The 213,766-nt window shown below is 39.2% G+C and overlaps 2 protein-coding genes across 15 annotated transcripts; both read left to right on the top strand.

Moving 5' to 3' along the window:
- Positions 1–27,112: 27,112 nt before the first annotated feature.
- ERBIN (erbb2 interacting protein) lies at positions 27,113–155,028 on the top strand. Of its 11 annotated transcripts, XM_075739824.1 has the most exons (29): positions 27,113–27,321; positions 27,855–27,939; positions 48,001–48,112; positions 73,446–73,499; positions 84,213–84,410; positions 88,600–88,717; positions 105,340–105,418; positions 106,203–106,292; positions 115,401–115,457; positions 119,649–119,712; positions 122,111–122,185; positions 123,495–123,639; positions 124,062–124,134; positions 125,240–125,369; positions 125,730–125,845; positions 126,839–126,908; positions 127,945–128,044; positions 128,945–129,066; positions 129,693–129,863; positions 130,647–130,829; positions 133,510–133,627; positions 135,333–135,516; positions 136,327–137,848; positions 143,318–143,461; positions 144,281–144,412; positions 146,140–146,349; positions 147,506–147,598; positions 148,147–148,221; positions 151,787–155,028. In XM_075739824.1, the coding sequence occupies exons 5-29, from the start codon at positions 84,222–84,224 to the stop codon at positions 151,892–151,894; spliced, it is 4,368 nt and encodes a 1,455-aa protein (XP_075595939.1). In that variant the 5' UTR covers positions 27,113–27,321; positions 27,855–27,939; positions 48,001–48,112; positions 73,446–73,499; positions 84,213–84,221; the 3' UTR covers positions 151,895–155,028. The 11 variants fall into 11 exon arrangements, with proteins under 11 accessions (XP_075595939.1, XP_075595943.1, XP_075595946.1 ...); XM_075739828.1 differs by lacking the exon at positions 48,001–48,112; XM_075739831.1 differs by lacking the exon at positions 27,113–27,321 and having other exon boundaries at positions 27,481–27,939; positions 129,693–129,857.
- Positions 155,029–174,044: 19,016 nt separating this feature from the next.
- SREK1 (splicing regulatory glutamic acid and lysine rich protein 1) lies at positions 174,045–211,900 on the top strand. 4 transcript variants are annotated; one of them, XM_075739837.1, is made up of 14 exons: positions 174,418–174,527; positions 184,225–184,252; positions 184,330–184,358; positions 187,033–191,714; positions 192,005–192,120; positions 193,489–193,653; positions 195,033–195,211; positions 195,822–195,952; positions 197,414–197,528; positions 203,616–203,735; positions 206,012–206,587; positions 207,818–207,913; positions 208,369–208,504; positions 209,575–211,900. In XM_075739837.1, the coding sequence occupies exons 5-14, from the start codon at positions 192,058–192,060 to the stop codon at positions 209,725–209,727; spliced, it is 1,734 nt and encodes a 577-aa protein (XP_075595952.1). In that variant the 5' UTR covers positions 174,418–174,527; positions 184,225–184,252; positions 184,330–184,358; positions 187,033–191,714; positions 192,005–192,057; the 3' UTR covers positions 209,728–211,900. The 4 variants fall into 4 exon arrangements, with proteins under 4 accessions (XP_075595949.1, XP_075595952.1, XP_075595953.1 ...); XM_075739834.1 differs by lacking the exon at positions 187,033–191,714 and having other exon boundaries at positions 174,045–174,527; positions 184,225–184,358; XM_075739838.1 differs by lacking the exon at positions 174,418–174,527 and having other exon boundaries at positions 184,225–184,358; positions 191,591–191,714.
- The last annotated feature ends 1,866 nt before the right edge of the window (positions 211,901–213,766 follow it).

The raw sequence follows: 213,766 nt of genomic DNA, 5'->3' as shown, positions 1-213,766 counted from the left end.
GGGGGGGGGCAGCACGGCAGCTCTGCTGTCAGCCAGCAGTTCTGGAGGACTCGTTCATCAGATCGCAGAAGCTGAAAGTACAGCTATTTCTGTCCCCTGCAACCGGTCACACTCTGCTGGTGACATCACAGCGGCCACCAGACATCCCTGCTGACAGAAGCGGTGGTTGGACTTGGCGTGCCGCAGCAGCCTAGCCCCGTGCTGCGTAACTGAGCTGCTTCTGTCAGTCACGTTTCCTGCGGCAGTTCAGCAAATATTGGCACACGACCAAGAAGAGCTCAACAACTTCGAAAGGTTCTTCTCACACTACAGCACCTATTATTTGTATTACCATGGCATACCCAGTGCTGCAGATACTCAGCACGGGAGGTTCCCTCTCCAGGGCTGTGTACCATCCAAAGCTGGAGGGAACACGGCGCTCCTGCAACGCGTGGTTGGTGGCAGACCAGGATGCAGAGTTCAGAGCTTCTAAATCCTAGATCAGCAAATTAACGAGATTATCCTTTCACTCTGACAACAAGATTGAGAGAGATTTTGATAACAGCAGGCCACCCAAAACCTAAGTTACATTAAATTCCCTGGAACTGTAAAACATTTAGATTTTATACTGCATGTACACTTGAGAAAAATAACCAACCCACAACTCTGATATAGTAAAATGTAAAAGTGCCACCTTGATCAAACAGATAGAGTCACATGTCAGTTGTGAGGCTGTTTGAAAGGTATACCACTGACATGTCTTTTACTTTTAATAGCTCCCATGACATTATGAATACTTTCATAATTAAAATAACTTATTCCATGAAAGAGCAGATGTGCCGTACTTAAATACACAGTGTTGCCACACTGAGGTCTTCTGCTTAATGGCACTAGACGCAGTAGTTTGTCCTGATCAACAGCTCTGCTGACATCCTAGATGCCACTGAGAGCCAGAACAGGTGGGTCTTCCATAAACAAGAGTTTTAATGTGCCAGGTTTCTTACAAAGGGCTGGGTACATGCACCGACGCAGAGCAGTTCCCGGCATTGAGTACTTACGCTGGTCTCTGAATGTCTATTATAAACTCTTCCTGACGTTTACGACCTGTCTATACGAAGGACTGCTTTACGCACAAGCAGTACTAGATGAAGCCAGGCCAAAATAATGAATTGACTCAGGGAGAGAAAAAGTCATAGACAAACCTTACATTTAAAGAAGTCCATAGCCCAAAGGAGACTTCAGCTGTTCTGTCACAAAAATCCAGCCACACACTTTCCCTACTTCTCCTACAGCAGAGGTGGTCCTCCCCCGTTCCTTCCCCTTCACCACCTTTTCCAACAGACCCATTTCTTTCATCCTTACAATATTGCCACCTGCAGCCTCTATATTTTTTAGGGTCTGCTGAGGATAGAGCAAAAGAGCGGCTCTTCTGAGACCAGGTTCTTGCAGGCATGAGAGAGTGTCAGCATGTGCATGTGTTTGAGTGGTGTGGGCATGCCCATAGGGTCTGGCCTCCATCCAGCTCCTTCCTATACCCTTTGCTCAAATCACGGCAGCACTTCAGTGTGATGTCAGAGCTGTCAGGGAGATCAAGTGCCCAGATTGGTCCTCTCCTCAGCCCAGAACATGGTGGATGGGTATCTGTTAACATCATACAACAGCGTACCTTCCTGGTTGCCTGGCATATGTGGGGACACACATCCTGCCTTCTGACTACCTGTGTACCCTTTATGGGGCCAAAAGCAACTGTTCCCTGTCATGGCTGGATGTGCACTCAGCATGTGGTGGAGACTATGAAGGGTTTGGTCACGTTAGGTTTAAATTCAGTACATGCCATGGAAGGAGCTTTGTCCATGTGTCCCTCCAGTGTCTCCTTAAGGTGCTCTGCTGGCCTGACCAGGTCTCAGAGTGCTTCATCTCAGCTCCAGGCACCGATGTCTGAGTACAACAGTGGCTGTGCCCAGGAGCTGCCAGGACTGCATAGGACAGCCTTGAGGAGGGAGGGGAGAAAGATGACCTAGCTGTAGATGTGTTTGCTTGAAACTCGTCTGCTAAGAATCTGAGCAGTGGAAAACCTATCTTTAACATATTTGCAGGACTGGATCTGTGCTCCCACCAATATTTGTCACATTGAGAAAGATCACCTCTGCTATCCAGTAAAATTTAATAATAATAGTAACAATCCATCTTAGCCCAGTTCTGTGGTACTGCATTACTGGATCATTTCGCTTATTAGCGTGACTTGCATTTACAGCAAAATGATGATGAGTATGAGGGAAAGCAGAGTCATACTGATGGTTAATGGCCATCTCCATTTTATCATATTCTCAGAGTAAGGAACTCCCACTTTCCCATTTAAATCCATTTTGGGGTGTTTAAATTCACATTTGTATTGCATTATTCCATTAATTTTCCCTGATGTTTATAATTTGCCTACATGAAATCCACTGTAGGTTGAAATCAGAAGTATGCAATATCTAGACTGCCTTAGGAATGTCCTTACTCCGGGAAGGGATTTTATAGGTTTGCAAATCATCCTACTGCCCTCAGCACGTTGCTGCACATGTTGCAGGATCGGGCTCCAGCGGAGCAGCTGCCAAACACCAGCCTTCCCCTCGGGCTGTTTCACACCTCTGTCACTGCCTGTTGGCTAACAGCAAGGATACACGTCACTTGTGCGCTATGCCCTGGCCCATGCCTGAGTCAGGGCCAAAGTGCAAACCCCACAGCCTGGGTCAGGAGTGGGGAGAAAATGCCTGTCGCTTTCCTTGCCCCGTGACGCCAGAGGCTTTGGCTGTGCGGTGGCACTGAGTCACTCCCGCTCCCGGCAGCCAGGATCCCGCTGCCAGCTCCATCCCAGGAGCGCAATTAATCAAGGGTACGAATCGCAGCGACAGCTGTCTTCCTCCAGGTCTGGAGCCCAGAGGCTCCTCTTGCCGTTACAACGCTCTGTGCATGAAGCCTGACTGCACTGCAACATTGGAAAAGTTTCCTTTTTTTTTTCTTTTTTTTTTTCCCCACAGGGTGTTTTAGCTCTGAAAACTGTAAATCTGTATAGAAAAGAGTATGCAAATTCTGCTACTGTAGCAGCAAGTGTTTGTGCCAAATTTTGTGATACAGCATATATACCTTTAAAGTCTCACCACATTATGCTCATTATAAAACTATTAGCATTGGGAAACTTTGATTCTGCATGACTGGAGAAACCATTAGCATGAAATTTCTTTCCTTCTTTTCCAAACCATTGTTATACATGGTGTTAACACTGAATCTTAAATTACCCTACATATTTGTCTGACAATTCTGTATTGTGTATTGGTCTAAACATGCCTTAATGTCAGTCTTTTTTTTTGCTATCAGTTCACTTGCTAAATTCTCTCTGCCTGGAAAATGGCCCATGAACACTGAGGAGAAAACCCTTAGTTATGAGAAAGATATTAGTGATCTAAAATGGGAAATTTTTAAAGCGGCACAAAAGTTCAGTGGGAACTTCATAAGATATCACTCTTAGCTATCAAATTAAAGTAAGTTTAAATATGTTTCTGAAATTATCTAGCACATGGATATACAGTCAAGATTTACAATAAATTCCTGTAACAAGAATGTTTAGTAACAGAGCTTAACAAGCAATGGAGTAGGAATATTACAAATTGGCAGAGCACTAAAAGTATATATTTACCAATTTGACTTTGGAAAATTTGCATCCTTCCGAGTATTTTAGGAAAAAAATAATCAATGGGCCTAAGAGTTCCATGAACTCAAGTAAATCTTATAACCACTTCAATTCAGCTCATTTTAATTATATATTCAGACTATTATGCTTATGTGATTGGTTATTTGCTTATGGAATGCTCATTTCTAGCACAGCCCTTCCAAGAGGTTTTATTTCTCCTCAAAAGCAACAAAAACACTCATGGCGTGTAATATGTTTAGAATATGGTCAATAATCTTGGGTGTTTATCATTGTCTTTTGGTAATTTTTCTGAGGCCTCTGCAAAAGTTTGCTATTTTTGCTTGGAGGCTAAGTGCAGCATCATTGGTGGAGGTAACGGTGGAAGCGATACAACACCAATTAGTTAATCAAACAGAAAAATGGTTTAGAAAAAACAATTTTCAGTGCACAAAGAGAGAGGAGTAATAAAAGTAATGGTGGCCTGTCTACCTTAGTGCTGCAGTCCTTCCTGAACTGAGGCTAAGAGAAGTAATAAACTTCGGTATATATTTTTCAAGCCAATAAATATTAGAATTTATTTGTAAGTAAGCTTTCAGTGTTTTAATGGAGCTGAATGATTGAGAAAAGGATTCTATTATCTCTTTTAAATCTGTGATAATGCCGCAGCATAATGCTATTCCTTAAAGCATTTTCCACAAGTAATATATGGAATGACTACTGTATAGCCTTCACATTTGGAACAGAACCGTATCTGTTTATTGTAATCTTAAAACCTGTTTTCCTGTGTCCTAAACAGTTCTTTATAAATAACCTATGAAATCAGATTACTTATAATTACAAAAAAAAAAAAACCCCTTTCTTTTTCTGTTTTTGTTTGGTTTTTTTACGTTGATCAAAACCAGAATTCCTGTTCTTACCGTATTACTTAAGTTGCATTAGCATATGTGCCATAAACCTGTACTTTATCTGACGTGAAAGAATGATCTTTGAGTTTCCTCAGCTAAAACATTGTTCAAATGGCACATGCATGCAGAAAAATATTTTATTGGAGAAAATAGTACTGGAACTTGGTTAACAAAACCAACAAATGGAATGGAATTAATTAATTGCCTCCATTTCTTTTAACATATCATTTAGCACCCCAACTTCTAAATAATTAGCCTATATTTTACAGTCAAAATGCATTATACTAAAGAACTCTAAACAAATGTAATCGTACTTTCACCATATTATGCTTAGCATTATTATGCTAAAAAAGTGCATTTCTTCCCCATCCTAGCCCAAAGAAAATCAGTACTTTACAATCGAAACATCCAATTTCAGTAAGAGACCTAAATGAGTCTATCTTTTTCCAACCAGTAATACGGTTTAGATATTCTTATTATTTATTGCATAAACTCTTATTACTGTTAGACTTAATTTAATTTGAGGTCTAAGTCAGCAGGAAACTCCAAGCACTAATAGGTGCTGTTCAGAATCTCGGAAGCATGGTTTAAATGAGAAAATCCAGCATACCTTTTTTGAAACAAAATCTTAAATGCTGGAAAACATAAGATAAAATTATTTAAATCTCATGTTTTATATAAAAAGCTAAGTTAATGACAGTTTAAGGCATAGTGTTTTTGTGTTTTCTGGATGAAAATATAATGGATGAGAATATAATACTCAGAACTGAATTTATTTTGTAACTGAAAGTATTTTTAACTGACATTTTGGAACATATGAGAAACTTCTGATGATTTTATGTTGGTCAGACAGTAGACCAGTCTATCACCTTTCCCATATGAAGCTATCTGTGTTGGAGGGGTAGCTGTTTCTTAAAGAGATCTGGCTGCTATGTTTAGCACTCTTTTTAAGAACATTTTAAAGAGAAAGAAATGTAGAGTTACAGTAAAAGTCCGCCTTTGACCTTCGTTCTAGCATGTTTAGCAGAACTGGTAGCTTCTGAACTTCTGCCTTTGCCTCTCTTTCCCTGCACTGTGAAGCTGTGGCAGGGCAGTAACCGGGCTCTGTTCACTTGACACACGTAAAGCTTTCTCTTTCACTTTTTGTAAATTAACAGTCTGTACTGTAGATAAACAGAAGATTGACCTCACACAGTAATATCATTAGAAACGCTATCTTTTTACGCAAGCTAGTTTTGTGTAGTCTACAAATATACAGATAGAAAGTTTGTCTTGTGTTTCTTTACCATAGGACATCCTAGAAAATAATGGTTGTGTATTGTAGAAAAAAAAAAAAAAAGGAGGGGAAGGGCTATATTTAAGCGTGATTAAATTGAGCTCATTTTTTCACTGCTGTGTTTACTTTGTCTTTTTGTAACTGAAATCTGAAATCTATGCAAAAATATCTAAGTGTGGGAGAGGGAAATGGAGGATTTCTGTGTGTTTTTATTCCCAAAACAACACAAGGAATTAATTTTAACTTAGGTTTGTGTTATGTAAATTGCCATCAATGGAAATGGGAAACTTATAAGACAAATGTAGACAGTTCCAGGTCATTTTTTAACCGCAGTGTGACTTGTTCACTCTTTTTATATTTTTATCAACAAAGTTTAACAAGTAGTGGTGGTACATCAAAGCAGAGTGTACTTACAAGATGGATTTTACGATGATGTCAGCTACATAGCATTAGCAGCCTTCTTCAAAAAGATATTACTCTTTAGAAAAGGCGTAACAGTCAGCTTCAATATATATGAAAATGCTCCTTAAAAAACAAACCAGATTAAAATACCCCAAAAGGAATATTTCCACACTTTTTTGTTCAAAAACAACCAGTAAATAAATGCCTCCCTATCTCTAAAAAATTCTTTGCTTTGTTTAAAGTTTAAGTAATCAGACAGCAAAGTTTACATGAACTGAAACTCCATATTTTATTATTCAGTAGTCAAGTAAGGAGAAATGAAAAAAGTATACAAAACACAAAAAAATACAAGTATATAAATATCTACCTATACTTACAAAATGTGCAGTACTTCAGTCACCTAGAAGGATGCAAGTTAGATAAAAAAATGTTTGTGTGCAATGTGATACATTTGGATGACTCAGCTTTATACTTCCAGCAAATATAAATTATATTTAACACCCGACTAATTAATTTCAAGCATTAGAGAACAACTAAAATCTATCCCAGTTTAATTCTTTAAACTGTGCATTGGATTAACAAAGCATATTCTGAGTACATCTTACTATCTACAAGCAAAATATCATTGATTTAGATGGCTTGTGTTTGCTGCACTATGGCACTGACACAGTTGTTTTTTCCTATAGCTGTGATGAGAATTATCAAGTGGGATAAATTAGCAGAGGCCTAGGACCTCCATTGTAACTGTCCTTTTTGTGAGCAAGAAATCCAGCCCACATCAGAAATATTTAGGAGTCTTACTTTCCCTAGAACAAATGGAATTAAATGCCAAAATACATTTATTTGATCTAGATTCTAGCCTTTTTTTCAAAAGTCTCTAATACATATTCAGTCTTTAATCCTCAAGTGGCTGTAAACAACCACAAGGCTCTGGCAGAGCAGTGTCAGGCCAAAAATGGGAAAGTACTGAAATGCCTTCTAAATCTTTTGACAGAAGTTCCAGAGACTTGATGTCACGTAGGCATTTATTTCATTAAGTGGAGTATGATATTTGCACAGGTCTGGGGTTTTCTTTTTGGAGTGATGTGCTGTGCTGAGTGGGTATTTCACTACCTCTCCATCTCTTCTGTCCTCTCCATACTGTTCCCTCCTCTCTACCCCTTCATTTACTAATCTCCCTCTCCTTTGTAGTCTTCTTCACTCACAGACTTAATGACTTCTCCCTTCTCCCAGTCTTTTGTTTGTCTTTACCTCATTTTCCATCCAACCATCACTTCTACTCTTCAATAAAGTTGTAACAGAAAAAAGCAAATTACCTTGAAGAGAGAGACAGACTAGTTGATAAGAGGGTGGTATGACTGTTGCCACTGTGGTAGCAAAACGGACATGGCAGCTTTCTGCCTAGCATGATGTTCACCCTAATTGAATTTTCCTGCTTATGCTGCTGAATGATTTTGCAGAGTGCCTGTATTTTCCCAGCCTTATGTGACTACACTAATTTTGAAAACTAGTTCATCTCCTTTCATTTCCTTTTTCAACTGCTTCTCTCTTCTCCCAAGGCTTTGAGAAGACCACTGGATATCTTTCTGCTCTGTTTGATAATATTTATTTTCATTTATGTCCTTCATCCCTTCAGTTTTACATTAATTTGAGAGTACATGCTAACTGCTCACATCCATTTCCTCTGTAGTCACCAACAAGTATTACTTTCTAAGTATTATTCCCTCAGGTTTCTCAATGTCAGCAGCCCCTTCCTACACTGCAGCCTTCTTAATCAAATATTTACCTGCATTTCTTTCCTAAAGAATCACTCCCACAGTTTTCAGAGTGCTGCACCCTCCTTTACAAGAGAACATCTGCTTTTTCTTCTTCATTTCCAGAAGCCTCTATACATAGGCAGCATGACTGGAATTTGCCAGTACTATTATTTACTTCACATGTAAGAAAGTAAAGCAACTGTTGGGGCACCTGCATGATATTCGGATGTGATAGAACTGGCCTTTTCTCCAACTCACTCCATCATGGTCTGCCTGGACTTGTTTTCTTCTTCCCAAGGCAGCACTCTTCCTCACCTGGGACCAAAACATCTGTTTGTTGCTATTTTTCACCCTTCAAAGGCTAGTCCTCCTCGGAAGGTGAGCTGAACTATTTCATTTAGCTCCAGGAAGAGAGGAAGGTCTTCAGTATTCAGTAGTGGCTAAACACTCCCCTTTTTATTGCAGTCCCATAAATAGAATGCAGCACTGCACTCCAGGTGATTTCCCTCTTCATGCAATCATTATAGGAAGAAAGAATTCATGGGATGTTTCCTATACATTGTGGTACAGAAGCAGTTTAATCTCCTCTGGAAGTATAGTCACGTATGACTGGGAAGACATCACTTTCAATGTTGTAATGAGGGACAAGAGAGCTGTAAAATAATAATTTGGGCATCTTAAATTCAATTTTTATTCCCCTAAGAAATGCTTCAAGTTTCCAGTGAAGCTTGATTATTCACAATTTCAGTAGCTGAGTGGCTTGTGCTTCTTTCTTTATTGGTGAGGGGTGATGGCAGAGAGCTTCAACTTGTTTGCTGCAACGCTGAGATTTTCAGGACTTCTCCTTTCTAAGCTCAAGCAGTTGAGGGGGAGGTGAGGAAAAAGAAAATGTGTGTGGTGGGGGATGAGAGCAAGGAAAGAAAGGAGTGCTTTCCACTGAACATCTGAGAGTGAGTAAAGCATTATATTTGCTGAGACATCATTATTTTTAACTAGCTCTTGAAACTTCTGGCATGGTCGCTGCCTGGAACATACAAATGAAGGCAAATGAAATGAGCAGTTAGGGAAAGACGAGATCTGCAGAGGTGCAGCTGTTTTTTATGAGCAGAGAAATTTAAAATGCCCACAGCAACACTGCAAGTCATACTCCCTCACCTGAGGACTACAAGACTGCTACCTCTTGTGTAACTTTTCACATTAATGGCATATTAACCAGGCAAAATAGGGACATTTACTGGCTGATGTTCCTTTCTCAGGATTGCCAGCCTGAGTAGATGATAAGATGGGCAAACTGAACGCCCGTCCTGGTACCCTTGGATGTATCCAGCCAACACTCTGGTTCTCGGTCAGACACTCAAGCAAAGTGTTCCTGGCTTATATGTGAGCCTTCTCCACAACAGTGTGTGTCAGCCTCAGAGTCTCACCCTGTACACTAGCATCAGCACTGTCTACAGCAAACTGACTTGGCTATGTCGTTCCATGATGAAATCCAGTCAGGCTTTTCCTAACATAGGCAAATGAAAGGAGAATTTCTGGTTACCTACTTTTTGCTCTCCTGCAGTGGGTTATGATATTTTATTTGGCATGGCAATAGAGCGGCAGGACAAGTGTGGCGAGTTGTCGATGGCAGCTAGAGATCGATGTGGTCCTCATTTCAGCAAGGTCTGAGCTCCTTCCACATTGCACTGTACGAGGGGAGTGTTTGTCAGGAGGGTCCGTAAGTGCTCTCTGAAGCTCTGTATCTGATTTCTGCAGAGCAAGGACATGAGAAGAGCTTGCAGAGCTGTGTCATGAGTCTCCAGTGTTGTAATGAGGAAGCAGAATTCAGGGGCAAATAGGGGCTTTCTTACCTTCCTAACCCTTCCAGGACATTCTCAGCTTGGGAAGAGCTGGGAGGCAATAATTCAGTAAAACTTTATGCGTGTCTTATTTCATAAGCTTCAAATGTGCATACAGACTTTACGCTATCTCAACAGCTAGTGCGTACTAAAACTGTATCACATGAAATTCAGGTGCTTCGATGTATGCAGATTTAGTGTACTTTTCTGATTCAGTGTAAACAAGCCCTTAGGTCACAGATCTACAGTCATGTGTACAACTTTATTTCTATTAGTAATCTCAGTGAAGGCAATATGCTTACTCATATGAAAAATATCTCTGTGGCTGAAAAAGCAGTTCTTTGTATCTGAAATCTCTGTAGCAGCATGCCTGTTAAATTACCTAACTTTCTGGGACATCATTCATTTTTTCCAAACTTATATGCGATTCACATAACTTTCATGTCTATGTATTTCTATTGATATTTATTTGTCTTAAGATTAAAGAGTAATTAAACTTATGCCATAGGTGTTTTAGACTAAAAGGGTGAATGCTTATCACTTAAATATTTGTGCATGTATATGCCACATATATGATTTATATACATATATGTCTCACATATATTTCAGACTTAGGCTTTAGCAGATTGATGTGTGTGTGTGTGTGTCTGTGTGCGTGTGTATACATATATCCAAGACTCTATTTATTAATAGTTGTATTGAAACATAAATACATGGCTGACAAAAAGTGACAATACAAATTACCCTGTAGAGGAAACCACAAATCAACAAACTCTTCAGAAAATCAGCCACCATGCAAAACATACTAGACAAAAAGTCTCCAGAACTGTCCTGCAAGGATCAGGCTCTGTATTTGAATTAATGACCCAAATATCCTCTATGAATATAACAATGCAAAAATGAAACCCTCAGTGACAGTATCTTCCTGTCTATTATGTACTACTTGATGCTGGTATATATACAGAAAATTGTTAAGTAACTACAACATCTCCTAAAACATGTCCTTGAAGAGTTGTTCATGGAGCCCTTTTCCACCTTTCCTTTCAAACAACAGTTCCAGTATTAAATTCACAGTCCAAAGCAGATTTCCCCTGCACTAACAAACATTCACTAGAACCAAACCTTGCTGGCACAGCAAATGCAAAATTCATGAGTACTGATGTATTTAACATAATTGATGTCGGTGCTGAAAAGAACTATTAATTTCCATGGGCCTTCTTCATACACTTTTAAAAAATGTGATATATTACACTAAACACATCGCATACCCTCATGAGAATTACATGCATGAAACTAAACCATTCTTCACTACAATGAGCTCACACAGATAACTGATCAAGTGCAAAACAGGCAAAGGATAGGAGAATATTTTTTTCATAAAGAAAATATTCCAGCTCTTGCACAGTCCAGGTCCTCACAGGGGACCTACAAGTCATGTTTAAAAAATAATCCTGGGAACTAAATTCTTAGCGGTGGATAAACAAATTGTGGACTCAGTAGCAACATTGTTTTTAAAGCTCACAGTTTTCTTGCTGATTCATCCCTGTACACTCATGTTAGCAACTGTTTTCTCCCCAGTGCTTTGATTGATTAAAATAATTTTATTACACTAAGAACAATCATGTCCCAATTGTATTTAGTTTGGATTTTGCCACTTGTCAGATCTGATTAATGGATGTCAGTCAAGGCAAAAAGTTTGTTTGTTTTCTCCAATTCTATCGGTTGGTCTAATTAAAGACATCGCCTCTTCTACAAACCTTGTCTCATTTGTATCACACAGTGTAATAGCCACGGCATCATAACTGTACTCTCAAAACGCACAGAAGTGAGATAAACTTTTAATAGAAACACTTTTCTCTTACTTTTACAGCAAATGGAATGGGTATGGGAGGAAGACGGAAATAATGCAATAAATTTTAACTTCAGATAAAGACAGACCACTATAGGAAGATTGGAAAATAGTGCCCTAAAGGCCTCAAAACAGTGACTGTATTTTACACTGAATGTTTTTGCACAAATTGATAGGTTTCTGTGCCACCTGCATTTAGGTTTAAGTGGATTTGTCCCACCGGCAATAAAGAACAAGGCTATTTTTTCTTGATGAAACCTTTTCTGTGCAAATTCAGAGAGGGGCTTTCTTGCCAAAGTTGTGTGTCTATTTAATCTGAACGTATGCTGTCTAATCACAACACTTTGAAATATGTTCCTGAAAATGTGTTGAGTTGATGCTGTCATGATGGTTAGTTGTAAACTCTGCTATGTTGCTAATAATGGTTAATCAGAATCTATGCAGTTTTGCAACCCTAGTTTAACAAGGTAAAACATTTAAAAGATTTTATTTCTAGAAATCATAATAAAGAGTAATTACAGCGCTAGACTAAAGTGCACTTCTCAAAGCACTTAGTAAAGCCACTTTCTCTGTTGAGAGCTTTTGCTTGTTTGCAGGTATGGAAATGAGTTAATACACAACTTTTTCACTATTTCCTTACTGATGTGGCATAATACTCACACCTGCCATGTAAGGCTTGTATTAAAATATCTTTTTGATGGAGGAAATCAGTAGATGAAACCTGTGACTTAAAACATTAAAAATATTACTTGAGTTTTCTTGTTTGCAACTACTATGCCTTGAAACTTAGGACAGATATAATTGAAAAAATGTCTGGTTTAGATTTTAAAAAGCCGCTCTGAAACCATTCTTGCCAAAGGAAAATTTAAAACTTCTAGAATGGCTTTCAGTTACAATAGTCATACAAGGACAATCTTTTATATTTTGTTTATTCAAAGGAGAAGGACAAAATACCTTAAAAAGGAGAACATTTCTTAGTACTTGGAAATTTATATTTGTTGGTGGGGAGAAGCAGAGACCATTGATGAGCAGTGTTCCTCAGGGGTTGGTATTGGGCCGGTGCTGTTTAACACCTTTGTCAGCAACACAGAGAGTGGGATCGAGTGCACCCTCAGCACGTTTGCTGAAGACACCAAACTGTGTGGTGTGGTCGACATGCTGGAGGGAAGGGATGCCATCCAGAGGGACCTTGACAGGCTGGAGAGGTGGGCCCGTGCAAACTGCATGAAGTTCAACAAGGCCAAGTGCAAGGTCCTGCACGTGGGTCAGGGCAGTCCCAAGCACAACTACAGGCTGGGTGGAGAATGGAATGAGAGCAGCCCTGAGGAGAAGGACTTGGAGGTATTGATTGATGAGAAGCTCAACATGAGCCAGCAGTGTGCGCTTGCAGCCCAGAAAGCCAACTGTGTCCTGAGCTGCATCAAAAGAAGTGTAACCAGCAGGTCGAGGGAGGTGATCCTGCCCCTCTGCTCCGCTCTGGTGAGACCCCACCTGGAGTACTGCATCCAGCTCTGGGGGCCCCAGTACAGGAGAGACATGGAGCTGTTGGAGGGAGTCCAGAGGAGGGCCATGAAGCTGATCAGAGGGATGGAGCACCTCTCCTATGAGGACAGGCTGAGAGAGTTGGGGTTGTTCAGCCTCAGGAAAAGAAGGCTCTGGGGAGACCTTAATGCAGCCTTCCAGTATCTAAAGGGGCCTACAGGAAAGCTGGAGAGGGACTGTTTATCAGGGAGTGTAGTGATAGGACAAGGGGTAATGGCTTTAAACTGAAGGAGGGTAGATTTAAATTAGGTTTAAGGAAGAATTCTTTACTGTTAGAGTGGTGAGGCAGTGGAACAGGTTGCCCAGAGAAGTTGTGGCAGCCCCCTCCCCGGAAGTGTTCAAGGCCAGGCTGGATGAGGCTTTGGGCAACGTGGTCTAGTGGTGGGTGTCCCTGCCCATGGCAGGGGGGTTGGAACTAGATGATCTTTGCTGTCCCTTCCAACCCAAACCACTCTATGATTCTATGCATCCTGGTTTTGTCTGAGAGTTAATGTTCTTTCTAGTAGACAGTATAGTGCTATGTTTTGGATTTATTGTTGAGGGATATTAATTAACAGAAATAAGGAGGTTTTAATAGAATAAATTACTTAGGAATATAATAGAGTGTGATTTGTGCTGTTTGCTTAGCTTTACTTAGCATGACTAGCTAGATTTGCCGAAGACTTTAGGCCGTGATAGAGGTATTTTTCTCAGTAATTTTCTTAGTAGTTTTCCTAATAGCTAGTACAGTGCTGTGTCTAGTCTTGTAGTATAGGAAAGTATTTTGATATCACACTAGTGCCACAGTAATGTTTTTCCATGTCTGGAACTCTTCAGTTCTCCATGTTCCACCCACAAGGCCAGGTGTACAATGAGTCTAAACCAGACGATAAGGAGGCTCCGACCTTTGGGGAAAACAGCAGAAACTGCAAGTCAAGGAGATCAGACCCTGCCTGCCTGGACACAGAAGAAGAATCCAATTAGATGTTAGAAGACCTCAGACCAAAAATCACTCTTGGACTAAAAGACATGTGGACAGCATGTGAGGGGTGCGTGAGGGGCGGGTGTGTGGGACCCAAGGGTGTAATTGCCCCAGGATTTCTTTGTTCTGGGCCCCTCTCTTTGGAAGCACCCAGCCCAGGCTGATCCTGCTGCTGCACCTTTCAATTAAATTAATTCTTTTATAAAATCTGATGCCTGAGACTTTGCTGTGGGAAACTTAGGTTCAAGCCTGAAGAAGGAGGAAGTGTGCCCAAGAATAAGTGTGTGTGTGCAACACCACAAATGGTGCGTGAATGCTCAGGCAGCAGCTACTCCTTTAACATTTAGGATAACAATAATGTTGATAACACACTGATGCTTTTAGTTGTTGCTGTGTAGTTGTAGTACCTACACAAAGTAAAGGGCTTTTCAGTTTCTCATGCCCTGCCAGGTGCACAAGAAGCTGGGAGAGCACAGCCAGGACAGCTGGCCCAGACTGGCCAAAGGGATATTCCCTACCACAGAACACCCAGATATAACTGGGGAAGCTAGCCGGGAGTGGGTTTGCTGCTCAGAAACAGACTGGGCAACGGGTTGGGTTTTTTCCTCTGCATGTGGTGAGCAATTACATTTGTGCATCATCATCATTATTATTATTATTATTATTATCCTTTGTTATCCTATTAAACTGTCTTTATCTCAACCCACAAGTTTTTTTTTTCCATTCTCCTCTCCATCCACTTTGGGAGAGATGGGTGAGCGAGTAGCTGCATGGTGCTCAGTTACTGGCTGGGGTTAAATCACAACACTATGACTTCATGAGAAGGGAAAAAATAACCAGCAAAAGAGAACTGAAGATTTCATAAAGAAGAGAAACGGGGAAGACAAACTGATTATTGTTTAATTACACTTAAAAATTGATTTCTTATATGTTGAAAAAAATCTACAACTGTGTTAACAGATTCTGAAAAAAAAGCAATTATTTTCCCAAAACTAAAGTAATGTTTTATTGTGAACTCTATTTTGCAGACAGAGGATAATCAAAAGGCTTGGTTCTTGAACTCTCCTAAAAATGTTCCATGGTAGCTTTTCTACAGATCAAAACCTCTTTACTTAAAGTTCAATCTGTTAGTGTAACAGGCCTAGAGACAGGATAGTTCATCTCAGTGGACTGTTGGAATCTCCTTGCTTCCGAATGATTTAACCTGTGGTTCCAAACATGGTAGTCCATAAGAAATTCAACCTTAAATATCATTGATCCACCACTGAAACCAGGAATTCACATATTGGTGGTTTTTTATTTTTCAGCTTTTAATAATCACAACCTACTTATCAGTCAAAGGTACATTTTTCAGATATTTCTTGTCTGGCCTTAGGCCAGCAGGGGTAGGGCTACACAATGGACTTTTGCAGCAGCATGACAACTTGATTCATATCACATTCTACATTTGGGTTTGCTGTAACAATTGCCCCCTTTGAGACTTATTGAAATCCTATTTTTTGACAAGTCTCACTTCCACTTTGCACAACTAATACATAAGATTGAGGCATTTGTCTAGTAATTAGACTCTTTCCTTCCGAGTCTGAATATAAACAAGGTCTTCTGGCTGAAAGGGATGCACAGGGGTGTCCAATGGCAATGGTGCTCTCTGATTTAAATACCTATGTAAAGAAGATAAAACCTACAAAAGAGAAATTAAGTATTCTTTAATAATTTCCTGTCCTTTAAGGTGCATTTGATCTGATTCATTCTTTCTACTTTCCCACTAGATTAAAGTCTCCCTGGAACACGGAGATCCCATTCTATTTTCAAAATTTTTTGTATTCCTTGCACCACTTCTGCTATGAAGTGAGGTCCATTGTCAGAAGATATTCCTTCTGGGACACCAAATCTAGGAATTATTTCTTTTAACATTACCTTAATTACTTCTCTTGCCTTATTGGTGTGACAGGGGAAAGCCTCAGCCCAATCAGAAAAGGCATCTACTAAAACTACCAAATACCTATACAGCCTATATCTAGGTAACTCTGAAAAATCTATTTGCCAGTATTCCTTGGGCGTTATTCCTCATTTTACATTTGCCCCTGTTATTTTCTTCTCCACCTTTGGATTATTAGCACAGCAAGTTGCACATTTGTTCAATACTATGTCAGCAATACTTTGCATTTTCAGCCCTATACCATATTTTTTTTTAGCAGCCAGGACTAATGCGTCAGAGCCCATATGTGTTTCTTGGTGTAATTTCTTTAATGCACATTCCATTGTTCTTTAAGGAATCAGGAGTTGTTTTAAAGGTGTCACCCACCATCCTTGTTCAATTTTGGTACAATCTAATTGTTCAGCTAATTGATCTTCCTTTTTGGATCCAGTCTTTTCAAGGCTGCTTCCTTTGCAGCTGTATCAGCTCTTCGATTTATTCCCTTTTTTGTGTGCCCGACAATGACTTACTGCAACTTTCCTTGGCTGTAATACAGCTTGTAGTAACTTCATAATCTCAGTTCCATATTTAACAGGAGTTCCTTGTGAATTCAAAAGTCCTCTTTCTTTCCAGATTGCCCCATGAGCATGGGCAATTCCAAAAGGGTTTTTTAAATCTGTGAAGTTATTAGCTCCTTTTGCAGTAGTTATTTCTAAAGCTCAAATTAAAGCAATCAACTCTGCCTTTTTGGCTGAAGTATCATAAGATAAAGGTTCAGCTTCCAGAACACAGTCTTGGGTCACTACTGCACATCCTGCACATCGCTTTTCTCCAGATATAAAGCTACTTCCATCTGTATGTAATTCTCAATCAAATTCAGAAAGAGGAGTATCTTGTAAATCTGACTATCTGGAATAAACTTGCTCTATTGTTGTCAGATAATCACATTGTAGTTCACTTTGTTCAGAGATCAGCAGCAGAGTCGCAGGATGTGAAGGGGCACATATTGAAAGGGTGACTCCAGTAAAGCAGTTTGGTATTTAGCTAGTCTGCTAGGAGAAATCCAATGGTGTCCCTTGTTTTCTAGGAGAAAGATCATAGCATGGGGTACACACACAGTTATAGGTTGTCCCAAGGTCAGTTTTCTGGCTTCTTATCACTGTTGCAGCAACAGCTCTCAAGCAAGCAGGCCATCCTTTACCAACATCATCTAACTGTTTAGAGAAATAGCCCACACATCTCTTCCAAGTTCCCAAGAATTGAGTTAAGACTCCTAAGGCCAATTGCTGCCTCTCATACACATAAAACTGAAAGGGGTTTTTCTAAATCTGGAAGTCCTAATGCAGGAGCTTCCATAAGTCTTTTCTTGATTTCATCAAACCCTTTTTGGCATTCAGCAGTCCATTCCAACAGCCCTTCTGGACCCTTGGTGGCAGCATACAGTTTTTTAGCAATCAATCCAAAATTAGGATTCTACCATCCAGCCACACCCAAGAATAATCAGTTGTTTGTTTGATGTTGATACAGCAATTCTGCAAATTGCTTCTTGTGCTACGCACTCAGTCTTCTCTGTCCATGCATAATTTCAAATCCCAAATATTGGACTCTATCTTTTGCTATTTGTGCTTTTTTCTTAGAAACACGGTATCCTACAAGTCTCCAAAAATTCAGTAGACTAATTGTAGCTTCTGGACATTCACTGTAATTACTTGAGCCGATTAATAAATCATCAACATACTGAAACAAAGTTATGTGCCCATTATTATCTTGCCATTGTTCCAACTCTTTTGGCAATACGTTACCAAATAATGTTGGGCTATTTTTGAATCCTTGTGGTATTACAGTCCAATATAGTTGAGTCTTTCATCCAATAGTCGGGGTTTTGCATTCAAAAGCAGAATGAGCTGACTCTCTTCATCCAATGGAATGCAAAAGAAAGCATCTTTTAAATCTACAACTGTAAAATACATGTTATTTTCAGGGATGGAAGCAAGTCATGTATATGGGTTTGGCACCACAGGGTGAACATGGACTGTCCAAGTATTAATTTACCGCAAGTCTTGTACCAATCTATATTCTTGAGAATTAGGCTTTCTTACCGACAAATTGGGGGTATTAAATTCCGATTGGCAGTCCTGAAATAGTCCATATCCTAAAAAAGAAATAATGAGTGGTTCTAATCTCTTTCTCACCTCTAATTTGATAGGGTATTGTTTCCTTCTTACCGGCTGGGGTCCAGATTAAATTCTGTTCAGTTCTAATTGGGGTAATGTTTTTTGCTTATCCTGGTTTCCCTGATGCCCATACCAATGGTGTTACAGCATCCAATACTTCTTCTGGAAAGTTTCCACTTTCATCCTTTTCACCTTGAGTCAGCAGGCACATTTATGCTTTCCAGGCGTTTTCTGGGGGAATGTGTAACTGTATCATATTTTCAGAAAAGGTTTTTTATGCATTTAACTTACAGAACAAATCTCATCACAACAATGGCAAGGGGCACTCTGGCATATAGAGAAATGAATGAGTTAGTTACCATACTGTTTCAAATAGTACACTCCATAGGTTGTGAAAATGATCTTTGAATTCTTTTCCCAGTGGCACCAATTACAACAGTTTTAATTTTACTTAAAGGTCCCTTGCAATCAGTAAGTAGAGTGAGTTGCTCCATTATCTATTAAAAAAACTGACTGATTAATTTCCCAGCTTTACTGGAAACAGAGGATCGGCTAGGGAGACTTTAATAGATTCCTCTGGTCCCCTTCAATCTTACCCTATTTCTGCCAATACCCTGGTAGCTGCTTCCGTTCCTTTTTTCTGTGGACAATCTTTTGTCCAGTGCCCTTCTTGTCCACAATAGGCACCCATTTACTTCTACAGGAATATCACAATGGCTTTCTGTGATATTTCCACGACTTCCTCCTCTACCTCTAAATCCCCCTCTAAAATTTCCTCTCCCTCTCCCTCTGCCTCTTCCTTGTCCTTTTGATAAGGCATCCAACAAGAAAGCTTGTAATTTTAATTTCTTTTGGTTTTCCTTCTCTTCCACTTCATCCCAATTATTATAGACTTTATAAGCAATCGATAACAATTGAGATATTGTCATGACTTCAGCACCATCTACTTTCTGTAATTTCTTTGGAATGTCAGGTGCTGCTTGACCAATAAACAACACATTAAAAAGTTTACAATTATTTCCATCCTTGGAGTCCAGATTAGTCCACTTCCAAGCTGCTTCAAAAAATCTTTCATAAAAGACAGATGGAGGCTATCTCCCCGTCATATTTCATACAATTTTGCCAAATTCTGTGGTTTCTGGATTCCATACCGGATACCATAGAGGATACATTTTTGGTACTTTTATTTTTTGTAACCCTCCACCAGCATTTGGATCCCACCTGGGATCCCTCCTTGGGAGATAGGTGTCTATGATAGGCACTCCCCCACGTTCCTGGGTTACTCCATCTTTGGCTTTTTTCTGCAACTGTTCTCTTTTCCTCTGTACTAAACAAATATTCCAAAAGAGCTTGAGTGTCACCCCAGTTAGGATTATGTGTCATTATTAGTTTTAATAGTGCTATACATTCCTTCCTTTTTGTTTTACAGCTTGTACAACAAGAATTATTATTCTTTTTCTTAATCAAATAAATGCCATTTTGATATTTAGAATCCACAAGTCCACATCATTTTCTAACTTCCCAATCATTTCGTAGAGCAAAGAATAAATCCACATAAATTCTCTCATCCCAATTTTCAGTCCTTTGACAAAATAACATTAATTGTAATATGGTATTGTACTTAACAGACTCATTTTCAGGCCATTTGTCACCATCATCTAATTTATACTGTGGCTACCATTGCTTACAATATTGTGTTAATTTATCTTTTGTCATGGGGTTCCCTCCAAACTTAGTACAATTTGTCAGGATGCATCCTAAGAGAGAACAAAGGGGAGTCTCCTGAGAAGCAGTATTGCCCATATGGGTAAAGAATAACCCAATATTTCTTACACAATTGTGTTGGGTTTGCATGGCAAGGTTTTGGAAGTGGGAGGGGGGGTTACAGGGGTGGCTTCTGTGAGAAGCTGCCAGAAGCTTCCCCTGTGTCTGACAGAGCCAATGCCAGCCGGCTGCAAGATGGACCGACCGCTGGCCAAGGCCAAGCCAATCAGCGCCTCTGTGATAACATATTTAAGAAAGAGAAAAACAGTTAGAGAGAGCTTTTGCAGCCAGAGAGAGGAGTGAGAAGATGTAAGAAACTCTGCAGACACCAAGGTCAGTGCAGAAGGAGGGGCAGGAGGTGCTCCAGGCGCCGGAGCAGAGATCCCCCTGCAGCCCGTGGTGAAGACCATGGTGAAGCAGGCTGTCCCCCTGCAGCCCGTGGAGGAAGGATGAGGGGGTGTAGAGATTCCACCTGCAGCCCGTGGAGGACCCCACGCCAGAGCAGGTGGAGGCATCTGAAGGAGGCTGTGGCCTGTGGGAAGCCCACACTGGAGCAAGCTCCTGGCAGGACCTGTGGATCCGTGGAGAGAGGAGCCCACGCCAGAGCAGGTTTGCTGACAGGACTTGTGACCCCATGGGGGACCCACGCTGGAGCAGTTTGCTCCTGAAGGTCTGCACCCCGTGGGAGAGACCCACGCTGGAGCAGTTTGTGAAGGACTGTCTCCCGTGAGAGGGACTCCATGCTGGAGCAGGGGAACAATGAGAGGAGTCCTCCCCCTGAGGATGAAGAAGCGGCAGAAACGAGGGACATCTCCTACCGTTAAAACCAGAACAGAATGAGGGACATTTCCCACTGTTAATAACAGTGTGCACACAGTTCACAGATTCAGAACAGAACGAGGGATGTCTGCCACTCTTAATAACAGTGTGTACGCACTTCACTGATTCAGAACAGAATGAGGGACGTCTTCCACCATTAAAAACGGTGTGTAGAAATGGTATAATTATGAGCTCAGATGGGAGGAAATGTCCCCAGATATGTGCTACTTCCCCAAGAGACATTTTCCTTTTCCCTTTATCTATTAGAAAATACCTCTTTTTCCAATAGCCTTGCACCACTGTGTTGCTTACCGCCTGACTGCAGGAGAGGAGCTGATGGAGTCCCTAATCAACAGGTTGGTGCACGCTAGAGTCCAGTCTGGCCACTTCTCCCCATCAGCTATGGCAAGATGATCTGGGCAAGGCTGTCAGTGTGGTCCCATCTAGATTGCCAAAACTGTTGTCCCAAAACTTGAGGTTCGTTTACCTGGTGTGCAATATGCCAATATACACACAGAGCAGAGGTATTTTATTGCATGTTTGCACAGATATGGCTGTCTGTCCCAAGACAGCACACCAAAGCTCCAAATCAGTGGTTGTCGATACATACAACATGAACACATTCATCTTTCTAATACATATGCATTGTTATTCTATTAAATGATTGGTTTATATTTCTTTGTCTAGCATGCAAACTAGAATGCATGCTCAGTTCTTTTCTCCACGTTTTTCTTTTGAGTAGGTGGTATAATTGGGGTAGGTGGTCCATGAGTTGGTGGTCACAATTCAGCCTGCCGGCATGACCTTTTCCCTAGTTTCCAGTTACTTTTGGCAAGTGCAAATAGTTCTTCATGGTTTACTGACTGAACTAGTAATATATCAGTTAAACTTCAGCTTTTAAAAATCACAACCTACTTATCAGACAAAGGTACATTTTTCAGATATTTCTTGTCTGGCCTTAGACTAGCAGGGGTAGGGCTACACAATGGACTTCTGCAGCAGCATGACAACTTGATTCATATCACATTCTACATTTGGTTTTACTGTAACAGTTCAAGAAATCTGAAATTATTTAATGGTTAGCATGCTGGATATCATTACCATAAATCTGCCTATATAGAATAATTCTGGAATGATATTTGTGATAACATTTACAGTGTCTATTTACATATCACCTATCCACCAACTTGTTACTCCAGAACACATTCTCATGTGTTTTCATCGGCTTAAAAAACCTAACATAATTAATTTGAAACAAATTTGCCACAGAAATTCTACTTTCCTACCACTGGACAAATAGAGGAGTGATAGTTTTCCTACAGGGTGCAGCACTAATTGCTGACTTTGGAAGAGCAATATAACCGGTATAGACCTTCTATAGAGCTAGTGTAACTGATTTCCTATAGAAAAGCTATTCTAGATCTGATTAGAAGTTGGTACAGTATTCTTTTAGGATTGCTTTTTGGACACAAATACCCCCAGCAGCATTCATTTTACCCTTTTTGGATCCAAGAACCTTACCAAAGGCAGTCAAAAACCACTATCGGTGCACAGGCAAAATACTGAACAAACAGCTTATTTTAGGCAACTTCGTAGCTGGCTCTTTCCGCCGACTTCATGTTTAACTCTTTGTTGCAGTGTGGACAGAAGCAGCTCTGCGGGAGCTTGTGAGCAAAGGACTGACGGTTAGGATCCACAGATGTCCGTGTCCTCACACAGCATGGCTGCATGTTCATTCCTTTCTGTTTGTTTTGACGAGCGCAAGATTTATGTGGGGGCATCAGCTGTCAAAACAGACTCTTAGGCTAAGAGGCTGCAGTGTAGCTTAAAGTCAGTGCTAAGGAGACTGTCCAGGACCAAACCAGTCCAAGTCAGGGAAGAGGAAAGGTGGCTTAACATCACCTTTTTATCTTTCCTCCTCCATGCGAAACGCCATGCCACATATTCCTCAGTCAGAATTCAGGAGCTCACCCACGGTAACCAAGGAAGAGAAATGCAAACAAAAAGTCACAATAAAATGTTTAAAAATAACTCCAAAACATTCCTGACCATTTCTGGAATACAGCATATACAAAATAGGTTGTGGTGTTACAAAGGTTTTCTATTGGTACTTGGATAATACTTCAAAACTTAGTCACACAATACATTTACATTCATCACTCTGTTTGATTTTACTATTTGAAAAATAATGCAACTAAATACAGAGAAAACTCCTTTGTATGGTATAAAGCAATATTTAACCAGTGTAAATTTTGGATTGTATCAAAGTTAGACTGAACACAGGTCGTTTACTTAACTTATCTTTAAATATATAGTAGATAGGCATTATGCATTTAGGAAGCCATAACAATATGCTTCTAAGGCTTAATTGCCACTGAATTATACCAGTTTTGTGTTGATTTCACCAACATAAATGTGTGTAACAACCCAGTTGTACATCAGATCAATTCAGAAAATGTTACAGTAAGACATTCGAATGGACAATGTGCAAATCTAAATTATGGAGTATCTCAAATAAACTTCAATACATACTTGTTAAAGAAAAGATTACTTATTGCATCTTTACATCTTTCATGCAGTTATTACTTCTAGTAATTATTATTTAATGTTTATATTGAAATGATGTCCAGAAGCCCCAATTCAAATCAAGTTAAAATCCACCATTCAAGTCACTACATGAGCATTTAATAAGCTGACCCTGGAGGCCTTTCAATCTAGCTCTTGGAAAAGAGGAAATGCATGAATGTAATGAACAACAGTAGTAAGAATAGGGAAAAGTTGCAGTAAAACCTTGTAACTCTGAAAAACTATGTACACATTGTTCAGACCATTGCACCATTGAAAGGAACAAACATAGAGGTGATTGGTTCACCAATTGTTCTTTCAGTTTAGCTGCAAGTGGTTGCAGTATTTACTAGTGTTCCTGTTCATATATAAAAACAGAAATTTGAATGAGAGGAGTTTGGGCTTGGTGTCTCCCATGAAATTGTGCATAAAGAATTTGTTTAAACTTTCAGTGGGATCAGATGCATAGTCCCACTTGAAAGAGCCATTATGTAACTCTATATTTTGCACTTTGTGCACTTAATCTGTAATTATTTGGTAACTGGGATACCAACTCTGGGAATTAATGTTGCTGAGGACTTTGTTAAAGCTGTAATCTAAATACTGTCTTGATATTTATAGCACTTTTAAATCCCTGGGATAACTCCTGGTATTTTCTTAATTTGTATATATAGTTGTATCTTGTCTATGTAAAATGTCTTCAGGAGCTGTGGTCTAGCTAGCTGAAGTTTCAGCAGACTTTGACTAGGCTTTTATTTTTGATGGCTACAACCATAAATGAAATAGTATCTTACACTGAAACCAATGTTACAACTATGGTAGATTCACCATGGGAGCAACAGTTGCCATAAATTTCCCACACCCATCTATCACCCTGCTGCATTAATAAACACATTGGGCAATTCGCAGTAAACATTGCCAAAGAACATTTTCACATTTAAAAAGTTATGATAATTCACTCATAAAAGAGGTAGCTTGAAGAGTTCATGATGGAGGACATCAGTGAGAGAGAGCCATTCATATTAATTATGATAGGGATACATTATTGGGTATTAGGAATGATCAATTGTTCGCATAAGATTAAAAAAATAGTAATTTTATTATAGCACCAGTGTAGTGCACTATAGTGAGAAATTTTAAATGTTGTCAGTGGAGGTGAAGTTTTTATACTTGGCCTTAGGTCAAAGCTGACTCCAGTTGAAGAAAATGGTTTATCTGAACAAGAAGAAATTGAAGTGATTTAATATTTTGGGAAATATATATATACATATATAATTGTATTTTTTTACAGACTCTGATGGTTATATTTAATTTAGCTTAGTTATTCATATCTAGGCATAGATGTAGTCCCCAAAGAGGACTGTATGCTCTGTAAAGATGGAGAAAAGTAAAGAAACAGTAAGTGAATATTATTACCCTAGTGATGCATGCTTACTTTCTGTATCTGGATATGAACTGGATACTTGAACATACAATTCTCGTACACAGACAATAAGTTTTCAATAAATAACAGTACTGTTAAACATAGTGGACTTTTATAAATATGATGAACTGTATAATTTGTTGCTAAAGATTAAACCTCCTTCATCCAAAGCCCTGTGAGAAACTGGATGAAGCAACTAGTGATCCTGATCAGGAAATATCAACTGCAGTTACTGTGAGGGTTTAAAGGACTTTTTGCTTCTAACTGTATGCTAAAATTAGGGGCAGGTTGATGCTAACCTGACATACCACTTTCTTTTGCTTTTCAGTAGCTCATGTAAAATAGCATTTTTAGCATTTTGTCTATTTCTCAGTAAACAGATTATCATAATAAAACACTATGCCAGCTTAGTTGGTGGCAGTGTCAGTAGGGAAGCCAGGGAGTAAATGATCAGGAAACCCAACCTACCTCTGTCCTCAGACATGGTCTCTGCAGAACACAATTTAGGAGCATAAGGTGAACAGCATGTACAAATCCACCCTGCTGTCAGCTTTGTGTACTGTTTTGTGGCTGAACAGAACTCTAGGTTCCTGGACTGTTAAAATGGCATATTGCATACACAATAGGTTGTCAAATACACCTTTCAAACAATCAAGGAAATTAAGCAGAAAAATTTTCCATCAACGTACTGTTGGGATCCAACAAACACCAATATTGAAGTCATGTAACCTACAATAAACCCACTGGCTGCTTTTCAAACATGTTGGTATATTATTACATTACAGTTAACATAATTTTCAGTAGTGCATTGAGGGTGTTGAAGAGAATACACAACTGTATTCCAGGTTTTATGTGAAACAGTGTGACCATATATAGAATCATGGAATGGTTTGGGTGGAAGGGACCTCAAAGATCGCCAAGTTCCAACCCCCCTGCCATGGGCAGGGACACCCACCACTAGACCAGGTTGCCCAAAGCCCCATCCAACCTGGCCTTGAACACTTCCAGGGATGGGGCTGCCACAACTTCTCTGGGCAACCTGTTCCACTGCCTCACCACTCTAACAGTATTCTTCCTTAAACCTAATTTAAATCTACCCTCCTTCAGTTTAAAGCCATTACTCCTATCACTCCATGCCCTTGTAAACAGTCCCTCTCCAGCTTTCCTGTAGGCCCCCTTTAGATACTGGAAGGCTGCATTAAGGTCTCCCCAGAGCCTTCTTTTCCTGAGGCTGAACAACCCCAACTCTCTCAGCCTGTCCTCATAGGAGAGGTGCTCCAGCCCTGTCATCATCTTCGTGGCCTCCTCTGGCCTCTCTCCAACAGCTCGATGTCTCTCCTGTACTGGGGCCCCCAGAGCTGGATGCAGTACTCCAGGTGGGGTCTCACAAGAGCAGAGCAGAGGGGCAGGATCACCTCCCTCGACCTGCTGGTCACTCTTCTTTTGATGCAGCTCAGGACACGGTTGGCTTTCTGGGCCGCAAGCGCACACTGCCGGCTCATGTTGAGCTTCCCATCAATCAATACCCCCAAGTCCTTCTCCTCAGGGCTGCTCTCAATCCATTCTCCACCCAGCCTGTAGTTGTGCTTGGGATTGCCCTGACCCACATGCAGGACCTTGCACTTGGCCTTGTGGAACTTCATGCGATTCGCACAGGCCCACCTCTCCAGCCTGTCAAGGTCCCGCCGCGGCCCGGCCCCATCCCAGTCCCCTGTGCGGGTCGCACGTCGGGCAGACGCAGGAGGTCCCGTTCCGCAGCCGCAGGACACGTCCCCTCCGCACCCCCCACACCCCGTCCCTCCGCAGTCCCTCGCTCCCCGGGCCGCCCCCCGCCCGGCCCTGCCGTCCCAGCCCGGCCCCTGACCCCAGGCCAGCGCCCCCAGGCCCCACCGCGCCCCATTCCTCCGCAACGCGCTCCCACCCCCCCCGCCGAGCCTCATTGGCTGCGGCGGCCCGTCCCTCACGACGTCCCTGGCTCGGGATTGGCTACGTTGCGGCCTCCTGCGCTCAGCCCCACGCCGGTGCGGGGGGGCAGGGGAGGCCAGCGGGAGTTGTCGGCGGTACCCTCCGTCCTCTTCCCTCCCCCCCGCCTCCCGTCACGGCCAGTGGGGGCGCGAGCGCTGCGCCTGCCTGCTCCCGCGGCGGCCGCCTCCGCCCGGCCCCGGCCCGGCCCGGCTCCCGCTCCGCCCCCCCCCCGCCGCCGCTGCAGTGTCTCCCCCCGCCTGGGCGGTGGTGCGCGGCGCCGGCAGCCGCAGGGGCGCGGCGGCCTCTCCCCCGGTTACCCCCCCCCCCCCCCCGCTGCGTGTTCACCCCCGGGGCATTCCCCCTCCCCACAGCTCCGGCGCCCTCTCGGGCTCCTCCTGCTGCTGCCGCCGCCGCCGAGGCCGGGGAGTGGGGCGGGAGGCTGAAGCGGCGGGAGAAGGGGGAAGTGTGCGAAAGGAGGCGGGGAGAGAGGGCGGCGGCGGCGGGCGGGCAGGTGAGGCAGGCGGCCATCCCGCTCCCCTCCTGCCCTTGGCGGCGAGGCAGCGGCTGCAGCGGACGGGGGTGTGCGGGGCGGCGGCCGCGCTCGGGCAGCGGGGACCCGGGTGAAGAGCTGGGGGGCGGAGCGGCGGCGCCCAGCGCGCCGGGGAGGCAGGCCGGCGGGCGAGGGGCGGCGGGCCGGGCCGGGCCGGGCCGCGCTGCGCTGCCGGGGTCGGCTGGGTGGCGGGGGGCGCTGCCGTCTCGCCGCCGGGAGTCGTTTCTGCCGGGCGGCCGCGGCGCCAGGCGGGGCCGGAGCGGCTCGGGGCCGCCCGCGGGGCAGACCCCGGCGCCGCTGCCGGCGGGGCCCGGGAGGAGCCCGACTCCGTTGCCGCCCTCCCCCCCGTGCACACGCACGTCGCACGCTCCGCTCGGCGAACGCCCCCGTCCTCGCGGAAAGCTGTTGCTTTTTTTTTTTTTTTTTTTTTTTTTTTTAATCACCCTCCCTCCTCTCTTCTCCTCTGCTCTCCTCCCTTCCGCTTTAACGAGAAGAAAAGTCTATTGGATTTAATGTGTTTCCTTGGGGTCGGAAGAAACTCCTGCCTGCTGGATCTGGTTTAGACGCCCGTCAGACAAGGTAAATTAAACGGAGCAGCAACAACAACAGAAAAATCCTTCCTCTGCTGAAGGGGGTGGGGAAAAAGGAAGGAGTTCACGCTTCATTTTGATATCCTGTTTTTGGCCTTTAGTTTTCTGTTTTCCGCCTTGCATAGTTTAGCTGTCCTTTGTGTTTCTCCCACTCTCGCCGAAATGCCGTTTGTGTGAACGTAGTCGCTGGTTTCATGGAGGCTGAGGAGAGAGTCTGGGAGACCGAAAGTTTTTAAGGTCCTCACTCACAGAAGTTTCTTTGTTCGGTCGGAGAAGGTATTGAACTGAAACTGCTGGACTCCGTGACTCTGCTGCTTCACCTCCTTCCCTTCCAAAGCGATTGCTAATCCTGCGAGTATAATTAACTTCTCGGGAAATAAGAAAGTCCTAAAGGAGGTAGTATATTTAATCGAAAGAAGTTGAAGCTTGACGCTATGTCTGCCGTTTCTTGTTTGTCTTTCACCTTGTTTTTCTGGGATATCGGTTAGTGTCTGGCCGGTCTTCTTGAAGATAGCTGTTAAATTACTTTATAAAAATGTGTTCTCGTAGTCCTCTGTAGATGCTGTCGCAGTTTTTCCCCTCGACTGCTGCCACCACCTCTCTTCCTCCCTTCTGCCCTCCCTCTGTCCCCAAGATGACGATTTGGACTGTGTATTTTTCAACTTGTATAGGAGATGTCCGTATTGCGTTTTGACCCTTCCACAAGTTTATCTTAAGAACCTCCGTTTAAAAAAAAAAAAACAACCCCAAAACTAGTTAGTGGTTTGACTTCTTACAAGTATGTGCAGTTGAATCTCCACGTTAACGTAGCCTTGTTGGGTTTTGGTGACCACTTTCTCCTTTATCATTTTTGAAAGGAGTCCTGTTTGAAGTTGTTGGAGGGGAAACTGAATGTGAAGTCTTGGTGTAAGGTTTTGTACTGATGGTGCTTATTAAATTATGCCAAGTAACTAGTTGCATGTAGCGAAAGCAGTATTGCTCACCACAGATTCATTTCACGTGCTTCAGTGAGGCAATTATTGCTTAGCTCTTTCGTGAAGGCAAGGAATTTCTCGTATTGTGAATGTTCAAAATGAGCTAGAAGCTATAGCTCTGTGCTAGCTTATTTAAATTTTTATTCCTGTTTGTCAAACTCAAAAACAGCATGTTGGTCAGATAGGATGTTTGTGCTTCAGTCTCTCCAGTGTCTGAGATGTGTTAGTATTTGTGAGGCTTGGACAAAGTTATTTCTATGCAAAAGTTTTAACATTCCTACATATGTAGTTCTTCAACAGCATCAAGTAGTGTTTGAGGAAAAAGTTATTAATCCAATTCCATCTGTTTGATATACTGTGAGGAAAAATGTTAACATTTAACTGACCTTAACATAGCTTCTATGGCTGGTAACCAGTAAATGATTTGGCTTCCAATTTATAGACTTACCTTTTCAGGCAGCAGTAAGGGTTATTCTTAGGTGTCAGAAAGGGCTGAACAAAATAAATGGCAGTGAACTTCAATTTCCTTATATGGCTGATGCTTGGCAGAAAAGCAATGAAGTCTAAACAGAGTAATCCTTTTACAAAGAACGATTACTTTCCAAAGCAGTGTTGCAGTCCCTATAATGACTTGAGATTCTTGGGGGGCAGTGGGGAACTGTAGCAATGCATGAAAAATTTAGTTGTAAACCACTATGTTCGTAATGGATGCAATTTTGTTTCTTTTCAGACCTCTTGTGTTTCTCATGATGCACTTGATATTTTTCAATGCCATGTAGAAGAATAGATTCTTGTAGTGGAGCCACAACTTTTTACGCTAGTGTTTTGTCACCATGGTAGCTGTGGATAAGGCCCTTTTTAATGATGAAAGTGTAATTCAGTACTGCTTACAGCTAATGGTTATATCATCAAATACCATTCATGTCATTAACATAGTTTCAGAGTTATGAAGGGGTGTATTCTTTCTTGAAAGCAACTATCTCAACTAAAAATCAGTCTGACATTGATAGTCACATTCTGAATAAAATGATTTAAGTATACAAACGGTAGGAAGCTCATGTTGCTTGAAACAACACTTTCATAGGTCCATGTCGATGGCTTGGGGAAACATTCTTTTGACCTGGCTGTCCCTTGCTTATTAATTAAATTAAGCTCAAGTAAACATTGGTAATTTTAAGTAAGCATGCTTGCAATCAAAGAGCTAGAAGTTACAGCATATGGTATACTATGGAATATGATTATCGTTAGAATGATTATCATATTAGAACAAATATGAATAATTTGTCTCATGAATAAGCTGCCCAGTAGATAATATTTGGTATAAATGTAGTGCTCTGTAGGGTATCCATTTGCACATGACATTCATATAGAATTGATGAGGGGACTCCATGGAGAAAGTGTTATTGATTGAAAGTTGAGTAGGGATTAGGCTGGTGGTGTAAGAAAACAGTGTTATGATTTGTCCTCAGTGGAATTCATTCAGAGTCTGTTGTCCCAGGCATAAAGAGACAGGCTTGGAACATCAAAGCTAAGGAAAAGCTTCAAAATATGTAACATACATAATATGTAGCGTATTAGAAGTAGGTTCCAGAAATAGAACGGGATGGGAGCAAATTCCTCAACTCAGCTTTCCTGTAGGGGTGTAATGAATCACTGGCTGTCTGCTTTGTTTTCTTGTTTTGTTTTTGTCCTTCCTGCTCCCAAGCAAAAAGGAAAATCTTCTAGGGAAAATGTTATGTAAAGACCAAATGGTTGATATGTCATCTTTTCAGCAGATTGTCCCTGTGGAATAACCTGATCTGCTAAAGGAGGGTCTGACATTTACTCCACGTAGAGGAATTACAAATCTAACCTTTTCCAAATGAGTAACTAGTTGAGTTGATGGAAAAGCTGCTCTTACGGGCATGAAAATAGTAGACTGTATTCCTGTGTGAATATGCAAATGTTGATGGTGACAGTTGATATAGGTAGTTAAAGTGAAATATCTGGAAAATGAAGGTTTAGAAAAATTGCTATTTTACATTGTCAGTTTTTGGGTAAGTAAATATGTCGGAAAACTCTTTTCACATCAGAATGAAAGCATTGAAAATAACATGTTTATCACTTTGTATAGTAAATAGTCTGTAGATAACTCCCTCCCCCCACATTTAGAAAGTGCAGTGTTTGTAGTAATGTTTTACATTGCAAGCTTAGTGTCTTTGGAACATCTGTGAAGTCCAATGCATGCTTGTGAGGTATAGTTTACATCTTCTACAACTTCTGAAAGTTTAACTGATTTTGGGAGTTTTGCTTAATGTTTTGAATGCACAAGGAATATCTTTTTGTTAGTGTTGTGGGTAACTTGTAAACAGTTCTGTCGTGCAGCAGACTCCGGTCAAGTTCTGGACAAGTACTTTTTTCGGTGTGGTGGGAGCTTGTCAAAGCTTCAAACATGGATTTCCCGCAGTCCTTATAGTTCTCTTCATCTTTTGGGGAGCACCTGCAGTGTGCCACTATGGTTTCCAACTGTGACGGTGGTATGCAGAGCCCACTGTGTCAGCACAGCTGGCACGCTGTCTCCTGCTGAGTAATTATCGGTAAAAATTAGTGGGCCTACACTACTGCCTAGTGTACTTCAGTAACAAGTAATTGTTAAGCAATTCTATTGAGCTTAAGATTATAAGGCGACAGGTGATATATAGAGAAACTTCGCTGCTCTAATGACAAGATGGGTGTGGGGGTTTTTGAAGGATTTTTTGTTGTAAAAAGATTACTTTATTGAAATACAGCTTTAATTTCTAATTAAGAATACAGCGTTCATGTATTGTGAGTAAAACCTTATAAATATTCAGATTTGAAAGTAAGGATGCTGATTTAGGCGAGATTTATAAATCTCGTCTTCTACCTAAGAAAAATGGAATAAGTGAACATTGGTATGCTGAAATTGGTAGTGTTTTTATTATATAGTAATCTTGGGATAATTCTGCTTTTTCTGCTCCTCTCCCTCATTAGTTACAAGTTCTTTTTAAGATAATTGTTTCTCCGATGCTTAAATTTCAATATGGGTATTTTGCTTATTAGTCTGTTTAGTTTTACCTGTACTTCCCCTGAAGGTGATACAGAAGCATTATGTTTCAACATTAAATTGAACCTTCCACCTTCAAAAATGCTTCATGACTTTTCATAATTGAGAAATAAAGCTAAACAAACCTCTTCATTTGGTCTAAATGAAACCAAACTGAAGTGTACTTATGTTGGAGAATATCAGCATTGTGACTAGCTTCCCTAGGGTAGTTTAAGTTGAAAAGTAGATAAGTTCTTTCTGTATCTGGAACTAATTTGTAGATACTTGATACTAAGCAATCATTATACATAAGAACAAAAAGTGATGTTTAAGCAGAGTCTGAGAACAATGTGGACGATCTTGGCTGGTGTGGCTGTTCTGGAAGTTGTATTAATGTCAGCAGGTAACCAAGCCTTTGGAGCTTCTTGCATTTGAAGGCTCAGTCTTGTTAGGTAAGATAGTATGTACTCTCCTCCCCGCTTTGTGCACTTTAGTAGATAATGAATGGGATGCCCGTACACTTCTGTATTATTTTTTGGCATGAACAGGAAAATGTTAAGTAACAAGTCTTGTACACAATTTTGATTAGAAAGGTGGAGGGATTCTTTGCGCCTTCCTCTATTCTGTATCTGTCAAATGATTAGGCACAGTTTAGACCCAAACAATTACTTATGATAGGAGGGACTATTTCTGTCTCTATAAAAGCAAAGCTACCAGAAAGATGGTAGGTGATTTCAAAATGCACAACTTTGTTCATAGTTTTTCAATTTTTAAATATCCAATATTACACACTCTTACATCTTTGGTAAATAGAACTGTGGTTTCTCAAACTTCCATTTCATGCTTTTGTATAATTAAATTCTGCAAGTGTAAGGCTATATTATATATGCAAAGTAAAACAATTGCTAAAAGCAAACATTGTTCAGGATTCTCTTATTTAGATGCACATTGTGAGAATAATAACTAGAAGAAACTGTAGATCAGTATCTTCAGAGTGATCAGTTTGGAATTTGCTGAGTGCATGAGCTCCCTTTCCAAACAAGAAGTCTTCTAAGCACAATGAATTCTCCAAGTTTGTATAGTTCAATATGTACAGTGTCATGCTTCATGTCTTGTAGGCCCCATCATGAAGCTGGCTGGGGTGGAAGGAGCAGAGATATGTAGACATGGTCCAAGTAGTGAATGGTCTGAGTATTCTGGACTATCACACACTTCCAGTGGGAGAGACTGCAGCTATTAAGTAGAATTTCCTTTCTAGGAACAACAGTAAGAAGATACTTGGTTTAGGAGTATTGAGTTTTGTGTTCTCTTGAGCTTAAAATTGTACTTCTGAAGTAGATGGCTGGGTTGTAGTTGTCTTCCTCCGAGCTCCTAATGCTCAGTGACTACTTCTTGTGTCAGTTGTCTGGGGCTAGCTTTAGGAGTAGAAGAAGCTCTGAATTTGAAGTGTTAGTAAAAGTTACAAATACTTGAAACACTTATAATTTAACTCTTAATTTGGAATGGGTGCTATCTCCCTCTGAAGAGGGCAGGGCCTTATTCCCCTTGGTGGGGGAAGCTCTAGTGTTAATAACTAAACTAAAAATACTTGAAGTTCCGTTAGTATGTTAAAGGTAGCTGCAGAGGGATGGTCTGTGCTTTGTACTGTGTTTTGAGTTTTGTTGCTGTCTTTGGAGCCTTCTCATCAGTTTTCAACTCTAGTTGGCATGAGAAGGTCCTGTAGCAGCTGCGTAGGGGGCTCTGTCTTCCCAGACAGTTCTGAAAGAAAAGTTTCATGTTATTCCTTAGCCCTCTGTCCCATAATGTAGGGACAGATCTAAGTTTAGTGTAGTTGTAGAAATTTTCTTCAGGCTTCCTTGTCCTTGGAATTTTTCAGTACATGTCTTCCAAACCTCCCAACCCTTCTAAGAAGGAGAGGGGAGAGCACAGATGCTTCAAGCTACATCAGTACATCTGAACAAATGTCTGAAATGCAATGCCAGATGCCCATGTATGTCAATCACAGGTTCAGTCATCCAAAATGACTACGGATGTCATCTTAAGTGTTTGGATGGTGGAAAGTGTTTCTAGGCTTGTCTGGAAGACTTCTGGTAGGCTGCTAAGAAACTTTTTGAGAACTGCTGCATTTTTGATCAAATTACTGCATGTCTTTTTACTTACAGGTATAGGATGGAGGTTTATATTTGAAACTGGGCATCAGACAACTCTTAAATCATTATTTTAATGCAAATTACGGGTTGTTTTTTTTTCTCTGTGGAAACGTTATGCTTAATAATCTGTACATGTTTATGCATGCTTGTGGTTAAAATAAACAGAAAAGCTTGACTACAGAAGTATTTACAAGGTGGAGGCTTGTATTTTCGGTAAAAGTAAAATGAAAATATGGCAGCATAGCAGTCTAAATCTTTCATGACTTAAATGCTCTGTAAATGCTCACTTTCCATGCTTGTGCTATGGAGTATAATATGCAGGTGTTGAATTTACTTTGTTTCCACTTTGTTGTGTGAGGTGGGTATGTATACCTGCAGGAGGAGATGAATGTGCAGGCAGCTGTTGATGTGCACTGATAATCCTGCTGCTGGTATGTTTGCTTGCTGTGGCAAATTAGTCTGTGGTGACCTGGAATGTCAACTTGGTAGTTAGCTCCTTTTAGAAGAACATAGTAATTTTGGGTTACTTCTGGTCACATAATCATATGTGATGTTAACCCTGGAGCTGCAGGTCATTTAATTTCTGAGGTGCTCTAATTTTTTTTCTTTGAGTTGGCAATAAAGCCCATCACTGAGGGACAAAATTCAAAAGTTCACATCTTTCTGATTCATAGCTATCCAGCCTTTATATAAGTTCTTTCAATTATGCTTTAGTAAACTTACAGAGGGTGATTTATTCTAGATATTCATGAATTCTGTAGTAGATCTCCCGGAAGGAATTACAGGCAGAGGGAAAATGATAGAAAATAACATTTGGAACAAACCTAGAATTTTACTTTAAGGTCACTTTTGTTGGTTCATATATGGGTGTTGGAAAATTATTAAAAATAAGGAAACAATTAAGTTAAGGACTCAACTTTAAGTAGAAGGAGCAGAAAAAGATGGTTAAACCTGTGTGTTTCCATCCTTTCTGGGAATGTAACAGGAAGGAAGAATCAATTGGAACTTTGAATTTGGCAAGCCATCTGCCTCTCAGTCTGATGCATAAGATCAGAAATGTTAATATGGGGGAGGGAGAAATTATCAGAGCTTTACTATTTTACTATACTAGTGTTTAACTGTAGTGCATCTTATTTGTGTCTTTCAGGAGACTTTTTTTTGGAACAGTGTTTTGTGGGGGAAGGAGCTTTCTGTGGATATAGAAAATCCTGTTCTTCCAGTGCATTATTCTTAATCTAGATGTTAATGCTTTGGGTCCAGTACCAGAGATTTCATCTAAATGAATGAAAAAATAAACAATACAAGTACTAGAAAAGCAAGATAGACTTAAAATATATTTTAATAGACTTAGATGAGAATAATTTACTCTTCTGCTTGCATTTATCTGGGCACACGCCTCTATTTTTCAAGGAGCACTTATGTTGTCTTGCTTTGCTGAAGCAAAGTAGAAGTGCTGAGGATCATGGGATTCCTGTGTGTTTTTTGCAATGGTGTTCTTCCTAGAGAAAGACAGTAGAGCAGGCAAACATCTCCTACAGGAAAATCCCACGGAAATCTGTGGGATCTGTGGGAGAGGTATTGTCAAGATTTCAAATGTTCTGTAGTCTCTCATGACATTAGTGTTGCTGAATTGGTTTTGCAGCAGCAGCCTGAGATGCCTCAAGGGAAAGATTATGGCCCTGTCAATGGAGCAGGTTTAAATAAAGTGTTATGAGATGGGAGAAAAATGTGTCCTTAATCAATACTTTTTTCTCGTCCTCTTTCTTACTTCTCTTTTCCCTCTACATAAAACAACTGATCAAGAACCAACAAATTGTTCCTTCAACTTTTAAAAATACTGCTCACGTTCTCTCGTCTGTCCCAGATGGAGTGAGTCCCTGCCTATTTCCACTGAATTCAAATATATATTTCCTCATTTTAGAACCATGGATCATTCCATTTGTGTTAAATCTTGACAAAGTTTTAAATTTCAGCTTTGGAGTATGAAATATCTGCAGAGGAATAACCTTCACTCAAAATCAGAATGTTACTAATTTTCCCCAAACTTGTATTAACTTGTTTTTAATCTTTGAAAAGTCTGAGGGAAATATGCACTAGGCAATTCAAATTATTTGAAATCACAGTTACAAATTTTTGTGAAATTCTTACATTGTGCTATTCAGTTTCATTTTCCTATTCAGAGAAGGAGGCTGACATGTTAATAGCAAATCAGTATGGCACTGTCACACTTTTTACTTTAATAGTGTCAAAGTAGTGTTGTACCTCTTTTTTCCTCTTGCTAGGAAGCACAGGATGTCAGAAGTAAAGTAACGCTTTAGGCTGAGTTATTATTATAATCAACTTTGAATTCAGTTTTAAGGCTATAATTTGCACTGTGATGGGAAGAAAGATTTTTAGTTCTACTTAAACCTCCCATCAAGTGAAAAATTTGTTTTAGACTTTAGATACTGAATTATTTATGTTGATAACAGTACTTTAAGAGAAGGTCTACTTCAATATAATTGTCTAAATTCTGAGTAATTCTTAAAATCGTTATTGTAAGCAATAAGCTATCATTCTTCCCTACCTAAAGAGGCAAAAATACTTTGGAAACCATTCAAGAATAGCCTTCTGTTAATTTTGTAAAATAAAAATAATGTAACAGCTCTTCATTTTTCTTTAATCATCATCTGTTGGCTTAGAGGAACACAACATTGAGTAAAGAGAAAAATAGTTTAGTACAAAAAAATATTACCTTAAATGCTTCATTACTGTGTTGGGAGTGAAAAGAGGTAAGTTGGCAAAAATCAAATGCGCGTTGTAAGAACAAAGCTGAGTAAATACAGGACAAGAGTAATGGTGCTTAGCCGCATGAAGATGTGAAGAGTCTTGTAGTTAGAACCACAGTTAATGCAAAGAAGAGTAATTCTTTTGCATCACAGTTGTGAGCAACTAATTGGAATGGATCAGGATTTATGTATCAGGTGTAAAATGAACGTAGAAGAAAACAATAGACAGAGGTACAGTTCAGGGATTCCTCTGTTTGCCCAAGATGGTAACTTTTAAAACTTCTGAGAATAATGTTGAGCTAAAATGTGTCATAGTGTCGCCCTGTATAAACTAGGGGGAGAAGATACTTAGAATCTGGAAAATACTGATTTATTTATTTATTAACTTTTGCTCATTATAGAAATAGTGCCTACTCCTTATCATAGCAGTGAAAAAGGTGTATTAAAGTAAAACTCTTTTTATAACTGCATTGTAAATAAATGTGTAGTGGTTTTAGTACTGCATTTTATACTAAACAAATGTAAAAGCAAAAAACAAACCAACTGGTTGAGGTGTGTAACACGAGAGAGACAGAAGTGTTCTTTAAGGGGGAAGTATTCTAAAGTAAAATGGGAGTCCAGTTGTATATACTATTTGTTTAAGTAGTGACTTTCATTAGGGTACTGTGTAGTATTTTAAGTGTCAGGGTGCATATTTGCGTGTGGTTTTGGTAGGTTATATTTTTTTGAAATCTAACAATCCCAAAATGGGGAATCCACATATCCACATGCACTCCTCTTTTTTGAACTCTGGTCTATGAATGTGTTTCCACTTGCATTCCTGTTACCACAGACTGAATTGTGTAACCTATCTAGATTTAGTGCAGCAGCTTTTCTGTGCATCTTATTAGCTAGAGGGTTTTGAGTGTGGTTCTTACTCCTCCTCCAACATATCCAACCTCTGCTTGCTTTATATCTCAAAGTCTTATATGGGTATGGACCTGCTGTGTTATTCTGAGCTCTGTTGTTTGATCCATCCTAGTTTTAGCTTGGAATTCTGGCAATTACTTTTTTGGGGGCAGTGCATGTAAAGAAGGGCATCAGGGGCTGTTTTGTTTTAATATATGGACCACACAATTTAGAAAACAAAATAATTAAGTAACCAGGAATCTTCTGATAAGAAATTTTTTTTTCCGCTTTCTGTTTTCATTTGTGCTGGCCTGTTATGTGTTGCAGATTGCCTGAATTTATCTGCAGGCAATAGAGAGTCTGGTAAGTAGATGAGAACTTTTCCTGTACATTGAAATACTGCATATTTACAGCAGTGCAGCTTGCTTGTTTAAAAACCTTTGGTATCTGCTGCAGATGGCTGCATAGTCTAAGGAGTGGCTTCCTGGCTGCATTGTACATGATGTGCCAAACATGATGAGAGCAGTTTTGTTCTGGAATGCCAAAATACATTGAATCTGTTCAGGAAGCAACATATGTCAAATGAATAAAAAATACCACACTCATGCAAAACAGAATGTGGTAGTTATGTTTTTAAAATCTGGTTTCTCTCCTGAATTAAGGGGTTAAAAAGGAATTCTTGTATTGAGGATAGTATCAAGTACCAATTGCTGACTTAAAGTTTCAGCATTTTCACTACCATTCCTCCCTCCCCGCCCCCCATCTATTTTTTTCTTTTAACATATGCCATAGATGGAAATTGAAACAAGGAAGCTACCATTAGGGATGCCATATAGGAAAAAGAGTATTATGTTTTCCTTCTGAGATATGTAGGCCTGTGCACATCATACAAGTTTTTGGTGGGGTTCTTGGGGGAGGTTGTTTTATTTTTTTTGTGTATGTGGGGGCTGAGTGGCCACATCAGCTGGGTTCTTGTGTACTTTTGTATTCCTTCTGGCAGTCCACTTGTCTTCCCTGATTATGATGTTAGTTTGTTGGGTCTCAGCCTTCTTTTGGATAGTTATGAGAGAATCTGTAGAAAACATGTTCAGGTATACAAGAATTTTCTTCCTTCTCAGCCTGCTTTCTTTTGTGAAGTGCGGTGTTTATCTTCATTCTAGTCACCAAATTTTGTGTTTCATGAATGAGCAGTGCTCCTTCTAGCCAAAGGGAGGCCTGACCTGCTCAAGCACAATTAATTCCAGTATTTCTACTCGTCTCCCAGATATCAGTGGCTACAGCACTGTTCTATAGCTATTGAATTGTAAGTACCAGAAATAGTAGTGCAAAGAAATGTTCTGTCAGGTCTACATTTTTCTTCTGTCCTTTTGTGTTTCTGAATTGTACTTCCAGTGCACTATAGCAAGTATCTGTGGGTGTCTCCCTCCTCCTCCCACCTTAAAGGTATCTGTTACTTTTCTAGAGTCTGGCCTGGTTTGCTGACACTTTCAGTGTGAAATATCAAGTTAAAAACTTATTCCCAGTTTGGTCGTCGTCACCACTAATAACAGGAACTCGTATTCAAACAAACTTGGAAAATTAATTCACACATCTGTGTTCAGGTTGGACTTGCTACTATCATACTGTTAATGCAGTTCCACAAAACCTGATTTTAACACGAGGTTGTTTTTTGCTGTTCAGAACCTGTAAATGGTGGCAAATTGCAGTATATTTGCAATTTATAATATGTCTCCTTTTCTCACTGTTTGACCAACTTAAACTCTCATCAAAGTCCTTGCCATTTCTGGTTTGAATAGACAAGTAAAGCTATGAAGCCTACAGAATTTTTTTCCCTCTTGGAGTGCAGTCCAAATTTTCTGCTAACATCTTTCTGTGCTGTTGATGGCATTGTAAAATCAAGTTAATGGATTTACCCAGTATCTCTTTTAGATTAAACAGTTGTCTTGATTTTTTTTTAAGGTACTTTGCAACATAGTTCTGCTCTGTGTGATTTAATTAACTATGATGTATAATTGATGTGACTTTTAAAAGCATATTGAATGTTACACTTTGTTTCATCCGTTCTTGTGGTTTCTTCCTGAACGTGTCCCTTCTCCGTAGGCTCTCCAAGACATGGATAATCTTGACTTGGGAGCAAACCAGAAGACAGCATCATGGAAGAATTTTCTTTTTTTAATTAAAAAAAAGCTGTTTCCATTTCTTCCTATTGGGGTTTACTGTTAAGTGTGTTTTTCAAGTGTGTGATGTGGGTGGCTCTTAGTTACTCAATTAGTAGGAGGGGCAGTAGAAGAGGAATGTGAATGAGAAGCTTGCGTGCACTACAGGGACAGGTTTCATGCATACCAGTTATTAGACTTGCTTTATATCCAGATACCTAAAAGTCAGTAGAGACTGTCTTATTAATTACATGGACTTCATATGGGAGAAATCATCTTTCCTGTTAAGATTGGAAGTAGAGTGCATTCTGCTTCAGGTAATGGGCATCATCTGCTATAAAGTGGCAGCTTCTGATGCTATAGGGAGCTGGAGGTGCATCTTGTGTATCTTCAGTGACTTAAGAGCACTGGGACAGATGAAAGGTGCATCTAGATCGGTGGCACTGTTGCATGTTTCAGGTCTCAATTTTTCTTTTTACGAATGTATTCAGGGTTTAAATTACAGGTTGATACTCACTGAATGTTTTTCTACAATTTTTTTTAACCTTAATATTACAATTAGCCCCAGCTGAACAACTGAAACTCTTTATCATGAGCACTTCTTGACAAGGCACCTTCTTGTATTGGTCACTTTGGAATTTTAAGAGGGGCTTTTCTTTGGTTAAAAGAAAGTAAGTGTAAGTAAATTTTTAACTTACTGTGTTGGGGATGATGGACTGGTTTGTATGCTTTAGTGTCACTTGCTCAAGCCTTTTATAAATGCAAAGCATTGGTTTGTAGGCAAATAATTGACTTTTTATTGCAAAAACATGTGCAGCACTTGCTGAACAAGGGTGTCTTGCAGTTAAGACCACATCCTGTAAATATTTCTTTCAGTTCTGAACTCAGGAACTGCTGACATAGTCACTGTCTGGACCATAACTATTTACTGACCTGACTCTGTGTCTTTGCTTCTTCTTGATTGCCTGGAGATATTTGGCACGGTTAGTTTTTCCTTTTTTAAATTATTCCCCCCTGCCCCCTCCCCAAACTTCTTGTCTTCACTGGTTGATTCTTTCAGGAAAAAAACCCACCAAAATAAGATTCCAAGGCAGACTAAATTATAAAATGTGACCCACATGAATGAATTTTGCTACTGGCGTGTGCTGTTGTGAGCATTAAAATATGCTTGCATATGTTTTTTTATACATCTCTTTCATACTAAGAGAAAAATATCAGTAATAATGAAGTTCTCACCTTTACTTTAAAGGAGTCTTAATTTAGAAAGCCTGTGACTGAATGTATAGTCTTACTATCTGATGCATCTCCTCTGACAGTAGCAGTACGCTTGCTCTTTCCTCTGTGTTGGTACTTTGCTTCATATGTGAAGATTTGGTATTGAAGGTCAGTGAGTTGATAAGCAAGCTGATCGAATTAGAAAAAAAATTCTTGCAGTATCTTGCAGGGTTAGGCTCTTTGGGTCAGTTACTGATTGGACTCAAGGTGTGGTTATGCAAACCCTAGATTTAATAAAAGGCAGGTGTGAGGGGAAAGCAGGGATTACTCTTTCTTAAGCAATCTTTAGTTTGAATTAAGCACAATGGGAATGGACTTGCCATTTGAGTTCCAGTTGCTGGTTTGGAATAGCCTTTCACTGGATCACAGTAAATATAAATGCTGCTCTTCATCATCACTGATTTGATCCTCAATAATGCTTCCATAGAAGTCAAGTAGTGCAGTTAAAACCAGATGCTTACCCAGTTATATGTCTTTTTGGGCAGATTTAGAGTGTGCCAACTCCTATCTTTCCTGATTTTTTTGCCATATGCAGGTTGACTTCTAGATTTTGGACAGTAGGCTGGGAATTTCATGCCTATCTGTAAAATGGTTTGTAATTGCTGCAGAGTTGGGAAATAACTAACGAAGCAGCAGCATTGAAGGCCTTTTCTCCTGAAAGCTACCTTGCAGAACACTTGCTATTGAGACTTTTTGTAGCTCGTCTCTTTAGTTCCTGGAGATTTCTGGTGGTTTTATATTTTTCATTGTCTGGAGGGATCTCTTGATTGAAGTGTGTAGGTCAACAGTATATGAATGTAGGCTGCTCGGCTTTCAAATTAGACCCCAAGGCTAGTGTGAATGGAGAACTCACAGTTGATGGGCAGTCAGTATGATTAGTAAACAAGTTCATATGTTATGTATTATCACTGGTAGGATGATGAACTCAGAAGTGTCTGTCACTGATAATGTGGGATGTCATTATTTTACCTTTTCATCTCAGATGGGCAATGTAGAACCACTTTCATTTGTGGAGGGATTAAAAGTGCAACATAATTTAGGGGGCAGGGGATGGAAGAATAGGAGGCATTTAGCCTCTTCATTGTAAATCTTCTGTGAAATTTGTCCCCCAGGTGTAAAGGCGCTGTGTGACCATAGTGTGAGGATGTGTATAATAGTTTCACTTGGCTGTCCTGCACTCGTGAAGTGCAGGTGACAAAGCTTCTGATGTTTCTCTCCTCTCTCCCAGAAGGGCCAAGCCCATACAGTAGGGAGGAGGTGGCATTGATGGGCATGAAGTAAACAGAAACAGATTTTTCCTGTATTGGTCCCAACTTTTTAAGACTCTCTGATACTGTGCTTATCTCTGCTTCTCTGAAGAGACTAGAGTGGAGTGATGTGGAAAAGCACTGGTGAGTTTTTTTCCCCTTTCTAATAGAAGGGGGGGAAAGTATCCCAGTTACTACGCCTCAAATGAAATTAGTTTCTTGATACCTGAGTTTAAATTGTTGTTCCTGAAATGCATGTCTTAGAGCCATTACATGAGAAAAATTGAGTTGTGTGGACTTTTTGTGTGTGAGTTGTGTTGGCAACAATTACTTCTGTAAGATAGCTTGGCTTGACGTTTCCTGCTTGCTGGAATATTAATGTGTCAAATGGATAGTTCTGAAAACATCCTTAAGCAGATAATCTGTTTCTCATGCCTATTTGTATGTCCTGCTTTTTAATCTGCAAAATAACTGTGTATGTTCTGGTTGATTGATAAGTATTTCATGTAGTACATTAGAGGAAATAGTGATTGTTGGAAGATAATTTCTTTTCCTAGGGTGCAAGGATGGAAACAAAGCTCAGCAGAATATATCAAGTCCCAAATTATTTTGAATGTTGTATTTTAGAAGATAACTTATGTGTTAGCTTTTCTTTCAAATTGTGTAGTACAAGGAATAACCTATGCAGGATTTAGAGATCGTGAATTCTTTCCTTAAGGTAGTTTCTGAATAGTGATCTTCTGCATACTTGAGAGGAACTACTGTAATGATATTAAATTCTCTGGGACTGAAATTTTATTTTATGAAACCAAGATTTGGTTTCATAAAATGAAATGTGATGCAGAGTCTTTCTATTTTTTCTTTCTCCTTCCCCTACCCCCCATATTCAAAATATACCAGGATTTTTCTTAAAAAATGCATTCACAGTCTAGTTAGGAATTAAAAAATGGAAGTGTCTGCTGACCTTGCAAATGAGCATGAAACAGTTGTACATTTTTTCATGTTTCCTTCATGTGTTGTCTATGTTGGCGAGAGTCTATCTGTAATAAGAATCTAAAGTGTGGTAAATTGGAATCGACTCTGAACCTGAGGGCATATGTATCTTTTTTTTGGCAAAACTTTATGTTTGTATTCATCTCTCCCACTCCAAGTGAGTATGTGATTGAAATATTATGAACTGCATTCACTTTTTCTGTTTTTAAAGTTGTCTGTCTTCTGGATTTTTCCCACTTAAAATGTGAAGCAGATTTTTTTTTGTTTGTTTTGTTTTGATGCTTTAGTCTTGTCTCTTTTGGGGAAGAGTCAGAGACATGTTTGAGGGATTGGAGTCTAGTTTCAGTGCATCTGTTATGTCTTAAAATGCTGGGCACAACAGATTCATGAAAGGTAACTGTATAGATACTTTTACATTTATTTATTCTGTGTGAGTAGAATACAAGTTGGACTCTGCTTTTTAGATATGTGTATATATATTTATATCTCTATATCTTGAAATAAGAGGAAAAAAATGGGTATTTTAAGATCCTTTAATTTTAAGATCCAAAGTAGAAATTACTCTCTCTCTCTCTGCTAAGATCATACATTTTCTGGTATCAGTCCTGGTACTTGGATATGAACTGTGAGTCTTGCATGCTGAAATTATAGCCAGTAGAGAAGCTGAGCTAAGTGAGATTAACATACTGCTGAAGAGTGTTCCCTTCTTGCCATCCCATCCCATCCTCTCGAGTCATTCACCTGGAGAAGAATTTAGGATCCAATGTCAAATGTATGTGTTTAGGTTGTGTAGAAAAACAGTTCAGCTACTCAATGGCAACTACTTAAGCTCACAAAGTACCTGCAAGTTGATGCCCTCTCCTGTCAATCACCTAGCTTCCGGCAGTCTGAATTTCTATATAACCAAATTACCTATTAACACTTCTTAATGATTTTTTAAGGAGTGGAATAAATATGTGTCAAAACAACTTCTTGTAATACACGCTTATTTATGTGTTATCTGTAATTATATGCATCATCTGTCTCACTTAATGGAAAAAATGAAATACTTAACGTATTTAGTTGCTTTCAGAAAGTAATTGTGGATAGCATTTGCTTTGTTTATTCTGTTCATACCCAATTGCATTAGTGTCATTGCTAGATTATCAATTTTGTATGTCCACTCCTAGTAATTGTGTTCATGAATTCCTAAGTTCATCTTTTTCCCTTATTTTGCACTATGGATTCAGGTAAACTATGCTTAAAAGAAATCCAGATATCCCTTTTTTACTTTGTCATGGTAGATGAAGAAAATGGAAAGGGAAGAATCATGTAATACTAAATGATTTTTTCCCCCGTTCCTTGTGAAAGTAAAATGCTAGGGTTTATACATAGGTCTACTGATACAGTAGAATTGACTAACGAATATCTCAAATAGTCTTTTTGACCCTATTAAAACTTGATTAATGGAATGCTTCTAATGAATTTTGTTGCTTTAAGTGATCATTTCCATCGCTCACTGCTATCAGTAATTGCACCTATATTGCTAAGATAGTGGTGTTATCATGCCTCTTGCCTTGGCATGGAGTGTGTAATGAGAGTACTGTCTATTATGGTGTTCTGTCTGGCATCTTCCTCCAGTAAGCCTAGTAAAAGTGATAGATGACCTTGGATTATAATGTAATATTACTAGTGATTTAAGCATGGGCTCTAGGTTAAGTTCTTTCAAAGCCTGAAGTGCTTGGTAGCAGTACTAACCCCAGCTTCTTTTCTGCAATAGCTAAACAAAGTTTCATGTAGCTAGGCAGACCCTGATTTTTCATGTTGTAGAGCTATTGGAAAATAAAAAAAGAAACAACAGTAACAGAGGACTATAAGCGGAGTACAATTAAAAGAATTTTCTTCTCTGTTTTAATTCACAACATATTTCAAAATGCAGCATTATTTTCACAAGTGTGGTAGTAGAGTAAAATCCCAAGTTGATTGTTCTCGTAATTGTCTTTGCAGCCACAAAAATACTTGTCAGATGTTATCTGCAAGGGATGATTTTGTGCATTCAGCAGCACAAATCTATCTAGTTCTGAAAAGTCTTGATTGTTCGTAACTTATCTGAAATGAGTTTATAACTCAAATGTAATATGGGTGCTTTTTCATACAGTGACCTGCCCGTCAGGGGATTGAGTTGGAATGGGTTTTTGTTGTTAATTAGGCAGCATAAGTTTTAATTAAAAATTAGGAGTATGTGATAGTGAAAAGCTGGAGGTAAACTGTAGCCTTAGTTCTACTTAATTACTAAGTTACCATGTTGTGTGGAAAACTTGCGTTAGGGGAAGAAGTGGAGAGTAAAGACCTTTCTTTTAAAGATGTGTAAAATGCATATTTTCCTATTCCTCCCCAGCCCTTAACTTTTGGGGTCTAGCTTAACACTGAGCACATAACATGTATGCCCGGGTAGTCATTTTTTTATTAAAGAATAAAAAGAAATCTTGAATTATTTACTTTGTAACAAGAAGGTGGTTAACAGTCATAGGAAATACATTGCAGTTGCCAGTGGAGTTAAACTGATGTCGGTCTTTTGAACTTTTGTAATGACATCTTATTTGTCACTAGTGGGGGGGGAAACAGAGGATGGAGGAGTATTCCAGTCCCCGTTTCCAGTCCTTAGATAATGCTTTGATAATAATCTTTTATGTAATGATGTGCACAATTGTCCATTGTTTAAATAGCCCTACAATTACTGTACTCTTGCTACCTGGGATACAGTGGAAGAGTTGGTGATTGAAGCACTGATGGAGGGTTCTGCAGAATTCAAGACTTGATAGAGGTAGTCACAAACCTGAACACGCCATCTGGAGGAGTCAGCATGTTCAACAGTCCACTGTTGATGCCACTTACCTCTCAAATTGAACTGAAAGTTTAACCTTCTGTGGAAGATTGCAAGACAAGGGAGAGGGAAGTTATTCAGCTCTTCTTAGGAGCTGAGAAAGCTGTTTCAGTGTTTACATCATAGAGCAGCAGTTCCTAAATGTGGTGTGTGTAAGGGGAGTTGCTGGCCAGATATAAACTTGATTTAATACAATATTTATGCTAGTATTTTAGTCATGAAAAAATTTTGGCTGTAGGTGGGAAAGCAGTATGAAAACTTCAGAAGGAGGGTTCCAGAGCCACCCCTATAAGGGACAACAACCCAATTTTTTTATTTCTGAGCAAGCCAGGAAAGTAGCACTACAGTCATCAACCCTGGCATCCTTCAGACTTTCTTGCTGTGCTGGCCATGGCACCATGGGGAGCTGATACCAGCAGTGTTTTGGAAAAGGTAGCTGAGATCTGCTAAACAATTGTATTAGTATGGAGATTTTAGTGTTTGTTAAATCTCACAAAGTGTTCTGTAACAGGCAGAAACAGTTATTTTAGTGATGATTCTGTTGCTGCGCCTTGTCTTAGAAACTTTAGGAACCATGAAACTCAGTTTTGCGACTCTATTGAATACTTTATGAAAAGAGTATGCTAATCAGGGTCTGATCTCCTGAAAAATCTTTTTCTTTCAGGAAAGATTCCAGTTATCAACTTAGAAACTTAGATGTATTAGACACTTTGTTTTGGGGGGGGTAGGATGTATTTGCTGTTTTAAAAGCAGATGACAAAACCATTCTTCTTTAATTTATCATCCTCCTCCTTCTGTATTTTGGCACCTTATTTGAACTGGCTCCAATAAATGTCATCAAAATGAGGCTATGGGTTTGTTCCATATACATCTTAGACTTACTGCATTATTCCAGCCTACTAGCCAGGACCGCATAATAAAACTTTGTGTCTTCAACATATAGACTATATGGCAGTACTCTGCTAAAAGCTCACCAGGCAGAGTAAGCTTCTCAGAAATAGATCCAACTACTTGTAAGCAACTGTCTCCACTCTTGCCAATGGCTGTGGCTGCAGACTTTCAATAAAACCTCATGTTAAGCTAAATGAAAGGCAGCTGGCAGGTCCAATTAAAATAATTGCAGCTTTTTAAAGCCTCATCTGTTGCAAGGAGTTGTATTTCCCCATGAGGGCTGTTGGGAGTATTTGTGACAGGGTGGGTGGTATAGATTCTTTTTCAGAGAATTTGCTTGAGACACACCAGAACAGCAGTGCTTTAGAGGAAGTCATCCACTTGAGGTCCTGCACATAACCCCTTTTGGTTTTGGTTACATTTTGTTAATCTGATAATTGCATTAAAACTCCATACATGCAAGTAACAGAAAGAGAGCTGTTTCGAACTCAAGCTTGCTAGCAATGCTTATGTTTTGTTTCTGGCTGGCATAGAAGGAGGAGATGATAATCAGTTCTACCTTTTTTGTATTTTGGCACACTGCTTTCTCTGTTTGCGTTACTTTGAGATTTGGCAGAGGACAAAAATGAGTAATTGTAGGATGGTGGCTGTGGTGGCAAGTTACATATTACCACTTCTGTGTGTTCTGTGTTTAATTCTGGTGTAAAGCAAAGTTAATGTGTGGATTTGAAACTATCTTAGTTTTTGTGCAAGGCCTCTTATACCTGTCATCTTGAAAATGCTTATTAATTTTTTTTCACAGATCCTTGTGGATGGTTTAATAAACTCTGTTCTGCTTCCTGGTGATTGTGGTCCAAGTTCAGAAACTGATTCAGACTCCTATGGTGTGAATTGGCAGTGGTGGAGTGATTCGGGTAGGTGATTGTCCCCATGTGTTGAAGGAGGTGAGGGGAAAGAAATGTTTTAGATGCACTTACTGTTTCAGTTACTCTACAATGTACTAATAATATCTTCTCTCAGCCTCACACATAAGAACAACAAACTTTTGTTTTAACTGCTGAATTTGTATTACAGTAGTTTGCAGGGAAGATACATAAGAACTGTGAATTGTGGTTGCTTTTTGGCAAGAAGCACTAGGGACATTCACTACAGCGGCACGATCTCTCACACTTGGATCACAGAATATGGTCTGTGTGTCTGCAGTTTTAACATGTTGATACAGCTCTGTGTGAGCACTTGTGTATAGGCAACCTGGCGTTCATTGCTTCTGCTATAATTTTCTGCATTATTTGTTTACTTTGAATGCTACATAATGTATGCAAGGCAGTAACCCATTTTATGGTAATGTACTCAGGTAGCTCTGTGCAAAAAAATAAAAGCTGTTTCAAACAAATACTTCTGCCCTGGGTAGGCTAACTTAAATGCTATTACCCTATCTAGAGAAAGATTAACATGATTGGGTCTTTTTTTTGTTTGGTTTTTGTTGTTGTTTTGTTGTCTTGACTTTTGAGAGTGGAAATATTTTAATAGCAAAAATACTGTTTTAAATGCTCAATAGTATTGTAGAAATTAGGTGCTTGGAAAAGCCTTATGAGATTTAAATTAGGAACCATTATGAAAAGAAAGTACAAATGTTGGAACTTCTGCTTGAAAATGGGTTTGTGGGGATAGACTGGGTTAGTAAAAAAAAGTTAGTAAAGAGGAAAGCACGAATATTTATTTTGAGGAGCTGACTATTTTTTTGAAAGGAAAATCCCAATTATATTTATTAAAAGTATTTGATATTCTGTGTGAGGGCTTCAGAATTACTGTTTCTGTAGATCCTTGGTGACAGAGAGTTGGATAAAGTGCAGGGTTTTTTTTCTATTAAACTTCCAAGATTTCTTTCATAGTCCTCTGACTAGCAAGTGACGATGAAGAAATCGTTACAAAGGAGAAGTGATTTTATAATGTGGATAAGCTGAGACTTTTAATAAGCGATTACAGTCCTACTTACTGCCAAGCTAACAATAACAAAGCAGAGAGTTCAGGCAACAGTGCACAGCCTGGATTTAGAAAGGATTCTTTCCTTTGTTATGCTATTTGTATCATTCAATAACATTCCCTAATATGTATAAGAGAATAGGCTGATACGCATGTTTGAATGTTGAGAATAATTTTATATTGAATTAGAATCTTCTTTTATAATACTAGTTTCATTGTAGATCTGCTTGTTTGCACGTTGAAATGTTTGTTAAGTCATACGAAGATATATCAAATGGAGTGGTTAGAGTTTATTTTTTGTTGCTTTGCAGTAGTTTGCTCTTATGTCTAGTCCCTTTTTCACTCCTAACTGGTTCATTGGTGGACTTTAATTAATGAGCCTGTATTGGTGGAAAAAAAAGCTACTAGCTGAAAAGAACAGGATTGAGAAGCAAATGCTGGCTTTGCGATAGGCTTGTAGCTGCTAGCAGATTTTGGAATAGTTGAATTGTAAAGCATGTTATGATGAAGTATTTACTGTAGATATCCCAAGAGACATAGTGAGTGTTTCTGATGTTTTGTGATCCTCTTGGATCATGGAATCATAAAATCATGGAATGGGTTGGGTTTGAAGAGACATTAAAGATCATCTAGTTCCAGTCCTCCTTGCCATGATCAGGAACACCCTGCACTAAAGAGGTTGCTCAAAGCCCCATCCAGCCTGGCCTGGGTAGGGGCTTCTTACTGCCAGTTGAGTGCATGTTCTCCAGCTTCTCAAAGTTTTATAATTAATAGGTTTCTGGAAGAGGTGCCATAATTTGTCATGCTGCTAAATCCACAGTTAGCACATTGCTAAATGCTTAGGTCAAACATTAAGGTAATGTATAAATGTGTATTTACAGATACTGAAATGCGTGGTGAACATACAGACCATAAATGTGTTCTTACTTGTGAATAGCTGAAATACATGAAAGAAACTTTTAAAACAAAATGTTAAATGTTATCCCAACCACAACTACAGGCTGGGTGGAAAGTGGATTGAGAGCAGCCCTGAGAAGGCCTTGGGGATGTTGGTGGGCGAGAAGCTCAACGTGAGCCGGCAGCGTGTGCTCACAGCCCAGAAAGCCAACCGTGTCCTGGGCTGCATCAAAAGAGGTGTGACCAGCAGGTCGAGGGAGGTGATCCTGCCCCTCTACTCCACTCTGGTGAGACCCACCTGGAGTACTGTGTCCAGCTCTGGGGGCCCCAGTACAAGAAAGATATAGAGCTGTTGGAGGAAGTCCAGAGGAGGACCACAAAAATGGTCAGAGGGCTGGAGCACCTCTCCTATGAAGACAGGCTGAGAGAGTTGGGATTGTTCAGCCTGGAGAAAAGAAGGCTTCAGGGAGAACTTATGGCAACCTTCCAGTACCTGAAGGGGCCTACAGGAAAGATGGAGAGCGACTGTTCATCAGGGAGTGGAGTGATAGGACAAGGGGTAATGGGTTTAAACTAAAAGAGGATAGATTTAGATTAGATGTTAGAAAGAAATTCTTTACTGTGAGGGTGGTGAGGCACTGGAACAGGTTGCCCAGAGAGGCTGTGGATGCCCCATCCCTGGAAGCGTTCAAGGCCAGGTTGGATGGGGCTTTGGGCAACGTGGTCTAGTGGAGAGTGTCCCTGCCCATGGCAGGGGGGTTGGAACTAGATGGTCTTTGAGGTCCCTTCTAACCCAAACCATTCTACGAAATGCTACAATTAGTCAGGTTTTTTGTTTTTTGGGTTTTTTTTTTTTTTTTGTAATCCTTATCCTTCCTAAAAAGTGAATGTGACAAGACCCTGAAATCTTCAATTTTACAGAGTATTGCAGTTTCTTTCGCAATGGAGTAAGAGTGTATATTTGGTCTTCTGACTATGCTTTATGTAAGGATGCAGTTTTGAAGCTGTGTGTAATTATATTCATTTAAGGAAGATCCTATTTCATTGCCTTGCCATCAAGACTTCCACCTGAATAAAGAAAACAACATTGGCTAAACAGCCTGTATCCCTCTATCCTATCGCTTTGGTATTCTTGTGGCTCCTTTATTTCAATAGCTTTTGGACATGTTCCAAGGTTCTTATATAACCTCTGGTTTGCATATTTACTTTGTGAACCCTCTTGACTTGCTGATTCATTTATTCTTATAGCAATAAATGCTGGCTCAAATCTTCCCCTTCCTAGTTCTATTGACAAGTTCTGGCATGACATGCCTTCTCAAACGTATCTTTGGTGGTTTGGCTATGAAGGTTAATCCAGTCAGCACAAGATGTGTTTTATCTTGGCAGTGCACTTTGGGAACGCGTCGTTCCATCAGCCTGGTGTTCCCTGTTGCGCAGAAGAGGTATGGACAAGCAATCTGGTTAGGTGAAACGATTCTCAGGCCTGTAGGCATTTAACAATGAAGTATTTTAGGCTGAATGTTACTCTAGTTTGAGGATTTATGAAGGAGTATAGTTCATTTGTCACTTAAAATATGCACACTGCTAATGGAGTGTGTCTAAACCAAGATTAGATTATCAGGAGGTTGGCTGGTGTGATAAGCTTCCTGGTTGTCACATGGCCAGAATTGGATATTCTAAGGAAAACAATGTTCATCCTGACTACATCTAGGCAATTTTTTTTAGTTCTATGCAAAGGCTAGGTATTGGGGAAACTCCCTTGGGCATTGCGTAAGCAGTTCTTGGATCCTATTTGTCCATTCAGTAACTAGCAAATAAAAAACTTCTTACGCAGTGCCATAAATCTGTGTGGTGGTTTCAGAGGAAAAGTATGCAGAGAATACTTCTAACTTATTTAAATGGCATAGAGCATTCTGGCTGCTTCTTCCTCTTTCCTCTCCCCTCTTCTTTTCCAGCTACATTGTTCACTGGAGATAGAATGAAGTGGTAACTAATTTATGCACTCAAACTTTGTTTTGACAGTTGTTTTTGAAGGTCTTGGCCAATGCAGTTTGCTGGTTCAAGAATGCCTATGCTTATTTCTTCAGTTAAGCTATGGCTTCTGTGTCACAGACCTCATTGACTACTTCCTCCTTTTTTTTTTTCCTCGGATTTTTTCTTAATGATGTAATGGTATCTATTGTAATGTGAAAGTATATTTTCCTGCTTATGAGAAGAAATGCCAATGAGGCAGAAATGCTTAGTAATGCTTTACTTCCAGTGATGTTGTAAGCAACCATGGGGAGCTGTAGTGAATGTGCCATACTTTTTTTCTGCCAAAATACTTAGTTTTATATGAAGTACAAATTGTACAAGTTTACAGATTTAATTGTACAAGTGTATATGAAGTAAAACTTTCTTCCAGTACTGCTACTATGTTTGGAGGGCCATACAACAATGGTGTGGAGAGCTGCACAGACTTCTGTGTTATAGGACTCCACATGAGGATGAGAAGTATTGGCTGTCACTAAACAGAGTGGAAAATGGAACAGGCTAGTTTGCAGCTAGCCAGTTTGCAGTGAGTTCAGGCCGAAGAAGCCTTGTACACAAACAGCAAGAAGAATGAGTTGCCTTTGATTTCTAGGGAAGGGGTAGTATGGCAAGAGTGCTGTGTATGTAGGAATATCCAATTACCATCAAGTTGTCATCCTGCAGGTTTCATGTCCATAAAGATCTTTAGCCATCCAAGACAGACAGACTGTCCTTCTGAGGGATTTTACGTCGAGACAATTGGAAGACAGTAATGTATAAATGGACAAAAGGCAGGTGCGCTGTGTTTCCATACGTCCTGAGGGCCTTCTGATGTTTTTTTCTGCTAGTATGTCAACGGGGACAAAGGCAGATGATGATAAAAGTCAGCTAGCTGACTAGGTAAGTGGTGGAAAAAGGAGTGAGTTTTCCTATTACAAAGCAGTAGCTTGGTTTTAGGGCAAAAAAAAGATGATAGATTTTTCTCCGAAGAGAGTAACTTGAAGTGAACATCAATTACAGAGGAGGGTCAAAAAGAATAATTAATAAAATTTTCTTCTGTGCAGACAGAAAAAAACACCCCACACAATTTTATTCTAATACAAACCCAAGATATTGGAAATACTGGTCATCAAGGACTGATGAATAATAGGAAAGAAGTGTTATGTACTCAGTTCGGAGGAAAAAAAGAAAAAGCTTATGATTGGTCAGTTTAATATCACTGGCCCTTGGTAGGAAGAGTGATATGTTTGATGGTTAAAATAGCTGTGGTATTGTTATTTTGATTACAATACCTTTACCTATTATAGACTTTTGACAACTGAAGAAAAAAAAATTAATATTTGCTAATTGGTGTTCTCTCTGGTAAGCTACAGCATAAATAGCTTGCTGTGGATCAGCATATTGCAGTCATGGCTGATTAACTGCATAAGCACGGGAAACTTAATTTTTATGTGCAGGTGGTCTCATACTGCTAATGCTGAAGTGTTCATTAAAAAAATGATGGATTCAATAGTCTTAGAAGTCGATGTAGAAGGATTTGGAGTAGCACCTGATATTTATTGATGCCAAGTAACCAACTGCACATTTAAAACCTCTTTTTGTTTGATAGAGTATAAATGACTATGAATTGATTTTGATTGTAAATAAGAAATACAAAGTATAATCAGCAGCGTTTATTTGTTCCTTTTGAAAAAGAGCATTTGGAAGCTATTCAGCCATATCATTTGTATAGAAATTCCTTTTCTACTCCAGTTTTAAAGGATAATCAATTAAAGGATGTTTTACTAGCTGCTTAGAAAACAGCAAAGCTAAAGCAGGGTAATGTAGTAGTGAAACACGTCCATCTGTTAATGACATGAAGGAAAAAAAATCTACTGCAGTGCATTATTGGTTAGAAGCTTAAGACTGCAGAAAGTCCACCTAAAATATATCGGATGCTACTGTTAGGGCCACTAAGGTGCTTGAGAATGAGATAAAATATACTAACTCTTCATTTTTAATATACTTAATAGATATTTTCAGTTGCTTGGCAAAATAGAAGACTTCCGTACTTGAGAAAATTGACAAGGGCTTCATGGTTAAACTTAAAAATCTGACTCCTTTGTAGGCTTGTTCAGCAGACAAGTGGCTTGCTTTTTTAATTTCTGCATCACTTGAGAAATTATAGGATTATAATTCTATATGTTTCAATCTGGTTTTAGGTTAGAAGATTAAGGTTTTCCCTAGTATATAGTGTGAAATAATGTTTTCTTATGCTCCCTTCCTCTCCCCCTTGAACTAGCTGCCTGTGTGAGAAAGGAGCATTGCTCATCTTTTGCATGTTACTGTTTGAGGGTATGAAACTGCTTGATCTGCCTCTTATCCTTGGCTAGGTGAAGAAGCCTCTGTGGTCTTTTTTGCTGCTACCAGGGTATTTAGAACTCAAGCTATTGCCTTGCTCAGTTTAGATGCTGATGGTCTGTCATTCCTTCCCTACCTTTTGTGCTAAAATACAGACTTCAAGTAAAAAGTATTCCAGACTTATTCCAAATCTCTATTCACAGTTACAGATATGTTCACATTTATTTAGGAGCTGAAAAAACTCGCCTCTAATCTGGAGGAAAAACTCTCTGAAAGCATGAAGGTAGTTTCTACAGCTGTAATTGAGCTAATTGGAGCACAAGGGGAAAAAGCTCTCCTTCTTCCAGATGTCAAGGAAAGTGCTTGACTACTGCCTAGGATCATTGCTCTCAGCACATATTAGGTAGAATTGTGGGCAGATTCCCTGTTATATTGGAAGACAGTCAGGACTTAGTGTATTTTTTCTCTTGAATCTTATGTTCTTATTAAACTTCATTTGAATTTTCGCTTGGTACTATTTGGGACAGGAAAGAGACCAGGTAAATATCTCTGCTTTAAATTTTCTAGTTAAAAAGTCTAAACGCTTGTACTGGCATAACTCTGCTGGTTTTGTTATGCATGTGTTGGTACAAATGTAATGTGTGTAATGTATTTTAATGTGTTTAAGATCAGAATAGGTAAAATCAATTTTTTTCTTAAACAGTATGATCACCCTTTGTGATGATGTAACCTAAAAGAGTTTTAGTAAATTAACTGGAATTCACCTATCATGATTCAACAGAAGTGTGGGATAGACAACAGATTGTATGTCCTCCAGGACAGGTTCAGATGACATAGGTGGATAGAGGAGCACATGATGTGGAGTGTGATGGTGGGAAGTATTGGTTGGCTTGATTTTTGCACATCAGCAATTGTCAGGATTTTAGTTTTAAGCATTGTTGAGAAGGAAGGTGAAGGAATTAACAGTGAATTAATTTTATATCTGTGTGGGAATGCTGTCAAATGTTGTTCTGAAAAAATGATGATGGTAATAGAAGCTCACTTTATTGATGAAATAGAATCATAGATCATAGAATGGTTTGGAAGGGACCTTAAAGATCATCTACTTCCACCCCCACACACCCCCCCCACACACACCCCGCCCCCGTCATGGGCAGGGACACCCTCCACTAGACCGGATTGCCCAAAGCCCCATCCAGTCTGGCCTTGAACACTTCCAGGGATGGGGCTGCCACAGCCTCTCTGGGCAGCCTGTTCCTCACCACTGTCACATAGGAATCTCCCTCTTGATTTTGAATGAGAAAATAGTTTGGAAAAATAAGTGAAATAAGCTGCTTATTTCTCTTAATAGAAAAGGGGGAAAATAGGGCCCCTTAAAAGAGCACCACAGTCAAGCAGTGTCGTAGAAATTATTTTTGTAGTAAGTGGTGCAAGTTTGTATGGTTATGTTTTGTTTCGGGTGTTTGGGGCAGTGGGGAAGTGTTACTCCAGGAACTGAAGGGAGAAACAGCTGAGGAGAGTTGTGTGTGAGAGTACCAGGCAGGATACTGATGACTTCTACAGCAGTAATCAATGCATGTGATAAGAACAGGTGGTGGTGGTGGTGGTAGAGGTTCAGTTCTGTTTTCATACACACTGAATTTAAGTAGGCAATCCCCAGAGGTGCTAATTATATGGGGCTTTCCTGTGAGATGGAAGAGTGACATCAGGGATGCTGTAGTATTAGAAAGGTGAGGTAGGCAACTCAGGATGGGAAAGAACACACTGAAAAAGAACAACAGCCACAGAAGAGTGGAGAGGAGTGGATTAACAACAGCACAAGAAATCACAATGGAATGGATGAGGAAGCAAAAGAGATAACTTTTGGGGCTATCACCTTGATTGAAGACTTTTTTATTGGAAGGATCACCTGTAGAGCTGTACTAGGTCTCTGAGAAGCCTTGGACTGATAGGAGACATTTTAGCAACCAAACCAAGTTTTTCTTTTCCCTTTTTTGTATTTCTTTCCTTATTTTCCTTTTTATTCCCGAATCTCTTTACTCTCAGTCAAAATTTTCTCTCTTAAATACTCATCTTTTAAATTTTCCTCCTTTTGAAGCATGTTGGCTGTAGTTTTCTTGAAATGTGCATTTAAAGCAAACTGATAACCCATTGAGTGGCTTTAGAGATGTGGTTTCTGTAGGGAGCAATTACCCAGGCATTTTTACATCTAGAGATTTAAGACTCATTAGTCTTAAACTAGTGGGTGTTAGATAAATTGGTTAAGCTTTGTCTCAGTGTTTCCTATTTTTGGTTTAGATACTGGCTGGCCAGATCTAATTGAAGCTGTTGAGAATTCTTTTCTTTCTTTTTAACCAGAGTGCTAAAAGCACTACTGCTATCTAACTGCTGGCACTCATTCTGGTCTCTATTTTTATAGATCATGCTGTTAGCATTTATTATGTTCATTGCTGTGAACACCAGACTTGTTAAATTCAAGCGCATTATTTTCTTTAGATGTGTATAGTTTTATGGGAAAGCTGGACTATATGGATGTAGTTGCATGCTTTAGAACTGTGTTGAATGATTTTATCCATGACATTATCAGTCTGTCTCAGTTCTGATCCCTTAATGGTATTGAAATGAAAGCTGGTATCTAGAATGGAATTAGTCCATTAATCTCACTAGTGATCTTTTACTACTGAGATTTTTCCCTACTAGAAAAAAATATAGTGCTTTTTCAGCCGTTAACAGAGATGACTGATATGTTAAAAATCAACCTGTTGGAAAAGGTTGGGTTTTTTTGTTGCAATGTCTTATCGCAAGGCAGAATATTGCATAGTGATACCACCCAATGCAGTTTAATAAATGTCCATTTTTCTCTGTAAGAAGTTAGAATTCAGTAATCTAATAAATCTAATAAAGCAAACAGATTGCTTTATTGCTATTAAAGCTTTAAATACAGACTTAATATTTTTGTCCAGATCTTATATTGGCTTGTTGGAGAAGGTCTGAAAGATCCAGAGGAATTGATTTGAGGTTAGATTAAACAGGCATCATGTTGTTTTTAGAGTTCACATCCTATTCCCTTCTTCACTCAGAAGTAAGAAGGGAGCTATATCTAAAAATCAAACACCTCCTCCCCTTCCAACCACCAATGTTTGACTATCAGAACTAATAATGCATTTCATATATTTCTGGAAGATACTGTGAACTGCAGTAAAAAAGGTTTTGGAAGATGCATGAATATTATCTTCAAATTGCATTTCGGGGCATGCAGTTTGGTAGCACTTCCATCAATATGTGAAGATCACATTCCTCCAGGCTGTGTATTTTTCCAAGACAACCCTTCAAAGAATGAGAAATTGGGAATGAGGAGAAATCTACTGGTGATTTGCAGTTTATGCACAAGCAGCAGTTTCTGCATGTTACACTCATGCTGTTTTAGTTTAGATCAAGTTTTATAAAAAGCCATTAAGAATTGAGGTAAAACAACCCTGACTATAACCTCATTATCAGAGGGAACACAGCAAACTGATATACTGTTCTTTTCTGAACACTGCCATGTTCTACCCAGGGTTTTAAATAACAATTATGGTCTTATTTTTCAGATTGAAAAGCTATCTGTGTTGTTTGCTTCAAGTTCGATCTGCAGAGGTTTTATAATTTTTAGGCAGAAAAAACTAGGACAATTTTCCAATCAGTTGAATTCAGCGTATTCATTTACTTAAATTTTCTTGTAAGCTGGGAATTAACTATCTTGCAGGTCTGTGATTTCCAATAATAGAAATCTTTATTACTTTAATGAACCTTTTGCCTCTTAGTTCAGGTGGCTTGTGGTCCTGGATTGTTTTTGTGTGTTAGAAGAGAATTATAATCCTGTTACATAGTAAAAATCCAAGGGGGTTGTATAGTGCCATTCCATCCATAAAACAGCTTCTAGAACAGAATTTGCAAAATGTATATCAGCTTTGCAACAGGGGTTTGGGTAGCTTTAAATTATATGGTAAAAAGTGACAATCTGCTCCTTCATCACTGATTCTCAGGCAGGTAGTGAGGAGATCTGACAGCAAACCAAGGCTTAGTGTTTATAAATTGGCTGAAACCATGAGATGAAGCAGCAGCATTAGTCTGTTCAAGAGTAATGTGATAATGTCATGGAGAAACGGATCATACCTCAGTGGCAGATGGCACATGCCTGTGTGAAGTGTAATAGAGTATAAATACATTTTGGTTTGACTTTGTATATGGCTACTCACAATGAGTAGCTGTTGCGGTTAGTTATGAATTTAACATTGGGTCAAACAGGGAACTTCAACTTCTAGTAAGATACCTGTATGACTGTTCACAGTTTACTAGAATGTTTTAATACCAGACACTTGCATTGAGAGTATATGCCTATGTCAAATCAGAGTATCTTTAAAAAAATCATCTGTCTTTAAAAAATAATCTATGATTCTGCTTTGTTCCTGCTCTACTATCCAATTCCTGTTTTGAATATGGAAATGTATTATTCCTCCTGGTTTCTTCCTTTGTTATTGTTTATAGAGAACACTGACATTCAAGAATCGATCTTCATAACGTGCCTATGGGGTGAGTTAATGATACACTGTTATGCCAGTGAATTGATGTGCACAACAATTGACAGTTGAAGCTATAAGAAGTATCTGACAATTTTTTTTTCTTTAAACCCACCCAAACAAGCAATAACATCTTAATACTTTTATATCGTTTTGTGTGTTAAGAGCACAGCTGAGGTTCATTTCATTTGTAGCTATGAATGTTTGGCAATTTTGCAAGCATGTTCTCAGATGGCTAATTGTATCTGTAATGAAACTGGTCAATAATGTCTCTTAATTCAACTTTGTAAAGAAGTGAGGAACAAAATAAATGCAGAAGGAAGTAAAAGGTTCATAATAGCAATTGTTAACTGGAAAGTTATGCCTGTACACGTGTGGGGGGAAGATGACACCTAAAAATAGATTTAAGTGTTGCTCAACTAGCACTGTTCACCTCTGCCCTGGAAGGAAAGGGAACTCAGGAATTTACATACTCTAACAATGACTTGGCTGGTAGAATGATATCTATAATTAAGTGTGCAATTATAGCAACTATTTGCTGTACTTTCTGCCATTTTTTAAACAACTTTAATTTGAAATCTCTGCTATAAAATTGTGTTTCTAAAATATGGGAATTGCAAAAGATAAATGAAGTTCCTAATACCTATTTCAGACAACTACTAGGTGGTTATTGGTTCTGACAATTTAGTCCAACGTATTTTATGTGTAATTGGATAAATTCAAATATAAAGCATCAGATGGTTAGCAGCTCAAACTGTGTTGCATAATCTCCTGGCTAGCCAGTAGTAATAAAAAGCCACAGATATAAGACAAACTCATGCAATTAGAGTGCTGCAAACATTCACTGAATCTGTAAAATTTGCAGTCTGAATTCTGTCTATGCCTAGGTCTTTGCTGCAGCATGTATCCAGAGCCTTTTGTGTTTTAGTAGTCTGAAACAGCCCTAGGATCCAATTTTATACATTAGCTGTGGCATACATGACAAAGTGTGTGCCTGATACAGGTGTATCCAGGGTACATGTGTGAGGTTGTAAACGAAGGGAACTATACCACCTTTATAGTTCTTATTAATATAAATTAGAGGTTGTTCATTTACAGTGTTGGAAACCATAGAATCATAGAATGGTTTGGGTTGGAAGGGACCTCAAAGACCATCTAGTTCCAACCCCCCTGCCATGGGCAGGGACACCCTCCACTAGACCACGTTGCCCAAAGCCCCATCCAGCCTGGCCTTGAACACTTCCAGGGATGGGGCATCCAAAACCTCTCTGGGCAACCTGTTCCAGTGCCTCACCACTCTAACAGTAAAGAATTTCTTTCTAACATCTAATCTAAATCAACCCTGCTTCAGCTTAAACCCATTACCCCTTGTCCTGTCACTATACTCCCTCACAAACAGTCCCTCACCATCTTTCCTGTAGGCCCCCTTCAGGTACTGGAAAGCCGCTGTAAGGTCTCCCCAGAACCTTCTCTTCTCCAGGCTGAACAACCCCAACTCTCTCAGCCTGTCCTCATAGGAGAGGTGCTCCAGCCCTCTGATCAGCTTTGTGGCCCTCCTCTGGACTCGCTCCAACAGCTCCATGTCTCTCCTGTACTGGGGCCCCCAGAGCTGGACGCAGTACTCCAGGTGGGGTCTCACCAGAGTGGAGTAGAGGGGCAGGATCACCTCCCTCGACCTGCTGGCCACGCTGTTTTTAAACCTACACTTAAATGTTGTCCAAGAGGACCTGAATCTCAGATCATTTGTTTTTTAAGACAGGAGTACAGACTGTGACAATCTTTGGGTCATTCAGATGGATAACTTACCCTGGGACTTGTTTGATTTTCACAAGTTGCTATTGGAAAATGCAGTATACAGTTAAATATTGTGCCCAAAATCTTTGCAAAAGTTCCTATTCCCTGTCCTTTCTCTTTCTCTCACACTTGGTAGTCATATTCACTTTGGTATCTAGATCACTTTTATCTTCCTCATACTTTGTAGTTAACAGGTTATCTGTGTTAGTGAGTCAGCATCTATTTAATGCAATAATTAGCCAGTCACTCCTTGCTCACAGAAGTGTGGGTGTTGGGTGCCACCAGCATTCTATACACACACCCCCATGGTCCCTATAAGACATAGTGCCTTATTTCTTAAGTACTGCACAAATAAAATTAGCTGTCCCTCCCTAAAATATGTCAATACCAAGTAAAAGATATGGGTGTGATGAAGGAGGGAAAAGGGTTTATGTGATGAATGGCAGTACAGAAAAAGAGATAAGGGTCTTGATAGTCATTCACCTATTTGACTTAGATGAATGTGTCCTTTCTAGAAATGGTGATTTGCATTCTGGTATAGTTTGTGTATGACTCAGTTGCATGTTTTCAATTACAGATTTCACTACTGATTAAATGGGGATATTCTGTCTCAACTATTCTTATTCTCTTAGACATTTGTTTCCCAAATTTTCCACGTTCCTCTTCTTTCCCATCATCAGTCTCTTTTGTGCTGCTGTGAAAGAAGGCTGAGGTCTGAGCACATTTGTTGTGGCTAACGATAATAGGCCTGGAAAAGCTCTGACCATTTGGAGCTGTCACTGTCTAGGATCCATGTACTGATGGGAAACTCTTAAGAATGAAGGGGGGAAAATAAGGGTGAAAAGGAAGGGGGTCACATAGGCGCAAAGGGTGAGGGCACCAGATCTAAATAGTTTTCTCATGGATATGCAACCCCTCTTGTTATCCTGAATGCTCATGTCACATTGTTTGTGGTGCTAATTGGCCTCCTGATGTGATGTAGGTATGTCCAGTCCTCTATCTAAAGTTGTTGCCAATTCTATAGAAGCAGTGGAAATCTTCAAAATAGCTGAAGCTTGGATGAGAGTTGTTGTAACTTACAAAGAATGGGGGTTCTGCTTTTTCTTTTTAATGCTTAGATTGTGTCAAGTTGGATTCTTTGTGTTACCACTAACAACAAAGCTTCCTCAAGTTTAACTAGACTTTGGTTTGTAACTTGGCACAGCTACTCACTTCTGGTCAGTGAGTTAGCACAAATTTCACTGACAGAAAAGTAACTAGGTAAAGAATTATGACAGTGCATGGGATGCAGACTGCTTCTCTTCTGAGACCTACTGGTTTGGTGATCCATAAGCATGGTCTGCAAAGTCAAGGTAAGTGGTTGTCGTGGTTTAACTGCAGCTGGCAACTAAGCACCATGCAGCCACTCGCTCACTCACCCCTGGTGGTGTGAGGGAAGAGAATCAGAAGGGTAAAAGTGAGAAAACTCCTGGGTTCAGAAAAAGACAGTTTAATAGGTAAAGCAAAAGCCGTGGACTCAAGCAAAGCAAACCAAGGAATTAATTCTTCACTTCTCATCAGCAGGCAGGTGTTCAGCCATCCTCAGGAAAGCAGGGCTCTGTCATACGTAACAGTGACTTGGGAAAACAAAACACCATCACTCCAAACATGTCCCCTTCTTCCTTCCTCTTCCCCCCAGCTGAGTATGATGTCACATGGTATGGAATATCCCTTTGGTCAGTTGGGGTCAGCTGTCCCAGCTGTGTCACCTCCCAACTCCTTGTGCACCCCCACACTCGCTGGTGGGGTGGTGTGAGGAGCAGAAAAGGCCTTGGCTCTGTGTAAGCACTGCTCAGCAGTAACTAAAACATCCCTGTGTGATCAACACTGTTTTCAGCACAGATCCAAACTGTAGCCTCATATTAGCTGCTATGAAGAAAATTAACTCTATCCCAGCGAAAACCAGCATAGTGGTCCAGGAAGCTGTCTCTCGCTGATTGAAGACCTCAGGTAGTTGTGCATGGTTTGTTTCTTATTTTTTTAAAGTTCAGATACTACTGTATTGTATACTACAGAAGAAACAAATTGATGTGAAAATAGATCACTAAACTTGTTTATTTTGCATGTAAAAAAAAAAAGCCTGTATTAAATGAAAACAGTGTTTAAGGATGATAGATAAATTAATGCAAGGCTATGACATTATTGGCCTTACAGATACGTGGTGGGATAGCTCCTATGACTGGAGTGTTGGGATGGAAGGGTACAGGCTCTTTAGGAAGGACAGGCAGGGCAGATGAGGAGGGCGCATTGCCCTCTGTGTCAATGATCAGCTGGAGTGCATGGAGCTCCACCTGGGGCTGGATGAGGAGCCGACCGAGAGCCTATGGGTCAGGATTAAAGGGAGGGCTAGTGCAGGGGACATCACAGTGGGCATCTGCTACAGGCCACCTGATCAGGGGGACTGAGCAGATGAAGCCCTCTATAGGCAGATAGGAGCAGCCTCACGTTCACAAGCCCTGGTCCTTATGGGGGACTTCAACTACCCTGACATCTGTCGGAGGGACAACGCAGCAGAGCGCAAGCAATCCAGGAAGGAAGTTCCTGGAATGTGTCGATGATAACTTTCTCCTTCAAGTGACAGAGGAGCCCACGAGGAGAGGTGCCATGCTGGACCTTGTTCTCACCAGCAAGGAGGGCTTAGTAGGGGATGTGAAGTGCAAGGGTAGCCTTGGCTGCAGTGACCACGAAATGGTGGAATTCAAGATCCTCAGGGCAGCGAGGAGGGTGCACAGCAAGCTCACTACTCTGGACTTCAGGAGAGCAGACTTTGGCCTCTTCAGCGACCTGCTTGGTAGAGTACCATGGGACAAAGCCCTGGAAGGAAGAGGGGCCCAAGACAGCTGGCTAATATTCAAGGGTCACCTCCTCCAAGCTCAGGAGCAATGCATCCCAACAAAGAGGAAATCAAGCAAATCCACCAAGAGGCGCCCGTGGATGAACAAGGAGCTCCTGGGCAAAGTCAAACAAAAAAAGGAAGCCTACAGAGGGTGGAAGCAAGGGCAGGTAGCCTGGGAGGAATACAGAGAAACTGTCCGAGCAGCCAGGGAGCAGGTTAGGAAAGCTAAAGCCCTGATAGAAATTAGTCTGGCCAGGGATGTCAAGGACAACAAGAAAAGCTTCTATAGGTATGTGAGTGAGAAAAGGAGGACGAGGGCAAATGTGGGTCCCCTCCAGAGTGAAACAGGAGATCTTGTATCCAGGATATGGAGAAGGCTGAGGTACTCAATGGCTTCTTTGCCTCAGTCTTCACTGGCAAATGCTTGAGCCACACTGCCCAGGTCGCAGAAGGCAGGGACTGGGAGAATGCAGAACCTCCCACTGCAGAAGATCAGGTTTGAGGATATCTAAGGAACCTGAAGGTGCACAAGTCCATGGGACCTGATGAGATGCGTCTGTGGGTCTCGAGGGAACTGGCAGATGAAGTGGCCAGGCCACTCTCCATCATATTTGAGAAGTTCTGGCAGTCTGGCAAAGTTCCCACCGACTGGAAAAGGGGAAACAACCCCCATTTTTAAGAAGGGTAAAAAGGAAGACCCAGGGAACTACAGGCCGGTTGGTCTCACCTCCGTGCCTGGCAAGATTATGGAGCAGACCCTCCTGGAGACTATGCTCAGGCCCATGGAAAATAAGGAGGTGACTGGTGACAGCCAACGTGGCTTCACTAAGGGCAAATCGTGCCTGACAAACTTGGTGGCCTTCTATGATTGGGGTTACAGCATTGGTGGATAAGGGAAGGGCAACTGATGTCACCTACCTGGCCTTGTGCAAGGCATTTGACACTGTCCCGCACGACATCCTTGGCTCTAAATTGGAGAGACATGGATTTGATGGATGGACCACTCGGTGCATCAGGAATTGGCTGAATGGCCGCACTCAAAGAGTTGTGGTCAACAGCTCATTGTCCGAGTGGTGTTCCTCAGGGGTTGGTACTGGGACCAGCGCTGTTTAACATCTTTGTCAGCAACATGGACAATGGGATCAAGTGCACCCTCAGCACGTTTGCCAGCGACACCAAGCTGTGAGGTGTGGTTGACACGCTGGAGGGAAGGGATGTTGCCCAGAGGGACCTTGACAGGCTGGAGAGGTGGGCCCGTGCAAACTGCATGAAGTTCAACAAGGCCAAGTGCAAGGTCCTGCATGTGGGTCGGCACAATCCCAAGCACGACTGTAGGCTGGGCAAGGAATGGATTGAAAGCAGCCCTGAGCAGAAGGACTTGGGGGTATTGATTGATGAGAAGCTCAACATGAGCCGGCAGTGTGCGCTTGCAGCCCAGAAAGCCAACCGTGTCCTGGGCTGCATCAAAAGAAGTGTGACCAGCAGGTCGAGGGAGGTGATCCTGCCCCTCTACTCTGCTCTCGTGTACCTGGAGTACTGCATCCAGCTCTGGGGGCCCCAGTACAGGAGAGACATGGAGCTGTTGGAGTGATTCCAGAGGAGGGCCATGAAGCTGATTGGAGAGATGGAGCACCTCCCCTGTGAGGACAGGCTGAGAGAGTTGGCATTGTCCAGCCTGGAGAAAAGGCGGCTCTGGGGAGATCCAGTTGCGGCTTACCAGTACCTGAAGGGGCCTACAGGAAAGGTGGTGAGGGACTGTTTATGAGGGAGTGTAGTGACAGGACAAGGGGTAATGGGTTTAAGCTGAAGGAGGGTCGATTTAGACTACATGTTAGAAAGAAATTCTTTACTGTTAGAGTGGTGAGGCACTGGCACAGGTTGCCCAGAGAGGTTTTGGAGGCCCCATCCCTGGAAGTGTTTAAGACCAGGCTGGATGGGGCTTTGGGCAATGTGGTCTAGTGGAGGGTGTCCCTGCCCATGGCAGGGAGGTTGGAACTAGATGATCTTTGAGGTCCCTTCCAACCCTAACCATTCTATGATTCTGTATTCCAAATGCTTAGTTTTAAAGCCTTCCTAAAATTCTTAATTTTTAGCATTAAGTTTGAAGTATAAAATCAGTGTCATGTCTGTTTTCTGTGTTTTCATTCCTGGTTTGATCTCTGGTTATTTGATCTAATGCAATGGCATCACATTAACGCAGCCGGTAAAGATCAATAAAGCCTTAAGCAGAATTATTAGCAACAGTATATAGTAACAGTTTAATCCTTCTCACATTTACTGTTCTGCAAAGCAAGGTTGGGTTATAGAAATCAATAATTTAGAAGTCTGTGAACACTGGATCTACTTTGAATATATTTGTTATCTTCTGTAAAGTGTTAATAAGTTGCAATTAAATGGTGATTTATCTTATTTCATTTCTGTTCAGTGATATAAGCCATCTTGATTCTATAAGGGGATTTTCCTTGTATTTTCATGGTAGGAAGGAATACTGGAATTACTGAGAGATGAAGTATTGTATATCATGAATTCATGAATGATTCAATGAATGTGTGATTATTCAGCTGCTTTAGTAAGACTTGGAAAAAGAGTAACTAATAGCAACTACCTTGACTACATAATTTGGCCAGAGTGGAGGCAAGGAAACATGTATCTCTATGGTTCATGAAAAGCACTAAATCTTGTCTTTTTCCCCTGGAAATGTTTCCAAATAAGCGAACTGACCTGCTTGCTTTTGTACATACTGACACTGACCTTGACTCAAAAGTAACTTTTAACTTTGTTGGATTTAATGTTGAAGTTAGCCTTAGTATGGTAATGTTGTTTATCAAGGGTTGGACCACATGACCTGCAGAGGTCCCTTCCAACCTCCGTCATTCTGCACTTCTAATTACTTGGGGCAAACTGTGTAGAATAGTCAAGTATCTTGCTGCTTTTAGTGGGAATACTGGGTTTAAGGATAACTAAAAGTTGCAAAATGATTACTTATCTGCAATAGCTAGGCCTTCTGATGGTGTTGTAGATATAATTGTTTATTTAATAACAATATTATATTTTGGTTTTATTATGAAATAACTTTTCAGGGCATTGTCCTGGTTTTGGCAGGGATAGAGTTAATTTTCTTTGACAGCTGATGTAGTGCTGTGTTTTGGATTTAAGATGAGAATAATGTTGATAACACATGGATGTTTTTAATTGTTGCCAAGCAGTCAAGGACTTTTTAACTTCTCATACTGCCCTGCTAATGAGAAACTGGGGGGCCCTCAAGAAGCTGGGTGGGGGCACAGCCAGGACAGCTGACCCAAACTGGTCAAAGAGATATTCCATACCATACGATGTTATGTCCTGTTTGCAGCTGGGGGCCTTGCGCGGCAGCTGGGGGGGTCTTGTGCAGCATCAGCTTCGGTGTGATGGCGTTTGTCTTCCCAAGTAACTGTTACGTGATGGAGCCCAGCTTTCCTGGAGATGACTGAATACCTGCCTGCTGTTGGGAAGTGGTGAATGAATTCCTTGTCTTGTTCTGCTTGTGCACGTGGGCTGGGAGGCTGGGCAGCTGGGGGTTGTGCATAGCATTGACTTTGGGTGATAAGAAATTGAGCTGTTCATCACTTGGTTGGTATATATAATTATTATTATTGTTGGTGGTGGTTGTTGTTATTATTTTCCTTTTTTGTGTTTGTCCTATTAAACTGTTTTCATTTCAATCCATGAGTTTTCTCACTTTCACTCTTCCGATTTTTCTCCCTCACCCCATCAGGGGTGGGTGAGGGGAAGTAGGTGAGCGGCTGTGTGGTTCTTAATTGCCAGCTGCGACTAAACCATGACAAGCATACATACTGAGGCTATGCTTTGAGAAACAAGTATCTTGATTCATAAATGTTTCCTTGCAGTTTTAAAAGTTGAGAAATTTCTCCCATCTGATGCATGTGCATTATAGCAGTTTTTTACTGGTGAGATCAAACTCAGCCATATTGGTAATTTGTCGTCTAATTGCACTACTATCAAAGGCAATTTTTTAATCCCAGGCAGTTTTTCTAAATCTAGGTATGTTTATTTTGTTGTAAAACCACACTTTGTGCTTGGAGCACTTACGCAGTGAGAGTTTTTGCAGCTATATCAACACAGGTGAGAGAAATAATTTGAAAATAGTTTCTTTAAAAAAAAGTAGGTCAAATTTGCAGTTTTCATTTATGCCTTAGAGACACTTCTTTGACCAGCTTCCCCAAGGGAAAGCAATCAACAACAAAATTCAGCAGATCTGATATATCTGCATATGTGCGGGTATGAATGCCTTTCCTTAACTGTCTTGTCCAAAAGTGCTGTTACAAAATTGTAAGTAATGAACAAAGCTTCATTTTTCTAGCCTCTAGGAATTTCATTCAGTTTTAAGATAATTAGAAATATCTCTAATATAACTGTAGATACTCTGGCAAAACAATTAAACTCTTCATATTAAAATATAATTGATATAGCAAGTTAGCCAGTCAGGGACCTTTTAAAAGTGCCTTTTCCATTCCATTGTTGTCAAGCATACACATATCCCTTGGCAAAACACTTCTCAACTGCATGTCCCCTGCCATATACTAACAGTGTTGCCAAATAGAGGTTATTTTGGGGCATGCTGGAAGCAAATGTGAATCTTCATGTGCTCACTAAGAATGTGCCATCAGCTGTCCTCTTACTGCATTGAAGGATTCTGGCTGTCAACAGTTGCAACAGTGTTGGTGCTAGGAGGTAACAAATCTGCAAGTAGGTCAGTCTCATGCCACATAAGATAATGTATCATAATTAATATCTTAGACTCCACCATCAAAGACCAGTTGAAATATCCTGTAGCTTCTGAAGCTTGCTAGGTTTTTGACAATGAGACAATCCATGTAGCAGAGACTTGTTTCTTTGCTTCACTCTAAATGTCTGGCTTTGGTTCAGACACCAAAGTAACGAGAAACAGCAAACCATGGTGACAGCATCTGCTTCCAGTAAAAACAAGATGCTCTCTTTCTTGAGAATGGTCTCTGAATACTTTGTGTCACCCTGGTTCTCCCCTCTCTTCCCTCCCTGTTCCCCAGTGTGGGAATCCAAGATTAATTAAACTGTCTGTGGTCTACAGACGTTCCTACTTTGTGTGAAGTGTCTGTTTGATTTAAAAGGTACGCTATCTAGAGATAAATATTTTGCCAGATGTGTTTATCTTTTGTTTCCTCAATCAAGACCATATGTTACTCTTTTTTTTTTTTCAAATCTAGCTCACTGTAAGGCACACACTTCTCATCTATGTGGCAGGTTGCAATTGAATAAGAATCTTGCCAGTAGCCACTGACAGCAAAACTTCTTTATTATTGTTGTATGTGAAATTGATTATGTGCATCTCTGTATACTCACCTCATACTTAATAAAAATATTCTGGTTATGGATGTCCTTGTGCAGGCAAAACCTGCTTCACTTATGATAGTGATTGTGCATATGGTTGCATTTCCTTGGTCTGCTTTGGACCCCCTCATCTTCCTGGCCCCCATTCCGAAAGGAAAAATTATATCTAATCTTACTGCCCTAAAATTATCATAGAGTGGTTTGGGTTGGGACCTCAAAGATCATCTAGTTCCAACCTCCCTGCCATGGGCAGGGACACCCTCCACTAGACCACATTGCCCAAAGCCCCATCCAGCCTGGTCTTAAACACTTCCAGGGATGGGGCCTCCAAAACCTCTCTGGGCAACCTGTGCCAGTGCCTCACCACTCTAACAGTAAAGAATTTCTTTCTAACATGTAGTCTAAATCGACCCTCCTTCAGCTTAAACCCATTACCCCTTGTCCTGTCACTACACTCCCTCATAAACAGTCCCTCACCACCTTTTCTGTAGGCCCCCTTCAGGTACTGGTAAGCCGCAACTGGATCTCCCCAGAGCCGCCTTTTCTCCAGGCTGGACAACGCCAACTCTCTCAGCCTGTCCTCACAGGGGAGGTGCTCCATCTCTCCAATCAGCTTCATGGCCCTCCTCTGGAATCACTCCAACAGCTCCATGTCTCTCCTGTACTGGGGCCCCCAGAGCTGGATGCAGTACTCCAGGTACACGAGAGCAGAGTAGAGGGGCAGGATCACCTCCCTCGACCTGCTGGTCACACTTCTTTTGATGCAGCGCAGGACATGGTTGGCTTTCTGGGCTGCAAGCGCACACTGCCGGCTCATGTTGAGCTTCTCATCAATCAATACCCCCAAGTCCTTCTGCTCAGGGCTGCTCTCAATCCATTCTCCTCCCAGCCTGTAGTTGTGTTTTTCCCCAACCCACATGCAGGACCTTGCACTTGGCCTTGCTGAACTTCATGTGGTTCACATGGGCCCACCTCTCCAGCCTGTCAGGGTCCCTCTGGGCGACATCCCTTCCCTCCAGCATGTCGACCACACCACACAGCTTGGTGATGTAGGCAAAGTTGCTGAGAGTGTACTCAATCCCACTGTCCATGTCAGTGACAAAGATGTTAAATAGTTCTTGATTGTTCTTTATTCACAAGATGGATTTTACTGCTGCAGTATGGGATATTTCTGCTTAATGTATGTATCTGCTTTAGATAATCTTGATCAATCTAAAGTCTTTTTAACTAAACAGACTTTTTTATTGAATATGAGTGGATGTTCAAGGGCAAGCATAGATAATCTGACTTCTGCAATACTCTCTTTGAATTATTTAAGGAAATAATTCACTCTTTTTACAGTTTTAACTATTAAAAATGGAGGATGATTATCATGGGCCAAAGGCTGCCTGAAACATCTCTGAAGCAAGCAATTTTTAAGATACTTGTTTCCAACTCTTGCTTAGGTGAAGAATGTAAATGTTGTCATTCCCCCCCCCCTCCCCTTTTTTTTCTCTTTCTCTTCCAAGAAAGTAAAAAGTGCTTGGGGGTTATTAATTGTCATTTAGCATATTGAAGTATAACCCTATTTCCTGATATGTTGTGTGAAAGTTTGCCACTGGTGTTCTGGGTGTGTCAATATCCAAAGTCCTCCAATAAGCAATGATGAGGATTTGAGGTGAAATGTGTTTGTGTGGAAAATTATAGTAAGAAAGATGAGTGAAGAAAGTGAGACAGCTGCAGGCCCTGCTTGTCTAAAACCAGAGGTAGGCTGGAACTGAGATACTTAGAGACATGAGCAGCTTCTAGGTTACAGTGAAGTGGTCGGAACAGCTGGACGGGAGCAGACCAGCAGTCCATCTGGCAAGCATTTTCCAGCAGTAGTTGGGTTCTACCCGAGGAAGAGTAAGAACAGGATAAACACATGTGATGGTTCACCCAAGTACTCTCCCCACACTTTAGGCTGAGTGGTAGGGTCTTCTGCTGTGTGTTTTTGGTTGGAGGAACCTAACAGATATTGAGACTTAGTCTGATGAGGTTGATATCATGTGCTAGAGCAGAGTTAAAAAAGTTTTCATTATGTATTTTTGTCTTAAAGGTAATTTATCACTAGTTGCCTAAAGCACCTGTTACCATTTCTGCAAAACAAGTAGGAGGGTAGTGATCTGAGCTAGTTGAGGCTCTGATGCATGGTTACCTTGGACTCCTCTGAATATCCTGGTCTATTTTCTTTGGGGGTTTGTTGCCTTTTTCTGCAAACTGGACCTGGCAATGTGAATGCCTTGGAAACCTGAAGGATTTGTTCCTGCTATTGGAGAGTCATCAGTACTTACAGTTGTAGTTACAGAACACTCTTAGCTGTTCCCTTCTGATACGGGCTGAAGGTTTTCTGACTCAGTGTCACAGTTTCAAGTTACACTAAGGTAACATTGGCACAGTGAGTTCATTGTTCTTGTCTGGTTCTGTAACTGCTGTCTTTTATTCAGCATATAGCTGCTTAATCTCCAAAGCAGAATGACCTGAAATATTCAGGTTGTGATGTGTATTTCTCCTCCCACGCACACCCTGCCCACTTGCTGTGTTCTCTCTGGTGGATGGTTGGGATCAGATGAGTTCCTTGTGCTTGGTTTGGAAGTCTGCAAGCAGTTCATGATTTGGAATTGGCTCCCTACCACTGGAGTTTGTTCTTCTGGGCATTTCAACAGACGCAGCCTAACAGGTGTCAGGAAATGAGGCAAGAGTAATCCCTTTTTGTTTATTGTTTTTGTGATGATTATGGGGCTAGCTATTTCTTTGATCATTTTCCTAGTCTGAACACTCTGCCTGCAAAATTTTGACTTTATGCCTTTTTCTTTCCAGAGGCACAGTCACCTGACTGTCCCACTGTTAGATCCAGCCCTGCACTATCGTACTCTCGATTAGTTGTGCTTATCCTTGCAGTGCTGTTGCAAACCTGCGTTTCTTCTGTTTGGGAGCTTGTGTACAGTGTCTCTGAATAGCTTTTGTAAAGATTAAATAGCTTTTCAGTAGGAGCAGAGTGCTATAGGAAAGGAAAGCAGCATGCAGCCATAGTAGTTCGATAGACTCTCTTGTAAGACTCCAGGTTTCAGAATCTAGTTTGATCCTTGATGTCTTTCTTGATCTTTTTAATTGTCTTGAGTGCTGCTGTTCCGTATTTCTGTGGCTGGCTAAACTGATAGAGGCTTTTTTTCAGAGGAAACTTGGAAAACTAGAGGCTTTAATATTACTTTTACCTATATTACTTTTTTCCCTTTGCTATTTATATGTCCTGGCTGTCCTTCTGTTGAGGACAAACGTATAGATTTATGCAGTATAGTGTACTGGAGTCCATTTGGTAGGAATGGACAGTGGCACTAGTGACTGCTGAATGAGGAACAGGACTCAAAACATGTGAAAGTTGGTTATAGTGTGATCCTGCTGTGGTAATCCTGACTTCCTAAAGAGTTCATCACTCTGTGATTGTATTGCTGCTTGCTTCTTACCCCAAATCAAGGAAATTTCATTCCTCCTGCAACAATTTTGATTTTACATCTGTTTTAGGATTTTTTGAGGACACAATTATGATGATTTTATGATGGGCTGATTCTGCTTTTATTGGAAATAAATGAAGTATAATATATAAATATAATATATAATATTTACAGGTAAATCCTTCAAATGAAGCTACTACCTGTACTCCCCATGATTTATTTTTCTAGGTACTTCAAATCTGACAGATTGTACTCCGCCTGACTCAGCTCTTTAGCTGTTGTACATGACTTCTTGCTCAGTTAGATAATCTCTCTGACTATAGTGATGTTTAATCCCTCTGAAGATACGTTCTACCTTTGTTAGAGGAAAAATTTATCCTTTCTGTACATCCAGCCACTAATTTTGAATGTTTTCAATTGAATGTGCTGAATGGTTTTGTTTGTTTTTAATTCTTCTACTTCAGTGAAGGTAGCACTAGTGTAAGTGATCTGATATGCTTTATTAAATGTGTTGTAACTTTCTAAAAAATTTGTAAAGTTAATGATACAGAAGTGTGCTCTTCTCACGTTTCCGTTAATTCAATATTTTTTTTAACTTTCTTTAGAATTGTGTGCAAGAGATGCCTAATACAAGAAATTTAATAAATACAGCAATTACAAGTGGAGTAGAAATGAAATAACTTTGTATGCAGAATGCTATAAAATCAAAATTAAAATAGGATAAAAAGCAATGTTTTGTACTACATTACAGACACTAAAAAGCTCCCCCAAAAGTATATATGAAGTCTTGCAAGTTCTCATAAATATTAAAGCTACTGTTCATACACATGTACAGCTTTTTTTTTTTTTTTAAATACTGACAGCAAAATAAATACCCAATACAATAAAATATTAGTTTGTTCTTCTCTAGGGATAGGATTGACTAAAATTTTTGTACCTTTGTCTTAAACAGAATGTTGGCTTTGAAAGCTCAGGGAAGAAGCAGCAGGGAGAAAAAAACACAGTGGTAAGTACATTATTCTACTTTCCTCTGAACCAACTGCACAATATATTAAAATAGAAATCCTCTTCTTTATTCATATGTTGTAATAATCACCTCCAAAGCACTTGAATTTTATTCTGTTACTCATGTTGTTCTGAGGGTGATTTTTTTCAATTACAAATATCTGTTGATGACCCAAGTGAATGATATGTATTTACATGTAATTGCGTGCTTATATAGAAAGGGGAATATATAGGAAACTAAGGTGCAGGAAAGTAATTGTGGTTTAAAGCTCAATGATTATTAAATGTTTTGGCTTGTGGAACGTTAGCATTTTATGCTGCTTTTTAATTTTTATCTTTTTTTTTTTAGTTCTTAGGTAAGATAAGCATATTTTTAAAAAACTTGGATAAAAGTTTCAAAAAATGCTTTGAATGCTTGGGCAGGCCTCTTACCATCCGTCTTTCTGGTTGCTGATGTAAAGCCTAGGCAAACATTGCATAGTGTCATTTCTCTTTTATCGGTGTATTAACATGCTTTAGCTAGAGAGCATATTTAATGTGAGAAGTATTAAGAAGCCAAATAAAGTTCAATTTTCAGTTCAAAGCTCTATGGAAAAGCAACACATGTTCAGAATCAGCTTTTTTCTTTATTAAATGATGCCAGTGCAGATGGCACTAAGTTGCTTTTGCCTCATATTGTAAGGATTTCTAGAGGCAAGTATTTCTCATGAATAAAAAGAATGCCAAATAGAATATTTTGTCTGCAGAACTTCTCTATGAATTGCTGTGGAGGAGTTGTTATTGCATACTCCCCCCTCCAGAAAAAAACAACCCAAGAAATAACAAATCCCAACACCATATGACAGCAGCTTCCATCTGCTCTGATTTTATTAATAGAGCTGCTCTGATTGTGAAAATGCTAATAAATATTGATGCTTCAGTGACTGTAATTTTGAGACTTACTATAAAATATCAGTTTAAAACATACAAAATCTTCTGCATATTTTATCTGGCATTGCTACAAACAGCACATACTTAAGAAGATAGAAACATGTGCACATGCTCGCTCTTGCCAGCCTTTTGTGTTGCCTACAAGGCTGTAGGCTTTGTGTGCTTTGGCATTCTTTGCTGAGCTAAGAAACTGTGCTGTTGCCGCAGTGCCTCAGCTGTGCTTACTGCTCCGTAAGGTTTGTTGCTTCCTGTGGGCAAATGGCTAGCAGTGCCTCTTCCCTTCCATTCCATTCCCATGTGCTGGTTCATCTCTTCATTATAACTGGAGGAATTAAGGCAGTATCTCTTCCTTTCTACTTGAATAGATGTTGACAGTGTGCGATACACAGCATTTACTCATGCAGTAGATCCAGACATAATCCCTCAAAGGACTAAATCCGAAGCATAAGAGGTTTAATATGGTTTTATATCTCTTCCAGAGGCTTACTGTCTCTTAGTCTGGTTGCTCTATGTATTTAATTTTCATTGTTTTATTTGTATAGAAAGTCAGGAACTTTTCCTGTTTGTTTCCATGGATCTTTTTCACAGAAACAATGAAAGAAAATTGGGTTATTTAATGTAGAAATTAGTGGATTCTGAAAGCAAAGCAGTTCAGTAAGTAGCTTGATACAGCTTGCTGTACCAAATAGCTGCTATTACTATCTCTACAGTAGAAGTGATTATTTCTACTGTATGTTTAAAAAAAAATAAAAAAATGGGATATGGTGGCTAGTGGGGGATGGAGTTCACTTCATTATCCTATTAGGATAAATATTTCATGTGTCTGGCTATGTATTAACTCAAAAGTGACAAACATGAAATCCCAAATATGTAATTTCCATAATGTAAAGAAGTTCTTCGGGCATTTGAAAACATCATTGTTGAAATACTGAAATATCAATGTCATGGCTTTTAAAAAAGCTCAGGTTTTTTGATATTCCATGAAGGTGTGAGGGGCTCCTACAGTTTCTGTCAAACTTCAGTTTGTCATAGTGGATATACTTGAATATATATGGCTTTTTTTGATTTGGAGAGGAGAAATGGGTGAGACTCAAGCACAATGGTTTTAAAAAATCAATGTATTCCTCTTACTGTTTTCTTAGTAACACTACAAAATACTTATCCAAAGAATAAGCAATCAAGTCAAACATCAGAAATGAAGCTCAGATCTAATGCTAATCTCAGCAGCATTGTTAATGGTGTACAATTAGAGACCATTCTTCAGATGAAATGTTATAGTGCCACTTACTTGGATAGTTGGATTGTCCAGATGGAAGTTAGTTTCTAGGACTGTCAGAAAAAATCTTCTGAGCAAAAAAGAAATGTGTGAGAACTAAGTTGCAACTAACTGGGTTGCAGTTGTGTAGTGATGGGTGGTGTGTGTGTAGTTATTATGTAGTGTAAATATAAAAAGTCAATATGAATATTAAAAAAGCCAACATTACAATTGTTTGGGTGTCTGAACATTTTTTAATTTATTTTTTACTGTAAACGTAATCTGTAATTTTCCTAATCCTCTTTTTTTGCTTAGGGTGTTTCTGTAATGGATCTTGCCTTGAATTAAAAATTTGTACTCTCATATACCTGTGCCCTACTGATGCCTTGGTCTAGGATTATAGCAGAGTATTGAATACTACTGCATTTCAGTTAAAGGCTGTGCTTAAAGTAGAATATTTTATTATGTAGGTATTTGCCCAGAGGTGTTTTGCTGTTTTTCTCAGTTCAACAATACTACTTTTATTGTTTTGTTTTCACAAAGTCAGTCTGGTTTTGCCATTATTAAGCTTTTGGCATGATTAAGGCCAAGTACTGACGGCTTTGTTGTATGGCTGCTTTTTTACAGTTACAGAAATGAACAGAAATAAATATTCCAAAGATTTCTTTTGATATACTTACAGTGGCTTTTATTTGTCATAATAATTCTTTGGGTTTGTTTTAGCATAGTCTGTTTAGATAAATTTTTAAACCGGAAAATAATTGTTGCAACAAATTAGATAGTCTCTAGTTTCAATAAAGCAGGAAAATGCTGTTGAACCAAGGAAACATTATTGATACCATCAACAACATTGTAACTAAGTAAAGAGGTTTTATAAAATAGTTTGATCAAGAGCTTCAGATCTTAATTGTGTGAAGGATTTCTGACTATTTTAAACCAAAATAGAAATATTAAATTGAAATCTGGTTAGAATTTACTTCATAGATACAAGAGACAGATAATTTAAGCAAATATCTCCAGAATTCACACCTGGCATTGATCTTCTGAGAGTTACCTGAAATTATCCTGCTGCCCTTGCCCTTGGAGATGGGAGGGTGTTTTTGTTTCTTTGTGGGTTTTATGTATATATTTTTAAATACATACATGGGCATTGGGAGCTTGCAAAGTAGTTAACCTCAGGAGAAGCTTTGAGTTTTGTTACCAGCTTTCAGTTTTGGTTTTCAGCAAGCTAGGAGTATAGTATCACTGGTGCTGCTTATATCCTAGCAGCTGTTGAACTAATAAAATCAAAATTGATTTCTGCCCACTCTGTTCCCTTCGCTTTCTCAAAAAATGTAGCAAGCATCCTTCATATTTTTGCATTTAGCAATTGGTTATTATTTACTATATTTACTAATATATTCCTCCTCCTGTTAACCATTCACCACTGTAGTTTCATGAGTAATGCCTTTTATTTCTTTTGCACTGAATGCTGTATGTGAGCAAGTACAATGTGTTTTTCTGGTGTTCCCTGCCTGCGTGAGGACGTGCAGCCATGGATGCAGTTGAGCATTGTTTTCATATCAGGAGCAGGGAGGCTCAGACTATAGCTTCACATTAAAATGGTGAAATGGTTTCAAAACCCCTTTTATTTTCTACCACTTTTTCTTTCCCCCAGAGTGCAGCACTGCAGTTCATTGGTTTATACTGATCTGAGTGTTTGCCAGTCTCATTCAGTGAAATGAACGACATAAAAATAACTGCAAAACTGGATTGGTTTTCCTAGAAGAGACAGAAGGAAATAGCTTGGATGAGAGGGAGGAAGAGGTGAAAATACCTTGACTTGGCATTGTTATAAAATGAGGCTTTGAGACCTCAACCAGAGAATGCCAGTGCCACTTGCAGAGAGGCAGTCTCTTCACAGTATGTGCTGTCTTTTCACGTTTCAGCTCCTTGTCAGTGGCCATCAGGTTTGAGCCATACTTTCCTCTCCTAAAGAGAACAAGAAAAAAGGATTGCAGAGAAATAAACTTCCAAGTGAGGGTTTGCAAGGTACTAGTTGCTGTCTGTTAAATTAAGACTTTGCCATTCCTGTCCAAGAGGACTGGACTGATTTTTGGGGAAGCCTGAACCAACCCGTAGCACCCCTTCTCCCCTCCAGTTTCTTTACATGATTTGCTGATGAGCAAGAGGTGCCAAGTAATTTCTCAGGTTAAAGAATGAAGGATAATTGTGTTATTTACTATAAGAGCCAAGGGTGCTTTGTGTTCCATAAAGTGCTAAGATGTTTACAGTTTCCCCAAATTCACGAGGACTAGTGTGCTGAGCTGTAGTGGGAAGAGATTCATCTAAATTGTGCTGTGAGTTTTCACAGTATGGCCTCATTCATCAACAAGCCAAATAGCCTGTGTCTGTATATCTTCTGTGATGCATGTTGCTTCTTTAGGAAGATAAAAAATCTTTAACATTTCTAAAAACAGACTGGTTTGTGGTTTTATTTCTTATATAGGAACCCTCATTTCCTATTGATTTTTGAATGCAGAAGTAGTGATCAATTTTTTTCTTTTTTTTTTAGTGGATTCAATAGGATTCTTAATAATAAAAATGACTAATTTTTTTCATAATTCTGTGTTTCAACAGGAGTTTGTTGGGACTTCTCTCCATTGGCCAAATAAGCCTTCTTACACAATCTTTCCTGTGTTTACACATCTTCAGCTCCATAATTCTGAACTTGTTCATAGATAGTGGAGTGGTCTAAAAAGAACCTGACCAGGTATTTTTGTGCCTAGTTTTTCATGCCTGTTGTGGTTTAACCCCAGCTGGCAACTAAGAACCACATAGCTGCTTGCTCGCTCCTGCCCTGTGTCCCCCAGCAGGATAGGAGGAAGAGAATTGGAAGAGTAAAGGTAGGAAAACTTGTGGGTTGAGATAAGAACAGTTTAATAATTGAAATAAAATACAATAGTAGTAGTAATAGTAATAATAAATTGTAATAAAAAGTAAAATAATAGAGAGAAATAAACCCCAAGAAAGACAAGTGATGCAAATTAAAACAATTGGTCACCACCAACCGATGCCCAGCCAGTCCCCGAGCAGTGGCTTCCCCTGCCAACTTTCCCCCAGCTTTATATGCTGACCATTGTGTCATATAGTATAGATTATCCCTTTGGTCAGTTGGGGTCAGCTGTCCCAGCTGTGTCCCCTCCCTTGTGGGGTGGTGTGAGAAGCAGAAAAGGCCTTGGTTCTGTGTAAGCACTGCTCAGCAGTATCGAAAACATCCCTGAATTATCAACGCTGTTTTCAGCACAAATCCAAACTGTAGCCTCATGCTAGCTGCTATGAAGAAAATTAACTCTATCCCAGCCAAAACCAGCACAGTCCCTTTCTGTATAAACATCTGATAGCTGGTTTTGTTTTCAGCTCTGCTGTTGATGTAACTGGTAAACAGCCTTTTGAAAGGCTTGAGGGAGGAGGAAGGTGCTTTCACCAGCTTAGAGCATGAGCAGTCACATCCTGTTAGATCAGACAGGAAATTTAAGGGACTAATGGCACAGTGAAACTGTTGCTTTTAGAGCAAATTAACAGACATTAGGAACAAAATTACTGCGAACTTAAATCCTACTTGTAACAAACGTGAGTTCACAGTTTTCAAAGAAATGTGATACTTGGGGGGCTGTGTAGGTTTTTTGGGGGGGGTTGTTGTTTGTTTGTTTGTTTGCTTTTTTTAAATACTCATCAAAACTTAGGTAGACATGTGGTTAAACAAAAATGTCCCCTGGGGTTCTGGCAGATCTGCAGGTGCTGTTGGGCTGCCAGGTACTTGGATGACAGGAGTGTGCAGGGAATCATCAGAGAATTCTGGGAAAGAGTGATGTTTCACTGAATGATGCTGACTCTTCTGGGTTAATATTTAGTGTGTATCCAAGCTTGATATTGATCTTGCTTTCTTTCATTGGTCATGGTCTTTCCAACCAATGCTTTACTTTTCTGCTTCCAGTGATTTTCATAGAATCATGGAATTGCTTAGGTTGGAAAAGACCTTTAAGATCATCAAGTCCAACCGTTAACCCAGGACTGCCAAGCTCAACCACTAAACCATGTTCCTAAGCACCACATTTACATGTCTTTTAAATACCTCCAGGGATGGTGACTCAACCACTTCCCTGGGCAGCCTGTTCCAGAGCTTGACAACCCTTCTTGGTGAAGAAATTTTTCCTAATATCCAAACTAAACCTCCCCTGGCACAACTTGAGGCCGTTTCCTCTTGTCCTATCACTTGTTACTTGGGAGAAGAGAGTCATGGGCACTTGGCAGCCTGTCAGGGTCAACCCGCCACATAGATACAGCCCACTGCTGTTACAGTGTGATCTGATAGAATAGTCTTTGCTTGCCCAATCTTCTCCAATAATTTTTTTTCTGGGTATTGATTAATTACACAGTATTCACCACTTATTACTTCACTGGCGTCTAGGAAGTGTCAACCACTGTGTGTAACAGTGGAGGTCTGATAGCTATAATTAAATCAGAGGCTTGTAGTAGATTCTTTGTCTGCTGTTTGATCAGTTGGGGAGGGGGAAACATGTATCTGGAAGTAGAGAACCCTCAATTTCAAAAATGAAGGGTGGTTGTTGGTTTGGGTTTTTTTTTTTTTTTATTGGATATTGTGGCCTTCTTGAACAAGTGCTGTAATACCCCTTGATCAGTTTGGCCTTGCTTATAAATTCTGAAACTTTTAAGTCCTCCCAAGTCATTCATGGTCTCAAATGGGATAGACTATATAAATTCAAATCTATCCATCTATTTATATAGATATAAGGCAGCAAAAATAAGATGGAGCTTTGACATAGGTTATATTAAATAGTTTCACAACAGTTTCACAACAAAATATCTTCCAGTTGTGAACTCTTACCTCCCGTTCTTTTTGATCATACTGGTTGAGCACCACCATTATACCATATGTATATACACTACCATACTTATATCAGAAAACACTTACTTGTTCTCACAGATTTGAGAATTCACAGAATAATCAGCCTTTACCACCGTTGAACCCCTAGAGGAAAACCTGTCTGCATAGTCATTGCTACCTTCAGGATATAGGCAGGTCAATAAATAACATTTTCCTTTGTCCCATTTTCTGTAGTTATTGTGGAAGTTGTTTCCTATTACTATCACAGTTAATGTACATGAATGAGTGAAGACTACTTCACTCAAATACATGTATCTGTGTAGTTTAAACCACTCATGTATTTTTGAGTTTACTACAGATACTACAATGTCTCTGATCCTTAGGTGTGATCCTCACATAAGCTTGGAAGAGGAGGTGTGAACAAAATTATAAAAATGATTCATGGAGAAAAAAAATATGATCAGAAATCTGTTAGTTTATAATTAGCAAACATATCAATTTAAATGAGGTATTTTTTAACACTGAATTTTTTTGGGGTGGTAGATTAAGTCTTCACAAATAGAAGAACACTAATTCTCCCTCATGCCTTCCAACTTTTGAGCCGCTAATGATTACAAAGAAAAGCTTCTGACTACAGAGCAATATTTTTTCCTTCCCTTTCCTTCAAGAAGTAAAAAAACCCCCTCTTATATGACGATTCTAATTTTTTCTCTGTTGCCTGTGAACACTGAACCTGAGGTAAACTTGTGTCAAGGTTTTAATGATATAGTGAACAAGGGGGTTTTGTTTGTGTATTTCCCCCCCCTCTTCTGAGTTCTTTAGTAGATCTTAAAATTTTGGAGTTGTTAAGTAGTGGAGAGAAGTTAGCCATCACAGTGTTGTAGATCTGCAAAGCAATTTTATATTGTTTGATTTGGTGCCTTCAGATGCTGTAATGTTGTGATATATTATGAAACTAAGATTTTTGTGCTTGCTAGACTTCCCTGTTTTGTGGGAAGGGAAGCAATGCTATATGTGTTCCCTTCTACTTTCTGAGTATTTACCCAGACTATCCATGGAGAAGTTCTTATTTTGAGCAGTTTAAGGAAAGCACATGTTCTGTGCGACATCACATTTTCCTGTCTTTGGTAATTATAACAGAGGACTCTCTTCTGTAGTACATCCTTCCTTTCCTCTGTTACAGTTTTTTTTTGCTTGGACAACTGACCACAAGACTATGAAGAGAAAAGCCACTGAAAAAGAGAGGGCAGACAGTATAATGTATGCTCTTTTTCAGGGATTTGAATGAATACTTCGCTATCTATATGAACCGTGTAGTGAACTTTGTCATACTCTGGAAACCAAAACATAGTTCTCAGAAGTTGAAATGACTGGATGAAGTGAATTTATTGATGGCTGCAGCCAGTATGATATAGGTGTGTCTTCCCTTGCCAGACTTCTGGTAATCAACTTGCACGTACAATTTCTGCTTCTAGTCCTTGTTGTTTCTAAGGGATATGTTCTTCTGCTTATACTCCCGTTTATAGATGCTGCTGGTGGTGCTTCTTTCAGAACTGCTGTGTTTTTCTACAGCTCTGCAGTTCTCTGAAGTAATAATAAAATGAGACAAATTTTTATTTTTTTTAAAGGCTTTTTCATTTGTAAATGTTGGCCGTGGAATTCCTCTTACATCTTCACATGTGGCTTCTGAGGCTTGGAGAAGGTGTGGGTAGCTCTGACCCAGTGAGCACATCAGCTTCAGTAGCATCTTTGGCATCTGGCTGCAGGTGGCTGGAGGATGTCATGTGGGAGCCTGTTCCTGTGGAAGACACAGGAGGAGGTTATTCTGTTTCTTTTGCTGACTTTCCCATTCTGTGGAAATCCCCAGCATGTAATTTTCAGTCTCTAAACTCTTTGCATTGCAATACAGATAAATGTTTTTATTTTTAGATTACTTTTTATTTAAATAACATGGCTGGAGTTCTACAGGAGTGCTAAATATTCTGGTGGATGATCAACATTGTAACAAAATCTTAGCAGCATTGTTTAAAACAGGAAGTCTTGACATCCCACTATCTGTCTAAGAGGTTTTTTCCATCCTTTTAATGGATGGATTTAGAATCTGACTGTATCCAGTCTGAGTGATAAGTTGTACTTCTGTTTAGTGACAACACTGAAGTACAGCAGCCCCTCGACCTGTTGTCATATAAATTAAACATACTGTGAAGTACTTGGCAAGCTAGTTGCTCAAAGAGGAAAATCTGAGTGCATGACTTTTTTTCTTGTCTTAGTAAGAAGAGGGGTCTCACAGCCTGTGACTTCATATAGCATGGTGGCTGTGGTATTTTATTTTCTCTGTATTACTAACATACTCTCTGAAAGTTGAAGTGCAGTGTGCTAAATGTGTCTGAAAGACTTTTTTGGCACATGGAGAAGAAAGTTTCCTGTCACCAATCCAAAAGTTGAAATATAATTTCTGCAATTCCAAAAAGTGGAGATTAGAAAAAGTATATTTTAATTTGGAGTGTTGGCAGTTTGATTGAGAAAATAAATATTCAGTGCTATGGAAAAGTGTGTATTTTTAGACCAATTTCCTGAGGAAATGAAGCTTACATGATCATGTTGTCCGTCTGCACATGTCGGTCCTTCCTGAAAAATTGTTGAGCCTGTCATCTGATTTCAGCCAAACTTGAAACTTGAGGTGACATTTTGCAGATGATTGTTTCTGAATTTTGTGAATATCAATTTCTAATTAGAGGAGAGAGAGCTAAACTTGTGCTCTTGCTGAGGACGAAAGAGGCAGAACATGGCTGGTGTACACCATCAGTAATCAGCTAGTCAGTTTGCGCCATTTAGGTTTGCCGTCTCCTGCTGAGTAGGAGTATTGTCGAAGCCATGGAGAATAGAGAGGGCTGTTGTAGCAGTGATTGAGTTTAAAGGAAGAAAGACGCATTTCCACAGCAAGGTGAAGTTTCCTTAGTTCCAGCGTGCACAGCAAGATACATTGAATTTTTCCAAACTGAATGGAGTTGCAAAAAGTTCCTTCTTTATCTGTGTACTTGGAAACGTTTCCTTTTAAACTGTAAATAGAACAGTTAGTAGAAACCATGCTGGGTTTTTTTTGTTGTGTTCTGTCTTTAAATGAGGGATTTGAAATTAAGGCACATTAATTTAATCTTGCTTGTGCCCCCCCGCCCCCCCTCAAATTAGCTTTCTATAGCTATATTTTAATGGTCTGTAGAGTGTGGATTTTATTATATTATGCAAAAATACAATCCCAGTAACCTTTGTAAAGGTACGAATAAGCTATGCTGTAAAACCACAACTGACACTTCAGAATTGCTGCTTCGAAATTCTCTGCAATGTAGGGCTGTGTTAGCAGGTGACAAGTTACAGGCTAAATTTTGACTTGATCTTCTGGGGTGTGTAGGTGTGTGAACCACATTTAATGCCACTACAGATCTGTTGTCTTTAAAAGAAAATAAATAAATTCTCTCTCCCCCCTGTCTTTCACATATGTGTATATTTACACACATATGCAGGTGTATATAAATTTCTTTCTTTTTTAAGTATTTAGCAGCCAGGGGAACTTTGAGAACCTGCCCATGTAAGTGTTTCTGTAGTTGTCTGTCTTTTTAAATAGACCAATTTCTGTTTTACAGTGCCTGAAAATGACAACAAAGCGCAATTTGTTTGTGCGGCTGGTGCCATGCCGCTGTCTGCGTGGAGAGGAGGAAACAGTCACTACGCTTGATTATTCTCACTGCAGCCTGGAGCAGGTGCCTAAGGAGATTTTTACTTTTGAAAAGACCTTGGAAGAACTCTATTTAGATGCTAATCAGATTGAAGAGCTTCCAAAGGTATGTTGGGTGGTTTTCCTTTTAGTTACGTTTATTAACTCTGTTACTTCATCAGCATTGTAGAAGCTGATAGTGTCTAGCTTCCCGCTTCAGCTTTTAGGCTGAAGTTTGCCAAATATTTTAAGTAAATGTTGGTCCCAGAAGAAGCAGCCCTTGTAGAAGGAATGTTTATACGTTCCAGGTTGACTAGTCTGCTGCATGAATTGGGATGAAACTGCTTCAGCAACTGATCCAGCCCAAGAAAGGCACATAGCAGAAGAGGCAAGCTAATTTATTTCTGTGTCAATATCTGCTCAAACTGACTAACTGTATTCAACAAATTGTGGCATTATTTTGAATCTCTGATAATACATGAAGATTAGAAGAAGCAAGATTAATGTCTTGTTGAGATCTTTGTGCCCACAAAAGATAGCTACAATCCAAAAGTACCAAAAGTATCTATTCACTTGAAGTCCTTCTTTCTTCCTCGGTACATGACTGAAGAGACTTTTTGAAGTATCTCAAATTACTTAAGTTCAAAAACTAGACAGCTGGAATGCCACTTTGATTACATCTTTATTATAGAAATTAATATTTATTGTTTGTTCTGAAATCTGAAGACAAACTGCATGCTGAATTAACAGTATATTAGAGAAAACAATGAAAATTTGTGCCAGTGAGGCTTCTGAGAAGTACAAAGTGATCATTACAATAGACTTGTTTCTGTTACTAGGTCCTATCCTGGTGGAATTTAACACTTAGTAGTTAGATGAAAGACTTAACATTAAAAATTGTTCTGTCACAGTTGTGTACGAATCTTCATGTCATGTGGGACAACTGTAGAATGTTTTGTTAGATTTGTGGAAAGTTTGCTATAATCACTTCAAGTTTTGCTGGTTTGGATTTTTTGAAAGATAAGTGAAACAACTAAGGAAATAAAACAATTTCAGGATAGTAACTTGAGAGTTATCAGAAGCCTTGTATTCCAGTAAAGGTGACTTAAACCAGCTGAGTGCTTTTGAAAATCCAACCTTAATTGCTCCTGAGAAGCCATCAATGTATTTGTTCGTTGAATAGAGTATTAAAATTTAAGTTAAAACTAGACATTTTATCGAAGACTGTTATAGTTTAGAACTTCCACTATGTTATTCTTTTCTCTTCCCAAGCAGATATTTCTTTACTCTAGACTTAGTCACTTTAGGTTTTAGTAGCTTACTTTTAAAGACTTTGTATCAGCCTTTGGGGTTTTTTCAGACGATTTCAGAACTTCATTCCTGTCTTTCATTCTTTATTGGACAAGAATAAAATTGAATGCTGAAAAAGAGAATAAAATACCTTTCTTAGCCAAAAAAGGGAGATCTTCTGAACTCTTCTTGCATTAAATTCCTGATTCCAAATGATAAGAACTAAGCAAACATCTTCCTCCTAAATTCATAATTCTCTAAAAAATTCCTTTTAGTAATCTTAAAAAAGGAAGACTCTACTGTAGTGATTAAATGAATGCATATTGGCGGTTTAGACCAGAAGAAGCAGTTAGTCTGCTTTATCTTCATTTTCTGTTACATGCCATTTGATTTCATTAGTCAGTTCCTATATGAAATTCAATTTTGATATGTGAATAAACTCAGAGGTGGGCCTTCTACCACTTTCCTTGGTCTGGTCTAAGATTAAATTATCCACGCAATTAGAAAGACTGCTTGACCATTTTTGTTTTGTTCATTTCTGCTTTTCTTTGCTGAACTGCAGGGACCCTCAATAGCCTACATTTGCTTAATTTTGTTGTGTTTGTGCATTATAAGAATTCATCTTACAGGCTTATTTTTGAGAAGCTAAGTGGATTTTTTCAGCTTTTAAGCAATTTCGGTCATTATCTCTTACTACCCTTTCAATTTTCAAAAGAAAGAACCCCCACATATAAATTCAAATATTGTAAAGGAAACAGAGAGATTAGGGAGCAGTAAAGACCCAGTAAAAATGTTTTGTTTAATCATTTGACAGAAATTGTCATCTTAAAACTATCTGTAGAAGGTCTGTAAGGGAAGGTCATTAACGTTTGAAATTATCCTAGCTGATCTTGAGCCAGAGTTTCAGGTTGTGTTTGCCTTTTCCCAAATCCAAGCTTTTACTTACTCTCTTAGCTCTGAAAAAGGCTTCTAATTAAGCCATCTCATTTGAAGGGTGCGGTACTTCTTAGGCTGTCTCCAGCTTTCTGAAGCCTTGTTAAGACATTCCCACTCTTCCCCTTTCCTCTTTGACCCTGGTGTGTGTTCTTATCCTTGTTTTGCAATCTGCTGCCATCTTTGTGTGCCACACCACTGTTTTTGAGCTGTCATATCTACCTGATCACTGAAATGGCCTGTCAGTGTATGTAGCTTTTTTTTTTTTAAAGTACCTCCAATCTTTTCAGAACTCCAGCATACTTCAAAAATTGGTTCTCACAGAATATCTCCTTAATTTAGTTGATTGGCTTGCATGAACAAACTGCAGTGCAGAGAAGGGTGGTGGTAGAGAAGAACTTTGTTTTACATGAAGTGCTGGTGTGTACTCTCAGTTTCCAAAGTGACCAGGCATTTGAAATGCTTTCATCTATTGTGCTAAATCACATTTGAAAAGGTACCCTGTTTACCCCATGTGCCACGGTGTGCCTTTGAGCTGAAAAGCTCAAACTGTAGCAGTTTCAGTTTTCCCTCTCACCTTGCTATTTGGAAGAAATTGGAATTCTGCAGTAAAACAGTCCTTAATTATATGACTTCTGGTGTTTACTAACAGTAATGATAATGTACTTAATCACTGAATATGCAAACATTAAAAAAGAACAACAAAAGGAACAACTGCAAAGCCAACACCATACAAAACTCCCCCGCCCATTTTCCTTTAGGGATCTTGCAATTTCTTGTACTGCATTGGCTTTCACCTGACTAGTTGGGGAAATTTCTCATGAATCCAAGAGTCCAGATTATTGTTTTCAGGGATGAGTTTTAAGTATATATTCTTACTTGAAGTACTGAAATAAAGGAATGGCTCCAAAACACATCAGCTCGTCAAAGTCCTCCCTCCCATATAATATCCTAAGTAACTTCAAAGCCTTAATGCTATCAACTCTTTCTGACTAGGTGCATATTTCCGAGGAATTGGAAACATCAGTAAGCAAGTTGAAGCTCATTGCTTGAACTGTCCATCTTACTAATTTATTTCTGCTTTTGTTCTGGAGTGGTATATGCAAACGTTACACAAGTGGGGCTTGTTCAGCGATCTGTGTTTGAAATAACGGCTAGTCTGAGTTTGAAATAACGGCCTCATAATTGAGAGAGACCCAAGAAATTTTGGTTAAACTAAGCCCATTGCTGTGATGTTGACTGGGATAAATTTTTTTTAGTCATAGAATCTTTCCTGTGTTTGTATGATCTTTTCTCAGAATTTTGAAAGAAAAGAACACTTAAGTCCAGGTGTTTATGAATGATCTTATCAAAAATTGTTGGGAAAGGAATATTCATCATAAATTGTTCAGATGGACCTTTTCAAACACTTTCTTATGGATAGTTATTTTGTACTATATGTAAGCTTCCCACATATAATTTGAGCATTTTTCTTCCGTTATGCTAATATTACATGCCCTATTTTGTCAATTTGTAAAGCTTTTGGGTAAGATCTCAATCAAGGTACCTTGCATACAGGAAGAGATCTGGTTCTGAGCTAATACTTGATAAAAATTATAATGCATGTATACAGAAGAGATTATACGTTTTTCTATATCCTTAGATCAAACTTTCACTAGTTTTCATCATAATTTTGTTGGATTTTTGTGTACTTGAGCTAGGAAGGATGGAAGGGGAAAAATATTCGAAAATATAGTGCAACAAAATTTAAACTTTTAGAGACTATCAATACCTCCTCAAAGCCTCTGTTCCAGAACTATTTGACTTTAAAAAATGCATCTATTGATTTATTTTTTTTTCTTTTTTTCAGAAACTGGGGTATTTCATGGCATGTCTATTATTGAAAATGTTTTGCGATGTTTGCAGGACTTCCCTAAGCATTGTAAACTTAGTCAATTTTGAATAAAACTACTTAAATAAAATTTTTGTAGTCAAAGACTCTACACAGTCTGGCCTTCAAGCTGTGAGGTCAGAAGTTTAAAGGGATTAAAAACAAAAGCTATGTAGAGGAAACTAAGAGAAAGTTGCATTCACTTTTTTCTTTGTTTCAACAGCAACTTTTTAACTGTCAGTCTCTGCACAAGCTGAGTTTGCCAGACAATGATCTAACCGCATTGCCAGCATCCATTGCAAATCTCATTAATCTCAGGGAACTGGATGTCAGCAAGAATGGTAAGTCACTTCACTTATTATATTTGGGTAGCTAAAAGGCAAAACACCATTGGCTGTACAAAGACACTAGTGAAAGTATAATTTCTAGAAGCTACACAGCTAGTAAATTTTAAATTACTATTCTAAATCACTGCTTAACACAAAAGATGCTTTTTTATGGTCTGTTTGTGATATTTAATTGTATCTCTCAAATCGATTGGTTTGTACTTTGAGATTTATTACTGAAAACTGATATTGTAAAGTATTTAATATTATTTCAAAATGCATATAGTCAAATGTATTATTTTACTGGCTTTTTTCATGTTTCACTAGTACTGATGAGAGTTTGGACAAGAATTTGTAAAATTTTGCTTGATTCTATTGTTATCTTTTGTTTCATATGAGAAATGTTTTCAGTTTATTTTAATGAGCTGTCTGAAAATTGTAGTAGGAGTTGACTGCTTTGCTGTCCTGCTCTGGGGATGGCAACCTCTGTTGCATGGGGAAGAGTGACTATGGACAATGAGTGGTTCACTTGTCTGACTTGTTAAAAATCTATCATTCTCTGTGAGTCAGCCTTTTATAAATTATGAAATGTTGTCAGCCAAGTATTGTATACATGGGGTTTTATTAATGGTGCTGCTTTGGCAAGCTGGCAGATATGTGCAACTGTTAGGAAATTGAAATAACTTGTATTGTCATCAGACTTATTTGTGTGGCTTATTTGAGAGGAAAAAAAAAGTTCGATCATGCTAATTGATGAGGATGTAATAGTCTTGTCTTATTAATTCAAAGTGAAGTAAAAGGACCTCTCCTTGAAATCATATTTGAAAATGAGAATTACATAAACATGCCAAAGATTTTATCATATTAAATTCATTGTTTTATTTGGACAGCTAGCTAATTATGACTCCACAAAGTTAAGTTCTGCTTCATTAAGAAAGTATTCCAGTTGTTGAGGTGTTGGCATTTTCCTTGATTGTCCATTGTAGCCCAATCTGTACTTAAACTGTTACTTTATTATTTCTGCCTAATGAAAGCAGCATTTAGTGTGATAAATTGACCTGATTGTCACTGCTCTGTTCCTGGTACGAGTGGATTAATAGTCTTTTTTGAAGAACACTGGCCTTAAACTTTCATAGTGACACACAACAGAGAAAGAATCATCTTTTTGTCCTAGACTGAAATGTTGAAAGGATTAACTGTTTCCAACACAAGTTCTCAATGCAGAAGACTTAAGCAGCGAAAGGGCATTTGAGTTCTAGTGCTGGCAAATTCCTTAGCTTATGTACATATATAGGCATCTGGTCACTTACCAGCTGGAGACTTACTTGTCTGTCCAAAATGGCATAACCTTTAGCTAAGCCTTCAGAGAGCTGCTGAAAGAGCACTTGTTCCTCTGAGGCATATAAAGAATTTAAGGAGGCAATAGCTGAATGATACGCTATCCCAGTAAACTGTGAAGCTCTGTTTTTTAGGTCTTGTTTTGTTTTGACCACTTTTCAGAGAAATGACAGGACACAAGCTTATATAAACTATTATCATGTGCCTGTTCTCCATCTTATCACAGTTTGGATAGCGTCTCTGCCTAGTGTTGAACATCAAAAATAGTCCTGAGGTCACACGCTTGTTTACTTGGGACACCTTGTCTGCCACTGTTCCTGAAAGCTCTGTAAAACTCAAAAAAACAAATCAGGGTCCCCATTTGTCCCTGTTGGTTGAGGTAAGCAATAGTGCTGTTCATTCTTTAATAAATTTGGTATTATATGAGACTTCAGTTTGTTGGCTTAAGTGCCTTTCCCTTTCTGTTTCGCTATCCACTGTTGCAACCAAGATACGTGCTGAGTTATGGAGTAGAAGCCTCTAACAGTCATGTGTTCTGGAGCATACAGAAGTCTTTGTACAAGTGTTTCGTTTGGCATATATTATTCATGGCTGCTGAAGAGGTCATGGCACAGATGTAGCCTAAAATATCAAACTGCTGCTATATGTGCAGCAAGCATGGAATAGAATTAGTTTTATCTCTGCCTTTAGTCTTGGGAATAGTTAATAAATTCTGTAGGTTTTGTGGTAGTGAGTGTATCAGTTCTCCTTTTATGGCATTTTAACCTGATTCCTAAGGCTATCGTGAACCGTTAATATCAGAGGTATTCTATTCCATTGCTTCCTTCCAGGTATGCTTCAACTTTGAAGCTTTTACCTGAAAATGAGTAGAAAAATAGAAAAATGAGTATTTTATTTATGAAGCTAAAGGAAAAAAAAAATTTAATCCTCTATGGCCAAGTTATTTATGCATCAACAGTTGTATAGAAAAAAACCCACAAAAACCAAAACCACTCACCAAAAAACCGCACACCACCGCTCTTCACCCCTAAATCTCTCTCTTTCAGGGTTCATTAACCTTTAGCAGACAATAATTTCCTTGTGGGTCCAGGATGCCAGCCTTAGCCTGCACCTAGGACAATGTGGAAGATGGGGAAAACGTTTATGTACCGTGTATGATGGCATATATAAATGGACAGAAGAGTTAGCTTTACAGGTCACTAGAATCAAGTGATTTGAAAGGCTGAAGCATATGATGAGGTGACTGCTAGACAAATCAGGTTTCCCTGGAAGCCTGGAAAATAGGCTTGAAATTGCTTGTGCCTGTGGAGTTAGGGTAGGAGGAAACATTGAGCTGGTCTGGTTTTCCCTGCTTGCAGGTGGTGAAAGAAGATGATTGCATTTTCTATGTTATTCAGGCCTTTGAAGGATTAAGCAGCAAGACTAAAAAATAACTAGCAAGACCAAAAGAAACATGGTGTTTTGGAAATAAAGGTATCTTCAATAGTCTCTTGGATATTAAGGAGTGATTCTCTTTCACTGTGATGTTACAGCAAATTTAGACACGTCAGTTTGTCAGTCTGTATTGCAAGGAATCTTCATGGAAAAATACACAAACTAAACCGAAGAAAACAAACATACACACTCATACCCTGCCTCCAGGCATATCAGCCTGTAAAATTATTTTAAGTAATTTTAAAGAATTTTGTTAACAGATGCACATTTAGATCAAATATGTTTTCTACAGTGTTTTAAAATCATCTGCTGATTTGGCAAATTAGCTTTAGTACGCTGTGTGCCAGAAGTTGGGGAGTTGGGAAATGAAAATTCAGGAGAGTGTCTAGTCCTATGTTGCCCAGCTGGTGCATTTAGGAATATGGTTTTTTTCAAGGAATTGAGAATTATTCATAATTAATAGGGAGGTAGATCCAAGTTTTATTTTCTGCAGGGAGAAGTAAGAGAGGAAGATCCCAAATATAAAAATAACTTGCTGTAAATTCGCTATTATCTACTTATACTGGGGTGGAGAGAGGAGGGCAGATAGGAGCAGGGAGTTTTATATCATCCATGATTGTAAAATAAAAGATAATTGATCTGCTGCTGACTCCTGAGTGTGTAGCTTTGGTGTAATATATGATCATATAGAGGTCATGAATTTATGCTAAATGTAGGCAGCTATTGTATTTAAAGTTCTTTATTCAAGTGTTTATAGTATTTTTTCTTATATTTATTGTCTGTCTTATTAAAGATATTGAATAGGATCTGTCTCTGCAGAATGAAATGGTCTCTGTGTGTAAAAGAGGATGTGAACAGAATAGAATTCCAATGCAGTTAAGGTCTCGAATGTGAAATTTGGATGTACATATGTGAAATTCTGAAAGAAGTTTAATGCAAATCTCTTCCTGGACTCAAAGAATTTTTTGTAACGCAGAAAAGGCATTGTAGAAGTAATTATGGATTTTTAGATTTGAATTTGCATGTAAAGGCAGAAGGTATCTTTAGTTTTGTAAAGGGATGTGCTTTGAGTGGCAGTCATCATGTATCAACCAAAAGTGACCGGATAGGCAATACTGAATTTGCAGTCCAGGGTGTTAGGGGATGGGGAAGAAAAAATATGAACAAACCTGCTGCCCACAACCTTCCTTGTGTTCCACATTTTGCAGTTTTACCCTGCCTTGGCATGTTTAGATTTATGTGAGTGAGTGTATCAGGCATGTCTTCAAGAAGCAGCATTCTTGCCTATCTTTTTTTTTTTTCCAGAGAAGAGGTATTTAGGAGCCTGTCTTTTTACTCACACTCCTTCTCCTTTACATTGTATAAGGAATGTAGCTAGAGCAGGCCTAGAGATACCTTAAACTAAAAATAGAAGTTCTTCCAAATGATTTGAGGATGAATGCTTGGAAGACTCTTGTGGGCTTGCTGAAGTATCTTATCTGTGCTAGTACATGTGTATAAAAGGAATAAAAAAACCTCTCCAAAACCACAAAACACCCCACTAAACTGTCATCTTGTTTTCTGTGCCTGCATCAGCTCTGATATTTAGCAGTGCAAGTTATTGTTGTTGGAGGAATGATGAGGAAGCATTATCCATTTAAAGAGATCAGGAGGCTAAAATACAGTATAAAATAGGATTCATTACTGTCTGAACCTCACAGAATTGGCATGAGTTTTTAGCTTTCAGATTAAAAACTTAAAATTTTGGATTTCACAAGTGGTCTCAAAACAAAAAGTTTAGAAATACTAAACTTGTCTCAGACTTGTAATGAGTTCAAAGCTATTAAAAAGCAGTTTACATCCTAATGCTGCTGCTTTTTCCACATGTGGACACTTATTCTGCAAAAGACCCTTTTGTCTTAATTGTGAATAAATATTTTATTACTACATGAATGTATGTAGTTAAGTACCCACTTCGTTAACAAAATGAGTACCAAATATATTGCCAATACTGTATTTTATTGTAAATCTAATTTTATTATAATAGTTACCACAACCAGTAAGAGTACATTTTTGTTTAAAACTCATTAGAAAAGCTTAAAAATTTCCCTATGGAAGTATTTACTAGGTTTTTTTCCCCTGTTTTTAAAATGAAAACACTGTTTAACTTGTTTCTGTCAGATTTGTAGCTCAACTGACATTTTTGCATCCATGGACTTCATTTTGCATTTATACATGGACTGTGCAAAGGTTACCTCTTTTTCTGTATGAAACACCTCCAAACATTCCTCCAAATAAAGATTCAACTTCCGTTTTTCATTGTGTAAACTTAAGAAAGGAGCCCCCAGCATAGTCACAGCTTACAGCCCTGCAAGTGACCATCATTAAAGGGAGGACAAATGGGAAAGGAAACTTGAAAACTTTCAGTGTGTGAAGAATTGAAAAAAAGGAGAGGTGAATCTGCTTACTAAGCTACAAGTAGATACTTGTCAAGTAAGTCACATTACAGAAAAATCAGGAAATCCAGTTGAGTTTGTAAGATTTTTAGATTAGTGATTTCCTTGATAAAAGCTAAAGTTTTTCTAGGAAGGGAACTTTTCTGTGTAAACAAAGTGGAGAGAGAATGAAAAGCTATATAAATCCATAAAAAATAATTTTTTATTAAATCTGTAAGAAATTTAATGATGATAGGTTAAAGCTATGACAGATTTATTTCTTTGAGTTGCATTTCTTGAGAAAGGTAGGTTTCTTCCACAGGTCTCCAAGCTTACGTATTTTTGCCTTTAGTAAGAGACAGACAGAAAGCCATGGCTTCTGTAATGCTCATACATATGGAAGACTAGTTGCAAGGAATTTTTCAATTCTGACACTCTTAAGAGTGCAAGAGGAGCAACTGATGTGACATATAGTGGTTTTCAAAAGCTTTGGGATATCTGTTTGCAGAACTAGATGAAAGTATATTTGCAATAGTTGCTTCTTTCTCTTGAACTGATTGATTGATTTTATTTTTTTTTAGGATAGGTTTTCACTAAATAACCCAGGGGCTCCTAAGCTCCTTGGCAACCACTAGTGTACTGAGTACCACCTTGTGTGCAGGTACATGGAGGCCAGCCTTGTCCTGAGCTGCTACTCCACCTCTGAGCAGGAAGGTGTTGCTGCTGCCCTGCAGCCTGGTCTGGCATCTCCTGGCTGATCCAAAACCAGCTGTGGTAGGGGTTCCTCTCAGAATTTTGGAAAGATGAATGAACAATCAAAAGGAAGGATGGATGGGTCAGCATTGTGCAGTGAATTGATTGGGCTCTAACACAGTTTACTTTGAATAATGAAAATTCTGCTTTTAATTCAGAAGGTATGCAGAAATCCCAAATTAAAGGAAATTATATAAATATATAAGAATACAGACCATGACTGATACTTTAGTTTAAGCTTTCAGTTTAAAATTTCAGCTTTTGCAAACAGATTTTATGAGATCTGTGGGAGAGTTGTGGTGTGTACTCATGAGCTCTGAAAGTATTTTGATTGCCATTTTTGGTCCATATTGGTGGGAAGGGCAGAGGCCTGAGTGGAAGAACAAACAAAAGCTGCTCTTTTTATGGTGGAGCTCCTTTCAGGCAGGTTGCTTGCTTGCCCAGAAGTTGAGACCAGGATGAATTAGCTGAGTGAATAATGTATGTAATTAAGATCCTTTCATATTCGTGCAAACTAAGCCTGTATGTTTGCCTCTGTGTCCTCTATACTTGTAAGGGTGCAGAGTGGGATGGGTGCACAGCGGGCTGTAGTTTCATTTATTTTGCAGCAAGAGGGGTTTTTGGTGTGCCTGCTGTTCGGAGGGAAATTTTTTTTCCCCTCACATTCCCCACAAACTCAGAGATCTAGCTGTAAACTCTTTGCTTTGAGGACATCACTCATATGCTTTCCATGGGTCTCATATTTGTTAGTGATTTTCTTTCTCTGTGCTTTTTTGGAATTGAACCAATACTTTTATATTTGTTGTTTTTTTTTTTTTTTTCTTCAGCAAGCCTATTTAAAACATTTCTGTGTGAGAAGAGGTGGAATTTGATTTGGAGGCACTGCCACTGCTGTATAGCAGTAATGGTTTTAGTAACTGAACTCTGTGCATACTAGTTTTAGCATTGGATTGTGAAGAAAAATACAACTACATCACTAGAGTACGAACAGCAGAGCAAGCCCCCATCTGCAGTAGAGCTGAAACAGTGACATACTGGGGTGTCAGCTTTGGGATCCATTGCGGTGAAGGATGCTGCCAGTGGTGGATGACTTGCATGATTTTCTGTAAATCCAAAATTGCCAGTATTTCTGAGTGAAAAAAATCTGATGAAGAGAAAAAGTTATGCCAGTTTTCTCTCCTGCTCTGCAAGTTATGCTGACCCTGGTGATAGGAAAGGATTGTGCTATGTAGAGGAGGAGATGACTGTAACTCCAGATGGTGAGTGGGACCCCAATTATACTTACAATTGCCTTAATCCAGTCTAAACAAAGAGAGGGACATTTGTGCACATTTGCTCTGATAAGCTGTGCCAAAACAATCATTGCTGTCCAGGGAGTTAGAGATCAGGCGAAATTCCGTATTTCAGCTGTTTTACGTGATCCAGAGCTGAGGCTGATTACCTTCAGATTTGTGACTGTCGTGGTTTTACCCCAGCCAGCAGCTGAGTACCACGCAGCCGCTCGTTCACTCCCCCCCATCGGGATGGGAAAGAGAATCAGAAGAGTTAAAGTGAGAAAACTCGTGGGTTGAGATAAAGACAGTTTAATAGGTAAAGCAAAAGCCGCGCGCACAAGCAAAGCAAAACAAGGAATTCATTCACCACTTCCCATGGGCAGGCAGGTGTTCAGCCATCCCCAGGAAAGCAGGGCTCCATCACGCGTAATGGTTACTTGGGAAGACAAACGCCATTGCCCCGAATGCCGCCGCCCCCCCCCTCTCTCTTCCCCCAAGCTCCTTATAAACTGAGCATGACGTCATATAGTATGGAATACCCCTTTGGTCAGTTTGGGTCACCTGTCCTGTCTGTGTCTCCTCCCAACTTCTTGTCCACCCCCAGCCATCCCGCTGGCAGGGCAGTGCAAGAAGCAGAAAAGGCCTTGGCCTCGTGTAAACACTGCTCAACAATAAGTCCATAGAACAAAAACATCTCTATATTATCAATGCTGTCTCCAGCACAAATCCAAAACGTATCCCCACACTAGCTACTATGAAGAAAAATCAATCCTCTCAGCTGAAACCAGGACATTATCCACCCCTTATTCCATACTATTTACGTCATGCCCAGGTCCCACACAATTCAATACATCCTCATTAAGCACCACCACCCTTCTCATCCCTTGATATAATATGCTGATATCATTCCCTTAGTCTGTGGACCACCCTTTTAAAATGTCCATAACTGTCCACAAAATGTCCATTGGGTTCACTTGGTCCACAACCTTGGGCTCCATCCACCATGGTGGTCACTCAGGACAGGAGAGGTTGTTGACGTGGAGTTACTGGGCACCAAAACCAGCTCAGGTCAGGTCCACTGCTGCACTTGCGCTGCCTCCTGTAAGGCTTGTTCTCCATTGGCTCAGGTGATTTCTACTACAATAATTCCTGTAACATGCAACTCAAATCATGGGTTACAACAATTTAAAGGTATTTCCATTACAATCTCCAACCCTGGTCCCTTCGAGTCAGACCATCAAGTTTACCATTGCAATGAACACCTCCCCTTGCCCCTGCTCCGGCTTGAACTTATCCTCAGACTGCAGTCCCTTAGGGGTCTACCTGCTCCAAGCGGAGCCTTATCCATGAGCCACAGTTTCTCCAGGGGTACACCTGCTGTGGCATAGACTTACCCACACCCACAGTCGCTTCGAGGTGCACCTGTTCCAACGTGGCCTTCTCCATGAGCCACAATGCCTTCATAAATACACTTGCTCCAGTGTGGCCTTGCCCACAGTCACAGTCGCTTCAGTCCTCTCAGAAAGAAACCTGCCCTATCATGGGCTCGTCCATGGCCACACACTTTGAAATGTTCCAGCATGACCCATGCACAGCCACTGATGCTCCAAGGTGTACCTGCTGTAGCATGGACTTATCCTTGCCACAGATGCTCCGAGGTGTACCCTCTCCAGCATGGACTCATCCTTGGCTCACAGTCCTTCCAGAGGTATACCTGCTGCGGCACAGACGCAACCACGGCCCCAGACACTTCGAGATATACCTGCTGCGGCACAGACGCAACCACGGCCCCAGACACTTCGAGATATACCTGCTGCGGCACAGACGCAACCACAGCCCCAGACGCTTCGAGATATACCTGCTGCGGCACAGACGCAACCACGGCCCCAGACACTTCGAGGTATACCTGCTGCGGCACAGACGCAACCACAGCCCCAGACACTTCGAGATATACCTGCTGCGGCACAGATGCAACCACGGCCCCAGACACTTCGAGGTATACCTGCTGTGGCACAGACGCAACCACGGCCCCAGACGCTTCGAGATATACCTGCTGCGGCACAGATGCAACCACAGCCACAGACGCTTTGGGGTGTCCTGCTCCAACGTGGAATCATCCACAGGTCACAGTCCCTTCGACTCGAGTGCACACAGGAGTTCCAGCCTGTCCAGTACAGCAGCACAAAAACAGCAGCGATGCCCTGGCCACCTGCCAGCCCAGGCGCATCGCCATTGCTGTTATCAAAATGTTCCCAGGCACAGCACAGTAAGATGATGAGCAGTACGGCAGTACAGCCAGCAGCGAAAGCAGAAAGCAGCCACTAATAAGCACTAGACTCTAATAGATAGTAAGGCAAGCAAGCCCCATGGCAAGCACAGGAGCCTGCCAATTAATAGCTAAACAGCTAATACTAAATAGCTAATAGCAGCTATAAATTCAATCTAGCACATTCCGATCAAATCTGTCATTATCTCGAACCCTTCGAGCCCCACGTTGGGCGCCAAAAAGACTGTCGTGGTTTTACCCCAGCCAGCAGCTGAGTACCACGCAGCCGCTCGTTCACTCCCCCCCATCGGGATGGGAAAGAGAATCAGAAGAGTTAAAGTGAGAAAACTCGTGGGTTGAGATAAAGACAGTTTAATAGGTAAAGCAAAAGCCGCGCGCACAAGCAAAGCAAAACAAGGAATTCATTCACCACTTCCCATGGGCAGGCAGGTGTTCAGCCATCCCCAGGAAAGCAGGGCTCCATCACGCGTAATGGTTACTTGGGAAGACAAACGCCATTGCCCCGAATGCCGCCGCCCCCCCCTCTCTCTTCCCCCAAGCTCCTTATAAACTGAGCATGACGTCATATAGTATGGAATACCCCTTTGGTCAGTTTGGGTCACCTGTCCTGTCTGTGTCTCCTCCCAACTTCTTGTCCACCCCCAGCCATCCCGCTGGCAGGGCAGTGCAAGAAGCAGAAAAGGCCTTGGCCTCGTGTAAACACTGCTCAACAATAAGTCCATAGAACAAAAACATCTCTATATTATCAATGCTGTCTCCAGCACAAATCCAAAACGTATCCCCACACTAGCTACTATGAAGAAAAATCAATCCTCTCAGCTGAAACCAGGACAGTGACCATTGACTCGAAATCCCTATATGACCTTTTTTGGTGTGCCCTTTGGACATGTGCAGCTGGTCTGGGATCCTGATTAAATACCACTTTTTAGATTAGGCTGGTTAGCTGGTGAGTTTTTGCCAAGTAGAGTTCTGAATGATGAATGCTTTCTGCTTTTGGCTCAATCCAGACAAGAATTTTAAATTCTTCTCCCTTACCTTACTGCCAAATTTTCCTTAACAGTCTTACAGTCGTTGACCCACCTCCTACACCCCTCTCCTGTCTGGCTGGTTTTGTTTTTGTTTTGTTTTGTTTTTTTAATAGTTGCTTTTAGTGGAAACTGGCCAGACAGTTTAAAAGTGCCTTCCCTTATTTGGGAAGATGGGGAGGAAGGAAGAGACAAGTAAATACTAAAAGCTATTATGTAAATCTCACTCTGTGGGAAATTACACTACAAAAAGAACTTTGGTCTCAATTCAGTTTGGATCTGGTGGTTAGAATTAAAAATTGCCAGCATATTGTATTTTCTTCTGTTGGGCTCTGCAAATGGTCATAGTCCACAAGTGTGACGGTTTGCATTTTTTTTGAAAACAATAAGCGTGGTCTGTAAATCAGCTACAACACTGAAATGGGCTGGGGGTGATGGTTGTTATATAAAGTAGGAAACAGCAGAATGAAGAGCCTGTCCATATGATGCTTTCCAAGGAAAGTGGGATAAGGCTGCAACAGACTAGATAACCATCAAGTTATCTAGTTGTGTTCCTCTTCTATAATCCTTGAGTATCAGTGTATAAAAAGAAGCAGTAAAACATCTAAAAGATTTAGAAAGGGATTTAGAAAGGAATGTGGATCTCAATTTGCAATGCTCATTTGATCAGATGCTCATGGAGAGTGGGAGTGGCTATCAAATGGATTAATTAGCCCAGTGTTACAAAAGGAGTGTGGAAAGATGTGGTCATGGAGACCCTCGAGAATTTCTGAGCTTCCTTAATGGGAAAGAAGGTTCAGAACTCTTAAGGATACATGGAAAGCAGAGAAAGAAGGAACAGATCCTTTTATAAAGTGCTCTTTACAGCCCTTTGTCCTTCTCTTGTCTCTTTTTCCAGTGTATCTCTGCCTTCTTACTCACTTGTTTTTTGAATTTGCTTTCTTGGTGGGAGAACTGAAAGAATACTAGTCCAACAGTAACTATGTTTCTAGCATGCAGGAGGAATATAGCTGAGGAAGAGTGAGTGTCTGAAGATTGTTGTATATCCAAGTTAGTAAATGCAACTTCCAATCACATGGTGGAGAGGAGCGTTAGGTATATTTCATGCTGTCATTCCCAATTTACTGTTCTTTTGAATGATGGCTGCCGTTTATCCATACTGAACTGCTGAGTGAAGTTAGTAAAGGTGGTGTATACTGTAACAATCCTGGCTCTAAGCAGCAGCAAAATCAAATTCATGGGCTCCTTCATTGTTAGCTTCCTCGTACAAGTTCAGTTTCTGTTGTCAATTTGTTATTATAACTTGCTGCCTCTTGCACAAGGCATAGTCGAACAAGAGACTACTGTAGAGTCCACTGATTATGTACAAAAGCATGCTGATTTAAAATGTCTGTATTTAGATAGCTAATATTTTATTTGGCTGTAAGTTTACAGTGACATTCTCCTCTCTAGCAGATGTGCTGTGTGTTTTGTTTTCTAGGTAGTTATCACAGACTTAAGTCTTCTGTGCTTCAATAAATTCTTGACGCAGGCAGTGGAAACTAATATTAATATTAAAAACATGAGGTTTAACAGGTTGGACCAGAGCAATCTTCATCCAAGGACCAAGCCAAGGCCAGTAGTGTGACCATCTATCAGAAAAGCTAAGCTTAGAGAATCTTTCAGTGTGATTCAAACAGCAGAACTAATGGCACAGAATGGATCTGAAACATGACCCTGACTGCAAGGAAGAGCTTAGCAGTGGTTTGCTCTGGTTAGTGTAGATACTTATTTTAAGAAGGTAAAGTTATGTATCATCAGCAATAAAGAGGTCTTGATGTATGTTTTAGACAATAGAAGACCACTTCAGGCAAATCAACCATAGTTTCATCTACAGAGTCCTCTTATGTGCTAGACTTTTGTTCACCTGCCGTGGCTTAGGATCCTGCATCATGTTAGATGCTTTCCATCTGTATGTTTGGATATTCTTGTTTGGTGAAAGAGGCTTTTTGCTACAACTGGAATTAAGATCATGTATATTTAAATTTCTTGGATATGTGTTTCTCTTAATACAAAGATTATATGACAGCAATAGGTGAGGTATATTTCTAGTCCTTTTATGCTACTTTTCTAATTTGTCTTTAAACCTATCTTTGGACTTGAAAATATCACTACTGCTTTCCAGAAATGAAGCTTCGTTACTTGATAAATATTACCTTTTTAGTTTTCATTTTGAACTGTGAGAGCGATAAAGTGAATTGAATCAGTATCCCCTGTCATCTTTTCCTGCTTTGACTCCACTCACAGCCCCAGTAAGCTTCACATGGCTGAAGCCGTATATAGCGAGCTATATTTATTTACACGTGTACACATACATGAACATGCATGGTAGTAAACCAGAAGTGTCATAAATCCTGGCCTATATTACAGTTGATGGTTCAATTCCTTCTGGTCCCCTCTACTTCTGTATTTTATTGTTCTTGAGTTCAGCAAGCTATTTCCCAAAAGAATCCATGATACTTTAAGAGGTGTTTAAACACCTGGTTTAACTGTATGGCTTAGTGTGCTTTTCTTGCCTTTCACCTCTCAATAACACAGTACAACATCTGGTATGAGTCAAAAGTAATAGTTTCAGCCAGTTTGTATGACAGTTCAGTCAGTTTGTATGACAAACAGGTTCCTGTCAAGAAAGACCTAAAAGTCTACTTTGATAGAAATGGTGTTTCTACTTCAGTTGAATTTATGGAAAAGTCAGAATGGTGACTATGCCCCTCAACATCACCAACTGACTTAATGTTAAAATACGTGTTTTGTGACTACTTTTCTTGTCAGGTGGTATTGCCATCTCTTAAGTCCTAATATATCAGGTCGATCATGTTACTACATGTCCTGGTTTCAGCTGGATTAGACTTAATTTTCTTCCTAGCAACTGGTATAGTGCTGTGTTTTGGATTTAGGATGAGAATAATGCTGATAACACACTGATGTTTTAGTTGTTGCCAAGCAGTTAACAACTTCACAGCTTCTCATACTGCCACACCAACAAGGAGGCTGGGGGTACACAAGAAGCTGGGGGTGGACACGGCCAGGACAGCTGACCCAAACTGACCAAATGGATTTCCCATACCATGTGATGTCATGCTCAGTATATAAACTGTGAGGGAGTTGGCTGGGGGGGCACTGTGGCTCAGGAACTAGCTGGGCATCAACCAGCGGGTGGTCAGCAATTGTGCTGTGTGTCACTTGTTTTGTGTGTTATTGTTATTATTGTTGTTGTTTTTATCATCATCATCATCATCTTCCTTTTCTGTCTTTTTATCTCAACCACGAGTTTTACCTTTTTTCTGATTCTCTCTCCATCCTTCTGGGGCAGGGAGTGAGAAAACAGCTGTGTGGTTGTTTTAGCTGCCTGCCAGGTTAAACCACAATACTGCACAAACAGAAAAAAACAAACTCTAAGCTAGCATCAGAAGTTGTGTAATTTCTTATGTAAGTAAAAACATTACTTAGCAGTTGATGCTTTGCCATGTTTTTTTCTGCTTCGGTATTCTCAGAACAGATACATGGAGAGACATAACCAAGTCCCACCTGCAAATCTGAATGAAGACACACTGCCCTTGTCTTTCTCTCTGCAGCTGGACTGTAAGAGAGTTAATGTTGCTTAGAGCAGCATGAAATTTCACACTCTGACTAGCCTAAAAGAAAGCATGCACAGAGTACAGTTCCTTCTTACTGGTCTCATTCCCTGGGTTCAGGCTGCCTTCTCCACACACCTGATAAAGCATGCTAGAAGCAGACACAATTGCAGGCATTAATTGGAAGATGAAGAGCTAAGATTTCTGTTACCTGAAAGAAAGAGTGGTTTTAAACAAACTTTATTTTCATAGCATATTGATTGTTCTTGAAAAAATAGTGTATTTGTAGTCCAAGTGGAAGGATTGCAGTATGAATGATTGTTAAACTTAGGAAAAAAATATTTAAAATAAAACCATCTGTCCCAGGGTGTAAGAACAATGTAGTGTCAGGCAAATCGTGCCTGACAAATTTGGTGGCCTTCTATGATGGGGTTACAGCATTGGTGGACAAGGGAAGAGTGACAGACGTCATCTACCTGGACTTGTGCAAGGCATTTGACACTGTCCCGCACGACATCCTTGGCTCTAAATTGGAGAGACATGGATTTGATGGATGGACCACTCGGTGCATCAGGAATTGGCTGGATGGCCGCACTCAAAGAGTTATGGTCAACGGCTCATTGTCCAAGTGGAGAACGGTGACGAGTGGTGTTCCTCAGGGGTTGGTACTGGGACCGGCACTGTTTAACATCTTTGTCAGCAACATGGACAATGGGATCAAGTGCACCCTTAGCAAGTTTGCCAACGAAAGCAAACCAAGCTGTGAGGTGTGGTTGACACGCTGGAGGGAAGGGATGTCGCCCAGAGGGACCTTGACAGGCTGGAGAGGTGGGCCCATGCAAACTGCATGAAGTTCAACAAGGCCAAGTGCAAGGTCCTGCACGTGGGTCGGCACAATCCCAAGCACGACTGTAGGCTGGGTGAGGAATGGATTGAAAGCAGCCCTGAGCAGAAAGACTTGGGGGTATTGATTGATGAGAAGCTCAACGTGAGCCGGCAGTGTGCGCTTGCGGCCCAGAAAGCCAACCGTGTCCTGGGCTGCATCAAAAGAGGTGTGACCAGCAGGTCGAGGGAGGTGATCCTGCCCCTCTGCTCTGCTCTGGTGAGACCCCACCTGGAGTACTGCATCCAGCTCTGGGGGCCCCAGTACAGGAGATACATGGAGCTGTTGGAGGGAGTCCAGAGGAGGGCCACGAAGCTGATCAGAGGGCTGGAGCACCTCTCCTATGAGGACAGGCTGGGAGAGTTGGGATTGTTCTCCAGGGAGATCTAATTGTGGCTTACCAGTACCTGAAGGGGCCTACAGGAAAGCTGGTGAGGGACTGTTTATGAGGGAGTGTAGTGACAGGGCAAGGGGTAATGGGTTTAAGCTGAAGGAGGGTCAATTTAGATTAGCTGTTAGAAAGAAATTCTTTACTGTGAGGGTGGTGAGGCACTGGAACAGGTTGCCCAGAGAGGTTGTGGATGCCCCCTCCCTGGAAGTGTTCAAGGCCAGGCTGGATGGGGCTTTGGGCAACGTGGTCTAGTGGAGGGTGTCCCTGCCCATGGCAGGGAGGTTGGAACTAGATGATCTTTAAAGTCCCTTCCAACCCAAACCATTCTATGATTCTATGATTCTATACATTGCAAAAGCAACTGCAGTTGTGATGTGTGATTTTATTTGGTTTTATGATATAGTAAAGATTGAGGTGAAAATCTTGGGCAGAGAATGATTCAGTACTGATTTCCTACTGAAGTGGTGGATACCTGTCTTCTGTTTTCAAGGCCTGTTTGTCAGTTTCTGACAAATACAAATTTGGCAGATATGTGGGTTGCAAATTCACTCCGGTGTTTCTGGAGATAACCTTAGAAAAAGAGGAGTTTCCTTATTGTTTTAATTTTCATACATAAGTGTTTGCAGCATTTTTGTCTTTCTTTACAAATAACCTGAAGCTAACTGCAAACATATGTCAGATTTTGGGCTATCTATTCAGAACTATGAATGCTGTAAACATACTTTAAGATTTGAAGCCCTACCATTGCACCTGGATGTCATACAAGGATCTGTTTGTCATGCATTTGACAAACAGATCCTGGTGGAAACTGTGCTATCATATGTATGAATGCCTCTTTGTAAAAAAAAAAAATAAAAAAAAAAAAATTAATTGGGGGGCTGAGGGCCTGATCTTAAGTACATTACAAAGTACAAGTTCTTTAATATTTAGTAATAAGCTGTGGGAATTGTTAGTGTACTGTGTCTCTCTAGTGCTGCTTGATAAGCTCTCTGCTATGCTGCAATATGAAATGCTTTAGGAAGAGAATAGTAAAATAATGGATATTGCATAAGAGTGTTTCTTTAATGAGAACTGTATCTAAAATGAAATATCAGAGAACCAGTCCACTGGTTGCTAAATGAATTAAAATTTTTATGGCTAGTGGCTTTATGTGCCTCATTTTCATGCCTGTGATGGAGTCTAATAATTTAACACTGTTTCCCTACCTCTCTCTGTATCTTGCAGGCATACAGGAGTTTCCAGAAAATATAAAAAACTGTAAAGTCTTGACAGTTGTTGAGGCCAGCGTTAATCCAATTTCAAAGTAAGTTTATCAGGTTTTTTTGATGTTTTATATTTTGTGAAAACACTGCTGAGTGTCAAACTTGCCCCAGACATTTGCCAACCCTTGGAGACAAGGAGCAGTTACCTGAGAAGTATCTTCATTAACCTCATGGCATTGTGATACAGTATAGCTATGTCATTAAAGTATTTTGCCCAAGTTAATAGGCTGCGTGGGCAATCCTGCATTATACCATGTGGCTTTCTCAGCTTTTTAAAGTCCATCACTTCTCTGTGAACATAGAGAATTGCACAAAGAGTTTTCTTTTTAATTACAATAATTAATTTTACTCTAAAACCTGTACCACTGTTTTTCAAACAGCATGTATTAGTAGATTTCTCTGTCATCTTTTATAGTGACAAAATTAATTTGCCAGAAGTAGCACTGCCAGAAATACAAACTTTGTGCAATGTAACTCTTTTGGGGAAAAAAAGGCGTTACATAGGTTTTAATTTATCTTGTGAATCTAATGAATCCCTCCTCCACATTAGGTATCAGGAGATCACAAATACATAGCAAGACTACGTGTGTTGTTTGTAGTTTTTATTTCCTGTAGATATTGTCCTCAGTACTTAAAAAAATGTTTTGAGACTAATCTCACAGAGATCAAGTATCTAGTGCAATTTTGTAGAAATTCTGGTACCACCTTAATTTTAATGTTATCAATATGCAGGACTTCAATATGATATTGATGTTTAAGAATATATGACTTTATGCCCTGAATATAATTGAAACAAAGGCACTACATCATTTTATTTCTATATAGGCTTCCAGATGGATTTTCCCAACTGTTAAACCTAACGCAGCTGTACCTGAATGATGCTTTTCTTGAGTTTTTGCCAGCCAACTTTGGCAGGTAAGTTGAATTTGAAACTTAGTTTTAAATTTATGCAGAGCAGTTTCTGCTGCTTCTTAAGCAAAGAATGAACTGAAGGAGTGGAAGAAGTATATATTGCCAATCTATTTATGCCACATACTAGTTGCAGAAAAAAGCCCTGAATCTTTATCACCATTTTTAATTGGGCTTTTGAAGGACAGACAGAATGCTTCTAAAGAGCCAAGAAGTAAAACTCATTTACATACTTCTTTTACAGTACAGGTCTGGTAAGTACAGGAGACTAGTATTTCTGAGATACAGGTTGGTTATCATCTAGTAATTGGAGTGAAGCGAATAATGACATCTCTAATTCCACTTGTCTTCTGGATGCACAGATTGCTTCATGCACATCTGCAATTCTCAAGTGCCTTGCTGTCAGGAATCTTTCTGAAAGACTTAGCATATTTACAGTGCGCTGACTAAGCAAAATTGTTCTAATAGCTTGTTTAAATACCAGACAAGCACTAAACCTCTACCTCTTCAAAATGGATCAAATCTTGGGGGCAAATGTGAAAGGATATGAGCATAGTTCATCCTGTTCTCCTTATCATGCTGATTTAATAATTTCTGCTTTTTCCCCTCTCTTCACTCTTACTTCATGCTCTGTTTTCCTAGACTGTTAGTCTCCTCCCCCATGTCCAGCAAGTCTCTCTTTCAGAAATTATGGCCATTAGTTAACCAGGCATATTGCTGTGTGAATGCAGTTGCCTTAGGCTGCATGGTTACAGTTGGGTCAGCACAGCTTACAAGAGATTAGAAACCCCCCCTGCATAGAGTGCTGCAGAAGTTTGGCAGATCAGGAGGTGTACAATGAAAGATGAGCACAGGTGCAGTTCATTAATGACCATTAGTTTATTAGTCATCTGTGATCAGAGTTGTTAGCCTATTCTTCTCTGTCCAGTTATTAGTCATTCCCTGATGAATGATTAAAGGCACCAGATATGTTACACACTCTGCTAACAAAAAAGCTGCTTATGATACAGGAGCATTAATTATTATGTGTCTTTCTAGTGCACAAAGTTTGCATTTCAAAAGCCTTCATTAAGGTTGAAGAAGAAGTATCTGGAAGACACATAGTTGTTACTTGTTGGGACATTTTAATGACTGCCTATACATTTTTCTGTTCTGTTTTTTAATAGTCTAACCAAATGACAAGATTTTCTTTGTAAAAAAACCAGGCAGTACAGATGGAATTGAAGACTTCAGTTGACATGGTTGGTCTTAAGTAGTTAATCTTACACATAATTTTTAAAAGCTTCATTATAATTTTTTCTTCATCACTGTCTGCTTCTGTAATGCTTAATGGTTTGGGAAATGGTGAAGTCATTAATTACTAACAGCTTAAGAATAAATCAGTTACTGAAGGCAACTTGAAAGCCAGTTCTCCAGTGTAGTGTTTTAACAGCTATGGAAAATTCAGAATTCAGCCTTGTTTTTTAAAATATAAATAGTGACGTGCAGCATCCTAGCTTGTAGCTAGGAGAATGAAACTGAAATGAAGACTTTTCTCATTGGCTGTTTTTAAATGAATTCAATTTATGTAAGTTTACCTGCTACTAATGGTATTGCACAGAACGAATACTATTCTATAGGGAGATAATATTTAGGTAAAATGCATTAGATAACAATGAATTGGTAAAATTTCATTTCAAAGGAAGGTTCAGGCCCCTTTGACATTGAGTACTTTTGTTCTGTAAGCAAGCGATCAGGCTTCTTTGCCACCCCACAAATTACAACTAGGTATAAACACTTGCTCATGTAAACAGTCTTCTAAGTTGTATTTCAGAATATGGGAATACTTTTTAAAAAAACAAATATGGTATGAACTTTTGGGATATTTAGAGCATTGTTGGTTATTCCCTTAAAGGACAATCCTTCAACTTCTTCCAATTTGGTGCATTAATTGTTTTGTATATGGCCTTATTGTTGTTACTTTTCATTACATGGGAACACATGAAGTGACTGAGTTCTGTTGCCTGCTCTTACTGACAACTATAGGCAATAATGCCTCTTAAAAGCTAAGCCAATGCCACGTTAAAGCTAGCAAGGTTTTTGTACTCCATGTGTCAGGGTCTGCATTCCAGCAGTTAAGGTTAGAAACCTGGTTTCCCACATCAGTTTCTCTCTGACTGTTCATATTCATTTGTTCCACAGTTCAATTGCTGTCATCTCTCATGAGTGTTGTCCCCCATTCTCTCACCTGCTGTTTTTATAGTGTTCTCATATCCCTCTTTTAGTTTGTTAGACTAAACAAAATTCTGTTTCCCTCTGGTATGGCAGGTTTTCCTTTGTGCCTGATGATATTAATAGATCTTGGAGCAAGTTTCAGTTTGAATTAATCTTCTTCTTTTTGATGGAGGATGATGACATATATAGCTATATTTAGAAGTCAAATTGAGATCTCTTCATGGCTTGTACAATGTCATGATTATCTTCTTGTTTCTCTTGGAAACGTCTGTGGTTACGCTCCAGTATTCCACTAGCCCTTTTTGCAGCTGCCTAGTGTCGTTTACCACATGATCCATTAAAGCATTGGACAGCTGAGTTAGAAATGGCTGATGACTCTACAAGGAAATCATAAGTACTTGACTTGGTACTATGGCATCTTATCCCTTTTCTGGTTTTTTTTCAGTCCTTAAGGTTGTATGGTTTCTTTCCCTGCAGTATCCTAATAATTCACTGTATTGTCTGTGACTGTTTTTTGTGGCATCAGCCAACTTAAACATTTTTCCTATTCTTTAAGATTGCTGTTAAAAATATTGAACAGGGTAGTCCCACAATGGGTCTTTGAGCACCTCTGTCAGTAACATTCAGCCTGATGATTAGGAAAGAAAACTTTGTGTAATGCAAACTACTTTTTTTCTATATTCCATGCAACATTTTATTACATTTACCTCCATGCTTTATTCTTGCCCTCAAAGTTTATGCTAAAGCTTTGCATACTATTGAGGTCAAGATTATCCAGTCTTTTTCCCCTTCTTTATGAACACTACATACTTGCTGTCCTTCAGCAATGTTGTACCAGTCCAGCCTGTTAGAAAAATCACCAGACTTTTGATTAAATGTGCCAGTTCCTTTGGAGTTCTGAGGTGATAAAGTGGTGGGTTTTTTTCCTCCACTCCCAAATTCTGATTTGAATCCATTAATATTGGCACAGATCCCAGGGTTAACCTTTATGCCAGTGCACAGAAATCTGAGAATTGCTTATGCTTACTTAAGAAAACTGTATCTGTTGTATCTAAATATATTATGTATATTTACATTTACTCAAATATATAAGCAGAGCATTCTAAACTTGAAGCTCAATGTGTGCTGATTTTGAGAAAGGGCTTTAAAAGGGAAACATTATTTACTGACGGGTGTTTAAGATAAGCAAGGAGTTTATATTCTCATTCTAAAAACTCTGAAAATGTTGTCTACAGTGAGGTATTGCTTCTAGAGACCTTTTCCTGTGCTGTTGCAACGAATTTACTTTCATCTTCTTTCTCAACAAATTGCCAGTGGTATTTGCAGTAGTAGATATTTTTAGTAGTATCTAGTTGGGCATAATTGTTCACATAAATGTACAGTGATAATTAAATTGGGGACTTAATTTAGTTGCATATATGCAATTTTGCTGAAACTCCTGCAAATGCAACCTGCTATAGGATACATGTATTTCAGTCCTCTTGCTGTAACTATATTTTAGTTACAATTTAAAAAAAAAAAGTTCATTAGCAAAACAGCAAAGGAGGTGAAAAATAAAGAATATCTTTCTATGAAATATTTTTACATTTCCAAGGAATGACTGGGGCAGGGGACATCATAGCGGGGGTCTGCTACAGGCTACCTGATCAGGGGGACTGAGCAGATGAAGCCCTCTGTAGACAGATAGGAGCAGCCTCACGTTCACAAGCCCTGGTCCTTATGGGGGACTTCAACTACCCTGACATCTGTCGGAGGGACAACGCAGCAGAGCGCAAGCAATCCAGGAAGGAAGTTCCTGGAATGTGTCGATGATAACTTTCTCCTTCAAGTGACAGAGGAGCCCACGAGGAGAGGTGCCATGCTGGACCTTGTTCTCACCAGCAAGGAGGGCTTAGTAGGGGATGTGAAGTGCAAGGGTAGCCTTGGCTGCAGTGACCACGAAATGGTGGAATTCAAGATCCTCAGGGCAGCGAGGAGGGTGCACAGCAAGCTCACTACTCTGGACTTCAGGAGAGCAGACTTTGGCCTCTTCAGCGACCTGCTTGGTAGAGTACCATGGGACAAAGCCCTGGAAGGAAGAGGGGCCCAAGACAGCTGGCTAATATTCAAGGGTCACCTCCTCCAAGCTCAGGAGCAATGCATCCCAACAAAGAGGAAATCAAGCAAATCCACCAAGAGGCGCCCGTGGATGAACAAGGAGCTCCTGGGCAAAGTCAAACAAAAAAAGGAAGCCTACAGAGGGTGGAAGCAAGGGCAGGTAGCCTGGGAGGAATACAGAGAAACTGTCCGAGCAGCCAGGGAGCAGGTTAGGAAAGCTAAAGCCCTGATAGAAATTAGTCTGGCCAGGGATGTCAAGGACAACAAGAAAAGCTTCTATAGGTATGTGAGTGAGAAAAGGAGGACGAGGGCAAATGTGGGTCCCCTCCAGAGTGAAACAGGAGATCTTGTATCCAGGATATGGAGAAGGCTGAGGTACTCAATGGCTTCTTTGCCTCAGTCTTCACTGGCAAATGCTTGAGCCACACTGCCCAGGTCGCAGAAGGCAGGGACTGGGAGAATGCAGAACCTCCCACTGCAGAAGAAGATCAGGTTTGAGGATATCTAAGGAACCTGAAGGTGCACAAGTCCATGGGACCTGATGAGATGCGTCTGTGGGTCTCGAGGGAACTGGCAGATGAAGTGGCCAGGCCACTCTCCATCATATTTGAGAAGTCCTGGCAGTCTGGCAAAGTTCCCACCGACTGGAAAAGGGGAAACAACCCCCATTTTTAAGAAGGGTAAAAAGGAAGACCCAGGGAACTACAGGCCGGTTGGTCTCACCTCTGTGCCTGGCAAGATTATGGAGCAGACCCTCCTGGAGACTATGCTCAGGCGCATGGAAAACAAGGAGGTGACTGGTGACAGCCAGCATGGCTTCACTAAGGGCAAATTGTGCCTGACAAACTTGCTGGCCTTCTATGATGGGGTTACAGCGTTGGTGGACAAGGGAAGGGCAACTGATGTCACCTACCTGGCCTTGTGCAAGGCATTTGACACTGTCCTGCACGACATCCTTGGCTCTAAATTGGAGAGACATGGATTTGATGGATGGACCACTCGGTGCATCAGGAATTGGCTGGATGGTCGCACTCAAAGAGTTGTGGTCAATGGCTCATTGTCCAAGTGGAGAACGGTGACGAGTGGTGTTCCTCAGGGGTTGGTACTGGGACCGGCACTGTTTAACATCTTTGTCAGCAACATGGACAATGGGATCAAGTGCACCCTTAGCAAGTTTGCCAACGAAAGCAAACCAAGCTGTGAGGTGTGGTTGACACGCTGGAGGGAAGGGATGTCGCCCAGAGGGACCCTGACAGGCTGGAGAGGTGGGCCCATGCAAACTGCATGAAGTTCAACAAGGCCAAGTGCAAGGTCCTGCACGTGGGTCGGCACAATCCCAAGCACGACTGTAGGCTGGGTGAGGAATGGATTGAAAGCAGCCCTGAGCAGAAGGACTTGGGGGTATTGATTGATGAGAAGCTCAACGTGAGCCGGCAGTGTGCGCTTGCGGCCCAGAAAGCCAACCGTGTCCTGGGCTGCATCCAAAGAGGTGTGACCAGCAGGTCGAGGGAGGTGATCCTGCCCCTCTGCTCTGCTCTGGTGAGACCCCACCTGGAGTACTGCATCCAGCTCTGGGGGCCCCAGTACAGGAGATACATGGAGCTGTTGGAGGGAGTCCAGAGGAGGGCCACGAAGCTGATCAGAGGGCTGGAGCACCTCTCCTATGAGGACAGGCTGGGAGAGTTGGGATTGTTCTCCAGGGAGATCTAATTGTGGCTTACCAGTACCTGAAGGGGCCTACAGGAAAGCTGGTGAGGGACTGTTTATGAGGGAGTGTAGTGACAGGGCAAGGGGTAATGGGTTTAAGCTGAAGGAGGGTCAATTTAGATTAGCTGTTAGAAAGAAATTCTTTACTGTTAGAGTGGTGAGGCACTGGAACAGGTTGCCCAGAGAGGTTGTGGATGCCCCCTCCCTGGAAGTGTTCAAGGCCAGGCTGGACGAGGCTTTGGGCAACGTGGTCTAGTGGAGGGTGTCCTTGCCCGTGGCAGGGGGGTTGGAACTAGATGATCTTTAAGGTCCCTTCCAACCCAAACTATTCTATGATTCTATGACTGCTGTTAAACAGCGAGCTACTAATTATACCTGCTATATATTTCTTTTACATTTTTTTCAGATTATATAGTTAAAGAAATCATATTTAGGAAGAATATTCATCTTATCCTGGCAAGATGTTCATGTAGAGATTTTGTTTTATTTAAAAATTGAGCTACATTTTAAAAGAAGGTTAAGTTGGTTACATTAAATAACTGCAACAGTAGTTTTATTGAGACCAGTATACCAGGTATACTTAAAGTTGAACAGTACTCTGTTATAGCTTTGTGTTTAGGTGATGTGTAAATATTTCTGTGGTTATGGTTTTTTACAGTTGAGTTATGAAATATTTCCGTGTGAGTATGACAAATCTTTGTGATAGAATGGCACAGGAAGTATATATTCTGCCATGATGACTTCTATTTTTCCTTTCCTTTTCCTGGACTAGTTCTCTGTCTGTATTTCTATTCCAAATTAAACCTGTGTTTTAGTTCCATTAGGTCAGATGCTTAGCATGTGTGTTTACACCAGCAAATAACCACCTCACTGAGTAACAGGAACACAGAGCTGCTGCTCTCTATGAGATGTCTGGCCATTAAGGCCAGCGCTAGATATTCCAGATAAAGGGTCAAAAAACTCTATAGAATAGGCCAACGTACTCTGGTGTCTGCCAAGGTGCCAGCCTGATGGCAAGTTTAAGACTTCCTACATTGGGTTTCTCTCCCTCTCAAGAGCTGTTACCCTGGTACAGCCGTGGCTCTACTTATTATCCTTTAGCATCCAGTCCTATTGAGTAACACACGCTCTTCCACTGTAATTGTTACTTGACTCCACAAAGAGCAGCTAGGCTGAGTATTTGATATGTATTATTATATTAAACTGGAATTATCCCTTCCGGTCATAATGTAAGAAGTGACAACTGCTTCAGTCCAATATATCTCATCAATTACTGTGAGAAAATTACTTTAGACACAGCCTGTATCTCCCAGCTAGCAGGGGTTGAAAACGTTTCCCTAGTAGACTCTGTGTAGCTGTACACATAAGAAATTCAATATTTGTATCTCCAGTTTGGTGGGGTTAGCGGAAGAAAGAGTAGAACCTGAAACAAGATCACAAAGCTCTGAAACTTTGTATCACCAACAGCAGTCTTTAAGTTCACAGAATTAACTTATTAGAATTGTAGTACAGTCAGTTCCGGCTAAAGTCAACAAAGTGTGGGCGTGTATATATATAGTTTAGCATATGAATGGAGGTTGCTTCTACTGCTTTCAACTCAGAAATCTGACTGGTACACCTGTTGTGAAGAAAAACTAGAAACTGTGTAGCTATTTTCTGTGTCCACAAAGCAAAACACCAGCTGAAGCATAATGCAGTGTTTGGTGGTTCTTGGGTTCAGAAGTCAAAGCCCAAAATGACCATACAAATCTGAGGGTGCTTAAACAAGTTCTGTTTTGGCACAGATTAGTATCTTAGGATGCAGGTAGGGTAAGAAGGCTAGGAAGTCCTTTCCAGTTATGTCCTAAATTGGTGGCAGTGATACTACCACAAACTGTATCTTTATTAGGGTATTCTTTCAGCACTGCTAGTGTGTTGGTTTTCCTTTGCGAAGTTGGGGCGAGGAGGTTCCTTCCCCTCCAGCAGTTGCTACTATATGGTGAGTACTGCTTGCAGTGCTGGGCTGTGCTGACCTCTGCTCTGTTTCAAGGTGACTGTTACATTCTGAGGTTATTCGTAGGTGTGGCAGATTGCTACTTGCAAATGTATCCAAAAATGAGCCAACATCTAGAGGAAAAATACTGTTTTCAGCTTTCTATTTTTACTTTAAGTATGGTTCTTACTGCTTAATCAGAATTAATGTTTTTGTCCTTGCAATGTACTCAGTTGAGCACCTTCAGGAAAGACTGGTTCCTTCACTAAGCTCCTTTTTGAGTCAGGGAGCTTAATGCCCTATTTTGTATTGTATGAGGGCTGTTAGTGGGTCACATGTGGAACTCTTGTCTTTACAACCCTGTTTGTATTTAAACCAAACTTAGTTTCTGCATTTCATTTAGCAAAGTGATAGTCTTGTCACTGCTGTCATAATGCAAAAAAATTCCACTGGGGGTGGTACGTTGCTTGAATGTCAAGACTGCTTTGAACTTATCTTGGCCAAGCAGTTGAGTTTGGGATTTAGAGATTATTTATTTTGCAACCACGGATTTATTGAAAGAAAGGTCAAACTGCCTTCTAACAGAAATACCGAAATGGATTAAGAAGCTGACTAGAAAGAGAATATGGAAGGAAATCCGAGATGAATTTAAAAGTTGTTTTTACCATGTGGAAGACCACAGGTATTCTGATGAGACTTTTAAATGAAATGGTTTCATACTTTGCCAGTATTAGAAATTCAGCATCTTAACTTGTGTGGATTGATCCTACCTTTCTTCTGTTACTTCCTGTGTGCTTCTGTATATGATGATAACATGTACCCATAATGAATCCAACGAAATACTTTAAAATCTTTGGGATGAAGGAAAACAAATGTGTTCAAACAGGTGCAGAAAAACAGGCAAGATCTAGTTTCTTTGCTGCTTTACTACAACCAAACCCCAAGGAATAAATGAATTTAAAATAACATGCAGATTTATGCACAAAACATATTTGTATTCTTACAGAAAAAAATTTCAAACGTAGATTTTTTTTTTTAAATTCATCAATATAAATAAGTTCATAGATTGCTTTTGTTATAAAATATGGTATATTGTGATAATTTGTTATGCCTTTCTGTTACAGACTAACTAAACTCCAGATATTGGAACTTAGAGAAAACCAATTAAAAATATTGCCAAAGTAAGTATGGATGGCATTTATTTAAATTACTTTGGGGTTTTTTTTCTGTAGTTATACTAATAATGTAGTGACTATTGAAAAGTAGATCACAGCTTAAAACATGTAGCTAAGGTCTCACAAGGAACTTTCCCTTCATACTGCTGAAATGGTATCTGCCTTCAGACTGACTGGTTTTCCTATTCAGAGATTTTTTTTAAATTTTTTTTTTTCTGTCCCTGTCCAGCTCTGTGGATTTCTGATCCATTTACTGAGCTTTTAAGTCAGCATGTGGACACCTCAGGATGATAATTCTGAGAGGTCAGATGCTGCTTGCACGTGGTGTCGTGTGGCTTCCCACAGGCGTGTCTGACGGCTAAGTGTCTGAGACTTAGGCATTGGTAATTAAGATTATCATCTCTAAATCAAATACTGAGTTAGAGATGCTGCTCTAGGATGACTGAGGGAATGCAATTTACATGACTTGAACACAATTTTTTTTTTAATATACTTCAGGGCTGAAGAAAATAACAACTCGTTACTGTGTTGCATGGAATCTGCTGTACTCTACCTTTTCTGTAATGCAACAGGCTTGTTTAACATAATAGTAGCATATTCCTCAGGCATGTTTTCTGTGATAGTAAAATAGTTTTAACAGTAAATCCAACTGGACGTCTCTCTTAAAATCTAGCATCTTTCCGAGCCCTGCCTTGCAATTCTCACTGATTTCATCAAACAAGGCCAGACTGTGTTGCAGTTCCTGCTGTTTCTATGAGATAGAGCAATGCTCTGAATTTTTCTGACTTGGACCCTGGAGACCTAAGTGGGTTAAGAGAGATATAAAAGGTCAATGAAGAGACAAACAGAAATCCCAAAGATGGGATGTTAATAACCAGCTGTAGAGTCCTGAATATGTTGTCGTGTGCTGTAAAAGGCATCCTCCTCTGGCAACAGAAACGGGTAAAGAGATGTACTGGTTTTGGTGCATGTAAGATGTTTTGGTGGAGAACAGGAGCTCATATGCTAGCAGAGACTTGCATGCAGTAGACTGAAGTGTGAATTGTCAGCTCTTCAAGTACAACAGCCAATTTACTTAGAGACTGTACCTAACAATATGCCTAAGACATGACCAAGGTAAGTTGCATTGAAATTCCCTTTTTGTGTGTCTAGATACTGTACTGTGGTGTCTGCTATATAAAGATGCCACACTTCATATCTGGAATGAAATGTATAGCATCAGAAAGTATGAATTTAAATCTTCCAAGTGTGAAGCTTTCTACTCATTCATGCGATATAAATACTCTCTATCCTCCTTTGCTCCTTCTGCTATCACTAATTTTCAGTAGAAAAAAATTAGAGGCCATGTAATTTGGAGTAGTAGCTCTGTAAATTAAGTTACTCCCAACTGAGGAACAGTAGCTATAATTAAAACTTATAGCTAATACAGATTTTGTTTATAAAATTACTCTGACCTTAATTGCCATAATTAACACTAATAGCATGAATTACATGCGATATTTTAAAAAGAGTAGTTTACAGAGGTCTGTTGTAGTGAAAAGAGACATTTAAACAAATGCAGTAATGTATTTAAGCCAAACACAACTTATGTTGAAGTTGCTGGGAATTTTTTTGTTGACTTCAGTGTTTTCAGGGTTTCATCCTTGCTGGGAAACTAAACAGCAGCTGTCATGAAGAAGTTCTCTGCAGCACCTCCCTAAGATCTACAGTACATGCTGTGATGCCACCTTTATTATTCTCTTCTGGTACTCTTGTAGTTCAATCAAGGGAGATTAAAGCTACTGAGACTACTTTTTTTTTAATTTAACCACATTAGTATTCATTTTGCTACAGTGAGGCAGTGGAAACATACATTGGTTATGTGTTATGTACACTGGGGAGAAAAAATTCATTGTGATGTCCATAGTATGCAAGAGGTGAGTCTGCCTTTCAGGTTAATGCAACCATGCAGCAGTTAATGTGGCCAAAAAAGACATCCGTGTCCTGGCCTTAACTATTATGTCAGAACAGAAGCTGATGTGAAACTTGAACTTACACTGTTTTCCAAACCTGAGTATGTGTTTTAAAAGGAACATGCTGTAGAGCTTTAGACAGTGTAGAAAATCCAAAGGGTTTCTTTTGAAGCTAATAAGAAGTAGTAGTACAGGCTAATATTTTTGCTATAGAGTACAACCATCTTTTCTTGTTTCCCTGTCACTCTCACCTTTTTAATATTTTCATACTTTCAGTGAATTCTTTCATATTTGTAATGGGAAATGTATTTGGATAAATTTCTACAAAATCAGCTAGCCCTTTTGCTGATTTAAACATGCACATAATTTTCAACACTTAAGCATAAAGCACTTGAAAGATTGTTAATCAAAATGGGTAATTAATGCCAACACACTAAATCAACCTTGCTTTGTGCCAAATGCATCATTTTGCTTGGAGTTTATCCACAGCCAGAGACTGCAAAACTGTCAGTATTATAATGCAAACCAGCTCAGTGAAAATATTTCTACTGTAGGGAAAGCAAAAAATACAGACACTATTTAGAGGCGTTTATCTGATAGGTAGCTGAAAGTTGGAAAAATGGTCTAACGGAAATAAAAAAGTTTGGGCTTGATTTTATTTTTTTTTTAGCTTCTGTTTGTTGCCTAATTGTCAACAAAGAGAGTAACCTTTTTAGAAAGAAGCAAGTTATTTGAGAGTGGAGTTACAATGTTTCGGGGCCCAGTTGGGCTATCACACTCACCTTGAATTGAATGCTCCTTTAAGTAAGCTGTAGTGTTAACCTTCGTGAAGCTGACTATTTACAACATCAGAATCTGAGGCATAATTTAGACTACCTGATCCCTTAGTGTTGGATTAATTTGATAACGACTTTGTTTCAATTCAGCCTCATTCACTGAATCACATTGAACTTTTTTCATTTTGTTAGTCTTACCTGTTTTTTTCCCTTTACTTTTAAAATTTGTATTTATTTATAAGCTGAAAATTCAGTTAAAATAAAAACCAAGGCACTGCCTTAAAACTGTTGAAATGTAAGGACTATAAAAATGTTAAAATAAGCCATTTTTTCCAAATAATAATTTATTGAAACTAATGTGTCAAATTCAATTCTACATAGTTGTGATTTCCCTTAATCTACTTTTTGAGGCTGAAATTTAGATCAGCAGTGGAGTTTTGGACTGCTTTCTCTAGCAGCCCACAGTCTAGCTAACATAGCTTGAAAACAGAAGAAATCTAAAATATTTTTAAATTGAAGCCATCAGTAAAAGTACAGCATGGTATTGCCCACCAAGTTTTGAAAGCACAGAATGATGTGCTAGATCCTTTAAGTGAGTCTTCAGCTGCGCTTCTGGGAGTCACATTGGGGCAGATTCGTTAGCAGCATATGGCACTAAAATTGGTAGTGGCATGGCCTCATAAAGCTTTGAGAAATTCAACTTACCCAGTATTTCGGAGGGACTTAGATAGTTTATGTTAGAATTGGAAAATTAATTTTAGCAGTTGGCTAATAATAATAATCCTGTTCATGAGCTTTGAGAAATGAGGGGAAATGTGTCTCAGATTTTTCTGGAAGTAGCCTTTTCATGTATTTTTTTTTCTTTTTCTTCTTTGAGACAGTGGGAATGTGAGTTAAAGACTTTCCCCTAAAGCCTGTGTATACTATGTGTGCAGTGCAAAAAATGGCTTCTGCTTTTGTCTTAATCATTTCTTTACCTACTTATGCTAAATTCCTAGTTTGTCCCCAGCATAATTACTATAAGGTAATGAAAACTAGATCTATAGACAAATGTCGAGTGTAATCTTTTTTGGAAAGCATTTCATGAAAAATAGTAATAATCACATTAACTTTGAGTAAATAAGACATTTTTCAGTAGAACGTAATTTTTGAACTGTATATTCAGAACAACTGTAATAGCGTATTTGAAGAACAACTGAAACTTTGAATATCTGCATAGAGCATCTTGTGCTCATGAAAACTCATCTGTAGATGAGTTGCAGTGTATTCTGTGTGACAGTCACAGTTGGCATAGTCATTGTGTGCCTGGTTGAACAGTGTGTGAAAATTTGACCTTACTGAGATATCAGTTACAGAACAGCATCACTACTTAATACTGATTAGAGTAATATATTTATATGAATACAGGAAGATTGGATGTAACTGGTATTTTCTTAAATCTAATTCCTTATTATTCCCTTCCTGTGCAGAACCATGTCCAGACTGACTCAGCTGGAGAGACTGGACTTAGGAAGTAATGAATTCACAGAAGTGGTGAGTTTTGCCTTAGTAACAGAGCTTTGTATCTTTTATAAGTCTCTTTATCCTTCAATCTATTTTTAATCAATATGAAAAAGTAAACCCCAGCTTAAGAATTCTGCCACTTAGCAAATATAATGTATACTTCATAATACTTTGTGGACCCTGTTAGAAAAATTATGTGCATATTCTGATGAATATGGGTATGTTTTTCATGAATTTGAAAATAACACTTCTGTGGTATAGTGTGGTTACTGTACTGGTAAAAAATTAATGTTAATATGTGTTTGATAATTGTTTGGCTTATAATAGATTCTAACCACTTATTGGTTATCATGTATTTAAATTGCAAGTTCAGTATATGCTGTGCATAACCTGCTTTTATTATTTTGTACAAACTATTTAGATCCAAGAGAAACTCTATTAATTTTAAGTTTGACTATTGTTCAAAATAGTATTTACAGTTGAGGTGGTCAGATTTTTCCTTCAGCATGGAACAACTTGTTTCCTGTTCATGATCTCACAGACAAATACATCTTATATTTACAATCACTTAACATCTCTCTGCTTCTAGAAGTACTTCCCTGGTTAAAGGAATTGAGATAGAAATGTAGTGGAACATACTGACCTGCCATATAATAAATTCAAGCCTTTGTGTGTCACCAGTAGATCATGTAGAGCTGAACACTTGCCTAGTTGTATGGTTTGGCAGATAGGGGAAGTGTATTTTAAAGAACTGTTCATTAGTATTATTTCAGCCATTAGTATTACTGCCATATTCTCATTACAGGACAGATACTCATCTGGCAGCCTTAAATTAACGTCCCCAGGCCCATGTTAAGCCATAACACCCAGGAATGAAGTATAGGCAGCAAAATTACCTGTTGGGGTATATTTTTGGCTGTTTGCTTCATCTCTCCCAGCCTTTTAGCTACAGAAGTCAACTCTTGGTAACTTATTTCATTAAGATCTTTTGGTAAAAGCACAAAACCATTCGAAACCGCTTTTTTAAGATAAAGATCAGTCTGAAAGGTAGTCTTCAGTTAAGATTTTCTCTTGGAAAATGAATTACTGGGAGTCATGACTGCAACTTAGGCAGGCATGCTGTATATTTACAGTATAACAAAATTGAGTACTGCATTTAGCTGAACTTCATTGTGGTTGTTAGGGTGCAGTGGCACCTGTTTTGTATTACTTTCTCAGGAGGGAAGTTTAAGTAGGAAAGCATATGCAGCATGGATGTTTACCAAGGAGTGGCCTTTCCCTGATACATAAGATACTTCTAATCTTATGTAATGGAAGCAAAATCTGGCACTTCACTTTATGGATGGAGTGGTTTGCTTCTATCATGCAGATGCACCCTTTGTTACTAGAAAATTACTTTTCCCCAAAACCACAAAATATTTGTACTGAGTGTTGAATAGTTGCAGTGTGTATTTCTGTATTTAAGCAAGGATTGTTTAAGGTTTGCTACTTGCCTGAACTCACTGTCTAGCCTTCCATTTACCAGCACCTGGCTGCCTTATAGGAAGGGGACGTACAGCACTCTTGTAGACATTTTGTTGTGTATTGTAACTGCATAACCCCAAAATGAGGGATGGTCCTTAAGTCTGGATTAAGCCAGTGAACAATACAGACACCGCTGCTACACCGGCTGCTTTTCCTGATTTATAGGAAAGGATGGGCTTGGAGAGAGATGTAGAGGAGACTAGTAGTGATATCTTTTCCCACTAATAAAAAAAAACCCAAAACAAACCCAAACAACCTACATCAGCTGACGAGGAGGGTTTAATGTTTAAGCCATAGCCCCTGCCTGCCCCCCCATCCCATGTCTTCTGGCTTTCTCCATCTGGGAGTGTGACCCAGAGCCTGTTTACACTTAGTATACTCGTGATTAATAAAGGCAAGAATGAGGAGGGAGATGGCCATACTACTTTAATGAAAGCTGAGAGATCCCCACAGAGCTGCACCAATTGCATTTTCATTTCCACTATTTCCAATATTTCAAAATATTTGTGGTTTTTGAAAAACAGGTCTTCTGAGTTGATGGATTTTAATGGGTTTTAGACCTCCTCCATGAAAGAGGAAATTGTACACGTAACATTTATTTATTGTGTGCTCCAGTTGAAAAAGAATACTTTCTTTGAAAAAAAAAAAAACACCAAAAAAACCATCCAAACAAAAACCCCCACTTTCTGTAAGGATTATTTAGTGCTGTGATCAAGTTCTTAAAAAAAAATTTTACATTTCAAAAAGTGAATTACCTAGGTTTTCTCTGATGACCTAGTGAAACAGGTGCATCTAACAGCCATAACAAGACATTACTTAAAGTTGCAATAGATGAATCACTGAAGTTGGTTTTGCCTTTCACTATTTCTGTATGAAGTTTTTAAAAAATGGCTTTCCTCTACAGCCTGAAGTACTTGAACAACTGAGTGGGCTAAAGGAATTTTGGATGGACGGTAATAGACTAACACTTATTCCAGGGGTAAGTCTTTTGACTGTGTTAAACATTTAGTATTTTAATTCACAGTGGTATTTGCTTTGTTAGCTATCATATATGTTAAAGTTGCTATGTAATTTTAATGTTGCTTAAAGCCAAAAGGCTAAATGCCATTTAAATGCTTAACTAGTCTGCTTAGAAATTGTCACTGATCATAGGAGTAGGGTACACTGCTTTTCTTTCATTGAAGTTAATAGCATTCATCTAAAAATTATATTCCAATTCAGGAAAGGGGTAAAAATCCCAGATCAAATCCTGGATCAAATTTAGCGTTGACTGGTCCTTCTTAAAAGGGATTTTTTTGTGTTAGACAGCAAGCAGGAATTTAGAGGATAAATATGTTGTGTGAATTTTTACTGTCACAGCTGTAAAGCAAGCAAAGCCTGTTCAAGTGCCGTGTATACAGGGTATATAGCCAGTTCCTGAGAAAATGTTCTGTTGACTTCTTCAGGGTTCCTGACATCTCTCAGAATTCCATGGGATCCAGACCTATTATTGCAGAACTTGTGAACCTATGCTTATGTTCTAGAAAATGAATATTTTAAATTTGGGAAGCAGACAATCTGTTTACAGACTTAAAGTCACTACCAGTCTTCTGACATGAGGCTTTCTTGCCTTATGAGGCAGTCTTCTCTACTGTCTTTCCTCACTTCATCTAATTCTTCCTTGAAGAGTTGAACGGATGTATTAAGCATTCTTACTTTATAGTAAAAGTAAAACTGTATATGTGAAAGTGACTGCATCTTCCCTGTGAAGATTTTAGTAGTGTACACAAATCTTCAAGCTTATTCTTGGTTCGTATGGAAAGGTAATACAAGCTTATATTTTGGCTTGTTTCTTCAGTTTAGTACAATTAGGGATTCATTGTTGTTGGTTTTGAGGTTAAGCAGGATGCCGTTTTACACAAAAGGCAAAAATAAGCATTAAAAGCTTTACTGAAGCCTAGTGATATCCTTACGTTATCTGTCTCTTTCTGAAGTCTGTTCTGAAGCTTCAGTTATTTAAGTCACAGTAACTGATCAAGCCATTGAATTGGCAGCAGACTGACTTTAGAGACCTGCAGAATTAATGTGGTATGTTTGTCTGGGTGAAAAAACATAAACTGTGTGTATCTGCACAAAATGTTTCATTGTAAAGCTCGGATATTATGCATAAAATTGTATTTCAGCACTATAAATAGGTTTTCTCTTTTCCTCTGGCATTATACTTGGAGAGACAGTTTGTTGTCACATCTGCTGGATTTTTTGTTTTGAACTTGCACTTTCTAGAATGCATTATTTTCTCTTGCTTTTAGTTTATAGGCACTTTGAAACAACTGACCTACTTGGATGTTTCTAAAAACAACATTGAAGTAGTTGAAGAAGGTATTTCAGGTTGTGAAAGCCTGCAGGACCTACTGTTATCCAGTAATTCCCTTCAGCAACTGCCAGAGTCTATTGGTTTGTATTTTCAGTTAATTCATGTTCTTCAAAGCTTATAGTTTAGACAAAGAACACTGGAAAATAGACAAATGTCAGTTTAGATCTAAGTTTCAATTGATTTAAAATACCAGTTTTGGATAAAGCTGTAATGTGTAGCTGAATAATAAAATTTGGTTTTGCCCATTCTTAAATTTATACAGTAGTTTGTAAATGGATGAAAAAATACTTTTTTTAATTCCTCCTCCCATGGCTGGCACATGGTAAGCTGGCAAACAAGTTCTGTAATCTCATCTGCTTATTTCTGTAGGTATATAGCACTATAGGCATGCCAGGGAATACAGAAGATGTGGTTGCTTGCCCATAGCCTTTTTTTCCCTAATTAAAATTAAGCCTAATGAACTGAAATGTCTTTTTTGATTTACTTGTTCATTTTATTACAGGTTCCCTGAAGAAGGTAACAACACTTAAAATTGATGAAAACCAGTTAATTTATTTGCCAGACTCCATAGGAGGGTAGGTATTTAATCTGAATAAAAGGTTGAACTGCTTTTCTGCACACTTTTCTGTGACAATGGCTCCTCTTTTGAATGGTTTTAAAACTACTTGATTTAATTTCTTCTACGTGCTAATATCTTAATAAAATTGTAAGCAAGTGTTTTCATACCTTCTAGTTTGGAGCATGTATATTCTTTTATGTATTATTTAATATCAAAAGACCTATATTCCTCACTTATTAATGCAGCCACCAGTCTATAAAAGAAAAATTGAATGTGAAAGAAATCAAAATGTTTAAAAAGACAGCTGCCTGAAAGTTTTTTTGTCAGTACATAGCTGTGGTAAATGTTGCAAATGATTGAACCTCTATCAAAAAGCTTGTTAAAAGTGAATCTGAACACACACGCAAACACACATTTATCTTTTTTTATATTAGAAAGACAATTTTTACCTGTTTATCAGCAGTTTTTTTTAAAGTGTAATTTGGTGTTCAGCAATTTAATTTAAAACTCGCAATTGGTGGCAAATATAATTGGTTCAGAATTAGGTGCTATACAAATGAAGGGTATTTGCTCCAATTTCTTTTCTCCTATCATAATTAATGTAGGTTGTCTTTTGTTGTCAGAATTTACAAAATACTTCTTCACTGCCAGATTCTTAGGTTCACTGGCTCTAACTCTTGAAATTCTTTTCTTGTTCAGAAACTGCACTCAACTCCTGTTTGGTTATGATCTGTCCCATTCTGAATGCTTTTAGTGCCTTGCACTAGCACATTTTCATGTAGTACACAAACATTTGATGTTGCTGACCCCCCCTGTTTTTCCTGAATGTTCTCTGATAAGGACAGTGTAAAGGAGATTTTAAAAAACAAACAAAAAACTGCCAACAAAAAAACCCCCACAATCAACCAACAAACAAAAAAAACCCCAAAACACCTTTTAGGCAATTAGTAAAGTATTGTTCTTGAATTTGAATTCCCTTGGGCTTCAGAGTTTTATTTTGAATTACATTTGAGATTTGTAATTAAGTGTGGTATTAACTTCATTTAAACTTAAAGTATTCAATTAATGTTGGATGAATTAACCTGCATGGAGGAGTAATTTTTTTAATTTTTTTTTTTTAGGTTAATATCAGTGGAAGAACTGGATTGTAGTTTCAATGAGATTGAAACATTGCCTTCATCTGTTGGGCAGCTCTCTAATATAAGGACATTTGCTGCAGATCATAACTTTTTAACACAGCTGCCATCAGAGGTATGTATTTAATTACAAAACTGTAAGATGAATATTTAATGTATTTTAAACTATATAACCTTTACAGCTTTTGGATAACAAGTTGTTAATTCTTGAGCAGATTTTCTTCATGTGCGTTTTTAAAGGAGGGTGTGTACAAATATACAAGTTTTCAAATAATGAAATTCTGAATTTTTTTTTAAGCAAGAAGTAGAAATTTGCTAGTTTATTGAAACTAAAAGAAGGTTTAATATGTAAGAATAAATCTAATTATACTTTACAGGCAAAATTATCTATAATACTAATTGTTTTAAAACTAAAAATTTGCATATTTAGAGTTACAAAGATGAATTAATTCTTCGGGTTTTTTTTTTTTTTCAGATTGGAAACTGGAAGCATGTAACAGTGTTGTTTCTGCATTCTAATAAGCTTGAATTTCTCCCTGAAGAAATGGGTGATATGCAGAAATTAAAAGTCATCAATCTGAGTGACAATAGGTTTGTGAATGCATTTATTTAAGTGGCAGTTGTATAAAATGCAATAATAATGTGGTATGTTATCTTTCCTTATCTCGCGCACAGCTTAGAAGCTGACTGAGATGCATGTATTTAATGTATCATTGTTGTATTCTGGATCTTGCAGTTCCATTGTATTAAGCCGCCTTTATTTTAATGACTTAGCACCTGGCATAGGCATTGAAGCACAGCTTCAATACATTCACGATTGTTAGCATGTATTTTTCTGGGGAATTAGTTTGGTTAGTTTCATAAAACTTTTGATTCTTACTTAAAAGTTACTATCTTCCTGTATCGCATATGGAGGACACAAAACAGTATCACAGTATAGTGTAAAACACTTGGGTGTGCTGGAGAAGGGAGAAAGGAAAGTTGTGTTTTATTAGAGCTGGTCCTTAAAAACTGACAAAACGTTTCTCTTTTGGGAATTGCTAATTCATAGAATTGAAATATATTGGGAGAGATAAGTTCAATGGAGCTCTCCCTCCTGTTCTGCCAATCCAGCTTCTCTGTACTCCATCTGTACCCAAGGCATCCCCTTTCCAACACGTGTATCTTGGAAAAAAACCCAACAATTTTCAGATGTAGCACTTTTTTCTTAATTGGTGTGCATGTATATTGAAAGATAAAATGATGAGGATTTAGATTCATTAATTCCGGTTAATTGTCTTCAAAATTGTATTTCTGAGTTAAATTCAAATTACATTGTCACTTTTTTTTAAGCTACTTGCTAAACTGGGCAGAAACGTTCTTTGTTTGCTTGTTTTGCTGTTTGGTTTTTGTTTTTTTTTTTTTAATTCCAGGTATAGCTTTCAATCTAAATTAAATGCTGTTGCCTTTCAACTGTTAATAGTTATTTAACTATACCTATAAATTTCCTTTTTAAACATTTTTACAGTCTAATGCAGGATTGCTTCTTAACAGTCTTAACAGTCTTGATAAGCGTACTTACATAAATTCTTATTGTAATTACAGACTGAAGAATTTGCCATTCACCTTTACAAAACTGCAACAGCTTACTGCTATGTGGCTATCAGACAATCAGGTGAACTTTTTTAAAATTAAAAATAGATTAGTGTTGACTTTATTCCTAACAGAATTAACAAGTACAGAGCCATCTGTCAAATAATGAGACCTGGTACTGTGTAGATACATCAATACTTCCTTGACATTACTATGTCAGTTCTCTGGAAATAAACAACACTGAGCCTACCTGTCTATGGAGACTTTCATACTTCTAGCAAAGTTCTGTGCTGTTAGGAAATGCCATTTAACAGATGTTGGGGTGTTGTGGTTTTTTGTTTTTTTTTTCTTAATTCAGGCTTGTTTAAACAGGAGAGTTAGTACTTGGTAAGTTAGTACTTGAATGTGTAGGATGCTGTTTCTTCCACAGCTATACCATTGGGGAAACTTAGCATGCCTTTTTTTGAGCTAGGTTTCTTGCCACACCTTTGAACTCTGTGACTGTCTGACTTTCAAGCTGTTAAGCAGTAGCTCATGTGCTTGTGGCTCGTATTTTTGCTGTGTGTTGAAGCCCTCTGTACTGTGTTGATTTTCTGAACAGCAGTAAGGTGTACAGAGCTGCCAGAAATCCACAGGCCTCAGATGCAGTATAATGAAAGCACTCTTACTAATACAGTAATTTCAAGAATCCGCTGCCCTTTTTTTTTTTTGTAAGAGGTGGGGGATATTCAATCTGGTGTCAATTAGAAAAACTGAGTACAAAATTTTTCTTTTTATATGATTGTCTGCAGCTGGCCGAATATATCTGTGTATTCCAGATCAGCCTGCTTTGGGGTAGTAATAAGTCCTAGCAAGAAACTGGGTTGTTTTTTGCATATCCAGTGTTTGCTTTTCTCCTAAAGCTGTTACTGAGTTTCAGTTCTCAGTCAAAGCGAGTCGTCAGTCAGTCAGACATGTTAATAACTTCATTTTGTGAAAATTATTCAGAGAAGAAATGGTTTAATACAAGGCAGAGTAGTCTTCAAAGTAATGGGACAGGCAAGCTCTGTGATATGTAAATCATATTTACTTTTTTATATATATTCTCATAACATATCCTTCTTTCATTTGCTTCCTAGTCTAAACCACTTATCCCTCTTCAAAAAGAAGCTGACCCTGACACACAGAAAACAGTGCTTACTAATTACATGTTCCCCCAGCAACCAAGGACCGAGGATGGTAAGAATTTCTGAAATACCCTGTCAGAATGCTCACTTTTGAAAATAATAGTGGGAAGACTGTCCGGCTACTACGACTTTCACTAGAAAATACTTAAATACAAGTCTGAATTAAACTTGTAAATGATGAAGAGTTACATCTGAAGAATGAGAACAGTAACTTAATGTGCTCTGCATATTGGTAAATTCTAGGTGAAACTGTTCCAGTGAGCGAGGTGAGAAATGGACTGGTGAGATTGCATTCTGTTGTGGTCACAGTGTGACACCCTTTTTCATTCTGGTAGAGCTTAATGGTTTGGGGTGAAATTCTCCTTAACAGGTGTCTGCTTCAGACTGACTATTTTAACAGAATGTTAGACAAAATGTTTCCTCCACTACCGAATACAAATTCTACCTTAAATTTTAGATGCTTTAGTTTTTTCCAGGGTTAGTAATAATGCAGGGTTTTTGTCACTGAGTCATTCTTAATTTTAAAATTTTCATTAAATGAAATCAGGTGAATGCTCTTATACACGCCTAATAAGACTACCTCACTGAATTCAAGCTATAGAAATCTACAGTATAATTTACATGTGTGTATATATATACACATACAAATACTTATACATATACATGAATAAAAATACTTTGCAGCAGAGTTCTGCTGAAAATTTTCAAGTGTGTTAAGACTAGTATACAGCTGTGTGTATAAAGGTTTTTACCTTACAGATCAGGATTTCACTATTCTGAAATACAGCCAAGTTCAGCAGCTAGTCTTCAATTAATGGTGCTGCTAGTCTCTTATCTTTTAAGAATGCATACAAAAGCATACCAATCCCATCCAAGAGAAAAAAAAAGAGGATTTTTATTTTGCATAATGTATCCTATTCTTATAAGAGACTCTTTTTTTTTTTTTTTAAAGTTATGTTCATATCTGATAATGAAAGTTTCAATCCATCTCTGTGGGAGGAACAGCGGAAACAGCGTGCTCAGGTGGCATTTGAGTGTGATGAAGATAAAGATGAGAGAGAGGCTCCACCTCGGGTTAGTATTGAATTTATTTTTGAATACTTGGTGCTTCCCTCCCTCTTATGCCCACCCCTGAATCCCATCATTTTCCTTCCTTTGGCTGTAGATTTCACTCTGCTGAAGAAATCAGTTCTTCAGTTATTATTTAAGAGTATCTAACAGGATGAAACATCACATTTTGGGTGGATTGGTTTTTTTGGGGGGAAAGGGGGAGGGGAGGCATTGTTGGTTTGTTTGGGGCTTTTGTTTGTTTTTCCCCCAGATCATTTAAAGTACAGCACAAAGGAAAAACTCTCAGCTCATGTAGGGCACAACTAGGAGACTACCTGGCTGGTGCTGCCATGGAGAAGGATAGTGGGGAAACAATTGTTAATCCTGATTTTTCTTCAAGTAAATCACAGTTCTCGTAATTCTTCCTGCTTGCAATCAATGGACACATTTGGGAAGGAAGGGGGGAAGTGATTCATAATCTTGCTGGCTTTTGTGAGCTTAAGTCTGCATCAGTCCAGGTACACTTAAACACTAAAGTGGAGATCCTAGATTATTCAGTGCTTTGTCCTAATTTATTGTCTATTTTAAAGCTGATGTTTTAATTATGGCATTTAATTAAATGTAGAACATTATTGCTTTTTGATATACAGGAAGGCAACCTGAAGAGATATCCAACTCCGTATCCTGATGAATTGAAGAATATGGTCAAAACAGTCCAGACAATTGTACATAGGCTAAAGGATGAAGAATCTACTGAAGATATTGCCAAGGAGCCAAAACGAGAAGGCCAGACAGTTTCTGTAAAAGATGTGGGGGTAAAGGTTAGAGATAATATTCTCTTCTGACTTTGCAAGAACTTCCAAAGATCTAGAGTGTCATTGATTCCTTTTAATTCTCTTCTCCCTTCCCACTAATGCTTTGGCAAGAAAAATTGTCAGATTAAAGAACAGAACTTACCTCTTCACCATCTAAAGAAGTATGTCATAAATGTTGGGTTTGCAGTAGCAATTTTCCTGACACTAAGAACAAGGAAAGTGACTTGATTCTCAGGCAAGTGCAAACTATGGATGTGTTAAGGAGCTGGCTGCTTTGGTTTCTGGAGGATAGGTATCATCTTTGTCATCCTCTGATCCTCTTTTATCTGTCAGACTTCACAATGAAATTTGGGGTAATTTCACTGCTGCCCTCGTGACTGGAGGTTTTACATGATAAGTTGGGAAGCCAATCATAGCACGTTGGCACAGGAGTCAGGAGTCACTTACAGGCTGATGTAGCATGATAGGTGACAGGACTACTGTTTGGTGCTGATGTGCCTTGTTGTACGTACTCTTGGCCTTTTTTTTTATTTAACTCGACATTTAATGGTGCAAACTGACCCCAATAAGGAAGAGAGTCAAACTGATTGACAAAGGGTGGGGACTCTACCTCAGTAATCTGCAGTGATTTCTCTGCATTTTATACCTGGAGCATTTCATTCTTTATAATTTCAAAGCTCAGATTTTCCATTCTATGGTTTCTCAAAATATATAATGTTAACTCTAAATGTCATATGTTACTGAAAACCTTTCAAGATGTTTTTTGTGCTAATGTTCTTAATACTGTAGACTTCAGAAATTGCTTCAATAAAGAATAAAGCAGATGAGAGAAAGCAGTATTCAGCAGGAAGCTCTGTGCAGAAGCCTACTGAACCAGAAGCAGAGCACAGCACTGCAAATTCACAGATGACTGCACTTGTTAAAACCTTGCAGAACACGAAAACAATTGTCAACCATGAAGACACGCTCGAGGTATGGCATTGCAATGAACATCATAGCAGTCAAAGAATTGTTCTGGTGGTGTATTGAATTTGTTACTCTGGCAGATGAAAATTCATGTTGACAATAGCAGAAAATTCCCATCTCTAAGTGCTATAAATAGAGATGGTTTGCAATGCAATATTTTTCTCACTTCAGATTATATTAAGTAAAAGTTGAAATAGCTAATAAAACTTTCATAATGCAAGATACATGCATTTAAAGAAAAATTGAGCAAACTTGATTAAAAGCTGACCTAAGTGTCAAACTGTGAAAAGACTCTCGTAGAATTTTCCAGGTTTTGCTTCATTGTCAGTTCTTCATTAAATAATCGATTTTAATTGTCACAGAAATGACAAAATATCTGATTAGTGGGAACAATCACAAACTTGTATATCCAAGTGACTGTGCACATTCATTTCAAATGAAAAGTAGGCTTAAAAATATGTATTCCTCTGTGTTTATTAGTGAGCTGTCATGAATATGAATTGGATTGTATTTACCTCTTATAAAAAGTCAGAGATTTTAAACTTCTAAACTCTTCATACCTCTCTCTGACAAACATAATCTATTTGTTTATTTAGAGTGTTTTAGACTTGTGAAAAATTTTGGAACTTGTCTCTTAATCAGTTGCCAGTCACAACCTGTAAAATGCTTTTTTCATAGTTTCACAAGCAGATTAATTTTGCCTGTGTTGTGTAAGCAGTGGAACATGCATATATCGTACTTTTGCTGAAGAGACTTTGTGATAAACGGTTGTGGCTGTTGCTGGCTATTTCCCCACCAGTGTGTTCCTGCTTCTACATACTTTCTGAAAATATTGGTTTTGACATTTTTCTTTAGTTTAAAAACATAATTTCAGAAAATCATGTTAGTTGTTTAACAATAGTGATGACAATTCTTTGTAGCTGGCTGTATGCCAATAAGCACTGTGTAGTCTATCAGGGATAGTGAATTCCTGACTTCCATGTAATAACCTACTGGTAACTCTGTTGCAGTTGAATCCAGGTATCCAAACTTTGCATGTGTCTAAGTTTTCCATTTCACCATTGATTACACTTGTATGTCACATCCAAGAGGAAGGGCAGCCTGAAGAGTCTGTTTCGATTGCACACATTTTTATATTTTATTTTTAAAGAAGATTATCATCGCTTGTTTGCTACATTTCAGTGAGTTTTGTCCTCCCTGCAGTCCAGAGAACTGGTCAGGTAGTTAGTATCGTGGGAAAGGTGGTGCTCCAGCAGGTTCCATATATTAAATGTTCTGAAACTTGTAAGAAAAAGTGGACATTAACAGACTATTTATGCAATCTGCAACATGGATTTTGTAGCAGTTGTAACAGGAAGCGTGTTTACTAGAAAGAGATTTCCACTTTAATGAAGGAAGGGGTTTTTCCTTCAAAATATTACTTGAAACAATCATTTCATAGAATCATAGAATGGTTTGGTTTAGAAGGGACCTCAAAGACCATCTCGTTCCCCGCCCCCGCCATGGGCAGGGACACCCTCCACTAGACCAGGTTGCCCAAAGCCCCATCCAACCTGGCCTTGAACACTTCCAGGGATGGGGCATCCACAGCTTCTCTGGGCAACCTGTTCCAGTGCCTCACCACCCTCACAGTAAAGAATTTCTTCCTTATATCTCATCTAAATCTATCCTCTTTTACTTTAAACCCATTCCCCCTTGTCCTATCACTCTACTCCCTGATGAACAGTCCCTCTCCAGCTTTCCTGTAGGCCCCTTTAGGCACTGCAGGGCTGCAGTAAGGTCTCCCTGGAGCCTTCCCTTCTCCAGGCTGGACAATCCCAACTCTCTCTACATGTCCTCATAGGAGAAGTGCTCCAGCCCTCTCATCATCTTCATGGCCCTCCTGAGGACTCGCTCCAACACTTCTTGAAGATGATAGGAATATAGAGCTGGCAGTAGGATACTGAATCATGGCTGCTCTTGCAGCAGCTTTGTCAGTCAATATCTTTCATAAGTGTACTGAGCTCCATCTTATGGTTAGGAACTAGTGATTTCTAGCTTAAATGTAGTCAGCATTGCTTTATTCCTCTGCCAGTGTTCTTGAAGTTAAATAACTTCTCTTCCTTTTGGAATTTATCCCCAATGTTAATTTAAAGATATAACCCCAAGCTTACTTGCTCTTTTTTTACTAGACTAGATAGGCCAAGCTTATTCTGTCTTTTCTCACAGCATAGCTCTCCATTCCTGATTGACTTGGTCATGCTACTCTATAGCTGTTTCAGTCTGAGCTCTTTTCTGCAAGACCAATACCCAACTAGTCATTCTGGGATGTTTGCTGGTTCAGTGATAACTTTCTGACTTAAATTCAAATGGAGGTTCTCTCCAGTGGTGGAACAGAGGCTGCATCTGCTTGCTCCAAGTAGGTTTTTGGAGTTGAAGTTACTGATTTGACTGTCATTCCCATGCAGTTATCAGTGACAATGTAAGTCTGCATGTGCTGCTTCTTAAAGGTAATTCAGTGGCAAATACTACTAAATTCAATTGACTTGCACTACAAATGCACTACACACTTGTTATGTTATGCCTATGTTATGTTGCTTTTTTCTTTTTTCCCCTTTATTGTTCAGTAGGTGACAGTTCAGACAGCATTTACTTGACCTTTAAGCAGTTATTTAAAATGCATGGCATAAAGCTGTTTTTCCTTTAGCAGGAGTCAGAAGAACTCTCCTCTGATGAAGAGATGAAAATGGCAGAAATGAGACCACCACTGATAGAAACCTCCATAAACCAACCAAAAGTGGTAGCTCTTAGCAATAACAAAAAAGGTTAGATACCATAAAAGTAATCAGTGTTGTGTGATTCTGATAATTTCTTGACTCTAAGTGGCTAGTTTTTCCAATTAAATTATGTAAAAGTAGATTTAATTTGTATATTTTAAAAGAAAGGAGATAAATTATCTAATTAAACAATGAAAGCAGAAAAAAATCTGCAATATCTTACACTTGTGTGTGTGCTAGAGAAAGCTATGTTGATATCCTGATTTTCTTGATTCTTGTCATCAGTTTAAAAGCAGAGGGGGGGAAAGGAGCTCTGTGTGTTTTGGGGGACTGTTAGCTTGAACACACTCTTGATACGCTTAAAAAAAGAAAGTGGTATTTACTTTGGAAATATTCCATATTTCCCCCCTCCCCAAGATTTTGTGGATTATTGCTGCTGTAGGCAGCAATATCACTTGTTTAAATTTCTCAGAGAAGCTGTGGTCTCTTCCTAGATTTTAAGAATAAACTTCTCTTGTGGCAACTCTTTCACCAGAGTCACTTTACTCTCTTGTTTTTCTTCTTTCCTGTAACAGGAAACTTCAGAACATTGTTGTTGTTGTTACCTAAGTTTTATAGTGTCTGAAAGATTATTTCAGTCTGGGTAACCATTTCCTTAAGAGTAAGGAATGACTTAGGATTCAAAAAAAACAAAACCATAATTTAAAAGTTGGAAAGCAAATTGTATCTTGCTTCATATGATATCCTAATTCAGTACTTTCCAGGACAAAAGGCTTTTCTGGCCATTAGATATAAAAGGGTGACATTTAGTGGGATGAAGGAAAACCACATGGAGGTAGCAGGAAGAGTCTGCTGAGGACCACATGTAGGTGAAAAGATTGATGTTTATCAATGCCGTCTTTGGACTTTTATGCCGGACTAAAGTACTAAGTCAAAACTTCTTTCTTGTCTCTGGAGACAGACATTAGTTTCACAAAACTTATGCTTTTGGCACCTTTAACTGTGCCTCGAAGCAAAAATTTAAATGTATTTGTTTGTACACGTATATCAAAATCATGGTTGTCTTGAAGTCCCACAGAGGGACTATTTTTATGTGGATGTAGTACGTAAGTATGCATACATTATATAAGAATCAATGTGTACACTTGTAAATTACTCTGAAAATGTTGTCTTCCAGCTCTGTAGAACATTTTTCTTTCCTGTTTTTTTACACTATACAGAGGTTATCCAGTGATCTAGGTCTTTCCAGAGTGCTTGGTCTAATAAATAGCTGTTTAACAATGTTCAAAATCAGGAACTATGTACACTTTCAAAATCCTGCATGTGCAGCAGTGTACTTCATTTTCATAGGGGCTAATAGACTCATGTAATTCAAAACTTTGAAATCATTGCAAAAACAGAAAAAAGATTTGATAGATATTTTGGGGAAATATTACATAATGTAGTAATAATACATAATGTAATTACTAGCTTATGCAAAGGAAACTTGGAATAAAGCAACAAGTTAAATTTCATTACAGGTGAGGGCTGTTTAAATTGAGCCAAATATTTAAAAAATAGGAACTATTGCCAACAGCCTTCTGTATCAAGTTTAAATGAAGTTTGCAAAGGTATTAGCTTACATTTTTAGTTTCCAGTAGTAAGAATTACTGAAGAACAAGAAACAAGTTCTAAATACCATAACATAAGCAGATGAAATGGCTATTAAACAGATGTATGTGTCTGTAACTAAATTGACAAATTTTTATTTCAGATGATTCAAAAGATGCTGATTCCTTATCAGATGAAGCTACCCACAATAGCAATCAGAATAACAGCAACTGTTCCTCTCCTTCTCGAATGTCAGATTCTGTTTCCTTAAATACTGATAGTAGCCAAGATATTTCTCTCTGTTCTCCAGACAAAGAAACACATGCTGCTGTTTTATCCAAGATCAGGTTTGTAAGATGCTGTATACCAGTGAGCAAATATAATACAAAAATGTTACTTAATCTTTCATATTATGTGTCCATTTCTTTAATTCATTAATTTATCATTCATGAAATAATTTAAAATGTAATGTTTTAAAATAATGTTAAATAATGGAATAGTTCCCTTTAAAAAAAAAAAGACAATAAAATTCAGTCTAATTTTAGTATACAAGACATGGTTCCCATCTGTTTTAATAAAAGAGTATAATAATTTCATCCTTATAATTTGTTATCTCTGAAAAATACTTCAATAGACAACTTAAAAAACCTCTATGTTTTTATTTGCATAATTTTGAAGATCAATTATATTACTAAGGTAACGATAAAAGACTTTTAGTAACTTATAAAGAATGGACTTGCAGGTTGCTACCCTTCCTGAGGTTTTAGTTGGTGCCATTTTTTTAAAAAAAATGCCAATAGAAACAAGATATTAATCCAAAATTGTCATGGAACTTGCAAATATTTGATTAAAAAAATTGAGCTATTGTCACTTCATACTTTTTGACATTCCTAAATTGTCATTAATAATTCCTGTTGAATTTAAACAAACTTATGAAATCAGATGACATAAACATTGCCAAAATGAGCCCTCTATACAATGTACTTTTGTAGTGGTAAGATAGGAAGTCATAAATCTGATTGTATGTTGGTCTTTGTTCTGTTTCATGTGCACAGTATGGCTGTGTTGCATGTTAATGATTATTTTTCTAAAACAGTTCTTAAGGGAATATGTTGGTTCCTTTTGGAATATCTTTTAAGAGCCATATTTTTTTCCAGGCCAGAAGATGAAAATTTGAATAATCTTTTGCAAAATGGAGGTGAATTGAGCATTACGTTAGAAGAAAAAATAGATGTGCAAGAGAAGGTTACAAATCTGTCTGAATATGAATTAAGCATTGAAGAAAGATTAGGCCTGATAGGAAGAGGTGTTGATCTAAGCACTCCTACGGAGGAGTCTCACAAATTAGACCAAATAAACATGAATATCAATAAACTGGTTAGTGGAGAAGCAGTGCCACTTCCTGTAGAAAGGTTACAAACACAGGAAATAGTTTCAGTAAAGGGTTTCTTGAATAACAACATGAGAGAAGAAAGTGAGCACTTGGAAAATGGAAATAAATATCCTACAAATAAAGTAAATGGACATCCTGAGGAAGCAGTACAGTCTCCCAGTAGAGACGAACTAACGAGAAGCACTACAGTTGATGGTGACTCTGCTGAGCTGTCTGTTTCGAGGAGCACTGAAGATTTGTCCCCACAGAGAAGTGGTCCTGTGATGAAATCTCACAGCATCACCAGTATGGACACTGGTGGTCTGAAAATCTACGACATTGTCAATGAGAATGGATCTCAACAAGCAAACTCAGTGGTAAAATTGGCATCTGATAGTGCGGATGGAAAAAACATAGTCCGAAGTAAATCCGCTACACTTCTGTATGATCAGCCTTTGCAGGTTTTTCCTGGGTCATCATCATCATCTGATTTAGTATCTTCTACAAAAACTGTGTTCAGGTATGACTCAAATCACAATCCAGAAGGTGCTAATGTAGTGAGAGGATCAGTGACAAGTGGTTCACAGATGTTCTCCGCCCCCCAGTATAATATTCAGTATAGCAGCAGTGCAACAGCAAAAGATGCCTTGTGGCCTCAGAAACAAAACACCCAAGCAGAACAAGGCAGCTTACCTCCTTCACGTCTGCTTCGGTCTGACAGTGCAGAAACCCCCAGCTATGTAAAGCATTCTGCCAATATGAATTTCTCCAATCATAACAATGTCCGAGCCAGTGCTGTGTATAACACTCATCAACGGATGGCGGGGAGACATATCGATATGTGGGCTATTCCACCAAATGATAGACTGCTCCCAGGAGCAACCAGACACACTCTTCAAAGGCAGAGCAGTGTGTCTTCTGCAGCTTCTATAAATGTTGGGGATACTGGACTGTCAAGGCGGACCCAGGTTTCTGAAGGGGACTATTTAACATACAGAGATTTGCATTCAATGGGAAGAGCTCCACCAGTAATGTCTGGGCAACAGAGACCTCTTTCTGCCAGGACGTACAGCATGGATGGTCCAAATGTACCCCGACCGCAGAGTGCTCGGCCATCGGTGAATGAAATACCAGAAAGAACTATGTCAGTTAGTGACTTCAATTACTCACGGACTAGTCCTTCAAAGAGATCAAACCCAAGGGTTAGCTCTGAGCACTCTTTATTAGACCCTTCAGGAAAAAGTAAAGTCCCTCATGACTGGAGGGAACAGGTGCTGCGACATATTGAGGCTAAAAAGCTAGAAAAGGTAAAAATAATAATTTTAAAACTTCTACTTTTCTGTTACCTGGATATGGAATAAGTTAAATATTCTGTGTTTTGAACTGCTTTTAATTACCAGTGAAAATGTACTTCTGATACTGCCTTATAAAGGATAAACATGTTTGTGATGGATATCTGAGAAACAGCAAATAGTAGACTGTAAATGAACTTTCCCTCAAAGAAAAACAAGCCCCTGTTGTTTTTACATTGTACTTGGTAGCTTAGTCCAATTACTTTAGAATACAGTAATGTCACAATGACCTGCTGGACTACAGGCCCAGCTGTTTTAGGGCAGATAATGTTTATTGTAGCCTTGTATTTGTATTACACTAAATTATTCCCTAACGCTTCTTGAACCTTCAGTTCTGCCTTTTTTCACCTATTTCTTCGCTTTAAGAACAAGGACAAGACTATCAGTAAAATCTATTTGGAAGTGTAGGTCTACAGCTTCAGTTGCAGAAGAATTCAAAAGCCATAATTAACATGTATTTGCTTCCAAGCCAGTTGTCTTTTGAAGTTGGGTATCTGACAGATTGCTGAATGAATATTTATTGCTGTGTGATGAGAACACTCAAAAATCTTGTTCATTTCAGGAAATCACAGGAGGTTTTGACATAACTAAAGATGATGAACAGGATTCTTTATGTACCGTAAATGCTATCAAAAATTTGAGCTGATATGTAGAGTTGAACAATTATCTATCTTCAAAGAATTTGAGTAGAGACTGGAAGAGTGTAAGCTATGCTGTCCAGCTAAACCAGTTTAAAATATTGTCACTAAATAATGGGTAGAATGTCATTAGCCTGATCCTGTTTCCTTGGAGGGGAAGTGAGTAAAGCAGCCAGAATACATTTTGATTATGCTAGCTAGATGGATTTTCTTTTTTAATTTCTTTTGAAAGAACATAGTTTGGTTTGTCATTATTATGCTAAATACTTCAATAGCCATGATAGCTAAAGAAATTTAATTGGAGATCGTTGGAAAAATTACTTTTAACTATAATTTTTCTTTGGAAATCCAAGTGTTTAGAGGGATGGGTTTGGTTTTGTTTGTTTTAAGTTGCATAAGTTCTGGTGAGAGAAAAGGATGGGGTTTGTTTGTTTTTTAAAGAAGCCTGCACAGCAGCTGCATCTGTTCTTCTGTTCCAGTTTGAGTCACATAAATGTAAAATATTTTAAGGCTTTCACAGTACTGTGCTGTAATGTGGGGACCTGCTGTCCCACAAGGTGGTCACAAACTTCATCATGTTCCAACCCTAATAAAAGGGGCATTCTCTAATATTCCATTCTCTTGGATGCATGTATCAAATCTTACATGAAACAACAGAGAAGCAAAAATCCCAGATATCCCTGAATGCAGAGTGAAAAAAAATTTCATTGCACTGCTAATGCAGTTTGTTTACAGCTTATTCTTACAGTCTACATTTGACATGTTAGGAACAGCATTTAATACACCAGTGATATCTGTTCAGGTACTGTAGCAGTGTAGTCACCCTTACTGAAATGAAATTGATTGTCTGACTTCATTACTTTTATATCCGTCCATACTTTCTATCATACTTTATGTGTAAACCTTAATTTTTGTTTCCTACTAGAGTGATATGAAATAGCTGCTATTGAGATCTTAGCTGTGCATCTAATTTAACAGATCTTAGAAGTCTGTTTTTTTATATGCATGTTTCTTTTGTTCTGGCCTTGAAGCATTTTCCAGTAGCTTTTACTTAGCAATCTGAGACTTTTATGGGTGTAAAAGTGAATGTGTATATAATTTTACATTCTCTGGCATATGACAGACTTAAAAAGAAAAATCTGAACTGTGAAAAATGTAGATATGATCCTATATGGCAGCTGGCAAATATGATAATATGGAAATTCTAGGAATTTACTGGGCATTTCTTTGTTCTTCTAAAATAATGGTTTTGGTATTTCTGTTTGTAATTAAAAATTAGCTGGGCAGGGGGGCTTAATGTAGTAACTAGGCTTCTGAAATGTTTTGAAGTCTGAAAAAAAAATCAGTAATTACAGAACTCATTTAAGGAACAAGCATTTAAGGAACAAGTTCAGTTACAGAGCTCATTTAAGGAACATTTATTGGAAATTGCTTTGACAAAGTTTTCATGGATTTCAAATGGTGTTTCTTTTATTAAAGCATAAGACACAACACTGACAAACACAGGTATACAAAATTAAGCCTTACAATGAATATTTAATTCATATCTTCTTGCCTGTGGTTGTACACAACAGTATGGGTTAACAGCATTACCTTTGCTGTGACTTTTCTGAGTCTGTTGTTGAATTTAGTCACGTTTATTATTTCTGTCCTGTGTTTATTAGGACAGAGGGTGTAGTGGGCTTTTGGGGGTTGGTAATTTTGTGGGTTTGTTTTGGTTTTATTTTTTTGCTAAGCTCCTGAAATACTTGTTTATTTTGTTTTTATAAAATCTGGTAACTGGGGGGCAGGTGAGCCCACTTAAATAAACAGTGTCTGCTTGTTGGACACATTGGAGAAGCTAGTTCTTGTTTTATTTATTAGCCCTTTTTACCTGATGTAGGTAGGGGAAAAAAGCTTTCAAGAGTTTAATTTGCATGAGGAGAGATACAGGATAGTCCAGCAAAAATGATTAACAGTGGATTCCAGCCAAGTAACCAGCATTTATAATCCCTTTGACAAGCTGTAAGGGGGCATACGCCAATCAACTAAAATTATCTCAATTGTGAGACAGAGAAAAGAGCTTATTTAAATGTCAAGCTGCTCTCTAGTGGTTATATATGTAAGCTCTTGAAAGGCATGCAGTCAATGCTGCCCCACCCCGAACCTCCTAAATTTAGTGCACAGGTGAGTTTTTTAGAATAGTAATATTTTTCATAATATTTTCCTTTTTGAGTGTGACTTGCCAATTTTACTACCTGATATGTCGCAGTAGTCTTCTGTAGTAGTCTTGTTGAAAGTTTTCATTTAGGAATTTAAACTAAAATATTGCCTGTGTAAAAACACTAGTGTCACACACATTTTATTGTGCCGTAGAGGAATTTCTCATCCATAAATTGCAATAACAAATATCTGCATCAGTTATTTGTAAATATCTATTATATTTCTATGTGCTGAGTAGGCAGAAACAGTTACTCGGCCTGACTCTGTCCTTTCCTTACATATGTATATTTTCTTTTTTTGTTGTGGATCTCTTGGGAGTTCATCAGGTGCGTGTTTGCTTTCAATTCTAATTTCATCTGGAATGAAGTCCTCTATTTTTTATCTACTATTTATCTAAAATGGCAGAGCTTCAGAGAAGAGGTCATAAAGTTTGATTCCAACTTTTCAATTCAGAACGCAGAATAGGTGGGTTTATTCTCCAAAGTTACCAGTGTACAGTGCCTTATTAAATGAAAAACATCCAACTGTTTCAGTATTGCTATAGAATTGCAGTTTTAATCAAAGTTTGAAAAAGTGTCTGCCAAGAAAGGAGATTTTATAAACCCTTGAATAAAACTACTCTCAGGCTATGTAATCACCTTGAAGATCACTAAACTGAGTTAACTGAAATCTTAATTCCTGGTGGACAAGTTCATGCCTCTACAAATTTTAGGAAAGTTCTATCTCCTTTTGCAGATCTGTCTTAGATTGTAAATACAACTCTGTATTTAGATTGTCACTATTTGTTGACCATCTGTTTGGGTCCTTCTAAGAGGAGAGTGAATCTAGTGGATTTAGGGATCTTTATAGGAAGATGGTCTGCTAGAGACACTTTCAGAAGATAACTTTGTAGTCTCACTGTGCATTTCTTCTATTTTTATCTGTCTTTTTGCCACTTACAGAAAAGGGAGAGAGATAGGAGCCTCTGAGAGGAGGTCCTTGTAATGGGACTCCAGGGAGTTTCCTGTGCAAGTGGGGAAAGAAGGCCACCTGGCTAATTATAGAGACTATTTTGAGAAGAGTTGTCAGAAGATGCTTTGAGGCACTAAGGAGCTAAGGAAAACTGGCTTTGGCAGTTTCATATGGATGTTTGGCCTGAAACTTATAGAAGCAGTAAGCTCAGATTGTATGGTTAATAAAGAGAGGATTGAATGCCAAGTACAGTCTTCCCCTCCAAAGAGGGGGAGAGCCTCTGGAGACTTGTCTTGAAAAATCCATTGACTACAGAACAGGGTAGGTGTAGAAGAGGAGCATGAAGAAAGCTCACTATGCCGTTGAGTGAGAGGTTATCCAAGAGCCTTGGCCAAGAGCAGCCAAGTATTGTCAGTAAATACTGTTTTCCAAGGGAGTTTCCAAGACTGTGCTACCAGAGTATCTGGGGAGTATAAGTATATAGAGGCATATGACTTTGATTACTAAACTAGTTTTAGTTTCACAAGATAAAGCTAGTATGAAAGAGCAAATGTCTGCCTGAGGACTAGTGACTGTTTTCAAAATCAGATTAGTATATGTAGTCAACAGACAAACACCAATATGTATTTATTCATGTAAGAGTTGTTGCCGGTTAAATGTATCTTTTTTTTTTTAAACTGGGAAAAAATAGAAACTGTAAAAAAACCCAAAACTTTGCATTTGTTGGGTTTTGATGCTTTGTGCTTTATCTTTTACTGTGATGTTTTTTCATGGATCTTTCTCATTTTTTCAAGAAGTTTTGTTTCGTTTGTCAAGTGGCACATGGAAGATTCTCCTTTTCTTATTTTGTGCAGTCTTTTTATTTTGTTTTGCCCTGACAACTACAAAAGTCCATGGTGGCAAGACAATAATGTCTACTGCTTTCTTTCTATTACCCTTGCCAATATTGCAAAGGTCAGGTTTGCCAGGTGATGAAGCTCAAAACCAAACCACTATTGCTTCTGTCCCTGAGCTTATGTTACCTGTTTGATTGCCTACAGTGGCAGCGGGGTGGACTCCAAAGTTTCTTTTGAGCATCTTTTTCTTTACATAAGGCTTGTTCACATTCTTGAATGGTTACTGGAATGCATTGTGAATGTTGACAGCATTGCAATAGCAAGAAAACCCAGTCAAATAGTCAAATCTCTGTAAATTTTTATTTGTACTGTACCAGTAATAGAAGGAAAAAATTAGAGAAAATATCAACTGGTAATTAGATGGTTTTCCACAGGTGTTTATCTTGGCTGCCAGCTTCTCTTCCTACAACATATTTGATATGTTGCAACTTTAATGAAAACCTAGAAATTTTGATAAGCTGTGTACCTTTGTTGTTTTTCCAGACACATGAACACTTGAATGACTTTATTTACATGTAATTCTGCATGTTAACTGCTGATTGCATGCTGATTTACAGTAAATAAAGGTAAATAGGGGTCACTGAGTCATGTTTTATACATCACAGCAGTACTATTCTTGCATGGTTTTTATCTTGCATGACAATGGAATATATTTGTATTAGTCTATGTATAACATGTCTTGTGGTTTATGCATGCTGCACTAATCTCTGTGTTAAATCTGTCCCCTCTTTATTCAGAGCATGCTGTCTAGGTCCTTTAATTCCAATTATGCTCCAGTTAGCAGCTTTCACTATGGCAGCTCTAGGGATCTGCATGGCAGCCAGGGTAGTGTTGCCTTGAGTGTTGCTGACGGAAGAGGTTCTGGTGTGCACATTGTTCGAGTGAGTACCTACAGGAGGCTATTGCAATATATAAAGGGGGAAAGAGCAAACTGTGAGAGGTGTCTGTAAACTGATAGAGTTATCCTTTTGCATACGGACAATGCTTGCAATAAAAAGGATATAATTTATGTGCTGGATTTTTTTTTATAGGCATTAAATTAAATACTTTGCCTTCACTTCATTTGCCTTAGACTTACTGCAAGGCTTTTCAATTGAATGTTGTGAAGTTGAGTTTTCTAATTGGCTTTTATAGGAGGTTGAACATATGTAAAACTGTCTAGTTTCATTGTACATATGTGAACAAGAGATTACCATTCTGAATTTAACCTAGGGTAATAAAGGTTTAGTCAAAATCTTATTATGCTTTTTGCTCCCCCCAAACAAATTCTGATGATGTAAACTGTACTGTAAGATATCTTAGGCATTCAAGAAAATGAATATTTTACTTTGTAAGAAAATGTGAGGAAATGATTCTCTGAGCATACTGAGTGATGTTATGGTATCCATAATGAGCAGGATAAAGTCAAGAGAAGAATTTTAACCATACGAATCCTTGAATAGGCAGTCCTTAGCATTTGTTGACTTAGCAGTTTATTGGTGATCAAAGACACCTCTGCAGGTGCTATTTTTTGTAAATATCCATCAATATTTTATGGGTGTGTTGTCTTGGCTAGTAAGATTTTCTACAATGTACTAGTTAATCAAAGAAGATAAAGAACAATAAAGCCCTTAAAATATTTTATTCTGGGCTTCTTAGGAGAATTTTTTAGTTTGAATTATATGAAGATAGTCATCTTTACTGCTCCATTCTGTTTAAAGCATCCCCAGGCTTCTACTCCAGGAGACCAATGCCAGGACGAAGTTTTCATTTCAGGACAGCAGAATTACTCATCTGCTACGCTTAGTCTCAAAGATGTTCCTCCAGACAGCATGAAGAAAATAGCTGTGCAGGTAATTATCTACATGACACCATGGATAGGATATATTTTTTATTAGCTGTAGGGATTTCTTTTTTAATAGTAGTAGAAACATATGTTGGGATAGCAGTTGGAACTGAGGCTTCTTTAAAATTTAATGCCCAGATAAAGAAGGTGGTATAAATGAAATAGCATCCTCTTTCTGGAAGACAAAATAGTTAACTAAATGAAGGGGCAGTTCTTGTTTCTCTTCAACAGGGGCTTTGAAGGAAGAAATTTGCAGCAAAAGATGTAATTGTAAGTGGAAATTGGAATATGGCAGATGATTTCAGGAAAGCAATCTGAAGCTGATTAAATCTTTTAAAGAACAAACTTGCAATCTGCTGTCATGCAATTGTGATGATAAGCTAGAGTTTGTAGGAGACACTCTGTATTCATCTCTAAGGTCCATCTGTACAGGCAGGACTTACTACAATGAAAATAAATGGATGCTTGTAAATTGTTACAATGCAGCAACTGATTTTATAACCTCAGTAATTTCAGTTGCATTTCTACAGACATTGGATACTGGGAATTTGCATAGCTGTTGATACATGTTGGCCTATGTAAACTCTTCCTCTGGCAGTGCAACAAAAAATAGTTTTTCTATCATGCTTTAGATTTTCAGAAAAGGCAGTAGAAAATCAAGTGAATTGAATGCATCTGATCTGTAAATAAGCTAATATATATACACACATTACTGTTTCTCAGAATCACTTTGACATGAAAAACTCATCTTAACAGAATAGATTCTGATATGTGTCCATTCACATAGCATGGTTAAAGGTTGAAATTTGTACACTTCAGTTATTTATAGTATTGAGAGAGTATTTTAATATCCTTGTATCCTGTAAGTAATGGGATAATGGTGGCAGGCAGAAAGAACCTGTAACTCAAGACTGTAGCATTTCTGGAATGTGGTAATCATATAGAGAGATGAGTGACTACTTAGGCTAGGTAAGAGCAGGAGACATACCTGTTAGGCAAGAAAAGGCTACCCATCTCAAGACAGAGCTGCAGAGCTGTACAGTAACTCTGGGGCTTCAGTAAGAAACTGTCATCTCCAGCAACATTCCTAGTGAAATTGTTTGAATGCACTGTATGTCTTGACAGTTGGTACCTTACTGCTATTTGTCATCATTATACCTATCAAATCAGTGACAGATGTGTTAACAAAAGGATAACATTTATTAGAAATATCGTTGCAGTTTTGATATTAAAATCTTGAGCTTGTATCAGAAGGTTTTCTGGCAAAGTGGTCACCAAAAGATGCTCAGAGAACATATAATTTCTGTTGGATAGCTGTGTGGGATTTTTATTTTGTGTATGATCTACTGGGAATTGTTATAAAATCTCTGAATTTTATGCAATAAAATTGCAAACTATAATGATATCAACCGAGTGTCAATACTGTCAGTTGCACTGCTAGAAAATAGTGGTTGGATAACTCAGTGAAACAGTTGCTAAAAGCAAAGACTGTCTAGTCTATTCTAGTAGATTAGCCCTCATAGTAAGTTTTGCTTTTCAGATTTGTTCTCAGGAGGTCAGAGCTGATGACTATAAAGAAAATTGAGTGTAATTGCACATGATCCAGAAGAGGAGTTTTAGTAATGTTCCCAAAATTAAAAGCAGTCAAGTATAAGAAATATTGAAATAATAAAGGAGGAATTGAGGAGTGCTGCTTATAAAATGTATGACATAGAGTATTCATGTTTTATTCAGATACCTTTGACAAATGGACAAATGTGCCAGCCTCAAAGACCTCAGGCAAACTACAGCCAAGTCCATCATCTCCCTCCTCAATCATCAGTAGCAAGGCATCCATCTAGAGAGCAATTAATTGATTATCTGATGTTGAAAGTTGCCCACCAACCTCCCTATACCCAGTCCCAGTGTTCTCCCAGACAAAGCCACGAATTGGCAAAGCAAGAGGTAAGAATAAAATCTTACTTGACAATACGACATCTATCTGTCAGTGGCAGTGAATTGTTATTGTTTTCCTTTATTACTATTTCTCTGTAGATGGTGACAGAAATCATACAGGGATTTATCTCCAACAGAAGACAGCATTATCTCAGTGCAGTTCTATTACTGAAATCACGTGTTCCTTCTAGTTTTGAGTTCTTTTTACATGTACATTTTAAGAGATAAATATGGTAGATTTTTAACAGAATGTACCAGAAACTTAAACTTACGTCTTTTTACTGAGCTAGAAATTTATCTCTCAACTACATTTTTGATCACCAACTCATTATTTTTCTAGTAACTGAAAAAAATACAAAGTAGCAGTACAACTTAGAGTTCTTTGCATCTTGCATTGCTATCCAGAATGGTCCAAAAACCTGCAAATGTAGAAATGTGCATCCTTAAACAAAAGCCAGTATAAAAAAAGTATGAGCATCTGATGCGGGCCTGACAATTATCAGTTCTATTTATGATACACAGATGTGGGTAAGAAATATTTATACAATTTAATGGCTCTTTCATTATGGCAACCTTCTTTCTGTTCTTGGACGCAGAATGTTTCTTCTGTATTGTTTTAGGTATTTTTGAGAATATACTGAGAACTATGTTTTCATTCTGTGCTAGAATAAGAATGTTCACTTCTTGTGTAAAATAAGTTTTCTAGTCAACTATTATGGTAAGAGAAAGGGGGGACAGTGTTAGCTATGTAGAACTTAAAATGAAAGTAGGAACAAAGTGTGATTTTTTAAAATTCAGCTAGAGGTAGCAAAGAAATAGGAAGAACACGTTCTCTCATAGGAACATGTTTTTTGCTGGGAGGACATTAAATTCATTTACATAATATCTAAATGTCTGAATTTAAAGCCCACATGAACTATGATCATAATAGTAGTGATATTGGAGTAAAACTTATGTACAATGATACACGATGCTGTTGTATTGGAATCTTGTTCTGAATTAATATTACAAGATATAATACTCCCTTGAACTGTGATAAATGCTTGAGGGTTTTTTTTCTTTTTAAAGGTTTTGTTTACCTGAATTCCTTAGTAATAATTTCATTACAGTAGCTTTGAATGCAGATTTTCAGCCAGTTTATCTAACTTTGGTTGTAACTACTTAGATTCGAGTGAGAATTGACAAGGATCCAGAACTTGGATTTAGTATATCAGGAGGAGTTGGTGGTAGAGGGAATCCATTCAGACCTGAAGATGATGTGAGTATTTTTCAGTTATGCATCTTAAAATCATTCTGATTAATAATGTTTCTACTGTTTAGCAAAGGAGGCAGGGGAGTATATATATATATATATAGTCCCCAAACCACTAAACTCCAGGACTGGAGGGGACAAAACTGGGGGCAAATGATACGGAAAATCAAGGTGGTATGTGACTACAGAAGTCACATGACAAGACAGAGGATTATTCTAGCTGAGTGGTTCTTGCACAGTTCCAGGTATCGGTCAACAGATTTGAGATACTGAATTATGGAGTTTACAATTAGGAAGCCTCTTAAAAGAGAACAGGATTTAGCCTACAGCCTTATTTCTGGTGGTTGATAATTCATCTTGACATATACATCTGCCAAATTAAACAAAGGCAGATCAGAATTTGCCCTTTAGTACTCCTTTAAGGGTAATTCTCCTGCATTTACTGCATTCTCTTCTACTTAGGATGGAAAATTTAAATAATGTTTTGAATTACATTTGTTTCATGTATTCTTGCAGTAAGTTGGCAAAAATGTTTTCCACCTCTGTTTTTCAAGGGTATATTTGTAACCAGAGTACAACCAGAAGGACCAGCATCTAAGTTGTTGCAGCCTGGAGATAAAATAATTCAGGTACTGTGGTCATCTAATTGTAATACACAATTGTATATACTGTGTAATATACCAGTTCATTTTTAGTTTGTACCTATTCTCAGAGCAGAATCTTTAATTTTTAGATAGATTGACGGTATCTTTTTCAGAAGCATTCTTACATTCTAGGATGATGCTTTTAATTTTCTTCCATCTAACATTAGGATGGGTGATACAGGCTAAAGCATTAATCAGTCTGATGATTTTTTCAAACTCTGAACATTTTTCACACCTTTAAAGACAAAAAACCAGGACTAATATTGTCATTCAAGATGGAACATGAGCATTTCATTAGGCTTTATTATCATTCAGTTATTTAAGTTGTGGTCATTCACATGCAGTGTTCTGAATAATGTGTTGTCTCCATGCCAGCAAGTTTCCCCTCACAATCCCTCTCCCTGTTGCACCCTGCTGTTACATCCCCCTCCATCCTGTGGTTCTGCCAGTCTTTGCTGCCTTTACCCCAGCTGACAGGCTGGACATGTGCAAGTGCTGGCAGAAGCTGGCTCTTGCCTGGCTGATACCTGGCTGGTCACAACACATACCTCCTGGCTGCCCCATCTGCTGCAGGTGAGCCGAGTAGGTCATGGCTTCTGGGCTGCAGCTGTGCAGTTATTTTCTGTAGGAGGTCAGTACCTTTCAGACCTCTTCTGTATCAGATTTGTTTGAAGTTGTCTAATGAGCTCATAAGCTATTTGTGGAGGGGTCAAGGAAGTGTACAAGGGGATGCTTAACATGTCTGTCAGCGACATGGACAGTGGGATTGAGTGCACCCTCAGCAAGTTTGCCTTCAACACCAAGCTGTATGGTGTGGTTGACAGACTAGAGGGAGGGGATGCCACCTAGAGGGAACTTGAGAGGTCGAACTCGTGAAGTTCAACAAGACCAAGTGCAACATCCTTCATATGGGTCGGCATAATCCCAAGCACAACTACAGGCTGGGCAGAGAATGGATTGAGAGCAGCCCTGAGGAGAAGGGCTTGGGGGTGTTGGTGGGTGAGAAGTTCAACATGAGCTGGCAGTGTGCGCTTGCAGCCCAGAAAGCCAACCATGTCCTGGGCTGCATCAAAAGAAGTGTGACCAGCAGGTTGAGGGAGGTGATCCTGCCCCTCTATTTTGCTCTTATGAGACCCCACCTGGAGTACTGTGTCCAGCTCTGGGGGCCCTAACATGTGAAGGACATGGAGCTGTTGGAGCGAGTCTAGAGGAGGGCCACAAAGATGATCAGAGGGCTGGAGCACCTCTCCTGTGAAGACAGGCTGAGGGAGTTGGTGTTGTCCAGCCTGGAGAAGAGAAGGCTCTGGGGAGACCTTACAGCCGCCTTCCAGTACCTGAAGGGGCCTACAAGAAAGCTGAAGAGGGGCTGTTCCTCAGGGAGTAGAGTGATAGGACAAGGGGTAATGGCCTTAAGCTGAAGAAGAGTAGATTTAGGTGAGATATAAGGAAGGAATTCTTTACTGTGAGGGTGGTGAGGCACTGGAACATGTTGCCCAGAGAAGTTGAGGAGGCTCCCTCCCTGGAAGTGTTCAAGGCCAGGTTGGATGGGGCTTTGGGCAACCTGGAAACAGTCTAACAGGACAATTGAATGGTGCTGTAACCACCCTTGAAGTTGCAGACCTTGTTAAAAATTATTAATTATTCATCTCATTACTTGTTGGAGCATGTTGATAGAGTTGACTCTGCTGCATTTCAGTTTTCTAAAAACAAAAACCCCACTAGTATCTCAATTAAACCACAACATCATGTGAACAGCTTTCTAAAACAAAGCCAAACTGAAAACACAGCCTAATCCTTCAAATGAAAGATAAAGCCAAAAAGAACACAAGAAACTAAACTGAGATGTAGTTGTTCCAACTGAAAATGGCTTTGTTTTGAGCATGGTAAATAATTCTGTACTTGTTCTTCCTCATTGGGGCAAGAAAGGTCCTAGTTCTCTTACTAATGTAGATGACTTTAAGGGATGGGGGTAACCCTCCAACACACCACACAGGAACAAAAAGCACGTTAAACCTTTGAAAATCGTGGCAGCATATTTGTTACTTACTTATAGAGTGGAACATGTGTGAAAGGTGACTTTTGTTTTAATGGTTTATTCCTGTCTTTATGGAATTTCGTTTGTCTGCATGACATACATAATGAAGTTTTCTTTTGTCATGTTGGCACTGCTCAGGGTTTGCTTTTTGTTTAATGAGGAATTCATAGCTTGAAAAAGAGCCGAAGGAGAAGTTGCATTTGCGTGCTTACACAATTACAGACTGTTTCATTTCTCGTAACTAAGAATATTTATTTGTGTAACAGCATGTTCTTTATACCCATGATAATCACAGTGATGATGTAATGACAGTCACACTCTGTCTTGTTGCCACTTAGACAACTTCTGCAGTTTTTGACTGAATATCATCTCTCCCAAAATGACTTTGCTATGCTTGATTTTGCAACGTTCTCTGTAAAACATGCAATGGGCATGCATATTACAACATATGTCTAATACATATGTCTAATAGAAATATTCTATGTGACCAGTGACTAGATAATTGCATGTAAGTCTTAAGATACTGTTGCATATTAGGTTAGAGTTAGGACATTCTGTACAGATAATGATTTGGAAAGGTTATGGGCACTTTTGCTATCTGAGCAATCTGTATATAAATCGCTCTCTGCACCCCTCGACAGATTTAAAAACCACTGCCTTTACAAGAAAGGATTCAGCTGGTAGCAACAGCAAGTATTTGGTGATGGGATAAGGAACCACAACTCCAATATGGCACAGCTAAAGCGCAGAGTACACAACCCGTTCTCTCTGCCACCACATAAGGGGCATTAGCTCAGGGAGAAAGGTGGGATGCACAGCTAGAAGCAGTAACAGTTTAAACTGGACAAATCTGTCATTCTGCAAGATTTTATCACACCGACTGAACATGAGTTTGCAGCAGTACACCCTGAGAAGTTGAACCCTAGCCATGTCTTCCTTATCTTTTGTAGACCACTCAGGCCTGCCTGTGTTTGCCAAGCCAAACCTGTCCCAAGAATGACAAAGTATTTTGAGTCATAGGAAAATCCAAGCTGGGGGTGACCTCAGGAGGTTTCACACCCTAAAATGGCTCCCAATGTCATTGATATTTTTTGTTAGTCTTCAATAGTTCCAATTTATCATAAATGCCATTTCTAATATTCCAGTACTTAAACAGAGATGTATCATTTGTACTGCATTTGCATTTTTGGCATGGCTATATTAAGGCTGATGAAGTGAATTTCTGATGTTAGTGGTTTACAGTTCAGTTTTTTCTTTCGATTATTTGCAATAGCTTTGGGGCAAAATTCTTCCAAGGCTAACATAGTAGTTTAATTTCTCATAGCATACAGATACATGTTGAACTGACATCAACAATGTAATCTGCAAATCTGCAGTGTTTTATTTTCTGCATTCATATAGAATTTGGTTATTTTAAACCTTAAAGCTTAAATAAACTAACATGAAATGTGAGACATATTTCACTAACATAGCATAGGGGACTTATCATTTTCAATCTTAAATATTTCTTTTTAGGCTAATGGATACAGTTTCATCAATATTGATCATGGACAAGCAGTATCATTGCTAAAGACTTTTCAGAATGCAGTGGAACTCATCATTGTGCGAGAAGTTTCTTCATAAATACTGTGGATTGGGGAGAAGAGCCAGCAGGATTCATTGAAGGACTTAGGGGAAACTGAATATTTTGCCTATTTTTATATGTGAAAGGAACTTGAAAAGAATTGTGATCAAAATTTGTACAGGAAATACCAAACTTGTGGTTAAAGGGGGAAAAACCACTGTATAGAGCGTACAGGAAATCATTTTGGAAATGCATATGGTGAATAAACTTGGTTTTAAGCATTATAACAATCTAAGGATCACGCCTCCAAGAACAAACCTGTGTTGTTTTTTTTGTACAGATGGTAGGTTTATTTTTGGATAATTCATACGCATTACTAAACTTTGTGCAAGGCTTTGCAAAGCCTCGGTTGTAGCCAATGGACAGATGGCAGGGCTGTCTATCCTGTAGCTGTTTATTGCCTTTATTTTTATTCACCAGATATTAATGTGTTATGCTGAAACCAATTCTGTAGATATGGACAGGAGATAAGAAATGTTGGGTTAGCTATGTGCACATTGTATAGATGAATGGGTAGATGGAAGGTGGTGCTGGTTGGACAGAATAAAGGTCAGGTAAAACAACAATCTGCTATCTAAATCTGGAGTCAGGAAAGAAGAAAAAGTGTTTAGTTCTGGAGTGTACGTCTACCAATAGAAAATGCAATAAAAGCTTACAGTGTTTTTTAGGAAGACTGTAACTGCAAATTTGTAATATTCTACAGGATTTGTTCTTAATATAGTCATTGAATATTCATTTGCCACATGTGATTCATGTTTAGTTTGGTTTTCCTGCATACATAATTTTTTCAAGTGTACTGTGGAAATGTGCCCAGAGGTTTTTCTCTGCCGTGGAAATCCCCAATTTTGTGCAAATGGTAATACTTTTATCTTTATAAAAAGTACTCCATTTTAACCTTACAGATTTTAAAAATGAAACTGAAATGGCCAGTTTTTAAGGTTGTTGCCTGTAATATATATTTAAACACACACAACGTAAATGATGCAGGAAGGGTTATGAAAGACATCTCGATGTTGTTTGGCCTTTGCATTGCCTTGTTAATCAAAAAGGAAACCATACACATGGAGCTAGGTAACCAAAGCAAGTTTGTGAAACTTTGAACAGTGATGGAGAACTGCTGTGGTGAGATAGACAGCAAAGCCAGGGTGTTCTTACAACCCACCAGTTCGTAACTATGTTTCTTAAAGGGCTGTTCCTACAGGTAACATTAAATGTGAACTAGACACTTCAGAGTCATTAAAGGGTTTCTAACTATATTAATGTTAATAGTGATTTACCACAGGCTGCCTTTGTTCCTTATTACTGTATAAAATATTCAATTATGCTTCTATTAATTTTGTTTACCAGAAACATTAACTTCATTTCTGTCTTTCTCCTTTGTAATTGAATAGAGACTGCATAATCTGCAGTGATAATTAATACATGGTTGTTATGGACCAGTGGGAAAAGTGCCATAGAAGACCAATAACTGTTTTTAATCAGGGCTAATGATTAGCCTGTCATCAGAGCAATATTCAGTTATTGCAGTTCATTTTTAATTACATGTAAGTTGGTAGTTTGAGACAGGTATGAGTTGCTTTTTTCAACCCATGTGTACAAAAGTAAATGCTTTCAATAAAGCTAGCAAAAACACCAGCCTCCTTTAGTTTTGGGACAATAAGCTGGAAGAGAGGGGAATTATACATAGCTAGCGGTAATAAACAGGCAGTACTTTCTAAATAAGTGATCTCCAATATTATTGCACTTCTTTCAAAGAGGTTAACTATTGCTTATTGTACTGTGTATAGTTCTAATAATTTTAATTGAAACCCTTTAACAACTCTTTGTATATTTTAATTCTTTTTAGTTGATTTCTGGTAATATTTACATAGAAAATGATTTTTTTGATATATTAGCAGAAATGTGCTGTATTTTGATAAAATTCACTTATTTTCTGTGTGCTGTTAATCTTCAAAGAATGAGAAACATGGCTATATAATGGCAGGCTTCAGTGTTCCCCTTCTAAGATGTCTTTTGTTGTTGCTTAGTTTCTATTTTTTTATTGAAAATGCAAAATGTTCACATCACATGTTCATTAATTTTAATCATGTTATTTTTATCACGTACTGCCTTTTAAAGGGAATGCATAGAGACAAGTCCTAAATTATCTTGGTCTTCTACATAACCTGTATCTTTGGGAAGGGAAAAGTCCAAAAAGCAGAACTGATTCTTTACTGATCTTGGACTGACTTTGTATACATATTGCAGTACATTTAAATATATCACTGGGGAATTATAGTGTATTGTATTTTGCTTTAATGGTAACAGAAGTTTTAAATGTTGTTGTGTCACTTAATTTTCAGATCTATGTATCACAGGAAAATTCTACCAAAAACTGTTTGGCTGTGGAAGATCTATAGAAGTAGAGATTTATAGCAAGAAGTTTAGTACTTCTTGTGGAAATACTTGGCCAAAGCTTGTCTTCAATAAATTAGCAAATTAACCATCTAATAAAACATGGATTATGCTGATTTTACTCAGTAAATGTTGGAGTTTTCAGTGGATTGAAATGTGTTTGTTCCTTCAGTGTCTGTGTGTAAAGGTAAACCCATGTCAAACAAGATTATTTTGCAGAGAGTGGGAGAAAGATGTCTCCTGAACTAGTCCAGCCAGGCTTCAGCAGGGGGAGAGACAATATCGGCACTTTTCATTTTGAATGCATCTTAAACTACATTTTGAATAGAATAAAATCCATCAGCGACCTAAGTTATTCAGCATGCAATGTGTTGATGCAAACTCTGTTAATTCATTCTATTCTTAATAGTTCATTAAAGAATCAGTTCAACTGATGTAATGAAAAGATGAAGTCTCCCACATATTTATTATGTAAATATTTTTTAGTTTCTTTTTTTGACTGGAGTTAAAAAAATGTGTATATACGTGAAAGCATTCTATGAACACAAACATAGCAATAAACAACACACAGAATCAAACCTTTATGATTATTTTGGTTTTGCTTAGAAATATTCCCTTGTCAACAGCTACAAAATGTTTTTATTGATCAGCATTTACTCAACATTCCAAATTTTTGTATATAATTAGACTGTTTTGAGGTAACACATGGAGAATAGGTAATAAACTAATGCTCTTTAAAGCTGTGTGTAATTGACTTATTTAAGTTCTAGGAAATTCTCCATAAAACCATTTTACTCTTCTATAGTTTCTGTAGACCTTAGTACTCTGTTAATACGCATTACTAAAGTCATAGTTGTGTTTCTGGCCCGGTGCATCTCAGTGCCCCAGATAAAGAAGTACTTTTGTGAATAACCCAATCTTGCAATGAAATCAGCTTTCCCCAGCCCGTGGTTTCTCTCCTAAGGAGATAAGTGGTCTCTATCTGATGCAAACTAAGTGTTTTCAATAGCAGAGTGGGGTGACTCAGCCAAGGAGAGTGTCTTGAGAGTGCTCGGGTGAGATGTGCAAGGGTTATGTGGTAAAGAAAGTGAAGAGCAAGGCACGAAATTTCAGAAGAGAGGTAAATGCAGGTTTACACCCAGTTTTCTTGGAAATCACCTGACAATGTAGTAACACAAACTGTTTAGTCTTTTTTTCTTGTACATATGGATTTGGCATACCAATATCATGTACCACTTGACTTCCTGCTTCCTCTACACAGAAAACTGATTCTAACAATAACAGGTTACAGCCCTGATGGCCCTGCAGTATTGGCCCCTCCTTATTTAAGGTTTTCTGTATCTGGTCCCTACTTGGGCTTTGGAATTTTTCCCCCCTTCATTTTTCCCTTGTGAGCTCTCTTTTCAAAACCCTTTTTGTTGTCTTTTCTGCCTTGTATGCATCAGACTTCAAACTTATTCTTTCCAGTTTCACAGGTATTATTTGTTAGGTAAGCCTCATTCCTGTGCAACTGAGCCTTTGGTCTACTTCATTTCATAACTCAACAGTTCACTTTTTCATCCAGCATCTGAGAAGCTGGATCCAACTTGTACCTTCCTGACTGGAGGCAGTTTTTCAGAGAGAAAGTGTATTTTTTGTGTGTCATTGCATTAAATTCAGTTTTGGAATGGTCAGAAGATTCTGTTGCGGCATCTGTGAAACTACCCTGAACTGAGGTTCCACTGCACCAAACGTTACAACTGCACTATAAAATTGCCCCTGCCTAAAAGAGTTGTTACATGAAAAACTGAAGTAGCCAAACTAAGAGAAGTGAAAATTTTTATCATTGATAATAATTTGATCATACATTGGTCAACTGAAGTCCGCAGAAAAAACCTCAGACCTAATTATTGTCAGTTCAATGCCTTGCTTAGGCAATATTCTACCTACAGTCCTGCATCATTGATGAATTCTTGGCTGAAACATATATGGCTAGAAATTATTTGCAATAGTGTCTGAATCCATCTTGGCCAGTTTTATGCCATTCTGTGATATCTCACTGACTGTGTAATTGGAGCCATATTTTGTCATGAGCAAGGACACTATTTCAATAAATTTTCCCTGTGGCATGTATTAGAAAACAACACAAAAAAATCAAACAACTGAAGAAATATCTTTCTCAAAATCTTCCCTTATTCAATTTTTACTACTCAGCTGGGTATGTCTGATTTTAAGATTTTTTTTTTTTCAAGTTACAGTATCAAATAATTTCTCCTCTTCTGCCATCACGAATTATCTTTCCCAGAGGCCCACCTGAATAAGTAAATTTTAAAAGTTTTTGAGTGCCTCAGAGTAGATCACTTGTTCTGAATGGTCTTACATAGAAAATTAAAGAAATACTAGAGCATTCTGTATATTTTTCATTTCATGCCTCTGTCCTCCAAAAACAGATGTTGGAACATTTGTTCCACCAGAACAATTATACTTTCTGAAATAAAACTTTCCTCCTATTAAGGTATTTTAGAAGATTGTTGTTTTGTGTCAGAGGCTTCCTCATGAGTAGCTGATACTGCATCTAAAAAGCCTATCATTAGTTACAGGTTTTGGTTCTTTCTTTGGAAAATGGTGAGTCTCAGACTCTGTCCTGCAAGATGAAAAAACAAAGACAAATCATGATTGCAATAACTGATCTAATTTAGACAGCTCAATGTAAATAACCTCTGTCTTTATTCCTTTATTGCTTTTTAAGTTTGCATCTACACTTCCTTGCTCCCTGAATACTTTTTCTGCAAGAATTGCTCTGTGACAGGACTGTAACAAATAATGCTGGCCACGAGTGCCTCTGTGCCATGGGATAATCCCAGATCTATCCTAGTGCTCTATTTCTGGGTTTTTCAGGGGTTTTTTGGTGGTTTTTTCACTCTTCCCTAGAGGATAAACCTGTAAGTTTCTAAACTACCTTCAAAACAAGACAGAAAACCAACTCTTACTTTAAACAACTGGCCAATGCCAAAGGAAGGTCAAGTTCTGCCTTGTGACTTGGATTTGAAAGTAAATGTCCAAAAAAAATCTTACCTTATCCTATGACAGATTATTTGGAAAAACTGAAGATTATGAAAACTAAAGAAAACTACTGATGACTGTTGGCAAGGAGAGGAAGCTTTTATAATGATGACCCTGAGACAAAAAGCCTCTGGAAACTGATAAAAATTAATTTCATATCACATTTCTCATCATATTGCTGTTGTTGTAGTTTATTTTTGTTGAAGAAATTTAGTTTTCTACAGCTATCCATACTATTCTTTCAGTAGTCAGGGCTTTCCGATTACCACGGGGAGGTGCGCACACAGTTTCTGTACAAGTGTATGCTCCAATAGTGAAAATATTTTTCACCTCTAGACTTGACACATTTTTGAAAGTGATGTCTAGACATGATTACTTCACTGTGTGAATCTTCTCTAGCACCACTTAGGTGGATCCTATCTCTCACAGCAAACATTCATCCTTAAAGAGGATTGGATGGTGACAGAAACCAAAACTCTGTTGCTGACCCCAGCTCTGTAGCCAGTTGTTGCTGCTCAGTACCAGTCCCCTTCTTCCCTCGTGAGCAGGATTGAGAAGAGCACCTGGGACCCCACACCTCTGAGTATCCCCCAGAGATTGGGGGCAATAGATTGATCTTTTCCTGGAGGTGTCGCTGGTGCCCACGTGAGAGAACGGTCATAGTCAGAGGGTTGGACGAGCTTTGGCAGTTTCTCCACAACATCCTGGATCTGGGTCCCCAGCAAGCAGCAAACTTCTGTAGCCAGTGGGTCAGGTCAGCAGGCAGGTGCCTCTGTGTCCCGCAGTGGGGAGCTGCCAACTACATCACTCACTGCTTCCTCCAGGTGGTCTGGCATGGCTGAGGGTCAGTCTGTCCAGAAACTTTGCTTGAGAGCACCCTCAGCTCTTCCTTAGCTTTGAGGGCAGTGAATCTAAGGTGGAGCAGGAGTCCCACACGTGGTGCCAGGAGATACCAGCTTCCAGCCAGTGCCTTCCAGTGATTTTCCACTTGCGGTTCTGCTAGCAACAGACTCTGCCCAGGTCCGCACTGTGGTGGAGGCCCAGGGCTCTTAAAGCTGTAGGGTCTCTGAGGAGATCCTGTCTCTCCCCCATGCTGCGCAGCCTGCTGACTTCCATAACTTCTCTGCTGAGCAGCACAGCTGCTGCAGGAGAGGTCCAGGAGAGGCCCTGGGCACTCCCTCTGATCCACTAGGCTCTGATCCCAGCTAAAAGAGTGGGAGCGTCACCCTCCCGAAGCAGGGGCAGCTGCAACAAAGGCTCCAGGCACCCTGCATCAAGGGCCGCTGACCATGCTGGCTAGAAGCTGCCAGGGCTTCCCCAGGTCTACAGCCCTGTGGCTTCCCTTACCTCACACCTGGCAGCAGCAGGTATCCTCAAATTTCTCAGAGAGTTCCCCAGAGTCCCCCTCTTCAACCACTTTCTAAGAACCTCCTTTCAAGTACAGCATCACCCCTCCTCGCAGTCTTGCCCCTCTTCTGTTGCACTCTCTGATTTCCAATTTCTTCTTGTCTTTGCTTTTCCTGATACTATCTGCAAGAACATGACTTGTATTTCTGTACTGCAATTTGAAATACGGCTTTTGTATTAAGGATAAGAATTAAGTATAGGAAAAGCAGCAGCTATTTGGCCTAAAGGAAGAGAAAACATGAAATAAGCATTACAACCTACATATTTTAGACTACATTGGAAATACTCTGCACAGGATTTTCTGCATTGTGGAAGTAGGTTGCAATTATCCCACCTGAGGGAAAAGTCTGTTGAGTAGCTATGGATAAATGTTACCAAGCTGGGAAAGATGCCGTTAACATGTAGCATGTAATGTCTGAGTGAGGACACCTTTGGCCAGTCACATTTATATGAATACCCAATCAAAAGTTTGCGAGATCCAATAAGAAGGTGCGAGAGAACAAGTATCATGTGCCGGGGCTGGCAAGGTTCCCAAGATGGCCGAGAACAGTTCCCCATGAAAGGTGATATTGCCGAAATGACATTGCTTTTCTGCACGGTCCAAACTTTTGAGCATCAGGAATTAAACTTCTGATTACAGTAGTTTGCAACATCTATTTTTGCAGCTGCATAATGCAAAGGGGAATATGGCTCTGCACTGCAGACATTCCATGAGGCGCGGTTGGACACTGCAAATTGCTGAACTGTTTCTTTTTCAGTATTGTCTAAAGTAATGAAAAAACTGTGACAGAATATTCACTCTTGTTTGCCAGACATGGGAAAATACTGATTTGGGCGAACTTCTCAAGAACTGTCTCTTAATAGAGAAACTGGTAGCGGATGAACCAGATGCTCTACAAAGAAATTCTCATTCAATTGCTAATGTTGATGATTTGTGAAGGAAACTTTGGAGGGGAAAAAACCCCCAACAAACCAACAAAAAGGGGGAAAAGCTTTCCACTCAATTATGAGTATGCACTCACAAAACACATGATTTGAAAGTATTGTGCCAAGGCTCCTAGCATTGTAACATTTTAGCATATTTGATTGATTTTTGTCTGCAACAACTTCCACTCACAATAGAATAATCAATAACTGGTTTTGAATATGGAGAAGGTACTTTTGCTGAGAATGTTTCTGCCAGAAGTACTTCAGCTGAAAGCCATGGCTCCTCTACTGAGAAAGTGAGATTTACTAATAAATATTGAAATAGATATTGACAGCTGGTTAGCTGACATAATACTAAGTCCTGGGGAAAATGAAATAATCATGTAACATTGTCTCATTTGCAAACTATAATGAGAAATGACTGATGAGGTCGGAGTTGATGCATCCAAGGGTTAGAAACCATGCTGAAATGCCTCCAAACAGATAAAACCTCCAGTCTTTTTTTTCTGCTGCGTTTTAATTAAAAAGCTATGAAAATACACTTGATGAATTGAATAATGGGACTAACTCTGCAGTAAGTGATGTGTGGTGGTTTTTTTAATTACAGACTGTAATTAAGTTCTACTATAGTGTTAATCATGATGTGCTTATGTTTTAAGACATCTTAAGATAACCAAAACATGTTAAGATACCAAAAAGAATTTTCAGCATTAGTACTTACTGAACATGATTCGTTTTGCAATAATGTCTATTTTACACCACTTTCGAATAGAAGTTATAAATAAAATGTTAATGTTTATTTGCACTGAGTTATACTCCAGTATGTTTTCAAACGACACAACTATAAAGCTTCTAATCCTTCTATTGTCAGTGGAAGCCTATATTCTGATGCCATGGAGGAAACTGGGAACTAGAACTGTTGGCAAAGGAGTTGTGTCTCTACCCAGACCTCCTCATCTTGTCATGCAGCAGGACACATGTGTGCAAGTTATCCTGCGTATTTTTTTCTGTGTGTCATACAAGAAGAATTTGCTTGACTGATGTAAGCAGAACTGGTATTATTTTTCCAACTTAAGGCAAAAGAAGTATTTTTTGAAATTCAGCATGTGAGAGCAAATTAAAGCAGCCACTTTAGCTGCAACCATACCTGGATTATCATCCTTCAAAACAATGTCCCCAAACTGAAAACTCATTCCTGTGGTGATTTTTTCAGTTCCAGGTGATATTATCCAGCTGGAGATGATGCTCTATAAACCCCAGTTTATCAAACCAATACATATGATGATGGTAATTCAACTATTGCACAACAAAAGAAAATTTCATATCTAATGGGTAGACTGGAACTGTGTTTGTGGCCCTGGGTCAGGCACTAAAATAGAAAGACCCATTTCCGCAGGTTCTCCAGTATATGTGAAATTATTTGGCTTTAGAGGAATTAAGCTTTTGTGTCCTAAATGTGTTTAAAATTCCTGCCGTGCTCCTACAAACTCTGGCTGGAAGGCAGAGGAAGTTCTTCCCAGTGAATTCCAGAATTTTCTATCCAACACCTTTGAACTATCTTGTTCAGATAGGTATTCTGGAGATATAAAACTATCTTCCCTTTATGTAGAGCTACATGCTGTGGCTCACAGCAGGGTGAACCTCATAGCAAAGAAAAAAGAGTCTTTTTTTTCCTCCAGAAATAGCAAGGACCTACCCAAACAGCTCCAACAGCTTCTCCTGTCAGAAAAACAGAAGTAGCTCATAATAAAAAAAAAAGCTAAATGTTAATATTTTCTTTTCCGTCTCCTACACATACATATTCACACTTACTAATTTTAAAAGTATATCATAAAACTTTTAGTTTGATATAAACTTACAAAATTGATATGTAGAATTACATTTTAAAAGAGGGTCTTCCAAAAACCGCTTTTGAAGAAGAGATGCTTCTGTAATCAAAGTGCTGTTGTCCGGAAAACAGATACTAGATGTCATAAGTGACTGAAGAAATGCTGCCGTGAAACAATAATTGGATGCAGAATCTCTTCTCAGATCTTTCTTTTACCCACTTTGGTGCATTCTTCCAGTCTGTAAATGGTGGTGATAATCTTCCTTTGTTAATATGTGCTTGGAGACTCAGAGATAAAAATACTATCCAGATACTACTGGTTGTCAGCTAAGTCCCTCCTCTTATTTTGGAGTAAGTTTAAAAAGAATTGAAAGCTGAGAAAAGCTACTCCATCTTTGATTTAAGCAATTTAATGGGGAGAAGGGGAACATACACACTCATACACCTGCTAATATGACTCTTACAATTGATACTGCTATGCTAAGTACAGCAATCCTAACTTTTTTCTCGTATTTGCCATAAAACAGATAAAAAGCAGATGCAGAAATCTTGGCTGTTTCAGTTTAAGAATGCCAGTTTATATAGAGGACTGCCATCCAGAGGCAGGAACTTTGAAAGGGTTTCAGATGCTTACATTGACTATGTAGAGTTCATCTGTTAATCTCAATATAGGTAGGATTTAAATATTTCTAGATCAAGTTTCATCTGGGAAAACCAACTACTACTAGAGAATTTTTACGCTGGAAAAATCTTTTTATAATTTTTCTAGGTAGAGATATAAAAATGGTCTCACACTTTGTAAAAAATATGTCTTGTAAAATGCATTTTATATAATTTTTGAGATTATAGATGTGATGCATTAGGGATTACTTCACAGAATTAAGAGTTTGTTTCTATAAGATGTTTTCCTCTACTAAACAACAGTCGTCTTAAAAAAAACAAAACCAAACAACAAATTGTACTAAGACATATACAAAAAAGAGCAGCTACCTGATAAACCTGAATGGCATAATGATGGAAAGAGGCTGAAATAAATTTCTAGCATTTGGGAAGAACTGTCCATTTGTTGGAGTTTAGAATGAAGTCTATTGTCTGTGAAACATTAAAAAGTTGACATTTTCCAATTTGTCTGTATTTGAAAGTTAATTCAAGTTAAACTATGTGAATCTGAATTGCATTAGATATTTCAAATATCCTACTTCCACGTGCAGTTTTATTCCAAAATAAAATAAATGTACTGAAATAACTGTAGATGTAGGCAAAGCATATACTGTTGTTTTCAAATTTCATGTTAACCGCTGACTTTGATGAGAAAACAGTTCACACTATCAGATCTGATGTTCTGGCCACATGCAGAACTTGGCAAGCATCTCTGTGTGAATTTATACATTGAGTAGAATTCCTAAATGATTATGAGAGGCAGAAAAATATCCCAACCTGGAGCATGTGTCTGGGCAAAACCTGAGAAAGTAAGAGCATTATCAGAATTCAGTCTGAATATGCAGTCTACTGTGAGTGGTATTAGGAGACTGGCATTTGAAAAATCTTGATAAGTTCACAAGACAAGGAACATTCATGTTGTAAGAGACACATTTTTTTCCCATGTTATGCATCACCCACCTACACAAGACATATTGGCATTTTGGTTGTACGATAAGGCAAATGGTGTAAAGTTATTGTGTATGGAAATAAACTTATGTAGCAAAAGCTATAAAAATATACTGGGTTTTAGTGGCTTTCCATTTCTACTTGTGAAAGGACATTCAGAGGAAAACCACTTTACTTTTATTTGGATCTCTTCACCAGATTGATACATGTCTATTTTAATCACTCTTATATTATGAAAGATATATTAAACATATAAATACATCATCATAAATAAATAAAAACTAGTATAACAAAGACAATTTGAACACTTTAACGAGAACCAAAGGTGCTAGCTATGGTTAAATGATGGTAGTATTTTAAACATTTGTACCATTCACTCAAAATTTTCTCAAAGTGTCAGTAAGATGTCAAAAGTTCCCTAAATTCAGACTGTGTTATACAATAAGTATTTTAATGTTTGGACTTTTTTTGCCCTATAGACCGCTAGCTTTTTTTTTTAGTTCAGTGATTAATTGCAGAATTATGAAAACTTGACTGAAAAAAAACAGAACAAAGAGTGTGTTGTTTAGCATCCTGCAAATGTATTAATGTGAGTTGATACGTAAATAGCCTACACTGAAACATCTACTCATTTGACAACCAAACTCAGCTGAGAAATGCCCACTGAAAGGAGTATCAGTCATACAGCCACACTACCACCACATGTGTGGTTCTTCCCCAAACAATGTACCTATTAATCTTTCTTCTTTGTTTAATAGAGTGTTGAGTAAGTCAGGTGAGTAACAGGTGCTACACCATCACACAAAGCATAACTGGTGATTGAGAAAAATATTATGACAAGTGGGAAAAGCAGTTTGACACACAGGCAAATACTTTGACAGATATAAACCTCTGAGATTAGCTGGCTTTGCTGACAGCGATGCAAATTATTTGAGATTTTCATGTACCCACAGAAGATTTCTCATACAAAGCTTTTTGTAGACTATCTTGCAGTCACACTTAAGTTGGTAATAATATGCTTGATATTCTATGTACTGCTTGGCCAACAGAAAGTATTAATTTATATGATCTGTTGAGCAATTCCAAACATTCTGATCACAAGTGGTATTTCCCAGGGCTCAATACTGGGGCCAGTTCTCTTTAATGTCTTTGTTAATGATCTGGACAAGGGGATCGAGTGCACCCTCGGTAAGTTTGCAGATGACACCATGTTGAGTGGGAGTGTTGATCTGCTGGAGGGTAGGAAGGCTCTACAGAGGAATCTGGACAGGCTGGGTCAATGGGCTGAGGTCAGCTGGATGAGGTTCAACAAGGCTCAGCGCTAGGTCCTGCACTTGGGTCACAATGACCCCAGGCAACGCTACAGGCTTGGGGAAGACTGGCTGGAAAGCTGCCTGGTGGAAAAGGACCTGGGGGTGTTGGTCAACAGCCAGCTGAATATGAGCCAGCAGTGTGCCCAGGTGGCCCAGAAGGCCAACAGCATCTTGGCTTGTATCAGAAAGAGCACGGCCAGCAGGACCAGGGAAGTGATCGTCCCCCTATACTCAGTACTGGTGAGGTTGCACCTCGAGTCCTGTGTTCAGTGTTGGGCCCCTCACTACAAGACAGACATTGAGGGGCTGGAGCACGTCCAGAGAAGAGCAACGAAGCTGGTGAAGGGTCTAGAGCACAAGTCTTATGAAGAGTGGTTGAGGGAACTGGGGTTGTTTAGCCTGGAGAAAAGGAGGCTGAGGGGAGACCTTCTTGCTCTCTACAACTGCCTGAAAGGAGGTTGTAGCCAGGTGAGTGTTGGTCTCTTCTCCCAAGTAACAAGTGACAGGACAAGAGAAAATGCCCCCAAGTTGTGTCAGGGGAGGTTTAGATTGGATATTAGGAACAATTTCTTCACCGACAGGGTTGTCAAGCACTGGAACAGGCTGCCCAGGGAAGTGTTGAGTCACCATCCCTGGAGGTATTTAAAACGCATGTAGATGTAGTGCTTAGGGACATGGTTTAGTGGTGGACTTGGCAGTGCTAGGTTGACAATTGGACTTGATGACCTCAAGTCTTTTCCAACCTTAAGGATTCTGGTTCTATGACTGACTGCTGCAACATTATCTGGGAAACTGGCAGCTAGGCTTTCCTTGCAGAAATCCTGTTCATTCTTAATTACATCTTACAGGTACAAATCAAGCATTGTTCCTTTCTATCATAGGAGAACAGAAAAACAAAGAAATTCTTCACGCTTGTTCTCCTATTTGAATTAGTAATGCTAGTCTCACTTGTTAATCACATTCCATCAAATCCTGTTCAATGTAATTCATAAAAGCATTGCTGGTTCTCTCTAATCAATGCTTTTGGCATGACAGTAAAAATTAAAGTCTGATAGATTCTCTCTCCTTGAAGAAGATACAATTGTGGAAAACATCAGTGAAGTAGTTGAAAAATCTTGTAAAAAATAATGAAAGAATTAACTATTCCACTAACTGTAGACCTGCACTGACTACAGACATTCTGAGCAAGGTAGCAGTAATGTAACACTTTTAATGGCTATTCAAAGACTTCCTGAGACTACTAAAGAATATCTCCATTATTGTAGAAAGTTAACTAAACGTATTTTTCTAAGCTTTTTATCAATTAAGGGTGATTGAGTAAATGAAGTCAGTTCAGGAAAGCACCTTTAATTCTCACAGAATCAGAGAGTTCCTGAGGCTGGAAGGGCCCTCTGGAGATCATCCAGTCTATCCCCACCCTACCCAAAACAAGGTCAACTAAAGCAGGTTACTCTGGCCAGGTTTTGACTATCTCCAAGAATAGAGACACCACAACTTCTCTGGGCAACCAGTTCCACCAGTCAACCACCTTCAGAGTAAAACAAAGGGTTTTTTCTTATGATTAAATGAAATTTCCTGTATTTCAATTTGTTCTCATTGCCTCTTGTCCTGTCACTGGACACCACTGAGAAAAGTCTGGCTGTCTCATTTATACTGTTCCATCTGGTACTTATTCACATCAATAAGAAGCCTCCTGAGCTGGGGAGCCCAGCACCAAACACAGCATTCCAGAAATGGTGTCACAAGTGCTGAGTAGATGGCAAGGGGCACCTTCCTCCACCAGCTGGTGATGCTCTTGCTAATGAAGCCCAGGGAGGCTGATGGCCTTCTTTGCAACAAGGGCGCATTGCTTGCTCATGTTAAACTTGTTAAACAGGATTCCCAGGTCCTTGTCTGACAGCTGCCTTTCCAGCCAGTTGGCCTCCAGCATGGACTGGTGCATGGGGTTATTCCTGCCCAGATGCAAGATTTTGTATTTCCCTTTGCTCAACATGAGATGCCTCTCAGCCCATTTCTCCAGTCTTTTGAGGTTCCTCTGAATGGCAGCATGTACACTGTAAGGTATCACACACTCCTCTGAATTCTGTACCATCTACAAACCTACTGAGGTTGCACTATGTCCCACTGTCCGGGTCATTAATGAAGATATAATGGTACTGGACCCAATATTGACCCTGGGGTACATCACCATTGACTCATTGCCAGCTGGATTTTTGTGCCACTGATGCCATGCCTTTCAGCAGGGTAGTTCAGCCAGCTTCCAAAGCACCCGACTGCCCACTCATCTAATCTGTATGTCATTGGTTTGTCTATGAGGATGTTATGGGACACAGACACAAAAGCCTTGCTAGAGTCAAGACAAACAGTATCAGCTGCTCTCCCCGTGTTCATGGAGCCAGTCATTTCATTGTAGAAGGCTATCAGGTGGTCAAGCACAATTTTGTCTTCATAAACCCATGCTCACAACTCCCAATCACCTTCTTGTCCTCAACATGGTTGAAAATGGTTTCCAGGAGGATTTGCTCTGTCACTTTCCCAGGGATCAAGGTGAAGCTGACACGCCTGTAGTTTTCCAGATGCTCCTTCTTGCCTATCTGGAATCTAGAGGTGACATCCACCTCCCCCAAACACTACAACCTTTCAAAGATAATTAATGGTGGTCTCACAGTGACATTGGCCAGATTCCTCAGCAGTCATAGGAACATGCCATCAGGTCCCGTGGACTGGTGTGTGTACAGTTTGTTAAACCTGATTCTCCTCTGCCAAGGGTATGTCTTCCTTGCTCCAGACCTTCCCACTGGTCTCAGGGTCTTGGGAATTCCAGAGGCAAGTTTTACCAATGCCCCAAGAGCAGCTGAATCTGAAGTTAAGTTTTACTTTTCATAAATTGTTTAAAACATAGAACTATTTGATTTTATATCAAATAGATTTGCTCTGTGGGTAACATTCTTTTAGAAGTCTTTAAGGCTCAATTTAAAGAAGGATAATGAATGCTTCCTAATGTTCCTGTCTTTATCTTAGCGCATTTGATTTCCATTCCTTACCCCTGGAAGCATGGCAAGTACCACACTGACATCCACCTCTAACAGACCACCCACTGTCTACTCTAAAGGTGACTTCTTGCAAGGAAAAAGACTTTTCTCCTGATAATCTAAAACAGGTTTTACTGTAACATCCTTCTGAATTGCAATATTTTGCTATTGGCTCTTGCAATTAACATTTCCCAGTAAATGCTTTTTAAACCTTGTGGAAAGATCAGGAAATACAATCTTAGACAAAAGGTTAATAGTTGCTTTTGTTTGAAGACTTTACCATCTGTCCTGGTTTTGACTAAGAGTTAATTTTCTTTCTAGTAGCCGGTAGAGTGCTATGCGTTGGATTTAGGATAACAATAATGTTGATAGCACACTGATGTTTTTAGTTGTTGTTGGGTAGTTGTAGTGCTGACACTAAGTCAAGTACTTTTCAGTTTCTCATGCCCTGCCAGGTGCACAAGAAGCTGGGAGAGCACAGCCAGGACAGCTGGCCCAGACTGGCCAAAGGGATATTCCCTGCCATAGAACACCCAGATATAACTGGGGAAGCTAGCCAGGAGGCAGGATTACTGCTCAGAAACAGACTGGGCATTGGGTTGCTTTTTTTCCCTTTTGCATGTGATGAACAATTGCATTTGTGCATCACTTGGTTATTATTGTTGTCATTATTATTGTCATTATTGTCATAATTGTCATTACTATTAGTATTATAATATTATTCTCTTCCTTTGCTATTCTATTAAACTGCCTTTATCTCGAGTGTGAAATACCTTTTTTTTCCATTCTCTTCCCCATCCCCTTTGGGGAGAGGGGCGAGCAAGTGGCTACATGGTGCTCGGTAACCGGCTGGGGTTAAATCACATCATTTTAGATGCAGGTAACACAGAATTTCAGTATCATAGAATCATGGAATGGCTAGGGTTAGAAGGGAGCTCAAAGATCACCTGCCCTGCCATGTAACCCCCCTGCCATGGGCGGGGACACCCTCCACTAGACCAGGTTGCCCAAAGCCCCATCCAACCTGGCCTTGAACACTTCCAGGGAGGGGGCAACCACAACCTCTATGGGCAACCTGTTCCAGTGCCTCACCACCCTCACAGTAAAGAATTTCTTCCTAACATCTAATCTAAATCCACCCTCCTTCAGCTTAAGGCCATTACCCCTTGTCCTGTCACTCCCTGCCCTTGTAAACAGTCCCTCTCCATCTTTCCTGTAGGCCCCTTCAGGTACTGGAAGCCTGCTGTAAGGTCTCCCCAGAGTCTTCTCTTCTCCAGGCTGAACAACCCCACCTCTCTCAGCCTATCTCCATAGGAGAGGTGCTCCAGCCCTGTCATCATCTTTGTGGCCCTCCTCTGGACTCGCTCTAACAGCTCCATGTCCTTCTTATGCTGGGGACTCCAGAGCTGGACGCAGTACTCCAGATGAGGTCTCACAAGAGCAAAATAGAGGGGGAGAATCCCCTTCCTCGACCTCCTGGCCATGCTTGTTTTGATGCAGCCCAGGACACAGTTGGCTTTCTGGGCTGCAAGTGCACGCTGCCGGCTCATGTTGAGCTTCTCATCAATCAATACCCCCTTCTCCTCAGGGCTGCTCTCATTCCATTCCTCGCCCAGCCTATAGTCATGCTTGGGATTGCCCTGACCTATGTGCAGGACCTTGCACCTGGCCTTGTTGAACTTCGTGAGGTTTGCACGGGCCCACCTCTCCAGCCTGTCAAGGTCCCTCTGGATGGCATCCCTTCCTTCCAGTGTGTCGACCACACCACACAGCTTGGTGTTGTTGGCAAACTTGCTGAGGGTGCACTCGATCCCACTGTCCAAGTCGCTGACAAAGATGTTAAACAGTGCCGGTCCCAGTACCAACCCCTGAGGAACACCACTCGTCACTGGTCTCCACTTGGACATTGAGCCACTGACAACTCATTGAGTGCAACCATCTAGCCAACTCCTTATCCACTGAATAGTCCATCCATCAAATCCATGTCTCTCCAATTTAGAGCCAAGGATGTCACGTGGGACAGTGTCAAATGCCTTGCACAAGTCCAGGCAGATGACATCCGTTACTCTTCCCTTGTCCACCAATGCTGTAACCCCATCATAGAAGGCCACCAATTTTGTCAGGCACAATTTGCCCTTAGTGAAGCCATGTTGGCTGCCACCAATCACCTCCTCATTTTCCATGTGCCTGAGCATAGTTTCCAGGAGGGTCTGCTCCATGATCTTGCCAGGCAGAGAAGTGAGACCAACCGGCCTGTAGTTCCCTGGGTCTTCCTTTTTTCCCTTCTTAAAAATGGGAGTTGTTTCCCCTTTTCCTTTTTCACTGGACTGCCACAATTTCTCAAATATGATGGAGAGTGGCTTTGCAACTTCACCCACCAGTTCCCTCAGAACCGGCAGATGCATCTCATCAGGTCCCACGGACTTGTGCGCCTTCAGGTTCCTTACATGGTCTCAAATTTGATCTTTTCCTACAGTGGGCAGTTCTTCATTCTCCCAGTCCCTGCCTTTGCCTTCTGTGACCTGGGTAGTGTGGATTGAGTGCTTGCTGGTGAAGACTGAGGCAAAAAATTTGTTGAATACCTCAGCCTTCTCCATATCCTGGGTAACCAGGTCTCCCATTACATTCTGGAGGGGGCCCACGTTTTCCCTCATCTTCCTTTTATCACTGACAAAGAAAATTTTCTTGTTGTCCTTGATGTCCCTGGACATTTCATGATCTCTGTAAAGCTAACGTACTGATACTGTTTTTTAGAATCTACAAAAAAGAAGGAATGATGCAGTTTTAGGGGAAGATTATTTTCTATACACAGGAAAAACTCAGCTGATTAATGAAACAGAAAAGGTATGTTGTAAGAGCAAGTGCTCCATATTCCGAGATTTGCCCTGTACCTGTAAAAACCCCCACTTTCTGTTTTCAGAAAGGATTGCTTATTTGCCTTTGAACATGTATATTGTTGATACATGGTTTATCATTTCTCATTTGCTTTCACAGTATCTGAAAACTGTGTTCAGCAAGGTATCCCCTACGAATTGCAAAGTTCCACACAGTTTCTGGACCAATTTTGAAGGAAATGAAAAGAATTTTGACTACACAATGGTTGCTGATAAATCAGTTCTCTTCAAAGCATAGTTTGAAAACTGTTTTTACATATTAACAATAGGAATTTTTCAGTAATAACTTTGCTCTTCCAGAAAGGTGTTAACACATATTTTTGAGAATTTAACGCAACGATTGTAAAGCTGCTCTCCCAAGCACCCCATCAACTCTGGGTAACTCTTCAATTGCAAGCGGCTTTCTGAAATCATGGTGTGGTGGGTTGACCCTGGCTGAGGGCCAGGTGCCCACCAGAGCCGCTCTATCACTCCCCTCTTTCATTAGACAGGGGAGAAAAGGTACAGTGAAAAAAAAAACTTATGGGTCAAGATAAGGACAGGGAGAGATCATTCACTAATTATCGTCACGAGCAAAACAGACCGAACTTAGAGAGGGAATTCATCTTATTTATTACTAAGCAAAACAGAGTAGAGGAATGAGAAATAAAACCAAATCTTAAAACACCTCCCCCCACCCCTCCCATCTTCCCAGGCTCAACTTCACTGCCGGCTTCAACCTCCGCCCCCCCTCAGCGGCACAGGGGGATGGGGAATGGGGGTTACGGTCAGTTCATCACGCGGTGTTTCTGCCACTTCTTCATCCTCAGGGGGAGGACTCCTCTCATCGTTCCCCCGCTCCAGCGTGGGGTCCCTCTCACGGGAGACAGTCCTTCACGACCTTGTCCAACGTGAGTCTCCTCCATGGGGTGCAGACCTTCAGGAGCAAACTGCTCCAGCGTGGGTCCCCCATGGGGTCACAAGTCCTGCCAGCAAACCTGCTCTGGCGTGGGCTCCTCTCTCCATGGATCCACAGGTCCTGCCAGGAGCTTGCTCCAGCGCGGGCTTCCCACGGGGTCACAGCCTCCTTCAGGTGTCTCCACCTGCTCCGGTGTGGGGTTCTCCACGGGCTGCAGGTGGAATCTCTACACCCCCTCATCCTCCCTCCATGGGCTGCAGGGGGACAGCCTGCTTCACCATGGTCTTCACCACGGGCTGCAGGGGAATCTTGCTCCAGTGCCTGGAGCACCTCCTCCCCCTCCTTCTGCATTGACCGTGGTGTCTGCAGATGTTCTTAAATCTTCTCACTCCTCTCTCTGGCTGCAAAAGCTCTAATTGTTTTTCTCTTTCTTAAATATGTTATCACAGAGGCGCTGATTGGCTTGGCCTTGGCCAGCGGTGGGTCCATCTTGGAGCCGGCTGGTATTGGCTCTGTCAGACACAGGGGAAGCTTCTGGCAGCTTCTCACAGAAGCCACCCCTGTAGCCTCCCCGCTACCAAAACCTTGCCATGCAAAACCAACACACATGGTTAGAGTTCTAGGATTGGAGCTCAGTCAAATCTATTGTGCGGATTATCAGGAGACTGATGTTGGGATCCCTAGCTGGGATAAGTGAAGGATTTCTGCATTGCAGGCATGGAATGCCTTGGTCTTTGCCAGTTAACCTGACATCATTGCCCATACAAGCAAGGTAAAGGTAAAATGAAAAAAATTATTTACCGAATCTAAGTGCACCAGAAACAGGTAAGCAAAATTGAAAAGCTCCTACATGTATTAATCCACTTAGAGCACAGGTAAAGTTTTCTCATGGCCTACAGCAACCCCTAAGATGATAATGCAGGCCTATTAACTGTTGATTAGAGAGATGATGTTAGGGCACTCTTTGTATATTGATTTCCCTTCTGCACATCTACCCATTTTATTAAACTTTTTTTTTTCTCAATAGCTCTGTTTTTTATCATAAAAGAGAGAGTGGTTCTTAAATACTTTTAAATTTTGAACAATTTGGCTAAAATAGAGTAATTGCTTGCTTCTGGCATTTCAATGGCAGCCTTTATGAACCAAGGTTTTTGGCATTTGGTTTGGGTTTTTTTTTTTGCTATTATTCTGAAATCCAAATTAATTTATTTATTTGTATTATTTCCAAGCTAATTTTGTCCTGTGGCAGGGACTGACAAGTACAAAATTTAAAGAGTGTTTTGCATCTGTTTTGTTTCTGGGAAGCAGACCAGTAGCTCAGAATTTCATATGTACTATTAAAGGTTTTACCTGAAGGAAGGTATCCCAGGCAGTGCTAACATCACAGAAGTTTTCTATTTGTGAATTTTAGAGCTCATTTTTCTGGCACCCTCCACTGAGAGATGCAAGGAGAAAGGACAAGAATGTTCTAAGCAGTAGCAGCTTCTCTGCCTCTGCTAACCATCTTTGGATGAGATGTACTAGTCAAAACACAGGAAATATTTATGTAATGTTCCAATAGATAGAATAAACATACCAGAGTTTAATATTGTGCAATATAAAACAAAAGATCTTGATTATCCAGTTAAACTTCTCTAAACTTAGGCCAATTAAAAGCTACCAGGATGGCTGAAAGGATTTTTGCTCTTAAACCTTGTACTTTTGGACTATGGCTTCCATTTAGAAAAAAAGTGCACTGATTATCATTTTGAAATAAGTACTACCTGAAAGGTGCGTATTTTTAAACAAAATAAATCTCTGACAATTGCTTGGAATTACTTAAAACTCTGTAACATATTAAGCATCTATAAAGGAAGCATTACCTAGACTTATCTGTGGAGATTCTGTAACAACTGACCTACTTGCTCAGGGAAGTATCACAAATTTGCAATCTTTTTTAGCCCAGATAGCTTCAAAAATACTTCAGTCCCTTCTCAGTTCAGGTTTGGGGTATGGAAAGTCTTGAAAACTAAAATATTTATGACTGAAACCTTAAATCTTTCCATTCCAAGATGTAGAGTTCTTTACCACCTAAGGAAGACTGCAGTTAGATCACTAATAGTGACCAACTACACGCATAAAGCTCAATCTCATTTTCTCCAGCAAATTTAATTTTTAAAGAGAACTTGAACTGTAACTCCAAGTAAAAATCAACTTAATTGGGATAGATTCCCAGTGACGTTATAACAAAACAATTAAAAACTTACTCCCTTACAACCCCTTCCTGTTTAACCGTAGTTACGGTGTTTTCAAGGGTTTATTCCCTAGGGTAATTAAACCGCTTCTTACTGGACTTGGCTACCAAAAGAGTATTTAAATGGGAAATCTGTTTTTTCTTTCATTTCTTGTGGGCACATTTTCATTTGCTGGCAGAGCGTTCAGTGGATTTCATGCCAAATCAATTAATGGACCCAACCCTGCCCTATTACAGGTGGGGTTTTGTACCTAGACTTTTTGGTACTCCGCGTTTAAACTGAGAATCCTTTCGCTGTGCTGAAGGAAACCAGCTAGCGGGGTTCTCGGGCCGCCTTGGCGCGGGGGTCAGTCAGAGCCGCTCACAGCCGCACCGCGATGGAGCGATCTAACCGCCTCGACCCCCCCGGGCGGGGGCTGCGTGCGCCGCCCGGGCTACTCCTTCCCGCGGCGGCCCCGCAGGGCCTGCGGCCCGGTCGCCTGCGGCGGCTGGCATGTGCGGGGAAGCCAGGGCCGTTAACGGCCGCGCCGTGCGCGCGGGCCCGCACCCCTTTCTAGGCGGGGCCAAGGCTCCACGCTGGTCCCGCCCCGGCAACGGCGGTCCGGCCGGCTCCTTGGGAAGCGAGGGTTTTCCGCTTGCGGCTGAGCTCGGAGCCGGACCAGCGGAGGCCGGTGTGCGCGGGTCGGGGGCGCCCGCAGCCCCGGGAGCCCCAGCCGGCAGGGGACGAACGGCCTGCCCGCGCAGAAACTCCGCCAGGGAGCAGCCGAGTCCGCCGCTAGAGCGCCCGCGCGCTAGGACGTTCTGGCAGGCGCCGCGCGCTCCTCTCTGTCGTTAGGTCCGCCTCCCCGGCTGCGTGTAGCACCGCCGCGAACGGAGCGGTCGTGCAGGCTCCGCCATGATGAACAGCGGAGGGATCGGGGTGCCGCTGGGCTTCCCCTTGGGCCCAACGTCTGTCATCCAGGTCACGAACCTGTCCTCGGCAGTGACCAGTGAGCAGATGCGGACTCTCTTCGGGTTCCTGGGAGATATCGAGGAGCTGCGCCTCTATCCCCCGGAGTAAGTGGGGCCCGCGCCGGCCTCCGGAGCGATAGAGACTTGGGAGGAGGAAGAGGCCTAGAGGGGCCGGGAGGGTGGAGGGAGGGGAAGAGGCAGAAAGCCCTGCGTGCCATCTTGAGTATGGGCACCAGGGCCTCCCGCTCGGGGAGGGGGTCACGTGGTCCCACCCCGTTGTATGGCAGGAGCGGTAGGGGAAAGGAGCTTCGCCCGAACCTAAGATGGCGGCTCCGGCCCGGAGGAGGAGAGCAGCCGCGGCATCTTCTGAGCGGCGGGTTTTGTGTTGCCCTGGCGGCGGCGAGGGCTGCGGCCGCCCGCTGGGGGGTGCCAGCACTGAGTCACAGCCGGAGGCCTGGCGAGAAGCGTGCTCCCAGGCTGCCCCGCAGCCTTTCCCCGGCGCAGGTCTCTTTCTCCTCGTTGAAAGCCCCCTTTCTGTGGCCCATCTTTCTCTTCCCTCGGACTGAGTTGAGGTGGGTCGGGCGAGAGAGCCCCAGGCCCGACGACCCGCCCCCCCTCCGCGGCTGGCTGCCAGGGCGCGCTGCCCGGGCGGTGCGTGCCGGCGGGAGGGCCCAATCTTTCTTTCTTTTTCTTTTCCTTTTTTTTTTTTTTGTTTTGTTTTGTTTTGTTTTGTTTTGTTCGAAGGGCTCTGTTCTCCAAGAAGGCGCCTCTCGAACAGACGCCAAAATAGCTGTTCACAGAGGGACGAAACCTGCCTTGATAAGATTTGTGCAGTAAAGGAAAGTTAATAACGAACATTACACGTTTCTCTAAACTGGAGCTGTTCTTATTATGTCAGCTGCATGCGAGGGATGCGCTCAGATGGGAAATACTGAGGTTCGCGAAATAACTATATTGTTATTCCCAAGGAGGTGATGATCAACAGAACAGGGGAGGAAAAGAAAGAATTTTTTTCTTAATGCATCTGTTGTACTAGGAAATGAATGACAGATGTGTCCTTTAAACCCATTTATCTTTTGTTTTTTCTTATGAACATAAACTAGGAATAGCAGAAAGGAGAGTGAGTCATTCACACCCAGATTTTAATTGTAATGCAGAGAACATGTTCAGAGGAATAAAATTTGAATTTTTAAAACTAAATAGCAAAAAAATTGGTATTTATCCATTTTTATGTTACTACATTACATCTGAATAGGTTTGAATGAGGACCATTCAGAAAAATACGATTTAATATGTATATAGAGTATATGTAATAGGCATCAGTTCAAGTAAAGATGTTCTTAAAGCAGCCTTACTGAGTTTTAAACACTTTAATAGATTTATGGTGATTTTTATACAGTTTACTAGGGTTTTACTTTGGACTTAGTCCACATTTGCATCTTAATACTCATGAGTTTTCTCCTGACTGAATATATTTTTTGTCATAGCTGTTGTTCTTATGTTTCACTAAGTTATATAACAGACGTTAAGGCGAATAGAAACTTTCTTCATATACACATGCAAATAATGTTTGTGCCTATGTATAACATTTTGCCAGTGTGTATATACACATAAAATACTAAAATCCAGTACTATAGTAGGGTTTGACTTGGAAATGTCAAGGTTATAATGCTTAAACATCTGTTCTAAATGAATTTAGTTTTCAGAGATAGGATGCAGGATTGTGATCACTTACTTTACTCTTGGTATATTTACAGTTTTTATGCATAATGTTTAGAAATACGGATTTCCTTGCCTAATAGTTATGGACATTTGACCTTTCAAATTATTACCATGGGAAGAAATTAAGTATTTGTTCTAGTGTCCTTCTTGTGAAACAAAAAAAGGACATGTGTCCTCCTGACTTTCTGAAAATATATTTGAATAATATTACGATAAATTCAGAAAATAGTGTTTCATTGATGAGTGCGTGGAAGCAAAGGTGTCCCAAGCAAAAAGATGCTACAGTAGATGTCTGCAATTTGCTAGAATTGTTTTCTGCTCCTGTTTTTTCCTTAAGTATTCAATGATTTCAGGCCTAGATTTTTTAAAATCATTTTATTCTATTAATTAAATGAGAAGTTTGCTTTTTACATTAGAATCAACATCAGACAAAAAAAATCATCTTAGTCTTAGCTTTAAAAAGCTTTTAGCCTTTTTTCTTTTCTGTAAGAAATCCAAACTTCCCACGTGTTCTAGATCATGAATTTTGTTAGCTTCATGGAACACCGGAAACTCACTTTTCACTCCTGTTCCAGATGAATAACATAATTCATTAAGTTGAATTAGTGAACTAGAGGTCTCATGGATATTGACTACTGAAGGACAAATATTAGTATGCTCTTTTTAATTTATTTCATGCTGAGGAATAAGAGGAAGGGGACATAGTAGCTTTCATTCTTTTGAGAGTATTTGCGTTATCTACGTTAAATAAAAGCATTCACTGAGTTTGGGACCCCATTTGCTAGCCTTTGTACAGAAATACATACTTAAAAATATAAACCCAACAATTCTTGTTTCAAGAATAATGTATGATGTATTAAAAGAGTATTATCCTCACTTCTTTAATAGATTAAGCAATGAGGTGATATAAAGTTGCATATTGCATTTTGTAGAATTGCAACTTATTTTCTGTCTTAATACTGTATTGCAAATATTCAGCTTACAAACAAAATGTTTTTACTTAGTCAAGCATGAGTTTGCAGAGCAGAGTGAAGTTGTGTTCTCTTCTGTATGCATCATTTCATGTATATATAAAAAAGGGGCATTCATGTTAAGGAATTCACTGTATTATTTGTAAACCCATTGCCTTTGCTGGGCATGTTGATATATAATGGATGTGATCTTCCGGTTCTGTTGATAATGCATAACTGTAAACAATATATATATACAGATGTATATGTACATGCATAAACACATATAAAGTGCATAAACTCCCTTTTCTCTATGATCTTTCCCAATAAAAGTACAAGTTATCCCTCACCTCTTACAAGTCAGTCATGTCTATCAGCCTTCTACTTTCTTCCTCAATCTGCTGAAGTCTAATCCATAAAATCTGATTGTATTAAATACTCAGATTTTTTAATAATGAAACTACTTTTTGTAATTGAAAGGAAGTAGAATGATAGAATATCTCAAGTTGGAAGGGACCCATAAAGATCATTGAGTCCAATGCCTTACTCCTCACAGGACTACCTAAAAGTAAACCATATGACTAAGAGCGTTATCCAGATGCTCCTTGAACTTGGACATGCTTGGTGCCATGACCGTTTGCTTGGAGAACCTGTTCCACACACCGACCACCCTCTCAGTGAGGAACCTTTTCCTAATGTCCAATCTGAACTTCCCCTGACGCAGATGCATTCCATCTGCTCATGTCTTATCGCTACTGGTCAGGATGATGGCTCTGGCACCTATGGGTTTTGTACTTCAGTGATGATAGTACAATGCTAATGCTATGGTTGTCTGAACTAGCATTATTAGAAGAGTTCCTTTTCACCCATTTTCTACATTTTTCCTGTCAGTGACATTTACCTCAGTTTTATAGGACGCAGCAGAGAATTGCCTTAAACTAGAAGGAAGTCTCAATTGCTGAATATAATTAGTTACAGATTGTATTAAATAGAAAGCATATTAATGTTAGAGTAGTTGAAGTTCTTGTAAGCTTGCAAAATGTGGAGAGGAAGAGATAAACTACTTCAGTTTTTTAACTCATTAAATAAAATGCAGGTTAAGATGACTCTTCAGTATTCCCAGCAACCTTCCTGAACCCAGTGATTTTTCCCAGCAATTAATAGCTTAAGACTGCGGTTTCTGTTAGGGTCCTTTACTTTATATCTCAAATTGATTGTGAGAACTTTTTTTATGAATGTTGTGTGAAATCACGCTATGCTTTTTGGTAGTTTGTCACTTTATGTTTTATCTTCATTGATCAAATCCCTTCAGTTTCTTCAGCCAGTGCTAATCAGACATCCCTTTAAGAAGGATGGATTTCATACCTGCCGTGTTCCTGAAAGGCTAGTTCTCCATGGGGAAGTTTCTGTATTTTATATGAGAGGCTTTCACACTTTATGCAGATGACAGTCAATGCTACTTTATTATTACTGTTACGTTGTGAAGAGGCCTATGCGAACTGTGAGTAGTCCACCTTCAAATTCAGTGTTGAGGGCATCGGAAACTCTTGGCACTGAAGAAGTTGTTTCCATATGGTCATCATCCTGATTTTAGCTACTTGGCAGTGAGGCTTCATTGGCACTGAAAGCAGTATTTCTTTTAATTGAAAAACCATTAACATGAAGCATCTTTCACTGATGCTTCATCACTTTCAGAGATGCTTGTTACTGGTGGCTGTTGTTTGTATTTACTTCTTTTCTTACAAGAAAATTTAAAATTTGACTTGATTGTACAGCTATATACTGTTCTGCTCTCTGGAAGGCTTTCCATTGAAACTTTAGTCTAAAAATTAAAAGCACCTATTTGTGGACCTTAAATAACATCAGTAAACAAGTGTAAGTTATGTAGAGGTGGTAAAATAGTTGTTGTTGGTTTTTTTTTTTTTTTCTAATCCACTCATTTTACTCTTCATGTGTATTTGATTATCTGATCTTAAAGAGACCAGCAGAGTTTATCTTTTATGACCCTACATCTGCTGTATTGGTTTAACCTTGTTGGTCACTGGTGTCAAAAATTTGCACAAGAAACTTGGATTTCATGAGGCCTTTTTAACCCTTTCCTTGTAAGACTTACCTCTTAAAGACTGCCATGGGTCACATTCAGTGCTGGAATAAAAGACTCCTTTTATTCCAATTCATTACCAAGCCTTCTGGTCATCTGTTCTTCCCTGTCCCATAAACAGAGCTTTAACATTGAGAAGAAGGGTATTTAGAGACTCTTTGAGAATTTGCCTGGTTTTTTTTTTTTAAGCTAACTTTGTATGAAAGATGGTCAGAAATGAAAGTAAGGATGACTGAATTGCGGGTTTCTGATTTTACCAAATGAGTTCTGGTTTCTTCCTGAAGTTAAATGAACTTAAATAAAGACAAGTTATGGGTGTATATAAAAATGGAAAATTATGGTTAGAAAGGATGAAGAAGTCAGTAAGAACAGAAAATAATATTGCAAACACAGCCTGTGTAAGAGAGTTAGTTTATGTACTAAGAGTTCTTATACACCAGGGCTTCCATGTGGATTTGCCACTGCTGTGTAGAAGAGGGTGGTTTTAGTGGGGCTTTGCTGTCAGGTACAGTGGTATTTTGTCACAAAGTCTGAAGAAAAACTGAAGTTTTAAATACCTGTGTATGGTCCTGATTTGGTTAAGAGATCTGAATTCCCATGTTGGGAGTGGAGAATTGCTGTCACTGTTTAACAAGAGCTCCTCCGTTTAGCATTTGCAAAACTTCCAGTGCTTACTGAGCTCAAGGGGGAATTCAGAGACCATTGAGGAGGTAGGAAGGAGCCTGCGTGTACAAAAGGTGTCTGAGAAACCATACTTGCGTGATGATGCCGACATTTGAATATGCAAGAGCATACGTGTTTCCTGCTCTGTAGAATATTCCCTGAAACTTTTTTATCTTTGCTGTGTCTTGCTTTTGACAGCCTAAAGTTATATACATTTAAATTTATGCCATCGAGAGGGACTTTGACAGGCTTGAGAGGTGGGCCCTTGTGAACCACATCAACTTCAATAAGGCCAAGTGCAAGGTCCTGCACATGGGTCAAGGCAATCCCAAACACAACTACAGGCTGGGCAGAGAATGGATTGATAGCAGCCCTGCGGAGAAGGACTTGGGAGTCCTGGGTTGCATCAAAAGAAACGTGACCAGCAGGTTGAGGGAGGTGATCCTGCCCCTCTACTCTGCTCTTGTGAGACCCCACCTGGAGTACTGCGTGCACCTCTGGAGTCTCCAGCATAAGAAGGACATGGAGCTGTTGGAGCGAGTCCAGAGGAGGGCCACAAAGATGATGAGAAGGCTGCAGCACCTCTCCTGTGGAGACAGGCTGAGAGCGTTGGGGTTGTTTAGCCTGGAGAAGAGAAGGCTCTGGGGAGACCTTACAGCAGGCTTCCAGTACCTGAAGGGGGCTACAAGAAAGATGGAGAGGGACTGTTTACAAGGGCAGGGAGTGATAGGACAAGGGGCAGTGGCCTTAAGCTGAAGGAGGGTGGATTTAGATTAGATATTAGGAAGAAATTTTTTACTGTGAGGCACTGGAACAGGTTGCCCAGAGAAGCTGTGGCTGCCCCCTCCCCGGAAGTGTTCAAGGCCAGGTTGGATGGGGCTTTGGGCAACCTGGTCTAGTGGAGGGTGTCCCTGCCCACGGTAGGGGAGTTGGAACTTGGTGATCTTTGAGGTCCCTTCCACCCAAACCATTCTATGATTCTGTGATCACAAAATCCACTGTTCAAGAAAGTATTAATTTGAACCTTTCTGTTGGCTGTTTAAATAGACTTTTGTGAAAGATGAAGTATGGCTTCTTTTTCTCACAGTTCTGAACAAGACCAGATTTTATAGATCACTTCCAGTTTGCAGTACAGTTGAAATCTGCAGCTGGTTTGCAGGGTGTGACAGGTGTTTTGCCTTGGATATGTACTCCTATATGCCAACCACTCATACAGCTCAGAGTTGTTTTTCAGCTTACTAGGAGACCAGTGACGTCTGTAATCAGATTCTTAGCCCCAGTCATGCTTTTATTACGCTCGTCATCCAGTTGAGGTCTGTTTCAGAGAAGCCTTCAAAATTACATTTGTAGTGATACGCCTTCAAATGTGGCTGCAAGAGGGTTTTTGAACAGTTAAATATTGAAAAGCTTTATTGAACAACAATTGGGTTTTTGCAGAATGAGTTGTTTGAAAGCAGGGAGGCACAAACTGTCTCCATTAGGTGTTGAAAGCCCTGCTGTGTAATACTGTTTGCTTCTGGATGGTCTGGAGTGGTGTTGGAGGCTGGACTACACAAGTGTTTCTTAGACATTTTTATATTCTGCAGTGGCTGCAGTGTAGATAAGGCCTTTGAGATAAAGCACACACAGTCTTTTTTAAATGTGATCTGCACAATTATTCCATAACATCTTATTTTGATATGGTATTAATTTCTGTTGTCTCCTCCACCGCCCTGAGGAAATCTGGACACTGAGAGGAACGTTTTGTAGCCTTTTATTTGATTTTTCACTATGGCTTTCTGAATAGGTCATTTTTATGAAATGTTTTTAGTTGTTGTTTTCCTGTCGGAAGATGGATGTTACTGTTTGTCTACAAAAGAAATAAAAATGGCAGAAATGTCTTAATACCATTAGATATTTGCTTTTTGAGGTTTTTTGCTTTCATAAAGAAATTGGATTATAGTAACCTTGAATCAGAGATGTAGAAGTTGCTTTTTTGCATCAGTGCTTTGTAACCCTAGGAAGAAGACTATGACTGTACCTCAATTCAGCCTCAGAAAAGGTTAGCAGAAAAAAAATGGAACAAAAGGAATTAAAGCAGAATAGGACTTTTCTATTTTAAGAAAGACTTCTTAAGAAGCCTGCTGGGGAGGTTTAGGAGGCCCACTTTGTAAAAAGAGAAGACTCAATCACTGTGAAACCTTTTGGAATTTTAGATCTTTTGGATTTTAATCATCTCCGTTGATGTAGATGCAGCATTGATGTGTTGTCAGCAGAGGTGGTCTCCTTACAGAGAATTTCTCCTTCTGAACCTTCAGAAAACACTTTGTACCAAGACTTCTTTTTAGAGCCTCATTTGCAGCAGTATTCTGATGTTAATATTTTTAACATACTTTCCACATAGCTTTTGTGATGGAAATCCAGGAAGTACGGGGGGGGGGGGGGGGGGGGGGGGGGGGGGGGGGGGGGGGGGGAATATTATAAAAAAATACTCATCGGAGCTGGCTCTACAGATGTTGACATTTATAAGGATTATTTATGGGGCCTGGAACAAAACTATGTTCTTGAGTTAGCAATGAAAACAAAAAAAGAAAAAACCCAGGAGATATTAGCAGTGTTTTAACAGTCTGGACCGCAGAATCTTCAGTGGAGGCCTCAGGCATTTGGATTGTAACACTGCCATGTGTATTTAAAAACAAACCCCAAAGAAGAACAAAATAAACCCAAAACACCCTCTCCTCCCACCCCCCCACCCCCACCCCACCTCCCAGCAAACCTAAACAAACAAAAAACCCATGTGGCCATTAAAATCTTTGCAGTGAGCCAAGTCTGGCTTTTCAGAATATGTAAGATTAAATGTTGTATGCAAAGATTTCTGCTGAGTTCTGAGAAAGTCCTAACTTGCTGACAGCTCTGATGTTGGAAACTGTTCTGAACCAAGACCTTACAGGTGGCTCACAAGCCATTCTACACAATTATATCCTTCCTGAATGTGGAAACTTGAAAACATTGGTCACTACAAACAAAATAAATAGGCAGAAGAAATATCATCTTGCAATGTTTTTCTAAATTGTATAATGTTGTCTTTCGTATTTATGTCTCACCCATTCCCTGTTTATTTTTGCCTCCTCAGTGTATCTGTTTTCACAGAATTTTCCAGCATGTTTGCCAGGTACCTGGCATTACCATTTCTGGTAACCTGAAACATACCAGTCTGCCTGCCTCAGACTAAGTTCTTGTATCATTTATGCAATTAATATGGTTAAATAATGTGTCTACAATTTCTAAGCTTTTATTTAAATACTAAAGTCCAATTAATTCCTTACAAAAACTTTGGGAGTACCTGCTTGGAATTCGAGGGACTACAAGATGAGTTGGGCTAAACTTGAACTGCTTCTGGTACTTCCAGGAAGTTCACAAGTGTTTCTGTTTCTGTTGAGGGAGGGACAGTTTATGCAGTGTATTTTCCATGAGTTACTGCTTTGGTAAAAGACAGATGGTCTTTTCAAATGGAAATTGCTGATGTTCTAGCAACATCCTATGGCATTGTTTGAAGATTTCACGTGTTCTTCCTTTATATGAAGAAATAAACTGCTTGTATAAAGGTTACAAACCTTGACTAGGGAATACATTTTTTTAAGCAAACTTCTTTGGTTCTGATCAAGATTACAAAGTTTACATGTTGTGCTTTCTGACTTCTCTTGGTATACTTTCTAATGGAAAAGCAAATTACAAGTTTTCTTCCTTCTTTTAGCCAAATAGCAAATTTTTCCTACCTCTTCCAGTGTTATGCATACTATTACTATGCCAAACTAAGGCAGATGATAAAAAGGATTTTTCTTACATTAGTGAACTAGGACCTGACATTTGAAGGAACTCTCAAGAACTGCTTTTATCTTAACAAGAATTAACAAAACTGCTTTCATGAAGACCTAAGAAAGAGTATCGGTTATTATGGGCTATTATCTGAAGGACCCACTAAAAATGACTGGGCTTGTTGTTTGACTTTCCTAAACAAGGATTATTTGGAGGAAAAAAGAGAAACTGTAAATTTTTTACTTGACAAATATGTGAAGTAAATATGCTACTTACAACAGTAATTTGGAATGCACTGGTCAATGTTGTTTAGCAAGATTTAGGAAAATTAGCCTTGTTAATTTGGGATTTTGGCTTCTGTAAATTTCCATTAAAAAGGAGGAGTTGCTATGCTATGCTTTTTTCAGTGATGTAGTAAGTAGGCAAATTAGTAAATTTCTATACTGTCGCCTTCTGGCTAACTTTTTCAGGAAGTCTAACCCTATTTTTTTATTAAGGAGTAATAGTAATGTAAAATACATACATAGAATTATTTAAGGTGACTAACTGTTTTTTTCCTTTTGTCTTGCAGCAACGCACCTCTTGCTTTTTCCTCCAAAGTATGTTATATTAAGTTTCGTGAAGCATCGAGTGTTGGTGTGGCCCAGCATCTAACTAACACGGTTTTTATTGACAGAGCTTTGATAGTTGTGCCCTGCGCAGAAGGTTGGTATTTTAGACATTCTTTTTTAATGTTGGTCTTTGTCATGTCTGCTAATTGTTTTAAGCTTTCCATGTAAGGAGGTGGTGCTTTGTTGTTATTTTATTTTATTTTATTGCTTTTTTGAAAAAAAGTCTTGAAACAAAATTGAAAATTGAATGAAGAAACACAATTATATAGATTAAATTGAAATTCAGCATTAGAAAAAAGATAGTTGATTTAGATTATGATAATTCAATTTTCCATAGCTATTACATATTTTAGGGGAAAAGAAGGTAAAATAATTCCCCTGATACGGTTTGTGTTGGCAAGCTTATTCTCACACAGAGTTCTCACTGAAGTCAATGGAGCACTGAGAAGATTAGGCAATTTCCTGGCACCAATAACATTGCAGTTTGGATCTTAATGTATCACCTTTGCTATTTTTCCAGGTTTTTTTAGACTGAATCCCAATTTTGTCTTGTGATATGTGATATATACATTTGGCCATTTTAGATGAATCTAATGTAAAGTACTTAGCATTCATGGTGATAATTACTACTTGAATATAAATGTTTACCTGCTAGTTTAATAAAAATAATTCAATTTTCCTTTCTTGTTACTGTGGAAAATACTACTTTGTGTGCCATAAAAAGGTTTTTTTATGTATACTGTTACTCCTTTTTGATTTTAGGTATCTCTAAAATGCAATGATCTGTACAGAATGCTTACAGCGTAAAATATTTTTAAAATTCGTAATAAAATAAAATGCTTGGTGAATACTAAATTTACAAGTGTTCTTTTAACTAGCTTAGAGGCCATACTTTTACAGATGTGCTGAATACAAGGTAGTTCATATTGTTAGTATAATATCCCAGATCTGAATACAGGTATATGAAGCATGGCCCTATGATAGGCATATTGCAGGAGTTAGGCAGAGCCCCATTGACTTCATTGGGATCATTGTGGAATTGAGCATCTGCCCATTTGGTTCTGGACTTGTTGCCTCTTTGGAGTGGAAACATTCCAGCTGGTGAAGTGAACCTAACTTCACTTTGAACATGGTAGCTGTTTGCCATGAACAACAATATTTAGAATGATTGAACAATAAACTGCAGCAAGTCCAGAACTACCTCCTATTAACATAACTTTATGTGCAGAAGTCAAGTTTTGGTTCAAAAAATACTGTTGACTTCTTGGAGTTTGTTAACATTCATCCCCGAGTACCATTTTTTGGCATGTTTGCCACATCATGATCTGGATAGTATGAGATTAGTGCCGCTTTAATAATGGTCTGGGATATTCCTAGCAAACTCTGACAAGTCTCCAAAATTTCACAGACTTTATAAGTACTTTCACTAAAGGCTGTATTGACCTACAATATACTGCCTATTCCTGTAGCCTTCTTAATAGGGGCATATGGCACATGTCTTTGCGAAACCTAGATTTTTAGCTGCTTTTATGCCTTGTTGTGGGGGCTTTTTGGTTTTATTTTTTGAACTTGTTCTTAAACTACAAAGAGAGTATTGCTGTATTCACTTGAAGCTCTGTAGAGGCTAATGGGACCAGAGTCCTTATTATTGAAAAATTGCCCCTAAATAATTGAGTACAAATTATTCAGGATCTTAGTTTTACACTTCGTCGAAAAGACCTTAACACTGGTTCAGTACTGCCAGAGAGGGAAGATTGCCGCCTAATGAATGAACAACACTTCCTGGTGTTTTTCTTGTGATGAGATCACTGCCTGACGTGATATGGCAACAGGCAGGTAAAGCTACATTTTCCTGTGTCTCTTGATGGTAGGCAATGAATGGGAAGAGAATAAAATCAAAGTTCTGACAAATCTTGTTCCAACCCCATTTGTAGCTGACTTACTAGGCATTTCTGAGAAAATGTATTACAAAGAAATTGTCAAAACAGAAAACTGTTCAAAATCATTGTGGACCTCAGAGAGACGCATAATGAGGTGAACAAGTGATTGGGTTGTGAGGTCAAATATTTTTCATGTGAGAATGCTGTTTCCATGTAACTTTCTAACTGAATCACTAATTTTAGTTGATAAAAGATACGAATTTATGTAAGTTTAACTTTCTGAGGAATTTATCGTGTGGAATAAGTATGGCTTTGGAGACCACAAGACCGCAAGATTTTTTATTCTCTATCATGTGATGCATTGTTAATGGAGTCAGTGGAGTGTGTCATGGGCTTTAAAAGTAGCAATGGCTATATTCTATGGGGAGGTAAAATTATATCCTTGGCCAACGGTGCCAGTAATAAAACATTTCACGCGTCAAATCGAACATAGAGGAGAGGTAAAATGGAACTCTGAAAACTTGGTTTTAAAAACCAGAATAAAATCTGAAATTTGGAGTGTATATAGACTGGTAAATCAAGGGAGTATGAGGAGGGAATCACTACACAATGGAAACAATGTTAATATTGTGACATTTAATAAACTATTTAACAAAAATGTAATTGTAAATGCAGTAACGTTATTAAGCTGTCAGAATATGACTTTTTTATGTGTGTATCAGTAGGTTTTTCTTTAAACGTTATACTTTGAGAACACAAAGGTTGAAAGATAAACAAAGATGCCACCCTAATCATTCTAAATTTTATGTCCACATTATCTGGTAGATGGATTTTGACTATTAATTTGGTTTTATATGTTTTCTCTGTGTGATATTTGTGCATTATTAGATGACTAGACTGGCCAAGGCAGACCTGTTACACTTGCCTGAGTTAGGCATTGTTTGCCATGCCACTAAACCTGCCGCCAAGTGAAACCTTCATGGGGGAAATGAGATCGAAGTCTGGCCTGCTGAAGATGGACGCCCTGTCTCTGTTTTTATTTTATTTTGCTTTCTTTCCTTTGTTTCTTTTATTTTTATTTTATTTTGTCCCTTTTTTGTTTTGTTCTGTTAAATCTCTTTCCCTTGTACTTGTGAACTGGTACTTCAGTTCTGTAAAAATGGTGTTTTGTAAAGGATTCACAGTGTTTCATTTTGAAGTTGACCTGAAGCTGCTTATGAATGGTGGATGGTATACACAGAATTTAGAATATGATTAATTTTTATGCTGTGAATTACAAATAAATTTGATTTGGAATACATTTAAGCATCTAAATTTAACAGATGAGCACTTTGTGTCAGAAGACAGGAATAGTGAAAAATATATCAGTTTTAAGATACATTCTTTCATATATTATGCTTTATGAGTTTATCTTGGAAAAGAAGAGTTGAAACTCTTACTTCTGCAAAAATTAACTTTACAAAGTGAAGTCATGATCTTTCTCTGCTATTTTTCCTCTTTTCAGCAGAGTAGTTTTATTTTAGGTTGCATGATCTGTTTAAAAGAAAGCTTACTATTTATGTCTAATATGAAGAGTTTAAAATCATTATTTCTGAAATTGAACTTTCATGAATATTGAATGTCATGAAATACTTGTTTGCTTCTGATGAAATCTTGCTCCAGTGAAGTCAGTGGCAGTAAGGTTTCATCCATTTGTTTTTGTAATTTTCAGAAAAAAACCTGTTTACCACTCATAAGTACAAATGCAGCCAGAAGTTTTGGTTGGAATGTGTTATGTGAGGCACATTGTCTTTTAACTCTGTTATTTGTGAGAAGATTGAATCAGTTCTGTGTGCGCGTGTGTGTGTGTATGTGTGTGTATATTGCACTTTGACATGCTCCAGTGGTGGTTATTTCAAGAAGAGGTTTAAAAAAAGAAAAAGGAAAGAAAGAAAAGTTTCTTCTCGGTCATCTCACAATCTCAGAAGCCCTGGCAGTTCATGCTGGCGTGATTGAGAAGGCTCTTACCCCTAAATGATGTTCTTTCTTCTTGTGAAACGGAAGCCCTGAAACAGAAGTGGTGGACCAGGTGGTGTGTCTAGTCCTCAGGCATTCCTCTTCCCAGCCAGCTGTGTTGGGATCAATTGGTTTCATTCTGGTAATGCACCGGGCTGCGCACTGCAGCTGATGAGAGCTTTGCTTTGTGATCTCTGTTGGATTTAGCTGTGGCAGTTGAGGTAATTTTCAGTAGGTATAATCTTTTTAATCACTGCTGCTAAATCCAATAAGAATCATGAATTGGATCCCACAGAAATCATTTTATTTGTAAATGCGCATTTCCCATTGATTTAAAATAGCAGGAAAATAACAATTCCTTTAGTTATGTTTAGACTAGATGCAAACTGTAAGTATTTTTAAAACAAGCAAACCTTCTTATTGAAGAAGCAGTTTAGGGGGGGAGAATTAACCCTGTAGTTTCAGTACAAAGCGTAGGAAATTAATTACTTCTGAGCACTTGGAGGGGGATAAAAGATACTTCTGTTCAGCATTTAACAAAATTATTTGTTATGGATGAGATTGACTAGGGCTTTTAAGCACTTCAATGATACACAAAAGTAACAGTCATAACTGGTATTTAGGACAACTGTACATTTCATAAGAAGCATAAACTGTCTCTAGGCAACACAGAGCTAGTCCACATCTGCTTCCAGATTCTTTTGCAAAGTGAAGAATCAATAAATAAATGATCATAGAATCTGTAATTTACTAAACACGAAGGAAATCTTTATAAGGATGTAGTATAGATATGGCGTATTTATTTTGTCTGTTTCCCTCATTAGAAAATAAATATCTTTAACTCATTTCCATTCAGCTTTTAAATTCCATGAGTTTAAAAAATGAAAGTTATTCTTAAACTAAAGTGTCCTAATTTGTTGTGTCATAGCCCACATGTTTTGTTGTATCTTTATGGGCTTGTAGTCCTTTTATAAATAAATTCATGGAGATGAAACTCCAAAACTTAAAGCCTGTAACTTGTGAGGTTATTTGGCCTTGCATGTTAATTTGCTTTTCAAAACTGTCTAAAGAACAGGGAAGTAAATTTGCAAGATATTTCAGATTTTCTCCCCCCCCCCCCCCCATAGGTTTTTTTCTATAGAATTGTTAAAAAGTTTGACCTGGTCTTAAAAACTGGAGAAGGATCTTTTGAAAAGACAGTATCTTTGACTATACAGGCAAATTTTCAGGATTTTGCCTGTAGAGATAGACCCTTTCTCATTCTTGAATAAAATAAATGAATCTTCATTTGTGGCATGGAACTGACCAACTAGATTTTGTATTTAAAATAAAACATTGCATTGTTGAAGGACCAAAGTATTCTGGAAATAATGCTAATTTTACAATTTAGATATGCATGTTATTCATTCTTTGAACTGCTGTAACGGTGTACTTAACCGAAAATGTTCAGTGGATTCCCTGAGCAACATGAATAATTCCAATTATTTCAGTAAGGTGACCCATGTACTTGAAGTTTAGACTTGTATTTAAGTACTTCTCTGAACTTGACTCATTGTCTGTTTAGTTATGTGCCTAACTCAGTTCCTCTTTAGAAGGGCGAAATGCCTGAGCATCTCTGAAGTTTGTCTGGTTAAGTGTATATTGAATTGGCTGTATGTAAGCGCATACTTAAATTAGGCATATACTTATGTATGTTACTGACCAAGGATTTAAATTAGAATGCAGACACGCCACTTTAGGAGGCATTTGTGCCAGTGGATTTACTTGAGCCATGTCTGTTGATCCTGTAGACACCTGCAAGTGTGTCCAGTTAATTGCAGGATGATAGCTGTTCAAGATAAGGTCTGGTTCATTAGTCATTTGAAAACACTGAAATATTTCAGTTTTCAGAAGAACTGGTACATAATTCTATGCCTAATTTGCATGCACAGCTGCTGGAACTGTGTATTCGAAAGCCTGTTAGTTAGCTACATATTAGGCAGGATGTGCAGCAAAGTACCTGATACTCATGAGCAGTCAGGCAAATCAGGTACACCTCTCATTGCATGCCTGACTTCAAAATGAGATCTGTGCTGAACATTGTGATGATGACTCAGATTCATGCATGTTTTTAAAAAAGCCCTGGAAGTCATTTTGCACAGTTAATTCTTAAGTGCTAATAATTTTCCTATTTTTCTCCTTTAGATAGCAAAATCAAGTGGTTTGTTACATGTTAAGGAGCAAGGTGCCTCAAAATTTAACATAAATAAGATAAATGTAAATAGGAAGCATGAGAAAAAAAATGGGTACTGTTATTTTCTCTTTTCTATTCCACCCATGCTACATACAAATTAAGTTTCATTTAGATCTGTTTTGTCCTTTGGTCATATCCAACTGTAACCCAGTCCTTGCTGCAGATCTGTAAAACAGGTTTGCAACGCTTTTTTCTTCTCAGTTTTTTAAAGTAGTATGTTTCCTGTGGGGTCTATTGAACTCATATAGCTAAAACTGCACAGTGTTTTGATACATACCTCATATTTTGCTTTTTGATAAGAATATGTATATATTCATTTTTAAATCCTGAAGTTAGTGGGTTTATAGTTAAAACATACAATTTGAACCAAAGCAGAAAAAGCCACTGGCATGGTATTTGTATATACCTTAACTTCTAAAACAATGTTTAAATAAAAGCATTTACTTTATTAAAGTGCATGGTAAATACCAAAGGGCTCAGTTGGATAGCATATATACAATTGTCAGAGTAATTTTGAATAGATCATAGATATCTAGTATAATTAGAACCTCTTTCTGTAGTTTATTAGTTTAGTGCTTAATGTTTGTACCAGTTTAAATCCCTTTGCATTTCAAATTTAGTATGTACATTTGATTGTACTCATAATTGTTTAACTATTAAATCTTCTGATTTTTGAAGATTTTAGGAGGTTCATTTACTAGTCTAATTGTGACTGATGTTGAATGGAACCTACATTTAATTCAGATTAGGTATTACATAAACTTTTACCATGACAGGGGGAATATAATTTGGTTGAAATAGTAGGAAATACATATTTTAGGAAAACAGAGCTTGCTTACCTGATCAATTATGATTGTCTTCAATCTCAGTAAGTTTAAAGCAAATTTATCAAAGTTTCAGATGAACTGAGGTGACCTAGAATGTGAGACAGTACAAGTCTAAATTTTTTCTGCCCTCCCTTCCTCCACCTCCAACCTCACTCGTAGTATGTATTGTGTGGAGTCATGGTAGTTCAGTAGTCTTAATTTTATTTTTATTTGTTTTTACATCCCAAGTAGGTAGCACCAGAGGAATAAAAAAAAAGCACAAATTTCAGTTAGCACATAGTTTGGTTTTTTTTTTTTTTTTCTTTTACTGATTTGGTTATTTGCCATTTCTGGGGATTAAACTTTAAAAAATGTTCTTCTTTTCTGTATCTGATGTTCTGTGTGCTATTAGTGATGCAGCCAACACGAACGGTTGTCATGTGTAAAACAACTTTCGATCACCGCGAAAACACCGCCCTGGGAAAGCGTCCATGCTTGATATCGTTTGGTTCATGAACATTAAGTTTCCAGTACAGGTGACCCATAGCTCAAAGTGTTAAATAATTGTATACATTATTCAGTTTTTAAAATAATAATCCATTAATGAGATTGCTAGTCTTTGAAGTTTTGCTCACTTCTGTTTTTCCTAGTAGAGCAGGGTAAAAGGAAAAACTTAAGTTCTTATTTGTTTCTTTGTAAGGATCTGGTAGATAGATTCATTGTTATTTATTACATTTTTAAATGCAAGGGTAATTGTAAAATCATAGAAAGAGTAACATCTCTGTAGTGTTCCAACTCTGTGTAATGCTTTTATTTTCTTCTTCAGGTAAAATCCCAGATGAAGCCAAAGCCCTTTCTCTATTGGCGCCTGCTCCTACTATGACAAGCCTGATGCCTGGTGCAGGGTTGCTTCCTATACCTACACCAACCCCTTTGACTACAGTAAGTAAAATTCAGTTACTGTTTGATATCTAGTTTCCTCTGTACTCAGCAGCCTTTTCTGTGTTCAGAGAACAAGAACTATCTGATCCATGGATGTTGTCCTCTTGTGTCCTACATCAGTGAGGGTTTAGCTGTGGTGCCAGTTTTGAAGGTGGATCACAAGATGTCTGTGTACTACCTTTCCTGAGGGTTTCTTTCACATTATTATTTTGCAAAATACTGGGTGAATAGTGATTTTGGTTGTGTCCATTTTAATTGTTGTCCTTTGCTAGACCCATTAATTTGGTCCTGTGGCAGTGCTATCCACCCCCTAAAAATTTGTTAAAACATAATAGTTAGATTGACACAGTTCTTGGGAATATTAAAATGCTTTTATTTGATACCTCTACAACAGGGCTTTGGACTGTTTGCCTAACCATGTTTTCACTACAAAAAAGCATAGGAGTTAGCTGCTGCTACTTCTGCTCGGTTCCTTTTTGCCTCTGTAAGCCTTTCTTAGGATCAGCAGGCTGCTGTGACCTATTCAGGGAAAATTTCAGGTTAAGTAGTTTTCTCTTTTGTTAAATAAAAAAACTTACTGGTGGCTTGTTGAGAATTTGTCACACTTGTAGAAAATTTGTTTGCTGGAAAGGTAGTTGCTTTCTGAGTGCGGAAAATAAAATTCAAACCAGGAACTCAGCAGACCAATTTAGTAGGGATTTTTAAGTGACCTTTTTTTTATAACATTCCCCAGAAGAGATTCAATTCCCAGTTCCAAAAATGAGAGCTGTATTGTCTTCATTCTCTAGGAAATGACTGTGTTTGTAGGGGAAGAACTTAGACTTAATATCCTTCGCATTTCAACTGTAATCAGTCTCGCCTTACGTGATGTGTTTGTCCAAAAGGTACCTTATCTGTCCCTTTGATGTTCCCTATTACAGAACAAATAGGCCCTGTGCACTGCAAATTCCCTTCTTCCCTTGCTGGGCAAGAACTCAGCAGTTCCTCACCTACTCCTAATACTTACTGTGGACAAAAAAATAAGAATATTAGCAGTATCTGAAGGCATCTCACTCAATTTGATTGACTGTAAGCATTAGACATTCAAGCCTATATGTTTTCTGATTGGTACAATGCATCCCTGGCCAGACCTCTTTGATAAGATGTTAACTGATAGCCCACAGAAAATTTTAACTATAGAAGGTTATTTATGGGTAGATTTTTATTCTTTAAAAAAAGTGCTCAACTGGGACCTTAAAGTTTAAATTATTGCCTATATTAATTAGATTTATTTTTACAGAAATGGAGAAGGCAGGCAAGTATTAACAAGTGAAGTATCTCCCCACCAGTGCTTGGTTGCAAAGCATATTCTGTCCTTGTGTTTTCCAGCTTGGTGTTTCACTTGGCACTTTGGGGGCTATACCAGCAGCAGCATTGGACCCTAATATTACGGCACTGGGAGAAATACCCCAGCCTCCAATTATGGGGAATGTGGATCCATCCAAAATCGATGAAATCAGAAGAACAGTCTATGTTGGAAACTTGAATTCCCAGGTAGCTTTTTTTGGTGTAATGGAATGCTAATGAAAGGTATAGAATTGTAATTTATGAATTCTAATCTTGTTAAAGAGTTTTTGTTAGTTGATGACAATAGGAATTTAAACAAAAAAAAATATTCTTTTTGGTTACTAGTGATATTTCAAATTTTGAATGCTCCTGTGCCAATGAGATCAGACCAGACTGTGGAATTCCTTCTGAACGGATATCAGAGAAATCACACTGTAGCTAAGTTCAAGAAACATACTTATGATTGTGTGTTGATGAAATGTCCAGCTGGGTTGTGTTAGCTGAGCAATGCCTCAGAAGTCATGAGGTCATGGTAGCTGTCCCCCCCCAACACTGTGCACTTGCTTAACTGCCGTAAGATGGAATGTTGTGTCCTAGTGGAATTTGCGAAATTAGCATAAATATCTTGAGTTTCTATAACAGGAAAGTTAGGTCTGTCAGAAACTTGTTTTTTCAGCAGTTGATTGAATTAATTGGAAACCTATTTGCTTTTGACTGATGCCAATGTAAGTATTTTATTTTGGGGGGATTTTGACTGCCAAAGTAGCTACTAGAGTGTAAAAGTACTATTGATCACAATAAAATAAAACAAGCTGGAAGCTAGTAAAAAAAAGAGATAAAAGCTAAATCTTGTAATATTGTTTGGATTTGGGGTTTTTTTAATTGATCCAAATTCACAGTTGATAGCTTGGGCACAGGTGTCTAAGGAAATGCCTCATTTCAAACAAGTCTAAGGAAATGCCTCATTTCAAACAAGTTGCCTGAAAAGTGCAAATTCCTGTATAAATGCTTTTTTAACCTAGATGTAGGACTTCAGGGCTTTTGGTTGCACTATTTTAAATTACGGTATATTCTTTAGATTAATGGAAAAAAAATACCTGGAAGCTGGAAAAAAAAAAAAAAAAAAAAAAAAGCTGGAAGCTAGTAAAAAAAAGAGATAAAAGCTAAATCTTGTAATATTGTTTGGATTTGGGGTTTTTTTAATTGATCCAAATTCACAGTTGATAGCTTGGGCACAGGTGTCTAAGGAAATGCCTCATTTCAAACAAGTCTAAGGAAATGCCTCATTTCAAACAAGTTGCCTGAAAAGTGCAAATTCCTGTATAAATGCTTTTTTAACCTAGATGTAGGACTTCAGGGCTTTTGGTTGCACTATTTTAAATTACGGTATATTCTTTAGATTAATGGAAAAAAAATACCTGTCTGTCTTAAAGTATAACATTACCAAAGTCATGTCACCTGTGTAAAAATGATGAGAGATCTTTCCAAAATGTGTAACTCTTAGATTACTTGTATTGGATCCTTGTATTGGATAAGTGGTTTTCATTATATATTTTACTTCAGCTGAGCTCTTCGACTCTTTCTAGACTACAACAGCAGATCAGCTGCTTGAATTCTTTAAGCAAGTTGGAGAAGTCAAATTTGTGCGAATGGCGGGGGATGAGACACAACCAACACGATTTGCTTTTGTGGAATTTGCAGACCAAAATTCTGTACCTCGAGCTCTTGCCTTTAATGGAGTTATGTTTGGAGACAGGCCACTGAAGTAAGAAATTAATTATCCATATTACTATTGAATGAGAGGTTTCTTTGTGTCCTTATACACTTATGACTGATGTGCAGGAAGCTGCTGTGATGAATATTTTTTCAATATAAAGACCTATTGTTAGCAAACTGGAACATTTTTATGAACTCCAGTTTCAAGGTTGGGCATAACTTTCTGTAGAAGAATATAGATGGCATTGAGTAAAATATATTTGTATTTAATCTTCAGGTAGTGGAAGCCATAATAGTGAAGGAATCTGCAAAGTCTTTAGTACTAATTAAGCTTTCTATATGATGTATGTGTAATTAGTCAGCCTTCATGTAGAGATTGGCTCTGAAAAGAGAAATAGATTCCTACGCTTCTACTAGAAAATATTTTAACACAGAAACATTGTGCTGTATTTACTTCAAAGCTGTAAGATTTGAAAGCAATAAAATACATTTCAGGTACTTAGAACAAATGAGTGTTAAGACAAATCTGTAGTTTTGCTGAACTTTGATTTTTTTTGTTGTACATGGAAGTTAAGTTGAGATGTTTTCTGTTCTTAGTTGTTTTTCATTTTCCCTTTCAAGCGTTGGGCAGTTAAAGGTTTTATTTTTCCTTAATTTAGAATAAATCACTCCAATAATGCGATAGTGAAGCCTCCTGAAATGACACCACAGGCTGCTGCCAAGGAACTGGAAGAAGTGATGAAGAGAGTAAGGGAAGCCCAGTCATTCATATCTGCTGCTATTGAGCCAGGTGGGTATATTATGTTCATTACCTAACAGACATGTTCTATGTGTACCTTGGCACACACTTAAAAGAACATTTTCAAACACATTTTCAAAGGTGAACAATACATGGTGGGAAAAGAAGAAAGTAATCAAAACTGTATTCAGGCAACAAAGCAGTGGAATGAAGCTGACTTTTTATTTCATCATGTTTTATTTTCAGATGCATGCTCCCTGAATTTTCAAAAATACAAAGTTAATACTAAATACCTGATGTTGGTGCTTTTTAAGTTCAAAGTACTTAGAAAGTTTTAAAAGAACCTGATTTATATTTTGTTTTGTTCTCCTCTAGCACCTGTTAATGCTGTAGTTTCATGATCAGAGGGAGCTAGTATGGTTCTGAAAGCAGTAATATTATGCTTTCCTTATCTGCAGCAGGTTAATTTTATCCCGGTGCTATGCTGTTTTTCATGCTGTCTCAAGACTGCATCTTCATAGCAAATAGGATCAGAGAATGAATCTGAGATAAAACCTAACATATTGTAAAGGACTTTTTTTCATCCAGATTGGTTTCCTGATCCCTGTTAACACTGAGATACCAGGTCAGGGAGGAAGGTGTTGATGTGTTGAGAGGTTAGACAGATATTTCAGTGCTGGATTATGCTGACTTAAACTGATTGCAAAACCACAGCATAAAAAACTTCCCAATTTGTTAATCTTGCAGTTGAGATCCTCCTTTTCATCCGTGAGATTTTGTCACTCTTCTTACTAAAAAACCCAGACATTGTCTTATGTAGTTTAGATAATGCAGAGTCTTGAGGGGTCTTTTGGGGGGTATGTGTGAGTATTTCCTGTTGTTTTTTTAGGGTTGGAAGAAAAATAGCTCTAGTATTTCCTCAATGTTAAACAGCAGAATAACATAAAGTCTGAACCAAAGTCTGGTGAGGTCACTCTTCAGGTTTCTGTTGACTTTCGGCCTTTGGATCAAACTTTTCACCCTGTTCTCTCCATCCCTTTCTCCCACAAAACAATGTTTGAGGAATAAAACTTTAAGATGTGCACAGTGGTTGAAATGTCTAGAAGCATAGAAAGTACTAATTACTATTTACATTTATGCTTGTTTTCAAAATCATGCCCTCTAAATTTATTATTCTCAGACTATTTAAAAAAAAAGTAATTAAATTAAACAGTAGACTAAGAGGAGAACGTGTTGTGATCTTGTGCATTGTGGCAGCAACATAAATCCCATTCCTAATAGAGCTAGCTGTTTATAATTATCTGGTTTATGTGTACTGCTGCAGGATGGCTGCACTCAACGAGTATATGCAATGACTTTCTTGGATGTTTCTGAAGGATATTTGCAAAGAAGGAAGATGTGCAAAGAGTAGGCCCCTTGCACTATATGTGGTACATTCCACTTGTGCCAAATTGTTAACTGGGATCTTTAAATGTTCTGAGCTTACACTGCAAAGTGGTTTTTTCCTCTCAGAGTCTGGAAAGAGCAGTGAAAGAAAAGGCGGTCGATCTCGTTCCCATTCTCGTTCAGAATCCAGGTCTAGCTCAAAATCCCGATCTAGAAGGAAAAGATCACACTCAAAACACAGGTGGGTACGGTTTTTATTTTGGACTAAGAGATCATAGTGGGATTTTTTGAGTGGTGGTGGTTACTGAGAGTCCTTACTGAGATATAAAACAAGTATCCCTGTAGAGAAGATTAGTAACTTATACTGAGCAGATCAGAGTAACCAGGAGCTTCGTCTCTGAACAGATGCTCTTTTCTCTCTAAATGCTAAATGTTTTCAGGATTTCTTGCAGTTAAAACACACGAGAAGGCGTTTTTTGTGCCATATAGCATAACCATTTCTGTGGTTTGATGGTACATTTTGTGCCATATGGTATAATACCATTTTGTGACCTGCATTTTAAAAAGAAGTAGTTACCTGTATGTTGTGAATCAAACATGTAGTTTACTATTAACACCCTGAGCAGATAGGCTGGCTGGTTGAGCTTTTCATCAGAGCTCATCCTTCATTAATTTGGGTGATTCTTACTGTAACACCATCGATGTGGCATATAGCAATTGCAGCAGTGATGACATACAATGGCAGGCTTATTTAGCAATTAACATCATACAATTTAAATCATTGGCTATTCTCACCCAAAATCAAATCCCCTTGAGGTACACATCAGAATTCCCCATTCTTCTGCATCACCCACCAAGTGCACCCAGGTCCTTGAGCAAAAGCAGTCCCCCATATGGGTTTGCCTTTGCCTAAAGCAGGGCTAACCCAAACTGTCTTCCCCAGCGTATTCTTTGTGTGCGCTATGGGGACTTTATCTCCTTCTACAGTATGTGGAAGTCTTGATTGGGCAGAGCCAACTCGATTGGTAGACCCCCTAGTGTTAACTAACCAGGTGGCCTTTGCTGAATGTGTGTCCCAATGTTTGAGGATCCCACCACCCATTGCTCTCAGTGTAGTCTTGAACAGTCCATTGTATTGTTCGATTTTCCCAGAGGCTGGTGCATGGTGGGGAGTGTGATAACACCCGCTCAGTGCCATTCTCTTTGGCCCAAGTGTCTGTGAGGTTGTTTTGGAAATAAGTTGTTGTTGACTGTTGTCAGACTCAGTTCTTTTGGGAGTGCCATGTTGTCTGACTCAGTTCTTTTGGGAGTGCCATGTCACCATAGGACTTGTTTTTCAAGGCCCAGGACAGTGTTCTGGGCAGTGGCATGGGACACAAGGTATGTTTCCAGCCATCTGGTGGTTGCTTTCACCATTGTACGCAGATGGCACTTGCCTTGGCAGGTTTGTGGGAGTGTGATGTAATCAATCTGCCCGACCTCTCTGTATTTATCCTTCAGGCATTGTCCTCCATACCACAGAGGCTTTAACCGCTTGGGTTGCTTGATTCATGGATAACCTGTGCAACAATGTCCATGGCCAAGTCCACCCCTCAGTCACAAGCCCCTCTATATGTTGCATCTCTTCCTTGATGGCCTGAGGTGTCATGGGCCCAGCAAGCTATAAATAATTCACTTATTTTGCCAGTCCAAATCCACCTGAGCCACTTCAATCTTAGGTCGTTGTTTTGATGTTCCTCAGTGGCCCGACTCTCGGGTATGTGGGCATCTACGTGACGTACTTTTACAACCAGCTTCTCTGGCCAGGCAGCAATATCTTGCCCCAGTGGAGCAGCCCAGAGCCAGTTGCTCTGCTTCCATTGCTGTAACCACCCCACAGGGCATTTGTCACCATCCGTGAGTCAGTATAGAGGTAGAGCATCAGCGACGTTTCTCAATCAGCAATGTCTAAAGCCAGCTGGATGGCTTTCAGTTCTGCAAACTGGTTCAATTCACCTTCTCCTTCAGCAGTTTCTGCAGCTTGTCATATAGGACTCCATACAGCAGCCTTCCACCTCCGATGCTTTCCCACAATGGGACAGGACCCATCAGTGAACAGGGCGTATTGCTTCTCATTTTCTGGCAGTTCATTATACAGTGGAGCTTCTTCTGCACGCATTGCTACCTCCTCTGGTGACATTACGAAATCTTTGCTTTCCTGGGTGACTGGGGTTTCCTATTCAAGCCTGCTGTGTGATCAGTGCAACCCACTTACTCCATGTAGCATCAGTTGCATGATGTGTAGAGGGGACCCTCCCTTTGAATGTCCAGCCCAGCAGTGGCAGTCGGGGTGCCAGGAGGAGCTGTGCTTCAGTACCAACCACCTCTGAAGTGGCTCTAACCCCTTCATATGCTCCCAATATCTCTTTTTCAGTTGGCATGTAGAGGGCCTTGCGTCCTCTGTATTCCCAACTCCAGAACCCCAGGGGTTGACCTTGAGTCTCCCCTGGTGCTTTCTGCCAGGGACTCCAGATAGGGCCATTCTCCTCAGCTGCGGCGTACAATGCATTTGTAGCATTTGGTCCTGCCCCTACTGGCCTAAGGGCTACTGCATGGTCTGTTTCCTGTTTAATTTGTCCAAAGGCTTGTCATTGCTCAGGGCCCCATTTGAAATCGTTCTCCTTTGAGGTCACTTGATAGAGAGGGCTTAAAATCAGACTGTAGTTTGGAATATGCATTCCCCAGAAATCCACAATGCCTAAGAAAGCTTGTGTTTCCTTTTTGTTAGTTCGTGGAGACATAGCTGCTATTTTGTTGATCATATCCATTGGGATCTGATAACGCCCATCTTGCCATTTTATTCTTAAAAACTGGATCTACTGTTCAGATCCCTTGACCTTATTTTGGTTTATGGCAAAACCAGCTTTCAGAAGGTTTTGGACTACGTTCTTCCCTTTCTCAGAGGCTTCTTCTGCCCCATACGATGATGTCATCAAGGTATTGCAGGTGCTCTGGAGCTTCACCCTGTTCTAGTGCAGTCTGGGTCAGTCCATGGCGAATGGTGGGGCTGTGTTTCCACTCTGGGGCTATTGATTCCAGGTGTACTGGACGCTCCTCCAGGTGAAGGCAAACTGTGGCCTGCACTCTGCCACCAAAGGGATTGAGAAAAACATATTCACATTATCGGTTGTGGTGTACCACTTGGCTACCTTTGACTCCAGTTCCTTTTGAAGTTCCAGCATGTCTGGCATGGCAGCACGCATTGATGGTGTGACTTCATTCAGGCCACAATAGTCTACTGTCAGTCTCCACTCTCCATTAAACTTTCACACTGGTCATATGGGACTGCTAAAGGGTGAGCAGTTCTGCTGATCACTCCCTGGCTCTCCAGTTGACGAATCAGGTTACGGATGGGAATCAGAGCGTCTAGGTTGATGTGATATTGCCACCAGTGCACTGTTGTGGTAGCGATTGGCACCTGTTGTTCTTCGACCCTCAGCAACCCCACAACAGAAGGGTCCAACTAGAGACCGGACAAAGTAGACAGCTGTTTAATTTCCTCCAGCATCAAGGCATCTGTGCCAAAAGCCCACAGATACCTTTTTGGGTCCTTGAAATACCCTCTCCTGAGGGAGTCTGCCAAGGATGCGCGGAGCCTCTGGGCCAGTCACAATGGGGTACTTCTGCCACTTATTCCTAGTTAGACTTACTTCAGCCTCCAGTACAGTCAACTGTTGGGATCCCCCTGTCACACCAGAAATACAGATGGGTTCTGCCCCTTCATGGCTTGATGGCATTAAGGTACACTGTGCACTGGTGTCCACTAGAGCCTTGTACTCTTGTGGATCTCATGTGCCAGAGCATCAGATCCACACAGCCCAATAGGTTGTCCCATTCCTCCACATGGATGGAGGCAGAGGCCCTCTAATCCTGCTTACCATATTTGTTACTTGTAAAAATGACTTAGAAGTCCCTTCAAGAGGATCATAAGTACACTCAGGCCTTCCACTCAGTCTGGGGAGCTGCCTGCTGGAAACTGGAGTGGCATTTTTCCTTTCAGATACTGTCATTTTATCAGGGTCCTGTAGTTGTTTGGAAGTCAAGTTCCAAACTTTTGGAGGTAAGAATTCTCTAGATACCTGCCCATATTCTCCAACATGCCATGCCACCCGTAACTATCCAGCCGTGGGGCAGATCTCTGGGTGGTATTCGTAAAACAATTTTTTGTAACCCTAACCAAGACCTGAAACACATTCAGGAGACATAGCAATAGGAGCATGCTGGTTTGAACATTGCAAGGATATTCAAAATCCTCAAAAGCTGCTGTGACCAGCCTGAAGAAAAAGGAGAGGTGAAAGAGCAGGAGAAAGTGTCCCCCCCCCGTCTTCCCCATAGATTGGGTGTGATTATTAATCAATTCGGAGAGATGTTAGCCAAGGTACAAGCATGACAGCAATGCCACATACAAGTACCAGCTTAAGTTCATCATGTTACTGTATCATAAGTCGATACCACGCAGTACAGGAAAATGAGAATCTGGACCCCTCTCCCAGAGGTGATAAGCAGCACCACAGGGAATACGTGCAGCAAGTACAGGCTTACATACCACAGCCATGTGACAAACAAAACACCATTGTGACCAGCAACTAACTAATTTAAAACATCCCTGAGCTATCATCACTGTTTTCAGCACAAATGGAAAACATAACCCTTGTACTAGCTACTATGATGAAAAGTAACTATCCCAGTCAAAACCAGCACAACATGTTACCTAATGACATCAGATATTTTTTGATGCCATTAGATAACATGTTGTGGTTTTTAGTACAAGAAGTATCATTTACTGCGTTCCTTATTGCTTGCTTCTCTGCTGTGTTTCTCACCCAGGACATAACTGAAAAACAATCTTTGTTTTCTGTAACACTGCAGTAATCTTAGTACTATTTTGTATTGATGCAAACCAAATTGATTTTTACAAGATAAACTTGCATTTTTTTACTTGTGGAAAACCTGTGCTTTAAACAACTGTTGATTTTTGTGTTCTTTTGTTTTTTTAATATGATTTACCACTGCTACTGTCAGTTTTAAGAACATGCTGAAAAAAGACCAGTCTGATCTGTTGAGGCAACTTCATCCCTAAGATTAAACTATCCTTACCGCTTCCCTGTTTTACTACTTTATCTCAAATTGTTTTATCTTAAAACTTAAATTGTTTTAATCTCTATGATATAAAATGTATTCAAGGTCTTATTTTGATTCAGTTGTAATAGATTTACCCTGTAGTTAGTTTGTATTTCTGTGCTGGTAAGTGGAGCAAAGCTGTAGGTAAAAAACAGTTGCCTCTTCTTTCCTCTCGGTATATATTACTCTGTGTGTCTTGAGCTGCGGAAGACAGGTGGAGCTGGTATTTTTTGTACCTCCCTGTGCTTCAGGATTTGTTGAGTAATATACATTGCCTTTATGTCTTTGGTAAAATAAACTTCATGGTACCTTAACCTCTCAGGCAAAGTGTCCAATGATGTGGTTTTTTCAAAACTTAATGTTCAAATTCAAGTTTTAATTTTTGTTGTCCTAGGGAGTATGACCTTCTAAAAATAAGGAATATTTTTGGGGAAAAAAAAAGAGTACAGCAATTTTTAAAAGGCTTATTTTCTTCATCAAATCTGAGACGTGTTTATCGGAAGACTTTAATTGGGTTTTTATCGGAGTATCTGCACGTTGTTTGCATTCCTTATTTATCACGTAGTAAATGCTCATTCCTTTCCTTTAGAATTCTTATAATTGAAATCCATGCTAGCAAATCCTTTTAACTGAAAGGGTAACTTGACTAAATGCTGAACCACAGATAGAGGAGTTTTGTTTTGTTTTGTTTTTTTAAAGTTCATTTAAATTGTAAGGCGGGACAACGAGGCAAAAAGAGACCAGTTAAAGCCATTTTCCTTCAGTGACTAAGACTACAATTATGTGACTGGGCCTGGAAAAGAAACAAAATGTGACTAATTATTTTTTACAAGCTGCTAGAAATTGTCTGTAGTAGTTTTTATGCACTGTAATTTACTAAGGACAGCTATCCTAATATGACATGAATTTTTATTTTCCAGAATGTTCATGAAGGTTATTAGGAAACATAGGTATTACTTAAATGGTGCATTGTTTCAAAGGAGGACGTGTGCACCTGGTGAAGTGTAAAGTATCCATATTTGCAGAAATGTTGGTAGGCATTGTGTTACTGAGGTGTAACTATATAATTTTAGGTAGTGAGGCAAGATTTATGGTTTTTATGTTGGTTGACCTAATTTTAATGAAATTTCAATATTAAAGTATTTTTCTTCTGGCCCTGTTCGTATAGAAGTAGATCTGGCAACAGATCACTCTCAAGACACAAGGACAGACGCAGATCCAGAAGTCCCCTGAAAAAACGGTCTAGATCTAGAGAAAGGCGGAAATCAAGAAGTCGCTCTCGTTCTCGGTGAGTTACGTTCCAAAGAAGTGATAACTGTTCTTAACACATAGTACAGAGTTTTTGAAAAAAAAATCTTAACAAACATTTTAGGTGATGGTAAAGGGTGGAATCTCTAAATGCATTAGCCTATCCCTAGGCTTTGTCTCTGGGACAAAATAATAGTAAATTTTACTCCAGCCAAGAACAGTACACTCAGCATTAGAGTTAATTTTCTTCATAGTAACTCTTATGGTGCCTGTGGGGCTTAAACCACCACACTGACCTAGCTAAACTTGGATAGTCTGGTCTGCATTTATATCAACATACAAGCTGGCTGAAAATAGGTAACTTTGATTGCCGGACTTTAGCCAGTAGATTAGGAGTGTTCTGTATAGCCTGTGCAACCCACTATTTTATCTGTATGTGTTGAGAAGGTTGAATTCAGGCTAAACTTGATGCTTTGAAACAGAAACGTACAAAGTTTCTGTTCGTGACCTTTTACTTTTGCCTTTGGCTATCTGATATTGGCCATACACTGCTGTGGGCACAAATGCATGTGTCTGTTATATGGCATATTTGCATCTCAGCATATAATACATCTCAATTTTACCTAGTCTATTAATTTTTAAGTCTGATCATCTAATTATTGAACTTTGAAATTCCAACAAGATAAGAACATAATTTTCTGAGGGATGCAGGAGTGAATATTCACAAAACAAAGGTGTCTATGAAAGTAGCTTCATGAATAGAAGTCTTGGTACTTTTCTTTCTGTTTCATCTCTGTAATTCCCCTATTTCATTTAAGAGGAGCTTCATACTTATGTTGTGCAGTTCCCTCTTGTTTTTTTGAGGAAAGAAGTTTTGTGGGAAAGAGAACTGCAGATTTCTGGACCTCAGTGGAAACAGGAGTAGTCTACATAGCTAGCTGGGCTTTATTGGTGGATCTTTCCCATCCTCTGTTGCTGTTGTCTGAGCTTCTTGACATATCTGCAAGGGCAAGTCCAATGAAATCTCTGTGATAAATTAACTGGAAGGCACTTAGGTCATTGTGAGACTCTTCACTGTTGCAGGGGTTGTGTGCTGTTTCATCTTTATGATCCTACCTTCCTTCTCTGAGACTTCTAAAGAAGTATTTACCAAAACCTGATGGGAACCAAAGTTGTCAGGTCACAGAGCATACAACAGCCTACTATTTATTAGCAGTTGAGAAGAAGGTACTGCCAAACACTTCTTCTGTTGAAGAAAGGTGGGGGCTGTGCTTAGGACCTTTCATGTGTGAAGGAGCCTCTTTGAGAATCTAAAAATCCTAGAACAGGTGCCAATACCAATAGATGCAGCAACTTCTGTCAGTCTCGTTCTCTAGGACATGTAAAGACCTGCTAATCAATTTCATCTCTTGTGCTTTCTTCTGTTTCTCATTTTCATATGTCTTAGAGACAGTTCTAGGACTCATGTGTGTCTCTGCTAGAAAGATGGAGTCTTGCACTTTCAAATAATCTTACACCAAAATGTGATCTTCCAGCCAAAGCTGTTAATTAGTCAATTTTTGTTTGGCTTGACAACTAGAACAACATTTGGAATTTTTCTCACTGTTCTTCTTTTTATGAACATGTATCATTCTGCCTGTCCCAAAGAAGCTGACTTGTTCTGTTATACTTGCTTCTGTTTTTACTGTATTAACAATTTTTCAATAATTTTTTAATTCCTAATGACATTACAGATGATTGAATTGTCTTGGTTGAGTTTTGACCTTACATTTGCCTTTTGAGGGAATTTGGTGAAATACTATCTCTGCCTTTTTTTCTTGCTTGACTTCCAAGCCGTTCCAGAGTACCTGTGTGAGAGAACACTGTAGAATAAAGACTTCTGTCACTCAGTTGTCATTATTCATGTGGGGGTGGTTAATGTGCAGTCCATTTTATGTAGACACACTTTTAGTAAAGAGTGGATTTACAGATGGTAGAGTTTGTCTTGCTCCTGACAAAATGTAGAAAATTATGTATGTATAATAACATAACTGTGAGTTGAAGAGACATAGTCTCAAAGTGTAATAGCGTTGTGCTGAAGATCATAGTTTGATTTGATTTTGGCTTCCCCTTCTCCAAGGTTTCCAAATTTCTTCTAGGTGTATAACCTTTCCCTCATTGTGGACAGGGGTGGAAAACTGAAATCTTGAATAATTACTATTTTTCAACAGAGATGTATACTTTATCTTGAGCAATTAACATATGTTAAAGAGTTAGTTGTCATTTTAATTGGCAAGTTCAAAGGTGAGATAATTATTTGTGTTTGACTTTTCACAGGGACAAGAAAAGAGACAAAGAAAAGGTCAAGGAAAAAGAAAAGGCCAAAGAAAAGGAGAAGGAGAGAGACCGAGACAAGGAGAAGGAGAGAGACCGAGACAGAGACAAGGACAGGGAAAGAGAGCGAGATAAAGAGAGAAACAGGGAGAAGGACAAGGAGAAGGACAGGGAAAGAGATAAAGAGCGAAACAAAGATCGAGAGAGAGTCAGAGACAAGGACAGGGATAGGGATAGGGACAAGGATAAGGACAAAGATCGGGACAGAGACAAGGACAGGGAAAAGGAGAAAGATAAGGAGAAGGAAAAAGACAGGGAAGAGGCAGACCAGAACAAGGAAAAAGAAGATACTGAGAAAGAAGGAGAGAAGGATAGAGAGAAGATCAAGGACAAGGAGGGAGATAAGGACAAAGGAGGGGACAAAGATAAGGACAGAGACAAAGAAAAGGAAAAAGATGGGGATAAGGAGAAGGAGCGAGAAAGAGAAAAAGAGAGAGATGATAAAAAGAAGAAAGAGAAGAGATCCAGAACACCCCCAAGAAGCTATAGCTCTTCAAGAAGATCTCGTAGCTCCAGCAGGTTTGTTTAGAAATTTTTCATGCTTTTTTTTGACTTGTCAGCTCCCTGAGGCACTATCCTAGCTTTATGTATCAATATCGCCATGTCTCTTACTAATTAAATTTGTATTATTTCAGTTCTGCAGATTTTTCTATAAAGTAAAATCTATTACAAAGATCTCTGTATGATGTCTGATAGAACATAGTTTCTTGTTGGGCTGCTGGTGCTTGCCTTTCACATAACTGTATAGTATAGTCCTTGAGGACAGTAAGTAGATGATTCTTGTGCCATTTCTTTCCATTGGAGCCATCCAAAAGCTCTGATAAAGTGATGTCACACATCATCTTTGTCCTGATGAAAGTTTGAGTTGGTGTTACATAGTTCCTTGGTTACTTACATACGGTGTTGGTCTCTAGATCTTACAAATAGTTGGGTGATAGCACTTGTCATGCTTCAGCTGGATGGATGAACAGCAGGAAGCAAGCATGTCACTTGTCTGGCTAGCCACTGGACAGGTAAATGTATCTCGTGGAGTTGAACAACGAGAAGGGCCAAGTCCTTCACCCCGGGCAGGAATAACTTTGTATAGCGTGGGGGGTGACTGGCTGGAAGGCTGGCGGGCAGAAAAGGACCTGAGGGTCCTTGCAGACGAGAAGGCCAGCAGTATGCTGAGATGCATTAGGCAGTGTTGTGAGCAGGTCAAGGAAGGTGAATCTTTCCCTCTCCTCAGCACTGGTGAGGCCACATCTGGAATCTTGTGCCCAATTCTGCTAGCTCATTCATTTAGGAATTAAACTTCAGTCAGGCTGAACGGAAATTACAGTGATCTTCATGTTGTAATGCTAAGTTTTGAATATTGTATTGCTCAAGTTATGCCTTTTGTCTTAAAGTGGGTCTTCATTCAATTGGATTCTTTTCCTGCCTGAAGAAAATCTTAATACAGGATTAGTGAATTAGTGTGTTTCCATTGTTATCAGGTACAAGTACAAGCATGTGAGGATAAACAAAAAACTAAAATCTGAAAGGGCACAACCATTTTTTTCCGACTTCCAGTCTCCCCTTTCCCACCAAACTGAAACGTAGAAATTTTTTTTTTATTTGTTTGTACAGTTCATATATTGTTGGTGATATATATGTTAAATTCAGGGATATTTACTTAGTTGTTGTGTCAGATCATTTTAAGAGCTTTCTGGTTTTATCTGGTTCCTGAGTTTGTTTTTACTTATGATCTTGAATTTCTTGGTCCTGTAGAGAAAAGCGTAAAAGGAAGAGCAGAAGTCCCTCCAAGTCTCCTAAACCATCCAAAACAACAAAAAGAAAGTCTTCACGAACTCCTTCTCCAAGAAGGTCAGTTTGATGTAAACATAAAAGTTAATGAGCAGTAAAGGAGAAAGAATTTAGTGTTTTAAGTGTTTTACTACCTTTGCACTAATCATCTCAGATGATTTCAGTTGGTCAGCATGATTCAGTTGCGAACAAAACCAAAAATCTTCATGGATTGAGCTTTCAACTAGACACTTTCAAATCTGTCAACAATGCAGATTTGCTTCAGATCAATAAAAGCCCTTCATCAGATACAGATTAATTTGGTTTTCTCTTCGTAAATACCGTGTGTACTGAACACATGCATTCTTTATCCTTGTTCAGTCAAAAAATTCCCTTGTCTTTATGAAAGGGGTTTTGTTACGTTTTGGGGAGGTTTTTTGAAAACCTACAGATGAGAATTTAGTTTGCCATTAAATGGTTTGAAGGTTGTTGCTGTTGGATCAAATTCTGATTTGAGGAAAAATTTTCTTAAACAGAAACAAGAAAGAAAAAAAAAGAGAAAGAGATACAAATAATGAAAGAAGAGAAAGAGAACGCTCCACCTCCAAGAAAAAAAGTAGTAAAGAAAAAGAGGGAAGGGAGAAATCTGACAAAAGCACCACTACTTTGAAGGTAAGCTGTGTGGCCAAGTGATGAGCAGAATGAAGCCGTGCTAGTAGAGCGATTATTGAAATTCCCTCCCTTTTATTTCTTTTCCTCCTCCCTTTTTCTCCTGTTTTCCATACCTAATTTCTACCATTTGTGTTTAGCTCTTGCCAGTTGGAGACCTATAGTTGGTGTTGGTGGGCCAGTTTGATAGGTCTCTGTGTTTGAACTTCCTGGACCTGTAGGAGCTTGTGTGAATAGGTTATGGAAACACTTTGTTTTGGTTTCTCTTTCCTGTTCTGTGCTGTATGTTAGGACTTGGCTGGCTGCCTACCTGTATGAGCAGGCAGGAAGCAGACTGTGTAACTAAGGAGCAGTGTTCAGGGACACCTTGGCTGTCAAGCTGAAAAGATTACTCTTTAAATAAACTCTTCATTTCAGCATCTCTCTGGTTGCTTTGATCTTGGTCTGCATATCGGACTCTGCCGGAGTAAAGTTGAAGAGTTGGGGAAGACTGGTATGGGATTTTCCCCTGCAAAATAGAAGGTGGTGTGCTTAAGAAAAGAAACATCTTCAAATTTTTAAGCTTAGAGTTTGAAATGCTGCATGCCTTTAAAGGGTAGTTTGTTGAACTGAGAATTATTCAACTGTTATAAAACAGCTGGTTTAAGTGACTCTGTCCACATGCTTAAATAATTATCTTACCCAAGGACTCTCTTAAATTGCATCAGATACCTGACTAAAATATGAAAGAAAAAAATTAATCCTATTTTATTTAGAAAATACGGTGAAATTTTAATTTCTGGAGCTGTATCTCATAGCTTCTGTGATGCTGCTTGTCCTGTTTTTTCTGAATATTGATGATAAAGACAGATCACTTTATGGTAATGTCTTGGATGATGGGTTGTTACGAGTGCCTAAATTCACCCAATTGAAAAGAAAGCAATTTTTTAATAAGATTTTTAAATAAGAATTTAATGAGACAAGACAGGCGTGTAAAAAATTGAGACAATAAAAATACCAAGAGTTGGTTGGAAGTCACACCCTAGAATGCTAAGAATATGATTTTTTTTGTAAACTAATTTTATCTTTGGTAGGACAAAGATCACACTAAAGAGGATCAGAATTCAGAAACTGACAAGGAGGTAGACAACAGAGATGCACAAAGGACAGATGAAGTCAAACTACAACAGAATGGGAACTGTCAACCAAATGAAGAAAACCTCTCAATTAAAGTGGAAGAGGTTTAAAGCAAAGAATGGACCTCTTATTCAACTAAGGAATGAAACCCAAAGCTTTTTATTTCCCAGAATGAGGAAGAAAATGTCAAAGCAATCAACCTAAACGTGTTGATAGTACTAGTAGCTCTTCTGATTCTTGTGATAGCTTTGTTGTCTTCTTGCTGTAAAGCAAGAGAGCACGGACCAGTAGTTATACCATGAAAAGGCAGATGCCGTCAGAACTATTCATCTCTGAAAATCCATGCATTTCCATGATGGCTGTACTTATTTGTAAAATGATTTATGTTAAGTTTTGCCATAAGCTGTTACAAATAAGTAGAAACTGAAAGATGTAAACCTGTACTACCCCAAAAAAGCTAAAGATATGCATTGAAGGTTGTTTAAAATAATGCTTGTTGACAAATTTTGTATTGTTTTACCTTGTGGGTTAAAAAAATCCACAAAAACTTCAATGTGTAATGTTTGATGTGCTTGGAAATGGTGCATAAATATACACTTTCTTTTGTTGTAAATGACAACTGTAGGGAAAGGGATTTTAAACATAAACACAGTTTTACGGTTCTTATGTTAAATACCCACTGACGAGTATGTTTTTCATTTGCTCACTGCCTGAACTTCTTGGGGTTTATTATTTAAAAGAATTTCGTACTAATATCCCTAAAATTATTATTTCTTTTTAAGTATTTGAACAATGCATGCTATTTTTCTGTTCCTAAAAGGAGCATTGCCACGTTATAGATAATAGGTTAGCTTACTGGGTTCTTTTGGGGTTGTTTTGTTGTTTTCTTTCTTCCTTCCAGAAGTGAGCACATCTGTACAATCTTGTCAGAACTTACAGCTTTGTTTTGGGCCGTACTGCAGTGTGTCTGTTCAGCTGCAAATAGTACAGCTGCCATTATGAAAATAATTTTTTCTTATTTGTTTAAAAAATATGGGAGCACAAGCAGAAGCTTTAGTGCCTTCTTAAAATGTGGTATTTTCTAGAAATGTATATGTGCTATTACTCATTTTCAGCTAAATCTTACATGATCTCTATTGCTATTTTGCCACCACCATACTGCAGACAAGAATGCAAGTGATTTGTCAGAACAGTTGTTTGATTCACTTGTTAAAATACTAAAGCTCCATTTTTACTTTTATTTTTTATTTTTAGAAGAGATTTATAGATGAAAGCAAAGATGCAATTTGGGGACCACCACTGTACAAAAGTAGTAGCTGAATACAAAGCATTTTCTGATCACCTGCATCAGAGCCCTTTTGACATTTAATCTACATTTGAATGGCCTTAATTGTTACCTCTCCATCATCTTCTCGGATACCTGTTGGGTGATATAAAAAGAATTGTATGCAAAGAATTGGGGATAAATAATTTGGGGAAAAAAATTTTGATTTACGTAGGAGTTATATGGTAGAGATTCTTTTTTCATTCTTTGGGGAGAAAGCATGTAAGAATGACAAAGCAAATATTTTTGTCGAGGTAAAACATGGCTTGTGTTCTCTGAACTAGTTTAATCACTTACATGAGATTTCTTAAGAGTCATACTTTTAAACCTTACCTATACCTAAAATCAAGTAGATTATTTTTAATACAACTTAATACAATCAAATGACTTAATTGCCTTACCTCATAGTAAGAGTTACTTCTTTCAGTTTAAAACCCCACAAAACTTAATAGCCTATTAGCTATTTGCTTTCATTTTTTTTTCTTTTCCTTTACATAGTTAATTGTTCCAGTGGGGCGGGGAGGGGAAGCAATATTACAGGGAATTAAAAATTTGCCCAATTCCTAAGGTAATGAAACCCAGTTTGATTGTGAAGCTGCTTAATCACTCTTCATTTTCGGTAGGATTTAATGTTCTTGCCACTGTGGACATTTAAAACTATAGAAAATGCTTTACCATGTAAAGTATAGACAGTCATTTTTGTGATGTTTAAGCCACATGCTGTTGGCTGATAAACAGCTTATTCTGATAAAAGAATGACAAATCTGTATGCTTACAGGAAGACTGTGAAGGATTGTGTCTTGCAACAACAGCTGTCTTATTTATGATGTGTAAGTAGCATAGAGCAAAGAGATTGCTTGTATACTTGTTATCTTTGGTACCATTTCACTAATAAAATTAAGTATTTTAGAGGGAAGTTTCTGCTGGTACAAACTTATTAAAGGAATATTTTTAGTTGATCTGGTCTTACTCACACAGCTTCTTTGATTTGAAATACGGATACCAGTGAAAATATAAATGAATTTTTCGTACTATCTTTGAAAAGCTAAGTTCCTCCTTTAGGAGGAATTGGAATTCTTGCAGTGTGTCATGTTTCAGCTGATAGTAGGTTGATTTCTTGAGTTTCGTTGTCCTGAAATTACAATAGCTCTATTATATATCAGTTACAGAATATGTAAAGGATTGTGTACAGTTAGCTAAGAAACATGATTTTGGAAATTAATAGTTAAGGATGGCAGCCTTTCTAGCTAACTTATCACATGTGTAAATCCATATGCAGCATGTTGTTATATTGTATGTGAATTAGTGGTTCCCTTATAAAAAAGGTTTTTTTAAAAGACAACCCCCAAGCAACCAAAAAGAACCAATCACCAAACACACACATTTCTTCCCCACCTCAAGTCATATTTTCTTACAAGTGCTGTATTTTCTGGTTTTGCTTTGTAAATACTGTGTGGATCTGTGAGGTGGTTAAGTTCTGTCTATTCATATTAGGTGTTTTACAGTTCCCCTTTTCCTAAAAAGCCAGTACTAGAAAACTATTATTCTGTAAAATGTCTATTTCTGCAGAGGGGAGCTCATTTTTAAACCAGTAGTGTAGCACAGTAATGAAGTTCCTGCTCACTCCAACAGGATTGTGTGCACCATCTGTTAAACGTCTCCATCTTCCACTGGAAGTCCATTGCCTTCATTGTTAACAAGTTTGCATGCTGAGCTGCCATGTCACATTGTTTGGTTTTGCACTTTATAGATGAGATTAAACTGAGTGGAGGTTTTGAAAACAGTGTATGTAGTTCATGATAGCTGTATTGTTTTAAATGTCTCTTAATTTGAGTTAGCCTTTATTTGACAATGTTGTGACTTGTAATTGCTCAGAAAAGTGTTGGTTTTGCTAAGACCACATATGCATAAGCTTCCATTAGTGACCACAGTTACTTCACGACAGTGTTTCTGTAGATTTTAATTTGGATTTTGAAAGAAGTCAGCAGCAGAAGACAACTGCTGATTGTCAGACAGGGTTCCAACCTCAAAATAGAGGTGGCTATGACTATTTGACTATATCGACAATTTGATTATGTTGACTTCATCAAAGTCAATAGGTTTACACAGGTGTGAGAGATGAAATTTTGTTTCCAAACACTGATAGTATGGTATGTAAAGAATATTGGTTTTCATATTTCAAAATTAGAACTAAGAGGGGAAAAAGCACTTCAAAACTAGAAACGTCTGAAGAATACCTGAGAAATCGGTGAGATGTCAGTTCTGCCTACTCATTAGTCACCTGCTAATTTTTTTGATGGAAATTTCAGATAGGTACATCTGAACCAGGTTTACAGAAGATGGCTAACCGCAGCAAGCTATGCACAGCTTGCATTCTGAAATGAGCTGTGTGATGCTTGAGTGTGTTTCCTCTGCTGCAAAGAAGGTAAATTCTGTAGTCTGTAGCATGCTTTGCATTGCTTGCTAGTGTTGTCTGGCCCAGTTACATCTACCGCAATACCTGAAATACTTTGAAACTCTGCAAATCTGTTAGGTACATGGTAGCTTCTCTGTGTTGCCCTTGCTTGTACTGATATTTTGGAATAGTTCTGGGATTTAGGGATTTTTGTGATTTTCTTTTGGTCTAAGGAAGAGATAGTAAGTAAAGGCTGCTTTGTATGATACAAATTATTGTATACTTTATACCTGTCCTTATTACTGTTATTTTTGTCATTCACATATATGACCATCGCAGGCAGTAATGCCATAGTGATGTGTGTAGCTTCTACTTTTAGGTCTGAAGCATCTCTGCATCACTGTCTTTTCGTTAGTTTGTAATGAGGCAA

Source organism: Balearica regulorum, chromosome Z (assembly GCF_011004875.1).
Source record: "Balearica regulorum gibbericeps isolate bBalReg1 chromosome Z, bBalReg1.pri, whole genome shotgun sequence".
In the NCBI taxonomy this organism is placed as follows: domain Eukaryota; kingdom Metazoa; phylum Chordata; class Aves; order Gruiformes; family Gruidae; genus Balearica; species Balearica regulorum.
Note: the sequence above shows the minus strand (reverse complement) of the source record. Positions and strands in the feature narration are given on the sequence as shown.

Coding starts and splice junctions, on each gene's coding strand:
- SREK1 (XM_075739834.1), top strand. CDS start 174,367: ATGATGAACAGCGGAGGGATCGGGGTGCCGCTGGGCTTCCCCTTGGGC. Junction 192,121..193,488: donor CACCAACCCCTTTGACTACA/GTAAGTAAAATT, acceptor TGTGTTTTCCAG/CTTGGTGTTTCACTTGGCAC. Junction 208,505..209,574: donor AAAGCACCACTACTTTGAAG/GTAAGCTGTGTG, acceptor TATCTTTGGTAG/GACAAAGATCACACTAAAGA.
- ERBIN (XM_075739828.1), top strand. CDS start 84,222: ATGACAACAAAGCGCAATTTGTTTGTGCGGCTGGTGCCATGCCGCTGT. Junction 105,419..106,202: donor AGCGTTAATCCAATTTCAAA/GTAAGTTTATCA, acceptor ATTTCTATATAG/GCTTCCAGATGGATTTTCCC. Junction 124,135..125,239: donor TTGCCAGACTCCATAGGAGG/GTAGGTATTTAA, acceptor TTTTTTTTTTAG/GTTAATATCAGTGGAAGAAC.